Consider the following 288,358-nt stretch of genomic DNA (forward strand, 5'->3'; position numbering starts at 1 on the left):
CCAGCAGGCAGATGTGAGGGAGGCCACCGGGCCCAGCTTAGCGCCAGCCAGCAGGCAGATGTGGGGGAGGCCACTGGGCCCTGCCAGCCGCCAGCTGACCACAAGCATGAGTGCGCAGACAGCCCAGCAGAATCTTAGGGATAAATGGTTGTTTGAAGTCATTATGTTCAGAGCAGTCCAGATGCTGGAAACACTGAGCTGACCATCTTCCAAATCAGAGGTCACCCTGGCAAGCTCACTTCTCTTGCATGTTTTCATGACGAGCCCTTTTTATTACAGGGTTTGCCATTGTTTGGGTGATGATGAAGAGAAGCCTGAAGTGAGCTGAGTGGAGGCTTGGAATAAGCTGCTTCAAACAGAAGGGGGCTGAACCTGCATCAACATCTGCAGACGTGCTCTCCTGAAGCTGGTCTGGTGGCACTGTATGACACCCTCTCAGGATGCTGAAGGCAGCAAGGGGCCAGTGAAGGTTCCTCAGAACCTGCAAAGGACCACGTAGACTCCAAGACGGACAAAGCTACTCAGGAGTGTTAGGAGCTGTACTAATACTGAACACTAGAGTCTCCTGGTTTGTGGTTGTTATGGATTGAATGTATGTGTCCCCCCACAAATTAGCATTTGAAATCCTCACCCCCAAGGTGATGGTATTGGGGGGGTGCCTTCGGAGGTTAACTAGGTCATGATGGAATTAGTACACCTATAATGGGGGCCCCAGAGCTCTCTCCACCACGTGAAGACACAATGAAAAGTTGGCCATCTGCAGCCTGGAAGAAGGCCTCACCAGAACCCGGCCATGCCTGCACCCTGATCCTGGACTTCCAGCCTCCAGAAACAAATGCCTGTTGTTTATAAACCACCCAATCTGTGGTACTATTACAGCAGCTAAGACAGAGGAAAAGGTTGTTTCATCTCTAAATTATTTCCTACAACTTCCAACCCCTACTTCCACAGAAGTGGAATCTGTAGCTACAGAATAAACCTAAGTTAGGTCTTCGTAAGTCAGATCATTTCTTACTGGAATGGGTATTTCCCATCTACGGGCCTTCATCAGCTATGGTCGTCTACTTCTGTGGCCATGCAGTGCTCGTCTTCCCCCGCAGATGTCAAGGCCCTCAGGGCGAGGCCTGTGTTCACACTGTCCCCAGCATCCTCGGCACCCCCAGGCCCACTCCGAGCCTTTAGTTCCCCAGAGCCCACAATTTTCTGTGAGTTCTTCGAAACAGAGCATTTGAATTGGGGTGTGAGACACTGATATTTTATCATAAGCCACGATTACCCGTCTACAGAATCACTAGAAGATGCGTTTGCACATATGTGGTATCCACAATGCCACTTTCGCCACGTGACATTAGTGACGGTTTCCTTCTTGCCTTTTCTAACTCCATGAGGTGGGCGCTTATGTCAGGGCTTGTTCTAGTTGCCGGGGATGCACCCACACACCAAAGAGACAACTCCTTTTGTCTTGGAGTGAGGAAAAGACACAATTACAACAAAATGTGACAGTTGTGCCAGAGGAAGACTGGATGCTCCGAGCACACACAGCATTCACTGCAACCTAACTTCTTCCCCTTAGTCAGGGGAGAAAGGGGGAGACACACTGTGTCAAATGTGGCCAAGAGAACAGGTCTAAAGACAGCTCTGGGCACCCCAGGGGTTTCAGGAAGGTGAGAAAAAGCAGCAAAAGAGGACGAGGAGTGGCCAGAAACATAGGAGAAAACCAGGCCAACTCGGTGTTTTGGAAGCCAAGGGAGGTGTTTCTTCAGGAGTGCTCAAGGACTGCAAAGGATGCTAACTTCAGGCGAGGACCGAGGCGACCCATCACTCCCTGCCACAGGTGACCTGAAGAGCAGCTTCGGCAGAATGGATTTAACAGCAAATGCAGGAAGAGAAATTAGGGAACACAGAACACTTTTTCAAGACTAGAGACCATGGCACAACTGGCAAAGGAGAGAGGTGTGGACTGTCACAGGGGCTAAGATCCAGTGTGTAGAGTGTTCTAGAAGAAGAGAGGGCTGCGAGGAATGGCATGTAGGAAATGTGCTGTCAAGTCAAATACAGCGAGACCAAAATTCCACTGGCATTTGAAATGGGATGAACTCAGTAAGAGCACCTTCCACATCCCTAAGGAGTAGGGTGAGAAACGCCCACCCAGAGGCACCCAGGGCTGCGCATTTGACGGGGCCTTGCTCTTTCCAAGAAGAGACAGACTTGGCATGTTACGTATCTGATGAGGAGCCGCCAGTGGAGACGGCATGAAGGAGAGGAGAGGAAGGGGGCGCAGAGTGGAGTCCCTGAGGAGAGGATGGGATCCAGGCGGTGATGGGATCCAAACGCGGTCGTTCAAGTCTTTTCTCCTCAAACATTTGGCCAAGGGCACAACTCTATCTCCTAAGCATTCCAATTGAAGACTCGTGTGTGTTCTGCCCCACAATTTACTCATGTTGCTCCATGATTGGGATAGGGTGCGTCACACATTATCTAAAACTTGACAGCTCCCAGTGTCTGTCCCAAACTCCTGCAAACTGCCAGGACACACCGCGAGCCCCACAGCAGCCTCTGCTGGTGGACAAGGTGAGCACACAGCCTAGGTTTGAAGCATGGTTTTTATGGCTCTGGCCGTCCCTTCTTCCCCAGGGGCCTCAGCTTTTGGCATTTGCACCTCTGCCCCCAATTTCTCATTTTTTCAAGAAAGGTCCAAGACCTGCTTTCCCTGGCAAGCTCAGTCCACCTTTCTGAAATGCTTAATGCCCTAGATCTGTAATGTGATTTTCACTGTATCATTACTTCACATAACTTTTTTTTTTTTTTTTGGAGACGGAGTTTTGCTCTTGTTGCCCAGGCTGGAGTGCAATGGCACGATCTTGGCTCATCACAACCTCCACCTCCACCTCCCACGTTCAAGCAGTTCTCCTGCCTCAGCTTCCCAAGGAGCTGGGATTACAGGCATATGCCATCACGCCCAGCTAATTTTTTGTATTTTTAGTAGAGACAGGGTTTCACCATATTAGTCAGGCTGGTCTCGAACTCCTGACCTCAGGTGATCCACCCATCTTGGCTGGTGGGATTACAGGTGTGAGCCACTGTGCCTGGCCACATAACTGTTTCATTAGCTGCAAGAAGCTTCCCACACCTTGATGACCTAAGGCCTTTGGCTAATATGAACACAAGGATGAAGTAGACTACAGCGAGTAGGGTTGTGGACCAGTTACTAAACCCATCTAAGCTTCAGTTTCTGAAAACCAAGGTTAGTACATACCCATTTCATAGGATTCTAGGGGGATCAAATAGAAATGGACACTCCTGCCACGTGGTAAGTGCTCTTCAAATGCTATTACACAATGCAAGTTTCCCCTCCCTCCATTACCTCCTAGTCATTCTCCGTGACACCCTCCTTCCACCCCCACCGAAAGGTGCTAGATGCAAGGGGGGCATGCAGAATTCAAGCACTGTTTCTTCCCACGAAAAAAAATCAGGTTTCAAGGTAGTCAGTCACATCTAATAGTGTACTTAAACATACCCCTCTACTTTTTGTCGTTTATTTCAATTTCTAACAGACTCTTGTGTTGAGGGCTCTTGATGGACGGCAACAAGGGAGCTGCTCTGCTGCATATGAAACGCCGACCCTGAGCCCCTCTACTTATGCAATGTGTAGTTGACAGCCACTTCACAAACATTTTCAGCTACAGAAAATATATTCAAGGAATAATGTTAAAAAGTTTCCTTATCACCTACAAGGGGTTCTCTCTAGATGTCAACAAATCTGGATGAGATATTTAAATCCAAGTACACCACTTCCCACGTCGTAAATCTTCTGTGCTGGCGGGAGCCAACCCAGTTACACGCTGGAAGGGGAGTGAGGGTGCCAGGGCTTCCCCACACCTCACAAGGCCCACCCTTGTTTCCATTGACCCTCTCTTTGACCTGAAACCCCCAATTTCCTCCACAGGCAAAATAAAACTCAAATCTCTCTAGACTCAAAGACTTAAGACTATGCCAACCTATTTGTTTGTAATTACACTGCTCAAGGCTCCTGTTTCCTCTCCTTCAGCCATTCTCCAGAGCGCTCCTCAAGAGATTTTAAGTCTCGCACAGCCAGACTGTATTTCCCTGGGTCAAGAAGCAACCACGGAATATTCTACCTGCAGGAGATAACCAATGTTGACTAATTTATGTATGAGACCATTCTATAGTACTTTTGTAGCGAATTACCCCCTATTCTGAAGGTTAATGTTTTTCCTTCTGATGATCTAGGCAGGGTCCACACACTACAGCATTCAGCCCAAATCCAGCCCAAGCGCAGAGAATCTTTTTTAAAAACAATCCTTTAAAAATATAAAAACCTAAGACTATGTGACAGAGATCATATGTGGCCCGTAAAGTCTAAAATATTTACTGTTTGGCTCTTTATCCAAAACTGCTGATAGTGCCTCTGGACAAGAGCATAAAAGATGAGTCGTGGCGTAAGGGAATAACTGAGAGGACACGTAGAAACCTGGTCAGCCTATGAGGAACCTTGAGGCGCGATGTTTCTTTATCCCAGTAATTCGGCAACTCGACTCCAAGCACCCAATTTTGAGGATGAACCCCAAGGAGTCTGTCAACTTTCAAAATCACGGCAGCTGTCTGCCACTTGCCAGACTTATTTTGGGTGAGTAATGATAAATAGAGAAATAAGTAATAGTTGGAGGTTGTAATAAAAAGCTATTTAATGTTTGATAGACAAATTGAAGTCCATAAATCTCCTTGAATAAAGATGCTAAAAATGTTATTCTCGTTTTTTAAATAGTTTCGTTTTTACAAAGTTCTGTACATAAAAATAAATATACAGAAACAAACCCCATCAACTGTCCACATCAGTAATCCTCACTGGTGGGCTCACCATTGATAAGGAAGACATCATTCAACGCAACCTGTCACAGAGACTGTCCTAGCAGCAAGGATTGCTAACCTCAAAAGAACATTACTAGGCCTCTTTTATTAAGATTGCTAATCATCTAGAGGCCTTTACCTACCAACTAGCAATTAACCACGAAATCAATGAATGCAATCACTGTCTCCAAGTAGAATGTGACCAATGACCTCATGCCTAGAGGCAACATCTATACCTTCTGCTGACTGGAGCCCTGACATATGCAGGTGTAGTTAGGAACAGAAATCAACCCCACCTCCCCTTGGCTAGTCACTGTGAAAAGCGTGCGTAAGGCAATTGAATCGAGGGTTAAGGGTTCATCTTGCTAATGTCAAAAGTGACACTAACAAGATTCTTAGCCTCATCCGCCAGATGACGGGCCTCTGCGTCCAGGTCTCCAGGAGCAAGCTCCGCCTCCTTCACCAGACAACGGGTTATAACCTGGGAGGACAGAAAAGAAGCACAATAGCATTGATAAAAATCTGAAAATCTGGGAACATTGTATATCCAAAATAAAATTATGAGAGTGACACGCAAAGCACTGCAAAGATACAGATGCTAAGGGACATTTAAAAAAACCTTTTAGCTACGTGAAAAAAAAACCTTTATATTGCGATTGCCATTTGAACTGATTTTCTGGTGGGGAAAAAAGTCATTCAGCTTCTTTGTCCCAACCTCCGAAACACATGCAAAAGGGTCACCAAAAAACTCTCTCAAGAGGGCCTGATTTAAGTATATGAATCCTCCTATCACAGTGCTTACTGAAACTCATACATTCAAATAAGGGCTGTTCAAGCTACAGAAAACAGATTAAAAAAAAATCAAGAGTCAAACTTGTCACTTCTACCAGTTAGAACGGGGTCATCTGTATCCTTCCCTACCCCCCACCACCCTACTCCCTCGTGAGCTTCCCAAAGTCAGTGCACAACTGGTAACCTGGTTGAGTGCTAAGGTTCTAGGGCCAGCCAGAACTTAAATGTTACTTTTACTCCTTACTTACAGTGGAATCTTTGGGCAATTAAACCCTGTGCCTCAGTTTCCTTATTTGTAAAGCCAGGCTACTCAAAGCCCCAGCTCAGAAATGCTGGGGACGCTGAAAGAGGCCGTGCAGGCAAGCACACCCCGCATTCCATCTTCTACGATTTCCATTCCTCTCCTAAATATCACCTCTATGTGTCTAAAAATAAGCTTTCGGCAGGACCATTTAAAAATAGCATTTTCTTTCCAGATGCATCACCTTCTCTACAGCAAGCCAGGTTTAGTCTTCTGACACAAAGGGGATTACAGCTCAGCGTTTAAGGTCAGCCAAGTCTGTGGCCCTGCTGCCTTGGAGCCCATGTTCCAGTCTTTCCTCAGTCCTCAAAGACACCATCAGGGCCTCTGCGGTGCCCCTCTCCTCCTATGGAGGATACAAAATCTTCTGCCTTGGTTCCTACAGTGTTCTAGTGTGTTTGTTCTTTCCTTCCTCAGCAGTAACTTGCAACTCTTAGCCAGAATCACCAAGGATTGCTTATTTTCGTTTGTGAGTCCCATCTTCCCAGATTTGAAATTCTCAGGGATGGGATGAAGACAGACTGCTGTGGCATCATCCAGAGTCCCTGGGGCAGTGCTGCACACAGGAAAAAGCTTTGGATGAGCATCTGTCTGCTACTCCTTGTTATTTGCAAGAAACAAGGTGGTCCCGGCTAGAAAGACGAAAACCACTGTGTTCCAGCTCCTTGACACTCATCTGAAGATGGGCAGACAATTCCTCATCCTACTTAGCTCTCCCTCTACGAGGCTGCAGAAGGATCAAGTTAGAATAAGTACAATCCTTCTAAGTACTTAGTGAGGACCTAGGAGGTGATTTGCATCTGTTTCCTTTATTGAATCTTCACAATCCTAAGGAATTAGTCTTAATTTATGGACAAAGAAACAAACAATCTTGTTCCTAAAAGGTAACTATATCCTGTAAGTGTTGAAAATCTGTTAACATTTGACATCAGTGGTGCTTACCTCCTCCCCGCAAAGGCTTTCTGTCCGATTTCCGTCTCAGGACAGATGAAGTGGAAGGCCCAGGACTGTCTTCCTCCTGTTTGAACACACACAGTAGTGTAAGAAGCAACTAAAACATTCTGCTTGGCAATCTTCATCTCCCGCATGCCAGCCGGCCGAGGTCTCCAGTCACCTGGGGCTTCTTTGCATTTCCTTTGTAACTTTTTCCTTCTTGCATGCTGTCCCACATTTCAATCTTCTGTCTCCTTTTTTCTTCTTCAAGCTGAGAAACAATCACATTTTACAGAAAGAATTCAGAAGCTGCCATTTCTCTCAAAGACAAAGCTAACTCTGATAATTCTTAATTTAAATGTCTTTCAGAACAAACTTCACCCTCGTTTTCTTTAGTTAATAAAACTGTTGTGATCTGGTAGTGTGAGTTTAACTCACATAGAGCAGCTTTGGTTTTTGTACACTATTAAAGAAAGCAAAATGTTTCATGAAAAAGATTACTGACTCCATTCTTCTGAAACTCACTCCTGTCAGGACATTTTTGGTAATGTGGAAGACACAGGCACATGCACACACACACTCACATGCTCCCTGCTCCAGCCTGTCCCTCCTTTTGTGCTCTGGACCTTTCATGGTAATATATTCACACATCTAGTGTTCCCTAACAATAGTGTATTCTTCTTGATATCACCAATACTTACATGGTAGGAACTGAAGTGCTTATTGAATCTAATGGGATAGGACCTGGTCCTAGAAGCTTATAGACAACACACACACAGGCATGGTTAGCCACTAAACCTCAGACAATTTCTATGCACACATTCAAACTGAAACCAGTTCACACCTGTTTCAGTTTTTCCTTATGCTTTTCAACTTGCGCATTTAGTTCTTCTTGCATTTTCAATCGAGCAGCTGCTAAAGCTTCTTGTCGTTTAACAACAACATCAGGTTCTAAAATGTCAGAAGAAAATGGAGATAAAGCACTGTGTACAATATAAAATAGAAACTTTTGAGTGTCCATATTATTATAAGTATAAAGAGGTATGGATATCAGACAATGAAACAACATATTTTTACATAAATACTCCTAACCCCTCTGCATATATTTTACTGCTTCAGGGGGCAGCGGTCTGTTGCTGAGCCACGGATTTTAGCCCCAAATATCTACATCACCAGAAATCTGTTAGAAATGCCAATTTCCGAGTTCCCCTGAGCAATTCTGATTCATAAAGCCTGGGATAGTGGCCACACAGAGCACATCTTGGATACCTCAGTGACACCCACATTCTCTAGGTTGACTAGAATCCTGGAAGACTACCAAGGAAATATACAGTTTTCTAAATCATTATCCATCCCTTAATTAGCGCAGAAGATTCTTAAGTATTTGTTTCTACAGAAAAGAAAAATCCTTCCAAATAGCATTATGAATAGAAATGAACTCATTTCTATTCATAATGTCTACTCATAGAGTCTCGCTCTTTGCGACAAGGCTAGACTCCATCTCATAGAAAAAAAAAAAAAAAAGAAAGAAAGAAAGAAAGAAAAGACAGTCTCACTCTGTTGCCCAGGCTGGAGTGCAGTGGCACAATCTCAGCTCACTTCAATCTCCACCTCCCAGGTTCAAGCGATTTCTCCTGCCTCAGCCTCCCTAATAGCTGGGATTACAGGTGCCCGCCACCACGCCCCACTAATATTTGTATTTTTAGTAGAGACAGGGTTTCACCATGTTGGCCAGGCTGTTCTCGAACCCCTGACCTCAAGTCATCCGCCTGCCTCGGCTTCCCAAAGCGCTGGGATTACAGGTGTGAGCCACCGCGCCCCGCCGAGAACCATATTCTTCCTACTTTTTTTTTTTTTTTTTTTTTTTAAAGACAAGGTCTCAATCAATTGCCCAGGCTGGAGTGTAGTGTGGCCCGAGCATAGCCCACTGCAGCTTTGACTCCCTGGACTCAGTGATTATCCCGCCTCAGCCTCCTGAGCAGCTGGGACTACAGGTGCGTGCCGCCACTCCCGGCTATTTTTTTTTTTTTTTTTAATAGAGACAGGGTCTTCCTGTGTGGCCCCTCTTACTTCTACTAAGAGACTAACTCTTAATATAAAGGAGGTGCAAAACCACCGCTTTCATTTCGGTTATCAGGCACTAACCCACAGCAGCCGCAGCTCGGTCCAGCTGCCCCTGCCTCAAGGCTCTTAGCCGGGCGGAAAGCTTCTGAAAGACCACGTAGAGAAGGATGCAGCTGAAGACGATGTACCAGCCATAGGTGGCCAGCAGGGAGCCCACTGAAAAGAAAAAAAGTTTTCAAAAAACTAAAAATGACACTACTAGTTGACCTTTCCATAAGACTCAACAAACACAAAGTGTAAGTCCTGCCCTCAAAGCCTTCATGGTCTAGGCTGAGGAAAAAGCCTCCTAAGTAGATCGTTAAAACACGAACTCAAGAAGTGCGACAATTCAGGGATCACTGAGAAGCGAGACTTCCCAACCATCTGGGGAGTCGGGGGCAGTTAGAGTGTGGAGCGCGCAGCAACTGGGTTTTGAAGAACGAAGAGCAACTAATCTGAATCAGGAAGGCAAAGGCCTTTCAGAACCACATATAAAGCGGTGACAGCGCAGGGAGTCAGGAGTGTGTATGGGGCTGTGTGGGACGGGTCCCAAAGGCAAACGCCAAGGGCCGAGTGACCCCAGTAACTACCACAGGAAGGGCTTGGTCCGCAAAAAAGACTTGCGCAAACAAGGGACAGCCGAGCCGCCCAGGGAAGTGCGGCTCCCGAGAAGCCTCCGCGCAAAGTCCGGGCCTGCTGCCCAAGGTCCGCGTAAGCGCCAACGCCCGACCGTTCCCAGGCCTCCCAGGCTCCGGCGCCCGCTGCAGCGGAGGACGACCCACCGATCATGGCTGCGCGTCGCAAAAGTGGCGGCACGCGCCCTGCTGCCCCGCAACGACTCACCCGTGATGTGCAGGAAGCGCAGCCCCTCGGTCTCCAGGGCCGGCCGCGCGGACAGGGACTCCTCTTGGCGTTCCATGACCGCCGCCGCCCAGCCCTGCGGCCGCCGCCCAGCCCTGCCACCGCGCCTCCAGCCGGGCGCTTCCGGTGCGCTCCTACGCACACGTGGCGCGCCCGGACGCGGTCGTGGTCCCGGCCAATCGCAGGCCGACCCCGCCCCGTCGCGGGGCCAAACGCAGGGGGGCGTGGCCGAGGGGCGTGGCGGGGGAGAAATCCCGGCTACGCTCGCTGGGGCCGGGACAGCGCGTGTGGGAACGTTCTGTGCTATCTCTTGGCCTGAGTCGGGGGTGGAGGACGGACCTCTTTCACGGATTTCTTACCGAATTTCTACTTTCTTTCTTTTTCTAATTGGACACTGAAGCCAAGGAGGTCAGTGGTCGCCCGGAAGCAGGATTTGCACCCACATCCTTGCCCGGGGCACATTGGACAACAGGGCTCAGTTGGTTGACGACTCTCAGCATTTGAGGGTTGCAGCCAACGTCCACCCCAAGTGAAGACACGAAATGTGAGCAGCCTCCTGCTCCTGCTGCTGGTGATACCTTTCAGGCCAAGAGAGTCCCCACCGATCCTCAAGGTTCTTTCTCCAAAATCAAAGCCTTTTAGGAAAGAACGATCATAGTAACTGCTCTAACCTGTGTTGAATTATACTGTATCACCACAAGACACGATCACAGAGTTACTTATAATAGTGTCCTGGCTGTGTTCCTCTGCCTGCAACGCCGTCCCGCACCCTCTTCCACCACTCAAACGTCACCACCTTTATGGTGACCATAACCATCCTATTTGAAATTTGACCTTGGGTTTTTCTGGAGCATTTGAAGTGCACATACCTAGGTGTGTTTCAAAAGGAGGGTTGGGAATTGGGAATATAACAAAAAATAATGAACAGGTGACAACATCCGACTGCTGCGTCACCACTGTCGCCAGGAGCGGTGTGGGGAAGGCAAACCTTGACATGAAGCGTGAACGCAATCACTGTTTCTTCAATGCAGGTTTGCCAAGAAGTTCCTCAAGGGGGACAGCTGCAGGGATCTGAGCACTGACCTCATCAAGCTTTCCCAGCGGTGTGTTCAGAAGGCAATAAAGGGGACCTGGCATTCATGAGCCATAGCAAAGAGAAGCCTGAAAGCTCTTCTTCCCTGTTGGCCACCTTGAAAATGGACTCCTCAAATGAACCGAGGACTCTGGATGTTATCCATAAAGGCTGTGAAGATAGCTTATCGATTTAATGAGGAATTTTAGGAGGGAGGATTTCCTTCTTCATATTTGCCTTTCCGTTGTAAAAGGTGATGAACCATCGCCACTCTTTGCTTTGCTACAGATGATTTCTCACTTGCTCTGGCATCTTGCAGGAACATTTATGTGCTAAACTGAATGACTTCTATGGAATTACAGTCGCAATCCTCAGTCCCAGATTAGCTTTAAATCCGCCTTACATCTAAATACTGATGAACTAGACAGGGTGAGCAGGGTTGCCTCAACTATTGTGTTAGGCTGTGAAGGACATTAGGTATACCGTACTGGGGTCATAGTTCATGGAAAAGAATGGTTAGGGCCTCACTTTTCTCTCAGGAAACTCATAATACCAAAACAGTTTCAATCAATGCTTGGGAGCAGTTTTATGCTTATACAGTAACTTAACAGGATGGTTTAACCCAAGAGTTCCCCATCTTGACAAGGTGTCAGATGAAGACTTGAGAGCTTCAAGAATGTTGCAGTGGGCCAGAAGTGGTGGCTCTTGCCTGTAATCCTATTGCACTTTAGGAGGCTGAGGCAGGAGGATCACTTGAGGCCAGGAGTTCAAGACCAGCCTGGGCAACACAGCAAGATCCCATCTCTAAAAAAAAATGTGGCCAGGCACGGTGGCTCACGCCTGTAATCCCAGCACTTTGGGAGGCCGAGGTGCATGGATCACCTGAGGTCAGGAGTTCAAGACCAGCCTGGCTAACATGGTGAAACCCTGTCTCTACTAAAAATACAAAAATTAGCCAGGTGTGATGGCGGGCACCTGTAATCCCAGCTACTAGGGAGGCTGACGCAGGAGAATCGCTTGAACCTGGGAGGCAGAGGTTGCAGTGAGCTAAGATCGTACCACTGCACTCCACAGCCTGGGTGACAGAGCAGGACTCTGTCTAAAAAAGAAAGAAAAGAAAAAAAAAAACCACAAAACTTAGTTATGGAAGAAGATCCTAAATTGCAAAGATTTGTTGTTGCCGGCTTTCAATCCATGTCAATGAATTAAAGTCAACGTGCACAGTATAAAAATGCCAAAATGTTGCATCTGATTAAATGAAGGGAACGTTTGCTTTATTTGTCTTGTTTAGCTACCTTATCCTGTAATGTCTGTAATCACAAAGATGGAATAAATTGTAACATTTTAGGTTCTATCATTAAAAAAAGGCAACAATCCTTTTCACTCAGGACTTTGCCATATAAAATGGAAACCAGTATTAACTCATGAAAATAATGCACATTCTAAGCATATAGAAAACCAAAGTATCCTTGTAAACTATTGTGAACTATTGTATACGTATATACATATAATGCATATATTCCACTAAAATCTAATAGATATTATTTGAATGCATGGATGATGGCTTTTCAGTTCCTAGCACATTGATCTTATGGTCCTATTGATAGAAGTTACTCATCCTAGCCAGGAATTTGTTACCTTTGTCCCTTTAATCAGGTGTTATAACCTCACCTGGCTTGGCTTGTCTAGAACTGGAAAGGTATTTCAACAAACACTTTGCTCAATGTAATTGCTCAGGTATTATTTGCAAAAAGAGGACAAAGGTGGACAGTAACCAGGGCTGCCACCTGTCACTGACTCTTGTAGGCTAAATGATTGGCCGAGGCTAAACGAGTGGCCCTAATTTGTCACTCCTTCTCACAGCCATATCCTTGCTATGGCAAGGTCAAAGGAGTATATTTCCCCATCATCCTTTGACTTTGTACTTGGCGAGGTGGCTTGCTTTGGTTAATAGCAAGTGGGCAGAAATAAGTGTGTCAGTTTTGAGTGTAGGTAGGCCTTAAGAAGCTCCTAGTGTTTACTTCTTGTGCCTGTGCCGGGTGAGCTGGTTCATCTGAGATCTGTAAAGAAACCAAGCCACCCCAGTTAATCCAGACCTACAGTGATAAGCAGAGCCAACTACATAATAGTGTTGTCGATTAAAACCCCTGAGTTTGGCCAGGCGTGGTGGCTCACGCCTGTAATCCCAGCACTTTGGGCGGCCGAGGCGGGAGGATCACGAGGTCAGGAGATTGACACCATCCTGGCTAACACGGTGAAACCCCATCTCTACTAAAAATACAAAAAATTAGCCAGGTGTGGTGGTGGGCGCCTGTAGTCCCAGCTACTCGGGAGGCTGAGGCAGGAGAATAGTGTGAACCCGGGAGGCGGAGCTTGCAGTGAGCCAAGATGGCGCCATTGCACTCCAGCCTGGGCAACAGAGCGAGACTCCGTCTTAAAAAAAAAAAAAAAAAAAACAAAACCCTGAGTTTTCGGGCGGATTGTTATACAGCATTATTGCAGCAAGAGCTAACTGATAAAGTGCCAAGCTTTTCACAAAAGTACATGCAACAGGATGGGATTAAGACTGTCGTGGCTACGGGGGATCAGAGAGATGGCAATGAGGCAGTCGTGTTCTTCAAATATGAGTCACTTACGCCCCTTTCAACAAATGTTCTCGTAGACTCTCCATATGACCTTTATGTTAACTATGTACATATCTAAAACTAAAGGCTGGGTATGGTGGCTCAGGCCTGTACTCCCTTGGGAGGCCAAGGCGGGAGGATCACTTGAAGCCAGAGTTGGAGACCAGCCTGGGGGGGGAGAAAAAAACAAAAAACATAGCCAGGTTTGGTGGGACACACCAATCAATTTCAAAAATGGAATCATTTCAGTTGTCCTGTCAGAAGCCAGAGCGACAGGTAAGTCTGCATTAACAGAAGGGCTACGTGGGAGTGGAAAAGGCGGCCTTCCTGGCATGTGTCATGACACTGCAGGAGCCAGAAGCTAATCCAGCCCAGGAAGCCTACCAAGAAAACGCTGCCCTCCTGCATTTCCAATTTCAGCGTGTCCTTAGACCTCACTGCAAATGCACCATGATGACACACAACTTGGCAGCACAGTGAGTGGAGTTTATTTTTATAATTTGTAGAAAATTGACATTTAGATTTCAAAACTTATATTACAAAATTATCAGCAGCAGTCTTAAGCATTTCAACAATGCTGATAGATTCCACTTTGCTAACACAAACAAGGCTATTATACCATGTTTGAAAAGCAAGACTTGTTCCAAGAGGGCCTATTATTATACATCTGCCTCACTGCTCAGGACCCGTTTGTGACTGTGTCTTCTTCCATCTCTTCTTCACCATCATCAGTGGGCCCTAAAGAAAACCACCAAAGCAAAAGTAGTATCAATTTTAGAGAATCCATTCCCTTAGCATGCAAGTGTTTGTTCTGTGGCCACTGTTTGTTAGGCACTGAAGTAGGTACAAAAAGATCAAAAGCAGCACCTGCCTTTGAGGAGCTTATAGTCCAGGGACGGTCTAGTCTGTCTTTGGCAGGTACTGGAAGGGATGGTCAATTTCAAAGGAAAAGGGTCACAAAGATTTCAAAATTGTTGCCTCCCATTGTAGTTGATAATAATTCATTTTTGGTGAAGGTAAAGCCTATACTCATGTGCTTTTCATGGCACTACCGTAGGCAAAGAAACCGGAAATACTCAAAAACAACTGGGCACCTACTACATGCCAGATACTGGCAACAGTTCAATGACTTTATTGTCTCTAAATTAGGGAAATATGCCAACAACTACCAAAAAATGTTACATTTGTTCAACAATTTATGGCAGTTATTTTGCTCAATGTATTCCAGGGGGGAAAAAAAGTTGTAACTCCTTCAATTGTTTGGGAAACAACTGTTATTGTTGACTTGTTGACTTAATGTCTGACTTAACATCAGTCAGCTGAATTATTGTATTGGTTTCATCATTCCATCCTGTGCAATATGGCATTTTGATTGACGGGCATGAAGAAAATCTGGCCACAGAGGCATATAGTTAGAAAAGGGAGGAAGATTTTAACAGCCTGTGCAGATAATGGTGGATGCTCTTTTTAGATACTATGCTAAAACTTGACAAATGGTAGCTTCCTCAAGGTTAGATGGCAGTGTAAAAGTCTGAAACCTTATCAATGAACTTTTCATACTCTTACTTGGTTTATCGTGTACTTTGAACAAATCTTTTACCCGTACATGATTTCGTATCATTTGGAAAACTGTGGCTCACCGACTTTTGCAGATCTTCCAAACGTTGAGCCATGTAATTACACAACATCAAAAATGTCACACCCATTAATTCACATGCACATAACATTACTATTGAGTTCCCCAGAAAAGTCTTAAAGTACTGGGAAGCTGGCAGGTTACGGCAGTGGATACAAGTTTTCTAAATTTTAATTTTTGCTTCAAACCTTGAATTTTCAATTGTTTTCCCTGAAGTGACAGGCTCACTTCATCGTGTTTGAGAAGACAGGTAGCTGCCTCTCAACTGAAACAACTGCACCAGTGCCTGGAGATAACCACCTAACTCAAGAATGCAGACATGTGCACCCCCTTTCTGTCACCCAGAATATCAAAGAGACGTGTGCCCGAGGAGTGATATTTAATTATCTTTACTGCTGCAGCCAGGACACTCTTAAGTGAAACTGGTATGCACGCTACTGGGAGTGCAGAGCAGGGAAGAATGTAACAGCTATTATTTAGGCTGCTGCCTTGACTCCTACTGAGGTGCCCGCAGTTGTACCCACTATTGCTCCATCAGTGCAAATGTTCATACTAAAGCAAGTAACACCTTGGTGTTATAGATGAAAACAGTCTTCGGCCAGGCGCGGTGGCTCACGCCTGTAATCCCAGCACTTTGGGAGGCCAAGGCGGGTGGATCATGAGGTCAGGAGATTGAGAACATCCTGGCTAACATGTGTTTTTAGTAGAAACCCTGCCTCTACTAAAAAAAAAAAAATACAAAAAGTTAGCCAGGCGTGGTGGTGGGCGCCTGTAGTCCCAGCTACTCGGGAGGCTGGGGCAGAAGAATGGCGTGAACCCAGGAGGCGGAGCTTGCAGTGAGATGAGATTGCACCACTGCACTCCAGCCTGGGTGACAGAGCGAGACTGAGTCTCAAAGCAACAACAACAACAACAACAACAACAACAACAACAAAAAAAAACCAGTCTTCACCTTACAGACTCCCAGAGGCCCACAAACCATACAGTAGAGAATTACTGGTCTTAAAAAATTTCTTTTTGGATGGGCACGGGGCTCACACCTGTAATCCCAGCACTTTGGGAGGACGAGGCAGGTGGATCACGGGGTCAAGAGATTGAGACCATCCTGGCCAACATGGTGAAACCCTGTCTCTACTAAAAATTAATTAGCCAGGCACGGTAGCAGGTGCCTGTAATCCCAGCTACTTGGGAGGCTGAGGCAGGAGAATCGCTTGAACCCGGGAGGCGGAGGTTGGCGTGAGCTGAGATCGTGCCACTGCACTCCAGCCTGGGCAAAAAGCAAAACTCTGACTCAAGAAGAAAAAAAAACGTCTTTTTAATTTTTAGCTTCCAGCTCAAACATTATTTCCCTAGGAAACTTCCCCAAGACAGCACTCTAAATGGCTGTCCCCAGTTACATTCATATCAAAACTTGTAAGATGTATTTCAGTATTTTTTTTATTTTATATCCCTAGTGCCCCACATGCTGCCTAGCATAAAGTAGGCATTCAAATGTTAGAACAGTTACCACTTATCAAAAACTCGCTAATGTTGAGCCTTGTGCTATATTCAGTCTCTTAGCCTCTCGGCAACCTTTTGAGGTTTGGTACTATTGTTATCTCAGATTTAAAGATGAGGAAAGACTTGAAGAAACTTGTCCAAAGGCAGAGCTGGTGAAGCTGAGATTTGGGCCTTGGACTGCTTGGCTCTAGAACCTGTGTTCCTAACTACTGAGGTATTATGTACACACGCAAATATATATAGGTAAAAGTCCACATGGCTATCGCTAGTGTTCAGTGCACTCCATGGCTGAAGTAATGCTAGCTTCAACTGTTACATAAAACCCCCCACAGTGCTGTAACTTAACTTTCTTCATGAAATACCTTTTTTTTTTTTTTTTTGAGCTGCAGTTTTGCTCGTTGCCCAGGCTGGAGTGCAATAGTGCGATCTCGGCTCACCACAACCTCCACCTCCCAGGTTCAAGCGATTCTCCTGCCTCAGCCTCCCGAGTAGCTGGGATTACAGGCATGCACCACCACCCCCGGCTAATTTTGTATTTTTAGTAGAGATGGGGTTTCTCCATGTTGGTCAGGCTGGTCTCGAACTCCTGACCTCAGGTGATCCGTCCACCTCAGCCTCCCAAAGTGCTGGGATTACAGGCGTGAGCCACTGCACCCAGCCCATCAAATACTTTATCTTCAAAGAGCATTTAAAGAGATTTCATATATTAGATTTGATGTAAGGAGGCACTACTCTGGCATTCCAGAGTCACGGCATCTAAATGGTTGTGAGTTACACTCTGAGTGTAACATTAATTTGAACATACAAAGAACACCATTTGCTCACCCGATCTGCGTTCTCTGCCAGGGATCTGACCAGACTGCAGCAACCCCTTCAGCCTCTCCACTTCAGCCAGAGTTGAAGCATTTGCTATGGCATTCTGGAGGACAGAGGGCAATAGAGATGGATGATTAACTTCAACCAAGTATCAGCTACCCAGAAAACTAAGTGTCAATCACCTACAGAAATTCACAGCAACTTCTCCATCAGGAACATTAAAGACTTTGGTGCTGGGGGAAGAATGTTATTGGCCCACAAAAATAAAACTAGAAGCCAAACCACAAATTTCTAAAATTGGTGAAGAGATGCAGGCCTTCTTATAAATAATCACTCCACATGTTCTAAAATCGTAGCTAAGTGAAGTAACTATTTGCAATTATGTTACTGAATAATTTAAGGAGGCAATATTATAAAACTAGGGTCCCTACTGATCAGTCAAAAGGATTTGCCAGACAGCAAATCTTCGAAAGTAAAAATTAAGGCAAACACTGAGACAGCATACCAAGGTAAGTATTCGAAGTGATAAATGCACCTTGGGAAATGAGAAAGACAAAGCTGCCTCCACATTAATTAGCTTGTGTAATTTCAAGTCTGATCAAATAATAACTTTATGCTAGTTTTTCCTTAAACAGAAATACTGCTGTATGCTAATAACTGTGGGAAAATGAAATCTGCAATGTTCGGAACATGTTTATTATCCAGCTTTGTGTTCTGAACCCATCTTAGCTCATTCCAGTCCAAGAATCCTAACACATGATTACCTTGATTGCTTCTACATCCCCTGGAGATGGCCCACCTTTCTTTTTGTCAGTTGGCAAACCAGCACCTGGATTAAAACTTAAGAGGGGGAAGAACATAACTGTTAAACCTAGACCAACAGAAGTTGCTTCTCTTTTACTTTCAAAAGCTTTTGAAAGTAATTCAACCAGTGTAGTATCTTATCTTTGTTAACAAACTGATACAAGAACTCTCTCCTTCAGAAACACCATCCAGTTCATCTTCCTATATAGAAAATAGGATGTACATGGTATCACATGAAGACTGACTACTGAAATATTTGCTCTGCTAAGCTGGTAGAAATTTCTTGTGATGTATGGACCATTGATGTACATGGACTATAAGCACTCAAATTTAATACCACATTAATATGTCAGAGTTTTTGGTTAATTTTGTAGGAGACGAACTGCCAGACAGATCAGATCATGTTTCTGAAGGTGAAGTAGAGTTAAGTTGGATATCCGTGTCTTACGTTTTGCTTCTCCTGGCAATATCCTTTGCAAGCTGTGCACCCCGTTTGCCCTTGAACATTTTCTCTGCTTCCTGACGCTCCTACAGCGACACCACACACAGAGTTAATGGAAATAGGAATACCACATGCATTTAGATGCATTCCTCAGAAGACATGGAAGCGAACTCTCCTACAGTACTCCGGGCTGGTGAAAATACCAAAAAGCAATTTTAAATTAAGAGAAGACACAGTAGTCTTCCTTCTTTGGTAAAGCTCCCTGAAGAAAGTTCATTCTCCTAGTTCCAAGGAGGGGATCCCAGGGAACTAAGAAGGCAATTAAACGAATAATAAACTAATGAATTCCTAATAAAGGGAAAAATCATTCTAACACACGGAGCTGCACGAAAGTGGGTTACATTAAGTTCTCCACGGGGAGCGTATCTAGGCAGACAATCCGCTGTTAAGAATGTTCACCGTGGCCTCAGCACTTTGCGAACTTTGGAATAGCCAGCATTACATAAAAGAGCTCCAACTTAAAAGTTCTATCATAAACTCTGCTATTAGAAAAAAATGTGATGTAACCTTTTCCCTCCCACTTTTATTACAAACTAATGGTAAAATTTACTCATTTAGACAATTTTAATAATCAGTAATAAAAATATAAAGAAAAACACACAACTCTATAATGACGCACAAGCAACAGATTACTACTTACTTTCAGTTTCACTTTCTGGAAATCCAGTACTCTGACTTGCGGAACTTTATAAATCACATACAATCTGTAATGCTTCTTATTGGTTACCGGATTTCTTAGGATACTACAAGAAAAGGAAGAACACAATGGCAAACTTGTTCATGGCACAGTACTCAAGAGGTCTGTTTGAATAGTCTAAGGAACCTATAAATCAAGGGAACATTCACATTCTTCACATTGCAACACTGTAACAATTTAACATTAAGGAAATATATTCAATCTTTCTTTGTAAAAGGCACTTTTTCAAAAATTATACTTTAAGTTCTAGGGTACATGTGCACAACTTGCAGGTTTGTTACATACGTATACATGCGCCATGCTGGTGTGCTGCACCCATTAACTCGTCATTTAGCATTAGGTATATCTCCTAATGCTTTCCCTCCCCCTTCCCCCACCCCACAACAGGCCCCAGTGTGTGATGTTCCCCTTCCTGTGTCCAAGTGTTTTCACTGTTCAATTCTCACCTATGAGTGAGAACATGGGGTGTTTGGTTTTTGGTCCTTGCGATAGTTTGCTGAGAATGATGGTTTCCAGCTTCATCCATGTCCCTACAAAGGACATGAGCTCATCCTTTTTTATGGCTGCATAGTATTCCATGGTGCATATGTGCCACATTTTTTAATTAACTGATTACATTAAGGTCAAGGCTGGTAAAAGTAATGTTATTTTAAAGGGCTTCATTTTGTCACAATATGTAATTCCCATACCTTAGGTAAGTCAGCGATTTGAGAGATGCCAGAGGGTCCAGATCACCCTGTCAAGCAATAGCCACAGGTAAGAACGCGAATACCACATGCTATTTTGAGATTCTGAAATGGAGAGTGCTTTTGAAGCAAGTTGTCTTTTAATTATTTAGTTAATTTTTACTCTCTAGCAACAAGCCCAATACTAGCACATCACAAATGTTTAAATAATTTCTACTGATGAATACATTTGAGCTTCTTAAAATCTTGGCATTAACAGCTTCTGTCTCAATAGCAGGAGATAAAAAATTGCTTTCCTACAGGAATCTCAAAGTGGCTGCTGAGCCATGATTTGGAAAAGAAAACAATGGCAAAGCTGATGGGACTCTGGAGCAACCTATTCACAGTGGGAACTGCAAGCCAGAATCTTGGTGTAAGTGGGCTTTCCTGGTAGCACCAGCTTCAGGGTCTAAGAACAACAAAGGCATACTGTCTTTTGAAAGAAGGTACATTTATCCTAGCTGCCCCTGCAAATCTCTTTAAATAAAATTTGCAGGGACGAGGAATAGTATAGTTTAAAAATGATCGAATTAATGGAAAGAAGGCAGTGTGATTTTTTTTTTTTTTTTTTGAGACGGAGTCTCGCTCCGTTGCCCAGGCTGGAGTGCAGTGGCGCGATCTTGGCTCACTGCAAGCTCCGCCTCCCGGGTTCATGCCATTCTCCTGCCTCAGCCTCCCAAGTAGCTGGGACTACAGGCGCCCACCACCATGCCCGGCTAATTTTTTTTGTATTTTTAGTAAAGACGGGGTTTCACTGTATTAGCCAGGATGGTCTCGATCTCCTGACCTCGTGATCTGCCTGCCTCGGCCTCCCAAAGAGCTGGGATTACAGGCGTGAGCCACCACGCCCGGTAGGCAGGGTGAATTTTTAATCTTCTCCAATTGTTCCATAAAACATAGTGCAATAAGGATAGCAAAAAAACAAAAACCTATGGTTAACAGCTACAGCCAAGCTAGATGGCAAGACATTCTGCAGTAACTCTAAAATAGGAACAAGTAGAGACAACCCATGTTGAGAGCAACAAGGCTTGCAGGGTGACGGCCTTTGTACAAGAAGAAGCAGAGGGGAGGCGAGGAGCCATCTTACAAACTGGAGAACTCCAGTGACTGAGAAAAGCAGGCCCATGACCAGCATGTTCCAATAATGATTACAGGGGTCTGTGATAAGGGCTGCAGGGGCAAGAGCAATTTGGGCCCTCACTCTTAATAGAAATCATGTCCCAACACGGCCCTGCCCTGAAGAGAAACTGCTGGAACAGGCACAAATTGGGTAGATGGTGGGGAAGGGGTGTGTGTGTCCAAGAGGCACAGTGAGAAAAAAAAGTACAGATAAAAACAGGGAGAGCAGAGCCAGAAATTCTCAAAAAGCAAGCTGCCATCTTCAAATATGTCACAAAAACCACCAGAGGGAGCTCTAGAGCTTGATACTGTTTTACCTCCCCTGAAGATGGTCCAAAAAGGAATAAAGAACAAAGTGGTAACATTTGTTACATACACAGTGTAAAACATAATGGCGATGTAGTGATGGGCTTCAAAAAAGAATAAATATTAACAGCCGAAGGCTGCTGAAATGTTGAAGGTCACTGTACTGTATTGTTTAGGAGGGTAAAGGTGTCAAAGTTTAAAATTAAATGTTGAAGGTCATGGTACAGTGATCTTAACATTTAATTTTAAACTTTTATAAATATGTGTGTTTTAATTCCTACGATGCTAACTCAAGACTGAAAGAGAGTAATTTCTAAACCATCAGAAGGAAAAATGGAATGACAGAAGGAGAGCATCTACAATAAAGGAGAGAAAAAGGATTGAAGAACGGGTGGGACAGACAGGAAGCCCCAGAACAGAGAGAAGACAAACTGGAACACACCAGTAATTACATTAAATGTAAACAGACTAAATATAAATAATTCACTTAAAAGAGCTTTCAGAGTGGATTGTAAAAAATTCCAACCAGAGCTGGGCGCGGTGACTCACGCCTATAATCCCAGCACTTTGGGAGGCCGAGGCGGTAGGATCACAAGGTCAGGAGTTCGAGACCAGCCCGACCAACATGGTGAAACTCCGTCTCTACTAAAAAAAAAAAAAATACAAAAATTAGCCAGATGTGATGGCGCCCACCTGTAATCCCAGCTACTCGGGAGGCTGAGGCAGGAGAATCACTTGAACCCAGGAGGCAGAGGTTGCAGTGAGCCGAGATCTTGCCACTGCGCTCCAGCCACTCTGCCTCAAAAAAAAAAAAAAAAAAAAAAAAAAAAAAAAAATCCAACCATACAGTTTTTAAGAGAGAAATCTAAAGTACAAGAGGTACAGAAAAGCTGAAAGTAAATTTTGGATGGAAAACGATTTATCATGCATATAACTAACCAAAACAAAGATTGTTTCGAGGTAAAAGAAACCTCAAGGTAAACAGCATTAATAGAGATCGAGGGTCACAACATAATAAGAAGTTTCCGTTCACCAGAAAGATATGACTAATTTAAAATTTGTATGTATCAAATAAGGCAACTTCAAAATATACAAAACTAAAATCGACAGAACTTCAGGGATAGTCAAATCCACTACCATGCTGTGAGATTCTAACAGACCTCTCTCAATAACTGATAAACCCAATAGTCTTCATTTTTGCAAAGAGCTTTAAATACAACTATAATTTCTCTAACAGCACCTATCATGAGACACATTGCCTATAAATATGTATTTCGGGTTGAATACTTCACACACTTCAGAAAGGACATGGCCATGGACCAGTGCTTTCTTATGTTTGTAGTCAAGCATCTCCTTGAGAATCTGAAGGATGCTATGGACCTTGTCCACAAGGAAAGGAACACAGTTCATTCTCAACAATCAGGAAAATACGGGAGGAAGGTTAAGTCACAAAATTAAGTTATACGATTTTTTTTTTTTTTTGAGATGAGGTCTTGCACTATTGCCCAGACTGGAGTACAGAGACATGATCATGTCTCACTGCAGCCTCGATTGATGGCTAGGGCTCAAGCGATCCTCCCACTTCAGCCACTGGAATACCTGGGACCACAGATGCACGCTAGCACTTTTGGCATTTTTTTTTTTTTTTTGAGATGGAGTCTCTTTCTTTGCCCAGGCTGGAGTGCAGCGGCATGATCTCAGCTCATTGCAACCTCTGCCTCCTGGGTTCAAGCAATCCTCCTGTCTCAGCCTCCCAAGAAGCTGGGATTACAGGCACCCACCACCACGCCCGGCTAATTTTTGTATTTTTAGTAGAGATGGGGTTTCACCATATTGCCCAGGCTGGTCTTGAACTCCTGACCTCGTGATCCACCCGCCTCGGCCTCCCAAAGTGCTGGGATTACAGGCATGAGCCACCGCACCCGGCTTTTTTAAAAAAAAATTACTTATAGAGAAAGACAAGGTCTCACTATGTTGCCCAGGCTGGGCTCAGGTGATCCTCCCACCTTGGCTTCCCGAAGTGCTGGGATTCCAGGCATGAGCTATGGCACCTGGCCTACAATATAAATTTAAGCATCCAGTGTTTAAGTGAAGAATTTAGGTTACAAAACAATATACAGTATCTCAATTGTGTTAAAAATTGGATACACAGAACAGAAATTTAAAAAGCATAACAACAGTTCCAAGTGGATTGTTCATCTAACGTGAAGAGTAAAACAAGGTTTCTAGACTAGAACTGTTCAGCAAGATTTAATGCATATCAGATATGTAATCTAAAATTTTCTAGTAGCTATGTTAAAATAGGTGAAACTAATTTTAATAATATGCCGTTTAACCTATTATCCAAAACGTTATCATTTCAACATCGATATAAAAAAATTACTGAGATAGTTTACTTTTTTTTTGCACTTAAGTCTTTGAAATCCAGTATGTATTTTATAGTTCTAGCACATCTCAACTATAAGTAGCCACCTGTAGTTACTGGTACTATATTGAACACTGCAATTGTAGAAAACAACATAGGAGTTTATAACCCTGGAATAGGGGAAATTTAAACATCAAAAGGGCTACAATAAAGAAGATTGATTCATTGGACTGCACCTAAATTAGGAACCTCTCTAACAAGACATCCCAAGTCAAAAGTCAAGTAAAAGTAGGAAAATATTTGCAACATACGGCTGCAGAACCCAAAAGGCCCAGATCCTGAATTAAGAAAAAGATAAGAAAGAGGATACTGAGATCATTTTCTAGATTTTGTAAATTTTCTGTAGGAAGCACATAGTACCTTTAACCCCACCCACCAAATACATTTTCCTTCTGTGCAACTTACCAGTTCCACGAGACTATTATTGGTGAGAATGAGTTCTGTCAGACAGGGCAGAGCCTGATCAAGTCCCTCACCTATACGGCTAAAATAAAAATAGAGTCTTGGTAAAAGTGAAAATTAAATAAGCTAACAATTTTATCTACCTCCTTGCTCAGAGGATCACAGAGAGACACTTAGAGATCCTTCTTCCAACACCCTGACAAAGAGGAAACAAAGCAAAAAAGAAGAACCCTTTTCTGAGGCCACAGGGTCAGCAACAGAAGTGGGATTTCGGACATTGCCTGGGGCTAATTCTACTGTCATACCATCTAGTGGAACCTGAGAAAAAGTGCAACTCCTGGGTGGCACAAACTACTTAACTCACTTCATGATTTTTTGTGCAGGCAGCACAGAAATACAAATAATTCTGGATTCCCAGCTCAGGTACAAGACACAACAACTATACTATAGGGGAATGGTTAACCTATGAGAAATATTTCTATCTGAAGGAAATCCCACTCACCACCCAGTACCTTTAAAGACATTATCTATACACCAAGTGCTTTTTTTCCAATAAAGTTTACACAGAGCTGATGAAGGCAGGGTCAAAAAAGAGCTCAATTTCAATAAGCAACAGTCTAGAAATTAGTTGCAGTTAAAAAAAAATAGCAGAGACGCTCAGTCAAAAGTATAATTGTTACCTTTATATATCCTTTTACTATGACCCCTTTGATAATTGTTTTAGAAGCCAAAATGTATACAAAGCAACATGTTTTTAATTAGAAACTTACCATGAAAATAAAAATACATGATTTCTGAACAGATACAAGACTAGACTAATGCCAGGTTAATCTCTGGATCTCTATAGGAAAAGTGAAGTTCATTTCTCATTTTAAGAAAAAACATGTATTGAATGTGGCTTCCATTATGGAAAAAATATTTTTTCAAAATATAAAAAAAAAAAGAAAAAGAAACATGTAGGTTTAACCGGTAGCACGTGCTACAACTTCTTCAGGAAACACTGCAACATTTACTCTAGGGGGAAAAATTACTTTCCCCTACAGACACGTACCATATTCTGTTGTTGTTCACTAACAATGTTTTCAGTCTTCTCAACAAAGGAAAACCATCCAGTTTCCTGATCTCATTGTCAGAAAAATCAATAGCATCAAACTGGTCTAACGTAGCACCTAGATTTTCAATGACGGGAATTTTATACCCTATAAAATGGAGGAAAAAAAAACACAAGAGGTATTAATATAACTAAACAGTTGCCCCTTAAAGCATTAGCTGTATTTCATAGTATCTGACTCCAGGCTTTGATTTATTCAGGAAGTATTACCTAGCACCTATGTCAGGTCACGCATGACTTGCCGCTGTTTAAGATACTAGAGAGAAAACGCTGAACGAGTCTCAAGTCGCCAGTGCCATGAAGCTTACAATCTGATGACGACAAGGACAAGGACACTAACAATGGCTGATATAGGCAGCTAACATTTACAAGAACATTTACAAGGTGCCTCACACTGTTCTAAGTCGTTTGGGCTAGTTCAGCGGAATCGGCACAACAGGAATTTACACTCGGAGCTGCTGAGTCTCAGTGCCCAAACGGCGTTCAAACACTGTGGACAACAGTTCTCCACTCTTGCATCTCCACAGGCCAGACTCTTAGAACCCATCAGAGCAGCCTCAACATATCACGACAGTTCTCCCTCCCCTCCCCCAGCTCCAATTCAGAATTGAAGATCAATGGTTTACATACAGTAATAAATCTGTGAACACTCAAATGTTAATTTGTCTAATTTGGGCATAATTATTGTGTTAGACACTATAAGAAAAGAAATATTCCGAAGAAGCAAGCAAGGTCTACTAAAAAAAGAACTTACCCAAAGTTAAAGGACACAATTCAGAGCTGTACTACACGTACTGCATCAAAATACGTATTCTCAACACTGCACGTACTCCATAAAGAGAAATGGCAGAGATCATCAAAAGTGGTGAGTTGGGCCAGGCGCAGTGGCTCAAGCCTGTAATCCCAGCACTTCGGGAGACCAAGGCGGGCGGATCACCTGAGGTCGGGAGTTCGAGACCAGCCTGACCAACACGGAGAAACCATGTCTTTACTAAAAATACAAAAAATTAGCCGGGCGTGGTGGCGCATGCCTGTAATCCCAGCTACTCGGGAGGTTGAGGCAGGAGAATCGCTTGGACCCGGGAGGCGGAGGTTGCAGTGAGCCGACATTGCGCCACTGCACGCCAACCTGGGCAACAAGAGCGAAACTCCGTCTCAAAAAAAAAAAAAAAAAAAAAAAACCAGTGGTGAGTTGCTCTTTAACTGAACCTTTCTCTAAGAAACTTTATTTCAACAAAATAAAAATACTGGGGGCCGGGCGCGGTGGTTCACGTCTGTAATCCCAGCACTTTGGGAGGCCAGCGGAGGCGGATCACTTGAGGACAGGAATTCGAGACCAGCCTGACCAACATGGCGAAACCCCGTCTCTACTAAAAATACAAAAATCAGCCAGGCGCGGTGGCTCACGCCTGTAATCCCAACTACTCGGGAGGCTTGAGACACAGGAATCACCTGAACCGGGGAGGCGGAGGTTGCAGTGAGCCGAGATCAAGCCACTGCGCTCCAGCTGGGGCGAAAGAGCGAGACTCGATCTCAACACTACACAAAACAAAACACTGGGATTTCCCAAAGGTCAGCAAGAAATCTAAGCAGATCCCGCAGCGATGCTGCTCCGAGGCCATAGGTCCCCACGGGAACAAATCTCAGGCTACGACAGCATGGTCTCATCCTCAGAGAAGTTGCTCTATCACGTCCTTTTTAAAGCCGTCTCCTGAAATGCCAACTAGCTAGCTGCCCTCCCAGTATCTTACCAAGTCTTGCTAAGGTTGAAATAGTACAGGAATCTGAATAATTGCGAGCGCTTCCACAACTTACACACAGCACCCGGCGGTGCAAGCCTGGGTGACACAGTTCAATTTTTAAAACGTCTTCATATAGGGGAAACGCCAGACAATTAAAGCTACCAAGTAGAAAATACTGGAGGAAACAATCGCGGCTGTTCGGGGACTTAGTTTCCTCCCTCACATTAGGAATAATGAACACATATCCTATCTACGCTCACAATACCATCTGGCGGCAAGTGTTAAGAACCAATCCCTCGCCCTGCACTAGCGTTACAACCATTAATGAGCCGCTCTTCCGGGCCCTCAAACAGAGCCAGCGGCGAAACAGCCAAGCAAGGCCTAATAGGGCCCCACGAGTATGCACCAGGAAGTAATGAAGTCACCCGTGCCTGTCAAGAGGCACGGCGCTAACAGAAGGCTCCCAAGAGCTTAACGGGATGCTCATTTGGCAACAACGGCAAGAATCAGGCCCGGCCTTCCCTGCGCAGCCCGGTCGGGGCCCAGACAACCGGCCCGCGGGCCAAGCTCCGGCCTTCGGTGCACGCGGCAAAGCGCGGAAAATAAGGCGGCTCGGTGCTGCCTGGGGACTGGCCGCCCACGACCCCGGACTCACCCCGGAGGTCCAGCTCCCGGTCGCGCACCGCGTTGGTGTACTGCGCCGCCTGCTCGATCAGCTCCGCCGTCAGCTTGACCATCCTGCAGCCTCCCGTTCCCCCGCGCTGCGGAAAGCCCGTGGCCTCCCGCCAGCGAGACGTCCCAGCGTGCCCCGCGCCCCGCCGCCAGGCAGCACCAATCGCAGCCGCCGAGTGCGCGCGCAGCTCGACCGCCAGGCCGAAGCAATCGAAAAGCCACGCCTCCGGGGGCGTTCCTGCCGGAAGTCGTGGCGCGCGCACAGGGGATGTGTCTAGCTCTGGGTTGTTTCCTAGGGTGTGTTCGGAGTCTGGAGGACCCCTGATTCCAGACGTTGGTGTTTAAAAGTTAAGGCGAATGTGGAAACACCCGAGGGGAACTTTCTCATGCATTAGCGCACCTCGAGGTGGGAGGGGAAGCTGTGACTGTCCTCCCTCCACCAGCCGTCGCGGGAACCCGTGGGGTTCAGTGAAGGGTCCAGGAGTTCAGGTGCCCGTCCCGGGCCTGGGCCTTGCTCCGGGGTACAGTGTGAGATCCCGGGCTAGGTGGCCCGCCTGGGGCAGGTCGCCGGGACAACCCCACCGCTCCGCAAGTCCAGCCCGGCCTCGGGCACGGTAGGGTTTGCGGTTAAGCTTGTGACCTTTAGACTTCTGAATATTCATATGTATGAAATGTGATATACATAAAAGTGTGCATATCAGGAATTTACAGAGTGATTAATGACTAGAGTGAACACAGCTGCGTAGCCGACACCGGGATCCAAAACACCACTATTCTGAAAGCCTCCCTCTTTCCCAAAAGGCAACCGCGAACTCAACACTACGAATTCGGTTTGCTTGCTTTTGCTATAAATAGAATCATGCAGTATGCTTTTTTTGGGCCTAGTTTCATGGAGTCTATATTATGTCTGGAGTCCATCCAGGTTGCATACAGAGATGGTTTGTTTGCTTTCGCTGCTGAAGAGAATTCCATTGTATATATTATACCATAAATTACTTATTCTGCTGTTGATAGACATCAAAGTAGTTTTCAGTTAGGGCTATTCTGAGTAATGCTGCTATGAATTTTCTGGTACGTGGATCTGATGCACATTTGCATGAGTTTGTCCTGGAGTGGAACTGCTGGGACATAGGGTATGATATCTATCATCAATAAGTAATGCCCAACAGTTATGCTAAGAGGCTGAAATAATATACACACTCCAGCGGTGTGTAAGGGTTTTCATGGCTTCCAGCTTCAGCCTTCTTGGCATTTTAACTCTATAACTTCAGCTATTCTGATGGGTGTGTGGCGGTATTGCACTACTGCTTTGCTTTGCTTTTCTCTAATCACTAATGAAGCTGAGAACCTTCTCATGTGTATGGTGCCCATTCTGATAGCTTCCTTTGTTAAGTGTTCTTTCGAGTCCCTGGCTCATTTTTTTTTTTCCTTATGGAGTTGTCTGCCTTTTTTTCTTATTGATTTGTGGAATTTCTTTATATATTAGGGATATGAACACACTCTGTGGCTTGCCTTTTCACTCTTAATGGTGTTGATGATTAGAATTTTTTTTTTTTTTTTTAGACAGGGTCTCACTCTGTCACCTAGGCTGGAGTGCAGTGGTGCCATCAGGACTCACTGCAGCCTTGACCTCTCAGGCTCAAGAGATCCTCCCACCTCAGCCTCCCAAATAGCCGGGACTATAGGCACAGGTAACAGGCCTGGCTAACTTTTGTATTTTTTGTAGAGACAAGGTTTTGACATGTGGCCCAGGCTGGTCTCCAACTCCTGAGCTCAAGTGATCCACCTGCCTCAGACTCCCACAGTGCTGGGATTACAGGCGTGAGCCACCTCGCCTGGCTGAGAAGTTTCCAAGTTTTATGTAGTTCAATTATTTTCTTTAGGTTAGTGGATTGGGTGTGTGTGCATGTGCATGTGCCTTAAGAAATCTTCCCTTACCCCCATCGCATTTTCCTATGTGGTCTACTAGACGATTGTTTTGCTTTTCACATTTAGTTCTACAATCCACCCGGAAATGATTCTCCTTGAACTTTTATTGAAGTATGATATACATATAGAAGAATGCAAACTGAACACACCCAACCAACTAGCATCCTCGTAAGAACAGGACATTGCCACATTCCAGAAGCCCTCCTCCTGTCTTCATCTAGTCACCACCCTTGCCCCAAGGGTAACCATTATCCTGCCATCTTGTATAGATTTGCTTTACCTAGTTTTGTATTTATGCAAATGAAGTACCTTACATATTTTTTGCTAAACATTATGTTTGTGTGTAGATGTAGTTAATCTATTCTCACTGTAATATAGTATTTCATTGTGGATGTTTTACAATTTACTTATCCATTCTGCTGTTGATGAACATTTGGGTAATTTTCACTCTTTTATAAATAGTGCTTTTATATTATAAATAGTGTACCTACAAACTCAATAATATATATCTTTATGTGAACACATATACTGATATACACCCGGGGATGGAATTACTGGGTCATAGGGCTTACTTATGTTCAGCTTAAGTAGGACATAGTTTTCCAAAGTGGTTGCCAACTTAAACTCCTTGCTAACGTTTAGTATTGTCTTTTTAATCTTAGCCATTCTGGTAGATAGGTAATGGTATGAAATTGTGGTTTTAACTGTATTTCCCTAATTACTAACACAATTGAGAACTTTAAAAAATATATTTGTTTATTTGGATAACCTCTTTAATGAAGTGTCTGCTTAGGTGTTTTGCCCATTTTTCTATTGGGCTTTATTTTTTTTTAAAACTAATTTGTAGGAGCTCTTTATATTTTTTCAATAGGAACCTTGTGAGCTATGTCTGTAGTGAGTATCTTCCCCCTGTGGCTTGGGTTTTCACTCTCTTAATGGTATCTTTTGATGAATAGAGGTTCTTCATTTTAATACAGTCTGATTTATGAACCTTTCCCTATACAGCTAATAGTTTTCGAGTATGCTGTGAGAAACTTTTGCCTACTCCAAAATTATATTTTCTTCTAAAAGCTTTCTTCTTCCACCTTGTCCATTTAGATCTGCAGTCTCTCTGGCCTAGATTTTTGTGCATAGTCTAAGGTAGGGAAGAAGATATATTTTTCCCCATATGGATATTTGGTGGACCCAGCACCATTTATTGAAAAGACCATCTTCTCCCTCACTGCTCTGCAGAGCAGCTCTTTTCAAAAATCAAATGTCCAAATATGTGAGGGCCTCTGCTTCTGAACTAGCTGTTCTTTTCCATGGGTTTAGTCAGCTATCCTTGCAGAATACAAGCTTTAGAAAAAGACTTGTTATTTGTCCCTCAAAAAAAGCTCCCATTTTTTTCTCAGATTATCTAGTAGTTATCTGATTATTCTAATCCTTTGCATGTGAACATAAATTATAGATATATCTTATACGTGAAAAAGCACCCATGATTTGATTTGTATTGTGTTGGATCTGTAGATGAATTTGGAGAGAATTAATATCTTTACAATATTAAGTATTCCAATCAATGGGCATATTATAACCCTACATTTATTGAGGTACTCTTTAATTTCAGTAGCATCTTGCAGATTTTGTGTCGAGGCCTTGTATATCCTTTACTAGATTGTCTAGATATTTGATAGATTGTCTAGATATTTGATAGTTTTTGATGCTACTGTAAATAGTACCTTTTGTTTAAAAACTCCATTTTCTAATCATTAGTTTGATATATCTAAATACAGCAGATTTTTGTATATTGGCGTTACATCCAGCGATCTTGTGAAATTTACTTATTATAAGTTTATCTGTAAGCATTCTTGTGGATTTTCTACATACATAACCATGCTATTTGAGAATAATGATAGTTGGCTGGGCGTGGTGGCTCATGCCTGTCATCCCAGCACTATGGGAGGCTGAGGTGGGTGGGTCACCTGAGGTCAGGAGTTTGAGACCAGCCTGGCCAACATGGTGAAACCCCGCCTCTACTAAAAATACAAAAATTAGCCGGGTGTGGTGGCACGTACCTATAATCCCAGCTACTTGGGAGGCTGAGGCACGAGAATCACTTGAATCAGGGAGGCAGAGGTTGCACTGAGTGGAGATCATGCCATTGCACTCCAGCCTGGGCAACAGAGTGAGACTCGGTCTTAAAAAAAAAAAAAAAAAAAAGATAGTTTTATTTCCTGCTTTCCAATTATTATACTGGTTCTGTATTTTTTGCCCTGTTACACTGGCTGGGATCTTTAGCACAATGTTGAACAGCGGTGGTAGTGGATATGCTTTGGCAGGCATCACTTCATAGCCCAGAAAGAAACTCTAACCAGTGATCGTTAACATCACCAATAATGGAACAGATCGTGTACTCCCTGCTAGAATACAGAGAGAACACAGAATCAGCCTGTGAGATTCCCGTCAAAGATGCATGACTTGACTCAAAACGTGAGGAACCCTCAGACAAGTGCACAGTGAAGGACAGCCTACAAATAACTGGCCTATAGTCTTTAAAAGCTTCCAGATCATGAGGCAAGGAGACTGAGGAACTGTTCCAGATGGAAGAACATTGAAGAGACATGATGACTAAGTGAAAAGTGTGTTTCTAAACCAGACCGTTTTGCTAAGAACTTTATTGGGACAACTGGCAGAACTAGAATTCAGTCAGAGGGTTGATGGTAATAACATACCGATGTTAATTTCCTGAGTCTGATGGCTGTGCCGGAGAAGGTCGTTGTTCATAGGAAATACCCACTGAAGTATTGGCGGGGGGGTCGTAGGGTATATCAGCAACTTACTCTCAAATTGGGAGGGAATTTCTTTGTATTGTACTTGGAACTTTTTTGTTTTCTGAGATGGAGTCTCGCTCTGTTGCCCAGGCTGGAGTACAGTGGCGGAGTCTCGGCTCACTGCAACCTCCGCCTCATGAGGAATCACATGAGGTTCAAGGGATTCTCGTGCCTCAGCCTCTCAAGTAGCTGGGATTACAGGTGCTCGCCACCATGCCTGGCTAATTTTTATATTTTTAGTAGAGACGGGGTTTTGTCATGTTTGCCAGGCTGGTCTTGAGCTCCTGACCTCAAGAAGTGATTTCCCCTGCCCCCTGTCCCTGCCTCGGCCTCCCAAAGTGCTGGGATTACAGGCCTGAGCCATCACACCTGCCCCGGTCACTGCAACTTTTGTTTAACTAAAAAAGTTAAACAAAATAACTAAAGAATTAAAATAACTTTAAAATAACTAAAAAAATTAAAATAAGTTAAAATAACTAAGAAATAAAATAACTTAAAAGTTAAACAAAATAACTAAAAAATTAAACAAAATAACTAAAAATGTTAAAATAACTAAATAATGAAAAAAGTTAAAATAAAACCTAAACTTCATTTAATTCCAGAGAGGACCACCAGGTGGAGTCCTTAGGCTGGAGAGCTGGTTTTAACTTGGGGCCCTTCTGTTGCTGTATTTAAAAAAAAAAAGGAGTGGGGTGGTATCTCTTTACTTTAAAAAGGGAAAGTTGTACAAGTTTCCCTTCAGCATAGGAACAGGGACAGAAGTCAAACCATATGTGGTTTTATTCATTTAGGGTATCTCTATGAAGTTGCAAACAATTTTCTTTTTTGATTCCATTTCTTTTGGCCGGAATTTCTCAACCTCGGCACTATTGACATTTTGGTCCGGACAGTTCTTTGTCATGGGGGCTGCTGTGCATTGCAGGGTGCTTAGCAGCATTCCTGGCCTCCACCCACTGGATGTGAGTACATCCTTGCAGTTGTGACAACCCAAAATGTCTCCAGACGTTGCCAAATGTCCCCTGGAAGACAAAAGTCATCCCTGGTTGAGAACCACTATTTTGGCAACAGGATGTTCTCTGCCCTGGGCACTTTGGTTCCTGTTGTTTCAAAAGGGAGGCTAAGATATCTGGTCACCCTTAGTGTGGCTGGTCTGTAGTGGTGAGGGGCTTTGGATGGTGGGACTGAATCCTAGGATCTAAGGTGGGTGCTCAGTGCTGTACCATCTAAGGATGCTGTTCTGTGCTCAGATAAGCCACAAAGCCTGGGGTGTCAGGAAAGGACTTAAACAGCCAACCAGGAAGGATAGAGTCTGGGGTTCGTGCGAGGAAAGCAACAGTGAAGGCTGGGGTAGGGGAGCAGATTCTTCCTTTCCCCCCAGCAGCCAGTGCCCAGTGGCCTCCCAGCTGGCTGGGCAGAACCTTAAGATGCTAGAGAATGGCCTTGGTGTATACTTTCCATCACCCCTGCTTGTTCTTATTAAAATGTTTTTCTTTCCTATTCTCCACCTCCTCTTTCCATCCTCTGATCTGAACCTCTGGCCCTCACCTGCTCTCGGGGGCCCCAACATACTCCAAGCTTTTAGGCAAAAGGCCCTCTCCAGCCATAGTATCAATAATGCAAATGCAGTGGAGGGTGGTCTCCCCAAGTTCAAGGACACTCCACTCCTGGACTCATTTAGACCATGTTGCTATCTATCTATCTATCTATCTATCTATCTATCTATCTATCTATCATCTATCATTTATCATCTATCAATCAATCTATCTATCTATCTCTGTCATTTTTGATTGATTGAGACAGGGTCTCGCTATATTTCTCAGGGTGGCTGCAAATGCCTGGGCTCAAGCCATCCTCTTGCTTTTAACCTCTCAGAATGCTAGGATTACAGGTGTGAGCCACTGTGCCTGGCCCTTTTATTTTTTAAGTTCTGTCCACCCCCCTTCCCATTTCAGGTGTGTCTTCTGTACAAAGTGCAATTCTCACCAGTCCTTTGAAGAGTCACAAGATACAAAGTCAGTAGTGGCCTGGGAGGGATGGGGATGTACACATGGGGTCCACTGTGAGGTGCCAAAGAATTTGGGGATAAGGTCAGGTAAACATCACCCCCTGAAAATAAAGCTAGTTTAAAACAAATGCATCATGGCTGCATTTGGGCAGCTGCAGAACGACGCCCCTCCTGCAGCCAGCCAGCCTCCTTCCCTGGGCCCGGTGGGGAGCAACTTTGCCAATGTGCAGCCCAAGGCAAGGCACTCACTTCTGTGGGCCTCAGTGTCCTTGTCTGGGAAATGACAGGTTTAGAGGAGGTGATCCATGATCCTGTCACTTAAAATCCATACACATGTCCTGCCAGAGTCCAGACAATTTTAACCTCAAGGTCGGACCACTTGTGAGCAGACATTATATGTAGTTGGTCTCTTTCAACAAGGTGGAGTTTAGTCATTAGGACTTTGTGAACAACTTCTCAACTCCCCACCCAACTTGTCAGCCCCAAGCTGGGCTTGCCTGGCTTAGCCACTTGACGAGGCTGCCTGGTTGGCTTTCCTGTAGTTGGTGTCCTTTGGGAGATAAAGGGAGTTTCTTCCCTTTTTTTTTTTTTTTGAGACGCAGCTTCGCGCTTGTCACCCAGGCTGGAGTACAGTGGTGCAATCTTGGCTCACTGCAGCTTCGCCTCCTGGGTTCAAGCGATTCTCCTGCCTCAGCCTCCCGAGTAGCTGGGACTACAGGTGTCACCACCACGCATGGCTAATTTTTGTATTTTTAGTAGAGATGGGGTTTCACTGTGTTGGCCAGGCTGGTCTCGAACTCCTGACCTCAGGTGATCCGCCCGCCTCGGCCTCCCAAAATGTTAGGATTACAGGTGTGAGCCACCATGCCTGGCCAGGAGTTTATTTCTGATTCAGCTGCAAACATGGTAGACTGTAAGCTCTCAGTGGGCAAAGAGCTCAGATTTACTGATATCCGGGCTCTAGGGTCTAAAAAGCTGCCTTGCACCAGCAGTACTTAACAAGTTGCTGGTTTTCATTCAATGTCGGTCTCATGGGCGGGGCAAGGGGTTGAATGTTCATCCCAAACACACTTATTCCTTCACTGCCTCACACGCCCAACTCTGGTCAATTGGTGCTTGTGGTGGCCAGCTGTTGGGTTGTGTGGCCTGCCCTGCCTTCTGAGAGCTGCACACTGCTCCCCTCCTCTGCTGCAGAGCTCCCTGCAGCCATATTCTGCTGCACAAGCCTGTCCTTGTAGCCACAGCTGCTGACACAGGGAGAGTACCCATGTAAGGCAGGCTGACCAAGTCCTGTCCCTGGGAAAAGAAGAGCCAAGAAACAGACCCAGAAAGTTGGCTTGAGGGGTTGGATTTGTACCAGTTTTTACCTGGAAGATGCTGGAGGTCTTGTCATTTGTCCCATCAACTGGAGAAGGCGGCCATGGAGAGAAGGGCAGTGCTGCCGCACAGAGAGGGTCCAGGTGACATTTAACGCTGGCTCCAGCTTTCCCAAGGCTCTGCTGCACCCTTCCCTGAAATTCTGAATCCACTCTGGATTCTCAAAACAACGCCCCTCACCCACTCGTGTTTTCACCTAAGTCATTTCTAGTTGCTGCGTTTCCTTTACTTGCAGCCAAAGGATTCCTAGCAAGTACAAGCTTCTGACCTCACAGAGAGGCCATGGTAAACATCCCAAGGAGTGCATAAGCCATGGGTTCAGGGATTTCAGCCACTGCTTAGAAGACAAGCTGTAACCTAATTCAATCACACTTGGCAGCAACCGGTGAAGAGGCTGGCAGTCTGGGCTCTGGGGAGCTCCCCCGTGACAGATGGAAGGGGCCCCTACATCTGGAGAGGCTCTAGAACCTCCTCCCAGTGAGGCTAACGTGGTCTGAAGAGGGTCTCTTTGCCCAATGACATTCTGGGGTTGGGATCTGGGATTTCCTCCATTGGTTCCTTACATCAACATTTGCTAAAGCTCAAAAGAAGACCTTCCACGTAATGACATCAAACAGATATGAAACCACAGTTAAAGTAACGTCCACTTAACACTTGGTCAGCACTCATGTTTCATTTTGTGTGCCATGGAAAGAAATAACAGGTTCCTGTGCCATGGGATGTTAACTCTTTTATTAATTTAGGGTTAACATTGTACTTGCTTCATTGATTTCTCTTTCAGAGTCGTAGATTCAATAATCAACATCTGGGTTCTCTCCAGCTCACAGGTGACAAGGCAAATGCACTGTCGTCAAACAGGGGAGCGGGACGATATGGAGAAAGGAGGTCGAAAAAATTTAAGGCAAACGTTACTTCCCTATTCAAGGGAATTGATCAAGCAGATCTGTGCATTTCAATGAAAATATATGAAATATTTGTCAAAATAATTAACATCGGTAAAAATTAGAACACGTAGCTTATAAAATGCCTACACAGGTTTGGCAGAATAAATCCAACTGTGTCACATAGGCTCGTAATATACACAGACACAGGAGCTTCCACCTTAAAAACGAGTCTTCTGAAGGGCAGAGGCCAAATGTATTTTAAAAGCAATTCCATAAAATGGGAAGTGATGGATGATTAACAATGCATGGCTGGCTTTACATTTTGTTCAGAGGAATTGCTTGGCCATCGGGGTACCTTTTGGCTGGCCACAGAATGCCTCCTGTTGCCCCTCCTCAGAAGGCTCTGCATCAGGTCGAGGTGGTCGTTCAGGCCATGAGACTCCTGAAGACACAGACAGAACACGGTAACAAGGAGAGCTCGGCTTGCTCAAAGGAGAACGCTGCGGGGATAGAATCTTCTGGTCTGGCTTTGGAATTGGACTTTCTAAGCCACTGCTGCAGTTTCAGAAGTAGCTGACTATGTAGAAATAGATACTCCGGCCCCAGTGGTCATACATTTTATGCCCTCAAACCTATCTTATTTATAGTCTGACCAAACCGTCCCCAGACTGCTCAGTGGCAGCCAACGAGCAGGTAGACTGCTGGCCCTTTGTCACATGTGAGGATGGCCCAGGGTTCGCCAGCTGGGCCGGGGAGATTTACTACACAGCCGCAGAAAAGCACAGGGAGAAGAGTGATGTGTGATGCCAAGCGCCTTTCTTTTCTGCTTTGGTCTTGAAGATTCAGTAAACTTATGGTCCCAGAAGCTGCTCCAAAGCCAGAGCTGTGGATTCCCAGAATTCATTTTGTTCCTGTTACAGTTTGTCAGAAGACTGGAGCCAACAAGCAGCATTTGAGAGGGTATCACCATTTTAGGAACACCTCCTTAAGAGCCACCACCCACCTGGCTTGGGTGCCCAGAGATGCTGCTCCTGGGGAGATAAAGCTGTCAGGTGCAGGGCGCCGCTCCCGAAACAGACTCTGGCCGACAGTCTGGAGGAAGGTGGACGGATGGATGGATGGGAGTGCCTGCCCTCCGTGGGCAGCTAGACACCCTTACCCGGCCAGGAGGCACGTGCGGCAGCAGAACTGAATGAAGAGCTTCCGTTCGCACAGCCGGTTGGACTTCACCATCTCGCAGAATGTCTCGTCAGCTGGGGCCGCGCATCAGGAAAGGCAAAAGAGGGAAAGGTCAGTCTTCGGTGCCTGTAAAGACTGTTTCCAGGCCGGGCGCGGTGCCTCGCGCCCGTCATCCCAGCACTTTGGGAGGCCGAGGCGGGTGGATCACCTGAGGTCAGGAGCTTGAGACCAGCCTAACCAACATGGTGAAACCCCGTCTCTACTAATAATATAAAAATTAGCTGGGCATGGTGGTGGGCGCCTGTAATCCAAGCTACTCGGGAGGCTAAAGCAGGAGAACCACTTGAACCCGGGAGGCGGAGGTTGCAGTGAGCTGAGATCATGCCACTGCACTCCAGCCTGGGCAAGAAGAACAAAACTCCGTCTCAAAAATAAATAAATAAATAAATAAAAATTAAAAAATATTGTTTCAATCATTCCACATATGCTAGGCATCAGTGGTGCCCTGGGCAAGAGGGACACAGACAGAGGTGGGCAGCAGGATGGCAGCCCTTGAAGCCCCTTTCCTGCAATGCACTTGACTCTGGGAGCCCTGTGTGGCGGGAAGGCACTGGTATATGGGGCTCTTGCTGAGTCTCAGTGACAAGGGGATTCATGAGCAGGATGTGGGGGTGGTGTGGGAGGGATCTCGGGAGAACACCCAGCCTGGGCCTGTGGGGCACATGTGCACCTGTCTTTCTGGACAACTGTGCTGGCAGTGGAGCTTAGGAGGAAGACTGTAGGGGAGGCCGGAGGACGGGCCTGGAGGCAGGAGGGAATGGAAGCTGCTTCCAGGGTGGAGGGGGCGGACGGGGAGGAGTGGGGATGGGGGGACGGGAGCCGCCATGGACAGGACTTGTTGAGGACGCTGCTGCGGCAAGGGGAAGAGGCCTTTGAGGATGCATCATCCGTGGACCTGGGAGTCCCTCCAGTGGCAACCATACTTTTTTGGGCTAGATACATAACCTGGGCAGGTGACTTCCTAAAGAAGGAGTTTCCAGGCCTTTGAAGGGACATAATTAGACAACCCTCCCGCCACCCCCCAAAAATAATAACCAGTAACAAGGCAAGGAGGCATCCCAGGGCCCTCCACAAGCTCCATGCTCTGCCAGGACAGGGCCAGTGCCAGCTTCATACCCAAGGACCACCTGCCCTGACCCTGGACACTGGAGCAGAGAGCCTTCCTCTCCTGGCTGTCAGAATGTGGCTCCACCCTGCTGCTTGCTGGGCCAGAGCCCCCTTCCCTGCCCGTGTGTCTATAATAGCTCCTGCACTGCACCTCCAGGCCCAAGTCCTGCCAACCCTCCTTGGTGCCTGGAATTCCCAAACTGGGCACTTAGCTTTGGTGCCCTTTTAAGTTTCTGTTTTTACAACTTGTCCTTGTCCCCCATCCCACTGCAGAGCCAGGGCTCTCCTGCAGCACAGATGCAGGTCCATGCTAGATCCCTGCGGAGCTGGGATTGCTGCTGCTGAGCCTGTGCTCTACTCTGGGCTCTGTCCCCCTCGTCCTGAGGCAGAGACTCTCCAGGCTTCCTGGCTTTGACCCCCCAGGTCAGGCTTCTTTTATGGTATGTCGTCACATCCGGGCCACCGGCGGCCTATGGCATGGCAGTGGGACCAGTACAAGGACAAAATCATTTTTAGGAGTCACTCAATAAACAGATCAGCAGTGGCTGGGATGCCTCTCTGATCGATGTGTGAGAGGCCTAGAGGGAAGTTGGGAGACAGGGCAGCTGTCTTCCATATCAGCTAGAGGAATCCCAGACAGTCAATCGGATCAGGGGCACGAACGCCTGTCTGTGGAGCCACCATGCCTGTGTGGCTTTGCTTTTCTCTTTGGAGCACGAGCTGGCCAGCTGAGCTCCTCCACAGGCAGCCCCAGGGTAACCCAGCTGCTGCTCACCGTTGCTGCACGTGTGGTTGGTGATGCAGGAGGTCCCCAGCTGTGTGAAGCCCGTCTTACACCTGCTACAGTTCCTGCTGGAGCCTGCACAGCTCAAGCAGTTCTCATCACACCTGTGGGAAGATACCGTTCCTGCTGAAGTCCGGGGAAGAGGCTCCACCACTCCGGGCTCCCTTCCCAGAACCCTCACCTCCCTGCACCTCCTTCCCACCCCCTCAGCCTCGGTCCTCTGTGGAGAGGCTGTGTCGCCCACCATTCCCTGACACAGGGGCTGAGTGTCTGCATGTCTTTTCTCCTGTCTGACCTCACTATTGCCCTGGGAGGGCAGAGACAGCCATGGCCAGTTGGCAGGAGCAAGCCCAGGATCAGGGGCCAGGCCTCCGAGGCTTCCCGCAGCTCACCTGGACACCCTCCTGGGCCGTGGCACCCAGCCCCCACCCCACCACACGGCTCCCAGAGCTGTCAGTCTTCTCTCTCCAGCGGCTGCCGGGCTGCGATGGCTGTAGGCTTGGGGTCCAGGCCAGACTCCACGCAGGGATGTGACACACCTGACTCGAGCTGACCAGAAGGCTGCTGTCACCTATATGTGGCCATGCCTGCTTACCCTCGGGGAGTGGGAGAGATGCCCCACAATTCCTGCCCCTCTCGGACAGTCCTGGCCCAACCTGCGCAGAGATGGACCCCAGCCAGGGCTGTTTCTAATGCAGGGTAAACGTGACCTCACGGGAGGGTTGGTGTACTACAGCCCAAGGGCCACATCCAGCATTTATCCTGGACCACAGTCACACTCATTCATTGACAATCTTTTGTGTAGCAGTGGCTGAGCTGAGTAGCTGTGACAGAGGCAGTGTGGCCCCAAAAGCCTGAACGACTGACCATTGTGCCCTTTGCAGAAAGCACTTGCCGATGCGGGCCGAGTGCTTGAAGGAGCACATTTCCCATCCTGGGGCCGTGAGTGCACCCCGGCTATGCTGCTGCCTGTCCTGAGTCCAGAGCCCGGTGACTCGGTCTCCACAGTGCTCGCATCAGCTGCCCACCTCCCCATTGTTGCCAGTTAAGGGTGGAACAGGCCCCATAGGCAGGGCTTGGAGCTTTGTTGTGCTCATGCCTGGGCCTCCCTGGGGGGCAGTTCTTTGCTTTATGCAGATGTCCCCTCCCTGCTGTGTGAAGCCTTCCATGCTCAGACACCAGGCCTCCTCGTGGGGCTCTTTGCAGAGCAGCCCTCTGATGGGGTCTGGTCTCACCATGGACTCCGCTGCTCTGGAGCCCCAGGTGTAGCATCGCTTCAGCCTGGGTGGGAGGTGGGTTTTATTCCTAGTGTGTCTGAGGATGCTGAGCCTAGAGCTCAAGTCCTTGGTCTGTAATTGTAAGTGTGTAAACCCCACAGGCAAACTCACACCCACGAGCCTTTCTAATGTTCCCATCCGGGCCGCCCCAGAGGAAAGGACGGGGTTAGAGGACTTGCCAGAGGGGGTTGTGCACTTGTGGGAAGCCCCATGGGTCTGCCCCCATCATGCTGCCCCCTCCCCACACCTGCCCTTGCACATTCTGGTGGCCCAGCCACCAGACCCTGATGCCCCAGCACAGGTTATGACTTTCCCCACAGACCCTCTGGTTCCTCTTACAGACAATGCCACTGGTGAGACGAGAACCAGGGCCGAGCTGAGTCATTTAAAGAGATGTCAGTGGTCTGGAGGACCCAGGGGCCCAGTGCCCCCAGGCCATGGCTGAGGGTTGCTTCATCAATGAAGAACTGTGGTGAGGAGTGGGCTGCGGTGGACAGCCAGGTTACGGCTTGCTTGCTTCTTCAAATACAACCTCACCAAGCTCAGTAGGATGGCAGGGGCCTCGGTTTTCCATTGCTCTAACCAGGTTGCCACACACTCAGCAGCTTAAAATAACACCCACTCAGCGGCTCCCCGTTATGCAGGCAGAAGTCCAGGCAGGCGCAGCTGGGCTCTCCACCTAGGGTCTCACGAGGTTCAGGGCAAGGTGGTGGCCAGGCTGGGCTCTCCTCTGGAAGTCTGGGGAAATAATCCATCACCATGCTGCTCAGGGAGACGGGTGATGCTCCCGTCCCCGTTAGGCCAGTGCAGACGGCTCTCCCTGGGAGACCCTGTTGTAGCTCCTGCTTTCCGTCAGGATTACCGTGCCCAACAGCGGGTCCTCGTGGGCAGCACCAGCTTTGGGCAGGGTGGCTTTTAAGATGCTTCTGGTTCTGCAACCATCTATGGTATCTACTTTTCCCCCAAACACCATGGCCGCTTTGCCCTGCCACATTCTGGAAGGACAGGGATGCCGGATGCAGCCCTCTGTCCCTGCTCCCTTGCAGAGGCCACTCCCATCAGCCTCCTGCCTGTTCAGGAGTGGGATGCAGAAGACTGACGCTTTCATGCTCCAGCCTGGATGCAGCATGCGCATTGGCAGAAGGCGTGCCCCTTCAAGCTGTGCCCCTGGGAGTCTCTGCCCCCGCTGAGCCTGGGGGCAAGTGGAGGCAGGGCCAGGGCATGAGGAGTTTGTCTCCCCCGCTGGCAAGCACTCCACAGAGGCCTGTTTTTCTTCCAAGTTGTCCAGACTGGCTCTTGCTGGGTCCCGTCACTGGGTCTTGAGGGTGTCCGGCCCCTCTCTTAGGGAACTTATCGTGCATTGTTCTCAGCGTCGGGCCTCGGCCCCTCTCTTAGGGAACTTATCGTGCATTGTTCTCAGCGTCGGGCCTCAGCTTCCACCTGCAGTTGCCAACCCAGCAGGCCTGCATCCTGACCTGCATGTTCCAACGCAGCCCGTCTGGCCACGTGCTCCCTCGGAGCTGCCTGGCACAGCAGCAGCGGACGGCCGCGGCGTCCACCAGCATTCTGGGGCCTGGAGGATGCCTGTGGTTCTCAGCTCAGGCTGTCCAAGTGGGCAGAGACCCCGCAGAACCAATCGGACCAAGGCCTTGCTTCCTTTGGGAGGCGTCCACACTGACGCTCTTCCTGGGGGGTGCTTCTCCAAGACCCGGTGTGTTAGCCCCAGCACTGTCAGCCTCTGCAGGGCCGAAAGCTGCCCCTCACCTGGGAACAAGTACCCAGGAAACTCCTGTCCTCCACTGCCCAAAGAGAGGTTTGCGATGGGGCTGCCCGCCTGCTGCCTCCTGGGGGGCAAAGAGAGGTTTGCGGTGGGGCTGCCTGCAGGGGTCCAGTTGCACAGCTGTGGGCATGATCAGCATGCCCTGAAATCCAGGGCATTTGACAAATGAAAGTGATTATCACTGTTTAATTCCAAGTTCTCCCTGGATTGCTATATTTAATTATCTGAGAACCAGCTGACTGGTTACCATGAAGGGTTTAACTTCAGAAAACTGTGCCCAGGGCCCTGTGCAGGACTCAGCAAGGCTGCACCTTGCAAGCGGGTGGCAAGTTTCCTCCATTACAGCAACGCAGTAGAAGGGGCTGATGCTTGCAGAGATACGTAACCGCCACCAGGTCCCTCTGCTGTGGGTCAGACAAGTGCAAGGGCTTGGTGGTCCCTCATGAGCTCACTGTAGGGCTTTGTTTCTAGGGGAATAGGTTACAACCCACAGTGGTTCTTACACACAGCCTGGGAGGCAGACCCCACTGTGCGGTGAATCGGTACACAGCTGGCAGCCAGGCACGGGCACCCCTCCCCTGCTCTGACACAAGCCTTTGAGGGCTCCCTCATTTTCAGTCTTTTTCAGACGGAAGCCCCCCGATACGGTTTGAACATCTGTCCCCTCCAAGTGTCATGTTGAGATGCGATCCCCAGTGTTGGAGGTGGGGCCTGGTGGAAGGTGTTTGGATCATGGGGTGGATCCCTCATAAATGGCCTCACACCATCCCCTTGGTGATGAGTGAGTTCATGTGAGAGCTGCTTGTTTAAAGGTGTGTGGCAACTCCTTAATTTTTTTTTTCTTTTGAGATGGAGTCTTGCTCTGTCGCTCATGCTGGAGTGCATGGCGCGATCATGGCTCACTGCAACCTCTGCCTCCTTGGTTCAAGCGATTCTCCTGCCTCAGCCTCCTGTAAGACTGGGACTACAGGCACACACTACCACGTCCGACTAATTTTTGCATTTTTTTTTTTTTTTTTTTTTTAGTAGAGAAGGGGTTTTGCCATGTTGGCCAGGCTGGTCTTGAACTCCTGGCCTCAGGTGATCCGCCCACCTTGACCTCCCAAAGTACTGGGATTACAGGCGTGAGCCACCGTGCCCAGCCTCCTTCCCTCTCTTGCTCCTGCTATTGCCTTGTGATGTGCTGCCCTTGCTTCACCTTCCATCAGGAGTGAAGATGCTGGGCAGATGCTGGCGCCACATTTCCTATGAAGCCTACAGAACTGTGAGCCAATTCAACCTCTTTTCTTTATAAATCACCCAACCTCAGGTATTTCTTTTTAGCACTGTGAAAGCAGGCTAACACCTGGTACTTCCCTCACAGCCCACCCCATCATCACACCCTCACAGCCCACCCCATCATCACCCCTCACAGCTCACCCCATCATCACACCTCACAGCTCACCCCATCATCACACCTCACAGCTCACCCCATCATCACATGCTCACAGCTCACCCCATCATCACCCCTCACAGCTCACCCCATCATCACCCCTCACAGCTCACCCCATCATCACCCCTCACAGCTCACCCCATCATCACCCCTCACAGCTCACCCCATCATCACCCCTCACAGCTCACCCCATCATCACACCTCACAGCTCACCCCATCATCACCCCTCACAGCCCACCCCATCATCACCCCTCACAGCTCACCCCATCATCACCCCTCACAGCCCACCCCATCGTCACCCCTCACAGTCCACCCCATCATCACCCCTCACAACTCACCCCCATCATCACACCCTCACAGCTCACCCCATCATCACACCTCACAGCTCACCCCATCATCACCCCTCACAACTCACCCCATCATCACCCCTCACAGCCCACCCCATCATCACCCCTCACAACTCACCCCCATCATCACACCCTCACAGCCCACCCCTTCATCACCCCTCACAGCTCACCCCATCATCACACCTCACAGCTCACCCCATCATCACCCCTCACAGCCCACCCCATCGTCACCCCTCACAGTCCACCCCATCATCACCCCTCACAGCCCACCCCATCATCACACCCTCACAGCTCACCCCATCATCACCCCTCACAGCCCACCCCATCGTCACCCCTCACAGTCCACCCCATCATCACCCCTCACAGCCCACCCCATCATCACACCCTCACAGCTCACCCCCATCATCACACCCTCACAGCTCACCCCTTCATCACCCCTCACAGCTCACCCCATCATCACACCTCACAGCTCACCCCATCATCACACCTCACAGCTCACCCCATCATCACCCCTCACAGCCCACCCCATCGTCACCCCTCACAGTCCACCCCATCATCACCCCTCACAGCTCACCCCATCATCACCCCTCACAGCCCACCCCTTCATCACCCCTCACAGCCCACCCCATCATCACCCCTCACAGCTCACCCCATCATCACACCCTCACAGCTCACCCCCATCATCACACCCTCACAGCTCACCCCTTCATCACCCCTCACAGCTCACCCCATCATCACACCTCACAGCTCACCCCATCATCACCCCTCACAGCCCACCCCATCGTCACCCCTCACAGCCCACCCCATCATCACCCCTCACAGCTCACCCCATCGTCACCCCTCACAGCCCACCCCATCATCACACCCTCACAGCTCACCCCATCATCACCCCTCACAGCCCACCCCATCGTCACCCCTCACAGTCCACCCCATCATCACCCCTCACAACTCACCCCCATCATCACACCCTCACAGCTCACCCCATCATCACACCTCACAGCTCACCCCATCATCACCCCTCACAACTCACCCCATCATCACCCCTCACAGCCCACCCCATCATCACCCCTCACAACTCACCCCCATCATCACACCCTCACAGCCCACCCCATCATCACCCCTCACAGCTCACCCCATCATCACCCCTCACAGCTCACCCCATTGTCATTCCTCACAGCTCACCCCATCATCACCCCTCACAGCCCACCCCATCATCACCCCTCACAGCCCACCCCATCATCACACCTCACAGCTCACCCCATTGTCATTCCTCATAGCTCACCCCATCATCACACCCTCACAGCCCACCCCATCATCACCCCTCACAGCCCACCCCATTGTCATTCCTCACAGCTCACCCCATCATCACACCCTCACAGCCCACCCCATCATCACACCTCACAGCCCACCCCATTGTCATTCCTCACAGCTCACCCCATCATCACACCCTCACAGCCCACCCCATCATCACACCTCACAGCTCACTCCATCATCACCCCTCACAGCTCACCCCATCATCAACCCTCACAGCCCACCCCATCATCACACCCTCACAGCTCACCCCATCATCACCCCTCACAGCTCACCCCATCATCACCCCTCACAGCTCACCCCCATCATCACCCCTCACAGCCCACCCCATCATCACACCCTCACAGCTCACCCCTTCATCACCCCTCACAACTCACCCCATCATCACCCCTCACAGCTCACCCCCATCATCACACCCTCACAACTCACCCCCATCATCACCCCTCACAGCTCACCCCATCATCACACCCTCACAGCTCACCCCTTCATCACCCCTCACAGCTCACCCCATCATCACACCTCACAGCTCACCCCATCATCACCCCTCACAGCTCACCCCATCATCACCCCTCACAGCTCACCCCCATCATCACACCTCACAACTCACCCCATCATCACCCCTCACAGCCCACCCCATCATCACCCCTCACAGCTCACCCCATCATCACCCCTCACAGCTCACCCCCATCATCACACCCTCACAGCTCACCCCATCATCACCCCTCACAGCTCACCCCATCATCACCCCTCACAACTCACCCCATCATCACACCTCACAGCCCACCCCATCATCACCCCTCACAGCTCACCCCATCATCACCCCTCACAGCTCACCCCCATCATCACACCCTCACAGCTCACCCCATCATCACCCCTCACAGCTCACCCCATCATCACCCCTCACAGCCCACCCCATCATCACCCCTCACAACTCACCCCATCATCACACCTCACAGCTCACCCCATCATCACCCCTCACAGCCCACCCCATCATCACACCTCACAGCCCACCCCATCATCACACCCTCACAGCTCACCCCATCATCACCCCTCACAACTCACCCCCATCATCACCCCTCACAACTCACCCCATCATCACCCCTCACAGCCCACCCCATCATCACCCCTCACAACTCACCCCATCATCACCCCTCACAGCTCACCCCATCATCACCCCTCACAGCTCACCCCATCATCACCCCTCACAGCTCACCCCATCATCACCCCTCACAACTCACCCCATCATCACCCCTCACAGCTCACCCCTTCATCACCCCTCACAGCCCACCCCATCATCACACCTCACAGCCCACCCCATCATCACACCCTCACAGCCCACCCCATCATCACCCCTCACAGCCCACCCCATCATCACCCCTCACAGCCCACCCCATCATCACCCCTCACAGCTCACCCCATCATCACACCCTCACAGCCCACCCCATCATCACACCCTCACAGCCCACCCCATCATCACCCCTCACAGCTCACCCCATCATCACACCCTCACAATTCACCCCATCATCACCCCTCACAACTCACCCCATCATCACCCCTCACAGCTCACCCCATCATCACACCCTCACAGCTCACCCCATCATCACACCCTCACAGCTCACCCCATCATCACCCCTCACAGCTCACCCCATCATCACACCCTCACAACTCACCCCATCATCACCCCTCACAACTCACCCCATCATCACACCCTCACAGCTCCCCCCATCATCACCCCTCACAGCTCACCCCATCATCACACCCTCACAGCCCACCCCATCATCACACCCTCACAGCCCACCCCATCATCACCCCTCACAGCTCACCCCATCATCACCCCTCACAGCCCACCCCATCATCACCCCTCACAGCTCACCCCATCATCACACCTCACAGCTCACCCCATCATCACCCCTCACAGCCCACCCCATCATCACCCCTCACAGCTCACCCCATCATCACCCCTCACAGCTCACCCCATCATCACCCCTCACAACTCACCCCATCGTCACCCCTCACAGCTCACCCCATCATCACACCCTCACAGCTCACCCCATCATCACCCCTCACAGCTCACCCCATCATCACACCCTCACAGCCCACCCCATCATCACCCCTCACAGCTCACCCCATCATCACCCCTCACAGCTCACCCCCATCATCACCCCTCACAGCTCACCCCATCATCACCCCTCACAGCTCACCCCATCATCACCCCTCACAGCTCACCCCATCATCACCCCTCACAGCCCACCCCATCATCACCCCTCACAGCTCACCCCATCATCACCCCTCACAGCTCACCCCATCATCACCCCTCACAGCTCACCCCATCATCACACCTCACAGCCCACCCCATCATCACCCCTCACAACTCACCCCATCATCACACCCTCACAGCTCACCCCATCATCACATGCTCACAGCTCACCCCATCATGACTCCTCACAGCCCACCCCATCATCACCCCTCACAGCCCACCCCATCATCACCCCTCACAGCCCACCCCATCATCACCCCTCACAGCCCACCCCATCATCACCCCTCACAGCTCACCCCATCATCACACCCTCACAGCCCACCCCATCATCACATGCTCACAGCTCACCCCATCATGACTCCTCACAGCCCACCCCATCATCACACCCTCACAGCCCACCCCATTGTCATTCCTCACAGCTCACCCCATCGTCACACCCTCACAGCCCACCCCATCGTCATCCCTCACAGTCCACCCCATCATCACAGCCTCACAGGTCCCTTCAAACTCCTCAATGTTGCTCCCACCCTGAGTAAGACAGGTTGCCCTGCCTTGTTCTGGGTCCGGAGTTCATGATCTCCCAACATAGGGCAATATTCAGCCAGAAAAGAGGAGACCAGAGCAAACAGCTCCTCCTTTAACAGCTCATGTCCAACAACAGAAGGGTCCAGGGCCGTCAAATAAGAATGGTGCCTCTGTGGACGGACACATGGGAGGAAGCACAAGAGGAGGACAGGAAGGGTAAAATCGATGTGCATGGACTGTGCAGAAAACAGCTTTAGAATGAGGAAATTGTCAGGATCTTTTTAATTTCTCTAAAGTATCTAACTAAAAAAAATATTTTAGGCCAGGCGTGGTGGCTCACACCCGTAATCCCAGCACTTTGGGAGGCTGAGGTGTGTGGATCACTTGAGGCCAGGAGTTTGAGACCAGCCTGGCCAACATGGTGAAACCCCGTCTCTATTAAAAATACAAACAATTAGTGGGGAGTGGTGGCGGGTGCCTGTAGTCCCAGCTACTTGGGAGGTTGAGGCAGGAGAATGGTGTGAATCCAGAAGGCGGAGCTTGCAATGAGCCGAGATTGCCCCACTGCACTCCAGCCTAGGCGACAGAGCGAGACTCCATCTCAAAAAAAACGAAAACAAAAACAAAAATTAGCTGGGCATTGTGGTGCACGCCTGTAGTCCCAGCTACTCGGGAGGCTGAGGCATGAGAATTGCTTGAATCCCGGAGGCAGAGGTTGCAGTGAGCTGAGGTCACACCAGTGCACTCCAGCCTGGGTGACAGAGTGAGAGTGTGTCTCCAGAAAAAAATTTTTTTTAACCCAAAACATGGTTTCTCTGATTATCGACAGCGCAAAGGATGCATGCTGAGCGCGACATGGGCAGGGACATCCCACGTAGTCCACCAATGGGGTGTGAGCACCTTGCTATTCTGCTTCCCATCTTATCCCGTTGCTGCACGGTGTCTGCCCACAGCAGGGACCCAACAAATATGCATCCAGTGAACAAAGGGACGAAGGCCCCTAAGCAGCTCTGTAAATGGGCTCCTGTCCACAGTGGGGTGATGCAACATGACCTCCCCGGCCCCTGGGGAAGATGCTGCCAGACTCTGCCCTCCAGGCACTCCTTTGCTGGACACAGCTGCCTGCCGTTCCCCGCCAGGAGGACCGTACCTTCGACACACTTTGTGAGGCAAGCCCGGCATCTCCTCTGGGTAGAACCCCTCACCACAGGCTGGCACACACTTCCAGTCGTGGAAGTGGAAGTTTTTCGCACAGTGAATGCACTCTTCTCTGCCTGGCCCTGAGAGACACAGGAAAAGAAGCAGGTATCAGGGATGGCTGGCAGAAGACCATGCCCCAGGCCTGCTTCAGGGCCTCGTGAGATCAGGGGTACCATTCAGGAGCCCCCAGGCCACCACCACAGCTGCCATTTCCCAGGTTCTGTGAGCTGGGCCGGCCTCACCCACTCCCAGGAGGTGGACATCGCCCTCCCCATTTCACAGACGGGGACATCGAGGCATGAGATGATCTCAGAGGGAGCACACCTGCCCACTGGCCGTGCCACGATGATGGGCCCTATTTCCAACAGGCCTAGGCCCACCTCTGCTCCCTGAACACCTGGAAATCCAGTGCCAAAGTCTTCATATAAAAAATATAAAACAGCTCATTTATGTTTTGTATGGATACATGTTGAAATGGCAATATTTTAGACACATTAGGTTGAATAGGACATGTTACTAAAATTATTTTTGCCTGTTTCATTTGACTGTTTAAGATACGGTTACTAGGCAACTTCAAATTGCATCCGTGGCTTGCGTTTGTGGCCCTTCCATTGCACAGAACGCTGTAGAAGGTGACGGGGGAAGACGAAAGAAGAGCTCTTTGGGAATGGTGTTGACAGGTGTTTGGTGTGTACAGCCAGGGCGTTTTCAACAACAGAGAAACAAATGCCTAAGACTAAGGGTTTATAGGGCAGGGAGGAGAGACTCGAAGACACAACAGTTCTGAGCAAAGGGCCACGAGTCATGGAGGAAAACCTTCAGGTTGGCTCAGGGTCCGAGGAGGACCTGTCGACCTGGGTCAGATGTTGGACTAGTTGACTAGATAGCACCTCCTCTGGGCCAGGTGTCTCCAGGGAGCAACTGATGGGACGTCAGAGAGGGACAGTGAGGTGGCCACTGACTGACAGCGGAGAGGGTTACAGGCAGGGAGGAAATTATCTCAGGGGCTCTATGATAATCACAATGCCCAAGTAAACCTCCCCACAGCTGCTTCAGTTCGACTATGGTCGCAGATTGAGGCCTTGCAGTCTGCTCTGGACTCGGATGGGGCCTCTCGCTGCGTCAAGGGAAAACCCCTTTGCAGAGGTTCCGGAGCCTGGAGGGCTCAAGCACAAGGCCCCGGGCTCTGGGGCTGGTTCCACACCTCAGAACCACAGCCGTAAGCCTGGGAGGGAATTCTGAGCTCAGGCAGGAGAAGCTCCTCCTTTGAGAGTCAGGAAGAGTGAAGCCGAGAAGGCCACGGGGTTTTGAGCAGGAGGCAGATGTAGGGACCTCAAGGGGCCTCTTGAGGACCACCGTCTTCACGGCGGTGTCTCCCTCTCTTCCTGAGGTGCGGTGGAAGAGCTGTCCCCGGGGGGCGGGACTCTGTCTGGTTTATGTTGTTCTGGAGCAGAGGCTGCTCTTATGCTTTGGCCGATGCCGCCCCTCCCCATCGCTGGTCTCTGGGAGCATCTGGTGGGTGGGTCTCGTACACCAGGCGGGGTGCCACTCTGAGTGGGGTCTGGGAGCTGTTCAGGGCCTGCCGTTGTACCTCTCACGCCTCACCTGCTGGACCCGTCTTCCCCACTATCCTTCCTCCAGCACCAGGGTCCTTAACACCTGCGGAGCCTCCCAAGTGGGAAAGAAAGCTCGTTCTTGTTTGTACTTAGTTTCATGCTCAGTGTATTAAACTTCAAAGTTGTTAAAACACATTTATTTGGAGGTGGTGGCGATGGTGGCACACAAATGTAAATTCACTTAATGCCACCGAACTGTATGCCCAAAAATAGTCAACATGATAAATTTTATGTGATGTGTATTTTACCACAACAAAAAAGCCGTTAAAGTGGGTTGATTTTCTAAGCGACCTGTTTTCTCTACTACTAAAAAATATGAATTTCATAACTCAGTGAAAGTCTTTTAAGGATTCCATTAAGTCGCAAGTCTCTGTAGACTTTGAACACTTTAAAAGCACCCACAACCATAGAAGTAAGAGCAGAATGGGCTGTGCTTATACAGGACCTGCTATGTCGTTTGCGGGGCCCAGTATAAAGTGAAAACCTGGAGCCTTTGTTCAGAAAGCCGGAAGAATGTGCCACGACAGGGACTAAAACAGAAAGCGTTTTCCTTTCTTTTGAGTCTCTCTTGGTCTGCTGTAGTGTTTCTCATTTGCTGTTTCAAGTAGTGCCGTCTCAGGGACAGGATGTTCACGCTTGAGGGCTGACCGTCACAGGTGCTTGGGGCACTGCCCCGCAACTTGGTATGTGTGTGCCCTGCAGGCTGTCAGCTGCTAATCCACATGCCATGCCCCAGGTGGGTAAGTCGCGTCCCACGGGGCCACTGCATTAACCCAGCTGTGCCAGCAGACCCGAAGGATTACAACCTCCATGCCAGGACACACGAGGCACCTGGACTCAGGAGGATGAGAGGCTCATCTCGATCGAGTTGCCTGCCAAGTGCACTGGAGCACTGTGAGCCAAGGGTGGGGACAGATTCCGCCATGCCCTACCCCAAGCACTGCCTGACTCCGACCCTCCCCACGACTGTGCCCAGGCCCCTGGGTGTGTGGTGGACAGCAGTGGTCACTGAATGGGAACAGGGAGGGGAGTGCCAGGTGGGCCTGGGTCTCCAGGGCACAGGAAGTGGGCAGCTGAGAACAGCTGCCTCCAATGAGGTCCACACCTGACATGGAACAAGAAGCCTCCAGTGACTCAGAGGAGGAAAATGAGGTCTCTCTCCCAAGAGGCTGCCAGGGCATAGATGTACACGTTCCCAGGAGCTTAGAAAGAACCCCAGGCCAGAGGGCATGGGGCGCAGGGGAGACCCCCGGAGCTGTGGACCTGCTCACCAATGAATTTAATAGCTGAAGTGATGGAGAAGTCACTGGTTTGAGATGAGAATTCCAAGGGACTCTATAAAGCTTTTTGCCATCAGGCAATCTGGGGACTCAAAGAAAGAAAAGTGAATTATTGAAATCAAAGAGTTGCAAAACTGTATGCCTGAATGTTATGGATTCGAGTGACTATGAAATTTAAATAAGCAACATCAGTGATGCTTCCCAATCAATCTGGGCTAAGTAAGTCAAAGAAATCATAAAAATAAGAGACGAAAAGGCGACAGGCAAACGGCTAGGGAAATCTGCTGAGCTGCCAGCGGGTGGAACCCACCCAGATGCTGAGCACTGTGGCCTTGAGGGCTGCCCCAGGAGGGAACTGAGGAGGACATGTCTCCCCTGGGTGGTCTGAGGTCAGCCTGGCAATCACAGGAGGACACCGGCCTTAGCCACAGCCTTGTTCATCAGGCCTGTCTATTCCAGGACATACGGCAGGGAGCTGCATGGGGTGCTCATGGCCAGCCACGTGGGGAGGGGTGTGCCCATTCTGCAGCATTTCTGAGGCATAGTAGTATCATGGAAACTGATTTAGCAGAGACTTAATTCTGTTTTTTTTTTTTTTTTTTTGACAGAGTCTTACTCTGTCGCCCAGGCTGAAGTATGCAGGGGTGTGATCTCAGCTCCTTGCAACCTTCACCTCCCAGTTTCAAGCAATTTTCATGTCTCAACCTCCCCAGTAGCTGGGATTACAGGCGCCCGCCACCACGCCTGGCTAATTTTTGTATTTTTAGTAGAGATGGGGTTTCACCATGTTGGCCAGGCTGGTCTTGAACTCCTGACCTCAGGTGATCCACCCGCCTTGGCCTCCCAAAGTGCCGGGATTACAGGCGTGAACCACTGTGCCCGGCCAGTAGAGACTTAATTCTTAAAGTATTACTGCAGAAAGAGCTCATATGATGTGAGTTTCTTAGAAAGGACCAAAGTGCCAAGGACAGGAAGGAGAGAGGAGAAAACTTAACCCAAAACATATCCGAGCCCACAGACTGACGGTGCACTTCAACTTACTGTGCAAACAGCTCTGCAAAACAAAATCCAATAAAATGAATGAATTCTCTGCTATTCTGCATAAACACTGTGCCTGGGAGACATCTGTGCCATCATCTTTGTGGGCAATTATAATACATGTAAAATTGTTTATAGAATTCTTTTCCTCTTTGAACAAAATGTTCAAAATAAGTGAAGATAGGCACAAAGAACTAAGGCTAGGTATGAAAACATCCCCATCCCCACCTGGATCCATTCCTGCCTCTCCCAAAGCCCTCTCGATGTTTATGGTGTTGTGTTTCTGTCCGCGCCGTTCCACAGCAAGAGCTGAGCTCTGAGACAAGATGGCTTATGAGTGGTGAGCATCTATTATCCCTTTCCCCATCTGAAATAAGCCACTGCCTGGCTGGGTTTCTAATGAGAACCTCAGGCTGCGTGTTCAAAGTGGGCCTTTGCATTGTTTTGGGATTTTGTTTCAAATTTAAAAACATGGTTTTAAAAAAAATTTCCAACAAAACATTTTCCTTTTGTGGAGAACGGGGTCTCACAGCTTTGCTGCCCAGGCTGGTCCTGAGCTCCTGGGCTCGAGCTGTCCTCCCACCTCTGCCTCTCTAAGTGCTGGGGTTATAGGTGTGAGCCACTGCAATGTACATAAAATCTACCATCTCAGCCATTTTTAAGTACACAGTTCAGCAGCATTAAGTACATTCACACTGTTATGTAACCATCGCCAGCATCTATCCTTGGAACAATTGTCATTTCTCAAGTTGAGACTCTGTAACCATTAAACATTAAATCCCCACTCTCCCTGCCCCCAGTCCCTGGTAGGGCCTTTGTACCTTGTTTTGCCTTTGCATTTTAACGCTGCAATAAATGCAGAAGCCCACGAAGTCCTAGCGCTTTCTCGGGCTCAAGGCAGCTAGCCTACGCTTGGGTGACGCTGGCCCCAGGCCTCCGCAGGCGGTGAACTCACCCACGCAGGTTCCGCAGGTGTGATGGCATTCCCCACATCTGATCAGCTCTGAGTCAAAGTAGGTGCCCGGCTCGCAGTCAGGAATGCAGCTGCCCCGTGCAAGGCTGTTGAAAAGAAAGAGGCAGATTTCCACATCCATTCCAAAAGTCTAATTAAATGACTTGCCCTCTAACACCTTTCCCAAGAGGAGATGTAAGTGGCTGAGGCACAGTTCTTTGTGTCACCGAAAGGTCTCAGCTGAGGAAAGTTGGGAAAGCCATCCCGCAGTCCGCTGGAGGCCCAGCAGGAAGGGGCACAAGGGCCTGGGAAGCAAAGCTCCCATCACCAGGCAGCAGGCGCCAGGCTCCGTCCTTGACCCAGTGATAGCTTTTCCTTACTGTCATTTCTCCAGCTCGAATCCAAACCCCATGAAGAGAAGTGGAGCTGTGTGGGTCATCGCTGGTGGCACGCTAGCTCAGTCTCAGTGTCAAGTCCCTCTTGAAGTGTTGGCATTTATGGCGTGTGACGGGGCTGTCGGCTACAAGGCTGGCCCTGAACCCCAACCCGCTCTTGCCTCTCTTGCTTGAAACCTTGAAACCTTCTGCAGCTTCGCAATGAACTTGAAATAAGACGCCCTCTGGAGCCCCAGCAGGCCTGTCAGATGCAGCCCCTACCTTCCTCTTTCTCCCCATTTGTGCCCTCACTTCACTCCAGCCAGCCGAGTGCTGGACAGAGACACAGATGCTGAGCTAGACCACCCACGGGGATGGCTTCTGCCACCTTCCCAGTGTTCAACCCCAAGCAAGCCAGCCAGCCCCTCTACATCTGTTTCCCTTCCTGTTAATTGGTTTCTACATCATAAAGTTGCTTGGAGGACTCAATGAGCTAATACCCATAAACATTTCAGTGTCTGGCACACAGCAGTGTGAATCAATATCACCTACTATTATCTCTTTAGTTCCTGAGATTATACTGTGTACAGTCTGTGACGTACATGTTCTAGATGGGTTTGCCACTAAACATACTGAGCAAGGGCTCTGGGGTGCATCTGTCAGACCCGGAGACTCCTGCTATGACACTGGGATTTATAATAAGAAATATATGAAAAGAAAAAGAAAAAAAAAAAGGAAATATATGTTCGGTCTTCGTCCTGGCACACAGCTCCTAAAACCCTTGGAATTACCAAAGTGCTAAATGTCTTTAATAACTGATAGCTGGGGGTTCCTGGGCAGCCTCTAGACAGGGGCTGGCTGCCAGGGAACCAACCATTGATCAGAGCTTTGGAATTTTTAGCCCTACTACTCTGACTTCCCTCCTGGGAGGTGAGAGGGGCTGAAGGCTGAATTGATCACCAATGGCCAATGATGTAATCAATCATGGCTATGTAACAAAACTTCCATAAAAAACCCAAAAGGTCAGCGTTCGGAGAGCTCTGGGGTGGTGAACAAGAACACAACCACATCCTGGGAGGGTAGCCCAGCCCAGCCCAGCCCCATAGGGATGGAAGGTCCAGCGCTCAAGCCTTCCAAACCTCACCCTCCGCATCTCTTCATCTGGCTGTGTGCCATATCCTTGGTAATAAATGGGCACATGTAAGTAAAGTCTTTCCCTGTGAGCTGCTTTAGCCAATTAATCGAACCCAAGGAGGGGTCATGGCAAGTCCGATTTACGGCTGCTCACTCAGAAGCACAGGCCGCCATGTGGGACTCGGGATTGACATCAAAGTGGGGCAGTCTTGGGCTGAGCCCTCAACTTGTAGGATCTGACACTATCTAGTAGCGTCAGAATTGAGCTATTTATTTATTTATTATTTATTTATTTATTTTTGAGACAGGATCTCATTCTGTCACCCAGGCGGGAGTGCAGTGGCACGATCTCAGCTCACCGCAACCTCCGCCTCCCAGGTTCAAGCGATTCTCCTGCCTCAGCCTCCTGAGTAGCTGAGATTACAGGCGTGCACCACCATGTCTGGCTAACTTTTTTATTTTTAGTAGAGACAGGGTTTCGCCATGTTGGCCAGGCTGGTTTCGAACTCCTAACCTCAAGTGATCTGCCTGCCTCGGCCTCCCAAAGTGCTGGGATTACAGGCGTGAGCCACCGCGTTCAGCCTGAGCTATATATTTATTACGTATATCTTACGGTTCACTGGAGAACTGCTTGGTGTGTGGGAAAAACCCACACGTTTTGGCTACCAGAGGTGAAGTGTGTTGTATTTTGTGTGTGAGAGTAGGAGAAAACACTGGCTTTTCCTGTCTCTTACACCTGCATTTAGCAGGAAGACGTCTGTATGTTGGCAAGCTCCTCTGCAGAGATGGCGGACACCCACCCAGCGCCCTTCCTCTTCATGGTGCCATGCCCACTGCGAAGGGCAGTTAAATCATGTCTTTAATAACTGACATTCCCCTGCAAACCTTTCCTGTGTTGATCCCCCTGAAGAGATGGAGGGCCAGAGGCGGCGGCTCGGCTGCTCTCTTGCTGCTTTAACATGACTGCGGTGATTAGAAGTCACAGCTTAAGAGGATATTGGGCAATAAACGGAAGCTCTCTGTGGCTGACGGCTGGCGATGCGTCTGGACTTTGCACGCCTCTCTGAAAGCTCGCCAGTGACGGAACCACTGCTTCTGTGTGGCGGGGCTACTGACAGGAAGCATTTTCTCTTTAGCACACCATTCCTAAATTGAGTATCCGATTTCCCTCTCTTACAGGATGGGACAGGATGCATAAATGCATTCCCGGGGATCCCTCAGCACTTCTCCGCTGGGAAACAGGCAGGTTCCAGGGAGCTGGGAACACAGAGCCTCCTCTTCCTGATACCCCCAGCTACCAGCCTGGGTTGAGGATCCACTCCTGGGCTGCCTGACCTGCAGAGCCTGGGATGTCAAAGCTGGCCTCTCCCAGGCCGCCAGCGGAATGCCTCCTTTCTCTTCCAACTCTTTTATCTTTGGGGGATCCCTTTCCTGGGCCAGTTCATCCTTTCACTCCTAATCCTGCCTTGTCCAGCCAACAGGTTTAAATGACAGCAGATGTGATGCATGACTTTGGGAGCCTTGCTTTGCCTTCCCTCTCCTGGACTCCTAGCTGCTTGGGGTCCTCTTCTCCCCAGTACTCTGATCTGGAAGAAATGAGCAGGCTGAAGGAAATGAAGGCAGTAGCATAGTGCCTCCTGGGGAAACTTCATCTCCCCTGTTTGTAAAATGCGAGTAAGAATTATGTCTACTTCACAGGTTGCTGCAAAGATTAAATGAGGCAACACTGGTGCAAGCCCCTGGAATAAGAGAAGATATGCTCAGTAAGTTTTCTTCCTTTGTTCTTTACTCCAAAAAAGAAACTTCTTCTATGGAGAATTCCAGTCCTCACAGCATTTGAGAAGGGAGACGGGGCTGGGGGTGTGTTGCAGCCCTCCACCGCCTCACCCTGCAAAAGCAGCTCCCTGCCTGGACCACAGCATCCTCACCACTGCCAGCCTGCAGAAATGCAGAGTCGTGGGCTCTGCCCAGACCCGCTGCATCAGAACCTGCATCTGGACATGAGGTGATCCTTCCAGTGCGGACCATGGTGCTAGTCTCCCTACTATGGGAGTGTCCCCCCAAAAATTTTGAACAGAATGTTCTAAGATTTTAGACAGCAATTCGGAGGAACAGGTAATGTATATTTGATTGCATTAAATGAAGTCTGGTTGCATTAAATGGGCTGAAGGAACATTTCAAAATATTCCAAGAACAATCATTAACCCAGTAGAATGATTTTAAAGAAAATGCATGCTGAGCTTTATGGGGCTGAGCCTGATGAACAGGGAGAACCAGGAACGTAAAGAGCACCCTCAGGAAGCCGTGAAGATGTCAGGAGCTGGGAGAAAAAGAGAAGATCGAGGGATGCAGAGGAGAGAGGGTGGGTGAGCCGCTACAGCCCACCCCCGGCCCAGACAGCGAGGGGAACTGGAGCAGGTGGAGGTGCTCGAGCGAAAGGAGGCGGATCTGGGCACAGCCCTGTGCTGTACGTGATGTGATCAAGTGCTGCTTTGCCCAATTCGCCCATGTGTAAAACGTAGATTCCACCCATCCTCTCCCTTTCCATCCTAAGTGGACACACGATTTCCAGGACTCGGAATCTTTACCCTCAACGGCTTTGGGCCTCTGACAGTTCAGCTTTTAGGAGAAATGCACCAACGTGGTAAATCCATAACACACTCCAAGCAGTGCCCCCGCCCTGGCATTCCTCAGGTTTCAAGGGGGTTTTACCTGAATCCTTCTTTACAAACAGTACATTTCTCAGGTTCATCCACGCACTTTTTACAGCTTGGGTGGCATTTAAGGCAATTTTTCTGACCTGGAGAAAAATAGCAAGATAAGAAAAGAGAAGGGACAGCACTGACAGGAATGAAATCTGGGCAAGCAGGCCCCCGGCATTTCAAAGCGGGGGTGCAGGTGGGCTGTTCCCCGAGTCCGCCTCCGGAATGGGTGGAAATAAAGCAGCCAGAGGCCGCTTGTACCTGGTGTGGGGTCACAGAATTCTCACCTCCCCTTTCTGAGGTAAAAAAGGTCCTCAGACAACCACCAGACCTCTGAGGTGGTTCTGCTTATTTCAACAGGGATGGTGGCCAATTCCTGGTGGGCTGAGTAGAGTTTAACGAGGTGGAAATCTTCATAAATGTGGCCGGGTGTGGGCAGGTGGGGGTGGAGAGCCCGAGGCTGCCACTTGCCCCCCACGGTGCTTTCTCAGGGAAACCCATGTATGAAGATCTGGCTGCTCTAGATGGTGAGACAGGAACCTACGGCGAGTCATCGTGCCTCTTGGGGAAGTTCTGGGTCACCCCAACTCCCACCTGCAATGTCATAACTTATTATCTGGGTTGGCGCCTCATGAACCACCACCATGCACCACTCCTAAGTGGCTGGGGTGCTCTGGGCCTGGGAACTAACAGCTGCTTGCCACACCTGCGCATGTCCCCCTCAGGGCCTCCACAGGTGGCATCATACGCCATAAAGCAGGTGCTGAGTGAGGATGTCGGGGTGAAGAAGGGCGGCCAATTGTGCCCTTGGGAAGGGGGTGGGGATGAAGGCGCCTCCGTCCTTTGCAAAGGTCTGGTTGGCAGCCCAGGGCAAGCGTTTGCAAAGGTTGTGAAATGTGTCTTGCATGACTTTTTGTTTCCCCTCTAAAGGGAGTCTGGGACGGGTGAGGTGGCTCACACCTGTAATCCCAGCACTTTGGGAGGCCAAGGCAGATGGATCATTTGAGGTCAGGAGTTTCAGACCAGCCTGACCAACATGGTGAAACCCCATCTCTACTAAAAATACAAAAAAATTAGCCGGGCGTGATGGCGCATGCCTGTAAGCCCAGCTACTTGGGAGGCTGTGGTAGGAGAATTCCTTGAACCCAAGAGGCAGAGGTTGCAGTGAGCTGAGATCATGCCACTGCACTCCAGCCTGGGAGACAGTGAGACTCCATCTCGAAAAAAAAAAAAAAAAAGGGGGAGTCTTGTTATTTGATGGTTTTATACGTCTTTAAAGATTTCCTGGGTCTTGTCCACAGGGGTAACAGCAGGGCCATGACAGGCCGGATCAATGACCCATCCTGGGCAGCAAGGGCCCAGAAAGGAGGGCCGTGGGGAGGCCGGCTACCTGGAAGACCACGAGTGCCAAACGGTAGCTTCTTTAATGTGTTTGAGAACTATCCCCTGTCAATTTAACCCAAGCCCTGCTTTTGTGTCTCCCAGGGCGAGGCGAATTACGAAAACATGGCATGGGGTCTTGAGCCTACAACTCCTGTCCAGCCCCACCCTCCTGGGACAGCAAGACACCTGGCCTTGCGGCTCTGAGTCGGAGTCCCACCTCCATCATGACTAGTTGTGGCCTTTGCCCTTGCTCAGCTTTGATTCCCCATCTGTAGGACGAGGAAAACACTGCCTGTCTAGTGTTCAGGGGTGTGGTTGCCACCCGTGAAATGCCCCGCAAAGACAAACCCATCCCTTCCGAGCCCAACTGACGTTGGTCAGCAGCTCCTTTTCACGTGTGGAGGTCTGCAAACCTTCCGCCCACACCTGAATCCCAATTCCATCTCGGCAGCTCTGCCGAGGAGGGCTCTCCCCCACCTCTGACCACCAATCCCATATGCCCTGACCCACGCCCAGCGCACACAGCCTGTGTTACAGAGAAGCCGATGGCATAGTCTTTCCTGGAGGAGAAATTACAGCACAGACAGCAGGACCTCCTCTTCTGGTACCTGAAATCAGACTGAGTTCAAGAGTGGCTGGCCCTAGTCACCTCTCTGCCCTTGCTCAGTAGTGGACGTTGACTCTGATGCAGGTGGGTGAAATTCCCTGGACAGCCAGGATGTCTCTCAGCATCACTTGGAACTTCTCCTGGCCAGGTCTGTGGGTGAAGTGCTATTAACTAACAGGTCTGGGTGCTTTGATCTCTTCATCTCTGCCTCCTTCCCTGTTCAAAGTCCTTACTCAGAACAACAAAATATACGGAAGCAGAAGGCTGGGAAATTCTCCCCGGAGAGAGGACACGGGCCCAGAAAGTTGGGGCTGGCTCACCAGTTCTTGGACCCACAAACAAGCCACTTACTTTCATCAGCATAAAATCCTGCAGGACAGAGGGTCACACAGGTGTTCATCTCCTGGTGGTGATAGAACCCGCGGCGGCAAGACAGGCACTGCGTCGCAGCTCTGCCGGAGCAGGTCTCACACCCCTTGTGGCACCGGCGACAGCGTCTTGCTGCTGTGTCCCCAAAGTAGCCCAAGGGGCACACGCTCACGCACTTCCTGTAGGAGCAAAGGCAGGAGGGTGAGGGCCTTGCCAACTCAGCCCCAGCCCCACGCCGGCCCCTTTGTTTCCTCTGAGGAAACGAAGGCTTCAGGAGTGAATGTCAAACATGATGCCCTTTGTCTTGGTGAGTGCAGTTCTGAGGTTCCTACGTACACAGGTGGAGAGGCTGGAGGCCTTGCATAGAACCTGGGAATCCTTTCTTTTCAAAGCTGGCCCCGCTGGAAGGTCCTGAGGGTGCGCATGGCTTCCCAAGGGCATCGTGAGGTTGGTATTTGACTTTTGGATCTGTCGGCTCTGGCAAAACCCTCTCTCGGGCACCCTCAGGGAGTGAGTCTTGTGGGCAGTGAGTGAGGCCAGCAGGGTGACAGCCTTTGCACTTTGGCCAGTGAGTGCGCTGTGGCTGGGAGCTCGAGGACGCCACGAGAGCCACATGGGCACCCGGCTTGACCTTGCACGGCCGCACCCGTGCCTGAGCCCTCATGGGTGTGCACCAGTGGTTGGTGGGTGCATCTGTCACCCAGGCCTTTGGGGAGCCTAGCAGTGTCCTGTCATCGTGGCCTCTGAGGCCTGGCACGTGCAGGGCATAATGGGTTCCCAGGGAAGTTTGTGAAATGAGAATGGACAACAGGGCAGCTGCAGGACTAGCAGGGAAGAGAATCTGAGAAAGTGGTGATGCCAGGAGCTGGAGGAGCTCCGTGGACAGAGCCCAGGGCCTGACTGCAGAGGCCACACAGGAGGGCACACTCATCACAGAAGGGTCAGCCTGAACCGGGCAACTGGCCATATACCTGGGGTCCCAGGTCAGAGCTCCCGATATCCTCCCTCGAGGTAAACTCAGCCTCATGGGCTCTCTGGGGAGGTGCCAGGAGAGCTTCTGTGAAAGCCCCACACCCAACCAGAGTCCAGAGACACTGAAAGAAAGACCATCAGCAGGCTTCAGCCTGTCCAAGAGCCATGTCCCCCGAGCTGGCCTGTGAGGACAGCACCAGGGCCTTGAATCGCATCTGTCTCCAGGCCCTCTGGGGCAGCCTTGGCACGCCCAACATGAACCACTTCTCTTTAACAACACGGATAGAAAAGGCTTTATAAGCACGGATGCCAACGTGCAACAGCTTCTAATTTCTCCGTAATGGACATGTATGACTTGCATGATAGGAATGCCAAGTTACTAAAAATTTAAAAACTCCAAAGCAGTTAACTTCAGTGTGATGATTGTTTGGGGGTGCTACGTTACTTCCTAACTGGGGCATCAGGACATGGAGGGGCTAAGGATACAACTGGAAAGTCACTGAGTGGTGAGCCACAGGGCTGCGGGGCACGCATTACCTGCTGGTCTTGACACTCCCCAGGCTGAAGTGGACGCAGTTCAAGCACTGGTCTGCACTGGGGCCATCACAGCCTTTGTCACCACACTCCGGATGGCACACACCTTAAAGAAACAAGCATTGCCTTTCATCCAGAGAGACGCCTTCTCCATCTACTGCAGTCCCGCGGATCCCTGTGTCAGGATATCGCAACTTGGCAGGGCTGGGAGACGCTCCCAGGCCCCGCTGGGGCTGGATGGCCAGACGACAAGGCGGGAGCAGCCGTCCCTGCGGGTAACAGGCACAGCTGAGCCTCGCTGGGCTCCAGTGTCAGTCTGAGCACTCTAGACAGGGATAGCATGAGAAGGAGTGAAACATCCAGGGTGGGTACGCCACCCGGAGCAGGGAGGAGATGGGACTTGTGAGAGCCTGGAGGGGTAGCGGGGAGGGAGAGGCTGGAACAGCTGTTTCATTCACTCACTTGCACCAGTCATCATGCTGGGACCAGCCAGCACCTTTGACTTCCACGTGGAGGACAGAGCAACACAAGAGGGGGTGCTGAGTGTCAGGGGAGCTGCTGGCAAGCTGATGAGCCAGGAGGAATTAGGTAGGCCCCCCGCAACTCGCTGTGGTGGGAATGGGGATGGATCTCCGCATGCTCAGGACCGCCTGGTGGGGCTGTTGCTGGGCAGGTCTAGGGTGGGGCAGGGACACAGCTAGACAGTGCTGTCCTAGGGTTGGGGGGCTGCTGTTTTCTGTGCTGAGGGCTGAGCCCCTTTCAGAACATCCCCTTTAGGCTTTCCTTGGAGCCCTTGGTGGGACGGCAGCTGTGTCTTCCCTCAAGTTCCCAGGGGTCCCCAGCTTCTCACTCCGGAGGCTGGTGAGTTGGAAAAACAACTGAGAACTGCAGGCGAGCTGAGTAGATGCCAGCAAACCTCACCCTCTAGGTCCTTCGCAGGTATCCCAGAGATGAAGCCAGTGTTAAAGGTCTACCCCTCAGGCGGGGGCGGGGCACGCTGCAGGGGTCCTCCCCACGCTGGTCAGCAGGAGTGATGCCTGAAGCTACAGCTGGGGTGGACTCCTGCCTACTGCCCACCTGTCCCTCCTACGCTGGGAAACGGCCCAGGGGACCCCGACAGCTCTGACACACAGGGACTAAGTGGGGCATGTGAAGGCTTTTGAGTTACTGGAAGAAAAACCTCCTCCTCCGAGGTGTGAGTTATGAGAGGGGATGGGGAGTGAGCTCAAGAGTAAAGACTAGCGAGTTGCTGGCCACCTTCATTTGGTGGGGACTTGAGGAAAAGACAAAAGTCCTCATTCTCTGCTGCCCACAATGGGGTTTTGCTGGGGCACGCAAAGCCCTCTTCACTCGTCTTGAAGTCTCCAGACCTTGCCAGTGTTAGACCCAGTGAGGCTGGCTTCCCTCCCCGAACGCTCTCTGGTGTTATTTCCCTAGTTTTCACTGTGGGGGGGCTTTGCCTGTCCCGGTTCCCACTGTGAACCCCTTTCAGAGCTGTGTGTATCCACGAGGACACTCTAGATGTGGTTCCTGGGCGGTGCTGGTATCCTGGGTTCCAGATGCCACCCACCATTTCTAAAACTCACTGCTAAACTCCTCTCCCCAGCTCCAGAGGGTTTACTATAATATTTTGGATCAATTCCCATCTGATGGGATTCTTTGCCCACCTCATCCTGGGTCATCTATGAGGACAGCCTCCAAAATCCTCATTTCTCGCACCATTGCTTTAAATTACCCATAGAGCCCAAAACTCCAGCTCAGCCACTGGGCTCTCGCCTTCCCACCCTCGCAGCTGGCCCAGTGAACGCGGGGCTGTCGTGGTGACTTAAGGACTTCTCTCCTGCCTTTTCCTGCAGCGCCTTCTCCCTGAGGAGGCAGCAGGTCTGTCTTGCTTGATAAAGTGAACAATTTCCTTCATCTTAAGAAGATGAGGGCAGGAGTGGGACAGGGAGGCGGCAGACCAATCTTTTCACTCTTTCTAGACACAGGGAATGGGAGACAGGCGGGCAGGGCTTGGTTTGGTGCGTTCACTGCTAGATTCCTGGCATTAGGCACAGAGCAGGTGCTCAATCACTATTTGCTGAGCGGATGAGAGGAGGGTGGCTAGGAACAGGGAAAGTGCAGATGTCATCACCATCTCCAGACAGAATGTTCTAGGATGTCCTCGGAGGAGGACAGCCTTCGGGAGGGTCCTGAAGCAGTGCTCCCAGCTGCTGGTCCAGGTGTATGGACTTCACACCTCCCACCCCCGTTCCTGGGTCTCTCTGCAGTGGAAAGCTTATTCATAATTTTGCAAGGAGCCCAATGCAAGGTTGGGGGCTATTCAACAGAGCTGCAGGGCCCCCACACTGCACTGAGGTCACCCACCGGTCAGGTTAAGATGATGCCCATCCAAGGGTGGAGATGCCTAGATGAATATCTGTAAACAAACCTCCCCAGTATGGCTGTCGACTTGAATTGTTTAAAAGCCAAATATCCAGGTTCGTCTCTCCCATGAAGCGTTCTTAAATTAAATCCACCTGGCTGTCCACGTGTTCCCAATCACTCCACTGCCTGAGCGTGTTCTGGTCCAGCTGTAGCTCATTCTCTGGGCGACCATGATGTTCGTGTTGCAGTTTGTACTTATGTCTGCTTTTCCCTTTGCCTCAATTAGCGTGACAGTTCCTCCAAGCCCCACTGCCTTCTTGTGTCACTTCCCGTAACTCCTAGCAGGGGTCTCTTCATACAAGGGGGGCTCCGTTCACATGCTGAACAGCCTGGCTAGCGGCTGATGCCTCTCTAGATGGGCTTAGACTGACACGGGTTTATTTGAAAACTCCACCTTCAATCCTTTGTGGAGGAAATCCAGGATTTAAAAAAATGCACAAATAAATGTTAGAAGCAACTTGGGAGTTCTCCATGTGCTCTGCCGTTGCGTGCTCAGACCAACTGCCGATGGACAGGAGAGTTTGGTATCACCATCTTCTCCATCGTTCACGCCATCCAAGAACAGCACACCGGAACCTCACTGGAGCAGTATCAGACCCGAGAGGCATGCAAGACTTGGGCTGATTAATTGCAGACAAGAGGTGCCCACGAGAATAAGAGCACACTGAGCACAAGTCTGGTTTCCTTCCTGATTGCTGTGCCCTGAGCAAGTGACCTGAGGCTTCTGGGCCTCTGCTTGAGCCTGTCGAGTAAGCACGGATGTGCTGAGCCTGTGAGCACACATGGTCCTGCTCCAGACATCACCCTCATCCTGTGAACTGGCTCCCGTACCGGTGGAGCTGCCCTGGAACTCCGTCTTCCAGACAATGCCACGTGGGTTCTTGGCTTCCCTTGCAGTCCTGTGTGTATGACCACAGTGTCCTGAGCTGATCTCAGCCCACTCAGCTTCCTTTGCTCAACCATGGCTTCTTTCCTGAGGCCCAGGCTTCCCTGTGTTTCCATGCCAGTAATGTCCTGGCCTCCCAGCCACTCTCTTGCAGGAACCCAAGCTCTTCCCTGCCTCCTGCCCCCATCCTCGCTGGTTTATCTGCCAGCTCCCTAAGCCCACACTGCCTGCAGGCACCTAAGAGTGGTTGCTACAGGTGCAGACTCCCAGGCGTCCCACACCTGCTGAATCCCAGTCTCTGGGTTGGCGGCGGCGGGGGCAGGGGGACAGCCCAGGATCTGCTCTCAACTCAGCACCCTGCGGAGTCCCTGGGGTGGCCTCCACCTGCACTTTGGCCACCAGACGGCTCTGGCCTAGCAGGTTGGCTGTCACCACAAAGTTGTCCACCTTCAGAACCACAGCACTGACATCTTCCTTGTGCCCCACGCTGCCCACTGCAGCTGCTGCCCTTTCTCCCAGCCAGATGCTCTGGTCCTCAACCTTCCTCTCCAGGGACCATCTTGCCTGCTGCTGTCCTGGGACCCTGGCCATTTGCAAGTACTCCCTAGGCTTCCCTCGTCCCCCTCGCTCACCTCCTCTATTTCTTGGCAACTGCTCTCTTGCCCAAAGGGTCCAGGTGCAGCCTCCACTGGCCTGGGCCCGTCACTCCCGATGCACCATGCCCATGGCCGGCTCCGCACACCCCGTCTCATATCCACCTGACCTTGCATTGGACTCTAACGTGGCTCGTCCTCCTCCTTTGGCTTCCACACTCTGGCACCGTCTGGTTCTCACCTCCTCTGTCACTCTGTCCTGGTCTCTGAATAGGCTCTCCTGCTGTCTCTGGTCTGCCCATCCCACTCACCCCTGAGACTTGAGGGGGCTTCTCTGAGAGCCAGGAATGCATCTCCTTCCCATGGAGACCCCCTCTCTCCACCTAATCCCTGCTCAGTAGACTGCTGGACTGCAGAATGGTATCACAGTGAGGTTCCATTGTGCAAGGCTGAAGTCAGTAGCAGATTTTAAGAAAAAAATCAGTTCTTTATTAATAATTACTGAATCTTGCCACAGTTTATAAATCACAGAGGGAAACAGAGCAGATTAGTCCATACATAATTCAATGCTCTATTTTAAAGGAATAGTAGAAGAAATTTAAAATGGAATTGACCGTAATTTATACTTGATATGTGTTGGTGGAATTTTCCATTTGTTATTTGTTTTCCACAGAAGATATTAGATAACTTAAAGCATCAGTGTTCTTAGATATCACCCATCATTTATCATTTAGCCGTAGTATTTAGCTAAGGAAAATATGTCCAACCAGAAATACCTCTTCTCGCACAAATTGCTACAGGAGGGCTCAGAGGGAGAAGAACAGCTTCTAGTCTAACACATGAATAAAAGCCGTGTCCAGCTCAGTGGCTGGAGCTTCTCTGGGCAGCTGTGGTTTTGGCCGCCTTGTGGAGTGAACTGGTGGCCCCAAACCAGGGCCCACCTTGGCAATGGGATGATTTGAGAAAAACGATTCATGCAGGGCCTTTTTAGATGCTGTAAGATTTTCAAGGCGTCTGTGAAGCATCAGTATCTGCTGACATCATCTCTTGAGATCCTCTCTGGGTCTTTAACCCTAGGCCTCCAGGCTGGTCAGGATCTCTGCCACGAAGTCCTTTCCCAGCTGTGCTCCTTGAACCCAACCTTCCTGGATCCTTGGGAGTAACTGTGTCCTTCCCACATCCTGACCTCAAGGACTGAAAGTGGATGTACTTGAGGGAGTCAGGAGGCTGAGCTGTGAGATGGGGGCCTTTGGAAAGGGGGTGCTCCTGGAAGTGGCTAATTTACCAGTGGGCAAGACCCCATTCTGGTTGGGCATATAGACCCTGCTCTCCCAGCTGGGAAGGTTGGAAAATACTTACTGGTTTGAAGCATACTTACTGGTCTGTAAAATATTAGCAGAGCCTGGGGTGGATTGAGCTGTGTGAGTGCAAATTGCCATGATTATTATGACTCCCAGGCAAGAGAAGACACACAACCATCAGCCCCACCTTTGCCAGGAGCAGCCCTACATTTTAAGAGCTACTCTGGACAATCAAAGCTCGTGGAAGCTGGCCGTCTCCTCTTACTTCAGGCTCATTACCTGTGTAATCTTCCTCATCTTCAGGAACTTCCACCTGGGAGGGTGACAGGGCAGCCTTGGGTGGCTCCAGCTCTGGGGCCGAGAGCTCCAGCATCCGCGAGCGGGACTGATGGGCACTGAAGGTGTGGTACGGGTGCTCCGCTGTGCCATACAGTATGAGGCTCCATTCTTTCAACTTCCCTGGAAGGCACCAAACCCACGGAGTTACCTGCCTGTGCCAAGACTTCTGTCACTCACAGAAATAAGCCAAATGCTGCCTGGCTCCTCCCCTGATAGCTGGGCTCTGGCCTGCTACCTTCACTTCCTGGTTACCTGCTGGCCAGGTGTGCACCTATTGCCCAGGCCACATGCTGCTTTCCCCCAGTGTCTCATTCCTGCAAGCCAGTGCCCTTTTATTCCTGTTCTACCGAGCTGCCCTCCACTTCCTGTCCCTGCTGGGATGGAAGTCAGCCAGGCTGGACTCTCCACTGTCCTGGAGGCTGTCCTCTGCCCTGCTGATCTCACTGCAGCCTCCCTCAATGCTGCCTCCCCGATGCCTAGCAGCAGCCACCTTCCCGTCTTGGGATATCGGTGGGTAAATCTGGTGCCAGGCCTGGCTGTGAGTCTTGCCCTACAGCCTCCAAGTGTGATAACTGGGTTGCATGGAGGAGTCCTGCTGTTTGGATCCTTGATCCTAGATCATGGGAAGACTCAGTCTTGGGCTCTCTCCTCCACAGCTAGCCCAGGACAGTGAGGGATGTTCTGGGGGATAGCAGTGCTGGTAAAAACCCAAATGTCTGCAGAAGCTGGGTGGAGGGAGAACATCTTTGAAAGCATGGGGATGAGTAGACAGACACCAGGCTCCATGGGGGACATCAGAGACAGACAGACACAGGAAAGACAGTGCTGATGGGAGAGCTCCCAGCCAACATGGGGGCAGCTGGGGTCTCGCCCCACCGACAGCTCCACAGGGAGCGATGGCCCACGCAGCTGTCTGTTCTCAGGTATCAAGCAAAGTGAAAATCCTGGTAGCAATTTCCAGGTGAATTCTTGATGTTATAAAACACATTATAAACAGTCCCCAATTTATGACAGTTTGACTTACAATTTTTTGACTTTACAATGGTGTGGAAGCCAGATGCATTCAGTACACTCCTAGACTTAATGATGGGGCTATGTTGGGATGAATCCACCATAAGTTGAAAATATCATCGAAATAAGTCAACTTACAATTTGTAAGTCAAAGAGCATCTATGCAATTAATTAACGTGTATCTGCAGGCCGGCTCTGCTGCTGGCCACTGGTTTAAGCTGCTTCTTCTTTTTTTTAACCACGGCATCCCCAGAATTCAGAGAAGGGTAACTGTTTAGAAGGTCATCACCCCACATAGTTGAGGGGGCCAGGGGCCAGTGTGACCTGCCCAAGGACAGCTGCTCATGCTGACGGGGCTCCCGGACGCCCCAGCCTTTCAGTGTTTGTTTCTAACTGGATTGGCTCAATAGGAAACACATGCACACACATGTTCAGCTGTGAACCCCCTCAGTGGGCCCTCATGACTGTTTCCTGCGACCCAAGCTGGGGACAGGGCCATTGCTGGCTCAATGTCTCTGTTGGCTGAAAAATCCCTGCTTCCTCTTCCTTTCCTGCCACGGGGTTTCTTGGCAATCAGAATGGTTTTGGGGAGGAAGAATACTGCTCTGATTCTTTGCTGTTGACTGTGTTTTCTCAACACTTACCTCTGCCCATGCTCGCTACTTCACCCACTGGCTCTAAATGGCAGCCTGTCTGTCTTTACATACCTGCCTATGCACTGTTTCTGCAATGCAGGCCCCTCTGCCAGTACAACTTTACTTTTTGTTCCAATTCTGGAAATCTCTTAGCGTTTCTAAATTCCAGAACAGGAGCTCCTGCTCATCCTCATACCATAAGCCCATAGGCTGTAATCCACACCATCCTGGGTGGGTGGGCGGGCAGGTGAAAGACAGGCAGGACTGGCCCCCCTGGTGCGATTCGAAATGGCATTCGACACTGACCCATTTACACAATGTGGCATGTGGCAGCCCTGTTTCATTTTAACCACAGCCTCAACTGGCTAAGTACTAGGTTGCAAAAGGCTGGAGCCTCCACACTGTCCCAAGTCAGATTCCGTACTGCCCAAGCCTCCCTTAGCCTGGCCAGGGCCGGAAGAGGTAAGCAAGGCCCTCCTACATGAAACAGCATCCCCAGCATAGCATTTCTAGCACACGGTCTTCCACAGGGCTCGGTTCATTAAGCCCCACAGCAGCTCCCCTCCCTGACACAGTTCCTAATCCAGCCTACGTGTGTGGTGACAGCGACACAGGAAGTTGTTCTCACTGCTGCAGCAGTGACACAGGAAGTTGTTCTCACCGCTGCAGCAGTGACACAGGAAGTTGTTCTCACCGCTGCAGGTGCAGAAAACAAGCCTGGTGAGGAAGCTCCGACTCTCCTCAGCTCCTTAGGGTCCAATTACAGCCACATTCCAACCACAAAGGAATCGAGCACTTTAACCACCAAGTGGTGCACTGAGATTACGCTGGGGTTGTAATGACGGTAGGACAGGGACCAAGGGCTCTAGAGGCTATAATTTGAGTTGAAGTTTATTTCAATTATAGAGGATGTCTCCAAAAACACCCACAAAAGGCCTGGTCACCAAAACTGGATTTTTATTTTCAGATATAGTTTTGGTGGGACAAACAAGAGGAGCTGCCCCACACTCAGGGTCAGTGGTGTGCACTGTGTGGAAAAAGAGAGCAGGAAGAATTCCCAGGGATCCAGCAGACAGGCAGCCTCATGGGAGGAGGCTGGACTGGAATGGAAGAGAGACTTCATTTTTATTACACTCTCTGTTTGACTTTATGTATGTGTGTGTGTATGTGTGTATTTAGACAGGGTCTCACTCTGTTGCCTAGGCTGGAGTACAGTGGTACGATCATGGCTCACTGCAGCCCCAACTTCCCAGGCTCAAGCCATCCTCCCACCTCAGCATCCCAAGTGGCTAGGACTACAGGTGTGCACCACCACACCCGGCTACTTTTTGTATTTTTGGTAGAGATGGAGTTTCACTATGTTTCTCAGGCTGGTCTCAAACTCCTGAGCTCAAGCGATCCTCCCACGTTGGCCTCCCAAAGTGTAGGATTTACTGGTGTGAGCCACGTGCCCAGCCTGTTTGACTTTTTGTTAAAACCACAACATATATTACCTGTTCATATATAAACATTAAAACTTTTTAAAAGTTTAATGTTTAAAATCTATGAATAAAGTGGTTGTATGGTCAAAAAACCCCATTAAAAAGCAGCAGTACTCGGGGTTTTGATTTTTGTTTCTGAATAAGTAATATACAAGGATGGCTCAGAAATGCAAAAGTATAAAAGTGCATATGACGAAGTCTCCCTCCCCACGGGCAATGTTGGTTCCCCATTTCTTGTGTATCATTTCTGAAGCATTTTATTCTTATCCAAGCAAATATGAACATATGTTTCCCCATCCTTTTTGGTAACACACCTGCTAGCACTTTCTGCACCTTGAGTTTTCCATTAACAGTGTATCCTTATGATCCTTCCATGGCTGCACAGGAGAGATGTAGTGTTGTTTACTTAAACAATCCCCTACTCATACTCATGGACGTTTAGGTTGTTTACAAACTTTGGCAATTATAGTCATGTGTAGCTTAACTATGGGGATACCTCCTGAGAAATGCAGGTGATTTTGTTGTTGTGTGAATACCATAGAGTGTGCTTACACAAACCTAGATGGTACCCCTACTCCACACCTAGGCTATAGGGTACAGCCTGCGGCTCCCAGGCCACAAACCTGTGCAGGATGGTGCTGTACGGAATACTGTAGGCAACTGTAACACAATGATAAGTGTTTGTGTACCTAAACATACCTAAACATAAAAAGGGTACAGTCAAAATACGACATTAGAATCTTATGCAATGGCTATTGAATATGGGGTCTGCCACTGATGGAAATGTCATTTTGCAGCACACGACTACACAAATAGTGCTCTATCCTTGGTCACATAGGGAGCAACTACTTGAGGTGAGCAGAGCAAGGGCCCTGGAACAACAGGGTCTGGAACGTGGCTTTGCCCCTGCTAGCAAATTACTTCATCTCTGTTCTTTAGTTTCCTCATTTGTAACGTGGGGATAATAATAACGTCTCCAAATGTCTACCTCACAGGGTTGTTTTGGAGATTAAATGACTTAATGATGGTAAAGCACTTAGAATAGAGACTGGCACACAGGAGCTGTCCATTAAGGGAAATCTACTGCACACGTCATTTCAGCTGTGTGCGTGTGTACCTGTAGGCTACATTACTAGACGTAAAAGTCGTCACACGTCACATGTCACACGTCAAAAGGAACGGGCTCCCTTGCAGCCTGGAGCTATGGCTTACATTGCCAATCCGATAACTCAGAAAGGTTAACGTCGCATTTCTCTCATTATATGATAAACTGAGCATCTTTTTCATATAATTAAGAGCAAGACAAATTTCTGATTTGATAAAATTAAAAGCAATTTATAAACTTGTAAATTTACCAAAGATATTTGCTAGGAACAAGGGATGAGACGTCTAAGATGCATAGAAGCAGATCTTAGCTGCATTTGTAACAAGGGCCAGTGGAATGAAATGGTGTTTTGCTCACACATGGTTTGTATTTTTGTTCTTTCTCTCGATCTGCAAGATATTTATGACAGCCTATAGGCACTGAGCTAACAACTTGTGGAGCTGAGAGCTGGGAGCTCCAAAAAAGCCGGCAGGGAAGAGGCAGTGGGCCCAAAGCAACCCCTTCCTGCATGTGCCTCCAAAAGAGACCTTTCCTTTTCTAATAGGTGTGATTTGTGACACTTGACCTAAGGTTAAGGTTTAGACAATGGTAAATTTGGAGACATTTATCTCTCTCTTATTTTTTTTTAAGATGGTGTCTCGCTCTGTCGCCCGGCTGGAGCGCAGTGGCACCATCTCGGCTCACTGCAAGCTCCGCCTCCCGGGTTCACGCCATTCTCCTGCCTCAGCCTCCTGAGTAGCTGGGACTACAGGCGCCCGCCACCACGCCCGGCTAATTTTTGTATTTTTAGTAGAGATGGGGTTTCAGAATGTTTGCCAGGATGGTCTTGATCTCTTGATCTTGTGATCCGCGTGCCTCCCAAAGTGCTGGGATTACAGGCATGAGCCACTGCACCGGGCCTATCTCCCCTTTCTAGTACTTAAATGCTTTTTTCACTTTCTCAACAAAGGGAGTCACTTTGGTTTTCCTGCCTTTGGAAGATGTAAAAATGAGAATTCCATACCTACGGCATAAAGTGTATGGCATAAATTTGAAGTGTGATTCTTTTTTAAAATTACTTTTTCCCTAGTTAGAATAAAAATTATTAAATGTTGAGATATTTAAAGAAAAATAAAAATAAATCACCTATAACTCTCTTGGCATATTTCCTCCTGGGCTCTTTCCTATGCATGTGTATTTCTTGCATAGTTGAAAACACACAGCACCCTGTTTTCTCTTTCTTTTTCCACTTAGTATTATATCATGTTAATTGCATTCGACGTTACTTATTTTCTTGTTCACTGTTTTCTCTCCCTTCAGCCTAGAGGCATCACGGGGCAGGGAACATGTCTCTCTTGTTTGGTGCATTAGCTTCAGTGTGTAGCAACTTTTGGGCACACAGTAGGTACTCAATAAATGTTTGCTGAATGAATGAATCTGTTAAAACATTTTTTTTTGACAGCAAAATACTTCACCCTGTGAATGTGACCATTTGTTTAACAACCTCTTATGACAGGTTATGACAGAACGTTTAGCCCAGTTCCCTTTTTTGAAATACATAAATCTGACAAAAATATTACTTGATGCAGTCTGGATTACTTTTTCCCAATAGAGTCCCGAAAGTGGAACCACTGGGTCAGGTGATACAACACTGTTAATGTCTTATCTTGAACTGTATGTCTATCATGAACTGTAAACTTATGTCTATCATGAACGGCAATGCCACATGATCCCGCCACAGTGTTTGGTGTCCCATGAGGCTTGACTGCAAAATACCCAGGCGAGGGACCACAGGCCACCTGGGCAAATCAGTTCCTTGATAAGAATCACCCCCTCTACACAGTCCCTTCTCCAAACCACAGTCCAAGCTTAACTGAGGCAGGAGGGTCAGATGCTTATGGGTGACTTAGGATAACAGACTAAGGCAGAGACACACAGGAATGAGCTTCTTGGAGGCTTTAGTTTTCAGGAGGCATCCACCTCCTCTCATTGCGTCCACAGTGTCGCCCCCCCTCCCCCCCCACAGCAGCAGCACTTGTGCCAGGACAGGCTCCCCAGGCCGGCCCCTCCACACTCAGTCACCCCCAAGAGGCCACATTCTCTTTGGGAAGGTAAGCCACATGGGTGCAGGAGAAGCAAGGAGGAAGAACAGGCAGATGTGTCCAGGGACACCCCAGGCCAGACCAGGGTCTACACTCAACAGAACTGCCACCCAGAGGCAGTCAGATTTTAGAATGTTGACCCTGCTTTCGGCAAGCCACTTAGCAAGAATGTGTTATTTACTATTCAAGATACTCTACAAGCCTGTTCAAGTTTACTGTTGTACACACCCGACTAGCACCACGAGTTCCTTAGTTTCTAAAAGGAGGGGGTCTAAAAAGATGCCCAATCAAATTTTTTCCCATCAGATTCCTGAGCCTGTAGAAGAATCACAAATCCACCTGTTTAAGCACTTGGGCCAGCACTGCCAGCAGGCTGCCTCCAGATGTCAACAACGAAGGCCAGGGAATGTCACTGTGAGAGGCAGAGGATAATCCACAGCTAGTGCCAACTGAGGCTGCCAGTAAATGGATTTATCACCATTCACTATCTTCAATGCAGTATTTCCCCTCAATGAATTAAATTCATAATGAACAAACAGGATTATTCCCATTATGCAAAGAAAGAACCAGAATTAAGGGGAGACTATGGTTGAATTTGCCAACAGGAAAGTACCAGCAATAATGAAGCTTTCCTATGCCTGGCATTTTGAGTTAAGCATTAAAATCCTTGTGAAGGAAATTTACAATTGGAGACAAAGCAAGTAGGGGTGGGGGAAAGTTCTATCAGATTAAGAACTCTGAGCTAATACTTTTGGATTCCTGGGTTTTCTTGGCTATAAGAGAAGTTATTAACAATATAGAGTTTAATTAGTTCTCCCCCTATGTCCCCATACTTAAAATATGCAGGAAGAAATTCCTTAATTGAAACACAGTGAAGTAAGAGAGCCCTAGAAAAATCACGTAAATATGTTTCAGTTTAAAACACCAGCAGAAGTTTCTTCCTTCTGAGATTCGGTGAACCAGCCACCCATGGCTATGTTCAAGTTACAAAGGTTAATGCAGAGGTTTGGGCGGAAGGAATAAAAAAGCTTACTTCCATCCATTTATAAAAATATACAAAAACACCCCTATAATTCACATACTGAATACTCCTATAATTTACTCCTTAAAAGGGGTGAATTTCACAGTATGTGAATTATATCTCAATAAAGCTATTATTAAAAATACCGTGTAGGGGCCAGGCACAGTAGCTCACGCTTGTGATCGCAGAGCTTTGGGAGGCTGATGTGGGAGGATCTCTTGAGGCCAGGAGTTCGAGACCAGCCTGGCAACATAGTGAGACTCCATTTCTACAAAAAATAAAATAGAAAAATTAGCCAGGCATGGTGGTGTGTCCTTGTAGTCCTATCCATTCAGGAGGCTGAGTTGGGAGGATTGCTAGAGCCCAAGAGTTGGAGGCTGCAGTGAGCCGTGATTGCACACTATATTCCAGCCTGGGTGACAGAGCAAGACCCTTTCTCAATAAATAAATAAATATATATATATATATAATAATTACACATACACACAGTCATTTTTGCATATATTGTATGTATATGTATACACACACAAACAGAAATATCAACCTTTACTCAACAGATTTAACACATTGTTAAAATACACTTTAAGTTCACATTATGGCCAGTAAGAGAAAGGTAAAAAGGAATTTAGGAATGGCTTGGAAAGGAGGATAAGAAAAAGAGTACATATATGTGTGCTCCCCATGTACACACACGTCCATGTATGCACATGTACATGTGTGCACAAGGCACCCATAACATGCACACCCACACTCACGTACTTACCTGAGCACACACACATACACACATGAACTCTCAGACCCAGGCTAAGAAAGGGGAGATACAAGGCTTCCCTGTGCTCCTACAGCCACAAAAACCCTGAAAGATGGTATTTTAAATGCCAGGAAAAGGATCGAAGAATCCTCAACAAATATCCATTCAGGAAAGAATGATCACCTGTGTGTACAATGGACAACACAGCACTTTTCTTAATGGCATCTATAAGGTCATTCTATCTTTTAAGATGCTCCAGCTTTTCCAAAGTAATAAATTAAATGTCTGGAAAGTCAAAAACTCTTACAAGGTTTATAACAAAGAAAGCAGTCCTTCTTCACTCCATTCTACCTCCTGGAGTCCCCCTGACTCCCCACCTCTTTTTAACACTTTGAGTTATTTTTCTGGCATTTACCCTTACATTGCTAGACAAAAATACTCATATGCTATGTCCTGGTTTCTTGATGTTAGACATTGTCCAGTGATGTCTCACCTAGGAAGCTGAGAATTCAGTTCTCTTACACTATTTTCCACATACTCACATGCTCCCTCTCCCTCCCCGACCTCCCAATGTTGTTCTAACAAAATTTCTTACTGGGTCCGATATTTATTGTCTTTCCCCCACCACCCTTTCATTTTCTGGGAGATTTCCTCAAGTTTATCTTCTAACATATCTATTGAATTTTGAATTTTTGACTTATATTTTTAATTTTAAGGCATTTATGTGCTTCTCCCAATTTTTTTTTTTTTTTGAGACAGAGTCGCCCAGGCTGGAGTGTAGTAGCGCAATCTCAGCTCACTGCAACCTCCGCCTCCCAGGATCAAGCGATTCTCCTGCCTCAGCCTCCCAAGTAGCTGGGATTACAGGTGCCACCACCACATCCAGCTAAATTTTGTATTTTTAGTAGAGACAGGGTTTCACCATATTGGCCAGGCTGGTCTTGAACTCCGAACCTCAGGTGATCCACCTGTCTCAGCCTCCCAAAGTGCTAGGATTACAGGTGTGAGCCGCACAGCGCCTGGCCAAAAGTGTGGGTTTTTTTTTTTTCTTGACAAAGTCTTGCTCTGTTACCCAGGCTGGAGTGCAGTGGTGCAATCTCGGCTCACTGCAACCTCTGCCTCCTGGGTTCAAGCAATTCTCCTGCCTCAGCCTCCCAAGTAGTTGGGATTAGTAGTTGGGATTACAGGCGCCTGCCACCACACCTGGCTAATTTTTGTATTTTTAGTAGAGATGGGGTTTTACCATGTTGGCCACACTGGTCTTGAACTCCTCACCTCAGGTGATCTGCCCACTTTGGCCTCCCAAAGTGCTGGGATTACAGGCATGAGTCCCCATGCCCGGCCTAAAAATTTGGTATTTTTAAAGTGCTGGAATAAATACTCCCAACCCAGAATTCTATATCCAGTGAAAATACCATTCAAAAATGGGTTGAAGTAAAGACATTTTCAAAGAAAACAAAGCTGAGCAAAGTCCTTGCCAGAAGCCCAGCTTGATAAGAAATGGTAAAGGATGTGTTTCAGGCTAAGGGAAATGATAGCAGATGAAAATTCAGATCTACAGGAAAGAATAAAGAGCACTAGAAATGGTAAACATGTCAGTAAACACACTGAAGAGTAGCTGTTTCCCTTAATTTATTTAAAAGACAACACCCTTATAATCCCAGCATTTTGGGAGGCCAAGGTGTATGGGTCACTTGAGGTCAGGAGTTCAAGACCAGTACGGCCAACATGGCGAAAACCTGTCTCTACTGAAAATACAAAAATTAGCCGGGCACGGTGGTGCATGCCTGTAATCCCAGCTACTTGGGAGGCTGAAGCAGGAGAATTGCTTGAACCTGGGAGGTGGAGGTTGCAGTGAGCTGACATTGTGCCACTGTACTCCAGCCTGGGAAACAGAGTAAGACCCCGTCTCAAAAAAAGAAAAAAAAAAAAAAGAAGATTGCTTAAAGCAAAAAATATTATCACTGTTTTAAGAAGGAGTTTGTAACAAATACAGAAGTAAAATATACAACACCATCACAGCACAAATGAGGAAGTGGAGGGGGATGGAATTACACTGTTATTAGATCCTTTTATTTGAGAAGTGTAAAGCTGTTCAATATTAATTCTAAGTAAAGTGTAATAAATTAAGGATGCATATTGTAATCCCCAGAGCACCACTCAAAGTACAGCTAAAAAGCCAACAGAGGAGATAAAGTGGAATGCTGACAAATATTTGATTAATCTAAAACAAGGCAGGAAAAGAGGAACAGAGTATTTCATCTTTTTAATACTGTTGGATTTAGTTTTCTTGATATTGGGCTTAGAATTTTTGTATTTATGTTCTTGAGTGAGATTGCCTGAAAATTCTCCATTCTCATATGTGCTCTTGGGATTTGGTATCAAGAATACACTGGCTTCAGTTGGGCATGGTGGCTCACGCCTGTAATCCCAGCACTTTGGGAGGCTGAGGCGGGTGGATCATCTGAGGTTGGGAGTTGGAGACCAGCCTGGCCAACATGGCAAAACCCTGTCTCTACTAAAAGTACAAAAATTAGCTGGGTGTGGTGGTGAGTACCTGTAATCCCAGCTACTTGGGAAGCTGAGGCAGGAGAATCGTTTGAATCTGGGAGGCAGAAGTTGTAGTGGGCTGAGATTGCACCACTGCACTCCAGCCTGGGCAACAGAGTGAGACTCCGTCTCAAAAAAAAACAAAAAACAAAAAAAACAAACTCTGGCTTCATTCAACAAAGTGGGGACTGTTTCCCTATTTTTCTACCATCTAGAAGAGTTTACAGAACACTGACATTATTTCTTCCATTTAAACGTTTGGCAGAATTTGCTGGTAAATTGCTCTGGCCTTGAGTTTTCTTTTAAATTATAGAATCAATTTCTTTAATAGGACAATTTTAATTTTATGTAAACATGTGTCAATTTTGTTAAGTTGTATTTTTTCTTGGAATTTGTTCATTTCACTTAGAATTCCTTTGTCACATAATTTTAATGTATATAGGATCTATAATCATGCGCTTTTCATTCCTGAAATCATATAGTTTCAGCTTTTTCCTTGGTCTACTTACAAGTTTATCAATTTTATTAGTTTCTTTCAGGAACCAGCTTATGGCATTTTAATTTTCTCTACATATGTTTGTTTTCTATTTTGTTAATTTCTGCTATTTTAAAAATTCCTTCTTTCTTCATTCTATATGTTGTTGGTTTTTTTCTATCATCTTAAGTTGGATGCTTAGCACGTTAATTTTCAGGATTTTTCTCTTTTCTGATATATGCAATTACAGCCATAAAGTTGTCTCACTACAGCTTTAGCTGTATCTTCCTTATTTGAATATGTAGTATTTTTATTATCATCCAGTTTTAAGTATTTTCTAATATAAATTATGTTTTTTTCTTTTAACACATAAATTATTTAGAAGTATTTTTCAATTTTCAAATGTATGGAAACTTTCTAATTATCTTTTTGATTTTGATTTCCAACTTAAGTGTAATGTCAGAGAAAAGGGTTTATATGCTACCAATCCTTGGAAATCCATTGAAGCTTGCCAAATGGCTCGACATGTGGCCAATTTTCATAAATCTTCCATTCGTGTTTGAAAAGTGGGTGTACTGGCCGGGCGCGGTGGCTCATGCCTGTAATCCCAGCACTTTGGGAGGCCAAGGCGGGCAGATCACGGATCAGGAGTTCGAGACCAGCCTGGCCAACACGGTGAAACCCTGTCTCTACTAAAAATACAAAATACAGGCACACACCTGTAGTCCCAGCTACTCAAGAGGCTGAGGCAGGAGAATCACTTGTATGTGGGAGGCGGAGGTTGCAGTGAGCCGAGATTGCGTCACTGCACTCCAGCCTGTGCGACAGAACAAGATTCTGTCTCAAAAATAAAAATAAAAAAAAGTTGGTGTATTATTCTGTTGTTTGGCACAGTGTTCCAATATGTCCATTTGACCTAAATTGTCAATTGAGATATTTGCATCTTCTATTATTATGAATTTTTGCTGTTTTACCTATCAAATATATCCGAGGTATGCTAAATCTCTCCCTCCTGTGTGAGTTTGCCATTTTCTCTTTGTAGTTTTAACAAGTTTTTGCTCTATATGTATTTTAAGGCTGTGTTATAAATTGCATAAAAGATTAGAGGTGGAACTTTTAGAACTGAACTAAACCTTTTAGCAATATGTATATACCCTCTACATATTGATACATACACAGAGCTACATATGAAGCTCCAATAACGCTTTTTGCCATAACATTTCTGTTTGCCTAATGTTAATATAACTATACTAGCTTTCTTTTGGTTATTATTTGCCTAGTATATCTTTTCCCGTCTACTTTATTTTTAATTCTTCTGATTTCTTAAGTTTTAGATATCCTTCTTGTGTATAGTTATAAGAGTCAGTTCCAGCAGGAAGCAGACAGCATAATTAAAATAGGATGATCCAAAGAGGCTTTCATAAGCAGACTATTTACAAAGGTGCGAGCAGAGGGTAACAAAGCCAGAAGGGACGGTGCAGATCCCTGGGACTAGTGCTCCACAGGTAAGGGCGAACTATGACTGTGAGGAGTGCCAGCTGATGAAGGACTGGAGAATCACTAACTCATAAATAAATATCTCCTCTCTCCCTCCACTCTCCTGCTGGAGTTTCCCCTTGGCTGAACTCAAGTATAAGCCACAGGCAAGGGAGTCTGTGGGGTGGAGGAGTGGAGAATGGATCTGGTGGGTAAATGAAATATACCTGGAACTACAGAAAATACTTTTTTTTTAATTTGTATTTTTTGAGATGGAGTCTCACTGTCGCCCAGGCTGGAGGGCACTGGCATGATCTTGGCTCATTCCAACCTCTGCCTTCTAGGTTCCAGTGATCCTCCTGCCTCAGCCTCCTGAGTAGCTGGGACTACTATTAGGCACACACCACCACATGCGGCTAATTTTTGTATTTTTAGTAGAGACGAGGTCTCACCATGTAGGCCAGGCTGCTCTTGAACTCCTGACTTCAAGTGATCCGCCCACCTCAGCCCCCCAAATACATTTTTAAATACATTTAAAAAAAAATCCAATATGACAACTTTTGTCTCTCAAGGGGAGCAATGAGTCTATATGCCTTTAGTGAAACTATTGAAGTTATTAGACTTGTTTGTAAGCACTTGTTTTGTGGGTTCTAGTTACACAGCTTTGTCTGTGTCTCCTTTCCTTGGGTGCCCCTGAGGTCCCAGTGTTATGTGGTCTGCTAGGTGAGCTCCACAGATGAAGCAGATGCCTTCAAGCGAAAGCCGGATCATGATTCTATTCACCTCTTTGGCTGTGAACATTTCAACCAACATTTAAAATTCTTTTCTGTGGGAGGGAGATTTCAAGACACTTGTCTTCTCTGTTGTTGGAAATAAGTCCACGACATCTTTTAACATTTTGATCTTGTCTTTGTTTTGGAGTAATTTGTCAGCAACTTAGAAAAAGTTTTATATATCTTTTATTTATTTTTTAGAGACATTAATATTTAGACTGAAAAAAAGGCAAACAGATTATGAAGAAAATAAAATCAAACAAATTGGGACTTTTTTAAAAAAGGAAATAATTATCAAAACTGTGGAGGGGAAATTTAAAATTATTTTTATAAAGTCAAAAGTGAAACAGCAGGCCAGAAAAAAAATTTATATGAACTATGACACACACAGGGTTATTACACCAATAGTTTACCAATATTTTACATAGACTACATACTTATCAGCTTGATAGCAACACTGAGCGCTCTCGTAAAAGACAGAAAAGGGAATTTTCTTTTTTCTTTTTTTTGAGACAGAGTCTCGTTCTGTCATCCAGGCTGGAGTGAAGTGGCAAAATCTCGGCTCACTGCAACCTCCGCCTCCCGGGTTCAAGTGATTCTCCTGCCTCAGCCTCCTGAGTAGCTGGGATTATAGGCACCCACCACCATGACCGGCTAATTTTTGTATTTTTGCTAGAGGCGAGGTTTCACCCTGTTGGCCAGGCTGGTCTCAAACTCCTGACCTCAGGTGATCTGCCTGCCTCAGCCTCCCAAAGTGCTGGGATTACAAGCGTGAGCCACCACGCCAGAAAGGGCAATTTTCAAAAGAAAAAACACAGTGCACAAACATTTGAAAAAAGGTTCACCTTTGTTAGTAATGATCACAATGTAAGTTAAGGAAGGATATAATCTATCTCCTCCAGAACTGCCCACTCCTGGTAAGACTACAAATCAGTTCAACTATTTCGAAAAGCAAATTGGCAATATGTATCAAAGGCAGGCATATTTGTGGTTTCCACCTCTTATTTATCCCAGTAATTTTACTTCTGGTGAATAATCCCAAAGAAATAATTTTAAATTCAGGAGAAGGCTTTTTGTACTAAGCTGTCCACTCATAATAGGAAAAAATGGAAAGCAATCTACATGTCCAACAATAGACAGATGCTTAAATAAATTATGGTGCTTCTGTTGGTGAAGTATTATAAAAATCTATAAAATGCTGCTTACAAAGGATATTTAATGACATAGAAATGTGCTTGCTATGCAAGTAACAAAAAGAAAGACCAAGTTATACATGCAGCACAGTTAGGACTCTGTGAAATGTCAGGGGAGAAAAAGACCAAGTAGAAATGCCTGTAGAGACGTAGTTTGAACATGAAGTGTTTCTGGAAATAAGTAATAAAGTCAAATGTTCGAAAATCAAACACACTTATCTACTCTGGGGCGAACCTGGCTGCCAGAATGCCGAACCATGCAGGCAGGAGGAATGCCCAAGCGTACCTCATTCCTAAAACTGAGGGCAAATCTGGGAAACAGATTTCAAGAGAGCTCTCCCTCTTCCTCAGATCTGTCATTTTCATTTTCATAAATATTTAGTATTTTATTTGCAAAAATTAGCCATGAGGTGAGACAAAGGTCATCTTTTTGTTATGCTTTCTACTGGAGATACAGAACCAACTAAACAATACTGTGATTCATAAATGTGCACAGCAGCAGTTGGTTGCATTTCTCCCCGAGATAAGTGGGGATACATACTTCTTTTTTTCTCAAACGAGGAGAGTTTTGGGGAAAGGCGTCACTGTAATGGCCCCGTGAAAGAGAAAGGAGGTAAAGAGATTGACTGCAATATTAATGCAAATGGGGTTAAAAACGGAACTTTTTGACAACAGTGTGTATGGTGACTGGAGACTGTGCCAAGTTCTTCAGCTCTGTTTCCAAGGAAGTGGGAGTGATACTCTATAATTGCACTTTCCAGAAATGAGAGTTTAGTGACAAACTTGAAAGCCAGCACAGAAGGCATGTGCTTTAAATCTGTCTTCCTTTCTAGCATCAAGCACAAGATAGACTGAGCCATTGAACACAGATTGCAAAATCTCAACCCTTATCTTAGAAATGAAGATTAGCTCGAAACAGATGTCAATAAAACACAGATCAAGACTGCTAGCAATAAAATGAGAACAGTTATGCTCTCGGGAAAAAAGACATTGTTGAAAGAGCCACTGAAAGGAAATCAAGAATTCATGGAACTTTTTAGGATGAATAAAGGGAAAACATGGTCACACAGAAGAGACTAATTTCTTCCCCTTCATTAAACATTTTACTGAGTATGTACAGCTGAAGACAGAACTGGTTAAAATTATGTAAGCTCTTGATTTAAACAAGGTTCATGCTTGCACGCACACGCATTCATGCAGCCGATCAACAACTGCTTGTTAGCCGTGTCCAAAGTGCTGAGCCTCTGGGGGCGGGAGCTGAGAGATCCAGCTCTGGACTTCCAAAGGCAGCCAAAGTTCTACCAACATGGTGGCTTTGGTCATCTGTCCCTCTGCAGTATTTCACAGAGATTATCAAAGCTCTTGTTCAATCTGCCACCTGAACACGTGTTTTAGTCTAGGTTCCCCGGAAAACAAGGGACTGAAGCGAAGCGCATGGGCTGAAGCTTTACTGGGAGGTGCGATCCCAGGGCAACAGCAGTGGAGGGCAGCAGGAGGAAGGGCCCGGGGTTGACAACTGGAAGGAGCTGTGTTTCAAGCTGGCTGCAGCTCCACAAAGAAACGGGGTGGTTGCTTAGCCAGGGGAAGTCTTCCAAACAGGCCTTGTGAGACCAATGTGCCCTCAGACAGGAAGGGCATACACTTTATGTCCTGTCTTTCATTGGGTAAACCTTCCTTCTGGGTTGTGTTACCTGCCCCCTCCAGGCAGCCAGATGCTGGGGAGGCCTGATGCCAAGCCTCACCTGGAAGTGGAGAGAAAAGCCACAACCCCCGCCCCCGCCCCGGGTCCTGCTGGGTCGGACCGGACCCCTACGCCTCTGCCGCTCCTCCCCGATGGGAACGTCAGCAGCCATTCCAACGCCCAGGCTTCACTGTGGGGAGGCTGGGGGAGCCGAGGCAAGGAAGTGAGGGCTAGATCTCTTTACTGGGCAAGAGGCAAGGCCTGACGACAGCAGGGCTGGGCCAGTCTGGGGAGACACGCAGTGGGGCCAGTGTGACATTTGCGGAGTAAAACGTCATCAAAATACATGCTTCGAGGTATAAAGTGTGAATTATCATGTTTGAAAAGAACCTGCTTCCCTGGGCTTTCTGGAGTCTTCCAAAGGTATAGCAGCACCTTCATGAGACACCGTCACAGCACAAGGCAGAACTACAGAATTCGATATGTAACTGACATGTGTAATTGGCTTCAAGGAAGCTCAATATCAAGAAACACTTCTTGGTGTTTCTGATGTTATAGGCACTATGGACAGAGATCGTAATCATGAAACCTTTGAAACTCCTCATAAAGGATTTGCTCATATGAAACCTTCCTCCATTTGAATCTCCCCAGGCCCGTTGAAGTAGAGACTATTATTCCCATCACACACGTGCAGAAACAGAGACTGAGAGGTTCCGTGACCAGGCCAGGAAGCGGCCAGCTGAACTCAGACCACACCTGCCAGCTGCTCTGCTCTGGGCTCTCCCTAAACACCACCCTGAGGTCCAAATCCCGTTCAGGGGCTCCAGTGTCTGCGGCAGCCTGGTCCCCTCCCGCCACCCTCCTGCTCCTCTCACTCAAATCGCCTGGATAGCGGGTCAGATTTGGTTTTCGTAACTGATCTGTGCCCCGATAGCTTATTCTGCAAGTTTTGGCAAAAGCACCACAGTTCTGACTAGACCTTCCTTGATCCTGTCTTGGCTTCAACTTTCAGGTTTCTGGGAAGGACAGAACCAAAGCTGGGATTCCACAGAAGCACAGGGTAGAGTCAGGTGCACTGGGCTGAGCTCCAAAGAAAGCCAAGCCCTGTGGGAACTTCCTGAATGGCTCTGCCCCGGGGGCCTGCAAAAGTCCTGAGGAGCCAAGGCAATGCTTGGCTTATCATCTCCTCCTGGCAGTTTCAACACAAAGCTTTTGGTTAGCAAAGTTTTGTTTGTTTTTCTTGGGAAAAGTGTTGCTTAAGAAGAAGAAAGGAAGAATAGAAATGTACCTGCTGAGTTCAAAAGTCAGAAGAGTTTTCCCTTAGGGCCAGCCAACCAGATAGCAGCCCAGCTTTGCCTTCAGCGCAGCAACCCTGGATTCAGTGAATTCCAAATTCCTGGGTTCTGTAGAGGTCACAGCTAATTTGATTTTCCTCAAAGGCACGGAGGCAGGTCTCTACCAGCTTCTCCAGGCTGGAATTTTCCCAGAGAGCAAACGGACCAATTCCTAAAGGCTGTGGTAAAACACACACTTGCAGCGGCAGGTAGGGAGAGGGGAGAGGAGCCTGGGCTTCTGTGACAACCTACACAGGCTGGGTGAGAAATTTCATGTCCACCAGGTGCTGGTAAGACGCTGATGAGGGAGTCATCAGTCCCAGGTCTCCCAGCCCGTCACCGGTGCAGCCAGCGTGGGACCCAGGCTCCTCTGCCCCCGCATTCCCGCTCTTTAAATCACATCACTCCGTGGCCCCGAGTGCAGAGTGCCATACAGATTCGTTTCACACACTTGTTCTACCATCTCTGCCACTCCTGCTTGTTGGCTTTCTATCATGATTTTGCCTTCTTGTGTTTTCGTTTATTTTTTTTTATTTTTATTTTTTCTGAGATGGAGTCTCTGATGCCCAGGCTGGAGTGCAGTGGCACAATCTCGGCTCACTGCAACCTCCACCTCCCTGGTTCAAGCAATTCTCCTGCCTCAGCCTCCTGAGTAGCTGAGATTACAGGTGCACGCCACCATGCCCGGCTAATTTTTGTATGTTTATAGAGATGGGGTTTCACCACGTTGGCCAGACTGGTCTCCAATTCCTGACCTCGTGATCCGCCCGCCTCGGCCTCTCAAAGTGCTGGGATTATAGGTGTGAGACAACGCACCTGGCCTTTAGTTTGTATTTTATTTGGATACTACAAATGTTGAATATCTTGTATTTACTGGTTATTTGTATGTTTTCTTTACGAATTGCTTTTCAGGATTTTGTCCTATTTAGTGATATTATTTAAATATTTCTTAGTGATCTGTAAGCACTCTACATATTAAGGCTATAACACAGTATAGCACTCTGTGATTATCTAACCTCTACAGTTGAGATATTAGAGATAAAGGTGTCTGCCTGTGTATTAGAATTTTTTATGCCAAATATTACTTTAATTTTACCCCTTGGAAAAATGACTTTTTAGCATATGGAGAATTCAGATGATCACTATTTACTGATTAGCAAGATTTAGTCAGAAAAATAGTTTGATTTATTAAACAGCAGTTAAACCAATGGCAATTAGACCGGGGGGCCTCTGAGCCGGCCCTGGGAAGAATGAGGCCAATGAAAAAAGAACGCCTGGTTGTGACGTATAGTCCTGGGGAGGACTGGAGACTGGCTGGCCCCACAAGCATAAAGAGGAGCTGGGACGGGAGGGGAGCGGTGCACTTTGAGCCTTGGTCCTGCAATGAATACGCTCCCCTTAAAGTGTGCTCGTCCCAAGAGAAAGACAGCCCTCTACCCGTTCAACTCCCAATATGTAGTGGTGCGCTGCAGCCGACCAGCACTGGCTTAATGGAACTGATTGTGAACATTTTCAGAACCTTTGTGAGCTGGTTGTTAAACACAGTCTTTATTAAACATTAAATTATAGAAGCTTACAATTGAATAAATTATATTAAAAACAAAGGTAATGAATATTCACAAATTGCCCCTTCCTCATGATCTCACTATATTTTGTCATTATCTGTGCTTCGGGGTTACTCACATCTGTTCTACCTACACAGGGGAAGCACTATCTCATGGTGGCTACTGGACCGCTCTTTTACCAAGCCGTCTTCAGCGACATCACGTGAGCAGCTTGAAATTGGCCATGGCGGGATATTCCCATATGGAAATCGACAAATGCTACAAACAAGGGCTGGGTTTACTGTTGATTTTCTGGACTTAAGAAAGTGATGGAGAAAGCATTAATACTGCAGGTATAACTTAACAGTGTTTCGTGTCTGTAGGTATTACACTGTGAACAGCATACAAAACTGAAGAGATATTCTTTCAGTATTTGAAAATTATTTTCCAATTTAGCAAGGAAGTTGTTCCCATCCCTGGTGAGTGAATGAAGCTCTGACATATGTCTTTGTTGTTTCTGTGGCAAAAATATTACCCAATATTTACACTGGAAAGACAACTGTTCATGCATGGCAGCCATCGGCTGGTTATGGAAGCAGAATCTGGCAAAAATCAATGAAAGCAGTCTCTGAGAATCAATTGGCTAAATGGAATTTGTAATACAAGCAGTGTATATTTTATTATTTGTAAATTGTTGGCTAACATCCTTTATATCAGCAAAATTTATAATGAACTTATGTGATATGTCAATATCTATATATAATTTCCCCCAGAGCACTAGTTGTTAAATATTTACCAGCAAGCAGGACAATATAACTTCATGGGTGGTGGGAAAATGGGGACAGGATGGGATGCCTCATAGAACAGCCAAATAAACAGCCCTCTTAACTACCATGAAACAGAAGACTCAATTCAACTGAACATGTAAACAGGGCAGAGTGGGGACAGCAAACTAAGGCCAGGACCTACCGCCTATTTTATAAAGAGAGGTCAGAACACAGCACGGCCTCTCATTTACATAATTTCCATGGCTGTTTTACACTATAATGGGAGAGCTGAGTAGTTGTCTCAGAGACCAGAAAACCTCAAACATTTACTATCTGACCCTTTACAGAAAAAGTTTTCCAACCCATGGGCTAGACAGAAGTGAAAAGGCCATCTGTGAATCACTTGAGTTTGTCCAAAATATTTTATAAATATTTTTCTAATTTTTTTTTTTTTTTTTTTTACAGATGGGGTCTCACTCTGTCGCCCAGGCTGGGGTGCAGTGGTGCGATCTCAGCTCACTGCAAGCTTTGTCTCCTGGGTTCACGCCATTCTCCTGCCTCAGCCTCCTGAGTAGCTGGGACTACAGGTGGCCGCCACCTCGCCTGGCTAATTTTTTGTATTTTTAGTAGAGACGGGGTTTCACCGTGTTAGCCAGGATGGTCTTGGATCTCCTGACCTCATGATCCACCTGCCTTGGCCTCCCAAAGTGCTGGGATTACAGGAATATTTTTCGAATTTTATGATGTTTTCTGCCAGACAGAAATTTCTAATTTTATGTGTATGCATCAAGATAATTATTTTCTTTCCAAATGGTTGGCCAGTTATCAATAACTCTTATTCAACACTTCAGTCTTTTCCCACCAGTTTAAAATGTTATCCTTAGCATATCTCTGTGGCTTTATTAATGGACTATCCGTACTGTTCCCTTGATCGGTCTATTCTAGCACCAGTGCCAGATCATTTTATTATAGTTAAAAAACACAGTTAAACACCTGCATTCATTTTTTCAGAATTTCTCTAGCTATTATCTGTGCCCATTCTTTCAGAATAGGTTTTCCTTGCATTCCTTTAATTTTGTTGCGAAGTTGATGGGGACGTGTTAAAGTGACGGCTATCCCTTCTTTGTGAAGAAGAGATATCTCAGTGATACTGAATCGTCCCATTCAGGAACACAGCCTATAGGAAAAACCCTTAAAACCAAGCACCTATTCCAAGTATCTACTGCATTTCAAATGTTCTACTGCAGTGGTTCCCAACCTTTTCGGCACAAGGAATCAGTTTATTGGAAGACAATTCTTCCACAGCTGGGGATCTGGTGGGGAGCAGTGGGGGTGGTTTCGGGGTGATTCAAGCACATGACAATCATTGTGTACTTTATTTCTATCATTATTACATTGTAATACATAAGGAAATAACTATACAACTCATCATAATGTAGAATCAGTGGGAGCCCTGAGCTTGTTTCCCTGCAACTAGACGGTCCCGTCTGGGGGTGATGGGAGACAGTAACAGATCATCAGGCATTAGATTCTCATAAGGAGCGTGCAACCTAGATCCCTGGCACGTGCAGTTCACAATGGGGTTCGCACTCCTATGAGAATCTCGTGCCTCTGCCGATGTGACAGGAGGTAGAGTTCAGGCAGAAGTGGGAGTGACAGGGAGCAGCTGTAAACACACATGAAGTGCTTGCTGGCTGCTCACCTCCTGCTGTATAGTCTAGTCCCTAACAGTCCATGGACCACGGACCGGTAGGTGGGATGGGGACCCCTGCTCTTGTGGACTGGTCAAAGCAAGTTCTCAGAAGCCCTGCTGCTCTCTTGGATTTCAGCCAAGTGAGGCAGCCTCTCAGGAGCAACATTCCTCAACACCCCGACCCTGGCTGGCACCCAGCAGAGGCTCCCAGCTTTTAATATTTCATTTAATTTTTATCTTCTAATTACAACACTTTAAACAAAAAAGTCCAACCAGAAATATCCTGAAGCCAGACACATGAAAACCACTGGCCACAGGGCTAAAGAGATCAGATCAACTATGGGCTGCCTGTACTGCCTTGGAGAGGCTTAGAGACCTCACCAGGTTGGGTTGAGGTGAGGGTGGCCCTGAGCTTGGAAGACGGCCCTGACGCCAGGCTCTGCCCCTTCCAGGCAGGTGAGCTCAGTCAGGCTCTGGGTGGAGGAGCTTGGACTCAGCTTCCTCTTCCATAAAAGGAGAATCTAAACACTGACAATAAGAGAATCATGTTCATCCTGGTAAGGCTCAGCACTTCTCGGGCGCTGTTTCATTTAATCCTCCCTGGGCAGAGGACGGCTTGGAGGCTCGGAGCATGGAAATGGCCTGCCGAGGTCCGCAATGACCAGTGGTGGAAGATGGATCTGAGAAGCAGGCCGCTCTAGAGCTCAGCCCTGTGCCACACTGGGTCTTGAAAAGGAAGCATAAGCCAATATGCACCACACACATACACACACCCACATATCCACATGCACACACACACAGATACATGTACATGTATACACATATACCTAATGCCCACATATACACACATACATATGCACATGGACACACAGATACATACAAACCCACACACACACATACATACTTATACACAATACTCTCCCCTACACATGCACACATATATACACCCAAGCACACACTCCCATACACACGTCCAGTAACTGTCTAGAGCACCTTCAGTCAAACGTAAAAGAAACTACGTGTCTTTTTACACTTTTAAACAAAGTGTAAAATCCCTGTCTCTACGTGTCTCATGGCACATTGAGCATTTACTCCTCACAAGTAAAGAACTGAAGTGTATTTGCTGTAAAGCAATGAAATCTTTACATCGTTATATTTACTTGTGCCATGTAAATCTCTTAGACAGTCTTGCATTCTGACCTCTTCGGAAGAAATGTTTCCCATACATGTGCTTTTAAAAACTCTTCGCGTAATGGAAATTCTCAAATAAACACAAAATGGAGAAAACAGTACAATGAGTCCCTGTGCCCCATCACACAGTCCCAAGAATCCCCAACGTTTTCTCAATCTGGTTTCGTCCACCCTCTTCCTACTCTCCCACTCCCCACCCCCACCCTCTGGAAAAGTTTAAAGCACAAATCATAGGCATCGTGGTCATGTCTTCATTTGTAAATACCATGATATGCATCACTAGCAAGAATAACTTTTCCTGAAACTTTAATTCCTTATTATCACCTACCCTGATTCTATACTGATTTGTAACAGCGAGATAAAATAGCACCCAGTGCCTGCTGGAGAACACGTAGGTGCTAATCATCATCCTATTCCTCTCTTGTTCTTTTGATGAATTGGACTTCTTTCCTAGATTGGTGGGAATCTGGAAATAATGCTGTTGAAATAATCTGGAAAAACACAGCACATGTGGGTTGCTGCTCTTTTGGAAACAGATGAAAGATTAGAGAAAAAAGAAATTTTAATCAGGGAGAAAGTGAATTCTCAGAGTTCAAGAGTGACACAGGATTTTTAAAAGTGCCATCAATTGTCTCAGACAGTCTATTTATTACTATGTGAATACCAAGTACGTAAAACCCTTTGGAACCATGAAATAAGATACATGGTGTCAATTACAGAGAGAAGATTGGAAAGCATGCCTGATTATTTTTTCTATTTAGACATTGATGTCTCACAATTCTCCCTGGCAGGGGAAGACTGTGGGAGGTGCCCCAGCACCTTAGGTAGGCTCCTGGTTACAAAGGGAGGGCTAGGCCAACTCAGTAAAGTTTGGATCCTGTACATAGCCCTGGTCAAACTGCCTGCAGGGCACACTCAGCTGGGCTCTTGGGGTGGAAGAAGTGAAGAACAAGGAAGCACCCCTCACCCCCATGCCTACCCAGCAGACCCGGCACGGGGCAGGTGTGCAGACAAGGTAAGTGTGTGCTGCATGAACAGGAGAACACCATGCAGATGCCCCTTAGTGCTGACAAAGCCAAGCTCGATTCCTGCAGAGCACTTTGCATGCATCCAGCGTGCCCATGGGGTCCCCAGGTCATGAGGAGGTGCAGGGACCTTCCTGCGCCTGAGGGTGCTGAGCAGGATGTGGCCCTGGGTGGGGAGGCTGGCCTGACCTTGGCAGGTGCACAGGCTCTGCCTTGTCGTTCAGGTGCAACCACCAACGTAGGCTCCGAGGCGAGAAGGGCGGGCTGGGAAGTCTCCTCTCTTCAGTGACTTGGTCTGGGTCTCACTTCTGCACAGCCCTATCTTACAGGACAGGAGACCCAGCGCAGAGGCCAGAGAGACAGGAAAAGCGGAGGCAGGAGGATCCAACCCCAGGCCTATCTGATGTTTGATGTGGGAGAATGAAGCATACATGTTTCTCAGAGAATAGACACTTTCTGCATTCTGGGTCCAAACTTAAAATCTCGGGCATTTTGGATGGCAACTCTCTTAAATGCAGCCAAACTTCTCCGACAGATGTTCTGCAGGACGAGCCATCGCCCCGGCTCTGCCTGCACCGTTGCCAGCTCCGTCTCGTAGCCTTGCAGGCTCTGTGCGTAATGGCTGGAGTAGCAAGCTCACCCACAGTGGAAGCTGCCCCCTCTTCCACACCCACACTGTGCACTGCAGGGGCAAGGTCCTAGTGTTCCCAAATCTGGAGCTAAGTAGAGTTCAATAAGGGTGTGCTGGGCTGGGTGCAGTGGCTCACCCTGTAATTGCAGCACTTTCGGAGGCCGAGGTGGGCAGATCACCTGAGGTCAGGAGTTCAAGACCAGCCTGGCCAATGTGGCAAAACCCTGTCTCTACTAAAAATACAAAAAAAAAAAAAAAAAAAAATTAGCCAGATGTGGTGGCAGATGCCTGTAATCCCAGCTACTTGGGAGGCTGAGGCAGAAGAATCGCTTAAACCTGGGAGGCAGAGGTTGCAGTGAGTCGAGATTGCGCCGTTGCACTCCAGCCTGGGCAACGGAGCGAGACTGTCTCAAAATAAATAAATAAATAAATAAATAAATAAATAAATAAATAAATAAATAAATATAGGTGTGCAGGAATAAATGAAGAGCTGTTAGTATCTGCAAATGCTGCAAGACTGCAAAGCAGGATTTGCACTCGATTCCATTCCTAAATTGCCTCCTGGAAGAGAGTGATCCTGGGAGGACCCAGATCCTTGGCCTGGGAACTGAAGAGGAAAATGGATGACTGATCTGCTATTCAACTTTTAAAAATGGTTTTAAAACTAATTACATAAGCCACGTTCAATCTGACAGGAGGTGAGTAGTATTCGAGCTAGCACATCAGTCAGATCACTTAATTACTTCATAAACCCTGGGTTTAGCATAGATTTTAAAGCACTTCTACACAGCACACCATTGGAGCACTATTTTTTCTTTTCATTTTTTTTAAAGCAATTAACTTGCAGAGATTTGCAGGAGATTGAAATGAACACCACAGAAACGAAGCACCCTGCCCCAAGCACAGGTTCTTGGAATGCCTGTAGAGAAGTGAGGACTGCCTGCTCTTCTGGTCTACGTCTGTGTGTGCTGCACTGTGCCTGGCACTGAGGCTGGTGGTGACTGTGCACTCACAGGCCACCCTCACCAGACAACCAGGGAGTGGAAGATGCTGCCCATTTGGGATCAGTTCATACCTCGGCATCGACGAGGCTGACAGGCAGCTGACTCCACCGATGCTGACCAGCCCTGCATTTTCCCGGCCTCTAGAGCTCTGAATCCTGGAGCTAGAGGGCAACCTAGGTCATCTCTGTCACCTTCCCAGGCTGAGGTCCCCAACAGGCACTATCGGCTTGACCTGAACATTCAGTGCTGGGGCTGGTCCTGCCTCCCGGCATACACAATAGCGTCATAGCGTGCAGGCAGGCCGGGCTTCCCTCTCCACCCATGCCCTGATGAGAAGCTCCGGCCAGCGGCCGTCCTGCCCACCTGGCGTGGCCTCACAGGCATGCTCTGGGGGTAGGTCTTATTGTGAACAATGCCTACGTTGGGACCCGGGTCTATGGGCACAGCACAACCAGTGCCTTGGTGAGCTCTGGGTAGACACGGTTCTCTGTTCTTACTGCATCCTTTCACCCTTCCTCCTAGGGGGTGCTTCCTGGCTCTCTGGTGGTTGATAGAGATCTTCTCAGACTCTCCTCCACACCTCAATGCCCGTCCACTGCAGGCCCCCATCCACACTGACGCCCTCTGTGGGCACCAGAGCATCCTCCCAGAGGCAGCAGGCCCTTTCCTCATGTCGGCCTGGCCAGGAAGCTCCCACCTCTGCTCTGCACTCATGGAAGGGCCCAGACCTGCCCCTGGAGGGAGGGGAGTTAGGGCAGGTCATCATTGAGGACTGTCTCGGCCTGACATCCCCATCGCTTGCCCACTGGATCGGGTGGGGAAGCCTGGCATGTCGCTGCTGAGCCCCTCTGTGGTCCCTCCCAGGGCCTGGGGAGCAAGGCCAGCCCTGAGAAGTCTCACCGCTGGGGGTAGGCGGAGTAAGGCAGGTCATATGTGGGCACTGCCTGGCACTTCATTCTACAAAACGAAAGGACAGCCGTACCCTTGGGGCAGTCGCCATCTCCTAATGGCCTGTATTTTCTGTGCTACTAAGATAAAAAAACAAAGTGACACTGGGGAACTCCTGAGAATCTGGCCTTAGGCAGACCCTTCCTCACAAGCCCTTCCTTGTTTCTTTCAGCCGGAAATCCCTGTTTGCTCCACTGAACTTGGGGCGCTCCTCTGGGTCACCGGTGGCCCTTGGGCCCTTGTGCATGGTACTATTGGTTCCTGAAATCCGAAATGTTCCCAACTAGCCTGTGGGCTCCTCAGGGGCAGGAACTGTGTCTTAGAGCCTCTCTGTGCCCGAGCCCTGGCATAGCATCTGGCACATGGCAGGACCTCTGCAAAATGCATCGGAGACATGTCTGTTAGGATACGCAGACCTCCCCATTTTGACATTTCAGGAACAGCCGGAAGAGGCACCATTCATCTGGAGGCTGAAGAGGGCTTATCCTGGATCAACCTCAAAAGCACTGGGCCCATACGCCAACCTGGAAAGGGCCGCTTGGCCTTTGTTTGAGCCCCTCTGACCCCTTTTGGCCTCACTCCATCACTCCCTTCCCTCACCCTGGGAGGATCCAGCCGCCATGCTGAACAACAAGCTCAGAGGCTGGCCCTGGAATGAAGTGAGCAGGGCAGGTTGGGGAGACTCAGTTGCAACTGCAGTGTCCCATGTGAGGGCCACATGGATTTCCACTGTGGAGAGATGCTGGTGGGACCCAGGCTCCCAGGGTGGCTCTCACTGTGCTTGGGGAGGATGCACAGAGCCTGTGGGTGACAGCAAGGCGCCCGTCCTCCCCACACACAGCAGGGAGGGCTTGCCGTGCATCAGCTGTGGCAGGACGCATGCCTGTACTTGCTGTTTCTGGCAAAGACCACGTTCAGGAGTGGCAGCTCTCTACAGGGTAAAGCTTGCATGGAATGAACTGACTCCAGACGCCCTTGCAGGAATGTGCATACTCTCTGTGATGACACTGGAGAATGTGTCCCCGACCCCAAATTCCAGTAGGCCACAGAAGGTCAGAGCTAGAAGGTACCACAAGGTGTTTATTCTGCACCCGTCTCAACCTTCTGAAAGCAAAGATCCAGTTTCTACCCACGCTGAGGGGTGGAGATCGACCTGTGTCAAGACTTAATTTGGGGCTACCCTCAGGAAGTATTCTTGTATCCACTAATCCTGTGTCCTCTGTGGCACACAGAGCATCTGGTCATGTGGTGGTTACAGAGGGTTCCAACTGGACTAATCAATCCACCAACACCTATTCTGCATCCATCATACACCATGCAGCAGGAGGCTCTCGGGGCACAGCAGGGGGCTCTCGGGGCGCAGCAGGGTGCTCTCGGGGCGCAGCAGGGGGCTCTCGGGGCGCAGCAGGGGGCTCTCGGGGCGTAGCAGGAGGCTCTTGGGGCGCAGCAGGACCGGAAGGAAGGAAGGCTGCAGATGGCAAGCCCATCAGTGCTAAGGCCAAGGCCAGAGCTGCTGAGTGCCATGCAGGCAGCAAGCAGGGAGCTGATATGGCAGCATCTGGCTGGGCAGGAAGCAGTGTGGCAGGTGCACAGGTGTGCAGGGCATGCGGTTCCGTGCTGTGCACCACTGCAAGCCTAAAGCTCGCTCAGCACCCACACGCAATAGGCTCCAAACGTGTGAATCACTGTTATATAAACAGATCTCCTTCCATTGCTCATACAGTTTGAAAGGCTGACAATACTTAACATACCTAATCTGAATTTGGATTTCTAGCTCAGTCTTCCCTCTGACCTCCAGGTACATATCTCCGCCTGGACTTGTGTAAGTATCTTTGATTTAACCCACCCAAATCCGAGCTCCTGATCTTCTCTCCAGCATCTTCTGCCCCTGCAATGTTCCAGATCTAGGAAACTGGGACTCCATTCTTCTACTGTGCAGGACAAAAACTCTGAAGTCATCTATGCCCCCTCTCTCCTCTCACAGCCCACATCTGATCCATCTACACATCTCTCGACCCTGCTTTCAGAATCCGACTGCTTCATACACTCCACTGATGCCACCCCCTCGGAGTCACCTTCACCTGATATTGCAATGACCTTCTAACTGGCTTCCCCGCCTTTGTTCCTCTCCCACCCTCACTTCCGTCTATTCTGACCAGCTGTCAGCCTATTAACACAGAAGTTCAGATAACCTCTGTCCTCTGCCTAAAATCCCTCAGTGGCTTCCAACCAAGTCCCTGTGAGGGCTGACGAAGCCCAGTGTGATCTGGTCCCTATGCTCTCGATGCCTGGCCCTGTCCTATTCTGCTCCTCTTCCCACTGCCCCCTGCAGCCTCGGGGGCCTCTCTGCTGTGCCTGGAACATACCAGACACACTCCTGCCCGGGGGGCCTTAGCATCCCCTGGAACACACCAGGCACACTCCTGCCCGGGGGCCTTAGCATCCCCTGGAACACACCAGGCACACTCCTGCCCGGGGGCCTCAGCATCCCCTGAACGCTTTGCTTGGAATGCCCTTTTCCCAGATGTCTGCAGAGCTCACCCCCTCATCTTCTTTGAGCTTTACTCAAATGTCCCTTCCCTGAGGCCTTCCCGGTACACCCTGAAATGCCCTTGTCACCCTGCCCTGCTTCATTCTTCTCCTTAGAGCTTCTCATCATCTAATGGACAACAGCTTCCTGCCTGGTAATCTTGTTTCACGGCCTCCTCTGCCTTCTAGAATATAAGCTTAGCATCTGTTTTGTTCACCGGTGCATCCCCAGTGCTTAGAACTTGGTAAATGCTCAGTAAGTATCTGTTGAGTGAAGGCTGTGTTCTTGGAGGGGAGTATTCTTTGAATAAACTGATGAATTCCACTTCCTAATGTTTTATTTAAGACTTCCGTATCCCTATTCAAATTTGCCTATAGTTCTTTCTCTTTTTTTTTTTTTTGGCATATTGATCAATTTCTCTTCACTCTTATTTCCCTCTAGTGATCTGGAAGGTTGGCATCCTGTTTTAAATCTTGGTTATCTCTCTATTATAAGAAGATATTTGAGTTTATATGTCTCTATCAGTGCTAAGAGTAAGACATAATCCATCACCCCTCCCACTAAATGTGGAATGAGAATCTCAGCAAATTTTTATTCCTCCCCATTCTCATCCCCTGCCTTTATGTTTCTGTAGGAGTATAAGGTGGGAGAGTGGGTAGGACATCCACCACAGGCATTCAGATAAGACCCCTCCATGAGGCCAGGTCTGAGCTGCGGCCATGGGAAGCCCTAGGGACAGCTGTCCCCAAGGAGGGAGCAGCACGTGCAAAGGCCCCATGGAGGTAAGACCAGGCATGTTAGGGGAACAGAACGGAGGTCAACGATGAGACGCAGGAAATGATTCACGGTGGGGAGGTGCTAGCAGGATGTGCAGGTCAGGCTAAGAGATTTGGGTTTTGCTCTAAGAGCTGTGGGAGGTCATGAAAGTTAGCAGGGGTGCATCATTATCTGAATTATATTTTAAAAGGATCATTGGATGCTGGGTGGAGAGTGGCTCTAGCCAGTAGGGGTTGAGGCAGGGGGGCCAGCGGAATGAGGAGGTAAGAGACGATAGGGGACTGAACTGAGGCAGTGGGCAGACTGAGATATACTCTGGAAGCAGATGGTGAAGGAGACAAAGAAGAATTAAAGGTTCCCTCCTGGGATTTGGCCAAGCAATGGAGTGCAAGGTGAAGCTTTTTTTTTTTTTTGAGATGGAGTCTCGCTCTGTCGTCCAGGCTGGAGTGTAGTGGCGCAATCTCAGCTCACTGCAAGCTCCGCCTCCCGGGTTCACGCCATTCTCCTCCCTCAGCCTCCCAAGTAGCTGGGACTACAGGCGCCCGCCACCACGCCTGGCTAACTTTTTGTATTGTTAGTAGAGATGGGGTTTCACCGTGTTAGCCAGGATGGTCTTGATCTCCTGACCTTGTGATTCACCCGCCTCGGCCTCCCAAAGTGCTGGAATTATAGGCATGAGCCACCACGCCCAGCCCAAAGCTATTTACATTAATGTGGAAAGCAAGAAAGAGGCAGTTTGGGAGTCTGTCTAAGGTGCACAAGCTCAGAGCCAGTTAGACCCATGCCCAGAAGCAGGAGGCTGCTGCAGAGCAGGTCTGGGTGCACGAGGGCAGGGAGAGGCAGCTTTGGGCACCACCAGCAGGTACAAGGTGCTCAGGGTCACGGGGCTGGATGAGATCCCTGGATGGGAACAAGGAGCAGAGGACCCAGGAGCGCGTGCAGGGGTATGTGTGAGAGGATCAGCCAACGAGATGCACAAGGGGCAGCCTGTGAGGTGGAGAGGGCCCCCAGGTGTGGCATCACTGCAGCTGTGCAAGAGGGCACTTCTAGAGGTGGTGAGCTGCCAACGTCGCTGTGTGCCCAGGCCCTGCTCTCGGTATCCAGCCTTTCTTACCTGATTTCATCCCACCGCAACCCAGTAACTTGCGTACTATCCCCATTTTCTAGATAAGAAGACCAAGGCCTAGAAAGGCTAAGTGACTTGCCAAGGTCACAGATATTTGTAAGAGTTAGAGCCAGCATCTACCCCCAGGGAGAAGGGCTCCTGAGCCCCCAGTCTTTACCATTGCACCCTGTGGTCCCCAGAGAGGGTGCTTAGTTTGTTAGAACCATAGACCCTGGCTTTAACAACCTGGGGAGGACAGAGATGGGACCATAGGCTTGGGCAGTGTGGAAACGGTGGGGGACCCTGACGAGCCCCGGTTTTTTGTGCAGTGGATGGGAGTGGGCTGGGAGTGAGCCAGTGATGGCCATGGCAGGCAGCTTGTTCTTCCGGCTTTGCCATAAAGGGGAGCAGAGAAGTGGGTGGTGGCTGGAGGGGATGTGGACTCAGGGGAGAGGCATCAGTGCACGCATGTTGGCCTAATAGGAAGGGGAAAGAGAAGAATGCATGAGATGCATGAGAAAGGCTGCCTGCAGCGGCACAGTTACATGGGGGATTGACTGTCCCCTCGAAGCTGCCCTGGGACATGGGTAGGGCTTGCTGTATTCGGCTCATGATACAGAGTAAAGATCACAGGTCTAGAGTGGTGAATGGTGTGCCCGGTTTCCAGGGCTATGCCATGAGGACACAAGAGCAGTAGCCCCAGCCTCCACGTGCTCTCCTGCATACAGCACCAGCCTCCCAGGCAAGCAGGCCATGCAGGCTGGCACGAGAACTCTGCCTTGTGCCCACGAAGCAGTGAATGCTTGAGGATGCAGCTGGCATGAGGAGTCAACCTTGACTTTTAATACTCGGCCAATACACTTTGGGGCTTTTAAAAGAAAGAATTTAGGAGCTTCCACTATTAAAATGTGTAAATTTCAGGTCATTTAAAATTTTACATTTTTGTATTTTTAGGATTTGTTATAACACTTGTTTTTTTTTGAGACGGAGTCTCGCTCTGTCACCCAGGCTGGAGTGCAGTGGTGCAATCTCAGCTCACTGTAAGCTCCGCCTCCCAGGTTCAAGCCATTCTCCTGCCTCAGCCTCCCTAAGAGCTGGGACTACAGGTGCCTGCCACCTTGCCTGGCTAATTTTTTTTTTTTTTTGGATTTTTAGTAGAGATGGGGTTTCACCGTGTTAGCCAGGATGGTCTTGATCTCCTGACCTCGTGATCCACCCACCTCGGCCTCCCAAAGTGCTGGGATTACAGGCGTGAGCCACCGCGCCCAGCCAATGCTTTCTTAAAATAGTTATTTACTATTTTAAAACCAGAAAGAATACAACTGGGGGAGGCCCCAGATCCCTGTAGATGACTCGATGACTTAAAGTCAATTTTTCACATAAGGCAAGTCAACACTCTTCTTTTCTCCTAAAACTGTGCTATTCCAAATGGAATGGTTTTTTTTAATTTTGCTTTTGGATTGTTTATGGAGAACTGGAAAAGAACCAGGGCAGGGGAAGGTTCTCACGCACTCCCAGGGTGACCAAGAAGCAGACTGCATCTTCACAGAAAAGGGCACAGTGAACGACGGAACAGTGAAAGCAAACCTTGAGGAAACTCGCCCATAGAAAAGCAAGATCCCAGCACATTCTGTAAACGTTACTATGCATTCGACCCACAGAACAAAGACAGGTGTTTACAGACCTTTGTGGGTAACTACAAAATAAGATGTGCTGATTATTCCAGTTTTCTTTCCTGGTTGTAACCCCATTACCTAGATCAGAGTTTGGTACTTAATAAAGACTGGTTAAATAAATGATTGATCATTAAGTAAAAGGGATTAAAAAGGTACAAGAATTACCAGAGAAATAAACAATCCAAAAGAAAAATTAAGAAAACCATTCCATTTGCAATAGCATAAAAATAATAAAATACTTAGGAACAACTTTCACCAAGGAGGCGAAAGACTTATATACTCAACACTACAAAAAACACTGCTAAACAAAATTAAAGAAGAGCTAAATAAACAGAAAACTATCCCACGTTTATGGACTGGAAGACTTAATATTGTTAATGTGGAAATATTCCCCAAAATGATCTACATATCCAATCTCTACCAGAATTCCAACTACCTTTTAAAAAAGAAATGAACAAGCTTATCTTCAAATTCATATGGAATTACATGGGACCCAAAATAGCCAAAACAATCTTGAGCAAGAACCACGAAGTTGGAGGACTCGCACTTTCTGATTTCAAAACTTACTACAAAGCTACAGTGATCAAAACAATATGGTACTGACTCCAAGATAGATATATAGACCAATGGAACATCGAGAGTGTGGAAATGAACCTCTCTTCTGTGGTCAGTTGATTTGCAACAGAAGTCTCAAGATCACCTAATGGGTAAAGAATGTATTTTTCAACAAGTGGTGCTGGAACAAGTGGGTACAAAAGAATGAGTTTGGACCCCTACTTCACACCATATACAAAAATAATTCAAAATGGATCAAAGACCTACATGTAAGAGCTGTAACACTCTTAAAAGGAAACACAGGAGTAAATCTCTGTGACTTTGGGTTAGGCAATGGTTTCTCAGGTATGACACCAAGAGCACAAGCAACAGAAGAAAAAATAAACTGAATTTCATCAGAATTTAAAACTTTTGTGCATCAAGGTGCACCATCAGGTAACTGAAGAACCACAGATACCACTTCACACCTACTAGAACGCTTATAATTTTTTAAAAAGCAGAGAATATTAAGTGTTAACAAGAATGTGAAGGAGCTGGACCTTTCATATATTGCTGGCAGGAATGTAAAAGGGTGCAGCCAATGTGGAAGACAGTTTGGCTCTTCCTCAAAACGTTCAACACAGAGTTACCATATGACCTGACAATTCCAATCTTAGGTATACACCCACGAGAAACAAAACATAGGTCCACATAAAAACTTGTACATGAATCCTCATAGCTGTACTGTTTGTAACAGCTAAAAGGCAGAAACAACCCAAACGTCCATCACAGGTGAATGAATGAACAAAATGTGATCAATCCATACAATGGAATATCGTTCAGCCATACGAGTAATGGCGTTTTGATGCATACGACAATATGGAAAAACTTTGAAAACATCATGCTAAGTGAAAGAAGCCAGACACAAAAGGCCAGGTGTTGTATTATTTCATCTATATGAAATGTCCAGGAGAGGCAAATCCAAAGAAACGGTAAGTGGATTAGAGGTTGCCAGGAGCTGGGAGGGGAGGAGGGAATGGGGAGTGGCTGCTTCATGGGTATGGGGTTTCTTTTAGTGGGGATGAAAACATTCTGGAATTAGATAGTGGTGACGGTTACACGACATCGTGAATGTACTAAAAGCCACTGAACTGTCCACTTAAAAATAATTAAAATGGTGAATTTTCTGTTATGGGAATTCTACCTCTAAAACACAAAACAAAGAATTATCAGAGACTCCGTAGTTAAATAAGGCCCAGAGGTAAAAAGAGGCTTGAGATACAAAAGCTGTCATGAGATTCCCAAGAGCCACTGACCTTGCTTCTCCGGGTTGCGGACCTGGGATGGCAGATCTTGGATTTCCAAGGTCCACTGCCCTTCAGCCTTTTCTCCCCAGCAGTGGACAGTCATGAATTCCCAGTTTGTAAACCCTTCATTGGAAAGATCCAGCAACCTGCAATTGGAGATGTGGTGTCAGAAAATGAAGGTGCTGGTACTGAGTGGCTGGGCGGAGGGACTGGCACAAGGAGGGCTCTCAGGGGACTGTATGATCTGGCTGGACCGTACCCCCAGGGTAGCAGGGGTCTGGCCCCAGCCAACGCGAGGGCAAAGGGCACAGTGAAATGTGACTGTCTTTAAGCTCTTACACAGACTGTCTCCTCCATCACCTCCTTGAACCTCCCTAACATTCTGAGAGGAAGGCAGGCAGGCAGGCAGGTTTCATATAACCCAGTGAAAGATGTTTACAAGCTCACCAACAAAAGCCCCCAGTCCCGACAATTTCCTGCAGAAGGTGGTTGGCTCCTTCCCACCCAGCAACAATCTTACAGAGACCATAACTCCAGTGCCTGGATGCACGAAAGCAGACAGGGGCGGGGGTCCCCCTGGGGTACCTTCACTGAAGCCCAGAGAGTGCTCACTAAGGACGCCTTTTGAAAGTGCTTGTTTGTGGAAGAATGAAACTTCCATGTTTGACTTCAAGCCAGCTGTGTGCACTGTTCTCTGGGAGACACAAATAAGGAAAGAGGAGCAGCTACTCAAGCTTGTGGGGAAAGTTCTGTCCCTTCACCTCCAGGGCTGATCCAGTCTCAACAGGGGCATTTGGGGGAGATGACAATGGCAGGGTTGGTTGCTTTTCAGTGGAAATGGGAGGGGCCCGTGGAGAGCCGGGGGGAGGAGACAGCTCCCCCACCCCCAGCAGTACCCTCCTTGCAAGTCCTGATGAGCCTCCCTTTACCCTTCCCGACTCGAAGGCCTTTCCCAGCTGTACCCTTGAGCCCCCGGGCCTTCTGCCTCACACTTGGTTCAGGCAGAAACAGGAAGCAACTAATCAACATCCAATCTCTTCCTGCACCCGGTGCCATCCTCAGAAGTGACTCTGTATTGGAATCAATTCCAGGTTTTTTCCTCTTATTCTTTCTTCACAGTCTAATTTTCTATCTCGATTTTGGAATAAACATTTTTTTTAACATAGGGATCTTTATTGTTCATCAGAAATTGAAATACATAAGTTCTGAATGATGTAAGATTCAATTTCCAATCCGGGGGTTCTCTGAACACTCAATGTAGGAAAATGTTCATCTAGGGAACATTCTTTGCAATGGAGAAGAGTGAGGGGAAGCATCCTGTGCTTTCTTCTAAGAAATGGCAAAGGTCAAGGCTGATTTTCACGCTCAATGCCAAGCTGAACCCAACACACTGGGGACAGAACAAGGACAAACTGTCTTTTAAGGGCTGAGGTGCTGAGGCACATCAATGGTTTCTTAGTGAAGAAACTGGCAACCTGATAAAGCTGCTAAATTAAGTAAGATGTGCAGTAGGATAGGAGGTCATTGATCCTAAAACACAAATTCTTGATACAATCACAAAATCTGCCTTGGAAAAAAACCAAAGTCCCAAGACTCAGATGACAGCTGGAGTAGCCTCAGGGTAGTTTTTTTTGTTTGTTTTTTGTTTTTGAGACAGACTCTCTTTCTGTCGCCCAGGCTGGAGTGCAGAGGCGTGACCTCAGCTCACTGCAACCTCCGCCTCCTGGGTTCAAGTGATTCTCTTGCCTCAGCCTCCCAAGTAGCTGGGATCACAGGTGCGTGCCACCACGCCCAGCTAATTTTTGTACTTTTAGTAGAGACAGGAGTTGGCCAGGTTGGTCTCGAACTCCTGACCTCAGGTGATCCACCCACGTTGGCCCCTCAAAGTGCTGGGACTACAGGTGTGAGCCACCCTTCCTGGGTAGTTTTTAAAAATGCCTGATGGCACAAGGACAGCACTACCCAGCCAAGGGGTGGCTCCCAATAGGCCTGGCAGGACCTGCCCTCTATTATCCCAAGGGCGCAACACTGGGCAGCAGCAGGAGGAGGAAAGTTTCCAGGGAAGGGAAACCGGGCCCTAGGGGAGCGGGAGAGGGGAGGCTGGGGCACCGGAAGGTTCTTGTGGGTCAGGTAGCCGGACGTAAGCAGGACATGTAGGGCAACCAGGCCCCTGTGCCAGGGATGATGCCAAACATTTTTATCTACATATATTATCACACTCAAGTCTTGTAACAGTCCTAATGTTTATGGATAAGTGAAGTGGCATTTTCAGAGATGAGGAATAAAGAGAGGCAAAGGGACTGGCTCCTGGGAGCCCAGCCAGGAGTGGAAGAGCAGGGTGGGGGCCGACTCTGCAGGGTCACTGCCACCCGCCTGCCTGCCACCTGCTGCCCCAGCCTCAAAGCCTCACCACAGGCTCTCGGTCAACCTGGGCCACCACCTGGGCCTGCACCCAGCTCTGGCTCTGAGTCAGGGGTCACAAACCTGGGTGCCACTCGGTGTGCGGCTGGAGTGAACGGAGAGCCCGTTGCTGGCCTCAGGGCTGCCAGCACGGAAAACATGGAGCACATGGACACACACTCGCCCACCTGCTCAGCTCCGGCCCAGTGCACACAGGAACACAGGGCTGGTGTCAGACACCCTCCAACTTTCCAAGAAATGCCAGAAATGAGGACTTTTAAAATCTTTAAGGTTAAAAAAATAAAATAAAAAACACCACGGGGAGCAACATAGATAGCATCAAAAGCTGCAGCTCGTCCGCTGACACCGAACTGCTCGTGCCCGTGTGGCCTCCCACAGGCAGAGGCACAGCACGGCCGGGCCTCCCGGCAGGAGGGAGGGGTGCCCCTGTGACGCTCGTGCTATGAAAGGAGAATGTGGGATGGGCTGAGCTTAGTGCCAGGGTCTGCCTCAGGGTTGACTCCAGTGCACCGAGGACAAAGCTGGTGCCAGGCCCACCACCTGCTGCCACCGCTCCAGCTTGCCTGCTGCAGAGAGACCAGGCTGCTGGGCAGTGCTGTGGGGGGCACAGCACAGGCCCCAACCCTCTGGACAATGGCCCTGTCTGCCTTGCATTGCTGCTGAGTCAATTACCCTGTCTCATACAAAGTCGGGGGGAGGGGAAGGGTTAAGCAAAGGGCAACCCCCAACTTCTGCCTGGTTCCATCTGAGAGCCTTTGCTAGCCCCTGTTTCTGAATCTCTGCAGCTCCCTATAGCCCACACAAGGGCCACAGCCTCAGGCAGGTCACCAAAGGAGTCAAGTGGGCCCAGAGTGGGCAAGGGGACCACACCCCAGAAGACAGAGCAGGCCTGGTCCTGGGGGGCTTCCTGCAGATGATGTGGGCACGGTGCCCGTCCTGGTTTTTGAGAGAAGCTGGAAATGCTGATTTGTCCATGAAATCTCTTTTCTCTCTCTACCTCTTAGCTAGAAAGAGACAGAAAGGTACCAGAATACCCTGGCCCCTCTTAAGTTCCCATAAACACCTTCATTCTAATTACCTGTAAGTCATATATTTGCATCCATGTATTTCCCCTTGTTTCTAAGTTTGTTAAAGAAATGACTCCATAGCCTCCCAAAAACCATGTACGAAGCTTTGGAACTCCCAGCCCCTGAGCGCAAGAGAAGTTGGCAGACAGCAGCCTGGGAGCACCTTCCCCACATACCACCCGAGCCTGTCTGTATTCCCGGGACAGGCCCCTGCTGGTGCAGGTTCTGCAGGGCAGCCCACGACTGGGTGGGAGAGCTGGCGAGGGGACAAACAGTGCTCCCTGTGGTACACATGCTCGATTCAAAAGCCAATTGAATAGGATTAAATGACCTTTAATGCACTTCTAAGCAAAGAAGGCATAGCCAGAATTCCACAAATCCCTCCGCTAAACAACAAAAAACAAAACAACGACTCTTTTGTCACTTCTCTCTGAAAAGGAAAGTTTTCCAGGACCTTTTGGAAGGCAAGGTTTCAGGGAGTAACTTTTAAGGTTTTTGGGGCCTACATGCAAGGGTCTCCAAGAGAAAGGAAGCTGCTGGCAGAACCAGTGGGAGCCTCCAATGCCAGAGGGCCTTGCAGAGACACTGTGGGCCCAAGACTGGACAGAAGCTCTTGTGCAGGGTCAATCTCAGTGAGCCCAGCCCCCATCCCCACGCCTGCCTCGCCTCACCTCTTTGCCAGAAGTTGAGACTTGGTTCCCGAGGGAGAAACCAGGTAGATCTGGAGGTCTCCTCGGCGTGGGTGTGAGATGGAGGTGCGAACCACCACGTGCTCCAAGTAGACCACCCGCTGGTCCGAGTGCTCCGCGCAGGCGCTGGTCAGGGCCGTAGTCCGCAGCACCTGCACTAAGGGGATGCTCCTGGGGGAGAAGGGAGGGCTCAGCACTTGGCACCGGAAGCATGAAGTCTCACCCACACAGCCAGGAGCTCCGGCGCCCGTCCACTCTATCCCCACTGCAGCCTCAGGGCCCCGGGGACCCCGGGGAGCCGCAGCAGCCTCTGATTGCCTCACGCGGATGCTCCACTGTGAACTTTATCACCCGTCCTGAAGACGTTTATGCCTCTGGAATTTGCTTACAGAGATTCGAAAGACAGTTCGGCTGGGCACCGTGGCTCACGCCTCTGATCCCAGCTCTCTGGGAGGCCGAGGCACCACCTGCTGCCACCGCTCCAACTTGCCTGCAGTGGAGAGACCAGGCTGCTGGGCAGTGCCGTGGGGGGCACAGCACAGGCCCCAACCCTCTGGACGATGGCCCTGTCCGCCTTGCATTGCTGCTGAGTCAATTACTCTGTCTTATACAAAGTGGGGGGAGGGGGAGGGCAGATCACAAGGTCAGGAGTTTGAGACCAGCCTGGCCAATACGGTGAAACCCTGTCTACTAAAAATACAAAAATTAGCTGGGCATGGTGGCGGGTGTCTGTAATCCCAGCTACTCAGGAGCCTGAGGCAGGAGAATCTCTTGAACCCGGGAGGCGGAGGTTGCAGTGAGCCGAGATCGCACCACTGCACTCCAGCCTGGTGACAGAGCGAGACTCCAACTCAAAAATAAAATAAAATAAAATAAAAGATGGGTTCTTGGGCAGACTTGGGTGAATGTCCCCAGGGATGGGCTCCCTTTGGTGACCAGAAGGCGGCTTCTCCTCGGTGGCATTTGGCCAGCTCATTTCTCAGTTGCCCTAGTACGACCTCCATGGTGACAGGTACACTAAAAGGCCAGACCTCACCACACTGCAATATGTGCATGTAAGAAACCTGTCCTTGGACCCCCTAAATATATAAAAATAATTAAACATTTTAACAAACAAATAAATAAAAAATCCCACTACTTTGTTCCGAAGTCTAGCATTGAAAATAGAAGTCACAATGCTAAATAACAGCAATCAGCAAACATTTCCCAAGCTGACTGTGCACTGAGCATAAGGCACTGGCCTGAGAATTTCCAAGGATTAACCCATTTAATCCAGAGGGAAATTAAGGACTGCACCCAAGGTGTAGCTAATGGGGAGAGGAGCTGGGAGTTGGGGCCCCAGAGCCCACGCCTCCGCCTCCAGGCCTCGCTGCCTCGAATGGAAGCTCGCGTGGACCCACAGTCAAGGACACAGCTCGGAGTTCGGAGGCGGCCCTCTCATGCTGATCGAGGGTGCCAAGCTTGTGTGCTCCCAAATCTCCTGCAGAAAGCAGGGTCCCCTCACTTTCCTGCCCTGTAATGGAAATGGACGATGGTTCCCTTTACAAACTCAGGGCAGCGTTACCATATGGGATGGAGTCTGAGGGTAAAAACAAAGCTTCAATCATTCAAGACTCCTTCCTGCTAGAATTTTCTGACACACTCCCCAGACCAAGCAGATACAAAATCTGTACCCCAAGGCCGTTCCTGTGTCCACGCTGGACCACCCTGCCAATTCCAGGCCGGACCATCCTGCCAATTCCAGGCCGGACCACCCTGCCAATTCCAGGCCACTAGGGTTCATGCCTCTTTGAACTCAGCCTCCGACCCACCCCAGTGATCTGCAGCTGAAGAAACAGGGCATTCTTCAGTGTGGACCCACCACCGCTCAGCAGCACATGAATAACTCCCCACCACACGACTGGTGCTTGGCTTATTACGGGGAGCGCTTTTCCCATTACGCCTGGACTCTCCTCCTGGGAGGCGTGAGGCGTTCTGCTCAGAGCCTCTCAGGAGTTACATTGCTTGGCTCTACTGGGCCCTGAGTCATAAAAAACAATCAAAACAGTTATAAACAGTGATGTAATTCCCTCGGAGACTCTGTAAATATTTGAAAACACGCTTTGCATGCACCATAAATTGATCTAGAGATGCTGACTTCCTTCATTGCCTTCTCCCAAGCTTTACTGCTAGTGTTTACTGGCCAGCAGCCCCCGCTGCGGTAGATGCCAAACACAACAGAAGGCTCTGGAGAGTTCCAGGTCCCGCAGGGCCCATGTGTCTCTCCAGGTGAGTGTCCCCCATCCCCCACCTTCACCCCACACTGAGAATGCAAGGTGGGTGCGTTAGGGAGAAGCAAGGTGTGGAGATGGAGAAACATCTATGCCGGCAGACTTACTCAGTGCTCCCCTGGGGCTTCAAAATGTAGCTCCCAGTCAACCCCAAAAACCAGGAACAACCCTACACTCTCACACTTCAACACCTTTCCAGTGCTGAATAGCAAGATCAAGGGGAAACAGACACAAAAGCCTTAACCAAGTTGAAGACACAGTCCCCACACTCCAACCAATTGCTCATCGGTAGGGGAAGTGATCAATCTGCTCTAGAAATAGACCTGGAATCCTTGTGAAGAAGCTTTAATCCCATTGATAAGGCACAGGGATGAGAGAACGGGAGCAAGGTAATTACAAGTGAAAGACAACCAAGCCCCACCCCTCACCTGCCCCGCCACTCTGAGCCCCACCCACAGAGCGAACACCTAGAAAAAAAAAATCATTTCAGAGTATGAAAGTCTCTTGCATCTGACTTTTTTATTCCTGCTAAGGGACTCCAGCCGCTGCATAAAGAAGGCTGGGTTGGGTGTGATCCTCCACCAGCCCCGCTGCTGCTGCCTGCAGGGAGGCTGGCTGGGGGCGGGAGCACCCAGCTCCTGCAGGAGTTAATGGCCTCACTTCGTTTGGTTTTCAAAGCCAAGCCCTTAGCTTCACCTGGGGGCTAGGAGCCCAGCGGCCTCCTGGAACAAGGCTAACTGTAACAATTAGTTTTTATGTGAAATCTCTTAACTGCTAAATCACTCAGTTACAGGCCACCAGGACTCCTCATTCCTGTAAGTTCTGGGGCAGCGCAGGAGCCCAGGACAGCTACTATAGGAGGGCACGCTGCCACCTTCCTGACATGCAGTTAGCTCCCCACACATTTTATTTCTGTGGTTGCTATTGAAACCATTAACCTAACATCCCCAATTAGAGTGCTTTTATTAAGAAGAGAAATAAAAGACGAGGCTTCAAAATGTTTCATGATCGTTGTGCTCAAATTTTTCTGTATTTCAGATGGAAACTCCAGGAAGAAAATAAGGAAGCCATCTATCAAAAGTCATCACTTTAAAAAATTAACTCCAAGACAGAAAGTAGAACAGTCAATGAAAAAAACAGAAGTGGTTCTCCACCCTACAGTTATTTCTAAGGTAACAATGAAAATGCAAGTTGACTGCCAAGTAATTTATCTTTCAAGTTAAACAATGTGCAGAGATTATCACTGTCACGTGAATACACCTACATTGTACTTTAATGCTGAAAACTGATTTAGAAAGATCTTAAAGTCCCCAAAGTAACTGAAAAGTGTCTTCTGCTACTAACTTCTGAAATTGTGGTCTATGTACATAAAGCCATCTTCTGAGGACCCTAAGGGAGTCCACGGAGTTAAATGATCCTGCAAAACCTGCCTGGAGACCGAGCATTGTTGAAGCCAGGGAGACGGCCAGACTTGGAAAAGATCTCTAATGACAGCAAATGCCACATGCCACGCAGCCACATTTCAACGTTAATTACTCTGGTACTTCAGATGTTCTCCATTCATCCCAAATGCTCTCCAACCGCTCCCTTCTCCTGAGGAGGTGAAGGCCCTCCAACCGCTCCCTTCTCCTGAGGAGGTGAAGGCCCTCCAGCCGCTCCCTTCTCCTGAGGAGGTGAAGGCCCTCCAGCCGCTCCCTTCTCCTGAGGAGGTGAAGGCCCTCCAGCCGCTCCCTTCTCCTGAGGAGGTGAAGGCCCTCCAGCCGCTCCCTTCTCCTGAGGAGGTGAAGGCCCTCCAGACGCTCCCTTCTCCTGAGGAGGTGAAGGCCCTCCAGCCGCTCCCTTCTCCTGAGGAGGTGAAGGCCCTCCAGCCGCTCCCTTCTCCTGAGGAGGTGAAGGCCCTCCAGCCGCTCCCTTCTCCTGAGGAGGTGAAGGCCCTCCAGCCGCTCCCTTCTCCTGAGGAGGTGAAGGCCCTCCAGCCGCTCCCTTCTCCTGAGGAGGTGAAGGCCCTCCAGACGCTCCCTTCTCCTGAGGAGGTGAAGGCTCTCCAGCCGCTCCCTTCTCCTGAGGAGGTGAAGGCCCACCAACAGTAGCCACCCTGCTGACTCCCTAGGAACTCCAGACCACAGATACGTTGGCCTCCTCCTATTTTTTTTTCCAATGCATAATACTATCTAATAGCAAAAATAAATATTTTCAAGTAACCGAGTGCCAGGGGAAGCAGGAAGGCGGGCCACAGGCTGAGACCCTCCTCCTGAAGCTTTCCACTTTTCCAGTTCTACCTGGGAAGCTACTCCGTGTCAGTATTTCTCACTCCCTCCTTGAAGCCCTCTCCCCAGGCTGGCTTCCTGGACCAACCTGGATCCTTGCACAAAGCACTTGCTTTGTTCCTTACTGGGCCCATGAATGTTCTAGGGCCATGTTGAGAGACGCTCCAGAATCAGGAGCCAGCAGCATCCTGCCAGCTGCTGTGCTGACACCTGGCTTGGGGAGGAGAGGCTAAAGAACTGAGGCCCATTACAGCAGAAGGTCATCCAGGAAACCCTTTCACAGACCCGCTAACGGGAGTGAGTGGAGTGGCAAGAGTTAATTGGGACAGACTTGCTAAATTAAGCAATAGGAAAACAGCAGGTCTGTCGGAGGGCACAGAGTGCCCGTGTGAAGGTGGCAAGAGGCTTCTAGGTCACTTCTCAGACCTGTGTTCCAGGATGCACGCTCTCAACAAGACCGTCTTTAGGCTCTGAGGTAAGCTGCTTCATTCATCTGTGTTCATATGAGTTCCTTATTCATATGAGTTCAGACTGAGAATTTTCCTCACATGAAATTACTTTTTTTTTGAGATGGAGTCTCACTCTGTCCCCAGGCTGGAGTGCACTGGTGCTATCTCAGCTTATGGTAACCTCTGCCTCCCGGGTTCAAGCAATTCTCCCGCCTCAGACTCCTGAGTAGCTGGGACTACAGGCATGCGCCACCACGCCTGGCCAATTTTTGTATTTTTAGTAGAGATGGGGTTTCCCCATGTTGGCCAGGCTGGTCTCAAACTCCTGACCTCAGGTGATCCACCCGCCTCGGCCTCCCAAACTGTGGAGATTACAGGCGTGAGCCACGGCGCCCGGCCAAAATTACTTTTGATGATCAAACCATAGCACATCACTTAGGTGAGAAATAAAATTTAACCTGAAAAAAAAAGCTAATCCGGTACATTAACTTACACAATGCCGTCCACAGTTAATTGGGTCAGAAGGTGCTTTAATACGTAATGCTTAAATTTATAGCACACTTTTTCCTCTACGTTAAATGAGGGGACTGAATTAGCTGGCTTTAAAGATGCCTTCCAGTTCTAACAGTCTACAATTCAACCTGAAGGGGAGTAAAAGAGAAAGTAAAATATACAGCCAATCCTCATTATTCACATATGCTGTATCTGCATATTCACCTAGTGGCTGACATTTATTTGTATCCCCCAAACTAACACCTGCGGCAGTTTGGTGTCACGTGTAGATGTGTGCAGAGTGGTAACACAATGAGTCCCCCAACTCCCAGCTGAGGTCAAACAAGGCAACACCGCCTGTTGGTGCAGCTCTCATGCCGTAAATAAGTGTCCATTTCTGGCCAGGCGCGGTGGCTCACGGCCGCAATCCCAGCACTTTGAGAGGCTGAGGTGGGCAGATCACTTGAGGTCAGGAGTTCGAGACCAGCCTGGCCAACATGGCGAGAGCCCGTCTCTACTAAAAATACAAAATTAGCCAGGTGTGGTGGCAGGTGCCTATCATCCCAGCTACTCAGGAGGCTGAGGCAAGACCACTGCTTGAACCTGGGAGGCGGAGGTGGCAGTGAGCCGAGATCGCGCCACTGCACTCCAGCCTGGGTAACAGAGTGAGACTCCATCTCAAATAAAATCAAGTGTCTGTTTCACAGGGTATTTAGTGCCACATTTTTCACATTTTTGTGCTGTTTTTTGTTTTTTAGAGACAGGGTCTCACTCTGTCACCCAGGCTGGAGTGCAGTGGTGCAATCCTAGCTCACTGGAGCCTTGACCTCCTGGGCTCAAGCGATCCTCCCACCTCAGCCTCCCAAGTAGCTAGGACTACAGGTGCAAACCACCATGCCTGGCTCTGTGCTTTTCTGTTAGTGAATTCACTGTTTGAAATGGCCCCAAGTGCAGTGCTGAAGCACTGTCTAGTGTCAAATAGCATGAGAAAGCAGAGACCTGCCTTAAGGAGAAAACACACGTGTAAGACAAGCTTGGTTCCGGCAACGAGCACTAGTGCTGTCAGCTGAGAGTCTAAAGTGAATGAATCAATGATCTATGTTAAATAAGCTGTCTTTAAACCCATACACATAAAACTTGGTCTGTATTGACAGGCTGGCAAAAATGTGACCGGAGGCTCACAGGAACTTAACCCTGTATCTCTCCTAGGAATAATGCTTCAGTGTTCGTGGTGACTTTGTGGAACAGTACCACGAATAGGGAGAATCAACTGTATTCAAATTCCAAATCCTAATTTTAGAAATAAGTAGCCTTTACAATTTGGGGAGAACAAGTTTGCTTCAAAACTAAGCCAGGAAGGGAAAGGGCTGCAAGAACATAACCAGCTGGTTAAGTTTGCTCGCAGCTACAAGGGGTAGCAGCAGGCAGGAAAAGTGTTGTGGGTCCACTGTGGTTACCCCCAGGGCGGGACTGCACAGCACCCCACAGATCTTCTGAGGACACCCAGGCACGCTCTGTATAACAACAGCCCAAGAGGAGAAACCAGAAGTAAGGGCCTCCTGTGGTACCCAGGCATACACAGAGGTCAAATGCCCTGGAGGGAGAGGCTGGGTAAGGTGAGGAGGGGACGGGAGGGTGGCAGACACCTGCATAGTTCTGAGACAGCCCGTAGAAAACAAGGGCTCTTGGCTTCCTAAAAAGACGTCACATCAGGCTGTGCGCTTGAGCACAGTAGGGAGCTGGGCTGACCTGCGTCTGATCCGCACGGCACTCCACCAGGCCGCTGGGCTCCTGGCCTCACCTGCTTGCCCAGCTGACCTGCCGCAGATGAGCCGCCAGCAGCTGTGCTCTTAGGCACTGGCACCTGGCCAAGGCCGGAGGACGCTCTGGGCAGCCAGGGTCAGGTACTTTATCATCCCTGGAGGTGGTGCGCCCAGCTAGCTCCCGGCACGGAGGTCACAGAGGTGAGGTCTAACGGGTGCGCAGGTCGCTGTAATTGGCTCAGCACTGCCTGAGCTCCTACCTAGGGGGGCAACAAGGTGGACTCTGGAGACAAGCAGCCTGCGGGAGCAGCTCAACCCCGCAGCACCCCACCTCTGGGCCTAAGTTCCTAACTCCTTTGTGCCTCCGTTTCTTCCTCCATAAAATGCGGATAAAGATAGAACTCCAACCTCACGTGTTTATTGGGGATTTTTATATAAAGTGCTTAGAGCAATGCCCGGCACACAGTAAGTGCCTTTATAATCACAATCCATTCTCTCTCATCCACAGCCATATGTCTTTATAAATAGAGTTGTTTTAAAATGACCACCATACGCAGTCTAGTTTCACGAAATTCCAGAAAAGCAGGTGATATGCGGCCAATCCAGAGTTAATTCCTGAACATCTATAAAAAGATTATCTGCTCTACAGATAATCCTTGATAGTCAAAGCAACACATTGGCTTTTGGGTCTGAAGTATCTTGTGTGGGTGTGGGTGTGTGTGAGTTCATTAAAAGACAGGCCAAGCTAAACTGTAAGCTCTGTCTGGACAGTAACCTTCCAAACCAGCAGAAACTAAAGACGTGCAGGTAAGTTATTGCTTTGTGTTGGTTTAAAAGACCCTGTTGTGGTGGGTGTTCCCAGCACTGAGGTGGGAGTCATGCATGTCATAAACTGTTTCCCACAAGCCTGCATTTTCAAAGCAGCGACAGAAGCACTGGCTAGAAAAATCAAGAGTCAAATAGAATATTTAATAGCTGGGCCTCTATTTCATTCGTTGGAATAATACTAAGCTTAATTTTCTTTTTCATTTGAAGAAAAGATATAAAAATATCAACTTTATCTTTCTATTTAATACACACAGATTTTAAAATCATTTTGCACACACAGATGCCCCTGGTCATGATCCCATGTACCTTCGTTTAACTGACAAAGGTTCTAAACAGATGGAAACCGTTTGTGCCCAGGAGTAGGTCAACGTGCCTCTCTACGGTGTGACGATCACAACAGAGGCCCAGGCAAGGCTGGCACTTTTCATCCAGTGCTATCCTGGAGGACTCCAGCAAGTCACTCTCCTTTGCTAACAGTAGCTGCCATTCAGTTTAAATGATTTCCTCTTGCCTCTGCATTTAGCTTACTTCCTGAAAGCCGCCTATGATGGGCCCTACCCCGTGTGGGCTCCTGGAGAGGTGGCTCAGACATCACTACCTCAGTTCTGGGGCTCACACTGCTCTAGGGCAGGGTAAACACCAGGCAGTAAAGAGACTGCCCAGCACGATCCCGTGGTGCCTTGGAGCAGGGGGCCTGGCTCCTTGATTCTCACCCAGGCCCAGCCCTACCTGAGGTCCCCTCTCTCCTGATGTTCGCTACCCTTCCACAGATGACTTCTTATCTTTCGGGTGGATCCAGACAGACAGGCTCAAACCCCCCAGTCCCCAGATGTGCAGTGTCCAGGTGAGAAATGCCAACGTATCACTGGGGGTCCCCTCTTGGCTAGTCCTTTTCACACCACAGATGGCCTTTTTTCAAGTGACGGAGCTGCCTCCTGAAGGGGACTGCGTCTGGTGGGTCTGGCATCACTGCCCCAGCTCCTTCCTCTGCAGCCCGCATTGTGCTGTGCTGGTGGCCTTTCTGCGCCTTTGGGCCTGAGCATGACTCGGGCAGGCAAAGGCTGTGATGCCAGCCACTGGGGCAGCGTTGGAGACAGCAGCTCCGCAGGGGGACACCATGGGTGACGGGGCACAAGCTCTGTGCAGTCATTCGGGGCACTGGATGCAATGCTAGTTTGGGAGCACAGGCTGGGTGCACAGGAGGGACGTGCAGAAGGGGTGGCCCATTTGACTCTTCTTGTCAGTCACTGCCATGAGGACAGTCTCCCTGAACCATGACCGTATCCCAGCCCAGGGCTGGGGGTAGACAGAGGTTTCCTACCCCTGCCCATGACCAGAGGGGTGGACGTATGAACACCCCAGCCCCTCTCCCTCAGGACCATGTGTGACGTTACCATAGACCTGACAGGTGTGGACACATGCCCCAGCTAGAGGACTCCTGTGCTTAACATCCAGTGAACATAGCTGTCTGACCTTTGGTCACACCAGGGTAGCATCCTTTCCTGTTCAAGAGAAAAGACAGTCACCATATCCCACGCAGTGCACACGGATGCACACGAGATGGGTGTATAAAGAAGCATACACACACTCTGTCTTCCCTCTTGCTCTGCTCTTCACCATGGGAAGCAGCTGAGGGCAGGTTCAGGACATTCAGGAAGTCCTAGGATTCCACCGTGAGAGGAAGAAATCAGAATGAGGCCAAGAGAGTAGACAGCTGGACCCAGAAATGTGCACGGAGAGGGGGCAGTTAGAAGAAGACGGGAAAATGGCTGTGTGGGAACACTTCCTTTTCATTTTCGGCCACGTGATCCTAGCAGCTGGGAACCCCGATGGGGAAAACTCGCATAGCTGTGGGGATACTCGCAGCTCAGACGCAGATGACCCCGACAGGCAGGCAGGCTCAGTGGCAGAGCTGGCTGGAGCTCCCTGCCAGGAGGGGAGACCCACAGGTGGACGTGAGGCATGGAACTCTGCTTGGTAACACCACTCTCTCTGGAGGCCCTTATGTCCTCTGCAACAACCATGTTACAGAGTTAAGCAAGTGATTTGATAAGCAAGTGGTGTGAGACGGTAGGCTGGCTGAATATCCCAGAAAGAGCCTGAAACCGCTAAAGGTAAAGATGACTTTTCTTTAGAAACAGAAGTCTGATTCTTCTCCTCTTGGAGTTTGGAGGGTCCTTACTTTCCTCAAAGGACAGGAACAATGTTACACTGTATGTTACGGTGGGTTCCCTCAACCTGTGCTGTCTAGACTCCGTGTGCTTTCACTTAAAAAACAAAATAAAATAAAAATAAAAACAACCACTCGCCACCTAGGCACCACTCTGCCATCTTAAAACGATTTCTGGCAGGAGAAGAATGCTTCATTCAGGAGCCGCCCTGACGGGGACACGAGCGGAGGCGCCGGGGCAGAGGGCAGCCCCCAGGTCAGGAACCAGACCCAGGAGCCCACCTCCCTCACCTAGCCTCTGAGGGTCCAGGCTGCAGGCGTTTTCCAGCAAAGACAGAGAAGGCAAAAACCTCCTTTATCTCAGAGACTCTCCCACGTTGTTTCAAATTTGACAGTCTAAGGCTCCTCAGAGAAACTGACGCCTTAAGAAGTCAAGACTGAGGCTTGTCAGGTGTCCGGCCGACCTGTCGGGGCCTGGAGTGACCACTCAGCGGTCAGTGTGCAATTAGCCACGGGAGAAAAAGGTAATTTTTCAAAAGATCCTTCTGTGGCTATTCATCCAGCTGCTCAGCCAACACACACTCTCCGCATTCCTACCATATGCGAGCCCTCCACCAGACACATTTTTCTCAACTATTTGTGGCAAAAGAGTGTATTACAAGAGTAGAGGCATATTCAAGGAAGAGCATCTAAAGAGAGTGATCTGTATTTGTTGATAAAGAAAATATATCACTTTTAGTCATCACATTGCTTCTTTTTCAAACACGTTTTCCAAAGGGAACAAGTAGTTATGGGAAAAACACACTCCGTTCTGTATCAGATACAAGGCCCAGAGAAACACCGTTCTCCTTAAAAACAACTGCGATGGCAGAACTGGAATAATCTGATTTCCTCTCCTAGTGGGCTAGGGTTCTTGCTTTCTGATTTACTTTATGGCTGATTTTTTTTTTAATAAAAATTTTGGCCAGCCACGGTGGCTCACGTCTGTAATCCCAGCACTTTGGGAGGCCAAGGCGGGTGGATCACCTGAGGTCAAGAGTTTGAGACCAGCCTGGCCAACATGGTGAAACCCCGTCTCTACTAAAAATACAAAAAAATTAGCTGGGCATGGTGGTGGGTGCCTGTAATCCCAGCTACTCGGGAGGCTGAGGCAGGAGGATGGCTTGAACCCAGGAGGCAGAGGTTGCAGTGAGCCGGGGTCATGCCACTGCACTCCAGCCTGGGCAACAAGAGCAAAACTCGGTCTCAATCAATCAATCAATCAATCAGTGAACAAATATAACAGATTTAGAAACACTTACTCCAAAGAGCAGTTCTGGGTGTGCGCTGCTCACGGGAGAGAGATGAAGCCAGGGCCCTTCTGCTCAAGCCTTGTTAAAAAAATCCCAGTGCTTAAGCCTTAAGAAGGTTGTACGGGGCCAGATAAAAGCCACACAAAGCTGCTATGCACTGTGAATAATAAGCAGTACCCCACAACCTGCAACAGAGAAGGGGCTGACCCAGCTGCTCCTGCTCAGGCCTGGTGGATTCACACTGCAGACTCCCAGGGCCGGTTAGGCTGGGCTGGGGCTACAGCTCCAATCTCCAGCAGGTGGTGACAGAAAGGACACCTGCAGCTACTCCCCATTTCACCTTCTGGGAGGAGCAGATTCCTGACTTGGGCTGACATGCTAAACACGGGTAAGAATTTCCAACACTAGGCTGAGCGGTTCAGGCTGAGGAACTGATCCCCTACCATGGAGCAATCTGCTACAAAAGGGGAAGAGGCCTCAAAACAGTGGTGGCTTAAGAAGTGACTCCTTTCCCAGCCGTACCATCCACAAGAGAAAACGCAGACATGTGCAGGCATGCATCGTGCACACGCACGTGTGCACAGAATGCGTGTGTGAACACCTCCCCCAGCCACACCTTACAACAGAGTCAGCTCCAAACCCACGTGCCTGAGAAGTCACCGATGCCACAGCAGAGCCTTACCTGGGTCTCTTGTCCAAGGCGGCCACACACATGTGCTGCGATGGCACTGCTGTCCACTTCTTTGCCTCCACAACGAGAGCTTCTGCGTCCACCAAACCAAATCCATAGAAATGGCTAACTGAAAAGACAGGCCCTTCAGAGCCAGGATCTCCTGCCTCTCCCAGGAAGGGAGCAAGGCTGGCTCTTGCATCTGCCGGGCCCCATGCAGGACAGATGGACCGTAAGACTCGAGGTCTCCTGGGGACCCCAGGCTGTAGGACGGGTCCCCCTGAGGGCTGCTCAAAGGTCCCAGCTGCCTCTCTCTCTCTGAACCCAACTCCTTCTGCTAAATTTAGGAGTGTGGGTCAGGAAACACATCCCGCTTTGGTACAGAGTAGAAGTGCTGAGAAGGTCTAGGACTTTCTTTTTTTGAGACAAAGACAGGTTCCTTTACATTAAAAGGGCTTGTCAGCATCTATGCTCCCTGAATCTAAGACCAGACAAGAGAAACAAAATCTGAGACCTCTTGGTTCACACAATTACCACGTGCCCGAAATGCAATAACACAAGGCTGTACTCATCTTTTTTGCCATTTTCTTTCCCTGCTGAGTTCCCAGAGCATTCCGGGAAAACAGCACAGCACAGAGACAGGCTTGCGAACTGGCCCGGTCCAGTATTTAATTTGGCCAGGGCAGGAGACTTTCAAAGTTTAATTTAAGAGGCAAGGTCAAGAACTTCATACAATCTATTCTCCTATTTAATTAGGCCAGAATTAAAATGTGGGTCAGCTCTTGTTACAGCACACCACTACCACCGACATTCCTGCAAAACAAAGATGAAATAGCCCAATCGATGGCCTCCTTATTAAAAGGAATGTCCCTCGGCACTTAGGGTAACTATGCTTGAGCTATATTTTAGACAGTAGTATCAGACTTAGTGTCAAATTAGTTAGACCTGAGCTTCAGAAAAGGTTAAAAAAAAATTCCTCCCTAACATAAATACTACGGCCAAATGAAATATTTTTCAGTATACCTGATAAGAAGTCAGGCAAACAGGTCGGGCACAGTGGCTCACACCTGTAATCCCAGCACTTTGGGAGGCCAAGGCAGGTGGATCACAAGGTCAGGAGTTCGAGACCAGCCTGGGCAACACGGTGAAACCCCGTCTCCACTAAAAATACAAAAATTAGCTGGGCGTGGTAGCAGGCACCTGTAATCCCAGCTACTCGGGAGGGATTACTTGAAGGAAAATCGTTTGAACACAGGAGGCAAAGGTTGCAGTGAGCCGAGATTGTGCCATTGCACTCCAGCTTGGGCAACAAGACGAGACTCTGTCTCAAAAAAAAAAAAAAAAAAAAAAAAGAAGTCAGGCAAACAAAGCCAGTAGCACTGTCCTAAAATTACCTGCTTCAAAGGCCGCAGACAGCCAGCTTAACGAAGCCCTGACCATGGGTTGATTTCATGGTACCTAGGTCTGTACCAGGCTGGGCTGAGAGTAGAGGCCCCACTGTCCTATGATTTACTTTTATAACATAGGGACTGGCCAAAAGAAGTTTTACAGTTAGAAAGTAACTTACAAAACTATCTCAATGTCCTCATTGTACAGATGAGGAAACTGAAGGCAAGTTTCAAAATCACAGAGCTACTCAGGGCTAAGGATGCAAGCTGCCCTTAGGTGGCACACAAACATTTATTTTAATAATTATGGATTTGTTTTAATGCACATTAGAAAAAATACATAACTACATATCAAACCTATGATTAACTAGATGTAGTACAGTTTCCTTTTAAAATACATTTTTTTATGTCAAAAAAAAGTAGTGGGGGCAGTAATTTTTTTTTTTTAAGAGATGGAGTCCTGCTGTGTTGTCCAGGCTAGACTCAAGTTCCTGGGCTCAAGCAATCCTCCTGCCTCAACTTCCCTAGTAGCTGCGACTATAGGCACACGTCATTGCTCCTGGCTTAAAGAGAACTCTGAGTGAATATTGGTGTAGGTGGTGTCTCGGTGTGGCCAAAGTTATAGAGTATAGGGGACCCTAGACTCTTGTGACCTGAGGGTTCTTCCGTAATGTCACTGTGAGCTTCCGGGATACTTTTCTTAAATAGCTGCACATGCGTTTTAAATTCTTGTGACACACAATTAATAATAACAACTAATGCTATTTGTAGAGTCCTTTTAAGGAATTCATGACACCCCTTCCTACACATTCCAGGGCCACCCAATGGTCCACCAGAACGCCACTGCCGCACCTTTATGACCCGCGCCGTTCACTTTCCAGTCGCTCGCTTTCAGGTGGGCCGGCCGGGATGTCTTCACTAGCAGGTGCTGGACGTCCCTCCAGGTTAACTGGCTGCTGCAATGACACAACACACCCTAGAGTCCACACAGCTCAACAACGGCAGCCACACAGGCCACTCAGAGGCAGGGGGTCGGCAGCCAACCCACGTCCGAACTCGAGCAAGCCCCTCAGGCTAAGGACTGCATTCCTTGGCAAGGGTTTATTTCACCACCTCTTTGTAAACAAGTTTCCGGCACCTAAATCCTGAGGGAAAAAAGGTTCAATGGATGACCCAAAATTCATAAGCATTAAAGCCTAGCCTTGCTGCCAAGCTCTGCCTGAGTTTGCCCAGAGCCATATGGGAAATTCTGAAAATACGAGACACTTAACATAATAGTAAATGTTTAGTAAATACTTGCGGTTATTCTTCATCCTAAGCAAATACAACAGTGCATAAGAGTACGTTCGAACCACCAGTGGCCGAGATTCCATCCTGTGTGGACCCACTGGCTGTAGATTGTAATTCAAGATTTTATATATGATTCTAAATTTGCAAAATATTCTTTTTGGGGAAGTAGAAACATTTCATCAAAAGAATACAACATGCCACTAATGTAACTAAATACACAGATGATTTTTTTAAATTTCTAAGACACATTTGCTCACCCCTGCTTTCTGTGTGTAAGACAGGGTCTCACCCTGTTGCCCAGGCTGGAGTGCGGTGGTGTGATCTTGGCTCACTGCAACCCCGACCTCCTGGGCTCAAGCAGTCTTCCTACCTCAGCCTCCCAAGTGGCTAAGACTACAGGTGTGCACCACCACACCCAGCTAATTTTTACATTTTTTGTAGAGACGAGGTCTTGCTATACCGCCCGGGCTGGTCTTGAATTCCTGGGTTCAAGCAATCCTCCTGCATTGGCTTCCCAAAGTGTCAGGATTACAGGTGTGAGCCACCACACCTGGCCCACTTTTTCTTTTTTTTTTTTCTTTAACACCTCTGAAATCCAGATCCATCTTATGATCTGATACCTCTTATAAGCCCCTCTGCCCACAGCAACCAGGAACGGGTTACATTGCCTGGAGGTGCTGAACTTGGTCCTGTCTATTCACAGTGTCATTTCCAGGTCTAAATAACCCTCAGCCTAAAAGAACTCTTCAATAGTTACAAAAATTCTAAGAGATATGGATGTATTGTATAATGGCAGCACTTCTGGTTTCTGTGGTACATAAAAAGGTGCATCTTACAACTTTATGGCATCTTGGATTCGATGAAATATAGTATTTTTCATACTATCTGTACACAGAGAATAGTATAAAATAAGAGCATTGTTCCTTCCTTCTAATCAGTATTAAATGCTATGCAATCTGGATATTTGAACATACAAGCTTTCTGCAAGGCTGCCTTAAAACATGGTAAAGATAACACCTACATGTGAATCGGTAATGAAAGGAATACATTTTCGCCCTATCAAACAGCTGAGTGAAAAGAAAGATGTATGGGCTCATGGTTCCGGCCGCCATTTGACAGATAAATATTTATAGATCTTTTATTCCTTTTTTAGTCAGTTAAATTGATGCCTACCTAGGACTTCCTATTCAATCAGAAAATTAACCAAGAATAAACGAACATCTCTCGAGTCCAAGACTCTCACTCCCTAATATCACAAACACATACTCTTTCTTTCCAGACCATCTTCCCAGGGCTCGTTGGGATGCAGGTGACCAGAAGCACAAGCCCCAGGCTTGTCTCGGTGCGTGTTTACTAGGAACGCACGCCGTGCCACAGGTGCTGCCTCAGGGAATGTGACCCTAGGAACACGGACTAAGTAAAATCGGGGAAGCTGCTGCACCTGAGGGGGCCTGGGGACGCGGAAGAGAGAGAGCTGAAGTACCCAGCTGCCCCGCCCTCCCCAGTGGCGCCTGCTGGGAGGTCACAGGCGTCTCTCCAGTGGCCCACTCTGTGTGTGGGTGTGCAAAGACGTACAGAACACAAACTTTCCCATTTCAACCATTTGTAAAGGTACAGCTCAGTAGCATTAAGGACATTCACATTGCTCTGGTACCGCCACACCCACCTCCAGAACTTTTCACCACCCCCAGACTGAAACTCTGTCCCACGGGACACTCAGTCCCCATCGCTCCTTCTGCAGCCCCTGGCAGCCACCATGCTACTTTCTGTCTCTATGAGTTTGATGGCTCCAGGTCTCCGTGTAAGTGGAACCACTCAGGGTTTGTCTTATTTCCCTTAGCACAACGTCCTTGAGGGACCTGATCATAATCTGTACCCGAATCTCCTTCCTTTCAAGGCTGAATGATATTCCACGTGTGTACAGAGCACACTTCGCTGATCTCTTCGTCCATCATGGACACTCGGATTGCTCCCGCCGTTCAGCTGTTGTGAACCATGCTGCCATGAACATGGCTGGGCCGGTATCTACCCGAGTCCCTGCTTTCAATCCTGGATATCACCCACAAGTGGGATTGCTGATCGTCTGGGGAGTCTGTTTAATTTTTTCAAGGACGCGCTATACTGTTTCGTATGGCGGTTGCTCTGCACACTCCCACCCTCTGCCCCCTCTTTGCCTGTTTTCCTACGAGAAGCTCACCCATGGCTTAAGTCTTGGGTATACTCCTTCCCTGGGCTCACACTCTCTAGGCTCCAGCCTTGGCCTCCCCTGACTTCTCCAATGTGTTCTTGCTGCTCCTGGCTGGTCACTGGCTTCCTCACCGTCTCTCCCCGTCCGTGTCCAGTGGCTCAGTCTCCAGGCCTTTCCCTACCAGGCACACCTGCTCTCCTCCTGCATCCACTGGCCTTCCTGCGGCCCACACGCCAACCTCACTGTTAGGGGAGGGTTCTGAGGCCTCGAGTAGCCCATGGCCGTGCACCCTGGTAGAGAGGTCACAGGTGCAGGCTTTGGAGTTTAGACAAGTGCTGACACGGCCACACCCCATGCTGCCCGTGCAACCTGGCAAGTTACTGCTGTGTGTCAGCAGGGTGTACTCGAAGACGGCTACAGCCAGCCCTCCTGGAAATCTTGAGTTGAGGTGCCGGGATGACTTTTGGAGTGGAGGACAGAATGGGTCCAGGGAGTGAGAAAGTTAGGAACCATTTTCTTATGAAGAAATCTATTTTATTTTTGACTCTAGCAACAAAATCACAAACATAACCGCACGGAAAATATGTCTAAGAGAGGATGTTGAAAATGTTTTTTGATGAAGAACGGATGTTTGAAAAGTACCAAGACTGTCCCAAAATCATGGGACTCCCTTTAGAGAATTCCAACACGTATGTGTCTTCCTTCATTCTGGCCCCACGTTGTCTGGGGGCCCTCCCCAGACTCTCAGGGAGCATCTCCACCCAGAACCATCTGGCTTTGCCCCAGTTCCTTCCACAGCAGTAGTGAACAGAGAGAGAAGGTGGCCTGGGGCCAACCTGCACAGGCGAGAGCTATCCCAGGCTGCAGGTCTGCTCAACACAGGTTTTCAAATTCCCAGACATCAACTGTTCCTTCCTTGACCAATCCTGTAAGTGTCAAGTGCTCTAGACTGACATTGTTCCAAACGATGTTTGCCTGATCCGTCCCCTGTATGTGTCTGAGGAAGAGCTAAAATGATGAGGAAGATGACCGTCTGAGCTTTCACGTGCCCACTGACCAAGTTTAAGGGGACAACGCGCCCCGGAGCAGGGTTTGTTTTCCATTTAGCTCTTTGCATGTTTCCAATAAGGAATGGAGGAAAATACAGCGCAAGGAAGGGTAAAGTATGCCAATGTGAGTTTCCACACAAGCAACTCATTATGAAGAATTTTTAAAAAGAGCCTCAGGACACAGAAGCTAACATTTTGGCCTGGAAATTAAAAATATCAAACTGTTCCTTTGTTACATTGGTAGCATTTGAGTGTTACGCTCAGTTTGTCTTGTGCAAATCCACATGCAAACACACGTAATTACAAGCATTGAGGCATCCCAACCATTCTTTTTGAGTTATTTGAAAACTCATCTACAACAGATGACTACTGCAGAGGGCTGGTTTGTTCTCTGCCAGTTTTGGTGACTAAAGTACAATTCGGTTTTGACTCTATGACTGCATGTGCGGTTAACTTGCTTTTCTTTCTGAACCAACAACACATACACAACCCAAGAGTTTTTCTTGACTGTTAATTTATAAATGAAAGTTCCTAAAAGGAAGCCAGCGCAACCTAAAGTGTGGTTTTGGTGTGAGGTGCAGAATCAGAGGCAGGCCTTGGACTCTGGCCCAGCCAGCCCCCGTGTCCTACAAAGGGCAGGAGACTCGGGCTTTAAGAAAGGAAGAAACCACTTCACGCCCATCAGGATGGCCTAAAAAAAGGAAGGAAATTTTGATACGTTCTACAAACGGGTGAACCTTAAAGACATTATGTGAAGTGAAATAAGCCAGGCACAAAAGGACAAATCCTGTGTGATTCCACTTACATGAGGCACCTAAAGTAATGAAATTCATAGAGACAGAAAGTAGAATGGTGGTTGCCAGAGGCTAGGGCGGGGGGTCAATGGGGCGTGTTATAGGCTGAACTATGTCCCCTCCAAAATGTATTCATCGAAGTCTTAGGCCCCAGTACCTCAGAATATGATTATATTTGGAGATAAGGCCTTTAAAAAGCTAATTAACATAAAATGAGATTATTAGGGTGGGCCCTAATCCAATACGACCAGTGTCCTTATAAAAAGAGGGCCCAGCAGAAGGGGAGAAGTCAGCTTTCTGCAAGCCAAGAAGACACCAACCCTGCTGACACCTTGATCCAGGAATTCCAGGCTCCAGAACTTTGAGAAACTAAATTTCTGTTGTTTGAGCTGCCCAGTCCGTGGGACTCTGTTACGGCAGCCTGAGCTGACTAACCTGGGCAGCTGCTGTTTAACGGGCAGAGGGTTCCGGCCTGGGAAGAAGACGAAGCTCTGGGAGAGGGATGGTGGTGCAGGTGCACGACTGACTGAATGTGCTTAATGCCGCTGAGCTGTCCACTTCAATAGGGTGAAAATGGCCAATGTCATGTGTATTTTACCACAATCTAAACATTTTTTTTTTTAGAAAAAGTTAAGTGGGAACTTACTTTGCTTCTAGAGCCAAGGCGATGATGCCCGCCACCATGGGGGCAGAGACTGAGGTCCCAGTGTGGCCATCGGTACAGCGCTGACGCAGATCCGTGGTGACCTGGGGGAGAGGGAAGCACAGTGAGGCAGTGATGGCAGACAGGCTAACTCACTCTCTGGAGAAGGCTGGGCTACTTCAGGTGCCACTAACTGGCAAGCATGACGCTGGGTCTCGGGAACAAATAAGGTGTTAGGCAAATGCATCTCGGCAACCACAGGTTTCCACAACATCTGGTGCTCCCTGCTAAATCACTTTGTAGGAAGACAGGCAGGGGCAAGAAGGCCAGCTGGGAGCACAGACCGTATGCTTTGATAATAATAGATCAGCTGGTTCCCTCTCTACTGCAGAAGCGCATGTGGAAAAAATGGTAAAACAACATGAAACCAAGACGCACCCCACAAGCCCTCCTCCCTGGGTCTGCTGGACTTGGTGGCCTGTCACCAACAGCCGGGAGTACCCACGGCAAAACCATCAGAGTCCACACTAGCAACCCCTAAGTCACCCCCTGACTTCAGAGCAGCTAGAGGTACCCAGGTGGCTCAGAGAGAGTTTCTGCCTTTAGCCAATAGGTCATAAGCTGGGTTCTCCACCAGGACGTCCTCCTGAAGAAGCAGATCAACCTGGCATGTTCTTGACCTCCCAAGGCCTGCTGCACAGGGCAACAAGGCAGGTACTGCTAGCTGGGGGCTCTGCCTGCCCTCCTCGGAGGCACTGGCCCAGGCTGGGTGTGGGATGGATTCTGGACCTCACTACCTCAGGCTGATGTGTATCTCCCTCTGGACTGAAATGGGAAGCGGGTGCTGGGGGTTCAGCCTGTGTGGGTTCAGGTGTGCTAGGTGGGATTGTGGCCCCCATCATCTTTGTCCCCTGGTGTTATTCCGATGAGCTTTGCAGATGGAGTTAAGGTTGGTAGCCAGCCGACCTTAAAGCAGGAAGATTATCCTGGATTATCTGAGTAGACCTGGTGCCACCACAGGGCCCTCCACCTTGGAAGAGGAAGGCAGCAAGGCTGTCAGAGAGAGGAAGCATTAGAAGGACTGGACCCACCGCTGCTGGCATTGAAGAGGGAGCTGAGGAGTAAGCCAATGAATGTGGGTGGCCTCCAGAGGCTGAGAACGGGCCCCAGCTGACAGCCCACAAGGAAGTGGGAAACTCAGTCCCAGAACCACAGGGACCTGAGTTTTGCCAACAGCCCGAGTGGGCAAGGAAACAGATTCTCCCGGGAGCCTCCGGAAGGAACCACGGCCCTGCCAGCACCTTCGTCTTGGCCTTATGAGACTCAAAGCAGAGACTCGGTTGAGGTTCCTGGACTTCTGGCCTACAGGACCGTGAGATATCAATTTGTGCTGTTTTAAGCTGCTAAGTTTGTGATAATTTGTTATGGCAGGAATAGGAAAGTCACACCCACCCACCCACCACAGGGCTCCAGTAGCCGATTTGCCTAACCTCTGAGAATCAGTTTCACAGTGAGAGCAATCCAGATCCTCTTCCGAACTCAGCACCTTCCTTGCACACGTTTTAGCTGGGCCAACTGTCTAGGGAAGGTGGGGGTCTGGCCTGTGTCACACACAGGAAGATGTGACGGGAATGCCAACAGAGACCAGTTTCCTCCTTGTTCGTTTCAGGGGGGCTGGGGTACCTCAACATGGGGAGGGCAGCTGAGGGCATGGGAAAAGGGACAAAAATGCTCCCTCTCTGACCCCAGCATCTTCATATGCAAATGGACACCATGATATAGATTTCAGCGGTTCTCGGCAGATCACAGCCAGGCACCTGAACGTACTTGGCCTTGGTAAATGGTGGCCAGGAGGAGAAACTAGGGGTGGCTGGGCAGGAGGCCACGCTCCCAAGAGCATGTGAGGCTCACAGCTGGTTCTCCAGCTTCAGAGAAGGGGGTCCCGGGGAGCGAGCAGAGGGGCCTACCCTGGGAGGGATGGCTGAATCAAGGTGGACAGCCCCTCCTGAGTCCTAGTGCCACGCCTGGGACACAGCTCGTGTTCAGTGAACGAACATACCCTCTTGTTCTGGTGAGAGATGCTTTCTTTAGGTTTTACTCCTCTATAAAGAGTCATGTCTCACCACGGGACATCCCTCGCTCCAGGTGGACACCTGCTCACATTCCTCAGACTCAGAGGGACAGAGAATGCAGGCAGACAGGGTTGTGATTGCCATCACAGGCCTGCCTGAATGCTGGGACTGTGATATGTCGACTGTCCTAAGCAGCACTCTCTCCCTGGAGGATGTCTAAGAGGACTCAGAACAAAAGCTGGGCTCTAGTAGAGCTGAAAATAACACCCCTCCTACTGTCAGAGCAGACTTCCCAGGCAGTGACCAAGACAAAGTATATTTTCTCTTTTACCGCTCTCCAAACTATGCCCTTCTTACCCATATATTATTGCTCAGGGAAGAGAATTTTAAAAAAAGAAAGAAAAAGCATTTTATAGGCAAGGCACGCACACATGCATGGCATACGGATCACATGCTGACGTGATTCGTAATGCAAATAAAGTGCAAGTCCTGCTTCCAGGGTTGAGAGACACCACCCTGCCTGCACGCAGTCCATGTTATAAACTGTCCCATAACTTAGCAAATTCGAACTTGCATCCATTCGGCCAGCAAGACTATGTTGGGTTTTGGCCAACTGTCTGTCTAATAAGATCCTAGCAGGTCCGTGCTCAAATGAGCTGGATTTCTACATAAACAGGACACCATTCAGCATCTCAGCTGCCCGTCCCAGGGGTGCGTACTCCGGCAGAAAAGGAAAATAACAAATTAATACCTTAGTTAACCAGCCCGAGCCGCTACCAGGCTGGCGACAGAACGATGGCAGCTGACCTTTCACTGGTGCGGAGCAAAGCCGAGAACAGGAAGCCTGTATGCTCCCACAGAAAAGTGTAAAAATAAATTTGCAAATAACTTCTAAAGATGTGGCTGAGCAGCCGCAGAGATGAAAAGATGCTAGTGAGCTTTAAAATTTAACCATGTCTGGCCAGCTCCACAGTCTCATTTTTAAAATGTCTACAAGTCAGCTTAATGACTTTGCATTTCAATTCTGCATTAATTTGAACTGGAAACCCTCCCTTCCTCGTTTTTTTTTTTTTAAGTAGGAAAGTATGTAGGGAAGGAAAAAGCACAAATTCTACCTGAGTACTAAAACAGTTACCTTTTAAAAGACAAATCATGCTTATGTTCACTTAAGTAAGCGGCACAGACAGAAACCACTGCTCGACTTAAAGTGTCCAGAAAAAGTGCTTCTGCAGCAACAGAATGCCTAGAAGAACTCCTGGATTTCTAGAATGTCTCAGTATAAAACCAAGTCTTTCTCTTACTCTGTTGTACACACTGGAACTGGATGGGTTCATTGGATTCCAAGACATGTGACCACAGAATTTCAGAGTTAAAACAAGACATCATGAGGAGGAACCTCGTTCTTAAATAATATTTTTAGATCTCTAAAGCCAGAGAGGGGTTTAATTGCTATTTCTGTGCACAGATTAGAAAGCCAGTGTCCGAGGAAGGCTGCCAAGGGACTGGGGTTTACCTCGAGGCTCAAATTGTTCGCCGATGGGTAAGGCTGGGGCCCTGGGATCCGGAACAATCTGGCCTCAACCTAACCCATCTTTCTGAGAAAGGGAGAAGAAACTCATTCCCAGAGGGCTGAGGCACTCACTGTAAGCACTCCAACTTGCCAAGAGAACTTACGATTTTTCGCTCATAAAAGGCCCCACTGCTGTAGGTGGTGGCCAGGGTGGAGGCACACTCTTCCAGGTACCAGGGCTTGTAGCCATTCTCGGTGGCACTGCTGACGGAGATGGTGTAGATGCTGTTGGTGTAGCCATCGCACGAGCAGTAGTCCCCCTCTCTCCCGCCATTCCCAGATGCCCAGACGAAAATGGAGCCCAGGCCCTGCCGGCCCTGGAGGGACAAGAGGAACAAGGCTTAGCCCCGCAGCAGAACCTCGTAGGGTGGGTCTCCCCCCCAGCCTAGAGTCCCATCTCCCAAATGTTCCTTCAAAGGGATAAGAAGGTTGCATTCAGACCATCTGGATGCTGCTGAGAGCATGGTTTTGGGGGCTCTGTTTGGATTTTAATGGTGTGCTTTTGCCTGTGGCAGCAGCCTTAAAATTGCAGAATCACAGGATCATATGAGGGAAAGGGGCCAGAAAGACTCCTCTGTTCTTCACAGGAAAATCAAGGGTCCCAACACAAGCTGCTCTATTCCAGAGCCATGCCTGTCATTTCCATCGCAATGGCCTAGGATCAAAGAGAGATAGCAGTGCTGCAAATGACACTGAGATTACAGATGATGGCAGAATTTACAACTTTAATTTTTCTGGGTTGAAAGAGCTGGTCTGGTGGGGAAAAGAATGATTTTTCTGGAAAACACACTTGAAGAGGTACCCTTCTTGCAGAGCGAGCTAAATTTGCAAAGAGGGATAGGACCATGAACTCTGGGTGAAGACAGAATAGGTGGAAAGGGTTACGTCCAGGAAGCTGGTAGCAGCTTGCGGGTGTTCTGTCAGAGCTCCCTGTGGTCTCTGCAGTGGGTAAGTATCAGGGTGGTCTGATTTACATCACAAGCCAAGGCCAGGGCCTCATTTGTGTGTAGGTTTTCTTTCCGTTTTTTTTTTTTTTGTTTTTTTTTTTTGAGACAGGGGTCTTGCTACGTTACCCAGGCTGGTCTGGAACTCCCGGGCTCAGGTGATCCTCCTGCCTTAGCCTTCAGAGTAGCTGTGCCTACAGAAGTGTGCCGCCATGCCCAGCTGTGCACCGGTGTTCATTGTTAAGAATGTACACATGAAAGCAAGTCTTTGAAAGACAGCAGCCAGTCAGGGCAGATTCCTGCAGCTCCGCTCTATCCCATACCCACAGGACGGATGATTTCTGACCACACTGAGAATCATTCCAGCCACAAATACCAGCTAAAGATTAGCGAGCGGAAGACTGAACTGACGGATATAGTCTAGATGGCTGGATGGGCTGGTGGTGCACAGCTGGCCCGAGAGAAGGACCAACGTCCACCTCCACGGGAAACTGGAGCCACTGGCTGGCCATCACGTCCTTACTAAGGACCGTCCTTCCCAAACAAACAGAGGAAATGTATACTTATGCTCAACAATCGGCCAATTTAAAGATAACTTACACACCAATTCTGCAATCCCCGTAGAGCCAAATTGAAGCCTGCTGCTGATCAAACATGTCACACTCACTTTTGGAGCACAATGAGTGGACCCGCCTGCTCTGTACGCTCACACCACGGGGGTTTGTAAACCAAGGAGATTCCAGCTCCAACTTGAGGCTCCCAAGAAAGCCCACAGGAAAGTTCTTGGAGCTCACGCAGCCCCGCTGCTTAAGGCTGCCGTGTCCACTCTGCTTTCTGCATCTGCAAGGTGAACCTGTCGGGGTGGCCAAGAGCTCAACAGAAAGGTCCCTCCCAGAAAAGCTAACCTTCTGAGAGAAAGGCACAAAGAGCTCGGGAAGGTGGTGTGTGTGTGCATGTGATTACCTGCAGGAAGAGATTCAGCTGAAGCTGGTTTAAAGCAACTACAATGCAAATCAAAAGGTATGTAACCCATCAGAGCCTGTCCTTATTCCAGGTGAGAATTAGTCCTAGACACTGCCACTCCTAACTCCCCACCCCACTTGAAATGACTCATAAAATGTTGTCCTTTTGCAAGGTGGAGCATGCAACCTTACTGCTCCAGGAGCAGAGAATGGCCAAAAACAGCGCTCCCCAAACTTGAATGTGCACACCCTGGAGTCACCTGGGAACCTGTTACAATGCAGACTTGTGCCCCACAGTCCAGGGTGGGCCTGAGAGTGTGCATCCCTAATGAGCTCCCAGGGGACGCCAGTGCTGCTGGCTCTGGACCCCACTTTGAATACCAAGAGCCTGAAATGCTCAAGGTTTGCATTCACAGCATGCACCATGCATTTACTATGAGACCAACCCATCTTCATAGGCATCAAGGTGCCAACAACCTTTCCCTCCTTAAAACGGTTTCTGGGAAGGAGACATGGAAATGAGGCGAGGAAACAGCCAGGTCTGAGGAGTGTAGAGATGTTTTAACTGTCTCTGACGACTTTATTTTCACTTCCCAGATCTTCCAGTGGCTTCATGGAAGCCATGGGACAGAAGCTGTAGGGGACATTTCAACCCTAGCCATGAACTTGCACTTCTTTTCAGTAAACTCACAACTTCAACCCAATCAAATCGTATTTGGTGTCTTCCCTGGGGAGGGAGAGTTCATTTCATGAGCTCAGAAGCACCGCGACTGAGGGCCAGCAAACACCGGCCACCGGGACGCGGCCAGTGTCTTTAGCCACAGCAATGTCTAATCGTCCCTTCTGAATAACCAGGTGTGAGAGGAGCCAGGCTTCCTAAGGACCAATGTTAAACAGATCTTTGTGCCAAGTTACAGCTTCCACAGTCTCTCACCCCTGGACCACATCATCTACCAAAGATAAAGTCAGATTTCACAGAAGAAGACTGTAGGTGACAAACAGGGCCACAAGGAGGAAAAACAGATGGGGCAATGTGGTTTGGTTTGAGATCATCAAATTTCTAGGAGGATTTTCAGTGACAGATCGAGACAGTTGCGATTTAAGGTTCTCTGTGTGACATATTTTACTTCCAAATGACGAAAAAAACATCAAATGACCTCAGTATTTCACGAAACTGTGACAAGAATGAGGGGAAGCCATGTGGTCCCCTCTGCAACTTCCCCACTCCCCTGACAGCTGGATGAAACCAACACTGCTCAGAATTCAGAATGCAAAGATCCCTCTCTGCAGCTCCAACCTCCCCAAGCCTTGCACAGGCTCAGGGAACCAGAGAGCCCGAACGATCACTGCCAAACAACCAGGACCCCTCCTGGACGGAGGGTGCCTCATCCTAGGAGCTCAATCTTTGGAAATCATCCCGTAGAAATGACAGACGCTCAGCAGGAACACCATCCAAAGCAATATGTTCTATGCAGGAAACCCGCCCTCCAGCTTACCCACCCTCTCCGAAGCTTAAATTCAGCTTAATTTTTAGGATGCCTCACTTGTCATCAAGACTGAGATCCAAGCGATCTAGTGGGTTGGAGCTGGGAGCTAAGTAATGGAAGGGTGATTTATGTATTCGGCAGTTCTTGGTGGGCAGCAGCTGACTTGGTCATACCTGAGTCTGCCAGCACGCACTCAGCCCAGCCTTGGGCCTGGCTTGGGTGCTCAGCAGCCTGATTGAAGCTGCCTTGGTGTTTTCTTGGGAGAATGGAGATAAAGGAAGCTGTCCAGTGTCCCAAGGATGCCCGCAAGATCCCATGCTGTGTGCGTGCGTGTGTGTGTCTACACTGCCCCTCTTCCTTAATTTTCCTTCTCACATTTAGTGTCTGGGTGAGTACTAAACTCGGAGGGACAGGCGGGTAGATACCCTGTATTTGGTCATTGGTTTCTCAGGCATTCAAGACCTGAGTGGTTGGGGGGTGGGGGCAGTAGAGGAGGAAGCTTCCACCTCACACTTGCAGAGTGACACCAAGTCCTTCAGAGGAGGTGCAGGCAGGTGCAGCTGGCAGGAGGCAGAGGATGCAGTGTAGGCCTGACGCCCGGGAAAGGTAAGAAGTGGAGGAAACTGCAGGGTTTCAGCAGGGCAGCAGGGCTGGGGGTCTCCTAAGAGAAAAACGCTCATTCTGATAAGAGGAAATTAATAGATAGTGACCAAACTCAATGCACCCAGGAAAGCCATCAAATGATATTACTTAGAGAAAGGAAATCATGAACACGGTTTAAAAACAGATTCCTCCCCTGTGGGGCAGGACTCGGGGGTGGGCAGACAGAGACAGAGAAAGGCTGTTTGCAATATCATCTCTTCCTACTATCCGATTGATGTATTAGCTGTTTATGAGCCACACTGTAATCACTATGCATGGGTTATAATATGATGAGAACTGTAAAAATATTTTAAATGATATAAATTTAATGGGCTTGACTCCTGCCACCCCCTCCCCATTCTCCCATCCCCCACGGGAGGAGTCAGAGAAGCCTGGACTTCCTGCTGGAACTCCCCCGGTCCCCACTCCCTACAGCAGTCACTGACCACACATTGTACTTTGGGCTGGGGCCTGTTCGGCCACCCAGGGCCTCCTGGACACTGACCACAGCTCTGTCTGCCTGCTCCAAGAAGCTGTCCTCACCCAGAAAGCTGCCTTGCCACCCTGTTTGTAAGAACTGGCTCATCTGCAGCCACCTCCTCCCCCTTCCTCAGCCTTCCTGACACACAAGGATCTGGAACCAAAGACCACACAGTGGCTGGCGGGTGGCCTCACAGGAGCCTGCCAGCCTCCCCTTGGCCCATCGGCAGAGAAGCACCTTTGCCCTGCTTAGCCCCTTGTGAGGTTCCCCTGGAGAAGTTCAAAGTGGGCTGGGCTGTGCGCTGGTGGGGGACACCCCGACCACTGCTTCCTGCTGCAGCGGGGCCTGGGTGAGCACATACCCCGTGATGAATGCAGAAAGTTCCACGGCTGGGTGTTTCTAACGGCAGGTGGGCCGAGGCCCCTGCAGAGTCCAAGTAACAGGCCAGGTGAGCTGCCTTGGACCCCCGTCACCCACCTGTGTACCCCCTTCAGCCAGGGATGGGCAAACTCCAAGGCAGAGAGGGTCGTGCTAGCAGTGGCCACCTGGCTGTCACTGGAACAGCTGTTCTGGAATGAGGCAAAAACACTTCTGCTCTCACGGTCAAGAGCCACTTCTCAGACTCCCCGAGTGACTCCTCCACACTGGCCCTGGCACCTGTCACAGCAGAGTCTTCCCTGTCTTGTTTCAGGGCTGTGGCCAGTGTCACTGATACTTAATTGTTAAGATGTTTACTGTCACCCTTGTCCCAGAGCGCTCCCCTGTAGCCCTGGTTACTCACACCTTTTTAATGCCATACTCGAAAGCCTGCTTAGCCAGTCGGCCGGGCCCGTCCACCGTCTTGCCGTCGTCGTCCGGCCCCCAGCTGGCACTGTAAATGTCGATGTAGTTGGGTCTGATGCCCAGCGACTTTGCCTCGACCACATCTGTGACATCGCCGTCCAGCATGCGGATGCCTGAAAGCACAGAGGAGGCTCGGTGTCGGCGCCCAGGCTCCGGGCACACAGCGACGGGAACCCGGGCCCAGGAGGCTCGGACAAGGACACCGCATCACAGAGTCCCTCCCCAGCAGGGGCTGTTCCCAGTCATTCTGCAAAACTGGCTCCTCTTCTCCACACTGGCTGATGTGAAAGAACTCAGGCCGGGGCAACAAAAGAAAGCAAGCTATGTCCCAAAGAGAGGGTTCAGCTTCCCTCAGTGCTATGATGTCCTGCTGATATCTAAAAACGCATATTTCTGTTTTTTATTTTAAAAAACAAGACCTATTATTATTATTTATTATTATTATTTTGAGACAGTCTCACTCTGTCACCCAGGCTGGAGGGCAGTGGTGCAATCTCGGCTCACTGCAAGCTCCGCCTCTCGGGTTCAAGTGATTCTCTTGCCTCAGCCTCCCGAGTAGCTGGGACTACAGGCACATACCACCATGCCTGGCTAACCTTTATTTTTAATAGAGACAGGGTTTGGCCATGTTGGCCAGGCTGGTCTCGAACTCCTGACCTCAAGTGATCCAACTGCTTCAGCCTCCCAAAGTGCTGGGCTTACAGGCGTGAAGCACCACTCCTGGCCAAAAGGCACATTTCTATAACGGAACTCCAGAGGCTTTCCACCTCTCCCAGCTGTTGAGAGTTCACATCTGTTTCTCTCTCCTTTATAATTCCACTCCGACGTATAACTTATGATGAACCAAATGATGAGCTTTCAACCTGGAAGACAGAAGCCCACACCCCAGGTTGCAATGGAGGGGACTGGGGTCTTGGACTTCGCTGGCCAGCTCATCTCCATCTGGGTTTGGGATCTATGTTCCCTGGAGGGGTCTTTAGAGGTGGGGAGTCCAGCTTCCTCAAGAGCACCCCAAAAAGAGAGGGGTGAGGGGTTCCCATAAGCCTCTCCCAATGCCTGCCATCCCAGCCAGGGGCCTCCCTTCTTGCCTCATACTTGGCATTTGCCTTTATTACTGGGTGCTCTCTGCAGCCAGAAAGTTGCCTCAACAACAGTGCCTCCCCCAGAGAAGGCATCTGAGAAAAACCTGGCATGAAACGGGGAAGCAGGGGGTAATGACGGCCATGGACACACTCTTCCCGGATTCTAGTAGATACAGAAAGTTGACTTCTCTGGGGCTCAGAGAATCTTGCCACCCGACCCTGGGTCAACTCTCTTCATGGCCACTTGACACCCACAGCTCCCCACTCAGAGGCCCCCGGGAGCCCCTCACCCACGGGGCCCAGCTCTGTGTGTGCGATGACCATGCCTTCATCAAGACGAATTCTAAATCTTAGAGCTATTTAAGACGTAATGGAAAAGAGGACTTCTTCTGATTGTAAGAATAGTATATGCTCTTGCCCAAACTTTGGGAAATAGAGAAATAACCAATAATATTTTGGCTATTTTCTTTTCTTTTTTTGCTTTAGAGATGGGGTTTCACTCTGTCACCCAGGCTGGAAAGCAGTGACACAGATCATAGCTCACTGCAGCCTCAAACACCTGGGCTCAAGCAATCATCCCACCTCAGCCTCCCAAGTAGCTAGGATCACAGGTGCACACCACTGCACCTGGCTGGTTATTTTCTTCTAGTCTTTTTCTTTGCCTCTAGCATATACTTTCTTTCTAAATCCTTTTTTTCCCCCACTGAGCTTTATACAGGGCATTTCCCTGTGCCATTCCAAGGCTTAGTGGCTACAGCTCCCTGCCACCATGCACACACCCCTGGCCCAGGCAGCCTTCCTTCTGGGGTTCACCTTCTGAAGTAGGGGTTCCCCACCTTACCCATACTAGTCTGCGCCTGTTTGTTCTACATCCCAGAATCTACATCAACACGTAGTGCATACTCAAAAGCAGCAACTTTAAATATGACTGACTTTAAAAAACAAAATAGTGAAGTTTCCCCTGAGGTTAAAAGAGGTGGTGCAGGACTCACGCAGAAGAGCCACGGGAAGGAGACCCTGGAGGTGACACCCTCCCTAGGCGCTCAGGGACAAACATTTCACGTGAGTAGAATCCTGCTGTCCCATCCATTTGTACGATAATCATGGGTGTGCTCTTTTGATGGAAACTGCTGGGCAGAGATCCCTAACACATACATTTCAAATGTTCTTGTCCTATCATCTTTCACCCAGTAGCACATGGATTATAAACATATAACCAAATGTACTTCTTGACTTGCCAGGGTAAGAAGCTTCCAACCTAAAAGGAATTTGAAGATGATTTCGCTGCAGTAAATTCTTCTATTCCATCCATTCAATCTACCCAGTTTTGAAGATTCAGGTTTCCCTAAGGTTTTCCCCTTAATATATGCCCTGAAATTTCCCAGGTATGAACCAAGACAGAGAATACAAAAGTCACCACAGACAGTTCTTGGGAGGCCAGGTAGGATAGTTGGTGGTGGGAGAGGGAGGACCACTCTAGGGCTCGGCATGTTGACCTTAACACTTAGGTGGGACACCAAGCTTAAGTGGAAACTTCTGCTCCAAAAGCCTGGAATTGTATTCAAAATCAATGTCAGAGAAATTTACACCAAGGCAATAGCAAGGCTGAGGCATAGGAGACATCAGAAGTTCAACAACAGTGCTAGAGACATTCGGCAGTGTCAGCCACGTGGGCATGGGCAGTGATGGAGGATGGGGCTGAAGTCACGGGAAGAGCCATCTCTTCATAGCTTGAAAGCCTACTATGAGCAGTAGGAATAAATGTAACTTCAGTGTTATCTATCTTCTCTTCTGGCCCCACCTATTTCCCTTCCTCTCTTTCCTACCTCAGCGAGCTGGCTGCAGGACGGCCCAGGGCAGCCACCAGTGTCCAGGCACTGAGATGGCACAAGGCAAGTGGACTTAGATGCCTCAACGCCTGCTCCCAAGGGGAGGTCCACAGAGTGGAGCTGTCACTCACAGCGAGCCTCGGAGCCAGCAGGAGGGACGTGGGGCATGCCACGGGTGAAGACCTTGCCTTCACCATCAACTGTGACCAGGTAGTGACTCTGAAGTTCTCCCATCTCGCTGAGCCTCAGTCTTCTGCACACTGCAATGATGACAGTTATCATATGTAGAGGGATGTCAAACAAATGAAATCGGATGATCCGTGTAAAGGGTCTGGCACACAGTAAGCATTCAACGTGTGTGTTTGCTGCTAGTTTGACCCCACCGAGCCTCAGTTTTCCCATCTGTAAAAATGGAGGTAGTATCAATATCGTGAAAATGGCCATACTGCCCAAGGTAATTTATAGATTCAATGCCATCCCCATCAAGCTACCAATGACTTTCTTCACAGAATCGGAAAAAACTACTTTAAAGTTCATATGGAACCAAAAAAGAGCCCACATTGCCATGTCAATCCTAAGCCAAAAGAACAAAGCTGGAGGCATCACGCTACTTGACTTCAAACTATACTATAAGGCTACAGTAACCAAAACAGCATGGTACTGGTACCAAAACAGAGATATAGATCAATGGAACAGAACAGAGCCCTCAGAAATAATGCCACATATCTACAACTATCTGATCTTTGACAAACCTGAGAAAAACAAGCAATGGGGAAAGGATTCCCTATTTAATAAATGGTGCTGGGAAAACTGGCTAGCCATATGTAGAAAGCTGAAACTGGATCCCTTCCTTACACCTTATACAAAAGTTAATTCAAGATGGATTAAAGACTTAAACGTTAGACCTAAAACCATAAAAACCCTAGAAGAAAACCTAGGCATTACCATTCAGGACATAGGCATGGGCAAGGACTTCATGTCTAAAACACCAAAAGCAATGGCACCAAAAGACAAAATTGACAAACGGGATCTAATTAAACTAAAGAGCTTCTGCACAGCAAAAGAAACTACCATCAGAGTGAACAGGCAACCTACAAAATGGGAGAAAATTTTCACAACCTACTCATCTGACAAAGGGCTAGTATCCAGAATCTACAATGAACTCAAACAAATTTACAAGAAAAAAACAAACAACCCCATCAAAAAGTGGCCAAAGGATATGAACAGACACTTCTCAAAAGAAGACATTTATGCAGCCAAAAGACACATGAAAAAATGCTCATCATCACTGGCCATCAGAGAAATGCAAATCAAAACCACAGTGAGATACCATCTCACACCAGTTAGAATGGCCATCATTAAAAAGTCAGGAAACAACAGGTGCTGGAGAGGATGTGGAGAAATAGGAACATTTTTACAGTGTTGGTGGGACTGTAAACTAGTTCAACCATTGTGGGAGTCAGTGTGGCGATTCCTCAGGGATCTAGAACTAGAAATACCATTTGACCCAGCCATCCCATTACTGGATATATACCCAAAGGACTATAAATCATGCTGCTATAAAGACACATGCACACATATGTTTATTGTGGCACTATTCACAATAGCAAAGACTTGGAACCAACCCAAATGTCCAACAATGATAGACTGGATTAAGAAAATGTGGCACATATACGCCATGGAATACTATGCAGCCATAAAAAAATGATGAGTTCATGTCCGTTGTAGGGACATGGATGAAATTGGAAATCATCATTCTCAGTAAACTATCGCAAGGACAAAAAACCAAACACCACATGTTCTCACTCATAGATGGGAACTGAACAATGAGAACACATGGACACAGGAAGGGGAACATCACACTCTGGGGACTGTTGTGGGGTGGGGGGAGGGGGGAGGGATAGCGTTAGGAGATATACCTAATGCTAAATGAGAAGTTAATGGGTGCAGCACACCAGCATGGCACATGTATACATATGTAACTAACCTGCACATTGTGCGCATGTACCCTAAAACTTAAAGTATAATAATAATTTAAAAAAAAAAAGAGAAAAAAATGGAGGTAGTAACAATAACTGATTGGTTTTTCTTTTTGTTTTCTAAAAACACATGACTTGATAAGCACAAAAGATTGTATGTCACATACACGTTAGTTATAAAGCCTAATAAAAAAACGGATACCCGTGAACCCTCCAGCCCAATGCAAGAACAAGAACGTGACCCACTGGGGGCCTCTACTTCTGTGTCCTCCCTGTCACCCCCAGCTTCTCAGAGGAAAATGATCAGAATTTTTGGATTATTCATGCCATTGCCTTTATTTATTTATTTATTTATTTATTTTGAGATGGCGTCTCGCTCTGTTGCCCAGGTTGGAGGACAGTGGCGCCATTTCGGCTCACTGCAACCTCCGCCTCCCGGGTTCAAGTGATTCTCCTGCCTCAGCCAACCAAGTAGCTGGGATTACAGGCGCCCGCCACCACACATGGCTAATTTTTGTGTTTTTTAGTAGAAACAGGGTTTCACCACGTTGGCCAGGCTGGTCTTGAACTCCTGACTTCAGGTGATCCGCCCACCTTGCAGGCCATTGCTTTTTAAATACTACTAGTTTAATACAATTATATATATGCTTAAGTGATTCATTGTTTAATTTTGCTTGTACTGAGAATTACTCCTTTGCTGGTAATGCAGGTTATAAAAATCTTCTCCCAGTGTATGCCTGGTCTTGTCACTGTGTTTATGGTAGCTCTTGACAAACAGAGGTTCTTAATTTTAATAGAGCAAGAGCTCACCTCCCTGTGAAGATCAAAGGAGTCGTAACAGGGGCCAACCTTCTCTGGGTTTCTGGGTTTGCTGGCATCTATCGTAAGTTCCGTTCCCCCTTTTATAGGCAGGGCAGAGCCACCTCTAGGCCCAGCTCACATGGGCTGTGGCATCAGCTCACTGTATTTCGTCCCTTCTGGGTGGAGAGGAGGGGTGGGGTGGACATGAAGTGGGGTCTTTCCCAAATCTGTGGTCCATGTGCCTGCCATCCCATCTCCATGGCTGTGTCAGGGACGCTGGGCCCAAGTGTCCAGCTCTTTCAGCCAGGAACCTCCAAGAGAAGGGTCAGGGCCAGGCCCAGTGCAAGAGGCTGGCAAGGGCGTGGGCCCCTGGCAAGATACAGAGCAGCTCACGGTAGGGGAAGAGAGTGGGGTCAGAGAGTCCTGGGGTGTAATCTCGCTTCCACATGACCTTGGGCCATGGTCTCAACCTCTCTAAATCATGTTTCTTACAATATTTATCTACCGGGGCAGTTAAGAAGATTAATGAAAAGCTAAGTTGAGGCCCTGGCCCCGGAACTGCTGGATAAATGGCAGCAGGGTTCTTTTTGCCCTTACTTTCAGCCATGGATCTCCAGGGCAGGAGACCTCACTGGCCACCCAGGGGGTCAAGACCAATTCTGATGCTCTAGTGGTGAAGCTGATCCTGTTCTAGGATTCTCTCTACAAGTTATAGGTGTTGAAATGCCTATTTTTGAACAAGAAGAACGGGATGCCAGAAGACATCCAAAAATACATGAAAACATATGACCAGAATGATTTCCCAACACCTCTCACCATGCTTTTCATCTTGGAAAAAGACTGACTGATGTGTGGGAAAGCAAGCATCACGCGCTTCGATTTTAATGAAGCATCTATTTTCCCCAACACTGACAAGTTGCCAACAAAGAAAAGGTAAATATTTTCAGTAGAAGCCTGCTGTTCCAACATGAGCTTTAAATGTGAATGGCTCTCTGGAAATGCCAAGGAGAAGAACAACAGTAATGATTTCTCTAATGAGAAAAGAAAGGCCCATTTACTATAAAATGTGAGGTATAAATTTGATTTGGGCAAATTGTTTTGATGGCATTGATGGCAATGAACTCCCCATGGTCAGCTTGCTAACGGACTGCTTTTGGGCATGCTGGGTTCAGAGCACAGCGTGGCACAATGAACCCGCCTGCCCGGTCCACTCTAAGGACGAGTCTGTGGGTGTGAGGCGGGAGGAGTGTTGAGTGGAAGGAAGATGGTTGCTTTGGAGAACCTGGTGCCTTTGTGTTTGAGGGAAGAACTCGGGGTGCTATGGGAACCAATCCCCCCACTGACAACTGCAGCTGCCCACAGAAGCTCCATCCAGGAAAGAATCACACCAGTTTGCCTTGCTTTAAATAATACGTGCATTCCTATAAAATCTCCTAAACCCAATAATATTTTAAATGCCCTGGGAGAACTTGATGAAATGAATGATTTTACAAGTCACTTAGTAAAGCTAAAAAAAAAAAGCCACTTTTTTTCCATAGTGACCTGTCTTTCCTCCATTTCCCCTGCTTCTAATTTTTTTTTTTCAGACAGAGTCTCCCTCTGTCGCACAGGCTGGAGTGCAGTGGCGCGATCTCAGCTCACTGCAACCTCGCCTCCCAGGTTCGAGCGATTCTCCTGCCTCAGCCACTGGAGTAGCTGGGATTACAGGCACACACCACCACGCCTGGCTAATTTTTATATTTTTAGTAGAGATGGGGCTTCGCCATGCTGGCCAGGCTGGTCTCAAACTCCTGACCTCAAGTGATCTGCCCTCCTCGGCCTCCCAAAGTGCTGGGATTGCAGGCATGAACCACCGTACCTGGCCGCCTGCTTCTACTTTATATCTCGACTTTCCAAATAGCAGGTTTGTATAAGGCAAAGTGAACCTATCAACATGCAGCCGGCCCCAGTCAGCACGAGACACGGCATTTCCCCTGAAAACTTTCTAGGAAGCTCAACATTGAGAGCAATGGGAAGAACACACCCACAAGCCCACACACCCACACACACATGCACACATGCACATCAATACAAGTCAGCCCTCCTGCCTGGGGGGTTAACGGCTGGAGGAAGGCAGGGAGCGGGACATGCTGGGCCCACTTTTGTTTATTGAGAAGTAATGTATTTTGCCTTCAGCAAATGAATGGCAATGCAGAAGCAATGAACAGGAGCAAATAAAATTAGACTGTCGCTTCCTGAGTGTGACAAATAGGCCTCCCCAACACATTTTGCTCATTAGCCCTGGGTTTATTTTAGTAAGTCCACAGAGAATTATGTTTTGTTTTTGTTTTGTTTTTTTCAGTAAAACTATAGCACATTCTGTTCTATGAGCAGCCATTCTGGGCCAAGTAAGGTTTCAACAGTTACTCAGAAATGCTACAATCCTAAAAGGTTTCTGTCAACCCTCATTATCACCTAAGACAACAGACACGGCTCTCAAATTGCTAACTATGCCCCCACAGGACAGCCTTGTTCTAGGAACTCCAGGGAGCTGTGGTCTGCCGAGTTGTCAAGGCAGACCTACGTTCGCCATTGTGACATGAAGTGTGTGGGGACGCGCGGGGGATCACCAAGCCAAATCTCTTCCTGCTTCCTGTTCTGTTCCTGATGCCCTGATGGAGCCACTCCACCTCCTTCTAGAGTGGAAACACAGCTGTAGCCAGCGACGCTCCTTATGGGTGTGTCCCGCATGCAGCCCTGGATCCAGGAGATGAGGTCTGTCCCAGGTCGGGCCCCGTGATAACTGAGACTGGTTCCCCAGTCTGTGGTCCATGTGTCTGGCGTCCCATCTCCACAGCTGTGTCACGGACACAGGTGCGCAGCTCTCTCAGCCAGCAACCTCCAAGAGAAGGGCCGTGACCAGCGTGGGAGGCTGGCAGTGTGGTGTGGCAAGGGTATGGCCCCTGGCAAGATACAGAGCAGCTCATGGTAGGGGGAAGACAGCTGGGGTCAGAGAGTCCTGGAGCGCAATGTCGGCTCTGCATAACCTTGGGCCATAGTCTCAGCCTCTCTAAATCATGTTTTCTACAATATTTATCTGCCAAGGCAGTTGAGAAGATTAATGAAAAGCTCAGTTGAGGCCCTGGCCCTGGTACTGTGTCTGGGATAACTTTGGTATCATCCATCTTCTCCCCCTTCCTCTTGTATCTTCAGTATCTGATGCTTTGACATCTGGGGCTTGCTGACCCTGGGGAGACTGTTCCTTCAGGCGCTACCCAGGGTCTCGGGATAGTAAACTACCCATCAGGAGTGTGCTTTTCACATGCAAGCCAACCAATCCAGAGTCTACACCCCAGCCACCTCCATCATGGGCTCTCACACACCAGGTCACTACTCCCCTAACCTAACCACCCAAGGCCAGGTGTCAGGCAGCTAGGGACAGCCCCTATTCCCCTGAGTCTGCTGAAATTATTCAGCCTAGCTGATTCTGAACTTGCCTTCTCTGCCTCACCCACTCCTTCCCACAGAAACCACCACAAGGCCTCTGGCCCGTGTCTTCCCCTCTCTCCTGCCTCCTGACAGACCCCGGTGCTTCCCTGTATGGCCCCACATACGGTACTGGGACGCATCCTCTTGGGAACTGGAACAAACCACCTTTTCAAAGCATGGCAGCGGTCTCCTCATCTGCCGGCCTTGCCAAACCTAAATAATACCGAAAATGATTGTACATATTCAAACAGGTCTCTCTTGGATAATCGGGTCCTGTTGATTCTTCAAAGAACAATATAAAACCTGGAAAAGCCTTAGCCATGGTCTAGAGGTTTGACATCGAGGCTGACCCTTTCACGGTCTCCCCGCTACGGAATGAGGGCTGGAGAACAGAAGCGCATGGCCCACGCGCTCACAGGAAGCCAGTGAGAGCCGGCAGCTTGGGATGCAGGACGGGACAGCAGGCTTCCGAGCCAGATGGAGCACCCGTACATCTGCACCACACGCAAGTACGGCAAGGAACCCTAGAGGAGGCGCACGTGCCAAGAAAGCAAACCCATATCCTGAACGGACCTCTGAAGGGGACACGGACGGTGAAAAGGAGACGTTCATGCCGCCATGAACAAAGGCCACCTGGGAGCTTGTTTCTAAGACTCAGCGTGCTCTCTTCCTGCCTCTCTGCTTCTTTCTTATGTACACCCAGGAAGAAAGCCCCTCAGCAGCCATCTCAGGAACCCAGAGCTATGCAGCCCACAGCATTCGAGAGCCAGCCTCACCCATTCTCTGCGGGTGTCTGCAGCAGGGCGGCCTGAGGAGGGCATGGCCACCAGGGAGACACAGGGCAGAAGGGGCTATGCCAGTTCTTGCCCATCTCCTCCTTCCTATGGCTCCTGCTTGGCCTGGCGATGCTCAGATCTAGCAGGCAGGGGCCTTGGATGTGTTGGGGAGGTGAGGGACGAGGAAGTGGGGAACACCCGCTCCCTGACAGCAGCAGCTCCTAACATTCACCAAATCCCCCCAAGCCCCCCAGTGCATTTAAAATCCTCTTGCAGTTGAAAATGCACTGGGAACCTTTGAAGATTAATCTACAGCTTAAACTGTTCTCTTAAAATGCTCACAGGCCTAAACTGCTTAATGGAAACACTAATGAGACTGAATTCTGTGACTCAGAATTAACATAATTAACCAATTTATGGGCATGGATTAATTTAGCTGTTATGTACTTAACATTTTCGTGTTTATGAAAGGAAAAACATGATTCAGTTCCCCAATCAAAATATGGAGCAAAAACACCAACAGGAATCTGGTCGCTGCTGTTTACTTTTCCTTCCCAGAAACAGGGCAAACATGGTCTGAAAAGATGCGCCTATATCTGGGGGCCTGAGCAGGGGAGCTTTTCTGTTTGTCAGGTGGGAGGGCTCCCCGCGGTCTCCAGCTGCCCCTGCTGCAGGCCCCAAATGCAGCCTACTCCAGACCAGCCTCAGGGAGCCTGCCCTGTGGGCTGGCGATGCTTCTGAAAAGCAGGGAGGCTGGGCGCGGTGGCTCACGCCTGTAATCCCAGCACTTTGGGAGGCCGAGGCGGGCGGATCACGAGGTCAGGAGATCAAGACCATCCTGGCTAACACAGTGAAACCCCGTCTCTACTAAAAAGGCAAAAAATTAGCCGGGCGTGGTGGCAGGCGCCTGTAGTCCCAGCTACTCGGGAGGCTGAGGCAGGAGAATGGTGTGAACCCAGGAGGTGGAGCTTGCAGTGAGCCGAGATCGCGCCACTGCGCTCCAGCCTGGGCGACAGACCAAGACTCCGTCTCAAAAAAAAAAAAAAAAAAGCAGGTAAAGTGTACCATAATGCAGTGTCCCTCATGACACCCCTCCTGCCTTAGGAAAGTGTCTGAATCTGGTTAAGTATCAGCACACGTAAGGAACTTGCTAAAGGGTAGAAGCCTGGTAAAGTTACAGGGGCGAGGGCTCCACTCACCTCCCCTGCATATTGCAAGCTTCCCTGAGACAGCAGGTTCCACTCCGGCCAAGCCAGCACACCTGGCTCGCCAGCAAGCTTTTCTCAAAGGATGCCGCATGGGGCATGAAGCCAGGAGGACCTGGTGCAGTGGATGGGATCACATCCTCAGCCTGCATTCTGGGAGGGGCCTTCACACTTTTTTGTTTGTTTGTTTTTTTGAGTTTGAGTCTTGCTCTGTTGCCCAGGCTGGAGTGCAGTGCCACAGTCATGGCTCACTGCAGCTTCAAACATCTAGGCTTAAGAGATCTTCCTGCCTCAGCCTCCTGAGTGGCTGGGATTACAGGCATGAGCCACCATGCCTGGCTAATTTTTAAATTTTTTGTAGACACAGGGTCTCACTATGTTGTTGAGGCTGGTTTCAAACTCCTGGCCTCAAGTGATCCTCCTGCCTTGGCCTCCCAAACTGCAGGGATTTTGTGTGAGCCACTGTGCTTGGCCAGGGCCTTTAGAATTTTGCAGGCCCCAGCAGGAAGGGCTTGCCATGAAGCTCAGCCTGCACTCACCTTGGAGGTGAGCTGACGGCAGTGGAGGCAGCCAAGCTGGAGCCCCCCACCACCAATGCCACCCTGAAGCAGATGGGCTGGGAGGGAAGGAGCATTAGAGAGAGAGAGAAGGAGAACTATGTGCCAGGTCAAAATTAAAAAGACAAAAAGGTGAACAGAGCAAGAGAGCAAAGAAAGGATGAATAAGAGGAGGGGCTAGGAAATGCCTGCTGCCCTCTCTCACTCCCTCCTGTGCTGTTCACATTATCATACCTTTTTAGGCCAGGAGGAAGAGGCGAGGCCAAAATATGCTTGGAAGGAATCAGAATTCAGTCAAGAAGTATACAGTTATACGCTGTGAAGGCTTCCCCTTCTGCTTCTGTTTCTGGCCACTGGGCTCGGTGGCAGCTGTTCTCATCTGGTCACCGCTGTGTCCTAGCATCAGAAGGCTACGATTGCAAAGGTGGAATCCAGGCTTCAGGGCAACAGGCCTGAGCTCAAGCCTCTGCGCTGCCTCTTGGCAGCTGTGTGAACCCAGATGTGGCAATTCATCTCTCTGTTAGTCTCCCCTGGTGGGAAACGGCCATGATCATGTCCAGCGCACAAAGGCACACTAAGAACTGGATGCAAAGATGACTACAAGTGCTTGGCAACCAACAGCAATCGGCAAGAGGTGTCACCATCTGCACTACAGTGAAAAGACTCAAGAGACCCGACCCAGGAGGAAGACTGAGCACGCAGCCTACCTCTCCCCAGGGCCTGGATCCCTAGGAATAAAACTTAAAACGAACAAATCTGAACCAGCCCTGGGAAACAAGATCAGCACAGACGAGCTGTCTTGAGGCACTGAGGAAAGACGGGAAGCAGAGGGCATCAAGTAGCAGCAGGAGGCAGGGTCCTGGCGCGAGGACTTCTGAGTGGGAAACAATTCCAGAGCTGAGGAAGGTGCCAGGCTGGGCGTGCAAGGACAGGAGGAGCCCCAAACAGGCCTCGGAGTAAGGAGCTAGGGTGGCAGGTCTCAGCCTCCAGGCTGAGTGGGGACAGCAGCAGAGTCATCTTGAGGCTGGTGCAGTGAGACAGGGTCCTAAGGCCAGAGCACCAGGACGATGCCCTGGGAGCGGGGAGTCCGCCTCGCACCCTCTCAGAAGAAATGCTATCAAGCAACAGCTCCCTCCACTCCACATCACAGAAAGACCCCTGCCGTCAGAGCAGACAACCACCCACAGCCACGTGGGGATCTGTGAGCACGTGCAGGGGTGGACGACCAAGAAGCAGCCCGTGTTTGAGGAAAACCCATCCCAAGAAAGAGGGGCACCCAATTAAAAAGCAACATGAACAAAACCAGAGGGACCCGACGAGACAGGGCCAATAGAACAAATGGAAAAAACCATACACAATAAGTAGGCCACATACCACAGCAAGGAACCGTGGCACCAGCCCCACCTACGGCAGCACAGCCTGAGTGGCAAGCCTAGACCTCCACCCATGCGAGAACGAGATGAGGTGCCCGGCCTCGCTGCTGGGGCATGTCAGGAAACAGCAGGTAGGAAGCAGGGCTTTTACCTCCAGCAACCTCAAAAGGGGCCCACTTGCATGGTGCCAGCAGATACCATGCCATGAGCCTGGTCTTCCAACCACACCCAGCAGGAACAACGTGTCCCCTCCCTCCCCTGGAGTTGTGTCAGGATGCCTGGTGGAGAGTCAGGAGCCTCACTGCTGCTCACAGTAATGAGGGGACCTGCACTGTGGGGTCACGGGAGGCACACAGGGAGTGGGAACCCCTGCCCCTACTCAGCACTGATAAGGAGACTTCCCACACTTGGGTATCAGCGGAGGCTGAATGGGGGCCCTGGACAACCTACCCGACAATAATGAAATGGTACCCCTTGTCCTCTGCAGCAACAGGGCCAGAGAAGCCAGCTGAAACAGAAGGCTGAAGTCAGGTATAGCCTCATAACATAATGCGAAAATGTACAGGTTTCAAAGGAATATCACATGTCATTCCAAGAATGAATAGGAAGATCTCAAATGCATAAAGACAGACAATCACCGATGCCAACATGGAGGAAACAGGGATGCTGGAACCATCTGACAGACATTTTATTCATTTTCTTCCTCTTTTTAGGTTTACCTTTTAAAATTATTTTTAATTTTTAAGGATATATTAGTTGTATATTAATAAAGATTTTAAAGAGGCCATGATAAAAACACCTAGGTGAGCAATTACAAATATGCCTAAAAAAAATGAAAAAATAGAAAGTCTCAATAAAGAAACTGAAAGTCTCAGCAAAGAAATACATGATATAAAGAGGAACCAAGTAGAATTATTAGAACTGGAAATACAGTAATCAAAAAGCTCAGTGATGGGCTCAATAAGAGAACCCACAGGACAGAGGAAAGAGTGAATTGGAAAATTATATATATATAATTACCCAATCTGAACAATATAAAGAAAAAAATTTAAAAATATGAACAGAGCATTAGGGACTTGTGAGACTATAACAAAGACCTAAACTTCATGTCACTAGAGTGGACAGGAGGAGAGGAAAAAGGGCCAGGCATGGTGGGTCACACCTATAATCCCAGCACTTTGGGAGGCCAAGGTGGGAGGATTGCTTGTGCCCAGGAGTTCGAGGTTACAGTGAGCTATGATCGCCCCACTGCACTCCAGCCTGAGCGACACAGCGAGACCCTGTCTCTAATAATGGAGGAGGAGTGAGGAGGAGGAGGAGGAGGAGGAGGAGGAAAAGTAGTGGGGGCTGGAAAAGTTCTCGAAGAAATAATGGCTAAACGCTCTCCAAATCTGGCAAGAGATATAAACCTACAGATTCACCAAGTTTACTTACAAGTTTTCTAAATTACATTTGACGGTTGAAGCAAAAATTACAACACTGTCTGATGTGGTTCTAAATGAATGTATGTTTAATATGTATGTATATTACAAATATAAATGGGAGAGAATAATGGGATATAAAGGAAGGTAAGGTTTCTGTACCTCACGCTGGTAAAGTGACAACACCCATAAAATTGATTGTGAGAAGTTACATGTGCATAATGTAATACCAAGGGTAGCCACTAAAAAAGCTATACAAGAAGACATACTCAAAAACATTATAAACCAAGTGAGATTTTAAAAAGTGTTCAAGTAACCCACAGGAAGGCAGGAAAAAAAAAAACCAGAGAAACTAAATACAGAGAAAAAAGAATAGAGAAGTTAAAATGGCAGACTTAACCCCTAATGTATCAATAATTACATTAAATATTCACCATCTAAATATAGTAACTAAAAGAGATTGGCAAGTGAATCTAAAAACATGGCCCACGTTTGACAGCAGACCGAGGGGCTACAGTTAGCAACAATATGTTAAATATTTCAGTGTAGAAGAGAGGACCATAGACATGATAAATACCCAAGATGACGGATACCCCAAATGCCTTGACTTGATCATTCTACATTCTATGCATGTAGAAAACATTCACATGTATCTCATAAATATGTAAAATGTTGTTTATCAATAAAAGAAAAAAGAGGCAATTTCTACTATATTGTACTCTTTAATAAAAATTTTTATAGAAGAAAAATAAATTTAAAAAATGGCCCAAATATATGCTATCTACAGGAGACTCAATTCAAATATAACAATATAGGCAAGTTGAAAGTAAAAGGATGGAAAAACATATACTGTACAACCATTAATCAAAGGAAAGTAGAAGTAGCTATATTAATATCAGATAAAGTAGACTTCAGAGCAAAAAAATTCACCTGAGACAAAGAGACGCCCCTTGTCAGCAACACTGAATACCAAAGACCATGGGGTAATACTTTTTAAATTATGAGTGAAAATTATCTTGAACTTAAAGTCAAAACCTAGCCAAATTTGTAGGGAGAAAATAATGACATTTTTAGACTTCAAGGACTCAGAAAATTTACTATCTGTATAACCATTCATACCTATAGCAAGCACTCAAAATATCTTTTAAGAGAATGAATAATTTAATAGATGAGAAAATCGAGTAAAATAAAAAAATCACATAAAAAGATGTAAGAAAAAAGAAACAATGGTGACCAAAGAAATTAGTTAGACTTTATACTTAAGCTCACACAATTGTTGATGCATGATGTAAAGTTGTAAAAATAATATGGAGTTAAATTTTTGAATGATCCCAATTTAAGGAGGTGACGACAGAAAGAAGATGGCAGAGGAGTGGAGCTATGGTAAGTTTCTTATGTTGCTCAGGTGAAAGAGTTAAGTATTGATTAGTGCTAAACACTGTAGAGAAATATAAATCCCAATAACTGTGTTTAAAGAGTAACAGAAAAACAGATTTAGAATGTAAAAATTTCAACCCATTAGAATGAAAGAAAAGAGAAGAAACTACATCTAACCAGCAAAAGGAAGGTAAAGACAGATTGGTAGACAGATGGATGGGCGGATGGATGGATGGATGGACGAATAGGTAAAAACAAATACAATAGAAATAAATCCAAAGATATCTGAAATCAGCACATGTATGAATATAACAAAGTCCTTCTTTAAAGAGACTCTTCAATTGTGTTAAAATATAAATCCAGATACATGCTGCTTATAAAACCAACATTAGAAATAAAGAATATATGAGAAAAAGGATGATAAAATAATTTCACAAGTGTGCTACTTTTATCAATCAAAGTACAGGTGTTATATCAGCCAAAGCACAATTAAAGGGCAAAAATGAGATAGAGAGGATTTTATATTGATGAAGATTCATTATACCTTGTAATGTACCTTGTAAATAGCTGTAAAATGTGTACAGCAAAAACGGAAAGAAACTGACACATCCATAATCATCATGAAAACCAGCATTCCTTCTCAGAAACAGATCAGGTAGACAAAAAGTAAGAGAGACTCCAGAACTTCTGAATGAACTTGATAGAACACACAGGTGATAGAGGCTGATGCCTAAAGGTATCAGGCAGGCAGGGTAAATGGCTGAAGCAGCCAGGTCTGTGAAGGCCACCCGGGGACGGGTAGACTGCCCTTTGAGTTAGGAGCAATCGTAGCCGACTGTTGCCATTAAGGAATGAGGGCCCAGCACAGCCAGAGCTTCTAAGCTTTCATAGAAAGCCCCAAATCCATATTTTTACATAAAATACTGTGATTTGTAAATGTTTACTCAAGTTTTCAAAAATACACTTGTGTGAGTCAAACAAAACATGTCTGCAGGCCAAAGGCAGCTTATGGGCTACCAGTTGCAATCCCTAATCTGATACAGATTTTTTTTACTCAATGAGCATAGAATAAAAATACTCTTCAAACACTGATATGGTTTGGCTGTGTCCCCACCCAAATCTCAACTAGAATTGAATCTCCCAGAATTCCCACATGTTGTGGGAGGGACTCAGGGGGAGGTAATTGAATCATGGGTGCCAGTCTTTCCTGTGCTATTTTTGTGATAGAGAATAAGTCTCATGAGATCTGACGGGTTTATCACGGGTTTCTGCTTTTGCTTCCTCCTCATTTTTCTCTTGCCACCACCATATAAGAAGTGGCTTTCGCCTCCCACCATGATTCTGAGGCCTTCCCAGCCATGTGGAACTGTAAGTCCAATTAAATCTCTTTTTCTTCCCAGTCTCGGGAATGTCTTCATCAGCAGCATGAAAATGGACTAATACAGTAAATTGGTGCCCATAGAGTGGGCATTGCTGAAAAGATACCCCAAAATGTGGAAGCAACTTTGGAACTGGGTAACAGGCAGAGGCTGGAACAGTTTGGAGGGCTCAGAAGAAGACAGGAAAATGTGGGAAAGTTTGGAACCTCCTAGAGATTTGTTGAATGGCTTTGACAAAAATGCTGATAGTGATATGAACAATAAGGTCCATGGTCAGGTGGTCTCAGATGGAGATGAGGAACTCATTGGGAACTGGAGCAAAGGTGACTCTTGTTATGTTTTAGCAAAGAGACTGGCAGAATTTTGCCCCTGCCCCAGAGATCTGTGGAACTTTGAACTTGAGAAAGATGATTTAGAGTATCTGGCAGAAGAAATTTCTAAGTAGCAAAGCATTTAAAAGGTGACTTGGGTGCTGTTAAAGGCATTCTGTTTTAAAAGGGAAGCAGAGCATAAAAGTTCAGAAAATTTGCAGCCTGATGATGCAGTAGAAAAGAAAAACCCATTTTCTGAGGAGAAATTCAAGCCGGCTGCAGAAATCTGCATAAGTAACAAGGAACCTAACATTAATCCCCAAGCCCACGGGAAAATGTCTCCAGGCCATGTCAGAGACCTTCACAGCAGCCCCTCCCATCAGAGGCCCAGAGGCCCAGGAGGAAAAAGTGGTTTCATTGGCCACGCCCAGGGTCCTCGTACTGTATGCAGCCTAAGGACTTGGTGCTCTGTGTCCTAGCCACGTCAGTCGTGGCTGAAAGGAGCCAACATACAGCTTGGGCTGTGGCTTCAGAAGGTGGGAGCCCCAAGCTTTGGCAACTTCCACTTGTGTGTTGAGCCTGCAGGTGCACAGAAGTCAAGAACTGAGGTTTGGGAACCTCCACCTAGATTTCAGAAGCTGTAGGGAAACACCTGGATGCCCAGGCAGAACTTTGCTGCAGGGGTGGGGCCCTCATGAAGAACCTCTGCTAGGGCAGCGCAGAAGGGAATTGTGGGGTCAGAACCCCCACAAAGAGTCCCTACTGGGGTACTGCCTAGTGGAGCTGTGAGAAGAGGGCCACCGTCCTCCAGACCCCAGAATAGTAGATCCACTGGCAGCTTGTACCATGTGCCTGGAAAAGCTACTGTATTATATTATATCCTGTGCTATTCTCGTGATAGTGAATAAGTCTTATGAGATCTGATGGGTTTATCAGGGGTTTCTGCTTTTGCTTCCTCCTCATTTTTCTCTTGCCGCCGCCATGTTAAGAAGTGCCTTTCACCTCCCACCATGATTCTGAGGCCTCCCCAGCCATGTGGAACTATAAGTTCAATTAAATCTCTTTTTGTTCCCAGTCTTGGGTATGTCTTTATCAGCAGTGTGAAAACGGACTAATGCAAACACCCATTGGCATATTTACAAAAACTGAACGTGTATTAGGACACAAAGATATTCTCCATAAATTCCAAAAGGCAGAAAATATACAGAACATTCTGTGAACCCAATATAATAAAGTTAAAAATTAACAACAAAACGAGCATCAGAAAATCTACACAGTTGAAAAATTTTATAAATCTCTTCTAAATAACCCCTGGGTTAAAGAGAAAAATCTAAGCTGAAACGTACAATTATTCAGAAATATATAGCAAGAAAAGCACCATATAATTAAACTAGTAAGAGGTGATGAAAGGAGAATGTATGATTATTTATTTATTTATTAGAACACATAAAATCCTGAAAATAAAGAACTAAATACACATTCCATTCAAGGAATTAGAACACAGCAACAACAAATTTAAAAGCTGAAGGAATTAATAAATAAAAGCAGAAATTTATGACGTAGAAAATAAAGGAACTCAATTAAAAAAAACCTAGTTCTCCGCAAAAGCCTGTTTTTTTTTATTTTTACTTACACTATTTTTTATAATTTCAACTTTTACTTTAGATTCAGGGGGTATATGTGCAAATTTATTACATGGGTATATTGTATGACACTGAGGTGAAAAAACCTATTTTATTAAAAATAGAAATTTTTCATCAATCAAGGGAAAAAAGAGATGTCACAAATAAGATTAGAAACAATTATAACTATAAACATGGAGGATGTACTTTTAAATTATGAGCATATGATATTAAATTTATGTCATATATTTGAAAATCTTGAAAAATTGATGATTTTCTAGGAAGATTTAATTACAAAAATCTCAAGAAGAAACAGAAAACCTGAATAGGTCTAGTCCTTTTGAAAGTCACCATATCCAATCAGACTAGTTAATCAGCTCTACCAACACTTCAGAAATCAGGCACTATCCACAATATATTAACTATTTCAGAGCACAGGAAAAGAAAGTTTCCTAACTCATTCTATGAGACTGGCCTGACTCTGATAAACAAGTTAGAGAGAAACATCACAAAACACAGAAACTGTGATTCTATCCATTTTATAAATAAAGTTGTAAAACCATAAGAAGACATCAGCAGTTGAATGCAGATGTATCAAAAGAACAATACTCATGAGCAAATGGAACTTATTTCAAAAATGAAAGAAAAAGTTTCCAATTTAGGATTTTTTTTTTTTTTGAGGCAAAGTCTTACAGGGCTGGAGTGCAGTGGTGCCATCTCGGCTCACTGCAGCCTTTGTCTCCCAGCTTCAAGTGATTCTCCTGCCTCAGCCTCCCGAGTAGCTGGGATTACAGGTGCCGGCCACCATGCCTGGCTAATTTTTGTATTTTTAGTACAAATAGGGTTTCAACATTTTGGCCAGGCCGGTCTCGAGCTCCCGACATCAAGTGATCCACCCACTTTGACCTCCCAAAGTGCTGGGATTACAGGCGTGAGCCACTGTGCCTAGCCCAGTTTAGGAAATCTATTAATGTAACTTATTACACTACACAGATTGAACAATAAAGTTGAAAAACAATATAATAATCTCAATAGATACTTTTAAATATTCAATATTCATTCCTGATTAAATCTCTTAGAAATCTAGGAATATAATAAAATTTTCTCAACTTGATAAAGGGTAACTACGGGGAAGACATTTACAAATGGCATAAAATTAGAAGTATTCCTGTATAAGTCAGAAATCAAACAGAACCCATAAACCACCACTATTCAATATTCATCAAGAACTGCTACATATTCAAATAAGGCAAGAAAAAGAGAGTTATTAATATTAAAGAGATAAAACCACCATTATATTTACAGATAGCTATTATTTAACATCTCTCCAGAAAAGCCAAGAGAATCCAAGGGAAAAGCAACAGCACCCACAGAGATCAATAAGGTGACCAGAAACAAAACCCAACATACAAAAATCAATAGCTTTCCTATATCCATTTCAATAATGACCAATTAGAAATATAAATTTTTTAAAAATCTAGATATATATCTAATAAGAAATGTATAAAATCGATATGGAGAAAGTGATAAAACTTTAAAAAACGATGTAAAAGAAGACCTGAATAAACAAAAACATACCATGCTCCTGGGTGGGAAGGCTCAATATTGTAAAGATGTCATTCTCCCCCAATTAATCTATAATTTCCAAGCAATCCCAATCAAAATCCCAACAGGGCTTTTTTTTTTTTTAATGGAACTTGACAAGCAGATTCTCAAGTTCATCTGAAAGAGAAAATGTGCAAGAATAGCCAAGTAATTTTTGAAAAGGAACCATAAGAGAAAATTTGCCCTATCAGTTACCAAAAAAACAAAAACAAAACCCCAAAACTCTCCTAAACTGTAATAATTCAAAGCGTGGTATTGTTAGGGCTTATGAAGGAACTGACTAAGGAAACGTAAGGGCGGACCCAGTGTCCATATGGGGATCTAGGATGTGATGAGGGCCACATGTGGCAATCACCAACTATTGATTTGGGGGGATCTCTCTTTCACACTACTCACAGAAATAAATTCCATATGGATCAAAAAGCTGAACAGAAAGGCTGGTTGTAGTGGCTCACACCTGTAATCCCAGTACTTTGGGCAGCTGAGGCAGGTGGATCACCTGAGGTCAGGAGTCCGAGATCTGCCTGGCCAACATAGTGAAACACCGTCTTTACATAAAAAATACAAAAAAATTAGCCAGGCATGGTGGTGGGCACCTGTAATCCCAGGTACTTGGGAGGCTGAGGCAGAAGGATTGCTTGAACCCAGGAGGTGGAGGGTGCAGTGAGCTGAGATCATGCTACTGCACTCCAGCCTGGGTGACAGAGTAAGATTCTGTCTCAGAAAAAAAAAAAAAGCTAAACAGAAAAGAGAAAACCATAAAAATTTTAAGACCAATTATTGTCCTAAGACTAAGTTTTTAGAGGAAATACAAAACAGGTTTACTATCTTGGGCAAGATCCCAAACTCAAGAGTCATGAAGGAAGATGAACAAATTTGACATCATAAAAACTTTACTTTGTTTTTTTGAGACAGGGTCTCACTCTGTCACCCAGCTGGAGTACAATGATGCAATCATGGCTCACTGTGGCCTCGACCTCCTAGGCTTATGTGGTCCTCTCACCTCAGCCTCCCAAGTAGCTGGGACTACAAGCACGTGCCACCATGCCCAGCTAAATTTTTCAAAATTCTTTGTAGAGACAGGGTATCACTATGTTGACCAGGTTGGTCTCAAATTTCTGGGCTCAAAAGGTCTTCCTGCCTCAACCCCCAAAGTGCTGGGATTACACGTGTGAACCACTATGCCCAGCCCATAAAAACTTTAAACAGATTTTTATTAAAAAATTATATATGAAAAGGGGGCACAAATCATCAATGTACAGCTTGACAACTTAATATAAAATTAAAGTCTCTCTAAAATGAAAGACATCAGGGACCAGTGACCGCACAGGGGTACCCCACTCTCCTCTCTGGAAACAATGAAGATGGCACATGCCTCTGTGGATTCCTGACAGTGTAAAATTTCTCCCCAGGGTAGGTGCTAATGCACCTGAAGGCAACACACCTAGGGAAACTGGGGGTTGAAGGAGTTTTATTTCTTTTTTATTTTTTTATTTTTGAGATGGAGTCTCGCTCTGTTGCCCAGGCTGGAGTGCAGTGGCACGATCTTGGCTCACTGAAACCTCCACCTTACAGGTTCAAGCAATTCTCCTGCCTCAGCCTCCCAAGTAGCTGGGACTACAGGTCCCTACCACCACATCCAGCTGATTTTTGTATTTTTAGTAGAGACAGGGTTTCACCATGTTGGCAGGCTGTTCGGGAACTCCTGACCTCAGGTGATCTGCCCACCTCCGCCTCTCAAAGTGCTGGGATTACAGGCACGAGCCACCACGCCTGGCTATTTCTTAAGATATAATTTGGACAGTTCCTCTGTTTCTTTCATTTGATTTAATTATTTTTATGTGACAACATTTATAAGGAATGTGCAGTTTTACAAAGAAAATTGGTTAAACTATGTCCACAGGTTTTCTGACACCTTTCTATTCAAAAGGTGCGACCAAATTTCTCTCCCCTTGAGTGTATTGTTAAACTTAGTGATCCATTTCTAATGCACAGAGTATGGCTGAAGAGATGGTGCGTGACTTCTGAGACGAGGTCATAAAAGACATTGCTGGTTTGGTTTTGCTTTTTCTCTTGAATCACTTGTTATAAAGAAAGCCAGCTACCATGTTATGGGGACACTCAAGCAACCCTCTGGAAAGGTACACAAGGTGAGGAATCAGGGACTCCAGCCAACAGCCCCGTAAGTAACCCATCTTGGAAGTGAATCCTCCAGACTCAGTCAAGTCTTCAGACTACAATCACAGCCAACAGCTTGACTGGAACTTCACCAGTGACCCTGAACCAGAAACATTCAGCAAAGCCACTATCTGTGCTGGAAAACAAGTGTTTGTTGTTTTAAGCAGCTACATTTTTAGAATGACTGCCACTCAGCAATAGATAACTAATACACAATCTAATTGATAACTATAAACCACAAGTTTTAAGTTCAACAATGACAGAGTTGCTTATATCAGATTAACTCTTCTTATTAAAGATAATAATTATAAACTCTGAAAAAATATTTACTTAGGAAAAATTAACTTTTTAAGACCATTGAAGAACAACCAGAAAAAGGCAGAGGTAGGCAGGGGGTTCAATTCTTGACAAACCATACTGGGTATGCTCCAAGTTGACATGACTTTTCCTCTTGAGGGAACTTTCCATTTCTTTTGGTGCAGAGAGGCTAGAACTCAAATACTGAAGTACAGTAAAATGTCATCTTATTCTCCAGAGGAGTCAGGGGATAGAGTTTGGGACTGTCAGAGCTGCTGGAAATTGAGAGGAGAAATTTCAGAAAGGAGAGATCTACAGAAGAGAACATATAAACTCCTCACAACCACTTGGCTGAACCCTGAAGTATACATGGGCAACCCACTAAGAAGTCCAGTAGGAAAACAGCAGCTGAGAGGCTGGAGGAGCTGAGCAGGTATTTCAGCTGCTGCCCACTACAGGGCAGTCCATCTGGAGTTTCAGACTTGCTAAGCTGGAGGTCTGGGTTTAAACATTTCAGGCTTTCCACTGAAATACCAAAGGGTCACGGTCTAGGCGTAAAGACCATATGCTAGGGCTAACGGATTTTCCCTAAGGCTACGCGCAAACCAGAAAGATAGCAAACATTAAAGAATAATCAGGTCTCCACAAGCTCACATTTAACCAACTGCTAGGACGAAACTTTTTTTTTTTTTTGAGACGGAGTCTCGCTCTGTCGCCCAGGCTGGAGTGCAGTGGCGCGATCTCAGCTCACTGCAAGCCCCGCCTCCCGGGTTCATGCCATTCTCCTGCCTCAGCCTCCCAAGTAGCTGGGACTGCAGGCACCCACCACCACGCCCGGCTAATTTTTTGCATTTTTAGTAGAGATGGGGTTTCACTGTGTTAGCCAGGATGGTCTCGATCTCCTGACCTCGTGATCCACCCGCCTCGGCCTCCCAAAGTGCTGGGATTACAGGCGTGAGCCACCGCGCCCGGCCAAGAACTAAACTTAATGATATTCAAAGACAACAGAATCCAGAGTCTCTACAATGTAACAATATCTACCATACAATAAAAAATTACTAGACATATGCAAAGAAAGAGAAATATATGACCCACTGTAAAGAGAAAAATCAGTCATTGTAAACATACTCCTAAAATGGCCTAGATGTTGGAATTAAGTGCAAAAGACTTTAAAGTATTTCTTACAAACATGTTAAAGAGTCTAGAATAAAAGACAGATATCATGACTGAAGAGACGGAGACACAGGAGGGATTCGGAAACAGTAAAACAAGAGTCAAATGGAAATCATAAGACAGAAAAGTAAATATCTGAATTTTTTTTTTTTTTTTTGAGATGGAGTCTTGCTCTGTCACCCAGGCTGGAATGCAGTGGTATGATCTCAGCTCACTGCAACCTCCACCTCCCAGGTCTAAGCCAATTCTCCTGCCTCAGCCTCCAGAGTAGCTGGGATTACAGGCATGTGCCACCACACCTGGCTGATTTTTTGTATTTTTAGTAGAGACGGGGTTTCAGCATGTTGGCCAGGCTGGTCTCGAACTCCTGATATCAGGTGATCCACCCACCTCAGCCACCCAAACTGCTGAGATTACAGGAGTGAGCCACCATGCCCAGCCCTGAAATTTTTTTTAAAGACCAGACTGAACACAACAAAATGAAGGATTAGTTAACTTGAAGTTCAATAAAAATCATCCCATTTGAAGCAGAGAAAAAAGGGTTAAAAAAAAGGAACAGTGCCTCAGTAACCTGTGAGGCGTATTAAGCAATCTAACAACTATAACTGTGCCCACAGAGAGTAGAAAGAAAATGGAACTTAAAAAAATTTGAAGAAATATTGACAATTTTTTTTCCAAATTTTCTTTAAAAAGAATAACCCACTAAGAAGCACAGAAAACCCAAAATGGAATTAATACGAAGAAAACTACACAAAAGAATGTTAGAGCCACAGGCAAAGCACAGATATTTTTAAAAATAACACTATGAAAGCAGCTACAGGGACGGGCCATGGTGGCTCATGCCTGTAATCCCAGCACTTTGGGAGGCTGAGGTGGGAGGATCACTTGAGGCCAGGAGCTTGAGTCCAGCCTGGGCAACACAGCAGTATCTCATCCTACAAGGAAAAAGGTGTGTGTGTTTTTTTTTTAATTAGCTGGGAAAGGTTGTGTTCACCTGCAGTCCCAGATACTTGGGAGGCTCGGGTGGGAGGATCACTTGAGGCCAGGAGTTTAAGGCTGCAGTGAGCTATGATTATGCCACTGCACTCCGACCTGGGTGAGAGAGCAAGACCCCATCTCTTAAAAAAAAACAAAACAAAACAAAAAAAGGAGCCATAGGAACAAATCACATTTCTTAAAAGGGAACAACAATAAGGATGGCAATTAACAATCGACTCATCGTCAAAAACAATGGATACCAGAAGACAACAGAATAACATCTTTAAAGTGTTGAAAGACAAAAAAAAAGTTAGAAGGTCATGTTCAGCATAATTTCTTTTAAGAAAAATGAAGAGAAGCCACTTTCAGATAAAATTGGAGAGAGTTTTTCACTAGCATACCTGAACCTCAACAAATACCAAAAGAGGTGAGAGATAACCTCAATAAATGCCAAAGAGCCTGGAGACAGGCTGAAGATAAATGGAAAGATGGAAATGTGAAGTTAGAAAAAGTAAGGAAGACCAGTCAGTGGAATGGTACACATGCAGGTAAGTGTATTTCTTTTCATAAGTAGTTTGCAGTCAACTACATGTTTAAAACAAGAATAAAAGAAATGCACTGTGGGTTTATAACATGTGAAGTAAAATATATAAAAACAACAGCACAAACAATGACAGTGATGGTGAATGGAAACAATCTTAGATTTACACATTATATAGAAAGTACACTATTAATTCCAGATAGACAGGGATAAGTTAGGATATGCATGATAACAGGGATATTTTTTAATTAATGCATTGAATATGGCTGAGCACGTGCTGCATGTATAATACTGGATATGCCACTGACAGAGAGACGAAAGAGATGAGGGTCACAGTTCTGGGCCTCTAGGAGCTCAGCATGTCTTTGGAGGGAACCAACAAGGAAGATGGCACAGGATCATCTATTGAAGTTAAAGGGGCAGGTAGGAGCCCCAGGGGTGGCAGAGCAGGCACCCCATGAGAGCAGGGCATGAGGGTGTGGCTGAGCTTGACACGGCAGGACTTGACTACCCGTGAGAGTGCTGAGGAGACAATTAGGTTTGAGGCGTGGGGCTGGGGTGAGCAGGCCACATAAAGATCGAGGACATGAGGTGGAGCTCACACCTCTCTGGAAGGTGGGTGTGGGGTTGAGGCTGGCCTTGACCCAAGCATCTGGTGATAGCCACTGGCTCCAAAGCTGCTGCAAGCAGCTTTAGCCTCTCCACACAGGCAGCCAACCCGCTTCCTCCTGGTTCTCCCTCCAAGCCCACCTCTGGGTGGGATGCTGTAACACAGCTCCCTCTCTGAGTGTTCTGGCACACAACAGCGAATTTCCCTGGGATGTCCCCGGAGCTGACCACAGAGCTCTTCCTTCTCATGTCTTTATTGTTAGTTGTCACTCAAGAGACTATAATGCATATCCTAACTTATCCCAGTCTATCTGGAATTAATAGTATACTACTTTCTGTATAACGTATAAATCTAAGAGCGTTTCCATTCACCATGACTGTTACCATTCCTGCTGTTGTTTATATACATACATATATATATATATATACATATATAGCTTCATACGTTATAAACCCACAGTGCATTGCTATTATTCTTGTTTTAAACACATGCCAAATTCTATCCCTACATTTTCCAGATCTGGAGGGAGCCCCTTCACTTGCAGGACTCGGGAAACGTAGGGAAAGAGTTTGGTGATGAGTGTAGCGTTATCTACCGGTAACGCTGTATTTACTGTGCACCTCATCTGGGAGGATCTTTATGCATGTTACTTCCACTAACTCCTCCCCACAATCCATGACGCAGGTGTTACCTACCTGTGAGACCCAGGGAGTCCTCTAAACCAGCGCTTCTCACACTGTCACTTGGAGACAAATCCCCTGCGATCTTGTTATAATGCAGACCCTGACTCCGTAGGCCTGGGGTGGGGATTCTGCATTTCTAACGGCTCCCAGAGGATGCCATGCTCAAAGTCTAGGGACTTGGGGGGGCAAGGCTCAAGCAGCTCCAAAGGTGGGGTCCACCCCTCATTCAAAGCAACACAAATGGTTTTTATTCTCCCACTGAGAGTCTCAGCAAGAGGGAAGGAGGAGCTCAGCTATCCCCTGCAGACTTAGCCCAAGCCGATGGTTTCACACATGGTATCTGACTTCATCCTCATAACAAAACTGGGGAGGCAGCTGCCTTGTGGTCATTTCACCCCACAGGTAAAGAAACCTTGGCTCAGAGAGGTTATGTAAGTTGTTCAATGACACACAGACAGTGAGTGGTGGGAATGGAACTGGCACCCAGGTTGGCCCGATTCTACAGATCCTGGAGAGACGTCTCAGGGCTCTGCATCCATCATCAAAGACTCCAGGGAGAACTTATATATCTCAGTTTGCAAGAACTATCCACAAAGGAGCCAGGCCAGTTGACAGAGTCTCCTGATTTGTTCTGCAGAACGCGCCCTTGGGGGTTAATTCTGCTATAAAATGAAAATCCAAGCCACTTTCAAGATTTCCATGGGAAAAGGCAGGCAGAGTCCTAATTAAGTAAAAGCTAAGGACCCTCTTTTCGAAACACAAGAAATTCCCCCAAGGACTGGTAATCCAGGGAACCGTGGCCCAACCTCCCTGCCTGGTACTGCTCATAAGTGGAGCCAAAGCGGCTGCAGCCACCCTCACCAAGGCTCGGTGGCAGAACAGCAGAAAGCGGCTGCAGCCACCCTCACCAAGGCTCGGTGGCAGAATGGCAGAAAGCGGCTGCAGCTACCCTCACCAAGGCTCGGTGGCAGGACGGCAGAAAGCGGCTGCAGCCACCCTCACCAAGGCTCAGTGGCAGGAACAGCAGTGCCCCCCCGGGAAGGTGGTTTCCCACTGCAGCCACCTGAGTGAGCAGGCGCACCTTCGGACTGAGGGGCAGACAGGCCTCCTGGGTGAGGCCGCAGTCCCTGGAGGCCCTCTGGCACTCCTCTCTGCTGCCCCCACTTGCTCAGTTCCCGGGTCAGTGACATGCACCTAGAGGGGCCTTCAGAGCACTTGGTGACTGAGCTGTCACACTGCCGGGCTCCCATGGGGAATAGGAAGACATTCAACACTTTACTCCAAAGCCTCATCCTAGCAAGGGCAGCTTGACTGAGCAGTGTGAGAAGCTAAATGGCAAGACCAGACGCACGCTGGGGCGGGGGCGGCTGCTGCTCCGTAAAGGGACCAAGAAGAGGTGATTCCCTGGTGAATGAGACGGGGGACAGCTGGATCTAGGGAGCACTTCACAGAACAGAGCAGGCATGAGCTGCCATAAGGCACAGGTGGACAGAGCCAAGTGGAAAGACGGGGGGAGGCGGGGATGGGAACGGTTCAAGCCCAGGCATCAATCGGGAAGACCAGATGTGTCTAAGGGACACTATGACAAATGTCCTCTAAGGCCAGAGCAGGGGCAGGAGAAGTGGGCCAGCAGGCTTGAGTGGGAGTCGGAACCCAGGGAAGGCTCTGGTCCCAGGTAAAAGCTGTCACTCTGTCTGGGAAGTGACGGAGCCACTGAAGGCTATGGGCAGCGGGGAATCAACGCAGCCTTCTAGGAGTCAGCAGCCAGGCCAGCAGGACCAGAGGAGAGAGGGTACCTTTCTGATGGGAACTGCAATGGCTTTTCAGGCAAAACAGTAAGCAGTTCCTCTGTCTTGAGGCCCCAGTCCCTGTGGGTCAGCTGCCTGGGCCATGATACAGACGGCACTGCTGCGTCTGGCCCAGGGATCTGCTGACATGGCCAAAGCCAAAAAACAGGAGGCTGCTGAGACCAGCGGACAGGGAGCTCCCAGCTGCCCCTGCCCCAGGCCCCTCGGCTCGCAGGCTGGCGCGCCCGGCCTTACCTCCTATTCTGGCATTGTACGCTATGCCCACGATGCAGTAGGAATTGTTTGCTGAAGCAGCAACTTCTCCCGCACAACGAGTGCCGTGTCTGAAACAAAGGAAAAAACCAAGTGAGGACGCAGCCCAGCAAGTTTCAGTGAATTCAGTGCCTGGCTCAGTTCAATGCAACAAGAGAGTCAGTTGTCCGAAGCCCAGAGATATCATTAAAGCCCATTTCCTGCATCCCTTCTCATCACCAACCCCACTCTGGGAGAAGGCACCAAGTCAGCCTGGGTACAGCCCTTCCTGGCATCCTGAATGTGGCAAGTGCTCATGCATGGTCACCTCTTCCAGGATGCCTCCCCTGACCCCCATGTGGGAGGAAGGTGCCTGCCCCAGTGCCCGTGGCCCTATACCTTCCTCCTCCCAGCACGTGTAGTTGGCACATGGCCACTGCTGTGTAGGGTGGGTGCTGCGCCACCTCGGCCTCGTGTCTCCTGTGGCTGGCAGCATGGACACCTGCTGCCTGGCAGGATGAAAGAAGGAACAGTCTGGTGCTGATGTCACCTGCCTCATCCCCTATGCACCTACAACACCATGCTCACCCTGAGGCAGCCCTTCCTGTGCTTCTAAGGCCATTTAAGCTGGAGCTGAGGAAGAACGCTCTAAATTAAACACTCAGCAGCTGGGAGACTATGAAGAAATGACCAGAAAAACAAATTGCGTTTTCCTCAGTAATGACCCCATTCTCTGATGTGCCACGTCGGGTCAGTTCCTCCAGCGGGGGCCAAAGTAGGAGCAACTTGAAATAGCACATCTTTGAGAAGAGTCCACAGAGGATGGGAATCATTGATTCAAATTTAAAGCTGCCTTTAAAAATCACCCCAGGCAGCAGCCCTCTGGAAGAGAGTCATCTGTCCTTCCCTGGAAGCCACACAGCTTCAAGGCCAGGGCTGTTCCCGGGGTCACAGAGCTCGATGGATGGCTCGGGATGGGATTGAATCCTGCCCTTCAAGGGTCACTGCGTGGTATGTGGGTCATTCCTCCTTTGCCCCAGGCATCCTCACTGGCAGCAGGAAGGGCACCTTGGGACGTGCATGAGGCTGGGCTGCTGCAGGCTCGCGGGAGCTCTGCAGCCTGCTGTGTGGAACTCCAGTGGCCGAGGCTTCCTGCACAGCATTGCCTGTGCACCCGTTTGTGAATCTCAGATTCAAAGCAACCACAAACTAAAAGACTATAATCGGGAGACGCCCCTCAGCAAGAATCTTGTCAACAGTGGGGAGGAGGAAAAAGCTTTTATTATTTCCCTCTAAATATTTTTAGAGGAATGATAAGAGCTCAGGGTATGGGCATGCTGATGGAGAAAGGAAAGAGACAGCAAATGAATTCCCAGGACTGACCCCAGGGCTGCCGTTTACACTGCAAAGTCACCTGGGCTCTCCAGACCCCACTGCCTCCACTTGCAAAACGACAGTGACACAAAAACGCCCACCATTTCGGGAGAATCTGCTGGGGGCATTCCTCATGCATCATCTCACTGACCCCTCCTGTGACCCTGTGAGGTAGGGGACATCACTAGCCTGGACGAGCCTCTAAGACACTAAGACATGAAGTTTCAACCAGCTCACCCAGCATGCACGCAGCCAGTAAGTGGGAGAGCTGCGATCTGAACCTGGGTCTATCCAGCATTACTTACTCATGCCCCTTCCACCTCATTCCTAAGGTCACAGAGTCACAAAAGCTTGGGGATGTGACCTGTGTGCTCAAACAGACCAAACTGCTGTCTTCACACAGCAGGTCATGGAGACCGTTAGACTTCAGGGTTTCTCTTTTAAAATATTTCAAGAAAGTTGGAAACAGGAACGATGTCTGTCAAACACCCATTTCTAGCTGCCCGGCAGCGGTGACACCCCAGAGGAACAGGCTAACTCCACAGAAGCTGGCCATGCCTGAAGGGCTGTGCCTGGCATGGCCTGTGACTCCTGGAGAAGCCTGCCTCGCGCCCGGGCAGGGAAGATATGCCGGCAGCCACCGCCTCTCCAGCTCCCTCGCACACACATTCAACAGCGACGCTGCAGGGAGGGGAAGAGAAGCCGGGGAGAGGAGGCGAGGTGACGTACTTATTTTCATTGCTGGCATCATATCGTGGAGATGGGTCATAATCATTGCCGTTCACATCGTAGCTGGCGTAGGAATCCTAAGAAATGGAATCTTGGTGAGTGAGGAGAAATGGCATATGACAGCTCTGCTTTAAATGGATTTTACGTTCCGTTGGCAAATAGAGAAACCACACGCGGGGTTCCTCTCTTGCTATAGCTATAATCTCATATACGTTTTTATCGTGGTAAAATATACGTGACGGGAAATACACGACCTTAGCCATTCTCGAGTGTGCAGCTCGGTGGCATTAATTCACAGTGCTGTGCGGCCATCGCTGCTACGTGACAGGAAACACACGACCTTAACCATTCTCGGGTGTGCGGCTCGGTGGCATTAATTCGCAGTGCTGTGCGGCCATCGCTGCTACCCATCTCCAGAAGTCTTTCAACCTCCAAAACCCCCTCCCCACTCCTCTCTCCCAGGCCCTGGCAACCCCCACTCCACCTTTTTGTCTAAGATTTTGGCTACTCTGAGTCACTCGTGTAAGTGGAATCAGGCAGTATTTGTCCTTTTGTGACTGGCTTATTTCACTTTGCATAACGTCCAACGTTTATCCACGTTTCCACGTGGGTCAGGATTTCCTTCATTTTATATTTTCAAAAGGTATGCTTCTGTTTATATGACTGTAACAGCAGTATTCACATAATTTTACATTCTCCTTTTAAAATATATGATAAAAGCTTTCCAGTGTTGTTGACGTAGTCTGCAAAATTCATTTCTAAGGGCTGCATAATGATCTGTCAGATGGATACAATACGGTTTACTTAATCACCGGTAGGTGCCCAAGTCCCTTAGAGTACTTCTTGCATCTATGATATTTACGACATGCCAAGCTTGCGTCCTTACATTTAACTACTTTAGTCCTTACAATAACTCCAGGAGAGAGTCGTTCTCTTATGAACCATTTTACAGACGGTAAAATGTTTACAGATGAGGCACAGAGAAGTTAAGTAACTTACTCAAGATCTCAGAGCTAATCATTTGCAGACCCAGGATAGGAACCCAGGTACTCTGGGCCTGGAGCCCGTGTTTTCACACTGTCACCCTGTCACTGTTCATGTTGCTACTATCTGTACACTGATGATCCGCCTCCACGCATTTCTTAGTTCTTTAGGCTCCATTCCTAAAAGTGTATGTGACTGTGCAAGCATGTGGATGAATCCCTCTGCAAAACCCTTGCCCCTGACAGTAGCAAGTAGCAGAATATTCATTTTCCTAATTCTCTCCAGCATAGTTTTCTTTACTGCCTAACTTAATGGGGGCTGGGGGAGATCGGGACCTTACCGTTTTTAAACTTGCATTTACTTAATGACCAGCACAGTTGAATATATTTGCATGTCAGTTCCGAGGATTGACTTACATAATTTGGGGCCAGGTCAGGGTGATTTCTCTCTATGCCATCATCGAGGATGGTGACCACCACGTTTTTTCCTGTGTAGCCCCTCTTCCACGCTGCCTGGACATTCATTTCCGACCGGCAGCGACTGTTCTTGTCGCCACAATGCTGTAAGCACAAAAGACACAAAGTCCCCCCGACATGGACATTCCAGATGCAGAACTGACACTCGGTGCACACCCCACAGGGAGGCGCTTAGGCTTGCGAGTAAATAAGGAGGGAACACCTATCCCTGCCTTACATAGCAGAGCTCCTCTTTCCCACTCGGATCGAGAATCATGCAGATGGCTCCCTTGCTTTTTCTGCACCTGCAATCTATCATTTTCCCAGGGCATCGCCTCCCAACAGGAGCTCTGTCCATGGGCTGGGCTTTGCCATTTAGTCATACAGCCTGCATCAAATCACTTCCCTTCTCAAAGAGCCCCCATCCCAGGGTGTGCTGCACAAAGTTTCAGAAAAAATCCACAAGAAAGCCGGTACTGCACAGCCTTGCAGTAGGGGTTTTACAGCCTCAAGGTGAAGTGTGTCTGTCTGGAGATGTTGTTTGAATTTAGCTTTGTTGAGGGAAATTAACCCATTTCAGAGACCTGGCAGTGCAAGTGTCCTGGGGCAGACAGAGGTCCCGTCCTACTCACCAGGTACCACATGTTGGACCAAATGGGGTCGTTGAAGTAAAGGGCCCGCGGGTCACTTCGCACCTGTCTCTTCACCCTTCGTTTCACTTCCTGTTGCTGGAGCCATTTCACCTACCAGAAGAAATGCAATTACTGTTTATATTAGAAACGATTTCTTGATTTTATGTAGCCTCTCTGCAGGTGCTACAGATTTCCTTGTGCGTGAATATCTGTGTCATAGTAGATATTTTAGATGGTAAGTTCCTGGGGACATTTTCACTTCAAAGTGACTACATTTGAAAGATGAGAACTTGTTTGTGTATACAGAGGAAGAAATAACACCACTCTGATAGATTTTGAAGTTGCTGTACTAAAAGAAAGAAAGTGCTCACGCCTGTCATCCCAGCACGTTGGGAGGCCGAGGCAGGAAGATCGCCTGAACCCAGGAGTTTGAGACCAGCCTGGGCAACATGGGGAAACCCCACTTCTCCAAAAAAAAAAAAAAAAATCTAGCTGGGCATGATGGCACATGCCTGTAGTCCCAGCTCCTCAGGAGACTGAGGTGAAAGGATTGCTTGAGCCTGGGAAGTCAAGGCTGCAGTGAGCCATGATGGTACCACTGTGCTCCAGTCTGGGCAACACAGAAAGACCCTGTCAAAAAAAAAAGACAGAGAGAGAGAGAGACAGAAAGACAAGAAGGAAGGGAGGGAGAAAGGGAGAGGAGGAAGGAAGCCAGCCTTGTGAAATTGCCAATAAATTATCTGGTGATCCTTGTCCTGAAGAAAAAGGAAATACACACATGGGAAAGCAGTGAATGAAGAAAGTGTTTGGTTAACTGGTATTGGAATTTGCTTTACAGTAAGGACATAAGTAAATATGATAAGCCATATATTGGAATATTTGGCAGCCACCAGCAATATGGTACCAAAACATGCACAGAGAAAAATCTAGAAAGGAATACAGCAAAATAGCAGTAGCATCAGTTCCTGGGTGGTGACATTATTGCTAATTTAAAATTTTACAATTACTTTCAGGATGTCATAAATGTCTTTCAATCAGCATGATTTGTTTTCATGATCAAGGAAAAAAGTTCACAAGGCTGTATCACTGATATTTAAGACCAAGAATCAAGGCACCAGGCCACCTGCAATAAAACCCAGCCCCGCGCTCACCAGCTGTGTGACTTGGAGCTGACAGTGGACATCCATGGCCTCAGGGTGGTGTCCACACACACAGTGGGGACAGCCATGGGTTGCCACAGGGTTGATATAAGAAACAACACATATAAAGCCCTCAGACCAGTGCCTGGAGCACACCTGCTCTTATCATCCTGTGTACACATTCTTTTCAAGCTGGAAAAACTTTTTATTTTAAAAGGATCTTGGGGTAAAGACTTCTTGGACCCTGAGTGGGAATGTTTTCTTTGGTCTTACCACGGCAGCTCCACCTGATTGAATAATGCTCAAAGCTGGGGTTCAGCCTGGCTCTGGGGCCTGACATGGGTGGGATAAGGATGGGCACCAGGGCCGTGCTCTCGAGGAGTCTGCACTACATTCAGGGGATCCCACCAATCAGAGGATGATGTGAGTTCCAAACAGAGCAGGCTGCCTGGAGGAGGCAGCTAGAGGCAGGGGAGGAACAAGAGAAGGGGGCAGGGCCCCAAGGTGACCCAAGGCTGGCAACACAGGGTCATGCTGGAAGCTAGAACAGAGCTACCTGAGGCTGAGTGGGCAGGGAGTAACGGTCCCCAAGAGCAAAGGGACAAGATTTCTCTTCCTCGTCCCTGAGCCTTGGCCTCCCCACATCACCCTGAGCAAGGAGAGCTGAGCACCTGCATAAACAGCTCAGATTTAGGGCTGGGGATGGCCTCCAAGACATCCTTGGTGTACAGGGCAAAATGCCGGAAGAGAGGCATCCCAGCCTGTCCCACCCCGATGTAATTCGTCTATAAAACCCCAGCAGACCAGGCGCCTTAGAGACACTGCAAAGGGCTCAAAATCAGTTTCACGTCACACACTTAAAAAATCCTCAGCACCAAGTCCTAGATAATTTATAATGGCCGCTGACAGATACTTCCACAGAAAATAAAACTATAAAATGAGATATTTTGTTCCTAACACCGGCTGATGGCATTTTGCAATGTTCCCATATATTACTGCCTGAACTAGAAGGCTTTTTACCTGGTCTAAGATGCCGCAAACAATATTTCATAATCTGTTAAGCACGCTATTACAAAATACAGTGGCATGTAGATCCCGCACAGCCCAAAGCTCCCAGGGATGTTCCGCCCTCCTGCCAGGCTGAGCCCTGTTTGTGCTAAGGGGCCCTGAACTCTCCATTCTAACAACATCCAGCCCCTTCCAATTGCTGTGCCCACCAGACCACACTTCCAGTCAGAGGAGGCACTCTCTGCCCTTCCAAGCCCAAGTGGGTGACACCCCACTAATCATCTGGGAGATGTGGGAAAGTGTAGAGCCAGAAGTCATAAGAGGGTTTCTCAGCAGGTTGGAAGAGCCTGGGCATCCCGGCCCTTGGCCCTTGCTGGGCTCTGGGCAAAACCCCACAACACTGGCACACAGTTCTGAGGGGGACTGTGATAGCCTGGGGCCCGCAGCACAGTTTGGGGCTCTCTCTCTGTCGTGGTCGCAGGGGCAGCCCTCTCTCTGCTAACACACCTGCTCATTATAAGTCTCTGACGGCAAGTGAGGTGCTGTCAGGCCAATGGAACCGAACACTGTACAACAGATGACTGACCAGGCACGGGGGCTTCTCTGTGGAGACGGGATGCAGGCAGACAGCGCGGTGGCAGAGGCTGATTCTCCCAGCACCCACTGTGTCCCTTCCTCTGGGTTCCAGTCACTCCCTTGCTTCTCACCCAGCTCCAGGACAGCACAAGGGGATCCCGGATCCCACCACCTACCCATCACAAAGAGAAAGCCATTTGCCAGGTTCACCTTCCCCAGTGTCTCCGGAGAGCAGGCATCCTGGGGTCACTTATTCTGTGGCTCACTCAACAAAAATGCACTGAGTCTTCCTGTGTGTCTGGCGCTAGGTTCTGGGAAGATCAGCATGAACATACCTGGTTCCCGGCCAGGACCAAAGTGCCTCCCCCTCCCATCCCCAGCTGGGATGCAAAGCTCTGCCTTCAATGCCCCCTCGGGGTGAAACCAGGAGCCACCTGGACACTCTGTGGAGGTCAGAGGTGTGTCACCAGCCCCAAACCAAGCGACTAAAACTCCAGCTCTCCCATCGAATGGAAGCAACCCTCACAGGTTGCAGTGAGCAGAGATTGCACCATTGCACTCCAGCCTGGGCAACAGAGTGAGACTCTGTCTCAAAAAAAAAAAAAAAAAAAAAAAAAAAAAAAAAAAAGAAAGAAAGAAAGAAAATGTGATTAGGACTAAATGACTGCTAGATGACATCTGTTGACTTTTTTTTGTGGAAGATCAACTATAAGTGATTTGGGGCAAAGGCAAGGTTTGCCAAATGCCACTTCTAGCCCAAACACAAACCATCTTTCTCTGCAAATCTGTAGAAAGTGCCAGGATTTCTTTAACGTCATACTTTGAAGATAGAACTTCACTCTGACCTTTTTATCCTTTTCTCTGTTTTCCAAATGTATGTTTCCTGCTAAACATGCAGCACAGTTATAGATAAGCTACGCTCTGGGGCAGGGAGTTCTAATCATGAAGAAGACTTCATCGTCTTCTCAAGACAAGCGCGCAGCAACACTTTCTTTTGTAGTGTGTGCTTCCTCCAGATTCCTTCTTGAGAAGCCAAGTTAAAATGAGGCATCCGTTGACTGTCCCTCTGTTGATAAGACGAGGTAAAATCTAAAGATGTTCCTAAAGGGTAACATAAACAAGCAGAGACCCAGGAGGGGGCCCTGCCCGCGTTCCAGTAAATGGCTTGCCATGCTGCAGGCTGTCCACGCCACCAAGTTGTGATCCTTGTCCAAGCGTCCTTTCAGCGAGCAGCCATGGGCAGCCTTGGCCCTGTCTTCTTCCCTGTGGGCCACAGGTGGGCCAGAAGCTTGCTGACATATCATTCCCAGGTGTGACAAGCGACAGGGGTGGGTGTTTTGAAACTTTCACTCATGAGCCAGTGCCACCAAAGAGAGCATGAAATCCCTCCCACTTGCACGTCCACCCAAAGCCACCACGTCCTTCTGCCCTAACTTCAAGCCCGTGCCTATTCAGAGGGGCCCTGCTGTGGCTCAGGAAGGCCCCTAGAAGTTCTTGGGAGCTGGAGAGTCCTAAAAGGAGAGGGGCTTCAGTCTTTGCTCTGAGATGGAGTGAAGGCCACAAAAGGCATACACAGGCACCCTCCCCCAGCGGTCCAGGGGTCCCACACAGCATCAAGGGAGTCAAGCTGCTGAGGTTCTTGGAAGTACGCACCGGCAGGGCTGCGGACACCAGGTTCACACAGGTTCTGCACAGTTGTAGCCAAAGCAAGGGAGACAGCTTGGCCAGCTCTTTCTTTTCTCTTTTCTCCCTGGTTTCATCAAAGTGAAGGTTACTTTATTCTGTAACTGTGAAAGAACAAGGGGACTGCAAGCCAGACCTGACTGTCCACCAGGGCATATCAAGGGAGGGAGTCGGAGGCCACACCTCAGCACCCGGGAGCCACCAAGCTCCAAAGCCTCCTCCAGGAGAGAACAATCAGGGCACCGTAGAAAGTAAACCTGTTATTCTCTCTGTGTGGGAGGTGGGCACCCTGCCTGGGCCTCCGTCTCCACACTGTAAAGCAGGGGCTGGGACCGGTCCCTCTCTCAGAGCTTGTGCACTCAACAGTCTGTGGCACTTAGATCTTGATTCCCATCAACCTTGACTGCTCTGAGCACCTCGCTGGGCCAACATCCAACCAGCTAAAGAGCTCAATGAGAAGCCTGACTGGTGAATTTAAAGAAAGAAAAATCCCACTCCCCGACAAGTGCCCGTCACTGCATAATGTGCAACGTGGCCCTTCTCTCACTGACAGGCGACGATTCATGCAGCACACTGGAGCCATCTTGCCCTGGATCCCACAGTCCCTCAAGGAGTGGAAGGACAGGCTCGAGTCCCGGAAACCCCAGAACCGTATGCAAAATGGTGCCGGCAGGAGCATGATGTCTTTTTCCCTCTGGAGAGCAAGAGGCCCCACAACTTCCATCGGCTTTTCAAAGGGGCCTGTGATTCCCCCGAATGGCTAAGAACCACTGAACCAAGCTAGACAGAGGCAGAAAGCAGATCCAAGTTCTCCCTGAGTGAGGGATTGGTCCTGCGGCTGTCATCTTCCAGCAGGGCAAGAGGACCATCGCGACAAGTGAGAGATGATTACATGGCTTCGTGAGAGCCCATCACGGCGAGATGCCCAGGCCCACCTCTGGCGCAGCACTGGCTCACCTTGGGGTGGGGCCGGGAAACCCCAGGCTGCCACGGCAATCACACAGCGGGAACCCAGTGAGTAAGCCCGCACAGTAGAGGAGGGGGAGGAGGAACCAGAAAATAAAGGAGATTCTAACTCAGCCTAGAAAGCCTCCCCCCCAACCACCTCCCGTGTCATCCAGGCAGCCGCGAGCCCAGCTCCCTCCCCACTGCCTCCCCTGCAGCCATAACTGCAACAGCGTAGAGACCATTTCTTGAATTCTTTCCATTGAAGTTAAACTACAGGTGCCAGAAGACCCCTGCTTAACAGTCACTAGAGAGGGAAGTCCTCGCTCTGCTGATGACGGAAATGGGACAGTGTGTGTGAAACCTCTTTGGGAAAGTAAAGCTACTCATTTGTAAGTTAGTTCTTATTTTGCTGAAAGGGGACAGAAGGTGCCCCTCTCCCCACCGCCCGCCACCCGCCTCCACCCTCCACTCACTGACAACAGAAGAGGCAGCTGGAGCCCAGCTTCACCTATTGTTAGGGGCTGACCTGTGAACCCCTAAATTCTTATGTTGAAATCTTAACCCCGGGTAGCTCAGAACGTGACTGCAATGGGAGATAAGGGCCTTAAAGAGGTAATTACGTTAATATGAGGTCATGATGCGGGGGACCCTAATCCAATCTGGCCAGTGTCCCATGAGAAGAGATTAGGACAGAGCCACCTCGCAGAGAGGGACAACCACGTGAGGATCAAGAGGCCTCAGAAGAAACCAACCCTGCCAACGCTGTAATCTCAGCCTTCCAACCTTCCTAAGTGTGAGACAATACCGTTCTGTGGTTGAAGTCCCCGCATCCTGTGGGACTTTGTTACAACTGCCCCCGCAGACTAACAAACTATGAAGCCCAACGCTGCTCAACGTGTCTGACACGCAGTCACTGTCAGTACCTCTGTTATTTTAGCTCCAGCAGTACAGGATACGGCTTTGTCAATTGAAAACTACATTTAGGATTTTTCCATAATTTAGCCAAGGTGGGTCAGAATTTACTTCTAAAGTATTTACATAGAAAGAAGTTGCTTATGTTACACACAACTTGCTTATAGGAACCACATCTCTGGAACTTGAGATATGCTTCAGGAAGCATTGTCTACTGTTCTCTGGGTCGCTGCTGGACTTGTAAGGGAGTAAAAGCAAATGATATGTGGCCTTGACCCTCGATAACCTCCTGTTGCATTGGCAAGAGATGGGCTTGCATGCTTTGAACTCCAAGTTCCTCTCTCCTGAGGCATCCGCACAGCAGCGTCAGTCCGCCTTCCCATCGCCTCTCCTCTGGTTCTGGAATACTGAACGCCCTCCCAAGCCTGACGATCCAGGTCCCCCAGGAACCACCTGCAGCTCCCCTGCCGACTCTGTCTGTCCCTGACAGATCCCAAACAAACTGAACTAGTCATCGTTCCCAACAAACACTGCTGTGTGCTCCTACTCTAGGGCCAGACCTAGAATACAAACATACGACTGCTAGAAGAGCAGGCCAAGTCCGCAGCCTCTGAGCAGGCTTCCTGGTGGCAGGGATATTGGAGCCCAGAGGGGAAGGTGGGGAGCCGTCTGTGCAAAAGCTCTGCAGAGGGAAAAAGAGCGAAAGTCATCCGAGGAGGACCTTAAAGGCCAGTGGTGGCCGGGACTCAGGGGGCCACAGGAGGCCAGAAAAAGCAGGGTTTGGGAGGTGCAGATACAGCTTTGTGGCACCATCAGGCATGTATTTCAGAGGATCCCTCAGGAGTATGGGAGGTGACTGGCAGGGGCAAGGATGCCCACATGAGGCCAGCAAGGAGGGCAGTGCAGTGGTGCAGGCAAGAGATGACAGGAGCTGGGCCTAGGGCAGGAGACACAGGACATGGCAGGGCCGGGTTGTACGGGAGGTGGAACAAGTGTAGGGGGGAAGGAGAGGCTGCTGGCACTGCAGTGGAATGCAGATGAGCGCTTCCCTCTGAGACAGACTAGGGTCAGAGACAGTGAGCTGGGTTTGGGACATACTGACTTTGGATTGTCTTTGAGATATCTAAGCAGAAGGGCAGAGCATGTTGTGAAAGAATAAAATGCTGTCTTTTAAGGTAAATTTACACATTCAAACTTTTTACCAATTCCTAGCAGCCATGCCACTAGAACCAGCTGGGTGGTGCTGAAAATGTGAACAGCCAACTTGTCACTGTCATTCGATCACCCTCATGGGGGAGCAGTCCACCGTCCCCACGTGGGCAAATCCGCTGGGCCCTGGGCAGCTGCCTGGCCCTGCCCTCAGCCCGTGACACAGTTCATCAACCTCTGAGACCAATGTGGTCACTTACTGTCTATGTGCTCTCGTCAGGAACTTTCTGTTTGTTTGCACTTTGAATTGCTCTAGCACACAAAACTGTTAGATAAAATTCCATCTGTGGTTAATGGAAAGATCTGCTTCAACATTGCATCACTGCTGGAAGGAAACCCGAGCTTTGATTAAACTCTGGGGGCAAAGTCCCATCCTACAAAACAGAATGCCTCCTCTGGTCCTTGCAATCATTTTGCAACTTCTACGCTTTAAAGCACTGAAATGAAGCATTGAACCCAAGCCTCCTACGGCCCTAGAAGGAGCCACCAAGGCTCCCTCTGAACATCTTTATCCTTCCATTTCCATCACCAATCTGGCTGAGATCTGTAGGGAAGGAAAAGAGCTGAACCCAAGTCATCATGCTAAAATGTTAGGTCTGGAAGACACAGGCAGCAACGACTAACTATAAGCCAGCTTGGAACATAATCAGAACAAGTAATTTTAAAAAAATTTGTGAGCCGTTTCAGTGATTGGTCGACGCTTCTGTAATATCCACCCTTCTCCAGACTTTTGGCAAAAGAACAAGTTAAAAACAAATGCTTTCAGTTTGCTTAAATGACAAGCCTTGGAAAAACCCAGCGACCGATAACTGCACACTGCGAACACTTGGGCTGTTCCTCCAAGGACAGGGCTGAGTAACAAAGCAATCTGAGCAAAACGGCCCTTTTCAAAGACGGCAAGAAAAACATCAAGCAAAGGTAATTAAGAATGCAAGGAACATGACTGTACCATTCCGGTACAGGATCAGGGCGAAGAAGATGCCTAATAAGTGTGCGTGCACACACGTGCTTAACAGAGTCCTGCTGCTGACCCCCCCTTGAGTTTTGTTTTGCTTTCACAAATGTACATTCTATCTGCTTTTATGTGACGTGGGGTGGACTGTGCATTCCATCACTTATCAAAGCACTTTTATACAATAAGGACTGGAACTAATTAAAATAAGATACCGTCTGCATTCGATGGAACTTTATCCTAAGCCCCATAACATTCATTTCCAGTTTGGTCATTTGAACACAATGGCAGCCTCACATTCCGAAGTCTCTGAATAATATTAAATCATCTTTTCCTTTTGTTAATAATATTAATTACACAACTCTCCAGATGTGAAGGTATCATAAAAATGCTTTGCCAACGTAGGGAAACGTTCCGATGCACTGCAATAAAAGATAACACTAAATACTTACATAAAACAGCTAATTTCACCAAGTGTTTAATTGTAATGACTGGGCGGAGTAAATATTAGTCAGACTGACAGCTAATTGATTTGGTTTGCATTAAAGCTAGACAAATTTAAACAGAGGTATTTCAGTTGCGATTCTGAATTCATAATCGGTTCAGATGTCTGTGTGCTTTCCCTGGGGCTAACAATTTAATCAGAACTGTGAGAAACAATCAGCCAATCCTATGAAAGTTCCAGGAAGGCCTGGGATGCCCAGGCTGTTTACCTTTCTTCCTTTCTTCTTTACTGGCAGGATGCATTGATAGCAGCCTTGCCAGGAGCTTATTAAGAAGCTCTGTGAAAAGGAGATTTTTATTTGAAAAAATTTATCTGCTATGGTAGCCTTTGCCTAGGAAGTCTCTATCCTATCCTTCCTTCTGCTGACTTCGAGGAGACAACTAATGCCTGGGAATGCTTTGCCCTCAGACCCAAACTGAATATAGGACTTTTGACACACCTAAAATGGGTCAATCAAGCAGCTCAGGTGCTGCAGAGAGGAGGCAGGTCCAGGGTATGGTGGCCCTCAAGCCCCCCACAGAGTCTGTCTCTGCTGCCTCAGCCTGCCTTGCTCATGCACGGGTCTCCCATCCCCATCTTCACCAAGAACAGAGACCTGCTGGGCAGCTCTGCATTACTCAGGCACAGGGTCCTGCACTCAGCAGGTGCACCACTAATATTTTTGGAAGGAAGGGATGAGCAGTCGACCTGAGTACATTTAAAAGTTTTAAAATATAGTCACCAACAACAGAGGATGTAGTCAAAACACAGATTAAGTCTCCTATTTCGACTCTGCCTTAGTTCTAACAATTAAGAATCTGCTTTATTAATTCTTGGAAGGCCTCACGGAAAGAAGACCGAGAAATCCACGGTCCCCGTCTCTTCTCAGAGCATGCTTATGAGAGGGGCTTCCTGCATGCAAACAGCTTGCTTTCATTGTAACTATCCGCGTGGTGGCAATTCAACAACTCAAAAGACTTCAGTTGAAGAATGAGGATGTTTCTTCACACGGCAGATCAAGTGCTTGCTTAAAGTGAAAGTGTGGAGGGATGCTGCGTCGGCCTCTTTCCTAGCTTAGAATTTCCTCCAAGATGACAGATGACGGTCTCTCAACCGCACAGAACTCACGCCTCCTCCGGGATCAGCCTATGCACCCTGCACAGAGGCCCCCTGCTGCTCAGTTTTCTACTGATCCACACTTCCCCAAGTGCCCCACTCTTTGGGAATAAGCAACTACAATCTGGCTTTTTTCCTAGAGGATTAAATATACTGGCCCCTTTGAAAAACATTCCTTCATGTTCCATGGTGTAAGCACAAGTAGACGTAATCTCACCCCCATGTGATGGGGTGAGATGGTGCATGTAAAGTGCCCAGGCACAGTCATCCCTTAGTAAACACTTAACTCCTTCCTTTGCTATGAAGGAATAATGGAATTAGCACAACGTTTCATATCTATCTCATTCGACTTATCCGTATCTATCTATCCATCCATTCATCCATCCATCCATCCATCCATCCACCTATAAAACCAATCCAGAAATATATTCAAGACAAGTCTGACTTTTCACAGCCCAGGTCCATAGGTGAGCTCCATGGGGGCCACTTCCTCATGTGCTTCAAATCAAAACCCTCACCATGCGATGCCCCAGAGAAGGATAATTCAGATACAGAGCCCAGAGATAACACGTCTCTCCAACAGATCCCTGCTCAGTCAATACAAAAAGAGCCCTGATTGTCATTGACGCAGGTGGGTTGGGGCAACACCAAGAACCCATTTTTCCATAAAAACTTTACTCTAAGTATTTTCTGGAAATAGCTGAAATAATATTGTGCAGCAGCCAGGCGGCCCAAACAAACATCTAGCACATATGTTAACTTTTAAGAGAAGATGATTTCTGTGACCTAAAACTATGATTTACCAATGACCTCCGTTCCTTGTTGGGGCTGCTACTGCTTCTCACGTGAACTTCATTTTCCTTCTCAGCACTCATCGCCCTGTGACATATCACATATTTTTCTATTTCCTGCTTCGTTTTCTGTCAGCCCCGCCACCAGCTCCACGGGCCCTGCTATGGACAGAGCCAGCCACATGGAAGGTATTCCAAAAATACCTGCCAAATGAATGAACTCACTGGAGGCTCACTTGGCCATCTTAAATCTTTAATCTTGACACATAACTGTTGATTGATATTTCTCAAATATTAATTTCAAATCTATGCAGAAAGGAAGTATAATTAACCACCCAACAAATATGGGTTATGTTAAAATTTTAAATGTTAGCCTCCTTTCAAATCACATTTGTTTTAATCCTGAAGATCATGTGAATCTTTGAGGAAAAAACGTCATAGTTGCTGCCTCAGTTTTCAAATTCATAGTAACCGTTAACATACATGTTATGACAACCACAAAAACATCCACCTGCCCGATCTCTAATTTCATTATTAAAATACTTGCTTGAATTGCTCAGAGTTTTTGTTTCATGGGTAAGATTCACGTATGTATCTCCTGTGAGTATTGTATTTTGTTGATTTTAAAATGCTGAGAGATCCTCACTCACGTGATTTAGTTCAGATGGTCTGATATGTAGCTACACCTGTCCGGCTGTATTTAAAGTGAACGTGGAAAACTCATGTCCCTCCAGAATCACATTAAAATCCAGACTCCGCCATTTTTAAGACCACAGACCCAAACCCTCCAGCCCTTAGGAAGGCATCCGGACACTCTATACCTGGGGGTCCATTCTGAGGAAGGTGTGAGGGCCTCTGCTACTCAAGGTTGATCTTTTAAAGGTTTTGCTGTGATAAAAATGGTAGTAATCTTCCAGGTTTCCAATCTGCAAGACAAGAAGCAGAATACCATCAATTAATAGTCTCACGAACAGCTTCCAAAATCTTCCACCCCACAAGAATCTCCCCCTTATCTGAGGGGCTCATTCTCCCAGAGGAAACATGCCCTCCACCACCCTGCTCCTCATATCTCTGGCATGTGTGCAGTGTTTATAAACATGAAGGTGGATTCAGACACTCCTTTTTAGATAAATAACACTAAGTCATATTTCCCATGGGACACAAACTCCATCACATCTCACGGTAAATTAACACCATTTAAAGTTTGGACTATCATGGCCGAGTTTTTTAGACAGAAATGAATGTTCGTTTAGGGCCAAGAATCCCTGAAGTAGCTAAGTTGGTGTCAAGTCAGGTCTACACCGAAACATTCATTTATAAACAAACCCCATCCTCTCCACCCCATGGGTAAACTGAAATATCGAAGAATGAACACTCACTCTCCAGTGCAACAGGACAGCCAAAGAAAACACATGGATCCATCTGCTTGGGGATTGTGAAAGGGTCAGATGAGAACATCTAAACTCCCGAGGTGTCCCAATTTTCTGCCAGGGGCAGTTTGTCAGGACAGATTTCAGCTTGAGGACCGGATGGAACCAACAGCAGCCCTGTGCCCCAGCCCCTGACCTTCAAGAAGGGCTGGCCCTCGCTGTAGCACCAGCTTGTCCTCACGTCTGTCCGGGCTCGAGCATGGGGACATTGTTATCGGAGGCCTGCTTCTCGGCTGTAGAGAAGGGCTAGTTGATCACCACCCTCCAAAAAGGATTTTAAAATCAAGATGGACTGGATATCATACAGACCCTCAAGTTGATCTTCTCAGGCTAAACCATCCTGGTTTCTTTTCTAGCTTGATTAAAGGGTAAATTCAAGACTAATGGTCCTCTACAGCAGTTCTATATGATGATTACAAACATGGGTTTTGAGTCAGATCGATTTGGTCCAAACCCTTCCTACCCCTCCACCAAGATTAGCCATACGACCTTGGACAAGGGCATTTGAGTCATAGGAATCTCAATTCCTTATGTGTAAAATGGGGATAAAGGTACTTACCTTTAAAAGTTAAGTAGGACTAAAGCTTACCCGACTCACAACTCCTTGGCTGCCTCCACCTCATTCATAGCCATTTAGTCTGCTATAGTCTGACCTCAATAGAGTTGACTGGCCCAGGTGGAGACCTGGAGGGACTTGGATGCTGTGAGTGGCCATTTTCATATCTTTACACAAGAAGATAAGGCAGGAGTGCAAGAGAGAGCCTCCCAGCCCCTTTACTTCCCTTCAGTTCTCCTTTCTGGCAACCCTGGCAGCCTTGCTGTCTCCTGTTCTTGGGTTTAGGAGACACCACTTTGTCCTCGAAATAAAGAGTTCCCTTTTCTACTTCAGCTTACTCCAGTGTGTTTCTGTTGCTTACAACCACAGAACATCAAATACGAAGATAGTCATGAGGAATCAATAGGAATCACCTATATAGAGCCTAGTTGAGTGTCTAGAACCTAGTGGGCATTCAGCAAATGCTGGTGGTCCTGGGAGCTGGGATTCTCTCTCGGGCTCCTCCACTCCCTTCTCTGGGTCTGGGATGCTTTAGCTTTTGGCCAAATCCAGGTCTGCATCTAATGTGACCCCTTCCCTCTGGGTGACCTGGGCTTACCCTCTCTCAGTTTCCTTATGAGACTAATAACCACCACCCTGAAGGGTTGCTCCAAAATTTGAACGAGATATTTATGTGTGAAAGAGCTAGCAGAGACTCAGCAGGCAGGTAGTAAGTGCTCGATACACGGTTTTCTGCAATTCTGATTCTCACATTTTTCTGCCATCATAAACCTCATTATTTCTGCCCTATTTTGCTCACAAGCACTTTTATTTTTCTTCCTACAGATAAGTCACCTTGCTCACTTCTTCAACAAAGTTAACTGCCACATGTGTCAAAAGGCTCCTCCTCACCCACACTAGAGCTGTTATTTAGCTACGCAGGCAATCACGGAGGCTCAACTTGCCGCAGTGTTTAATCAACATGTTTGCTCATAAGCTGCCATCATCCCTGGGAGACGTTACATAACTTTTGGTCTTTTAACTCTGGGCATTCGAGTCAATTCCCAGTCAGGGACATGGAGAAACTAAGAGTTGAATAAAACTTGCTGGCAAAGAGACTAATTGCAGCAGTGCTGACCCTTAGCAGGCCCATGTCAGGGTGGCCCTGGAAGCCATTCAGGGCAGCACCTGGCCTTTGACCAGCTAAGCCAGGCTTGGGGAAGCCACCTTTCCCCTCAAAGGCCAGTCCCAAAGCCATCCAGCCCCCTGCCCCGGGGCCGCCATGACTGTCCTTTGCAAAGGCCCCTGGGTCTGGGCTGATGTGAACTGTTCCCCACGAACGATCCAGGAAAGGCACAGACAGTCCCCAGAATGCTGACCAGGCCAACCACCTCTGGAGGCAGCAGCGGCCAGAACTCCATCTGTTTGGACACTTATGTCCTGCCTAGCATGAGAGCTGGGGGGCCGGGGAGGGACGCTCCCACTGCAGGGGAGAAGGGGACACCAGCCAAGGCTGCCCTTGCAAAGCCAGCTGCAGAAGAAGCTGGAATCATACAACATTTGTCCTCTGTGACTGGCTTATGTCATTCAGCATAATGTCCTCAAGTTTCATCAGTGTTGGACCATGTGTCAGAATTTCCTTCCTTTTTAAGGCTGACTAATCTTCCGTTATCTGCACACCTCACATTTTGTTTATTCATTCATCTATTTATGGACACGTGGATTACTCCCACTTCTTGGCTGCTGTGAATAATGCTGCTGTGTACAAATATCTGTTCGTGTCCCTGCTTTCAATTCTTTTGGGTATATATCCACCTACCGTTTTTTGATAAATTTTCTTGGGACATAGCCACACCCACCCTTTCCCTACTGTTCATGGCTGCCTTCCTACTACAATAGCAGAGCTGAGTAGTTGCAACAGAGACCCTAGAGCCCACAAGGATAAAAGAGTTCATATGTGAACTTTGAAACAGAAAAGGGTGCCAGCCTGTGATGTACAGCATTTGCTGCTGAGAGTATCTGGGGAGTTCACCAAAGTCTCTGAGGTCAAGCAAGGGTTCTCTAGGGCTGGGAAGTGGCGGTCCATACACGGAGTGACTGCTGACAAACACAGGTGTGGCTGCAAGCCTAGGCCTTCAGCATCTCATTGAGTCTCTGAGACGTGCTTTTTCCATAAACCTCCTTGTCAGATGCTCCAAGACGCCCCGTCCTTCTGTCTGACTCATGTGGTCCTGCCCTCTGCCCTCCCTTTGCAACATCAGGCACCAGGTCAGGAGTGTGAGGTTTTCATCACGGGCAAAACCAGTGAGAGAATCAAAGGTGACACAGCAGGAGGCAGGAGCAGCTGCCCAGGAACACAGGCCCATTGAAAGTCTTGTCGGCCCGGATGATGCTGCGTTTATGACACAGCCATTGCTGTCTCTCGTCCTCCCCACCCACCTAAGCCCTTCTAGGCTTCTCATCTGACCTACCACAGCAGGGTCCACCCCAGGTACGAGGAGGTCCTGCCCCTCCCCAATGAGGGAGGCTGTTCCTTCACATCTCTGGGTGCCTTCATGGGGAAGGGGGACAGGATGCCAGGCTGTGAGGCCCCCAGGCTCACGCAGGGTCACCTGTGGGGATGTGGCCACTGGCCTGGTTCAACATGAAGGACACCTGGCTGCCCTCTGGCCCTGACTCACAGATTAGGGTGTGACAAGGACCCACAGAGATGTCCCCATTTCACAGATGAGTATACTGAGGCCCAGGGAGGTTAAGACTATGTCACACTGTGGGGCTCCCAGTTCCTAAACCAGCAGCTCCCCTTTCTGCTCACAGACAAGCCAGTGACAAAATTTGATACTAAATGACATATAGATACACAAGTAGGGTTTAAGATGACTGCCACACTTTCAGGACCTCTTCAGGGTCAAATGGACAGGGGTGGACTCAGGAAGGGGGCAGCCTAAAGACAAAATTCCAAATAATCTTCCAGGGAAAGTGAGGTTCTTTCTTTATGTGGCATTTGCCTGATGGCAGGTGTTCCTCCCTGCTCAGCAGCCTGGACGTCCTGGGTGGCTGCTGCGTGGCTGTGGCCTCGGACAGCGTCCACACCAGGCACTGGCTCTGCTCCCAGGCTCACAGCTCATTGACTACGCACCGCTTCTCCAGCCAGTGCCCGAGCAGCCCGCCTTTAGAATCAGGAGCGGCGGCTTCCACGGACTGCCGCTATCGGAGGGCCCCGGCAGCCTCCTCCTCCTTCCCTCGATTATAGAAGGGAGGCGCTGCCTCCACCATCCCAGGCTGCGTCCCAGTCCTGCTCAGCCCCGTGTCCTCCCCTGACCTCCATCTGCTCTTCCTCGATGAATCTGACTGCTAGTCCACAAGGCACTGTCTTTGTAATGTCATAACATGAAATTTAAATACGTTCTTGTTCTCTTTCGTGCCCGTGGTATCTTCACAATGAATTCATTAGAGCCCGTCTCATGCACCGTTCAAGAAAATAAACAATCCGCCGAATACAGGGTGCTCACGTTTCTTTACTCAGCATTGACAGGCGATTACATGCATTACTCGATCAAACTGATAACATCATTAGAACATCATTACAAACCTTGCCGAATGTTCTTGACCAGAACACTGGAAGGAATGAGATCAAAGAACTCACAGTGAAGAGAGTTGAATGTAGTATAATCCTCTTTAACAAGATGCTCTGACATTTAAAAAAATATAGGTAATATGTGCACATGATACAGAACAGGGAAGGTACAAAAGGGTACAGAGTTAGTGGGGAACGGCAATCCCCCCCTTCACCTGTCCCCCAGCCAGGGATCCTCACTGTTACCGAGAGCTCCTGGCTCACGACAACAGCTGACGCTTGCTGGGCACACGCCCCATTCCAGGCAGCAAGCTTGGAGTTCAGACGAATTAATAAGCTTGATTTTCATAACAACTGTAGGGGGTAGATGTTATGACCATCCTCATCTGACTGATGGGGAAACTGAGGCACAGAGCAGTGAAACTGTTCAAGATTCATTTAGTCAATGAACAGTCAGGATTCTTCCCCGTTGAACCTTCTGCCTCTCGGCACGGTTAAGACTGTTAGTTACCATGGGGAATTTCAGGCACCTTGGTCCTTGTCCTTTGCGGCAGGTTCTTTCCCAGAGAACCAGTACCCTCAGCATGTGTGCACTTCCCTTGATTTCAATAAGGAAATCGTGGGAGGCCTATATTATGTTTCACGTACATATTATTCCATTATGTCTGTATACGAGTGTGTGTGCATATGTGTGGATGTACAGAATGTGTGAGTGTTGTACACACGTGTATACGTATGCCGGTGTGTGTGTGCGCATATGTATATGGATGTGCAAGTGTTTGTATACAGATGTGTATGTATGTATACAGTCATGCCTTGGCATCCGTGGGGGGCTGGTTCCAGGCCACCCTGCAGATGCCAAAATCCACAGATGCTCAAGTCCCTGATATAAAATGGCATCATATTTGCATACAACCTACACACATCCTCCAATACTTTAAATCATCTTTAGACTACTTATAATACCTAATACAATGTAAATGCTGTGGAAATAGTTGTTATACTATACTGTTTAAGGAAAAATGACAAGAAAATAGTTTCTACATCCACCATACATTTTTTTTTCATGTTTTTGACCTGAGGTTGGTTGAATGTATAGATGTGGAACCCGTGGATAAAGACAGCCAACTGCATATGTATTCAGGTGTGTGTGTGTATTTGTGCATATACACGTGTATATACATATCCAGGTGTGTGTGTTTATGTAAGGTTCATAAACAAATGACTCTGAAACATACCAGGTAGGTCCTTGGTTTTCCCACAGTTCTCACATCCAAGTGAGCCTCCTGGGGCCACTGCTGGGTTGCCCTAACTCAGAACTCCAGATCTATGGCTCGCCACCTTCGTACATGTCAGCTTCACCTGAGTAGCTTGAGCAACCCCATGTGGGTGGGGGCTTGGCCCCAGATGGACGTTCTGGTTCCAGAGGTCTGAACAGCCACTGGGGAGGTGGGTTCTGAAGTCCTCTGCGGGAGAAGCTGAGCTGTATCCAGGAACTGCATGAGATACCGAGAAGACAGGCCCAGAAGGCTGTTTCTTCATTTCCTGCCAACCAATCCTGGGTCCTTCCAGGCTCAGCTCAGCATCATCTCTGGGGAGCCTCTCCCGCCTAAGTGGGTCCCAAGCACATGGCCCCATAATGGCTGAGTCCTCCAGGGGCTGGGCCGGATCCGCACCATCTTTATCCACCGGCTCCTGGCAGGACCCCTAGGTCAGCTCATAACTTCCACCACGCCAGAGCAGCATCAACAACACTGCGCACCCTCGCCATCCTGCACCCCAAACCTTTCCTCCTGAGGCGTTCCTTGTCTTGGTAAAAGCCACCACCAAACCTTCCCAAAGGGGGCTCTTAATGGCTCCCAAACCCGCTCCCCTCATCGCACCAGCCCTAGTTCAGGCAGCCCCACCCCTCTGCTTGGACCCTCGCTGACCTCTTAGTCTCTCCCGTACCACCACACTGACACTCCCACCCTGACTCCTCCTTGTCTCAGAGAGTACACGACCGGCCAGGACCCCTCTCCAGCCACAGGCCTGGCCCTGCCCACACTGCCCTCTGTCATCCAGTGTAAGGGGCCCTGCCCTCACTCACCGTTTCACACCCCTGTGCTTGCTCAAGTCCCCTCAACTCCTACTCTGCTTTTAACCATCCCCTCGGCTGTCACTGACTCCAGGAAGCCCTCTCAGGCCTCCCAGGCCCTGTATGCCCAGACATGGCTATGACACCCTTCGTCCTCCCTCCCTCCACCATAAGCCTTCAAGGGCAGGAGCTATGTTGTCTGTCAATCCTCAGGGCCTGGCTGTGTCTGGAACACAGAGGAGCTTGAAATCTGCCTGATGAAATGAACAGACTTCTGTCTCCAAATGACATTGGGAGGATACACAGGTCTACCCCCATCCCATCTGTGTCCAGCTGTCCGGTGAGGCCCCGCGGCCAGAGGTGGGGTGAGCATGCCCCCAGTGCCTTCTGGCCCGGGTTCTGCTGTCCTGTCTTTGAGCTCTCTCTCAGTCCCCGTCCCAGGACAGCTGTGAGGTCGGGAGGAGGCTATGGAGCCAGGCAGACCACCTCCCGGCTGTATGGTCTGGGCAAGACCCCCACTGGCCTCTCTGGTCTGAGGACTTGAGGCAGGCAAGGCCTGGCCGGGCACTCCCTTCCACTGGCCAGTGCCCTTCATTCATGGCACGCACCAGCCATGAGAAGAACCCTCGGGCGCAGGTGTGGACAAGCAGAAGCGGCTTGCAGGGCCACACAAGGGAGGGGTAGGAACCCTCACGAGGGGAAAGGCCTGGCTTGGGATTTACAGAAAGGGCCTCCCCCATCATGTCGTTTCTTTAAATGCGAGTGTAGCTGGCTTCAAACAAAATCTCAGTGGGCGCTGCCAGCTCGGGTTCACTCTGCCAGAAAAGACTAAACGTTTTTTGAAGATCCTGAGGAATGGAGGAGGAAAGCCCAATCTACTTTACATGTTTAATTTGCAGCAAAGTCACCGAGAAGCACGCCGAATCTACCCCAAATGACATCAAATAGTTCCAAAGGTCCACCCGCCCACTCAGCTCTCCAATGGACGTGACTGCAGACACAGGTGCAGTTCGTAGCCCTCGAGCAGGCTGCGTTGTTGCTGGGGGTGGGTCGGCTGAGTGCATACTTTGGTAAGTCTGCAAAATCCCCACCCCACCTCCCCAGGCCAGCCCAGCCAAACCCTTCCACACGGGAACAGCTGATAAGCAGCCACAGAATGTCTCAATTCAAGGCCTCAGTGATGAATGGACTGTAGATGAGGCTTCTGACTTTGCAAAAAAAAACTGTACTTTATCACTCCCAAAGCCTGCCCTTGGCTGGAAACAGATGTTCCAAACCCCGTCTGCTCCGCAGCTGCAGCATGCCTGCTTCCCGAGCCGCTTGTCTGTCTTCAGGGCCGGCATCTGCCGAGGGCCTTGGCTTTCTGGGAAGAGTCTATGTCTAAAAGTCATGGTCGTCTGAGTTCAGTTATATAATGTTATTGATCCCGGTTGGTTTGCTTAAGAAAAACACAACTAATTAGACTCTATAAAAACCTACACACCAAATTAATTCTGTATTGCTCTAGTGACTTCCGCCTGAAAAAAACGTTATAAATATAGATGACCACTGGACCTATATTTAGCCAGCACTGGATTACCTGGTATTTATAATTAAGGAAGTCCAGAGAGAGAGAGAGAGAGAATGGACATTTTGTTGTTATTTCTTAAGCATTTTTTAAAAACTGCTTCCCATTTCAGTCACATATACACATAGCAACATTCTGTTATTGCAATAATTACAATCCTGACCCAAGTTAAGATGATTGCACAATTTCCCAGTCTCCTAAAATTACTTTCTTCAACACATATCCACCCAAACTATGCAATTAAGCTGTTCAACATCCTAAAAATTCCTGAGAAATCATTAATTCTTACTTAGCAAACTTCATTTTTCTCTTCCCTTAAGTCGCCAAACCAAATGGTCCGGCTTCAGACGAGAACGTTTAATTTCTACATGTGGCCTCGGCCTATATTTTCAATGTCTACAAAAAGCTACCTGAAAAAACTCTACAATCCTGACTTTGAAGATCTCCATTTTAAATCATTTCCTGGTTACAGGTTTCTTTATGGCTGTCTGGAATTAGTTGTTTTACCAGATTCCTAAATCCAATGCCTCTTGAGTATTCATTTTTGTTTTGTTTTGTTTTAATTTTAAGATAAGCTGTAAAACTCTTCTTTTTCCTGAAAAATTCCAGTCTAAAGTCATCATATGGCGAAGAACATGGTGTGTGTGGGGTGGGAAGATCTGGGGTGGCCCAGAACAAGGCGTTGCTGTAACCCAGAAGGTGAGGAGGGCGCTCACATGGGGGAACGTGGAATCGCAGCCCGTGGAGCTACGGGGGGGAACAGGTTACTCCAGATGTCAGTCCGGGCAGATAACCAGGGTGCCCACTCAGGGAAAGTGAAGACAGAGGACATGGCAGATTGGTTACCCAGAGAGGACGGATGGAACATGTTACTACATTAGGGGCCATTACAATTGATAAGAGACCAGCGGTAATTCCCTGGTGTCCGTGGCTGCGCTGCACAGTTCTGCAGACACAGTCCTTGTTTATGCGAAGGACACACTGGAGCACTGGGGCTGGCGGGGCCGGGGTCACCAGGTTCTCTGCACTGGGTCAGATGAGCTTTGCCCTGGGCATTCAATTTTTCTGTAAGTTTGTGATTGTTTCAAAAAATTGTAAAAGAAATTTTTAATTGTAATAAAACAAGGTAACCAGACCTTTTAGCCCCTTTCCCAAATAAAGCTTAAAGAATGTATGGTCTAAACTGAAGACAAAACTCTTCCTCTAACCCCATGCTGAGAAGCAGCGACAGACTGCTTCTCAGAGCTGCCCCATTCCTTCCTCCCATCAAAGCAGGGCCCGTGGGATCCAGGAATTATTTTGTAAAAGAGACAGAAAATGAGGTGTATTTCAAGGGCAGGTGACCTCCGGGGTAGGGAGGCTGCTTGAGGCCTGGCCCTGCCCCATGTGCCCAGGGCCCATACCTCACCCCCAGGCAGAGCACACGCCCCTGCTCCCCGCAGGCTGCCCCTGTGCAGCTGATGTGTTAGTGGGAATGGATTTGAGCCACATCTCCCTGCTGCTCGCTAACTTCCCTGTGCCATGTTTGGCCTCTCTAGTTGGGTGAGGTACCCCCGATGCCCACAGGGCCCAGCCTGGGACCCCATGTCAGGGAGGAGGTGAGCCTGTGGAGGCTCCAGGAACCCAGAACTGCTAGATCTCCTGAACTCTTCCAGAGAAGCCAGCATGCGGATCCGACATGCGCTCTGCCGAGTTTTTAAAAATGGCAACTCATTGTACATGTTACCACCACTGTGTAGCCTGCCTAATACATGCCTGCAGGCTACAGGCAGCCTGTCGTCCTGGAAAGTGGGGATTGAGACATTTGCTTGAGACTTTCCCAACTTGAGGAGGCCCACTGTTTACTTTTTTCTTTCTGAGTATGCGAGAAGTAGGGGGTGCCTTATCCTCAAGAAAGTCTCATCTAGTGAATTTGCCAGGGGAGAGAGGCTCCGGTACAAGTCCAGGTCTACTCTCAGCATACGGCAGCTCTGCTCGTGAAGAGCGGACTGTGTCTGTGACCTTGAGCACCAAAGGCTGTGCACAGCACACCTGGGCATGCCGCTTACATCATGGATCAGAGAACAAACTACACTGAGCACCCAAGGCAGTCAGGGGTAGCCCGTCTGGCTCCTGCCAGTCCCCCTCCTGGGCTCCCCGGAAAGAAGGGTCAGTGCTGGGCTGCAGCTCATGGCTACTTGACCAAGGGAGGTCATGTTGGAGGAGGCTACAGGTTTTTTAAATAAGATTTTGTCTTTATGAAAGAAATGTTGGAAATTCACATTTTAATACCTAAAACACCATCACTTGAGAGCAAGTTATCCCAAGGGAAATCAAAAGGAATTCTAGAAAAATTAATCTTCGAATTTTCACTTAAAAATATATACCTCCTGTACCCGAAGATGTGAAAACGGGGTTCTGAACAAATATCTGCATACCCGTGTTCACAGCAGCATTTTCCACAAAAGCCAAGGGGTGGGAGCAACCCAGGTGTCTGTGGCTGGTTGAGTGGATCAACAAAACCTGGCAGGGACACACGATGGAATATGGCTCAGCCTGAAAAAGGGAGGAAACTCTGATGCATGCTACAACACAGATGAGCCTGGAGGACACTGTGCTCAGTGAAATGAGCCAGGCACTAAGGACAAATACTGAACGATTCTCTCTGTATGCGGTACCTGGAATGGCCAAATTCATAGAGACAGAATGTGGTTGCCAGGGGCTGTGGGGGAGGGAGGAGTGGGGAGTTGGTGCGTAAAAGGTACAGAGTTTCAGGCCAGGCACGGTGGCTTCTGCCTGTAATTCCAGCACTTTGGGAGGCCGAGGCAGGTGGACAGATCACATGAGGTCAGGAGTTAAGACCAGCCTGGCCAACAGGGTGAAACCCCGCCTCTACCAAAAATACAAAAATTAGCCGGGTATGGTGGCGTGCACCTGTAATCCCAGCTATTTGGGAGGCTGAGGCAGGAGAATCACTTGAACCCAGGAGGCGGAGGTTGCAGTGAGCCAAGATCACACCACTGCAGTCCAGCCTGGGCAACAGAGCGAGACTCCATCTCAAAAAATGAATGAATGAATGAATGAATGAATGAATAAATAAATAAATAAATAAATAAATAAATAAAAGGGTACAGAGTTTCAGTCTGAGAAAATAAAAAAGTTCTGGAGATGGACAGTGGTGATGGTTGCATAACAACGTGAAAATACTAAATGTCCCAAACTATACACTTACAAACAGGTAAGATGATATATTTTCTATTATGTGTATTTGACCACAGCAAACAAACAAACAAACAAAAAACTCTCCTCTGCATTCTGTCCCCACCTTTCCCACCTCTCTTGTGTCACTCAGGATGCTGGGACTATGGCTCCAGTGTACCAGCAGCATCTGGAGGCCTGAGAGGGAGAAGGCATAGCCGACCCCAAGGCACAGCCAAGCACGGCAGTGCTGCCCAGCTGTGATTATTAACAGCTCTTAGCTCCGGGAAGCGCTTCCCATCCTTGGCCCCTCTCTATTGTGTGGTTTCCCTTAAAGGGAACAAGGACACAGGAAGGAGGTGGCAATCATTTCAGGGACGGCCAGAGTCACCTGACCGGGACTGACAGTCATGGGTGGTGAGAGTGTCAGCCAAACACCATGCAAGCTCAGCTTCCTTTTATCCTGGAGCCTATCCGAAATGATGGCTTCAAAGGCCTGCTGACCAGGTGGCACAGTGACCAAGCTCCTATGCTGCTGACCTTGCGACAGCTCGCCCTGCTGAGGTCGGCAGCTCCCAGTGCATGAGGATACAGAAAGCTTTCATCCAGCTGCATCAATGCCCCAACTCAATCACACCAATTAAAAACAGGCGCAGAGAAACATGCACTGTCATTCTGCTTCTGTGACTCAACCCCACGCTGGTAATTAAAAATGAAGAAGCTACTGATGAGGCAGCTGTCATGACTTCACCAAAATACAACTGAGGGACATCCTTTCCCGGTTGCAAAGCATATCTTGGCTTGTAAACTAAAAATAGACTTGGTGCAATTTTCATACGGCTCTTTAAAAATGGCATTTAGGATTTCTCCGGCAAGCTGTATGCTAAGAAGTCAGGGGACCAGGTCCCAGCCCATCTCTGCACCCTTGCTGGCCACAGTTTCTACTCTATCGGGGAGGCGCTACATTGCCTTTTCTCTCCATCCCATTTGCACTAACATCTGTGGCTTATGGAATATTTGCCAATAAATGATTTCAACAGAACTTTCATACTCAAAGTAAAACTTCAGCAGCACTAATTTACAGATGAGAAGTAACTGCTTGAAAGGAGGGTAAGAGAAGACAGATCATCCCATTCCAGGGATGGAAGGATGGATGGTCCCCTCCACGGCTGATTCAGTAAGACTGCACGTAACAGCAGCTTATAAACAGGGACTTGGTGAAGACCCACCCACAGTGACGAGACTCTGTGCAGTCACTGTCTGTGCGTTTATCAATAGTGATGCCCACCCTGACTGCTGGGCAGCTCCAACCGTTCCTTCCTCTTCTGTCTGGAACCCTTGTCCTTGTTTTCTCAAGTCACTGCAGGTCTCCAGAGGCGTCTGTCCATTCCCTCATTCCTTCCCTCAACAAATATCTGGGCAGCTGCTCGAGCCAGGTATTTTAGACATGAGGGACCCAGAAGGGCCCACATGAGCCCAGGGCCTGGATCCAGGGCAGAGGCTGACAGGAGCGAGTATGACACAGCAAGATGAAGGAGGCACATAGGAAACCGCTTTGCCTACCGGGCTCTCAGAGGGCATAACAAGGAACGGCAATCTGCCAGATGCACCCCTGGATAAAAACAGGGACCCACATTCTTAGAGGCTGGAGTCCTAGCAGTGGAGGGAACATCTTCTCTACTCATCTTTCGAGGCAAGATGGAGCCGGGGAGAGAAAGGGGGAATACACAAGGTGAGGGTCAAAGGCAGGCAAGGAGGTAGCAATGAAGGGACCCCAGGCCTTGCCTTGCATGACCAAGGACACTCCAGAGGGAGTATCAAGATCTCAGCTTGGGCTGAGCACAGTGGCTCACGCCTGTAATCCCAGCACTTTGGGAGGCCAAGCAGATCACCTGGGGTCAGGATTTCGAGACTAGCCTGGCCAACATGGTGAAACCCTGTCTCTACCAAAAATATAAAAAATTAGCTGGGTGCGGTGGCACACACCTGTAATCCCAGCTACTTGGGAGGCTGAGGCAGGAGAATCACTTGAACCAGGAGGCAGAGGTTGCAGTGAGCCAAGATCGTGCCACCGCACTCCAGCCTGAGCAACAGAGTGAGACTCCATCTCAAAAATAAATAAATAAATAAATAAAAATAAATAAATAAAAATCTCAACTCAGCAGTTGAGGTCTTGGGCCTTGGAGCCAAGGACTACCCAGATCTGAATCCCAACTCCTCTGTTTAAGTGAAAAGGATCTCTGAGCAAGTTCCTAAATTTCTCTTCAGCTTCCCTTTCCATGCATTTGGATTAGCAGCATTCCCTTGCCCAAGGTTTCTGGGGGGATAAATGAGGCGTGATGCATATGGAATGTTCGGCTCAGGGCCTGGCACACAGAGAGCAGCCCCAGCCTCCCAGGGCGCAGGCTGGTCAGCTGGTTTTTTTCATAGTATTTCTTAAAGAAAAGAACAAGGATGCAGCTCCCTTTGTGGGGGGAAATGCAACACAGTAAAGCTAGTTGCAAAGTTAGAGAAATCCCATTTGCCCTTTGATTTCAATTCTTAAACATACATAGAGTGCTTCTTTCTCGGTGGCCCCTGTGGGGAAGATAATCCCACCTAGACAGAGCCATACAGGGCCAAGGTGAACAGTACAGGGTGCAGGGCAGGGGGGAGCCGAGGAGCTGTGCTGGGGACAGTCCACACACAGGCAGCCCTGGCCACCCCTCTGGGTGTGCAATACCACTCGTGTCTGGCAATCCATTTTCTTGAAACTAACTTGTTTCTTATCCATAAAATGAGCCTGCACTATCTGTCCAATTCCAGACTGAAACATTTTTTAAGTCCAAAACTTCTGATTTTGTAAAACACATTCTGGCCTTATGTCATCTCTTATGCTCACATTCCATCTGATGTTTGCTTACCCCCTACCAGCGCTGACATCTGGTGTCTCCAATACCCTCACAGATGGTTGCCTGTGGTACGTCCCTCCAGAGGTGGAGCTGGGTCCAGCCACGTTTTAGGTGGCTTGCAACAAGGTGGTCAGACACATTCGTCCTGCTCTCTCAGAGGTCTCCATGGCTGTTCTACTCATGCTGGGCTATCAGGCAAGACACAGTAAAGACCCATGTGACTGCCATGTGTACTATCTCAGCAAACAACCAGCAAGTTCACCCAACTATTTCTGGGTTGGTGGGCACAGGTCGTGGTGATAGGGACGTGAAACCCAACTCCAGGGCTGTGTGGTCGCTTTGCCCCAGTGGGTTTGAGTCTCTGCAGCAGACAGCACACATGTTGAAAGGGGTTTCCGCAAGGCTTTGAGCTGAGGCATAAACCCAAATGCCGTAGAGACCCCAGGGGGGCAATGTGGCCCGGGCTATACACAGTCACTGGACCCCCGGGCTATACAGTCACTGGACCCCCACAGGACCCGGCTTCTTAGGAGGGCCCTTGGTACAGACTCCAGCAAGGCTCCTGACTGGTGTTTGCTCACCATTTACGGACCATCGTCTGTCTCCAGGGACTGTGCCTCACTCTCCCTTTCACCATGTGTATCTTCTCCAGCGGAAACAGACCCCAGCACCCGAAGCGCGACTGACAGTCCCAAAGGCTCCACATACCCAGCAGATTGGCTCCTCGCTCCTTCCGAAGACTCCCACTCTGCTCTGTTTCTCCCCAGTGGCAACCACAGACACAAACTGTCAATCATTCACGCTCTCTGCGACGCGTCTAATTACTCACAATGCCACCTCTCTAACCTCTTTCTTGAATCCAGGCTAAATTCAGCAGTTTTGGGTATACCTCTGTCAGCTTCTACCTAATTCCTTCACATCCATCTCACTTGGAAAAAACAAACTGCCTTCCATTTCATTTAACGACCCCGACATCCCGCAAGCATGCTGGATGGGCCTGGATTTTACTACTGACAGCTGTAGGACTGTGGTTCACGAGCCACGTGTTCAGAGAGAAGAGGTGTGTGTGTAGCTTCTCTCAGCCAAGGGAGAAAGGCTTCCGGACAGAAGAGAAACCCTCTCCAGGCCACCTCTCCTCTCCCAGCCTTACTGCTAGCTCCGCCCACTGAGCCCTTGGGAATCCCTATTATACACAAACATATATTTTAAAGCCACAAACAAGGGAGAAACTCCTCTGCACCTTTGGTGCTTCCTCACACACCCTTGGCTTAGCTGAAAGCCCCTACGTGCCTGCACAGGGAATCATGTGTGTGCTGGTTTCCTCCATCCTGTTGCCCAGCTGTAAGTGTCCAGGCTCTCCCTTTTACTTCCTAGAAACATCCTGGTTGCACAATAAATTCTGTGGCCACAGTAATCCTACCAGGAAAGGAAGAATCCAGGCCCACCCAGTTCTCCCTGCTTGCTCCACGTCTCCTCTCCCTAAATCCACATCACCTGCTGCCACCATTCCCGTCCCCCCCACCATTCCTCACTGCACTATCATTGGGCTCCCCCTCCTCCATCACCATTGTGCCATGCCTCCCAGGTAACTGACTGTGCTGACACCCTGAATCCTGCCCTGTCCCCTCCATCCCAGCAACTGTGAACACAGCTCCAGCTGGGCCCCTCACCAACACCCCTCCCTCACCCTGAAGCCCCCCACCCATGGTGACCTTGGTGGTTCCTGGTCCTCCATCCATGTGCCTGCCACCGGCTCCTCCAACACCCTCAGTCCTTTAGGCAGCTGTTTCAACCACGTTCTCCTTAGAACCCTAGACAGCCCACGCCCCCACCTTCTGAAACATTTTTAAGTCGCAAACTTCTGATGTTATAAAATGAGTTCAGGCGTTACATCATCTCTTAGATTCACAGGTCTGTAAAGAAAAATTCACCTCGAGGGAGAGAGATGTGCGTTAGGTTCTGTGAAATTCCATCTGATGTTTGCCACCCACTATCCCAGGCCCCACACTGAACTGAGGGCCTCCTCCCCACACAGCCACATGGCCACCACTATGCCCCTATGAACCATCACACAGGTCCCTCTCCTGCCCAGGAAGACCCCCTACAATGGCCTGGGCCTACCCAACCCCACCCCTCCGTGTCCTCCTCTCTGTGGGCTCTCTCTCATCTCCCCTCAGAAGACTCTCTCCTGCCCCTCTTCTAAAGAGGGGTCTTTCCCAGGGTCTCTGGTCCCTGCCCCAGCCTTTTCCTGCCCTCTGGCCCTCTTTCGAGATGCCACACCATTCCCTGGCCTTCCTTCACCAGTATTATGCTGTCCCCTCTGCCCAGGCCCCCTGCCTACCCTCCATCAAGCCAAATCTTCCTCACCCTCCAGGGCCAGCCCAAACACCTGCTCCTCCTAAATAAGCTCCCTGATTCCAGGGGCCATAAGGGACAGGGGTAGCAGAGGGCCACCTAGACAGAAAGCCAATAGCAGTGGAAAGGGTCTGAGCCACTCTGTCAAGAGATGTAATCCAGCAGACTTAGAACTCCACGCCCAACAACAGAGAATAACATTTCTCTCTAGAGACACACAACATTTTCAAAGACTGACCCCAGTACCAGGACTTCAAGCACACCCCCCAAATGTCAAAGAACTGATTTCCAAGAAAGCATAGTCTTTGGCTGTAATGCAATTAAGCTGGAGGTCAACAGGGCAAAGAAAGACTAAAAATGTCACACATTTGGAAATTCACAAACACATGTTTATATAACTCACGGTAAAAGAAACCATCATAATTGGGATAAAGAATACTCAGAATGGAATGATAATGAAAATACTATTTAGGACAACTCATGGGCACTGTGGACATGACCCTGGGAAAGATGTGTGTAACCTGAGGTGTTCGTGGTAAGAGAAATGCTGAAAATTCATGGGATTAAGCGTCAAACTAAAAAGTTAAAAGAAAAAAAAAATGAGAAGGAGGTAATACAATTAGGACCAGAACTCTGTAAAAGTAGAAAACAAATTTACAATAGAATTTAAAAGGCCAAATGCAGTTCTTTAAAAATCTGGCAATATAGCCAAACCCATGGCACCACTGATAAAGAAAAAAATTAAGGCGCAAACGAATAAATAACATGATAAGCAGAAAAAGGATGTAACCGCAGATCAAGCAGAGGTTTAAAAACTATAAGGAAACACTACCAATGACGTTACACTCATAATTCTGAAAACACAGACCACATAAAAAAATTCCTAGAAAATTGTAATTTATGAAACCACTAACTAAAAAACAAATACAGGACTTGTCAAACTTTTCACTAAAGAAACTGAAACAGTGCTTAAACACCCATCTCTCTCACAAAGAACAGGCCTAGACAGTTTTACAGGTAAGCTCTACCAAAATTTCAAGGTATAGATCATCCCAGTCTTAAACAAGCTCTTCCAGAGAACAGAAAAAGTAAAATTTTATCAGGCCAGAATAGTTTAATCCTAAAAACAGACAAGAACAGTATAAGAAAGGGAAACTCTAGGTCCACTTTACCCAGAATACAGAAGCAAAACTCCTAACTAAAATATTAGAAAGCCAAATTCAGCAACGAGGAAGAAAGACAGTCTGCCATGACCATGGTGAGTTTATTCCAAAAATGAAAGGGTATTTTAGCATTAGAAAGTCAATAATTGTAATTTTTACAGTAGCAGAATAAAGAAGATACAGGAAAAGCATTAGATAAAATTCAAAACCCATATGATTAAAAACTCTTAGCAAATTAAAACAAGAAGGAAGCCTTCTTAACCTGTTAAAAAGGCATTTACAAAACACAAACAGCAAATATCAATCTTAATGTGGAAACCCTGAAAGCACTCCCTTTAAAATCAAGAACAAGATAAGAATGCCCAAAATCAATGCTTTCATTCATCATTATACTGAAAGTTCTAGTCAACAACAGCCATGATAAATAAATAATTAGCTTAAAGATTGATTAGGGAGAGACAAAACTACAATTATTCACAGATGATATGACTATCTACATAGAAAACCATATCAAATCTATGGTTTCCTATGGTTTACATAAAAAATAGACAAATTATTGGAAGAAACAAGGGACTTTATTGAAAGGTGGCTAGATGTGAGACCAATCTAAAAAATCAACTGCACATCTATATACTAGCAACAACTGTTAGACACTTAAGGTACCTATGCCTTTATCGGAGATGTGTAAGTTGTGTATATAAGAATTTACAAACTTTACTAATACTTAAAGGAGACCTAAATAAAGAGACACCATGCTCATGGATAGGAAGGTCCCATATCATAAAGATACGTTAGATAGGCCGGGCGTGGTGGCTCACGCCTGTAATCCCAGCACTTTGGGAGGCCGAGGCGGGCGGATCACGAGGTCAGGAGATCGAGACCATCCTGGCTAACACGGTGAAACCCCGTCTCTACTAAAAATACAAAAAATTAGCCGGGCGTGGTGGCGGGCGCCTGTAGTCCCAGCTACGCGGGAGGCTGAGGCAGGAGAATGGTGTGAACCCGGGAGGTGGAGCTTGCAGTGAGCCGAGATCGCGCCACTGCACTCCAGCCTGGGCGACAGAGCGAGACTCCGTCTCAAAAAAAAAAAAAAAAAAGATACGTTAGATAGATAGATGTATATATTAAATAAAATTTCAGTCAAAATCCCAACAGCTTTTGTTTTGTGGAACTTGTCAAGTTGATTCAAAGTTAATATGAAACAACAAAGGGCCAAGAATAGCCGAAAACTCCTGAAAAAGAATAAGACTTGCCCCACCACATATCAAGCCTTATTACGAAGATACAGTACCGAAGTCTGTGAGGCACTGGGTCAGAGGCAGACAAGTTTAACTCGTGGAACAGAAAAGGGAGACAATCTGTGTGCAAATACAGAACTTGATTTACTGATAGAATATCAGTGTTGAAAGGAGGAACTAATCCACTGATGATGCTGGGAAAAGGTGGTTATTCATATGAGAAAAAAATAAAATAAAATCCCTACTTCACATCAAACACAAAACCAATTTGAGCTAGATTAAATACTTAAGTGTGAGAAGTAAAACTAAAACTTGTAGGAGGACGTCTGAGTGGGCTGGCTATCTTCTGTTTGTCCCTCTAAATCCACTTTCCGGTTTCCTCTACCTTGCTTTCAGCGCCGGGCACATGGCTATGGGGGCCCAAGTCTGTGGAGAAAGGGCACCAGCTTGCAAGGCAGCAGCCCCAGGAGCAGCCTGGGAAGGCTTTGCACAGAGGAGGGCCGTTTCCTCCTCCGTGTTGGGAGAGTTGTCTCTGCAGATGGTGGGTGAGAGTTCACTGCCAAAACCACTGTCTTCCCTGCCCTGCGGACGCTTCTTCCCCACCTTCCTAAAACTGTAAAAGACCTGGAGGCATTGGGCATCAATGACTCTTTGACTCAGGAATCTTAAAAATCACACACAGGGGCCTTCTGGTTGGCTCCTTTGCCCTCTGACTGTGGGTTGGTTTTGGAAACAGAAAATGGGAGAGACGAGAGAGGCAGGTTGGGAGGAGGGTCAAATTGGCTTGTTTTCTCCCCTGCCCCCTTCTACAGGGTAACTTCTGGCTGGCCGTGTTTCTCCCCGAATATCACTGCTCTACCAAGGAGACTTGTCAATACAACCTCTCCTTCCAGGTGCCATCAACGTTCCCTCCCCTCCTCCTTTGGGGCCAAGGGTTGAAACAATTCTGCTGCTACCAGTTCCTGGTGGTTTCTCTGAACTCCGCCCATGCCTTGGGAACTGGTCTAGTGACCTTCCTCAAAGTGCTCCACTATGTGCCGTATCTTTCCTGCTGAGACCTCCACTGATAAAGTAATTGTTACTGAAAGTGGTCTTCAAGTAGATCCTCACGAAGGGATTCTGGGATTAGGTTGTTCATCTATTCTGGGAGCACTGGATTAGGTTGTTCATCTATTCTGGGAGCACTGGGATAGTTGCCTTTCTGGGTGTGACTGTGTGAGTCTGTGTGTGAATAAGGATAATCCACAGCATTCATGATTATACATGATACTGGCAGTCCCACTGAACAACGTGCCGGGGAGTTGGGGTGTGGGGTGCCCACTGGGAGAAGAGGGTGTGGTAATAACAGTGCCTACCAAAGTTGTGAGGTCAGGTAGATTCTTCTTATGTCCTTAGAGAGCATATATAAGGGGAAAAAGAAATTGAAAGCTATAAACATTCAACTAGTAATACACAAGGAGAACCAGAAGGCCCCCATGGTAGCCCCAGGGTGTGATTTTTTAAGATTCCTGAGTCAAAGAGTCATTGATGCTCAACGCCTCCAGGTCTCTTACAGTTTTAGGAAGGTGGGGAAGACGTGTCCGCAGGGCAGGGAAGACAGTGGTTTTGGCAGCAAACTCTCACCCACCATCTGCAGAGACAACTCTCCCAACACGTAGGAGGAAACAGTCCTCCTCTGCGCAAAGCCTTCCCAGGCTGCTCCTGGAGCTGCTGCCTTGCAAGCTGGTGCCCTTTCTCCACAGACTCACCCTAATCCTGCGCCACCTGGGCCCATAAAACAAGGCAGACCCCGAGGCACGCGAACTGCGTCAGAAGGAGATGTCCACTGTGCGGGGGCAGGAGCCTGGGAGGTGGGCTCCAAGCGGGACGAAATGCAAGTAGGTCATATGTACCCACACGTGTGGACAAGGTGGTTCCCTCACAATTTGGTCATTTAATGCGAACCTTGAACATCGAGGGGTGTGTATAGTCTACAAGATTGGCTAATCCAAGTCTAGAATTAATAAAAACCAATCGCTGATGAGGTCAGTATGCTGGACCTCCCGGACATCCTGCAGAGCTGTGGTTCTCCAGCCCCAGACGGTTTATTAAAGCCAGATTGTTGGGCCCTCTCCCAGAGTCTGTGATCGAGCAGGCTGTGGTGGGGTCCAAGGATTTTCATTTCTAACAAGGTCCCAAATGTAGCTGCTGCTGGTCTGCTGGGAATGCAGGGAAATGGGAGGCTGGAGGGATCTACTGCATGACACCTGTTAAGCCACCTGACCTATACTCCCAGGGGAGGCCTGGAGGCTGGTCTCCTCACCAAGGGGTTAGGAAAATGCCTGGGGGAGGGTCAGCGTCCTCCTAAAGAAGTCCATGGAGGCTGTCCGCTCTATCCCGCCGGTGACAAGGGATGCTCCCACAGCACCAGGTTCCCACTCTCCACGGGAACTGCGGGATCCTGGGTAGTAGAGGCCAGCGGCGGGCATACCAGAGTGATCACCTAAGCAAGGGGACAGAGGGCTACTCAGTGTACTTGACTCGCAGGACCTGGGGAGAGGCTCCAAGATGAAAAAGAGGGCAAGCCTGATCAGATGCCGCTTGACACACAGAAGCTGGGACCTACTGGGTCTGCTGAGCAGAACCATAGTGGGGATTTGCAACATCATCCAGTGTCCAGACCAATGACGGGGAGGCTGGGGCCCTTTAAGAAAGGGCCCTGCGAGGGGCAATCCGCGTGTGTGGCGAGCCTGTCCTCAGCCTGTCCTCACACGTTCCCCAGACCCGCACGGCCACTTGCCAGGTGGCTGTTGCCAGGCGGCTGTGTGCTGGGGACAGGGAGACACGCTGACCTCCCATTGGCTACTAAACACAGGCCCTGAACCCGCACTGATTCTACAGCCCTGATGCGCTGCTGAGACGCACAGGTCCTGAGCTGGGTGGAAACAGCACGTCTTGCTCTGCTCATGGAAACAGGACCATCTGATGGTACGTCCAGTGCAGCTCAGCCCCTCCTGAGGTCATTCCCCAGCTCCAGAGCAGAGTGTGCAGACACACCCAGGAACGGCTGAGGCTCCACTCTGGCTCTGAGCTGGTGGGATGAGGGCTATTAGAAGAGGGCAGAGGGGCCACCTGTTGCCTTCTGAGACACTGACTGGCTGGCACTAGAGGAGATCTTTCTGACCGTGGGGTAGGAAGGATTTCTTAAACAAGAACAGAGGAAGCACTAACCGTGAAGGAAGACAATGGTATCATAAGAGATGGGGCCGTGAGGGGGGACATTGGTAATGCTCTAAGGCACCTGAACTACACGTGATGCGCACGGTATTACTTCAAGGTGGACTTAAATCAGTTAAGTATGTACTGTATTGTAATCTTTAAGGAAACCACTAAAAAATTTTAAGAGAAGTATAATCAACACACTAAGCAAGGAGACAAAATGGAATTATCTAAAAGGCTCAATCAAAACCAGAGAAGGCAGAAAGGAGTGGGGTTGGGGAGGGGCAGGGGTGCGAAGAACAAACGTAACAAACAGAAAAGTTACAAACACGGTAGATATTGATCCAACAACACCAACAAGGACTTTAAATGTGAATGGTCTCAACACACCAATCAAAAGACAGAGAATGTCAGAGTGGATTAAAAAAGCAATGTCAGTGCTCCAAACGACACCATCAAGAAAGTGAAAAGACAACCCACAGAAGGATGACAATGACTGCAAGTCACGTATCTGATAAAGGACTCGTATCTAGAATATACAACAATAAAAGCCACATAAACCCACTAAACATGAACAAAAATCTGAGCAGACGGTTCTCTAAAAAAGAGACACAAATGACCAAAAAGCACAGGAACATACGCTCAACGTCATTAGCTGTAAGGGAAATGCAAACCACTGCATCTATGAGATGGGTGCAGAAAAAAAGACGCATCATCACAAGTGCTGATGAGGAAGTGGTGACACTGGCACCCTCAGACATGGCTGGTGAGACCGTGAAGGGTGGAGCCACAGCCTGGCAGTTTCTCAGAAACGTAAACACAGAGCTGCCATATGACTCAGCCACTCCACAGCTAGATAAGCTCCCTAGAAAGATAAAAACATATGTCCACATACAACTTGCACGTGAATATCCACAGCAGCGTTATTCACAACACCAAAAAACCTGGGAACAACCTAAATGTCCATCGGTTGATAAATGAGCAAACACAACGTGGGTAATTCATTACAGTGGAATGTTATCTGGTGATAAAAATCATGACATATTAATACATGTTATAAAATGGATGAACCTTGAAAACACGCTAAGTCAAAGAAGCCAGATACAAAAAGACCCTGTATCACTGTATGATTCCATTATATGAAATGCCCAGAATAGGCAAATCTAGAGAGACGGAAAGTAGACGAGTGGCTGCTTAGGGTTAAGGGAGTGGGGTAGATGGGGAGTGACTGCTAAGACGGGCATGGCATTTCTTTCTGGGGTGATGAAAATGTTATCAGATTGGGTGCAGGGACAGTTGTACAACTCTGTGAATGTACCAAAAACCACTGAGCTGCATGCTCTAGATAGGTGCATCCTATGTGAATTATAACTTAACAGAATTGTTATTAAAAGAGAATACATTTTTATATATAATTATGTAACAGTTAACTCTCCAGTTTAATCAGAAGACACCCCATACAGGTAAAAAAAAATTCATAAACTGGGAAACACGGTTTCCCACTCCTGTAACTGACAAAGGATTCATATGCAGTATATGTACACCCAGTAATCCCAATTCTAGGCACACACCCCAAAGAAACTCTGGCATTTGTGTACTAGCAGTCTTGTACAAGGCTGTTCTTAGCAATAATTCTTTTTTTTTTTTTTTTCAAGACAGAGTCTCGCTCTGTCGCCCAGGCTGGAGTGCAATGGCACGATCATGGCTCACTGCAACCTCTGCCTCCCAGTTCAAGCAATTCTCCTGCCTCAGCCTCCCGAGTAGCTGGGACTACGAGCGCCCACCACCACACCCAGCTAATTTTTTGTATTTTTAGTAGAGACAGGGTTTCACCATGTTGGCCAGGCTGGTCTCAATCTCCTGACCTCAGGTGACCCACCCACCTCAGCCTCCCAAAGTGCTGGAATTACAGGCATGAGCCACCACGACTGGCCAACAACAATTCTTAAAAAAGAATTACAAACATGCCAGGAGAATGGACAGATACATTGAGATTTGCTGGCCAAAAAACACTGTAGTGTTCACTGCAGTGAAAATAAGAGAACCCCAGCTAAGCTGGGGCCATAGCCACACTGCGGCTAAACCTTAGAAACACGATGTTAAACTGGAGGGAGAAAAGCAAGTCTCAGAATACCCCACACAGTACATCATTCCCACAGTGCTCGAAACCAAAGCTAAGCAACAGGTTGTCTAAGCACATCTACGCCGGAGATACACGAGCCGCGCAGACAGCGGCTTCCTGCGGGAGCTGGAGGTGTCTGGCAGGTGGTAGGGAGCAAGGAACGCGTAGGTAATACTGGTAATAGCCTAGTCATTGGACGAGTGGTGGCTTCACAGGGTCTATTGTTATACTTTGTATAACTAACAAATATATTGTGGGAAATATTTTATATGTGTCAAATAATAGATTTTAAATCTTAAACATGTTTTAAAAATAACAAAGGAGAAAAAAGTGCGGTGTCAGCTCCGGCTCTGCCATTTCTAATTGGGTTAAGTCATCTGAATGCTCTGTGCCTCAGTTTCCTCATCTGTGATGTGGAGACAGGGAAAGTACCTAGTTTGTGGGTTAGCAGTAAGTAGTAAATGAGATCAAGCCCTCAGAGCAGTTTCTTGCCCAGTAAGAGTTTGTCATCCTTGTCATTGTCACCATCATCATCATCGTCACAGCACCAGCCCTGGATGGTCCATCTTCATATTCACTGTGTGAAAACAGTGAGCCCCACTTTGTTTAAGCCACTATCATCTACTTTTTGCATCTGAATACATTCCTAGCTACTATTTGATGATGCTCTGGAATTGGGTGACATCCAGCATATTATTCCTTAGCAGGATGCAAACTCTCCATTTCCAGCAGGAGCTTTTAGATTACAGGTTAAATAAAATCACAGAAATCTGATGCTTCCAAATTTCAGCTCTCGTGTCAGAAGGTGGGCCATGACTCCAGGACTCCACAAACACCCAGAATTCTATGGCTCCTCCAAAATCCAATAAGGAACCATCCCAGGCAAAATGTCGATGAAGGAGACAGCAGTTGGTACTAATAACTGGGAGTGGCCATCCACGTCCTCGATGCTGGGCCAGTGGTCACAGTATGGACTGCTGTTAGGTATCCACACTGGAAGGCACAGCTCTCTCTAGGATCAGCATGGAGTGTGCCCATCAGGCAAGGAGACAGACCTCACATCTGCACTAGTGATGACAGCTTGTCTCACGGAGGTTTAAGTTTATGCTGCAATCCTCACGACAGCTGGATATAGAATTCTATTTTGGCGATGATTGTTGCAATCATATTTTACAGATGAATGATTTGACATCCAAGGATGTCAGAGGTCCCCAGCTGTTGATCAAGGTGTCGTCGAAAGTGCTGGGATTCGTACCCAGCTCTTCTGATCTCAAAGTTCTCATTTTGTCACTAGCTCTTTTTGCAAGAACTACTAGATCAAAATAGCGCTATGAGAAACACATGTGTTTTTTTAGGCATTCTGGGGAAATTTGACTATTACAGGGAGAAAAAACACTCCCATCTCTGCCCTCCCATTCCAGAGGAGCCTTACAACTCCTGCTCATTGAATTAAGATGGTCAGTTTTCTGTACAATCCATCCCAAGTGATGCCCAAAGCAAGAAAAGCTGGGGGAAAGGATAATAATCCAGCCTCTCCAGGCACTTCAGTCTCTTGGGAATGAAGAAAGTGAGCATTTGTAGTTTACAGGCAAATGCACGTGTGTAGAGAGCTGCTACATGCCCTGTGTGACTGTGTGCAGGCGAGAAACCATTCCTTCATAAGCTTCTACGCTGGCTCCAAGATGCCGACATGGGTGAAGTGCTGAGAGACCCTCCGTCTGTCATCTTAACCCCAAGTTTTATTTTCTTTCATCTTTAAGAGAGAATCCTTAGTTAATTAATTTCAGGCAAGAGAGTCCTCTTTTGCGTCAGTGGTGGTGGGCACGAGCCCTGAAGAACATGCCAGGCAGGCGAAGGGCTGAGCAGGGGTGTCCACACGCTGCTGAATGGAGCGGCTAGAGCCGGGCGCCTCGCTGGGAGCCGGTGAGGACGGTGTGCAGGCTGGAAATGTCCCAGCTGCTGAATCATGGCTCAGCAGTTTGTTTCCTAGTTTGGCTTAACTTCTGCCTTTTCCATTCTAAGCTTTTCAAATCGGCCAACACAAAAGGTAAAAGAAACAGTGGATCTGAAATCTTCTCCGTGACACTTTTTACTAGCTTTGAATTCCTACTTTAAAAATAGTGCTTTCCTAGTCTGACTCCAAGGCCTGACGCTGGAAGGACATGTTATTTCTCTCTCATCCAGTACTAATGATAATCACCGTGATGATATTAATACGACTGGCAACAACACGCGCTGAGTGCTCATTTCGGGACTGGCATTATTGCAAACATTCAGTTGTTGGAGGTGCTTCTAACTGCCATTTTTTTGAAGAAAGAGCTGAACCATTTTCATAGCTTAATTCCGTTGGATTTTAAATCTTAGAAGGTAGTTCCATTCCTTTCTCCCTTGAGTGAGTGTTTTTAAACTCCTCACTTTATAGAATCCTCACTCATTTGTCAATGTATTCACCTAAAAGCATTTGTTTGATTCCAGCTTTTGTAATATAAGTGCCTATTTATTTTGTATCTTCTCCCATTAATGTGTCAACTCAGGGATCAAAAGTCCCTTGTTTTGTACACAGGAGGTGAGGTACTGTGCTGGCTGCCAGAACAAGGCAGGCGAATTATGCCTATTCACATATTTTACCATATTTAATATATTTTATTTCACCAATGTCTCTTAAAGCACATTAAACATTTAATTAGTTTTATTTCCTTTTACAACAATGACATCTTATCTGTCTTTATAATGTAATTAGTGTAATATCTGTATGTGTTTTCCCCTTGAGTCAGCTTAACACTTTCTCCTTTTCATTATGAAATATTTTGTTTCCTTCCAAGTTTTCTGCTAACCAAGTCCTTACTTTATTTAATTCACTTTCCCCATACACTGTGCTGTAAGAGTATTTTATTTCAGAAAAATGTCACATCTTCCTCTTGGTACTAAGATTCTCTTCTCATTTTACCATTTTTCCCTATTTTAGTTTAATGTCCTTTCATTTCTATTATGTGTTATGTGTTCCAAGTTTTACATCCCTCCGGCATTCATTTTAATAGAATTAGGAGAATCTATAAATAAAAGTAGCTCCTTAGAATAATGCTTTCATTCTTCTCTCTCTCCCCACCCCCACTTCTCCAACGTGCCCTAAATTTACCAGCAGCTCCTCCTAGGCCGGGGTTCTCCCACAAGGAGTCTGACTGCTGTGTCTTTGCTGCATTTGCCCTGGTACATCCCCGGGGTTACACAGGATCAGGATTCCGACATAGGACGCCTGTCCGTTAGGACTCTGTAGGGAATGGCTGTGGTGCCGCCCTTCAATTCAACAACTCGAGAGGCTGAAAATTCTACACAAAGTCAGTAATTCAAATTCTGAAACTAGAGAAACACTGCGGAGCAAGACCGAGAAGATAATTAGCAGGCAAGCAACCCAGCCTACCTTGCCGTGCCAGGGGTGTCTGCGGCAGGCTTATCTCTCCTCCGCAGGAAGGTCCTTAAACCACGGACTCTGCTCATTTACATTTACTGGGAAGCTTCTCCCTGGGGCTGAAACTCTGCCTGGGGAAAGCCTAGCAAGTTAGTGGCTCAGAGAGCCACAGTAATCCTTTCAGATGCCAGTGTAGCCCCAGAACATCCTCTACAAAAGCAAATGCCCCTGAACCCAGATTCCAGGAGATTTCTTTGATGACATCATTTGCCCTACTAAATCCCTAGAAAGGCTTCTAATCCTCATCTCTAAACATAAATTTATGATTATGTCTTCAAAGACAACATGGGGTCTCTCCCACATCCACCTTGTCTCTACCATGTCCACAAAAATACCTTTCTCCCAACATCTTGTTACGAAATTTTTCAAACATGCACCAACGTTGAATGAATTGTATGGCAGACATCCATATGCCCATTACCTTGATTCTACCATTAACATATTCACTAAAATCACTTGATCAAACTTCTCTCCATCCATCCATCCTTCTATCCATTTGTCAACACATCTTATTTTTGGTGCATTCCAAAGTAAACTGCAGTATCAGTACACAACATACATCTCCCTAAGGACTTCAACATACACATCATTATTTGCTTATAGATTTATTTCTTTTGAGATAAAATTTAGATATGATGAAACAAGCAAATGTAAATTACACATTTGTTGAGTTTGGATAAATGTACACACTTGTATAACTCAAACCCCTACTGAGATTCAGAAGACAGCCATCACTCCAGAAAGTCTCGCATGTGCCTTCCCGGTCAACCTCCAGCTTTCATGCCCCCACATTTGGTTTTGCCAATTCTAGAACCTCCTCTGAATGGAGTCAGGCCACCCTCATGTAAGGTTTCTTTCACTTGGCCTGTCTATGAGACGCATGTATGTTGTTAAGCATGCTGGTTGTCTGTTCCTTTCTATTGCTGAATAAAAGAGTGCTCACTGAATGAATGTATCACATTTGTTTTTCCATTCTCCTATGGATGGACCTAAGAAACATAAAATTGTGATAAAAAAAGCTAAATGACCCAGAAAACTCCATAATCCTCTGAGGAAAAAAAAAAATCGAACGGAGGCATCGCCCCAGATTGCTGAGAACCCAGCAAGGGGACAGGCAGACCAGAGACATGCTCTGACTGACGGCACTTGTTGGCTTGAGTCTCTCCTCAAAGCCCCAAGGCCAGGTGGCCTGGCCACAGCAGTCAGCAGGTCGTCTTCTGCTATGAAGGGGCCGACACAGAAATCAAACTGGGCTCAACGTTAACACAGCTCCCTGAAGAGGCCTCAGGACAAAGTCATGGCATTGAAAATGGGTTGGGCAGCATGGCTGCTCCCTTCCGGCTCTGTCCAGTGTTTCTAACGATGGGACAATCTGCCAGGCATCAGTTTCACACCCACGGTGCATGCAGAAACATGGCCCAAGCTCGAGACTTGCAATCTAATTCTTGCAACCTGACAGCATGATTCAAACAAAACTGACGCTGTGGGGAGAATGACAGTGGCAAGTGCACAAACAGGTTCCCTCAACCTTGGAGAGACAAAAGGATCTCTCAATGGTGGCGCCTGGTCACTGAGACTCCACTAAGGAGGTCAGTTTTCAGGAGAGACCAGGGAGGAGGCTGAGCAGCTCCCTGGCACGATGAGATGCCCGGGCTGGCACAGCCATCAGCACAGACCAAGCACAAAGCAACTACCTCCAGGAAAGGAACCAATTGCTGGAAAGTAGAACCAACTTGGAATAAGAAAATAAATGGGGTTAAGACAGGATTTTCTCTAGTTCTCTGTAGCCATTAAACTTTTGACAGAAGAAAATAGAAAATACATCCAGGGCTCTTTATGAGTAACAATCAAAACAGAAAGTGGAAAGATCCTCTGGTTAGGTTTGAGAGCTGCCCTTCCCTGGTTGGAAAAGGAAGGCTGTTAAGACCTGGCTTGTGATAGTGTGGGTCTGTTAGTTCTGGTGCCTCAATGTGAGCCTTGTACTGACAGTCTCCCAGAGCTAATGTGTCCATACCTACCTCTGAGGTTTCATTTGGATTGGTTTTTGTTTTGTTTTCTTTTGTTTTCTAGAGACAGAGTCTCGCTCTGTCACCCAGGCTGGAGTGCAGTGGCATGATCATAGCTCACTGCATAGCCCTGACCTCCCAGGCTCAAGCAATCCTCTGGCCTCAGCCTCCTGAGTAGCTGGGACTATAGGCACATGCCACCATGCCTGGCTAATGTTTTTATTTTTTGTAGAGACAGTGTCTCACTCTGTCATCCAGGCTGGAGTACAGTGGCATGATCATAGCTCACTACAGCCTCGAACTTCTGGGCTCAGAGGATCCTCCCACCTCGGCCTCCCAAAGAGTTGGGATTACAAGCATAAGCCACCATGCCTAGCCTTCATTTGGATTTTAAGATTATTTAGTGTAAGAAAGAATCAATTTGGTTTTCTAACGTTTTCTGATTTGACCAAATATCAGAACAAGGTAGAATAGCAAGTTCCTTGAAAAAGCAGGCAAGCAAACAAAAAACCTAGAAAGCACTAATGAGTTCACAGAACTCCATGGGGAAGAGAAAGCATCTATTCCCACAAGCAGGCTTTTGCATCTTGTGCTAAAATGAATGGTTGGAGGCCAAGGTGGGTGGATCACCTGCGGTCAGGAGTTCAAGACCAGCCTGGCCAACACGGTGAAACCCCATGGTTGGAGGCCGAGGTGGGCGGATCACCTGCGGTCAGGAGTTCAAGACCAGCCTGGCCAACACGGTGAAACCCCATGGTTGGAGGCCGAGGTGGGCGGATCACCTGCGGTCAGGAGTTCAAGACCAGCCTGGCCAACATGGTGAAACCCCGTATCTATTAAAAATATAAAAATTAGCTGGAGGTGGTGGCATGCGCCTGTAATCCTAGCTAATAGAGAGGCTGAGGCAGAATTCCTTGAACCTGGGAGGCAGAGGTTGCGGTAAGCTGAGATCACACCACTGCACTCCACCCTGAGTGACAGAGTAAGGCTCTGTCTCAAAAAAGTAAGTAAGTAAATAAATAAATAAATAAATAATGAATGAATGAATGAATGGTTGTGAGGGTCTTAGATTATCAAAGTCATGATACATAAAGTTGTCTAAGCCTCTGAAACAAATCTAACTTCTTGTTCTTGGCTAACGGCATCATATTCCTGCAAATGAGAAACAGAACCGTGCATAAGACTGTTAATGAGCTCAGTCATAAATGGTTACTTTGGTAGGACAGCAATAAGGTTTCTTTTCTTTCTATAGAAATTGGGCTTTATCAAGAGGAACACAAATTGGGATTTCTGTTTGTTTGTTTAAGTTGGAAAAAAACAGCAGAAGATCAAGATGTATGTTAGACTGAATTCAATGGCGGCCAAAAATGGACTTATTTTTCCATGTTAAAATCTGTCCTCAGACAGACACACCTAAATAAACTCCAACTGGGACAAGGAGGCACAGATCCAGGTACATGGGGTCTAACAGACACAAAACCACAGGCCTCTGCTGTGACCCTCGGAGAGGACACGTGGAAAGCTAAAACTGGCGCCACGGCGGTGATCACTGGGGTGCGCAGCCTGCCTGACCCATCTTTATAACTTAGCACCTCGCCCGGGGCCAGGCTTTGAGCCAGCATCCAATAAATGTTTGCTAAGTAAAACCAGCAGCAAATGAACCCCCCTACCCTCTAATGGCATCGAGGGTTGCTGAGGCCTTCACACATCCAGAACTTCTATCTCTGCTTTTATCCTTACTGAGCTGATTTTTCTCCCTCCACCTCCCCTGACACCTCTGTCCCACTCTCCACCATTCTCTGCCCTGCTCTGTGCTGCAGAAGACTAAGCCCTCCAGGCAATACTGCCCAGGCCAATGGAGGCACCAGAAGGAGGCTGCACCCTACTCAGCTCCAGCTCCCACAGGATCTGCTAACACTGTTTTGCCTCCGTCCCTGCAGCAGCTCCCCACCACTGCCTACCCAGTCCCCGGGTACCTCAACACCCTCTGTTGGTTCCCTTGTCCCCATGCACACCCTGTAAGTAGCCTTTTCATGAGACTCTTTTCCAGTGGGTCATTGAAGGTAAGTTGTTTTCGGATGGGATGCAGATTAAAGCACTCACGATCCATCTGCCCAAACACACCCCCACTTCCCATTCCTCTGTGAACATTCTATGGACCCCTCCAGGTCCGGCCCTAACGCCACTGGTCACAAAGGCTTCCCTGAATCCCCAGTTGAGAGGCTGCCCCATTCTCCTCCGTTATCCTAAAGCATTTGGACTCAGCCCCTATATTCCATTCACTACTCCTCTCGCAAGAGTTTCGTGCTGTCTATTTTAGGTGGGGACTTTGTCTTACTCATCTCTGAATTACACAGAGTGACGAGCCCAAAGAGCCTGGCAAACAAATGGTGCTGCAGATTTTGCTTCAAAAAACAACAGGCAAAGCCAACAAACACTCTGAACAGTGTTCAATGAAAAGCAACGTACTTAAAAACAAGGGATGAATATCCACAACACAGAGAAAGCAATCATTAAAAGACAAACAGCCCCACTGAAAAAATGGGCAAAGAATATAAATAAGCAATTCAGAGAAGGATTAAAATGGCTAATAAATATATAAAGAGACACTTAACTTTATTTACTCATTTATTCTGAGACAGGGTCTCGCTCTGTCGTCCAGGCTGGAGTGCGGTGATGTGGTCTTGGCTCACTGACTCCTCAACCTCCTGGGCTCAAGGAATTCTCCCACCTCATCCTCCCCAGTAGCTGGGACCACAGGCATACACCACCACACTTGGCTAATTTTTTTTTTTTTTTGTAGAGTCAGGAACTTGCCATCTTGCCCAGGCTGGTCTCGAACTCCTGGGCTGAAGTGATCCTCCAGCCTCAGCCTCCCAAAGTGCTGGGACTACAAGTGTGAGCCACTGTGCTGGCCAAGCAACATTTAACTTGAATAACAATGAGGGAAAAGAAGCATATTAAAACAACCACCAGATCTCATTTGTCAGCTATAAGAACTGGCAAATAGGACAATTGGTCATCACTACACAAAATCGGTGTGGCCCACACACACTTCTGGGGGCAGTGTCAACTGGCACTATCTGTTGGGAGAGCCATGGCCAACATCTAACACAATGTAACTTGCACACATACATTGACTCAGCAGGTCCCCTCTCTGGAGTCAAGACTATCTGGGTTCAAATCTTGGCTCTGGCACTTACAAGTTGTGTAACTGGGAAAAAGTTACTTAACCTCTCTGTGCTTTTGTTTCCACATCTGTAAAATGGGGGTAATAATAACACCTACCCCAAAGAGTTTCTAAGATTAAATGAGTCAATACAAGGAAAGCACATGAAAAGTTACTTGGTACACAGTAAGGGCCAGCAATCACCATTTATTATTATAACTAGTATTTGTTCTGTTCTTATGGATCCTACAGAAATTCTCACAAGTGCAGAGTCATGAATAAGGATAACCACTGCAACACTGCTTATAACAGAAAAAAACTGGAGGCAAATCAAAGGAACATTCACAGGTGTGGTATAACAAAACATGTTGCATCTCTAAAATGCCATAAAACTATTTAAAAAGAATGAGGTAGGTCTCTATGTACGAGCATGGGAAGATTCCCAAGACGTCCCACTGTTAGTGAAGAAAACCTAGGTAGGTCCAAAAAAAAACATGTTTAGTGTGATTCCATTTATATTAAAAAAAAATTCTTTTTGTGTGTATATGCGCACGTATCTGTCTGTTAAGGCACAGAAACAGGACACACATACTAATGTGTGAACAGTGGTGACATCTCAGGGAAGGAGTAAATCAGGGATCGGATGAGGGGAGGAAGGAGATTTTGGATTTTGCTTTGTACACCTGCACTGTTTGAATTCTTTACAATGGGGGAGCATTTATATAATACTCTAAATTTATAAATTTATATGTAATGTATAATTTTTTAAATAAAAATGCTCAATAAAATCCTAATGAGTTGAACTGAACAAATGTTATCAAGTGTGGACCCTCTGCAAGGTTGGTGATGCCGGACGGGAGATGCAGGGAGGTGGGATGAGACGCCATAACCAGGGACCCAGGGCATGTGGGGCGGGGAAGCAGCGCAGTGGCAGAGCCTTTTCCACTTCCCTGCACGGTCCTGACCTTCCACAGCAGCTGCAGCACTATCCACCTCCCCACGCAGTGACAAAGAACTCACTGACCTAAACGTCAGGAAAGAATGACACAAATGATGGGCCAGCTACGCCAAGGTACACTGAGCAGCCATTACAAGTTACGCCACAGAAGACTTACTGACTTGGGAGGTACAAGTTGCAAAAGTAGACAATCCTATTTGTATAAGACATTGGTGAATATGTGTGCGTGCGTGTGTGTGTGTGTCTGTGTGTCTGTGTGTGTGTGCATGCATACCTACACAGGTTGAATATCCCTAACCTGAAAATCTAAAATACTCCAAAATCCAACAGGACACTCAAAGCATTTCCAATTTCAGATTTTCAGGTTAGAGATGCTCAACAAGTGAACATAATACAAATATTTCAAAATCTAAAATAACTGGAAATCCAAGACATTTCTTTTCCCAAGCATCTCAGATACAGGATATTCAACCTGCATATGAGTGTGCACGCACACACTCAGACACAGAATCACAAAACAAAAAGTCATGGCCCAAAGTGTCAACAGTGATTATTTTGGGGTGGTGGGACTATGGGTGATTTTTATAGTTTTCTTGTTCTTTTCTATGTTGCAAAAATATTCTGTATCCACATATCCTTTCTGTATTATACTGAGAGGAATCAAGTAGTGTAAACAGTCTTATAACCAGGCCATGCTACCCTCTATGCAACTGTGGGTCCCCCTCCAGCCTCTTCTCTCCTCTTGGGATCTGGTTCTACTGTGTTCCACTTGCCTCCCAGCAGGCAGGAAACACAGGGTTGTGGTAGGCAGAAAGGAGGGTATCCAAGAAAGGTTCCCTGACCTTCAGACTCTTAGACTCCATATCAAGAATGCTGCCTTCATTCCTGCATAGATAAGCCTTTGAACTGAGCTCCAGGCCAGAGCCCTGATAAGGAGGGGAGGATCCCATAGTACAGGAGGACTTCTTCACAGGTCCCTTCTGCCCCAACCCTCCATCTGCCTGGACTGCACCCCTCTGCCCTAGCCACTTAGAAAGCCCCAAGCCAAGTTCCGTGGCGGCTCACATGCCACCTGCTCCTTGTAGCCTTTCCTAATAGACACAGACTCTGTCTATGAGGAAGGCCTGGAATGCAAGTTGCCCAGGTTGAAAGCCTTGCTCTGACCCTTACTACTATAGCAGGTTACTCAGCCTCTGTGGGTCTCAGTTTGCTCACCTGTGTAATGGGATTAATAGTAGGGTTCTGGGGGCAATCATCAGCAGTGCCTGGCAGACAGCCAAGACTGACATAGGAGTGGCTGGCGGCAGTCATGGTGGGGTACTGGAATCCGAGGACCCAGTTGCCATTCTAAGCACAGTCACGTGTGGGGACAGAGAGGCTGAGTACAGGCACGAGCCAGACTGCTTCTTTACAGAAAATAAACCTTCCACAGGACAGGCTCCACCAAGGCCGCAGGATACACCCATGCCCCCTGTCCTCAGTCCTCCTTCCCACTTTCCCTCCCTCCCTCTTCTGAGGCTTCCCCAGTCCTCTTTTTCTGGCTTCCTTTCCTCTTGTTCTTCTGCCCACCAAGGAGCAAGATGTTCATTCTGAACTTCAGAGAACACCAGGCTAGGATGCTAGGTTTGTCCAGACTTGCCGGTTCTGCCTCGGAGTAGCCACGCGGCACAGATGACTGAACATCTGCCTTGGCCTTGAGAGCAGAGTCCCTGCAGGTGACACTGGAATCACTCAGCAAGACTCAGTCCCAGGAAACACAGAACCCAAAAGCAAGGTACCAAGAGATGTCAAAGGGTGGAAAGCACAAGCGATATCTGACTATACAGAAACATCACAAATATTTGCTGCTCACAAACCTGCTAGAGCTCAGCAGAAGTGAAGATAACAAGATCAGCATTGTCTCCATACTCACGCTGCAAGGATGATTTGCCTTTGGTGAATGGAATCAGGACATCACAGGTCCTGACACAAAAAATTCTAACAATTTCTCATTCACTAAACCTTCTCAGTGCCAGGAACTGCACTAGGGCCTCCGGAAGCAAAATGAGTCACATAAAGATGCGGACTATGGGACCCTGTGGTCCAGAGGGTCTAGCGGGGAGAGAGACACCCCGCACACCATGGCCGAGCCCCTCCGTGGAGCTCGGAGAGGACAGGGCTGCAGGCAGGTCAGGAAGCGGCACTTTGGCTAATGCCAAAGAAGGGCAGGGCCCGGGTAGACCACACAAGGAAGGGGCCCCCAGGTTAAAACGACAGCAACAGATAGGTGCAGAAGAAAGAAAAAGCATATGGAAAGTGTCCTGAATGTCAAAGGCCCGGACTTCATGAAGAAGCGTGTGGTAAAAGTGAAGGGTTCTGGGTGAGCACAGAGCAGTGGGGCTCTGAAGAATCCTACGGATGGCAGTGTGGGAAATGGCCTGGAAGGGAGGCAGGGAAGCCAGTGAGGCAGTCACCAGGACACTCACCACCAGTGAGAGTATGAGTGAGCCGGCCCGGCCTGGGCTGTGGCCATGGGCTGGGTGGCAGGGGAGAAAGACCCAGAGGCTGGTCGGACAGGGCTGTGGTCGGTGCATGCAGATGCTGGTGGGAGGAATCCAGAGAGACATCTGGTTTCCCATCAGGAGGACAGGGTACAAGAAGGGTGAGCAGAACTGGTGTGGGGCACAGGAGCACCCCCATGCAGCCTTCTACTAGACAGGGAACAGCAGGCCTGACCTCTGGCGGGAGGGCCCTTATCCAACACGAGGCAGCCCCTCCCTTCCCCTCCACCACCTTCCCAGATCTCCACCCAGGGAAGAGTCCGGCAATGATCATGGAGGTGAACTTGGGCCTTTTGAAGGCAAGAAGGAAGCTCTTGTAAATGACCACTGCTGGGGTCCTCCCAGGGGGACAGTCCAGGAAGGGGGACAGGACCTTCTTGGACTGTCCGCCTGCGGCGAGCCCAGCAGTGGTGATCTCAAGGTGATCTGCTTAAATGATCACAGGAGATATGTCTGAGAGTTGTCATCAGGGTGTTTGAAACCAAAGGGGGAAAGTCTGGAAGTCCAGGTTCCTTGCAGGAACGTGAGTGATGCCATTACCCACTGATGGATTCCCCCCAGGGCGGTCTGGCTGATCACTCAGAGCTTCGGTAGTCTGCTCCATTTGGGCTGTTTCTGCCCGCTCTCACTGAGAAGATGGATTTTCCCAACAAGGACTCTAGAAGTGATGGATGCTGGCCGGTGGCAGAAATACAAGAGCCCCCGAGGAAGATTAGAGAACTAACAGTGACGGCCCCTTCCCAGCCCAATTCAGTAAATGGGTCCGTGTGCGGCTGGACAGAGCCACAGGTCGGGCGTGGCTGCGGGGCCCTGTGGAGCGCAGCTTGTTTATGCCCAAGCGGCCAAGGCAAGACAATGAGACTTTCTTCCTTTCCACAGTGCCCCTGACTTGACACTGAGGGCATTGATGGGCTGGTTGCCATGGGAACCCTAGGCTGCTGATCCCATCCCATGGAGCGTGAGGCTCCTGACAGCTGATGGCTATTCATCCCCCTTCCTTGCAGGACTAGACAGGGGGCCTTGCGCCTGCTGCTGGGTCCTCGAGATGCTCAAAGGGCAGAGGCACAAGGACATCAGGAAGAACCACAGCTTGATGGGATGACGGGACCCACAGGGTCTGAAGCATCCACAGTGAGCTCCAGGGCACTAGTGGGGCCTCCAGGGCACCAGTGGGGCCTTCAGGGGACACAGGGCTCTCAGATCAGTGTGGAGCTGACCTGGCCAAGAGGCAAACTACAGCATCACAAAGAGGGTGTCCTCACGTACAAGCACGTACGTGGCAGGGCCGAGTGACTCCAAAAAGCAAACGATTGGGATGAGAAAGCGATGGCGGGGGCGGCTCAATAAACGACACTTAAACAAAGCGCAGGTGCCTGGCCTTGGTCCCTCACAAAGACTCATAACCAAGAGTCTCTTAAGACTCTTGCAAGGCAGGGTCCACATTTTCTTATCTCTAAGTGCCCAGGCCAGTGAGAGCACACAGCAATACTCGCTGAATAAACGAACACACGTCCGCCGGCCACCAGAGAGGTGGCAGAATCAGAACTAACCTTAGAGAGCAGCCAGAGGCCTAACTTTGGGCTGACTCACCCAGGAAGCCCAGAGCCCAGTGTCAGAAACAGGCAAGCCAGCAGGCAACGTCCAGGTGGCAGGGGGCCTGGGGGCCCAGACGAAGGGTACATCCGGTGGGCTGGGGAAATCGGGGTGAGTCGGCTGATGGAACTGACAGTGCAGCAGAACTTGGAAGGCTGAGGGGCGAACCTGGTGACGGGTGGGAAGGCTGAGGGGCAAACCTGGGACAGGCAAAGCCGTCTGGGCAGGAAGAACAACAGAAGCAAAGCCTGAAAGGAAGCAAAAACATGAAGACAGGGGTTCGGCAGAGCTGGAGCTACAGCCAGGGCTCAAGGCAGTGGGGTGGGGCAGGAGGAGGCCCTGAAGCAGGTAGAGGCGACAGAGGCCACAGCCTGTGCTGGGCGGTGGCAGGGGCAACGCAGGGAGCCTGAGAGCCATTCAGGAGACAATGAGACAGGCTTGGGGGAGCACGGGAGCAGGCGGAGGCGATGGTGACCTCTAGGCCTCCAGCTCTGCCACTAAGGTAGACAGGGGTCTCTTCTTGTAGACAGGGACCCACACAAGGAGGGGGTTTCAGCAAAAGACGATTAGTCCAGCTGATAAATGTGCAGCTTGAGTGACTGAAATGTGAGTAACTCAAATGTGTAGTTTGAGTGGCTTCCTAGAAGGACTGGAGGGCTTTTCTTTTTCCCTCCAATAGAGAGAGGCGTGAGTGGTTCCAATGCTGATGAGCAGGAGCCAGTACAGATTCCCTGAGACACAGCGATGCTGGTGTGCAGCCCTCTGAGTCTGTGCACATTCACGCACCCACATGTGCACACACCTGGTGGACAGAGAGAGAAACGGCGGCTGGTGGGGTCTGAGGAGGTTGCTATGCCACTCATCTGTTCATTCTGGCAGAGCTGAAAGGCTTTCTGTCTGATGATTTACCTTTGTCTGGCAAGCAGGTACAAGGTGACAGCAGTAGAAGGTGAGTCAGAGGGTGTGGGGTCCGGCCCTGGCCTGTCAGTCACCGGTTTGTCAGAAGGTACCTGGGTCTAAGGCCTCATCGCCATTAAACAGGCCTGGTGACACCTCCCTGCAGGGCTGGTGAGGGCCTTCGGAGCCATAGTCAGGAGAAACATCAGCTGGTGGGAGCAAGGCCAGGGCTTCTGGTCGGTGGCAAGGCCAAGACCCAGTCCCAGGAGCCAGGAGGAGGCCAGCCACCCAGGGCAAGTACAACCTGGAAGCCCTCCCAGGGCAGGCTGAAAGGAGGAGGAGAGGTGTCGGCAGCCTGGCTGAGCTGCAGAAGATCAGAGGAACTACTTTCTAGATGCCAAAATCTGTGTACAGGCTCAGAGATCCAAAAAAGCTCAGGACGTTCCCCAGCCGGCATGCAGTTGGCAGACACTGGAGAACAGGGTCTGGACAGCCCTGAGTGTCCCTGTCGCCACCCAAAGCTCAAAGCCGGCAGGAGTATCAGGCGGTGTCCCAGCCTCCCCCAGCCCACCAACAGCTCTGTGTTTCTCATTTGCTTCCCTGGTTTCCGCCTAGAGAAACTCAAGCCTTTCTAATGGTTCAGTCAGCTGAGCCACCTGCTCAGTCCTGATTCTGAGTCTCCCCTGGATGCTGCCTTCTGGAGCTTTTCTGGCTCCAGAGATGGCAGCTGGCTCAGCTTTGATCACCACTCCCCGCACCAGCTCCAATGACTCAGGAGGGCAGTCCGGTCAATTAAACTCCTGCCCACATAAAGGCATCACCATCTGGGTGAAGACGTCAGATAGGAGGGTTAAGACAATGAGCTTCACAACCCTCATCTTGTCTCTGTCCCTCAGTTCACACCCAGAACCTCTCGCAGGCCAGCCGCGCACAGCCACTCCAGCTTGGCTCAGAGCATAAAACCAAGACAGCCTTAGACCGAAAACCAATCCCAGAGAACTAGGTCACAGGTGACTGCTATTCTGGGTCTCCCCTTGTCCCTACCAAACCCCTGACACTGTGGCTGGAACAAGTTCTGGCCCATCATTTTAACACCTGGTTAAGGCTTCGGCTTGTTTTTCATTGCAAGAACAAGTTGTCTGCAGCATGACAATTTTCCTCTGCTGACAAATGATTCGTGCAGGCTCACCTGAAATTCTGGGCCAGGTATGTCCTGCTCAGTAGCTATTTTAAGTAAAACTATTTAAGGCAAGTTCAAGATCATTTAAGGCTCTTAGATCTTTTAGGGCCCTGGCAGCCAGCCTGCCTTTTTATGTTCAGACTCAGAAGCAACAAATTAGCTCAATACCCCAGGCAAAGCAAAAACCCAAGGGAAAGCATGGCATCCAAGAACCACCCTTAAGATAAACATCATTTCCAAGAGCAGCAGACGCTGAGCTGTTGTGATTTGGTATGTGGAGAATACCTTGCTGCCATCCTCTCCACACAAGCAACTTGTCTTTTCTGAGTCACAATGTCAAAGGTGACAATGCACACAGGTTAGAGTGAGGGTGACTGGAAGCAGAAAGAAGCAGGGGAGAAGGGAAGGGTTCCTGGCTCTGTGTCCAGCTCTGTCCAAACGGCCACGCAACCTGCAGCCAGACATTCTGTTTCTCTGTCACCATTTCCTTGACAAGTGGATTGGCCCAGTCTGGACATCTAAAGTAGGGACTTCTTAACCTGGGCCTGCCTCCAATGGTGTGCTTCAGATGGTCCAGAAGCACCATGCGGTAGGTGTACCATGTGCATCTCCCTTTTCTTTTTTCTCTCTTTAATGTTGTATGTGTATGTGTTGTATGTGTATATGTCTATGTATATAGGTATATGCGTCAATATACGTGTGTTTATATATTATGCGTGTGTATATATACACACTTGTACACATCACCATATGTAATATACCCTGATACAAAGAAAAAAAGTACAAAATGTCTAGGCACAATTTTGTATATAATCCATGTATGTTTATACATACACACACCCACACACATAAGCGTGCGTTGTAAAGCAGTACACTGCAGATAAAGTTTGAAGTTCCTCTCCCCTCCCTCCCTTCTTGGAGGCCATTGCTAACTAGAATTTGATGCAGATCCTTACAGCCCACACTTTTATACTTTTACTACATCTATAAGCATCCATAATACAGTATTGCTTTGTGGTTTGTTTTTGCTTGTTTTTGTTTTTGTTTTGAGACAGAGTTTCACTCTACTCGTCGGCCAGACTGGAGTGCAGTCCTGTCATCTCAGCTCACTGCAACCTCCACCTCCCGGGTTCAGGCCATTCTCCTGCCTCAGCCTCCTGAGTAGCTGGGATTACAGGCGTGCACCACCACGCCCAGCTAATTTTCATATTTTTTTAGTAGAGACAGAGTTTCACCATGTTGGCCAGGCTGGTCTCGAACTCCTGACCTCAGATGATCCACCCACCTCTGCCTCCCAAAGTGCTGGGATTACAGGCATGAGCCACCACGCCCGGCCTGCTTTGTGTGTTTCTTAACGTTTACATGAATATGATCACATTGGACACCTACAATTTGCCTTTTTTCTCTCTCAACACTATTTGAGAGATGTATCTGTGTAGATATAGATCTGTTTTATTCATTTCTAACCACTGTAGAGTCTTGCATGGTGTGACTATTTTGATTTAGTTCTCTATTCTACTTCAAGGAAGGTGGGTTTTCCTTCATTTAAAAAAATGCCTGCATGGACATTCTTACACAAGTCTCTTTGTGCACACGTGGGAGAGTTCTTCCAGGATATGTCTGGCTGGTGCAGTTCAGCCTCACTGTGTATCACCAAATTGCTCTCCAAACTATACCAATCGCCACCAGCAGCATCTGAAAGTTCCCATTGCTCTATATCCTTGCCAGCACGTGATGCTAACACTCTTCCGTGTCGGGAAATCCGATAGGTGTGAAATGGTATCTCATCGTTGCCTAAATTGCAGTGCTCCAATAACCTCCAGCGAGCTTGAGTGAAGCTGGGCATCATTTCTTATGTTTACTGGTCATTCGGATTTCTCTTCGTTGACTTCTCTATTCATAAACTTCCCTATTTTTCTACCTGGCATGTATCTTTTTTTCTTAGTGATTTATAGTTTTCAAAATAATCTGTGTACTAATTTATTTGTTATATATTGTAAATACTTTCCCAGTCTATTTCTTGCTTTTTAACTCTGTTATGATGCCTTTGTTTACATAGAATTTTTATCTTAATGTATCAATCTCTTCATTTTAAAATTTGTTTATTTTCATAACTTGCGTAGGGACTCCTTTCCCGGTGTGACAAAGGTATTCCACTGTAGCTCTTTCTAAAGTTTTATATACAGTCTTTAATCCCATCTGGAATGTACTGTTGTGTAACGTGAGGATCTAATTGTTTTTCCATGGGGAGAGCCTGTTCTCCCAGCACCATTTAGTAAATAGCCCATCCTTCCCCATCTATTTGTAACTCTTCAGCTCACATGTACAAGTTCCCACACACGCTTGGGTTTGAGTTGACTCTACTGCTGGACTGTCGTTACCACAGCTCCCCTCCTCCTCTTCTTTCCCAGAGTTGTCTGAGGTATTCCTGGACCTTACTCTTCCATACTAATTTTATAATTCATTTGTGTGATTTCATATTCCACATTAAATCTTGTCATGGCTTAAACTAGATTACATTGAATTTGCAGATTAAATTGGGGCAACTATAAGAGCCAGCCCTCCCATGCATGAACACAACACATCTCTCCATTTATTTAAACTTTTTTTTTTTTTTTTTTTTGAGACGGAGTTTCACTCTTGTCGCCCAGGCTGGAGTGCAATGGTGCGGTCTTGCTTCACTGCAACCTCCGCCTCCCAGGTTCAAGCTATTTTCCTGCCTCAACCTCCCAAGTAGCTGGGATTACCGGCATGTATCACCAAGCCCAGCTAATTTTTGTATTTTTAGTAGAGACAGGGTTTCTCCATGTTGGTCTGGCTGGTCTCGAACTCCTGACTTCAGGTGATCCGCCTGCCTCAGCCTCCCAAAGTGCTGGGATTACAGGCATGAGCCACCACGCCCGGCCTAAACTTTCTTTTCTCAGTCCTTCTTCTAAATATTTTATGTTTCTCCATAAAAGTCTCACCTTTTTAAAAGAGCTATTTCAAAGTATCTCACAGCTTTTATGCAAGAATGAAGAATGGTTTCTTTTGTCTTCTCAGATGTGCTGCCATGCAGGTGGCTGTTGCTGATCAACTCCCTTATTAGCTCCAGGGGTTAATCTCCAGGCTCTTTTGGATTATCCATGTAGTTATGTCATCTGCCGATAATGACATTGGACACTTCCACATTTTTATTCCCTTTGAAATCCTGTGGTGTTACCTGGAATCATGAGTAGAGGGACAAAGAGAGGCTATCTTGTCTTGTCCCTGGTGATGCATACTTTACAACGGAGAGGATCCACAGCCTTTATCAGGTGCTGAAAGGGAGCCATGACTCAAGAAAGGTGAATAACCACCAGTCTAAATTACCTCTGGGCCATGTGAAATAAGCTGAATCCAGTTATTAGTTGTATGGAAGAAAGTAAAACAAGCAAGAACCTTGAGCACAGCGACTATCTGGGAGAAAACCAGGGCTGTGATTCAGGCAGGTACAGAACATAACACTAATTGCCCATTAAGGGCTTGGAGAAAGAGCTTCACAAGGGAGACCTCGGAAGAGAGAATACGGCAGAAGAAAATGAGCAGGGATGGAACTGTCAGAGGTGACATATGCGTACCATGTGAACACAAACAGCTTCCTTCCCTTACTTCACTCCCATTTACTCATCTGTACGTCAAAGCTAATAATATCTACATCTTATTTATGAGTCACAAATTCTCCTGGCTGAAAAAAAGGCAAATAAGGTTTTCAAAGAGTTCTTATTGGGTGGGTAGAGGCTCAAATGCTCCAGGCCTTTTCCACATTAGCAGTGCACTTAGAGGGGGGAAAGAAAAGCTCGTATTGGAATAAAGAGTAATAGGCCCTCCGTGAGTAATCACACACAAGCCTCTGAGACAGCTCCTATCCCCAACCAGCTAATCTCTCTGTTAGTGAATGTCACCGCAGTGCCACTGCCAGCACCATGCCTGAGTGACCGGGCTGCGTGGCATTCATGCTGGCTGCACTAGACAGAGCTGGGGAGACCCCGATTAACTCCCCAGAATATCCTGGGTACGGACTGTGCATCGGGGCGAATCTTCTCTCCCATCCGCAAAACCAGGAGAGCAGACTGCACTAAGAACTCAGTGAGCCTGACAGAGGTTGTCTCAAAGGGGCGGCATGGCCAAGGGTTAGGCATTTTTATTCCCACAGATAGAAATTTCCGGGGAGAGTTACCTGTGCCTCTCTGCCTCTCTCTTGCAGTGTGAGCTCACAGCTCAACTTCAGCTCCATTCTGCTCATTTAATTTTAGAATCCCAAAACCCAGGCACTTTGTAATTTATCGCGTAGTTTAAGAGTCACTTTTAGCTGAAGACAAATTGCTGGGCCACCTGGGCACAGCAGCGAAGTGTGGCAGGAGCCAGGGGCACTACACAAACATGAGGAACACCTTCGTCAGCCTGGACAATCAGCCAGGGAGAGTCAGGAACTACAGAGACAAACGAAGTCAGTGCTACCCAACGGCAAAATCTGAAATCACAGGATGTTTGGAGGGCCTTGAGTGGTTAAAAAAATATCTAGATGGACATACATGTGTGTATATGTATGTGTATATATGTGTATATATGTAACATTTTATATATATATGCATATATTTAAAAGGTCTCCAAAGATGTGCTAGCATTCTTTCAGTAAACTCGAACCTGCCTTGTGAAGATTCCTTCATTCGAATGGTGGAATCCACCCCTCCAGCCACACACCTAATAGTACATCAACGTGGGGCTTGGGAGGCAGAACTAATGTCATTTCTATCAGGGACGCCACCACACCTTGCTGGCTTCTGCCACGGATAACGATGAAACTAAATTTAACACTGCCTGGCACTAAGGTTTAGAGTTATGAGTCGGTGCTTCCCTGTCACTTCACTTAATCCTCTGAGTGTGTAGTTTGTAGACTTGTTAACTGCACTGAGAGGTCCCCTGGTGTGACCTCAAAATAATGGCCTCTCCAGGAGCCATAAACATGGATCAACCCCAACTCACCGCCCCTCAGCCCGGTAGCTGGTTGAGAGAGGAAAAGGGACCCGCCGGGAGGTCCTTTGAGGGTAATGCCGCCTTTGTGCCCAGGGCGTGGCCTGCTTGCTCACTGACAGAAGAGGTGACAGCCAAAGGGTGCGGGGCTGGGAGGGCTCCTCGCTGGCCCCGTGGGGGCCGGTGAGGGTCAGGCCCCGGTCCAGGCTCTGTGGCAACGCAGCATTAGATCTTTCCGACAACCCAACAGTGTAGACGTTGCCACTGACTGCAAAGGAGCTTGTCAGGGAAGCGACTTGCCAAAGGTCACACCGCTCCGCCATCAGAACCGCCGCAGAAGCCCCCACACAAAGCGCCCTCCCCCGGCTCCTGGAGAGGTTTTAAACCCAGGACCCCCGGCCCTGCGCCGTCCCAAAGCCTCTCCGACGGTGGCCGGGCTCCAGGGTGCAGGCTCCCGGCCATCCACCCCCGGGAAAGGCGGACGCCGAGGGAGCGCGAGTCCCCGAGACGCCGGGCCACGCTCATCTCACCCAAACAGCGGCCGGCCGCCTTGGCGCGCGCACAGGGTCCGGAGCTCGCGCCGCCCGTCGAGGGCAGAGGGGCCGCTCCCCCGCGGGGGAGAGCTGGGTGGGCGCTCAGGACCCGGCGGCGGACGGCGCGCGACGCCTGCGGCAGCCCAGACTCCCCCGGAGCCCGGCAGGTGTCCGCGCCGCCCCGGCCTCTGAGGCCACACTTCCGAGCGCGGGGTTGGGCGGCACTGCCAGGGGACTTGCGGTCGGCGCGCCGGACCTGCGTGGGCGCCCACGCGGGACCCCGAGTCCCCCCCCCGCCGAGTGTCCCGCGCGCGCCCTCCCGGGCGACCCCCCCCCCCCGCAGGGCGCCCCGGCCGCCCGCCGTCCCCAAGCGGTCCCGGAGCCTTCCCACGCGCGGCGCGGGGCCGGGGCCGGGCGGACAGGACTGCGGAGGCGCCCCCCTCGCGCGCGCCGGAGGCCGCCGGGAAAGTTTTCGGCGCGCGGGGCCGGCCGCACTCACCTGGCCCAAGTTGAGGTAGCCGTGCGCCGCCGCCACGCGGTCCGCCTCGGCCGGGCCGCCCAGCACTTGCACCGCCCAGTGGTTGGTGTAGACGGGGCGCGGCGGGGGCGCGGAGCAGGCGGCAGGCAGCGCCAGCAGCAGCAGCCAGCGCCAGGGACGCGGCGCGAGCGGCCGGAACCCGGGCCCGCCGGCGCCCCCCGCGCCCCCCACGCTCCCCGCGCCCGCGGCGGTGTTGGTGGCGGCGGCGGCCCGGGGCGGCGGCCGGGGCCCGGGCGCAGGCGGCGCGCGCGGAGGCATAGCGGAGACAGGCTCGCGCGGCGCCCGAGCTGCGAGTGCGCCGGGGGGTGGAGTGCCGCCTTTTAAAGCCGCTCCGCGCCGGGGAAGCGCCGCCGCCGCCACCGCCGCGGGCGGGAGCCGGGGAGGAGGAGGAGGAGGCGGCCGCGGCGCGTTCCCGCCCGCGCGGCCCCCGGCGGCGCCCCCGGGCCCGCGCTCCTGAGGCCGGGCTCCGAGACCGAGAGCCGTCCGGGAGGCCCGAAACGCCCCCCACCGGGGGAACTTCTGCGCCGACTTGTGGGGCTCTCGGGACGCGGTACCGCCCCAGAGGCGGCCTCGGCCCCGCGAGTTCTGCTGGGAGCGGGGAGGCCCCGGCGCCTCAGGTGAGTCCCCGGTTCCCTAGACCGGCCGGACTCCCGGAGGCCGCACTCACCTGGCGGGGGCCTCAGACGCCTGGCGGCCTCGCCCGCCTCCCTAGACAGAGGGCTCTCCCGTGCGCGGGGTCCCAGGGAGAAGAAGCTGCCGGGAAGACAGTGGATCGCCCCGGACCAAGCCTGGCTGAAGGGACACGTTGAACGGGGCAGAGGCATGTGGCGCATTAGCCGGGCTCACGAGCGTGTACCCGAGAAAGCACCGCACAGAGCCCATCGCGGAGGCCACAGCCCATCCTAGGAGGCAGGCTGTGCAGGTGAACCCCCAGGCCGTCCACTTAGCATCGCTGTGATCTTGGGCAAATGGCTGTGGTGGCTGAGGGCAGGCGCCCCACCTGCAAAATGGGGGGAACAGTGGTATCTACCCCGTCGGGCTGATTTGAGGATGAGGTCAGCTTTTGCTGTACAATAAGCTGTCCATAAACGTTCGTTTTTATGAGCCCAGGGCCTGCCATGTGGTCGGTGTTCACTAGACGATGTACATACACTCTTGAAAGCACCCACTGAGCTGGGACCAGCAGTAGGAAACTCAGCTGAATCATCCTCACCCCTGCTGCCTGGAGCAGCCTGGTATCCAGTGGATAATGATTTGAAGCACCCTGGAGATGTATGGAAGTGTTCACACCATAACCAAGGAATTATGAAGGGTGAGGATCGCTGCTAGATCTCTTCTGTCATCCCTCCCAGGACCCATTGGTCCTACTGGCCCACTTCCAGAAAGCAAGCCATCAACCTGCTTAATATAGGAAGTAAAACAAAAAGGTCAAGAAGGCCTTGAGGTGGGAAGGAAGCTGCTTCTCTGATGGTCAGTTCCAGGAGCGGTCTCTTGTTGAGCGTGCAGGATTCACTTGGAGTCTGTGGCTTGGCAGCTGGAGGTGAGAGGCTGGGGCGAGAGGGCATGGGCTGAGGACAGGATCTGCAGATGGTTTCCGAGGTCCTTTCCAGCCTCGCTCTCAGGAGCCCTTTGGTTTCGTAACCCACATGATTCATCATTTCTGCAGGTGTGAGTCACGCCTAATGGAGGTGGGAGAACAGGAGGCGTGGTGGGAGGCCCCATCCCAACAGGCCACATCCATGTTCACAAGGGCTCCTGCCAAGAGCCCATCTTGGAACCTGGAGATCAACGTCCCACACGGCCTTCGCTTTGCTACACTAGACGTAACTTCACCTCCCTGCGTTCCCCCGGCAAGTGGGGTCAGCTGCTTGGGCAGTCACTCCAGGCCTGCCCACGCTGCAGAAGACAGCCACCGTGTGTCCCTCCTACAGATGGACTGGATGCTCACCAGCCCCTGCCAGTGGAGAGACATGAGGCCCTCATGCAAACTGGCAGCCCTAGAGGAGAACCAGCCATACCTGTTGGACAGAAACAGTACCCAGAACTCTCAGTCTGCCTCTGCCTGACATGGCCCTGGCTGCCTAGCCAACTGGCTAGAAGAAGAGGGACATTGGCCTGGGTCAAGGGGACGGGGTTGGAGGCATTGCATTGTCACCTAGCAGCAGTATATCTGGGCAACATGTGTTACCTCTCTTCCCCTTCCCCTGCTGGCCGGATGTCCCTCAGATTCATCCTGGATCTGGTGCCGTTCTTCAGATATGTGGCCTGCTTCAAGATAATGTAACTGCACATCAGCTAAATGATTATAAAGCAGCTGGTGCCTCCCAAGACGGAGCCCCCGCAACGGCAGTGATTTTGACAGGCAGAGATAAGGGTGTTTCCATAATAATGTGGTAGATTAAGGGATTCAGCCTGCTGTACTGAGGGGAGACTAAAATGCATCTGAATTTTTATTTGGAGAGATCTGAATGTATTTTACTAACAAGTCTGGTCCTTTTGGGCTGAACTTTCCATTTGTCATGGAAGTGCCCTGGCAATATCTTGACTCTGATGTTTTAGGAAGACCAGCTTCCCAAAATGAACATCCTGAATCGAATCGCCTCCTGTGGGTTTCCTATTGATTCACGCTGACGGGATTAGGTCAGTCACAGGAGTACCAGCCCTTTTCATTGTGATAGGATCTGTAATAAAACTTGGCTAGTCGTCCTGCAGGGAGGGGATTTATTACTCAGGCTCTGGCTCTCCACATGGCCCCCGAGGTCCACACAGCTCTGTGGGGAGGGAGGGGGTGCTGCTTTCCTAGACTGAGGTCTTCGAGCCTCAGGAGGGACAGGACATGGACCAGAAAGGTGATTGGAGCCTGGTCATATTTCGGAAGTTTTGTGATATTTATACTGACATCTTCTAAAATCAGAAAAGAGGAGAAGACATTGAATGATGTGTTCTCATGCCCACCACTGATCCCTTTACAGCAAACACAGGATTATCCAGCCAGAGCCCGGGAATACCCACGCAGCCAAGACCACGGGACAGCAAGAGCCTTTGCACAGCCTTCTAGGATGTGATAAGACAGACTTTGATGCAGAAATTGCCTCTGTGTAGGGAATAGACACTTTACTGAACAATTACATTTTTGGCAATATGCTAGGTTCAGCAGGCCAGACTAGCATCCCTTCAAAAATAGCTGATGGACACCACCTTCAGGATACCAGAGATGAGCGTGGACTCAAAGCCCAGCTTTGTCATTTACTCGTGTGCAGCCTCAGTAAAGTTGCTTCAGTTTGCCCTACTGAAAATAATAGTAACGCTGCTGTCCCCATGCAGAGGTGCTATGAGTATGACAGGAGCTGATGTGAGCAGAGCCTGGCACCCAGAGCCTGGCATGAAGTCAGCACTCCATAAATAGTGGCCACAGTGACCACTGCTGACCAGGAGCTCTCCAGTGGGATAGAGTAGTTAGGGCTGAATACTCTGACCTTCTCTGGATAAGGGCTCACTGTCCTCATCTATGCCTGGGTGCACATTTTCTCACATCTTAACATCCCCAAATCAAGAAACATCTCACAGTTGGTGTTTTGCAATCACCACTGGCCTGGACTGAAATTGAGTTCTTCCAGAGAGGGCTTGTTTTTGCTTCTGCCAGTGATCTGGGGACACAGCTCCTGAAACTCCTTGGGGATCTGCTGAATGGTGTGACCCCAGAGTGAGAACCAGCTTATGGTTCTAATGATCAGTGCAGGGCATCTCCCTATTTCTCCCTCCCCTCGCCAGGGCCAAGATAGAAACCTGATGATTCCTTGCTGTTCCTCTCCATGGTGGGTTTATTTCTCATTTTCTCCTGTACTGATAGTAGAGTCTTTATTTTTATTTTCCCTCCCCTCCCCCTCCCCTCCCCCTCCCCTCCCCCTCCCCTCCCCCCTCCCCCCTCCCCCCCTCCCCCCTCCCCTCCCCTCCCTCTCCCCTCCCCTCCCCCCTCCCCCCTCCCCCCCTCCCCCCTCCCCTCCCCTCCCCTCCCCTTCCCTCCCCCCTCCCCCTCCCCTCCCCTCCCCTTCCCTCCCCTCTCTCTCCTCTCCTCTCCTCCTCCTCCTTCTCTCTCTTCCTTCCCTCCTTTCTTTCTCTTTCTTTCTCTTTCTCCTTTCCCTTCCCTTCCCTTCCCTTCCCTTCCCTTCTTTCTTTTTCTTTTTCTTTTTCTTCTTCTTTCCTGAGATGGAGTTTCACTCTTGTCACCCAGGCTGGAGTGCAATGGTGCAATCTCGGCTCACTGCAACCTCTGGTGTCCGGGTTCAAGTGATTCTCTTGTCTCAACCTCCCGAGTAGCTGGGATTACAGGTGCAAGCCACCATGCCTGGCTAATTTTTGTATTTTTAGTAGAGATGGGGGTTTCACCATGATGGCCAGGCTGGTCTCGAACTCCTGACCTCAGGTGATCCACCTGCCTCAGCCTCCCAAAGTGCTGAGATTACAGGCGTGAGCCACCAGGCCCGGCCAACAGTAGAGCTTTTCATTGTTCCATCTTTAGAGAGGCATCTCCTGTGAGCCTTTCATTGTTCCATCTTTAGAGAGGCATCTCCTGTGAGACTTTCCATCTTGGACGTTTTTTTTTTCTTAGTAATATGTTAAATAATGACACATCTTCCAATTGAGGGTGTATCTTAGATTTGATGACATATGATATTAATGCCTTCAAGACATATTGCAGTAAAGAAACTTGTTGAATTCTTCCAAATATATTTGCTGTGTCTGTGTATGTGTGAGTGTGGCATCTATTGATATCCTACAGAAAAGGTACAGAGAGTACAGCATTTTTCATGAAAATCTGTTTTGAATCCTCAGCAAGGTAAAGACTTTTTCAAAGTAATTGCCTGGCTCAGTTGAATTTTCAAATACATTTCTATCGGGAGAACCCTTGGATACTTTGGGCCAGACAGCACTCAGAGGTGAGATACTGATGGGACGTACAGTCATTCCTTAGACCTGACAGTGCTTCTTGAGCCCAGATAAACACCCAAGGTCCCCAGGAACAGGAGGTGTGATGCAGGTCACACACAGCCAGTGGGCCTGAGACATGGAGAATCCGGGGCAGACTACACCTCTGCCTCCCACCAGCCCCTCCCACCGTCCCCAACAAACCTTTACCTAAGCCCAGGTTTCTACAAACCGGGGGTTTCCCCAGCCAGGTCCTCTTCTCTCCCTTTCACGCTTTTCTTTTCTCTCCTTTTTACTCACTCCAAATCCCACTCACAGCTGCTGCCCATAGCAGTGGTGGATCAGGGGCCTTTGCTCCCCTGCAGCTCCAGGCTCTGTGTCCTTCTGGGCTCTGCCTTCTGCTCGGTGTACACAGTTTTTCAGCGGTCTCTTCAGTATCTGCTCATTCATAATGAGCTCTACTCCCTGCTGGGGTGGGGGGACATGTGACTATCTGGGGTGGGGAGGGCATGGAGCAGCTCCCACTCTACTCTCCTCTCTGCTTAAACTCTCTTTATATCTAGATCCTAGTTTTCTTAAGAAAGAGCCCTTGAAAACTGCTACTCCTGTGAAACAATTACCGTGGGTCCAGCAGTTGTGTATCCCAGTGTTCCTTTCCTAAACTCCCATGTGGAAATTTAGTGTCAAACAGGGAATTTAGGGGCAAAAAAGCTGAAACTCCCTGAGAAGCTCTTCCTGACTAAGAATGAGAGCTTGGCAATTCATCTCATTTCCCTTTTCACCTCAGCATCCAGGAGGCTCAGAGCCACATGTGATAGAGAAATCGTAGTTCTTTATTTCTTCTTTGCTGCAATAGGTAAGATGCCTTTGGTTACAAAATATGAGAGTGCCCAACTGAAATGAGTGCAGACAATAAGGACAATTCATTATTTTGCAAACAAGAAATTGGTAGTAGGTGGACCCAGGGTTGTTAATTCAGCAACTCAGTGATGCTGGGACTCAAGGTAGCTTTTCTATACTTCACCTGCCTTTCTCCTATTCTTATATGACTGCCACAGATGGGAGGATCATATCCTCTCAAGACAGCCTCCAGGGAGGAAGCGCAAGAGCGACTTTCCATCTCTTGAATGTCTTCATCTCCCTGGGGAGGAAGCACCTAACCCTCCAGTCCACTTCCTCTCAGGCCCCACCTACCAGATCTGGGTCACAGGCCCACCCTCTGCTGCCAGGTAATCGTAGACAAGGTGAGCAGGGTGGCTCAGGTTGCTTTCGATCAGTCTTAGCTCTTCTCCTGGGGAATGCTCCCTGAGCACATTGCTGCCCCAGATTGAGCAAAACCAGGATGCTGTTAGCGAGGGGCGGCACTGTGGAGGCTGCTAGGCGAGTTCCTTGGGGGTCTACCTCTTGCTCTCTGTTTCTGTTGGATCACCTTCATATAGATTTTCTTAGGCACACAGCAGACTCCAAGCAAATATTTATCGAAAAGTGGAAAGGAAGGGAGGTAGGGAAGGAGGGAAAGGCGGGGGAAGGGAAGGGAGGAGGGGAAGAATAAGAGGGAAGGGGAAGGAAGGCTCAAGTATTATTTAGAATTAATGTGTTCCATAAATTAAATACAACACAAATCAGCCTAAGCAGCGGTGACTCTGACTTTCCCCACCTTCCCTGTCCCCACGCCCGGCAGCACAAGGATGGCGTTGCACTGTCCACAAGCCCAGCAGCGGGGTGTGCCTTTTTCCTGTGTGAAGACACCCTTTGGCTCCAGGGTGGGTTTCAGGTTTGTGGCCTAAGTGTTCTTCCCGAGTGAGAGTGAATTGGGAGCTGGGGCTCCCTTCCTAGTCCCGGCAAAGAGAGCAGAGCAGAAGACGGGATGGGAGTGGGGTCCTCGCAGTGACAAGCAGAGGAGAAGAGCCGGCAGGGTATCCCTTTCTACAAAAGTCTGGTTTTGAGAAGCTGAGTGTAGAAATACATCATGGGAAAATGGGCATTGCGGGGGACCTGCTGGGCTGTGGTGTACACGAAGTGGCCGGGCTGGGTGGGGCTGAGGAATTCCAAGTTCCTGTAGTCCTCGCCCTTTAGCTGCTCTCTTTCCTCAAGAGCACAGAAGGCACAAACACCATTGCTTCTGCATCCCCCTGCCCTGTCCCTCTCCAAAGCTGCCCCTCCCTTGGTGCCCTGGTCCCCAGGGAATCCTGCCCTCTGCAGGGTCGTGCTCTGGCGGTTCCCCAAACTCCTAACCCTCTAATCTTTTCCTGTCCCCAGATCCTTCCCCTTAGTTGCACGTGTGCCAGAGCTCCCCCACCCGGCTCTGAGAAGGCTTCTTATGCCTTCCTGCCCCTGCCGCCCCTTCACATCACCTCTGACCTCCTGCCTTCACTTCCCCGGGGTTCCAGGAAAGGTCACATGACGCCGCTCTTCACTCACGGGCCTCTCCATGCCGTCCTCTCCCTCTCCCTCCACTCAGCTGGATGCAGGTGGAGAAGAAACACAGCCACCCCGGCTGCTGTCGCCTGGCAGCCATCGTTACACACCTCTGGCAGTCTCTCCAAATGCCCACCCCTCCTGTCCAACTGGCGTCCTCCATCCTCACCCTCAGCTGACAGCCTTGCTTCCTTCTTACCTCCTTTCTCGGAAGAGATCTTCCTCCTCCACCTGCACCTGCGCCGGGCTCTGCCTCACGGCACTGCCGCAGGTGGTGGGGCCCACTGAGGACCTCCCCTCCCTCACCTGCTGGATCCCAAGCTACCCCAGCTCTCCAGAGCCGCCGCTTCACAGTATCACCCTTTCTCCTGCTGAGTTACCTCCATGCACGTACAAGCATGTGGTTATATCATCCATCTTTAAAAACCCACAGGACTCTCGCCAGCTACTCTCCCATTCTTCCCTTTTTAGCAACACAAAACTCCTCAAGCAAGTCTCCCCACCCACTGTTTCAGTCTCTCCTGCACTCAAGCCCATCCACGCTCTCATCACCATCCCCCGCAGCCTGTCCGCTGCTGACTCCAGGGGGCCGTTCTCTGACCTCCTGTTGGAGGCCTTCCTGCACCTTTGACACGGCTGACACCCCTTGTCCTTGAAGCACATTCCTCCTGTGGCTGCCGAGCTGCCCCTGCTATCCTAGTTCTCCTCTCACCTGTGTGGCTGCCTCTCCTCAGTCTCCATAGCTGGTTCATTCTTAGCATCGGGGTGCCCCGAGCCCCAGCTCTTGGGTGGCTTCTTTTTTGCACCCACCCTCACTCCCGCGACGCTCTCACTCTCTAACTTTAGGTGCACATTACGTGTGGGTGACTCTCGGAGCCTGTCGCTGGCTCGGACTCCTAAACTCCAGGCGGCCGGCAGCTTCTCTCCTTGGATGTCTAAAGCACTTTACAAGCTGAGCTCCTGGTCCTCCCCGTCCCCACCACAAAACGCCCCCGGCCGCCCTGCCCTGTCCCCAGCTTTCTCCATTACGGCAAATGCCAACTCCACATTTCCACTGCTCAGGCTAAAGCCTGAGGTCATGGTTAACCCCTCCCTTCACCCCAGCACACCCGTGTCTAGACTGTCAGTGAGTCTGGTTGTTTCTACTTTGAAATCCATTCAGAGTCCGGCCACTTCTCACCACGACCCCTGCTACGTCCCTGGGCCGAGCCACCCCCACCTGTCACCTGGTGAAACTCAACAGCCTTCTAAATGCCTTCCCTGTTCCGGCCATGCCTCCTGCCATCAATCCTCAACACAGAGGATGTGTGAAAATAGAAGTCAGATCAGGCCGTTCCTCAGCTCTAAATTTCTCCATGGCTTCCAACTTCACGCAGAGAAAAATCCAAGATTTTTCTCTACCCTCCCCCAAGCACACAGTGGAGGCTGTCAGATACGAGAAGAGCATTGAACAAGATGGTTAGGGCTTCCTGGAAGAAGTGACTTTTAACCTGAATTTGAAGATATAAACAGGAGATAGCCAGAGGGGTGGACCATCAGTCAGGACTAAGCAAGAAAACAGAGATCACACTGAGGATTTGCAATGCAGGGAGTCGGTGACTCAGGGATGAAGGAGCACAGTTTCTCCCACCCCTGGGTGCAGGCATGCCTCCCCCAGCTCCAGGCAGAGGGCCCACTTGAGATCAGCACGTGCAAAGGCCCTGGTGCAGGAGGAAGCCTAGTGTGGTGGAGGAGCTAGAGGGCAGGCAGGGCAGCAGGGGCATTGGCAGTGACAGGAAGGTAGTGGGAGAGGGGACGAGAGGCACGGCCAGAGGCCAGGCTGTGACAGCTTCATCAGCCTTGGCAAGAATTTGGACTCCATCCCAAGAAGGGTGGAAAGCGGAGGAGGGGCACTCCCACAGCTCCAACCCACCTGGCCTCCAAGGCCTTCTGACCTGCACCCGCGGCCCCACGCTGTCTTCAGGAGGCCAGGAACCTTGGGTCCCACATCTTCACCTCCTTACTCAATATCTCCACTCTCTGTGGCCTCTGAAATCCAGAGCAGCCTGTTCTAACCTCCTCACCCTCACCCGGACCAGACCCTGGCCTCAAGGGCATGCTGTGGCCTTCATGTCCTGACCCAGTGTGGGCTCGCCCTGACTCCCACCTCTCACCAGTTCCCTCACCCGTCCCCAGGCTTCCCACCCTAGCCGAGGGCCCTGACGCGCTGTCTGTGGTGTGAACTTCCCAGGTGTTCTCTCTAGCTCCAGCCGCTGCCCCTCATCACCCTCCCTGCCGTCTCCAGAGTCTTGGTTCCCAGGCACTCCCATGAGACGACTTAGACCATCAGTGAGTCTTCTCAGCCAGCAGGGTGGAGATCAAACTCAGGGGCACGGCCTTTAGCAAGCTGGCACTGTTTTTCTTGCTCTTCCTGTCCCACCATAGGGCCAGTTGCTGCTCCCAGATGGACTGGCCCTTCAGGCCCGGGCACCTTAGCTTCCACTATTTCTTCCTGACTGGATTCTTCTCGGTCTCCAGGCAGAATGGCCCTCCCTGGCTGTAGGACCTTATGTTTGGGGGCCCAACTGTGATTTGTGGCCTCACTGCCAGCCCTGTGTGTGACTCACGGTGAGGCCTCAGCAGCTGTTCCCTGCACCCCCATCTAAAACAGCTCCCTGCACCCCCATTTCTCACTGGCAAGATGAAGCCTCAGACCTGGCAATCTCGCTCCACCCCTATTTAAACAAGGCAGAACCTCTGATCGGAATGTTCCCACTGCAGCCTCTCCCAGAGCCTTGGGAAGGAGTTGGCTAATACGATGCTGGGTGGCAGGGCTGTGCCAGCAGTGCAGTGATTTTTAAAATATGTGTTAGAGCCCTGGGTTTTTCCTATAAATGAGATGGTCGGCCGTCATCCTAAATGTCACTCCCTCACTATTAGGCCACAGTGATGTTCCTAAAAGAGTCAACAATAGAAGACCTGTTTGTAGGTATCTAGGAGCCGGCAGCAGACCCTGGGGACAGAGGACCAAAGGTAGGGAGGTTTCAACTCTGGATCTCCATAGATTCTGAGCACCTTGGTGACCGGGGTGGGCTTCAGGCTTCCTGAGCTGGGGCTACAGGAGTGCAAAGGGGTTTTATGATGAGTCCATGTATTAAATGAAATAAGGGCCCACAGAAAAGAGAAGGCTGGGACTGCAGGTGTCCAGGAAGCAAGGCGCAGAGGCCAGCAGGTTCCTTCCCACACGCAGCTGAGGTCCACTCAAAAGGTGATCCTGAAGAAATTATGCTAGAAGCAGCAGAGTGGGCCTCGGCTGAGTGTGGAAACCAGCCCACTACTTGCTGGCTGTGTGACCTTGGACCAGGCACCTACCCTCCTATGCTTCCGTTTTCTCTGCTGTAGAAGAGGCTGCCAATGATGCCTTCCCTTAGGGAGTGAGCCAGGCCGTAATTCAAGGCTAGGCAGCACCTGGCAGCTGGCATGCTGGCAGCAGACCTCCTGACACACGTGCCCTTGGTTTGGCAGATGCTGGCAAGGGTTGTGGTGACAGCGGTCACGTGAACCATGACAGCTGGAAGGGAACAGTGGAGGGGAGGGTGCTATGCTGAGTTACACTTAGACCTCACTAAAACCGAAGTGGTTCCTGTTAACTTGCTTTGGTCTATGTGGTGGATTTAGGGCTTCCAAAAATCCTCTTAAGGCTTTTTATATCCTCCTCACTATTTATAGTCTCAACTCCCCCAAATCCCCAACCCAGGCAAAATCATTCCTGCTATGTTTTCTTTCGATGCCAAGCTCACCAGCAGCAGAGAACATAGCTGCATGACATGGGGCCCAATAGGCTGCTCATGCCTGTGCCCCTCCCTCCAGGAGTGAGACTTGGGAAATCCTTTACCCTCTGCAGGTTCTGTGTTTATCCTTTGCAGGGTCACCTGCCACAATGTCCAACTGCTACCACCCACAGGAACTCCAGCAATGCTACTGATTCCAACCATCCAATATTGTGATTTTTCAAAGGTTGAAAATTTGATAAGCAAACAACACATATGTGGCCCAAATAATTTTGCATCTGGGTCTTTTCATCTGGACTGGGGCCAATGCCCTTATTCTTTTTCCTTCTCCTTCTGAGCCCTTTCTCCCTCCATCCTGTAAAAGTAATCTTTCATTAGAAATCAGCAAAGTGGAACAGTATACTCCCTCCTGAGCATGTACCAGTCACAGGTCACAGGTGATCACCACTGTCAAGAAGAAAGTCTAATTCAGTCCTCACCTTTGATAGACGGGAAGTCTGGAACCTTCTTAGTCACGGCCTCTCAGGCGGAAGATAACAGAAGACTTGCCACAGTGCATGGCAGGGCCACAAGACAGCAGGAGGGGAAGTGACACTCAAGTCCTGTCTCCTGGAATAGGCAGGGGATGGTCCAAGCGAAGTGGGATTGCTCAGGCAGGAGGAGAAGAGGCAGAGGGGCACTGTGGCTAGGGAAGAGGCTCCAGCCCTGACCACCTGGGTTCTCATCCTAGCTCGGCCACCTCCCAGCTGCCTGACCTCAGATGAGTCCATTGACCTCTCTGGGCCTCAGTTTTCCCAGCTGAGCATAAAATGGGCATATTTGTGTCCACCTTAAATGAATTAGTGTACAGTGCCTGGACCTGGGCCTGGCACTCAGACAGCATTATGTGAGAGCTGTTCTCATCAGGCCAGAGGTTTAGCAATACCTCATTGCTACTTGTAAACATGCCTGGTTCTGGAAGTGTCTGTGTGGGTGCGTCTGTGTTGACACAGACATGCCCCAGGCTGGCCAGCCCCACAGGCCGGCCTTGTATCTCCCCCAGCAGAGACCCCCAGTCCAGCCTCTCCTCTCCCTCCACAGCCCAGACCTAGAAGGACTGCATAGCCTGGGGACCTCAGCTCCTTCCTGTACGTGCCTGGTGAAAGGAGGGAAACAGGCAGTGAAGGAAGAAGGAGCAGAGGAGGAGACAAAAACTCACCTCTCCTGAACCCTCTGTAAGGCTTTTGCATCCGTTCGTGTCTGAGCTCCTAAAGCCCCTGTGTCCTGTTTTACAAACAAGAAAGCCCCGATCCTCCGAGGGAGCCGGGGCTTTGCCTAAGGTCTTGTCAGGTGAACAGTTAGGGTTCTGGAATGGGTGGCTGTGAAGGCACAAGGCAAAGGCAGAGGGAGGAGGCTGGGCAGCCACCCGGCCCCATCTCTTCCTGCCACGCCGTGAGGGCATCCTCAGATAAGGACCCAGGCACAAGAACCTTGACGGGAGGGGAGAAGGACACCCCGGCTGGCCCATCCCCACGGGTCGGTAGAAACAGGAGACAGGCCCGAGGACTCCCTGGTGACCAGGGACCATCTGTGGCATCCCCCTCCAGGACTGTGCCCCGGGGAGAACAGCTCACTGGGGATCAGCAGGCTGCACTGTTGCCCCCTGGAGGATGCAGAAGGAGAGAGACACGGTGCCCGGACTCGGCAGCCCCATGATCCCAAGCTGGAAACCCCCGGGCAGGCTTCAGACTCCTTTACTGTCTGCCTGTCACCCCCAGGCCCCTCCTGCCAGGGGGAGCTCAAGGGAGTGAGTCCCCCCTGGTGGCGGGGAAGCCCATCCTTTGGGATGGAAAAGCCCGAGGCCGCCCCAGCTCCCTGGCCACCATCGTGCAAAGGCAGCAAGGCGGACAGTCAAAGGACGTGCATCCTCCAGGGGCTTGATCCTTTTGATGCCTACTGATGAGGGACAAGTCACTGTCTATGAAGGGTCTACAATGTCCCCAAATTCTGCCCCTAATGTCGCTTTAGAAGTCAAGCCTATCCCTGCTAGTGGCATTTAGGAGCTGAATTATATCTTCTTTTGAAAAAGAAAAATAAAGGCTTCTCTCCAGAGAAGTATTCAGATGCCCATGAGCTCTGCCATCAAATATGAATATTCTCTTAAAAATGAAAATTATGGTGCACTTAAAAAGGAGCATGTTATGTCAGCACCGGGGATAAGACAATTTATTACTGTCTACAAAAGGAAGGCTCTAATGCCGTGGTAGAGGCTGGCTCAGCGGGCTGTAAATTATGAGCCATTCTCTGCCTGGCGGAAATAAATCCTCTTGTCACTCACTGTGCTCTCCCCTTGACAGGCCAGCAGGCCGCCGGGAGCGGGCAGAGTCAGGAATTCCATGTCCGTGACCTGAGAGTCGCACCACTCCACCTCCTGGGCCTCACTCCGCCCTATACACACGCACACTTAATGACATCTCTGATCATGTCTTTGGGACACATACCCTCTTTGACTTGAAAAAGTAACAACTGTTTGTGGCCTTCTCACAGGCTGAAAAGAACAAGCGGGGTCCAGTGGAGAAAGGTGAGCCATGGGAAGGCCTGGCCCGAGCACTGTGACTTCAGCGAGGCACCCTCCACCCCTCTCAGCTGCTTTCCTGGTCTGAAAGTAGAATTTCGCCAGAGGGTGAGCCGACAGGTAGAGCTGTTTCCACCTGCGTGTGCTGCCTGTGAGCTGGGGAACTGCCCACACTGGGAGGGGTTGGGAAGCGTAGGAGGGCACGTGTCGCAGACGTTGAGGAGGGGCTGCCTTTCCCCTCCAGGGGCTGACCTCCCAGGTGATTCCCAGAGCCAGACCACAATTCCAGAATTCAGTGAAAACAGCACCAAATCCTATTCCCTCCCGATCCCACCCTGATCCCTGCCTCTGGTAAACTGGTAAGTCTTGTTTCCCTCACCACCACCTCCCACTCACCACCTTCCTAAAGCGATCTGTGCCATCAGCCCCTACTGTGAGTACAGCCCTCTAAGCCACTCAGAGGGACTTCCTTTGGAGCTCACTGTTGGAGACATCCTGCATGCATCCAGGTAGAGACATCATGAACAAAGAATACGGGCTGGGCACGGTGGCTCATGCCTGTAATCACAGCACTTTGGGAGGCCGAGACGGGCAGATCATGAGGTCAGGAGATCGAGACCATCCTGGCTAACACAGTGAAACCCCATCTCTACTAAAAATACAAAAAAATTAGCTGGGCGTGGTGGTGGGCGCCTGTAGTCCCAGCTACTCGGGAGGCTGAGGCAGGAGAATGGCGTGAACCTGGGAGGCGGAGTTCCCAGTAAGACTCACCCAGTTCTCAGTGAGCTGAGATTGCGCCACTGCACTCCAGCCTGGGTGACAGAGCAAGACTCCGTCTCAAAAAAAAAAAAAAAAAAAAAAAAAAGTACGGATACTTGCTAGGCAGTAAGTATGATTAAATGTGTCTGCTGTGTAAGAACTTGGGATTAAATGTTTCCAAAGAATGGTTGAGGAATCAGCTGGTATGATTGCCAAATAAATACTAGATGCCCAGTTAAATTTGAATTTCAGATAAACAATGAAAACACTTTTGGTTTAAGCATACCTCACACAAAAGTTGGGATACACTTGCACTCATAAAATTATTTTTTATTTATCTGAAATTCAAATTTACCTGAGTGTCTGTCCTGTATTATTATTTGCTAAATCTGGCAACTCTGGGTGGGCAGGAGGGTCAAATGCTCAAGCTGGGACTGGCTAAGGAAATGCATCCTTAATATTTTAAAAAGAAGTGGCAGGCACAGGTTTTGGTTGAAAAAAATACAGAACATTTTCTCTTGGGGCCTGGAATCATGGCAACTTAAACCATTAAAAGTATCCTACTGATCTCAAACACAGCCCATTAGGCCTCCAGGAAGATTAAAACAACAAAATAAATAAAAGTGACAAAAGAGCCAGAGGGGAGAGAGATCAAGAACTAAATGGAACATCTGATATTCATGGAAGCTGTGATAGTTCTGAAACTGCACATTCGAGAAGTTTTGCCAGCTGGTATTTCAGGAAGGGTTTGGGGGAACGGGGGAAGAGCCCTTCTGCAGGCCCATCTCTCTTCTCGTCCCAGCCTCAATCCACTCCAAGACAGGAAGAGCAAAGGCGAGAAGGAGCCACGCCCCAGGACCGATGAGGGCCAGCAGGAATATCACATCACCCACACCATTAGTTAGGTATGCCTGGTCTTCCCCGCTCAGCCTTCTTCCCTCCTCCCACGGTCAACCCCAGACACCTCAGCAAAATGGACAGCCATCCAAGCCAGAGGCACCCCCTCCAAACAATTCTCATTCACTCTACTTCATCATTTTCTTTAACATCTTATTTGTCCTTCAATTTTCTATTTTACCTTTCCTCCACTTTCTAGTTGTTTTCCCCCTTCCCCCAAAATGTTTTCTGGTTGTCAGTAAGATACTTGCCCTCTCTGGAAGAACAGTGAAATCCCTGATGAGACCCAATGTGAATTCACAGTGTCGTCACATCTGTCCTGTGAGATTAGGCACCCATGAACCTCCCCAGCTTTGTGTGGATCGAGCAGGTAAGAAGAGAACAACCATTTGCTGCTCCCAGTGCCCACGGTGAGATACACTTCAGAGGTGAGAAATGGATCGTGCGGCAGCTCAGACCCCAGGCAGGAGGCCGCGGGGACACCCACCACTCTTTGCACTGAGGGCTCTGGCACGGTGGAGAAGATGTCGACAACCCTGTCTTCTAGGTTCAAACATCAGGTCATGGAGGTAAAGGGAGAAAGCGTGAGGTGAAGGGCCTGCTAAGCTGGCTTATCCAACAACCTATTAACTGTAGGTCAATATTTACCAGCCCTTCTGAAGATATATAGAAGAATGACAATGTTCAGACTATCAATGTCAAGATTGTAAGGAGTCTGCCTGAGTCATGGGTTAAATTGTACCCATGAATATTTTATTGAACTGTTTCCTAATTGTTTACAAGCTGGACATTTTTGTCAGCCATACACAGCAGTGTTGTGTGCTACCCAGAAGTTCTGACTCATCAACACTTTGTCAGGTTAACAGAGAGCAGGCTGCACTTGCCATCTCGAACCCAGAGTTCTTTCTGTTCTGTATTATTTTGTGATTTGGTCCAGAGAAAAATGATGGATCAAGGCAGAAAAGCAGGTAACGGGCTGTCCCCAGATGAGCACATTAAAAGGCAAAGAGCTATCGAAATGTCACAAACTTTAGTTACAGCCCATCATTGGAGAGCTTTTCCAGCCGAGAGCATCCACCTTGACATCCTCCCCTCCCCCAGCTCCATCAGGCACGAAGAGGCTCCTGCTGACAGACATTAGGGACACGAACCAAATTGACACAGTGGATTAATCCTGGTGTCTGGGGAGCAGTTAGGACACGTCATGTCAATAGGTGTCTGGGCACCTTTTAGACCAGGTCTTAATGGCCCAGCCTGGCCCTAATCGTCCCTCACATGCCACGGTTCTGCTCTTTCGTCTTCGCTGTGTGTGTCCCATGAAGTCTCATTTTAAACAAGGCAGCAAGGCACAGTGACCACCGCAGAAATCCACTTCCCTCGGGGCCTTGCCACAGATGCCAGCAGCGCCACCAGCCCCCATCCCCAAAGGAAAACACAACCAAACAGTCATTAAAATGAAGAAAACCACAACCATGGTAAATTTGTCAGTGTTGGTGGAGAAGATAATGATACTGAAAATAGCCTGAAACTGTTTGTCAGATGGCTTGCATTTTCGGTCACAGGAGAACGTTTTCTATGTGACACGTGTAAGTGACCTGTGGGATCTTGTCATCAATGATGTCAGAGCACTCACTGATGCTGAAATTTGGGGGGTTCCCCAGGCTGCCCTCAACGTTCTTGCAACATGGCTGCCAGGGTAGCCGGTGCGAAGGATGGGGTAGGCTAACCCGGGGTGTGAAGGATGGGGTAGGCTCACCCGGGGTGTGAAGGCATGGGGTAGGCTCACCCGGGGTGTGAAGGATGGGGTAGGCTCACCCTGGATGTGAAGGATGGGGTAGGCTAACCCGGGGTGTGAAGGATGGGGTAGGCTCACCCTGGATGTGAAGGATGGAGTAGGCTCACCCAGGGTGTGAAGGATGGGGTAGGCTCACCCGGGGTGTGAAGGATGGGGTAGGCTCACCCGGGGTGTGAAGGCGTGGGGTAGGCTCACCCGGGGTGTGAAGGCGTGGGGTAGGCTCACCCGGGGTGTGAAGGCGTGGGGTAGGCTCACCCGGGGTGTGAAGGCGTGGGGTAGGCTCACCCGGGGTGTGAAGGCGTGGGGTAGGCTCACCCGGGGTGTGAAGGATGGGGTAGGCTCACCCGGGGTGTGAAGGCATGGGGTAGGCTCACACTGGTTGTGAAGGATGGGGTAGGCTCACACTGGGTGTGAAGGATGGGGTAGGCTCACCCTGGATGTGAAGGATGGGGTAGGCTCACCCTGGGTGTGAAGGATGGGGTAGGCTCACCCTGGGTGTGAAGGATGGGGTAGGCTCACACTGGTTGTGAAGGATGGGGTAGGCTCACCCTGGGTGTGAAGGATGGGGTAGGCTCACCCTGGATGTGAAGGCTGGGGTAGGCTCACCCGGGGTATGAAGGATGGGGTAGGCTCACCCGGGGTGTGAAGGCTGGGGTAGGCTCACCCGGGGTGTGAAGGCATGGGGTAGGCTCACACTGGTTGTGAAGGATGGGGTAGGCTCATCCTGGGTGTGAAGGATGGGGTAGGCTCACCCTGGGTGTTTGCACCTGCGTCCTTGCTGCTTCCAGGTCCCTGGGACACGGCCTGTGGTCTGCACTGCTTGGGTGGTCCGTGGAACGTTTTGCTCACAATGTTCATAAGAAGTAATACAAAATAGTATCCTTCTCCCACAAGGGTAGGGCCGGGAGAACTGGGAGAACAAGAGGCTATTGGCACCTGCCAGGTGGAAAGCAGGTGGACAACTCAACAGAGGGTCTGTCTGTTGGCACCCAGCGGTGGCGAACTGGTTATGTAAAAGAGAAACAAAAAGGATACTAAGTCTCTTGAATGAAACTGGGCCCCATCCCACGACTCTCTCATAAGCCCAGCACAGCTCACCAGGGCCTCTCTTGACCAGAGGCTTCTGCAGAACTCCATCAGAATGGAGGCTCACACCTGCCAGTTGGCTCTATCGCTAAAGGTCATAATAATGGAACATCTCTTATACCTGATTTTTTTAGGTCTTCTGAATCACATTTTACAAAAACAACTTGGCAATTTTGATTCAAAATTCAGATGCTTTATTTTTCTTGTAATTCTCCTGCACAAACACACACATACACAGCCATCAAACTAATACTTCACACACACACGCACACTGCCATCAAACTAATACTTCACACACACACACGCACACTGCCATCAAACTAATACTTCACACACACACACGCACACACACCGCCATCAAACTAATGCTTCATATCCACTGTAAGCTTATCTTTAATTTTGGGGCTGAATTTTGGGGCTGGAAGTACTAATGAGGAAGGGACTGTTCCCACCCTCTGGCAAGGCCACCATTCTGGAACCTGATGACAAATGCATGACAGATGCTGAATATCCTCCTGTCTTGACTGCCTAAAAAATTGCTTTTCACTATCAGCATGTTTTCATATCTGGTTTTCAGAACGTAAATGTATTCACAATTCAACATTTTACTTTATTCATTTAAAGCATTAAAAAATGTTTCTCAGGGTATGCATGGTCGAGAAGGGCATATTATTAAAGCAAAAATCATCCACTCCATTCCCTTGTCCTACCCATAGTCCCAGAGGCCACCACCTTTCAGCGTTTCTGCATTTTGTGTTCCTAGTGGCTAGCATCTTCATTCTACATGGCATCCTCACATCTCTATGTTGATATTCAACTCAGGCTCTATTGACTCCTTGCCATGAAACACAAGGCTTTAGCTGACTTACACTACACCCTCCCCTAAATTTTCACAGTTACATTGTTATTTTTAGTTTTCTGTTGTTTGCCTTTCTAACTCGCAATCTCTTGTCTATCATTTCTTGTTCTATTGTTTTCAGATAATAGATCAGTTTCTCTTAGCCATACCTTAACTTTTATACTGTCAGAGTTGATCATTTTATATACTGTCTTATAAACATAAGGTTTTCATGTTTTGTCCACCAGTCGATTCTAAAAATATATTAAAAAAATAAACACTGTGTACATAATTATGACTTTGTAAATATTGTTCCTTCAAAGTCAATCAGCATGTTAGGATTTTATTTATTTTTCTCTAGGTCCAGTATCATTAACCATAAGTGACGTGAAAGGTTAATTATTAAATTCATGTCACATCTTTATTTCCTTTATATTTAGACACAGACATAAATCTCCTAAATAGCTTTTTGTTTTTCTTGGGATTTTAAGTTGCACTACTTGTGTTTTTGTCAGATCCTCAGAATTACCAAACCTCTTAATCATACTGTTTCTTGAAGCTTTTTGCTGGACTATATTTTGCAGTAATAGAAAGGAAAGGGTGCTTTGGAGGCAAATTCTCTGAGTACTTGTAAAAGTAAAACTCTTGCTCACGTGCTTAACAATTTTCTAGGTATGGAATTCTGGGTTTTAAATCATATTTCCCAGAATTTTTTTTTTCCTCTTAGTATTCAATGCTCCTGACAAGATGTCTGAGGTCAGTATTATTTTTGGTCTTTTGAGAATGACTTTTCTTGTTTCCTGGAAGCTTTTAGGAATGTCTCTTTATGTTCAACGTTCTAAAATATCTTGAGTCTGTGTCAGGGCGTAAGTCTTTTGTTCTTTATTCTACTTGGAGGGTCTTTTAGTCTAGAGATAATTATCTTTCTTCATTTCTGGAAAACTTTGTTCTATCATGTCTCTCTTCTTTTGATTTTAATAAAGTGTACATTTATATAATTTAAAAAATTAAACAGTTCTATAAATCTGCAAGTGATATTAGCAGTTCTCCTCCCACTCCCTGGAAGCCATGACTTTCAATGCTTTTAGTTTTCTTGTATTTGCCTCCAAATTTCTAAATAGCAGGTTTAAATTCCTGTTTATTAATATTTTTAGTTTTAAATATAGTTTATTTACTTCAGGCAATGGACAATAAGGGTTTAGCTTTCTACTCTACTCCCACACCCTTAAATATATTTCTTTTCCATCCCATTCCTCTAACAGAACGGCACAATTACAGGGCAAATCGTATTCAGCATTGATTTTATTATGCCCATGGAAATACGATTTGAGGCGGTAGCTATATGCATTCTAATTTCCTTTATTTTCTGATACGGTTTTTGTCTTCACTGGAGTCAACCTTCATCCCATTTGTTTGGTTTCACTATGTACCTATCACAAATCCATCTCCAAATTCCTCAACAGAAAAAAGTCTCCGTCCTGAGAAAAGAAAAGCAGGAACAATTTTTAAAAGTTGAGACACTGCATTCTGAAAACGCCCAGTAGTCTTTACTCTAGCCCAAGAGCACGTTACTACTTTGGCTGAGGATACAGAATTCTAATTTGGAAATCATTTTCAATAAGAATGTGGAAGGCCTTGCTCTATTATTTAGTGTTCACCATTGCTGTAGAGATGCCTAACGCAGAACTAATTCTAGACCTTTGTATGTGACTTGTTCTTTCTTTCAGAGAGCATTAGTACCTTCTCTTTGTTCCCAATGTTTTGAAACTTCATGTGAATGTGCTTTGTGTGGCTTTGTTTTCATTCATTGTGCTGAGCACTTGGTGAACCTCTCAGCCTAGAAATTGATGTCCTTGGGATCCAGGAAATTTTTCTTGAATTGTTTCTTTGGTGAATTGCTCCCTTCCATTTTTTTTCTCTATGTTTGAAAGCCCTATTATTTAACATGTATTTCCTGTTTAGTCCAATTTTCTTGCTTTTTAGCTTATATTTTCCATTTCTTTGTTGTAATCATTTTTATTACTTGGAAATTTCCTCAAGTTTCTATGTTTCTACTAAATTTTTCTTTTCTGCTTTTGGATTTTAAAATTCCAAAATCATTTTTGTTTTCTAAATGTCCCTTTCTACAACAATACTCCCCTTTTCAGCCTCACTGATGTATACTAATATGTTACTCCCCACATTTAACTCCCCACAAAACTTTGCTAAGTTTTGACATATTATATATATGTATATTTATATATTCCCATAAAACCATCCCTATAATCAGTGTAAGCATATTCATCATGCCCCAAAGTTTTCTTCTGTGTTTTCATAATCCCTCTCACATCTTCTTCCCCACCCCATCCCCCACCATCCTATCCTCAAATAACCACTGATTTGCTTTCTTTCATTGCAGATTAGTTTGCATTTTCTAGATTTTATATAAATGGAATCATACACTATATACTCTTTATTATTTGACTTCTTTCACTCTGCCTAATAAGTTTGAAATTATCCATGCTCTACATATCAACATTTCATTCCTTTTTATTCCTACATGATATTTCATTGTATATTGTGTATACCACGATTTGTTTAATCCATTCACTTGTTGATTGGCATTTGAGTTGTTTCCAGTTTTAGACTATTACACATAAAGCTGCCATGAACATTTGTTCACAAGAGCTTGTGTGGACATACGTTTTCATTTCTCTTGGGTAAATACCAAGAGTACAATGGTTATAGCATATGATAGGTGTGTGTTTGACTTTTTAAGAAATTGCCTATATTAATTATCAAATGCTACATAAGCAATTATCCCCAAAACTCCCCAGCTTAAAATAACACACATGCATTATCTCAGAATTTCTGTGGTTCAGAAATCCAGGCATAGTTTAGCTTAGTACCGTTAAGGCATTAGGCAGCCCTGAGGTTTGATCTGAAGACTCAACTGAGCAGAGATCTACTTTCAAAGTCACTCATGTGGTTGTTGGCAGGGTTGAGCTCCTTGAGGGTTGCTGGGCTGAGAGCCCCAGTTCTTTCTGTCTGTTGGCTGGAGACATCCCTCAGTTCCTTCCCATGTAGGCCTCTCCAATACGGTGACTTGCTTCGTGAAAGCTAGGAGGAGAGGTCTGTTAACAAGACAGAAGTCACAATCTTTTGTAAGCTAGACATGGAAGTGCCATCCCTTCAATGTTGTTGTATTACATTGGTTAGGAGAAAGTTACTCAAGGAGAGGGGTTACGCAAAGCCATGAATACTAGGCACTGGGGTCATTGGGAGTCAAGTCAGAAGACACCTCCCACACTGCCAACAGTTCCCCAAAGTGGTTGCATCATTTACACTCCTGCCAGAAGCTTTTTAGATTTCCAGTTGCTCTTATCCTCACTGACATTTTGAGTCATCAGACTACTTAATTTTAATCATTCTAAAAAGTGTGTAGTGGTATCTAATAGGGATTTTAGCTTGCATTTCCCTAATGACGAATGATATTGAACATATTTTTATGTGCTTATTTTCTATCTGTATGTTTTCTTTCTTTCTTTTTCTTTTTTTTTTTCTGTAACCTCTGCCTCCTGGATTCAAGCAATTCTCATGCCTCAGTCCCCCTGAGTAGCTGAGACTACAGGCACGCACCACCACACCTGGCTAATTTTTATATTTTTAGTAGTAGAGATGGGGTTTTGCCATGTTGGCTAGGCTGGCTCAAACTCCTGGGCTCAAGTGATCTGCCCACCTCTGCTTCCCAAAGTGTTGGGATTACAGGCGTGAGCCATAGCGCCTGGCCTGAATATTTTCTTTGGTGGTCTGTTTAAAGCCTTTGCCCATTAAAAAAAAAAAAAAAATATATATATATATATATATATATATATATATATATGGGTGGGCTGGGCACAGTGGCTCAGGCCTGTAATCCCAGCACTTTGGAAGGTCAAGATGGGAGGATCGTTTGGGCCCAGGAGTTGGAGACCCAGCCTGAGCAACAGAGTGAGAGCCCATCTCTACTAAAAATAAAAAATTAGCCAGGTGTCATGGTGCATGCCTGTGGTCCCAGCTACTCCAGGGGCTGAGGTGGGAGGATCCCTTGAGCCTGAGAGATTGAGGCTGCAATGAGCTGAGACTGCACTACTGCATCCAAGCCTGAGTGACAAAGCAAGACCCAGTCTCAAATAAATAAATAAATAAATAAATAAATAAATAAATAAAATAAAATAAAATGGGTGGGTTGATTATTATCACATTTTGAAACTGCTTTATATATTCTGGATCCAAGCCTTTATCAGATATGAATTTGCAAATACTTTCTCCAAGCCTGTGCCTTGTATATTCTTTCAACAACATCTTTTGAAGAAAAGTTAAGAACTTTTCTTCAAAAAAAAAAAAACAAACCAGAAAAGTTTAAAAGTTTAACATTAACACAGTGCAAACTATCAGGTTTTTTCTTGTCTGAATTGTGCTTTCAATGCCACAGCTGAGAAATCTTTGCCTGACTCAAGCTCACAAAAATTTTCTCTGTTTTCTTCATCTAGAAGATTTGCGGTTTTATATTTAGATCTATGATCCAATGTGAACCAACAATCAAGGTTCATTATTTTTTCACGTGTGTATATCCACTGTTTCTATGAAGTTTGTTGAATTTTTCCCTTTGAATAACCTTGGCACCTTTGTCAAAAATCAGTTGCCCTTATAGGCATGAATTTATGTCTGGACTCTACTCTCTGCCATTAATCTGCTTGTCTGTCTTCACGCCAGGAACCAAATTGCTTAATTACTGGAGCTGTATAGTAAGTTCTAAAATTGGGTAGGGAAAGTCCTCACATTTGTTCTTTTCTTCCAAAATATGTTTGGCTATACTAGGTCCTTTGCACTTCCATATAAATTTCAGAAATAGCTTATCAATTTCTACAAAACAGTCTGCTGGGATTTTGATTATTTTGGTGCTAAATGTATACATCAGCTTGGGGAGAAGTATCATCGTAATAATACTGAGTCTTCTGACTCAGGAACATGGCTGTCTCTCCGTTGACTTAGATCTTCTTTAATTTCTTTCTGCAACGTTTTGTTGTTTCTAGTGGAAAGGTCTTATGCACCTTTGGTTAGATTTTCCCCTAAGTATTTTGTATTTTTCATGCTATTGTAAATGGTATTATTTTTAAAAATTTCAATTTTTAATTATTAATTGCTAATGTATAGAAATGCATTTGAGTTTCTGCTGTGTGCTAATCTTATATCTTACAAACTTGTTGTACTTACTTCTTAGTTCTAGTAGTTTATTTTGTAGGTTCTCTCAGGATTTTCTACATAGATGATCATGTCTGCAAATGAAGACAGTTTTTCTTCTTTATTTCCATTTGGATACAACTTTTCTTCCTTTTTCCCATCTATCTTTTTCTTGCTTTATTTAATGGTCTAGAACTTTCAGGACAAGGCTGAATAGAAGCACAGAAGCAGACATCCTAGTGTGCTTCTAATCTTAGAAGAAAAGCATTCAGGTTTTTTTTTCATTTAAAAGATCATTTTTATTAGAGGGACAAAGTCATAATCAGAAAAGAAATCTTGTGAGGGAGTGGTGAATTTATTTGATGCAACACAATGTACTGAAACATGGTGGCTGCTTTTCCTTTTTTAAAAAAATAGACTTATTTTTTAGGAAGTTTTTGGTTCACAGACAAAATTGAGCAGAAAATATAGAGACTACCCATATACCTGCCCCCACACCACACACAGTCTCCTCCATTATCAACAGCCCCCACCACAGTGGTACATTTGTCACAATCCATGAACCTGCATTGACACATCATTATCACCGAAAGTCCATAGTTTACATTAGGATTCACCCCTGTACATTCTGTGGGCTTAGACATGTGTATGATGACGTGTATCTATCATTATAAAATCATACAGAGTAGCTTCACCATCCTAAAAATCCTCTTTTCTCATATTCGTCCCTCTCTCCCCGAACTGCTGGCAACCACTGATCTTTTTGACGGTCTCCATAGTTTTGCTTTTTCCAGAATGTCATATATTTAGAATCATACAGTATGCAGCTTTTCCAGATCGTCTTCTTTCACTTGGTAATATGCATCCAGGTTTCCTTCGGTCAGGTGTGGTGGCTTGCATCTGTCATCCCAGCTACTCAGGAGGTTGAGACAGGAGAGTCACATGAGACCATGAGTTTGAGACCAGGCCAGGCAACATAGCAAGACCCCATTTCTAAATAAATAAATAAATAAATAAGATGAGCTGGGCATGGTGGCCCGTGTCTGTAGTTGCAACTACTCAGGAGGCCAAGGTGGGAGGACTGCTTGAGCTTAGGAACTCAAGGCTGCAGAAAGCCATGACTGCACCACTGCACTCCAGTGGGGTGACAGAGTGAGACGCTGTCAAAAAAAAAAAAAAAAAAAGAGGTTCTCATAGCTTGGTAACTCATTTTTTTTAGTGCTGAATAATATTCCATTGTATAATGTACCACAGTTTATTTGTCCATTCACCTACTGAGGGACGTCTTGGTTGCTTCTAACTTGGGAATTATGAATAAAGCCGCTATGAACGTGTGCACAGGTTTTTGTATCAGCATAAGTATTTTCACCTCATTTGAGTACCTACCAAGAAGTGAAATTGCTGAATTATATGGTAAGAATGTGGTTAGTTTGTAAGAAACTGCCAAATTACCTTCCCAAATGGCTGTACCGTTTTGCATTTCCACCAGCAGTGAGCGAGCTCCTCTTGCTCTGCATCCTCGGCAGTGTTTGGTGACGTCAGTGCCCTGGATCTGCGCCACTCTTCTAGGTGTGCAGTGCTATCTTCTTGTTGTTTCGAACAGTCTGTTTTCACTATGAAGTATGATGTTCTAGTTTGCTGAGAGTTTTTATCAGGGATTAAAATCGGATTTTGTTAAATACTTTTCCTACGTCTATGGAGATGGTCAAGTGATTTTTCTTTTGTAGTTTGCTAATATGATTAATTCTTTTTCTTTTTCTTTCTTTTTTTTTTTTTGAGACAGGGTCTCACTCTGTCTCCCAGACTGGAGTGCAGCGCTGTGATCATGGCTCACTGCAGCCTTGACCTCCCAGGTTCAAGCAATCATTTCACCTCAGCCTCCTGAGTAGCTGGGACTACAGGCACAAGCCTCCACACCCAGTCAATTTTTTTTTTTTTTTAATTTGTGGTAGAGACGAGGTGTCGCTATGTTGCCAAGGCTGGTCTCAAACTCCTAGGCTCAAGTGATCCTACCACCTCAGCCTCCCAAAGTGCTGGAATTACAGGCTTGAGCCACTGTCCCTGGCCACATCAATTGATTTTCAAATGTTAAACCAATCTTGCATTTCTGGGTTAAACCCTACTTGGTAATGAAGTATTTTCACTCTATTTCTTGTTAGATTCAGCTTGCTAAGTTTCATTAAGAAGTTTTGCATCTATGCTCATGACAGATATTTGCTTGCCGTTTAATTTTCTTGTCTTTTTCTGATTTTGGTAACAGGGTAATGCTGGCTCCATAGAATGAGTTGGTATTCCGTCCTCTTTGATTTCCTGAAAGAGTTTGTGTAGAGCTGGTATTATTTATTCCCTAAAATGTACGGTAGAATTCACTAGGAAAGTCATGTGGAGCTGGAGTTTTCTTTCGGGAAAGGCTTTTACTTGCAAATTTTATTTTTTAATAGATATAGGCCTATTCAGATTTTTTATTGTGATAAGATATTTTTAACATAAAATTACCATTTAAGTGTATAATTCAGTGACATTAAGTACATTCACAATGTTCTGTAACCATTACCACTATTCCCAGAACTTAAAAAAATTATTCCAAACAGAAATTCTGTATTCATTAAACAATATCTCCCTCCTCCCAGCCCCTACCGACCTCTGTTCCTCTATATAAATTTGTCTATTCTAGGTACCTCATATAATTGGAACCATACAATATTTGTCCTTTTGTGTCTGGCTTACTTAGCATAAAGTTTTCAAGGTTTATCCACGTTGCGGCATGTAACCAAACTTTATTCCTTTTTATGGCTCTTGATTTCTTTTTGGGTGAGCTTTGATAGCTTGTGTCATTCAAGAAATCTGTCTAAGTTGTTGAATTTATTGGCATAATGTTATCTATAATATTTTCTTATCTTCCTTTTCATATCTGTAGAGTCTGTAATGATGTCACATCTCATTCTTGTTGATAGTTTGTATCTTCTCTCTTTTTTCTGATTTTCCTGTCAAGAAGCTTATCAATTTTAATGATTTTATCAAATAGTAAAGTTGGTTTCCTTGATTTTTATATTGTATTTCTGTTTTCTATTTTATTTATTTATACTCTTACCTTGTTTCCTTTCTTCTGCTTTAAGTTTAATAGTTTAATTTGCTCTTATTTTTTCTTATGTTAGAAACTGAAGTTGCATATATAAAACCTTTCTTTTTTTCTAATATGAGCCTGTAGGACTATATATTTTCCTCTGCATACTGCTTTAGCTGCATCCCATGCATTTTGGTAGGCTGAATTTTCATTTTGATTTAGTTCTCTTTTGATTTCTTTCTGATCCATGAATTATTTTTAAATGTATTAGTTAAATTCCAAATATTTGGGGGGATATTCCAGATACTTTTGCAATACTAACCTTTAATTTACTTTCACTGTGGTCAGAGAACACTTTTTTAATTTCAATTTTTAATTGACAGATTATAGTTGTATATATTTATGGGAGAAAAAGTGGTGTTATTATCTTTTAATACAATGTGAAAAGATTAAATTAAGCTAGTTAACATATCCATCAACTCAAATATTTGATGTTTTTGTGATAAAAACATTAGAAATGTACTTTCTTAGTGATATTAAAATGTACAGGACTTAATGATGGGCTATGTTTCCTATGCTGTACAATTGTTTGTATACACGCAAATCAAATGTATTTTTCCTGTCTAACTGAGGCTTTGTACCCTTTGACTATTATCTTCCTATTGCCCCCATACCCCAGGCTCTGATAACCACCATCCTACTACCTTCTATAGTTCAATTGTTTTAAATTCCACATATAAGTAAGCACATGTGACATTTGTCTTTCTGTGTTTGGCTTACTTAGCATAATGTTTTCTGATTCTATCCCTGTTATCTCAAATGACAGAATTTCTTCCTTTTTAAAGGTTGAATAGCATTCCATTGTGTGTTTCTACCACATTTTTAAAAATCCATTCACCTCTTGATGGACACTTAAGTTCATTCCATAACTTGGCTATTGTGAATAGTGCTGCAATGAGCATAGGAGTGCAAACATGTCTTCAACATACTGATTTCAAATCTTTCAGGTAAATACCCAGACGTAGGATTGCTAAATCATATGTTAATTCTATTTTTAGTTTTTTGAGGCACCTCTGAACTGTTTTACGTAATTACTGTATAACTTACATTCCCACCAACATGTACAAGGGTTCCCTTTTCTCCGTGTCCCTGCCAACACTTTTTTGTCTTTTTTTTTTGAGATGGAGTCTTGCTCTGTCACCTAGGCTGGAGTGCAGTGGCGTGATCTTGGCTCACTGTAACCTCCGCCTCCTGGATTCAAGTGATTCTCCTGCTTCAGCCTCCCATGTAGCTGGGACTACAGGCATGTGCCACCATGTCCGGCTAATTTTTTGTATTTTTAGTGGAGGCAGGGTTTCACTGTGTTAGCCGGGATGGTCTCGATCTCCTGACCTTGTGATCCACCTGCCTTGACCTCCCAAAGTGCTGGGATTGCAGGTATGAGCCATCATGCCCAGCTTTTTTTGTCTTTTTGATAATAGCCATTCTAACAGGTATGAGGTAATAGCTCATAAAGGTGTATACCTAATTTATTAAGAGTTTTTATCATGAAATTACACTGAGTTTTTTTGAATGCTTTTTCTGCATCTAGTGAGATGATCATATGATTTTTGTTCTTTATTTTGTTAATATGGTGTATAACATTTATTGATTTGCATATGTTGAACCATCCTTGCATTCCAGAAATAAATTCTACTTGATTGTGATAAATGAACCTTTTAATGTGTTATTTAATTCCGTTTGCTGCAACTTTGTTGAGGATTTTTGCAACTATGTTCACTGAGGATATTGGCCTGTAATTTTCCTTTCTTGTGATGTCCTTCTCTGGTTTGGTATCAAAGTAATGCTGGCCCCATAAAAAGAATTTGTAAGTATTCTTTCTTCTTAATTTTTTGGACTAGAAATCAATAACAAAATAGATTTTGGAAATTTCACAGGTACATGAAAATTGGACAACATGGTCCTGAACAACTAATGGGTCAATGAAGAACTTAAAAGGGAAATTTAGAAATATCTTAAGCAAATGAAAATGGAAACACAATATACCAAAACTTATGCGATGCAGCATATGCAGTTCTAAGAGGAAAGTTTTTAGCAATAAATGCCTACACCAAAAAAGAAAAAATGTTTGCAAATTAAAAACTTAATGTTACACTTCAAGCAAATAGAAAAAGAGCAAACTAAGCCCAAGATTAGAAGAAATAAATAATAGAGATTAGAGCAGAAGTACATAAAATAGAGACTAGAAAACCAAAACCAAAGATCAACGAAATAGTTGTTTTTTCTAAAAAAAAGATAAACAATTGACAAACCTTTAGCCAGACTAATCAAGAGAAAAAGAGAAAAACTCGAATAAAATCAGAAATAAAAGAAGAGACATCATAACTGACACCACAGAAATACAAAAGATCATAAGACTATTATGAATAATTATATGCCAAAAAGTCACATAAGCTAGAAGAAATTTATAAATGGATAAATTCCTAGACATATACAACCTACCAAGACTGAATCACAAAGAAATAGAAAATCTGAACAGACTGATAGTGAGAGAGGAGATTAAAGCAGTAATAAAAAGTCTCTCAACAAAGAAAAGTCCAGGACCTAATAGCATCACTGCTGAATTCTACCAAACATTTAATAAAGTACTAACCAAGCCTGTAATCCCAGCACTTTGGGATGCCAAGGTGGGTGGATCACCTGAGGTCAGGAGTTCGAGACCAGCCTGGCCAACATGGGAAACCCTGTCTCTACTAAAAATACCAAAATTAGCTGGGCGTGGTGGTACACACCTGTAGTCCCAGTACTCAGGAGGCTGAGGCAGAAGAATCGCTTGAACTCAGAAGGCAGAGGTTGCAGTGAGCTGAGACTGTGCCATTGCACTCCAGGCTTGGTGACAGAGCAAAACTCTGTCTCAAAAAAAAAAAAAAAGAAAAGAAAAGAAAAGAAAAAAAGGACTAACACCAATTCTCCACAAACTATTCCAGATAACATACTTTATTTGATTTAAATCCTTATACATTTATAGACGGGTTTTTTTTCTGCTGAGAATATAGTCTATCTTAGTAAATGCTCCATATGCACTGCAAAAGAACGTATTCTTATGTTGTTAGGTAGGATGTTCTATAAATATCAATTAGATCATGTTGGTTGAAAGTATTTTGTAAGTCTTCTGTATCTTCACTGATTTTTCTATTTATTTGTTCTACAGATTATTGAGAATAAAATGTTGAAATCTCTAACTACAATTTGGACTTGCTCATTTCTCCTTATAGTTCTATTCACTCTTGTTTCATGTATTTTGAAACTCTGCTATGATGTGCATAAATGTTTAGGTTTGTTTTATATGTTCTTGGTAAATTGCCTCTTTTATCTTTATGAAATTTCCCGATTTACCTCTGCTAATATCATTTGCTCTGAAATTTCATACCTGTTAGCACCTGCTGCTTTCTTTGAATGAGTGCTCAAATAGTATATATTTTTAAATCTATTTTACGCCTTTTCTCAACTCTTATTTTAAATCTGTTTGTATCTTTGTATTTTAATGGGTTTATTGTAGCAGATCCCGGGAGGTCTACCTATTTCTTGTTCAGATTTTCAGTCAATCTTCCTCTTTTGAGCCTCACTCAACCCCTTCGGTTTCAGTTAACTAATACTTCCAACTTTTAGGGCTCTTCCGTTTTTGGATTTTCCTCAGAGCCAGTGAGGGCTCCAGCTTTCCTGGCCCTGTTAACAGTCACCACTCATCCGTCTGCCTCCCAGCTTCCAGGTGGATGGTTTCAGACTGTCCTCCCATTCTCATTGTCGTTACAGGTTTATCCTTTCATTGTCATTTTGCCGAAGTTTTTAGAGGGAGCAGTAAATTGGGCGTTGTCTTTGCCATGTTAAGCCAGAAGGTAGATTTCTTTATAAAAATCTCTGTTTTGTCTTTGATAATAGCTTTCTCTCCATTTTCTGTCTCTGAAACTGTTAGTTGGGTGTTGCCCCCTCTTGGAGTAATCCTTTGGGTCTGTTATGTTTTCTCTCCTATTTGTATCTCTTTGTATAAATGTTCCCTTGATTACCTTTCTTTCCTATGGGGTCAGCTATTCTGTTTAATATTCTTGGTCTTTTTCTATCGGATGGCTCACTTTTCCCGTGTGCCTGGTGGTCCTTTGTCCTTTGTTCATATGTGAGGATGAAGGATCACACTCACGGTAGCTGGCATGCTGTGTGTCTTCCATGGGCCTCACCGTTGAGCTAATAAAACATTTGAATGGGAGCTCGTGTGGTGTTGGCGCTTGCACACCAGTAGACTTTGTAGGATTTTAACGGTCTTGGGAGCATCCTTTGATATTAGAATAGGAGTGCACCAACCCCTCCACTAGAACCTTGGATTTCCGTGGTGTGTGTCTTTAGAGAGAGCCTTCTAGCTTGTTGCTTTGTTTGCCTGGGGGTGAAGATCTGATTGTCAGTCTCTCTGTGAAGTAGGGAGGGGTTTAGGGAAGGGACTGCCTGGCACAAGTGTTTTGTTGACAACCTTTTATTAGAACCTTCTGTGTGATCCCTTCCCTTACTGCCAGCTCTAGCCTGCAGCCTCTCCGAGCTCTGTGGGGAGAATTGGCCACTGCTGTGCCCCCGCTGCTCGTGTCTCTGACCTGGCACCCTGTCCTTGGTTCTGCCACATCTGTAACCCGCACCCTCTGCGTTCCACCTCCCTGTGCCCGTGCCTTGCTTGCATGTAACCCCTTCTTCACCTCTCCTTCCTGTTTTGGGAGGTTATTTCATTCTGTACTTCTTTAGTGGGATTTGGAAGGAAAAAGAAAAATCCATGTGTAAAATCCACCATCTTAAACCAGAACTCTTTTTACCCCTAGTTTTACAAGCCCTTAAGCTCCTGCAGAATCAACCCATAGTTGTTTTTTTCTTAACCTAGAGAGACAGCTAAGTAGGAGTCAACAGGCTTTCCAAGTTCTTGAGCCAGCCGGTGCCATGAGTCTGTGATGCACAGACTCTATGTCCACTAGTTTATGGCAGTAATATAGTCACCTGGGATGGATCTAAGGCCAAATTTGCTGTAGCAAGATCTGTGACTCCAAAGGATTACAAATGCTGAATTATTGCAGTGTGGACCCAATAAGCAACCCAAAGCTGCATCATGGAATTAAACTGAGTTAGAGCCTGAGTATATTGCTCCTTGGGTGATTCTATCCTGCAAATAATACATTATCCAAGGCCTGGTGCTGGAGACAGATTGCTGCAATATGCATCCAAGGGACCTGTTGCTGCCTGAGAGCAGCTCCAGCCCATCATCCCAGTGCTGCTGTTTTACTGATGCCAGAGAGTCCCCACAGGTGATGCATTACACACCGAGGAGGTGGCCCCCGGAGGAAATGAGGGATCTGCAAGAGAACTCTGTAATAATTATTGCAGAGAAGACAGCTACCATGCTACATAGAAAAGGTCTTTTTTTTTTCCCATGTCAACTAGGAGAGAATATAGATACTGACTTTTCTTCTCCCAAGTTATTTCTTCTGCTTTCGTAAAATATGTTCAGATATAACCAAAGTAATTCTTCAGATCCACCCTGCAATTAAACAAAACAACTTCCTTATTTTCTGAGTATCTCTAAACCTCCACAGATTCAAGGACAGATAAGCATTAAAGTGTCACAACCTCCTGAACATGGCGCTTTCAAGTTTCCTGTTTCACAACGACTGAGAGGTAATTTGAAGCGCAAAAATGTCTGTGAGTGAGAATATCAACTCCACACCTTCAGCCATTCCGTCTTCAGCTATTTACAGATATGTTTTAAAAGCATACCATTTAAATATGAACAGCAACTTCCTGTTAAACTTTGGATGTAGCAACCAACGAGAAATATGGCCCTCGGTGGTAAGAGAGGAAAAAATAGTTTCCGTATACAAAGCCCTAACATAATAAACAAGCAGAAGCACTTCCTGATAAATAGCGCCAAGCAAACATTCACATCCTTGCCTCTGCTATATTCAAAATGTTTTTACTAGACCAAGTGCAAAGTATTATTATCATTAATATTAAGTTTATCCTTCTTGCAACTGAGCCAGGCTCCAGTTCTACAGGAAGGTCTGGTAGGAACCAAGGGTATGGCCGTTTATCGTGGCAGATACTTCGGTTTTAATTCCCTTCATATAAATGTTGTAAAGGCATGGATGGATATAAACATTACTGCATTTGGTGAAACCCACGCCCAACGGCCCCAGGCCTGCAGCAACCACCCCACAGAATGATCAACACGGAAACTCCAGAGCAGTAAACAGGCCAATTTCAGATCCAGCGACAATCCCAGCAGGCGGCCAGGGGAAGAAAAGCAAGGACGACGGCAAAGACAGACGGGTGCCCACAGGTTCCCTCTAGCTACCGCCACGGAGTGGGAACCCCAGCCAGGGCACAGACAGAGGCAGGGCCCCTGCGAAAAGGGGCAAGGACACAACTTGCAGGGAAGCACTGCCTTGTGCTACCTTTGTTCACTAACGTGAAATGCTACTCTGAGTGTTCCTTATTTTTAAATCAAAAATTTAAAAAGCACACACACACACACACAGAAACCTTTCTATCTATTGACATTACATACAGCAAAAAAAGTTCACGCATCATATGAGTACAGTTCAACGAATTTTGACAAACCGAGCCCACCCCTGTAAATCGCACCCAGACCAAGACAGAAGACATCAGCAGCTCCCAGGAGGCGCCCCCGTGCCCCGCTGCCATCAATACCTGCCCCCACGCCCACCCTCCAGGGCAACCACCATCTGAACATCCTTGTTTACACGTCTTCCCGGACTGGAGTTGGAATCCCAGAAATCAAGTGGAGTAAATGAAGTGCAACTTTGTGCCAGTGTGTTTGAGTTGAGGCTGCTGGGCCTGCAGGTGACAAGGCGCCGCTTCCCCAGAGACCTCTTTCAGCATTCCCGCAGTATTAGGAGAAGGCACTGCAGCAGAGGAGAGAGGAGCAAGGCAGGGCTGGGGAAACTGCTCACATGGAGAGATGTGGGAGGCAGTGTCTCCACGAGATGTCAGGGCCCTGGAAGAAAGGAGACCCTGTTGGAGGGGCCAGGCAGGACGAGGGGACACTAAATACCAGTGGCAGCCATCAAATGATGTGTGTGAAGTGCCACCAGCCACAGGGCTCAGCCACGCAGCTGGGTGGGGTGGGGTGTGTGAGAGGGTCCTGCTTAGATAGCACCATCACCACCCCTAGGAGCTGGGCTTGGATCTGATGAGAGTCTGTTTCCTCCCCTAGATCATGAGCCATTCCCAGGGCTGGCCACTGAGGATCTGGGTCACACAGGCCACTGTCCTCCCCTCATGAAGTTTGCAGTCAAGTTAGGAAGATGACAGGTAATGGGGTCCACACCACACAGCATGGTGTGGCACGTGTCAACACATTCGCCGACAGAACCAGTGCATGAATGAAAGCTTGAGGGCACAGAGCACCTCTCCTGTCTTGCCTGAGGTGTCCCCAGGAGCAAGCCTGACAGCCAGCTGGGCCACCCTGTGAGACTGGGGCCCGCTGGAGCCCTTCCATGGGGAAGACTGAGGCGAGCGCCTGCACTAGGAGGAGCCATGGTACCGCCAGGCTCCTGGGCCCGTTGGGGGAGTGGGCTGCCAAGCACCCAGTGAGCTGCAGCTTAAACAATGATGACATTTTGTCATCTCTGTCAACACAACAAGAACTTGGGAGGCAGGCAGTCCCCCACCATGCACAGTGCCCAGTACTGTCACCAGAGCCTCTCCTTTATCCTTCTCCTCTGTCCCATCAGCTGCTGGTGGCTCCTCCCTCCCTGACAGTCACAACACAGCCACCTCGTTCTGTGCATCATGGCCTCAAACTGCTCCTCCCTGCTCATCAGGGAGGGAAAAGCCAATGTTCCCTGTGTCTCATTGGCCATAAGGTCACCTGCCCTGCAGGGTGCTGAGACAGGGACTCTGGTCACAGGTAGCTGTTGGAACCCTCCCTCCTCAGAGCTTCGCAGGTCAAAGGGATGCGATTAGACTCTGTTAACACCTCTAAGAGCTCCACTGTGTGCAACAGAGAGCGAGATTCCATCTCAAAAGAAAAAAAATCAATCTATGCACCGTCATAACTTTAGTCAATATGCTTATTCCATCACCTCTTCATTTGTCATCCTTCAACAGTATCTACTGATTCTGCACTATTAAAAAATGAGAATTTCCCTCATTTACCCTCCCCCACCTCCTCTCAGTCACGATTGTTAGTTTTCACATTTGTTAGATTTGCACCTGTCAATATAGACGTGGGCATTTACTGCTTTTCCATCCAGCTGAGACTGCTGAATCTTCAGCACACCGTGGAGGCCCCTGAAGCCCTGTCTCGTCCTCCGTCTCCCCTCCCCTCTTCCCCTTCTCTTCCTCCATCCCATGGGTTTTTCTTTTGCAGCGCCAAGGATGGCATCATATTCTGTTTGATGAGCATAATTAAGTTTTCTGTTCTTTGTTAAGTTTTATGTGTGTTGAAAACAAGTCAATGGCATTCGCATTTTTACAAGTTTGTAAGTACCATTCATTCAGCCAAGTGGTTTCCTTCTCTGTGGTTGGTGGCTTTCCCGGGGCCACATGAGAGAATGACTTCAGCGTCAAGGCTGAATGCATTCTGTCTCTCATAAACTTTCTTCTTGCTCAAAACCATAACATGGCCGGGCGCGGTGGCTCACTCCTGTAATCCCAGCACTTTGGGAGGCCAAGACGGGCGGATCATGAGGTCAGGAGATGGAGACCATCCTGGCTAACACGGTGAAACCCCATCTCTACTAAAAACACAAAAAATTAGCCAGGTGTGGTGGCAGGTGCCTGTAGTTCCAGCTACTCAGGAGGCTGAGGCAGGAGAATTGCTTGAACCTGGGAGGTGGAGGTTGCAGTGAGCCAAGATCATGCCACTGCACTCCAGCCTGGGCGACAGAGCGAGTCTCCGTCTCAAAACAGAAAACCATAATATATTTTTAGTTTTTTCATGATTAGACTGTGGCTTTCACAGACAACTTTTTGATAGCCCCCCCATGTTTGATTTACCTTTCATTTTTCTCATGGACGAAGAATAACTGCCTCTTGATTGCGCTTCTCTGTCTTGCAATCTGTGCTGTTTATTTATCTGTCGACATAGCTTCTAACTTGTCACTCTATACTCCCATTTGTAACTGCCAGGGCTGGAAGCCTATGAACTATATTCCCAGCTTCTCTTGATGCAAGTTTCCGGCCAATGAGAGGCACTGGAGGCTGGAAGCCTGGATCACGGGAGAAAGTATGTCCCCTTCTCCAGCTCCGGAAGCAGCTGGCAGCTGAGAGTGATTGCAACCTGCAGATTGGTGGTGGGTGTCTCAATAGTGGCGGAGCTCTTGATGTTTAGGCTCCGTAGCAGTGGCCAGAGGGTGACTCCTGGTTTCTGGATGAGGGGCAGTCGTGCTCATGAGCTCTCGTAGCTTCACTTTCCATTTCATTCTCCGGTTCTATAGGGGGTCAGTGACCTCCTGTAGCTGCTGCTCTCTGAGTGCTATGGAATGAATGTTTGCGTCCTTCCAGATTTTTATGTCAAAGCCCTGCCCCCCAATGTGACTGTATTTGGAGACAAGGCCCTTAAAGGTAATTAAAGTTAAATGAGGCTGGATGTGGTGGCTCATGCCTGTAATCCTAGCACTTTATGAGGCCGAGGGAGAAGGATCACCTGAGGTCAGGGGTCTGAGACCAGCCTGGCCAACATGGCGAAACCCCGTTTCTACTAAAAATACTAAAATTAGCCAGTCATGCTGGCACATGCCTGTAATCCCAGCTACTCGGGAGGCTAAGGCAGGAGAATCGCTTGAACCCAGGAGGCCGAGGTTGCAGTGAGCCAAGATCACGCCACTGCACTGCAGCCTGGGTGACAGAGTGAGACTCCGTCTCAAAAAAAAAAAAAAATTAAATGAGGCCTAAGGATGGGGCCCAGTCTGGTAGTTTGTTCAATTTCTTTTCAAAAGAGCCTTGTTTTTTTTTTTTTTTTTTTGGCCTGAGGTTGTAATTGCTGTGTGCCTGGAGTGGGGAGGCTGACTGACAGGGCAGCTTCCTCCACAGACTTCCAGCGACTGTCCTGCCCTAGCTGCACTCCTCTCCCCCAGGCCTCCAGGCCACCAGCTTGCAGCCTGTGCTCCTCTGGGGAGGGATCCCCCGCTCCCCCACTCCCAGCCTCGCCCTGACGGTGATCTGAGTTGCGGATTTTGGCTTTCTCCTCCATCCTCACCCGTCCAATTGCCCTCCAGCTCGCAGAATCATTTTCTCAAAATTTTCAACTGCTAATGACCCTGTCACCAGGCCACCCAGCAGGGAAGCCCACTTGTCCCCTACCGATAGGCCCATGGTGTCTTGGAGGCTTTCCTGGTCTCCTGGGACAAGACAGCTGCCCGGCTTGTAGCCAGGACTGTGCCTGTAGCCCACCTGCTATAAGGTCACGCCTGCAGGCCCTGAGTTTTACCGGCAAGATCTAAGTCAGTTCTCTACCAACACCCTAAGGCAGGTACTACTACTTTCTCCGTTTAGAACTAGGGAGAGTGAGATGCAGAGAGCCCCTCCCCCCACCCTAGGCGGAGCCGAGACTCGCCCCAGGCTCATGCACTGTGCCACCTGCCCTCCTGAGGCCATGTTCTCACAGGAGGTGGCCCTGTGGCCTCACCTGGGCCAGATGGGAATTGCAAACTTGAAACCACTACCTCTTTTTCCCTGTTTTTATTTTAAAAAGGATATTAAAAGAACATATCTTTTAAAAATTAAAGTGAATTGAAGTTCATTTTCATTTTTTCCTGAGAGGTTCACAGTAGCTCTTGAAATAAATGAAAGTGACTTTAAACGGGCTTTGTTTTGAGATGATCTCAGCAGCTCTGAGGATATGCACAGCAGTCTTGGAGTCTCACAAAACTCGGCTGGAAATCTCTGGCCCCAGAGGCAGGAAAATGCTTCTCTATTTCTACCTGAGGCCTTCCTTAGGCTCCTGGTGAGGTAGGGAGAAGAGACCCCGGGCAAGGGGTGAGAAGTGGGGGTGGGGGAGTCTTGCCCCTTCCTCTGGATGACAGAGCCCATTACTAGAGGGAAATTTCAATGGTGTTTCCAACCCCGGGTCTCACCCAGGAAGGAGGAATCTAAACAAACTCAGCTGCCAGTGGCTCCCCCATAGCGACAGTTTGAGGCCGGATTCACTGAAGTTTTCACAGATAAGTCTAGGTAAAGTTGTGGGGGTTTTTGCTGTTGTTTTGTTTTGTTTTGTTTCTTTGAGACAGGGTCTCAGTCTGTCGCCCAGGCTGGAGTGCAGTTGCATGATCTTGGCTCACTGCAGACTCCAACTCCTGGGTTCAAGTGATTCTCCTGCCTCAGCCACCCAAGTGGTGTGAGCCACCACGCCCAGCTAATTTTTGTATTTTTAGTAGAGACAGGGTTTTGCCATGTTGCCCAGGCTGGCCTTGAACTCCTGAGCACAAGCGATCCGCCCACCTCAGCCTCACAAAGTGCTGGGATTACAGGCATGAGCCACCGTGCCCAGCCAAAGCTGTGGTTTTAAGCAGGATGTTCCAAAGTCCAGTGGTTATGACCAAATGCCACAAAGAGACAGAAGCCTCCCACACAGCCCCAACTCCCAGCAGCCATGGTGTTCCAGGTCCTCCAAAGTCAGCTTCGCCTTCAGGAGGCCACTGAGCTCCCCAGCTGCGGGGCTGAGGCCACACAGCCCTGTGCGGTTCATCTGCCATCGGGGCCCTTCTTCCTCTTCTGAGCTTCACAGTTAGCCCAGGGAAGAAAACAGGCGTGTCTTCCACAAACCCTGAAGGGAATGGGAAGTGCCAACAGTGAGAAGGACTTAGATGTAAAGGATTTACACACAGTCACGGCATTTCCACAACCCTCTGGGCACCCGAGTACACGTGTGCAGACACACCCCCAGATGGGGGTGAGGGGTGGGGTGCCCCAGCTATTCACACCTAACCATGAGCGTGTGAGGCAGCAACACTTAAAGGCCACTTGCTTTCCGCAGCATCTAGATGGAGCAGGAGCCTGCCTGGGGCATCTCCAGGCAGCCTGGCTGAGCACCCAGGACTGAGTGCATCCCTCAGCATTTACATTTTTTAGTGCTATTCACTCAGAGAGAGAGAGACAGAGAGACAGTGATAGAGACAGGGAAGGACAGAGACAAAGAGAGCAATGGGTGAAGAAAAAGCAAGCAAGCAGGGATGTCGGACGTTTCACACGACGCAGTCACCAGGGAGGCAAGAACACTTACAGGACAGTTTGAGCCAAAGAGTCACTCAGGGACAGGATCAGCAATTTCTTAAATATTTAAAGCAGACACCCTGTGAGCGGCTGTGGAGGCGGCTCTTTGTTAATATTTAACATGAGCTGGGCAGTTGCCGGGAAAACAACTGTTTACAGGAGAGATTAACCAATATTCATCATTGCTCAAAGCTGTGGGGAGGCTTCAGGGGACAGGCAGCTGCTGGTATCTCTAGAATACAGCAGCTCAAGGCCACAGGGCTGGGGAGGCTCACGGTGTCCCCAGGGTGCATGAAAACTGTAAACAGGCAGTTCGGGGTCACCTACCCTGCTCCAGAATCACGGTTTGCAGGAAACCCAGCCCTGCAGCTGGGCCTGGGTGGTGGCTGCTGGCCGGCCAGCCAGCACCTCACTGGACAGCTGCGTCCCACAGTCCCAGGCTGGGCTGTCCTTCAGGCCCATCCACAGTCCCAGGCAGACTCCTCGTGCACTCCCTGCATGAAGTCAGGGGCAGGTGTTCGAAAGTAGAGGGGTTCCCACTGATGGAAAGTGTCACCAGCCTGCCTGCGAATCCCCCAGCTCACACTTGGGCTTGCAGGGACACCAGCCAGACCGTCTCACAGAGAAGACAAGCTGCCTATTTTCAGGGTCTGTGAGTCTTGTTCATGACAGTTTTCTCCTCTATGTGCCAAACCTTTAAGAGCCTGGCCATTTTCACCCAGCCCCATTGCCTGGGTGAATCAGGCCTCACTCCCCTGTACTTCCTTCCAGACATTCGATCACTCCCAACACCCTCCACCCAGGCCTCATGGAACTACACACAGATCACGCTTGGGCCCAACTGGATGTGGAATCCCAGCTCAGGACTAAGGAATGCTGCTGCTGTCTCCACAACGCCCTAGACCTGCAACCCTGGGCACTTCCTGGCATACCACTGCCCACTCTGCCCACACCACAGCTGACTGACTCCTAATGGCTCTTCGAACAGTTGTTTGCACACCTGACCATTTATTATAAAGGAAGAAGCGCCAAACAGCACGTGCTGCTCTGAGGAATCTGTACAAGAATTGGGGCTCTGCGTATTAATCTTTGCTAAAATGAATTTAGTTTGGGTATTTAGGTTTCACAGCATAAGTATATTTTTCTCTACTCTGAGACCAATTGGCACAGGCTAAGGCATTAGAAGAACAGTCCTTAATCTTTCTGTGTTCACAGCATAGTTCTGAATACTAGAAATCTAGAGGAATGCTTGAAGAGGTTTTTAAAAAATTAAACAATGTTAAAGGAGTCAGCAATGATTTCCATCTCAGCAAAACAGGGGCCCTCAGGGTCCAGAAACATCCATGGCCATTGAGCAGTCACTTGGTCACTCTTGTGGATGCTTTTTTTGAGATGGAGTCTTGCTCTGCCACCCAGGCTGGAGTGCAGTGGCGTGATCTTGGCTCACTGCAACCCCTGCCTCCCAGGTTCAAGCGAGTCTCCCACTTCAGCCTCCCAAGTAGCTGGGATTACAGGCATTAGCCACCACGCCTGGTTACTTTTTGTATGTTTAGTGGAGATGGGGTTTCACTATGTTGGCGAGGCTGGTCACGAACTCCTGACCTCAAGTGACCCACCTGCCAAGGCCTCCCAAAGTGCTGGGATTACGGGCGTGAGCCACCACGCCTGGCCTTGTGGATGCTTTTTATTTTGTGGTTATGCAGCATCAGGACAGCCTTTTAACATTTGAGAAGTGAACCGTCTTGGTGGGAGGCAAAACCCTGCTTCCCTCTACAGAAGCCTAAAAGGCCGAGAACGTGCACTCCCTGACACCGGTGGGGGGAGCAGGGCTGTGCAGCCATATGCCCAGGAGGCACAGAGACTTCAGGGTCCATCCCCCCTTCCCAGGTGGCAGAGCAGTGCCCCAGCGTCCTGGGTGCGAAGAGCAGTGGCTAGTGCATGCTCAGCACCAGCAGTGTCCTAGCCACATGTCTTGGGGCTATAGCTGTGGCCACTTGGCACCTCCAGGTTCCTGACCCTTCCCCACAGTGATTCAGCAGGGAGTTGTCTGTGAGCCACTTGCTACCCTTTTACAATATTCCCTTTCTGATGATTAACCAGAAGCGCTTTGCAGGCGGGAAGCCTGGTGCGCACAGTCAGGGTCTGCCCTGTGCTGCTGCTTGAGGACTGTCTCCTGCCCTGACAGTGCTCTTCAAAGCTGCCGCGGGCCTGCTTGATGTAATGCTCACTTCTGACCTCTTTGCCCATGCAAGGCACACCCTGCCCTGCCGTCCCTCCCACCCCCTTCCTCCTTGGCATTCTGATGGACTCAGTGGTCCCCAAAATTGCACACATCAATTAAACCAGCAGCACACTCATGGAGGGCGGGTGGCGCCCGGAGTGCTGCTGTGTGCCAGCTGTCAATCACCATGGGCTGGAATGTGGATTACAAGCCTGGAAGGGGTATCGCACACTCAGGGTTTAGCCACAGTATACAAATGGCTTTTCCACCTTTCCTGTGCTGAAGGCCACAGCAGGGCCTACTCTGCTCCCTGCGGCAGTGGTCCTCATGCTTGGCCAGGTGACTAGGCATACTCGCAGTTACTGTAGGGCCACCGTGTCCCCGGCTGAGCCTCGTGCCACAGAGAATTGGTCAGAGAAGAAGGCTGCTTAGAGAGGGTCCGGCTGGCCTGCAAGCTTGAGCCCCTGCACAGGTGGAGATTAAATCCTTGTTACCTGATGGTATTGACGCTTAAAATTAAAACTGAGTTCAGTTACCGAAAATAGAGAAAGGGCCACTTCCATGCTCCTGAGATCGGAAGTGAGGTTTATCCCCCTGGGGATCTGAAGGATCATCCACTGGGCTTCCCTAAAGGGGCATTGTGTCATTTCTCCTGGCTAAGAGAGTTCTCCCCATTCTCAACTCCCATCACTTATTCTCACTCAACAGAACCTCTCAGAGCACCTACCGTGTGCATGAGCCCAGTGTCGATGGGCCACGGGCCAGCCAGGCTGGGACGAGTGTCCAGGGCAGCTGGGATTTGGACTCTACTCCACGAGGCCACACAGGGGAAGGGGAAGCCCAGACAGCTGTCAGGGCATTCTTGGGAGCCGGGGGTTTGGAAGGGCTGTTGGGTGTGCTGGGGCACCGGCTAGGCTGTGGGATGGTGACTCTCCTGCAGCCTTGGGAGGCTACCCTGAGATCATCTGTCACCCCACTGCCTGCTGCTCACTCCTGATCCCGCATTCTGGCTGTGGGCAGAGGGCACTGCCTGCCACATGCTGCGGTCCGTGGCCCCTTCGCCAGTTTAATTTTCTTTTGGTCCCGTTCCCCCCTCAGCGTTCTAGTATTTTAATGTGTGTCCTTTTATTTGCTTGTGTCCCAGTATAAGACACACTATTCTATTTTGGTTTCCAAAATTATTTCTTTACTAGATTGAACCTTTTTAATTTTATTTTTATTGTGGTAAAATATACGTAACATAAAATTTACCATTTTAAATATTTTCATACGTACAGTTCAGTGGCATTAAGTATATTCACACTGTTGTACAACCGTCACTGCTATCCACCTTCAGAACTTTTTCATCTTCTCAGTCTGAAACTTTGTTGCCATTAAACACTAACTCCTCATCCCACCTCTGCTCAACCCCTGAAAGCCACCTTCCTTCCTTCCTTTTTCTTTCTCTTTCTTTCTTTCCTTCCTTCCTTTCTTTTCCTTTCTTTCTCTTTCTTTTTCTTTCTTTCTCCCTTCCCTTCCCTTCCCTTCCCTTCCTTCCTCTTTCTTTCTTTCCTTTTTTTTTGAGACGGAGTTTCACTCTTGTTGCCCAGGCTGGAGTGCAACGGCGCAGTCTCAGCTCACTGCAGCCTCCACTTCCTAGCTTCAAGCAATTCTCCTGCCTCAGCCTCCCAAGTAGCTGGGATTACAGGCACCCGCCCCCATGCCCAGCTAATTTTTGTATTCTTTTTAGTAGAGATGGGGTTTCACCATGTTGGTCAGGCTGGTCTCGAACTCCTGACCTCAGGTGATCCCCCGGCCTTGGCCTCCCGAAGTGCTGGGATTACAGGGGTGAGCCACCGTGCCCGGCCCCCACCATTCTACTTTCTGTCCCAATAATTTTGACAATCCCAGGCACCTCACATACGTGGAATCACAGAGTATTTGTCCTTTTGTGCCTGGCTTATTTCACTCAGCATAAGGTCCTCAAGGTCTGTCCATGTTGTAGCACCTGTCAGAATCTCCTTCCTTTTTGAGGCGGAATCATCTTCCCTTGCCTGCATAGACCACGTTTTGCTTATCCACTTATTCCTTGTCACTCAGTACTGTTTGGTACTCTTGACCTACATAAGGACTATTTCACTCTTGGCCTCGATGGGTTTCTATGTTCACTCAGCACCAGAACCTCATAGTAGGTCCCTGTCTCTGTGCACATCTGGGCCGTTGCTTCTAATGGGGGCCTGGCGTCCCAGGTGTCCTCTGCACCTGACTTCCCCTCTTACCTGTGACACAGGCCCCCAGCCTGGGACACTCCTGCCGCAAGCCTCAGTGTGCAGGTCTCATTTATCATTATCTGTGTTTCCGCATTTTATGTTTCCCACCCTTCTTGCTTCCATTTGGCTGTTTTACGGTTCCTCTGTCTGCTTTCCATTATTAATACTGCCCCTTAGCTGACAATACTTATGACACTTAGTTTAGATTCCGATGGGTGACTGTGGCTCAGTGTGTTTTCCCCCTGGGAGAGAGAAGTGCCCCGGGGCCTGCATTTGCATTGATCTTAGATGCGTGTCCTCCTGGGGACAGGTAATGGGGAAGGTGCTGAAGCTCAGGCCCGGGGTGTCTGTGGCCCCCATGAAGGGGGTTATGAGATGGGAGATGAGCCCTGAGACCATGAGGTTGCTTCTGTTGCCAGCACTTTCCCTAACTCACAGTTGTAGGTGGCCCTGAGAAGAGGTGGGTTTTTCAGGTTGCAGCCCACCAGCCCTGGGGAGCAGAGGGGGCAGCCAGGAGGGGTGCCCGAGGAAGGCTGATAGGAATGTACCCAGCCTCTATCCATGGAAGCCTGGGACTGGACCCTCACCAACACAAGGCGGCTGGGCTGGGATTGCTGCTATCCCAGAGGAATGGAATAAAGTGGGGTGGACACAGGAGCAGGACTTCCAAGCTCTCCCCACCACTGCTCCCTGCCCTGGCCCTGGGGCTGCTCCCACCCACACCCCTCACGGGTCCCAGTGGCCTCAGGCTTCCCCGGGGCTCTGTGGTTTCAGGCTCCCTCTCCCCAAGGTGTCTCCAGGGCCAAGCCGGGCAGGGGTGCAGCCCATGCTCTCACTGAAGCCCGCGGCTCTTCCGGTACCTCCACGGAGTCTGACCCGATTTCAAGGCCTTGGTGGATGCTGACGGGACCCCTGTGGACTACCTGTATTTTCTCTTCATCCAAATGTTGGTAGAAGGAAGGAAAGAAGGAAGGAAGCAAGGACTCCCCACTGAGCCCACCTCTAGCACTCCTGGGAGGGCCTTCCCTACACTGGGCCTCTGAATCCCCTCATTCCTGGCTCTGTCCTCTTCTGAAAACTAATTTCCTCCATCAGTTCCCACCTACCTGGCCAGGCAAAGGACAGCTGGACCTGGGTAAAGTCCCCTAACATGAGTCTGCTTAAATGGAGAGCAAATTTCACAGTCAATAGTGAAAACAAACACAAAACACAGGGTTTGACTGGAACCTACGTAAAAAATGAAGCACATTTGTGAAAATTTATATATTATATATCAATATATTGTGAAAAATTGTATTTAAATAAATTACTTGATATGCAACCCTGAGCCAATTTTTAGAATGAAAGAGGAAAGGAAGCTATTATTAATTAGTTTTTTTGGCATAATTGTATATGCGCTTACAAAATTAATAGCAAATACTTAACACCACTTACTGTGTGCCAGGCACCATGGATGTGTATCTACACTCATCTAATGCTCACGGCACTCACCGAGACAGATCCCATTTCTATCTCCATTTCACAGGTGACAAAGCTGAAGCACAGAGAGCTTCTGTGCATTACCAGGTCACGCAGCCAGTGTTAGGAGGGCTGGGGTCTGAGCGCGTACCCCCCTGGGCTCTGCTGTGTCCTTTAAGTTTCTGACTTCGGCATCCGATCATGAATAGGGTCATCTCACAAAACCCTGACGGCCTCGTGGCTTTTCCCCAGGCCCTCTCTGACGCTGTCTTGGAAGCTGCACCCTTCGAAAGTGCGCACTGGGCCAGGCATCATCTTTCTCACTTCTCTCCTCTTTGCCTGTAACTGACCTGCCTCCTGGACTTGCTTTTCGTGTGTGACCCCAGCAGCTCTGCCCACCCTGCGCTTTGCTTTTCAACGGATTCACCCAGGTTACACTGTGTCCTTCCATGCATGAGATCCGGGAGTCGTCTACTATAGATCAGCTCTGATGCTGAGTGACGGGCAGGGCGAGAGGCTGGAGATGCTGGAGCGGGACTGACTGTATAGGTCGTTTACTTCCTCACTGAGCCGGCTTTGTGTCCGCTCTGATCAGGGCCCCGGGGAGGTAGCAGTAGACAAGACAGCCACAGCCCCCCGTTTCCATGGAGAGGACATTCTGTTACATTTGAACAGAGGGACACACACACACAGATAAGAAGGGAAACAAAGCAGGTAAAGAGTATAGGAAGGGCCCGGGGTGGGCTGAGGGGTTGCAATTTACATAGTCGGGCCAGAGAAGACATCTGCAAGATGGAGAAATCCGAGTAAACATTGAAGAAACCCAGGAAGGGGGACCTCGAGGGAACAGCCAGGCCCTGGAGTCGGGGTGAGGGGAGGAAGAGCCGAAGCTGGGAGCAGAGGAGCCGAAGGCGAGGGCACTGGGGTGACAGGGCCAGATCTCGCAGCCTTGCCACAGCCTCAACACTTTGGCTTTGTCTTGTATGGGACAGGGAGTTGGCGGAGGGTACCGCCTTCAAACAGCAAAGGGACGTGTGGCTTTTACGTGAAAGAGCCACCTTTCCGCGTGTTGAGGCAAGACTGCAGGGGCACATGTACATGCAGGGAGGTGAGGCCAGGCGCTTGCAACGTTCCAGGCGGGAGATGGTGACCACAGGGCCCAGGGTGGTGGCAATCATGGGGGCAATAATGGCCCCATGGAGGGCGTACTTCCGTGTCCTAAAGTAATGGTGTGGAAGGAGGGGAGTCAAGAAGACTCAAATGCATGGTGCAGGCGATGGAACTGCCATTCTCCGGGGCGGGCGAGACAAGGTGGAGCAGGGGCCGGAGACCCGAGAGGCCCAGGTGTGCAGGACAGGCCAGTGGGAAACGCGTGTGGGGTTGTTTGCACAGATGGTCTTTCAGGCCGGGAGAATTCTCGGCTCATGGGTAGAGGGAGTGTTGATTATATGGGAAGTGGCTCCCATGGAGTCCCCGGTGGTCAACGGGGAGAGGAGGAGGGAGAGACCAGCAGCCAGTGGAGCCAAAGGCAGGCAGAGACAAGGATGAGGACCAGACCGGTGCTGGGTGGGGCAGCCTGGGGGCGAGTGCTGGCCTTGCCAGAGCCGCTGGGAGGTGTGGGGGTGAAAGCCAGGCTGCTTTTTACAGAGAAAGGAAGAAGAGGACTTGGAGACAGCAGGATAGACAGCCTATCATGGAATTTTCCGGAAAGGGAAAGAGAGAGGGCAGTAACTGGGGGGAGTTGGTAGGGAGTGACTCAAGGGAGGATTTCTTGTTTGATGTTTGTCTTTTAAGACATGAAAAGAGAGAAATAACCATGTGTTTCTAGCCGATGGCCGTGGCCCAGGGGAAGGTCAGGAGTTGCTGGGCCTGTGGAGGGGTGTCCTCCAGAAGCAGGATCTGGGGCCAGGAGGAGCCGCTGGTCTTGTGGGGCAGGGGGCGGGGGTGGACGGCGCAACCCAGACATGGAGGGAAGGGCAGAGCCTCGGGGCCCACGGGCAGCACTGGGGGTGTGGGGACTTCTCCCATGGCCTCTGCTTTCCCAGGGCAGAGAGGGGAAGGCTCATCAGCAGAGAGAGAGGAGGAGGCAGGAGGGGACACGGCCCGAACCCCAAGCAGCTTGCTCACTCTGTGGGATGTGTTGCCACTGCCATGCTCTCTTTTCACAAGAAGGTGTCCCAGGTGGACCCTAGACCAGGCGTGGTGGGTGGAAGTCACCGGAGGGGCCTCACGGTGACCCTGGAGAAGGGGTGGCCTGGAGTCCACAGCCTCCCCTGGCACTGGAAGGTCCCATGGAACAGCCTCCTGCTAGGTGGGCCCAAGGCCAGCCCAGAGCTGTGGGAGCAGCGTGGGGACAGACCCGGGGAAGGTGGCAGAGAAAGAACCCCAGTCGGGTGGTGGGTGGTCCCCAGCTCAGCGCTGTCCTGGGGCCAGTGATTTGGCTTCCGGGCCCCAGCTTCATTGTCTGGGTCTTCCTCGCAGGGCAGTGGCGAGGAGTTCTACGAGCTAACGGGAGTGGAGTGCCTGCCCTTTCTCATCTCCCTGACGTGAATCAGTTTCTCCAAGTTCCTCGCCTAACAGAGCAGAAATGGTGACTCGCGGCCACACCCCGGCTCTTAGTCTTGGAGGTCTGTCCCCGCCCCATCTGCTGCTACCCACAGGGAACCCTCCTAGAGTCGTCACGGGGCATAAGGCCCAGGGGGCCTCGCGAGCTGATCTTTCCTGTGCGGAGCCAAGGATGCAGCAGAGGGTGTGCTCACGGCGAGGTGTCCCTCCCGGGAGGCAGCTTTTCAGGGTTTGGCAGAGGAGAGGAGCGCAGTGACCACCCAGCACTGCCCTAAGGTTTGCAGGCACCCGGGAGGGACAATGGCTCCATGGTGGGCGGAGGCCAAGAAGCACTTGGCAAGCTAGCTGGTCCCATCTCTGGATCCTAAGACATTCCCTTCTGCTGTTATTCCCAGCTGAGGAAGGCCACCGGGATCAGTCGATCACTTGTGTTCCTAAAATGTGCTGCCTGCAGATGCCGTTCTGACAAATCTGCAGGGGCCACAGTGAAACTCTGCAGGCTTGCCTTCTGCCTCTGGGGATGGCACTCTCATCCCATCCTGGAGTTACTGCCCGGGCTCCCCTCTCATGCTGGCCCCACCTGTGCCCCAAACACAGCACTCCTTACATGGCCCTCTCCCTTGCCATCCGATGGCTGGATGATCAGGAGGGAGCTTCCGAGGGCTGCCTTTCCATGCCATTTAATGGGGAAGGAAGGGGCTTTCTATCCACTTTTTCTTGCTTCCCATTTAGCGTGTTCTTTCCATTTACACAATGTGTTCTCCAATCTTGGATAGCTTCTGTTCTTATTTAAACTTTTTAAAAAGGGATTCATACTCAACATACAAATGAGGAATGCAGCTGAAACTGGGAGACGTGAGGAGAAGCTTTTTTTTTTTCAAGTCAGTGCAAATATTTTTGGAATTTAATTTTCCTTAGAAAAAAAATGCCTTGCAGACAGAGCGTCTGCATCCTGTGTTTGAGCACCAGTGGCCTCTGGTGTCTTTATTTGTAAACTCAACATGATGATATATGACCCCACAAACCCTGACTTCCCCCCTAGCAAAATTAGAACAGTGGTTCCTCTCTTCCTCCTGCCAGTCCTTCCCCTCTCCTTCCCCCTCTCTTCCTCATGCCTCTACCCTTTCCTCCCTTTCATCTTCTTGTTTGGTTGTGGGCAAATATGATGACACCCTTATAGGAAAGACTTAGAACTAACAGACAAGGAAAGTCTATAAAGCAGGCCCGTGCCACTTAATTGCAAAGTACATTTCAGCCCAGGCATTCTGAAGGGACACAGACAGATGAGAAATGCTATCCACTCAGAGAAAGCAGAGATACAGGAGAGCAGTACGAAAGGCAGGCCACCATGCCACCACGTATGTTCAGCCTCTGGGACATGGTCTTCTTACTGGACAGATGGTTAAAATGGTGGCAGATAAATAAATCTCCTTTCCAAGTCATTCAGGCCAACCCCAGGAGGATCAAGCCATATATATGCCTTGTGGAGGGCCCATCTTCCCTTGTGACCAGTGCTGTCTGGCCAGCAGCTGTCCCCATTACTGTCCCCAGAAAACCCCAGGTTGGGGGTGAAGGCAGCCAACAGTTTTCACGAGGTGGGCTGTGGCGATAGGGCCCTTGGGCAGAGCCATGGTCTACAGTCATTTGATTTTCCTTCATGGATGTTGTAAAACCCTTCAAGTTCCAACCACAAGTTATTGGTTAAATAAACGATGATATTTCCGTACGTGTGTGAACCACACAGCTATTCAAAGTGAGTACGGGCATGGTTAACCATTAATAATGCATTTGGGAAAAACACAGGCTAGAAAACACATCTTTAGTGATAAAAGTCAGAGAGTGTGCAAGGGTGGGGAAAAGGGTGGGTATTGACCAGCAAGGGGCATAGGGAACCCTCCAGATGCCAGAAATGTTCTCTGTCTTGATGGGTGAGGGGATACAAAGGATTACAGACTTATCACATCATTGAGCGGTATACTTAAGATTTGAGCCCTGCATTGTGTGAATGTTATACCTCAATAAAACAGAAGCTGTAAATGCAGCATGAAAATATTATGAAATTTTAACATGGCAGATTGTGTTTTCCAAAAATGGCCATAGCAGTATTTCTGGTCCTGAATGCATTTCCAGAACTCTGCCACTCTCTGTCCGAAGGCGGAGTGTCTCTTCCCTCCCCTTGAGCCTGGCAGGTCTCTGCAACTTTCAGCTAAAATGAGGCGGTAAAGGAGATGCCCATTACTCCTGAAGTTAGGTCAGAAAAGCTGCTTTTGCCTGGCTCTCTCTATCTCTTGGGACACATGCCCTCGGAACCCAGCCACCATGTTGTGAGGAAGCCCTGGCCGCTTGAAGAGGCCAACAGCACCAACTGGCCACCAACACCCAGCACTGGCCTGAACGAGGCTTCAGATGATACTGAGCCTCCAAGGGTCTCTGCTGAGACCCCAGACGTTACTGGGCAGAGAAGAACCATCCCCATGGCACACATCCAAATTCCTCTCATAGGATAATAGATGGTTGTTTTATGCCACTCTGTTTTGGGGATAGTTTGTTACACAGCTATTGTAACTGGAAGTGTGTGCACATGTAGGTGCACGCTTACGCCCACACACAGGAAAGTTTCTGAATATCTGGACAGAGGAATTGGAGTTGCTGTTCATTTGTTTTCGCCTATTCTCTAAAGTTTCTTCAATAAGCTGGTACTATTCATGTAATAAAAATAAAACTTAAACAACGTGAATAAACTTCTCAAATGGAAACAGGACAGCGGCGGGGATTCAAGCATACTGTGCCAGGTCAGCCTGTGCCCTGCTGCCCTCCGGGCGCTGGGACAAGTCCATGGAAGTGTTGAGAAGGACGGAGTGAACTCTGGCCGAGAGGACGCTGCTGCAACCCTGCTTCCAGCTGGAGTGACTTCTGCACCTGTGTTTGTTGAACAGCAAGCAGCCTTTGTGGAGGGGGTTCGGGTACGTGTGTCTGTGTCTGCAGAGGTGGAAGGGGGCCCCTGGTAGGCCAATAATGCATTCCTGGCAAAACTTTTTCTCTCCAGATTCCAAAAATCAAATTAATTAAGGGGTAGCCTCGAACGCTACCTCTAAGAACAGTATTAAAATATTCATATAAACGCCCACATCTTGAGTTTTAGGAATGCAAATCACCAGGTGATGATTCAAAGAGACTTCAGCACAAAATACAGTGTGTTCAACATGCCCCTGGCCATGAAATAATAACAGTCAGGTCCAGGGCCTGCCTTGCAGTATCTGGAGAAGCAACAGGCCCTGGCCACTGATTCCTGAAGCCAGGGTGGTGTCTCGTACGGACGCTTCATTATCCCTGTCCCTGCCTCCCGCTTCCTAAAGCTCCTTCTAGCATCCCACCCTCTGCAGTGTTCAAAGGCCGAATAGCCGCGGAAAGCTTATGAACCGAAGAAGCCTCTGCTTAGGATCCACACTTTAGTAGGAACAGAGGAACCTGAAGCCTCCTTGTCTTTCCATCCTCCTTTGACCTCCATCATTTACCCAGGTTGGAATTTCCAAACAACCTGAACCAATCAAGGTGGGTTTGCTTCTTGACCTAAGCACATGGTGTGAGGCAGGGAGCCTGGGAGAATCACCATACTTTGGTTTCCAAGTACCTGGGTTCTTTTGTTTTTGTTTTTATTTTGTAGAGATGAGGGTCTCACTATGTTGCCCAGGCTGGTCTTGAACTGTCCTCAAGTGATCCTCCTGCCTTGGCCTCCCCAAATGCTGGGATTAGACATGATCCACCATGCCTGGCCAATTTAAAAAGTGGGTGTCCACCCGGGGTTCCCAAGGTAGATTGCAGGCAATGATGTGGGGGTGCTGGGGACAGCCCATCAGCAAGTCCACCTCCAGCCAGATGCTAGGAGTGCTGTTCACCAGAGGACCCCAGAGGATAACAGCGCAGAGTGCCCAGGGTCATGGCTCTCCAACTAGGAGGACGAGCGCCGCCACAGAGGAGGTCTGGAGCCCGCCCCGGGGATCTGGCCTGGAGACAGGTGGCATCACATTCCATTTGCTGGGACTGGTCTGGGAGTGGAGCACAGGTCTCTGAGGTGCGTCAGGGATCAGGGATCCCACGGAGAAGCAGGGGAGCTGGAGCTCTCTGTAGGCCCAGGGCCAGTGCAGGGGCTGAGAATGCCGGTATGGACAGCCAAAGTCTGGGGAGGTGCCACTCCCTGGGCAGGAACTAGAATGAACCCAAAGTGGCCTGGGCTGCTGGGGGTGTGGGGGGCACATGGAGGGGAGGAGGGGTCCAGGAACAGCTGCAGGAGTCAGCTGAGGACACTTTTCCCCACGCGCACCATGCACCCTGCATACCTCAGAAATCTGGTGCCTACAACAAGCAGAGCTCCCAGGGCAGCCCAGGGTCTCTGTGGACAGACAGGAAGAGATCCAGGCTACTCTTTGGGGGTGAGGAGGGCACGGCCCTTGGCACAGAGAGACCACCAGGACCCCGGGAGCCTGGAGGCTGGGAGCAGGGTTGGGGGTCTCTGAGATAAGACCATCCAGATGCTCCTTGCCCCTTCTGGAGGGGAGACCAGGTGAGGTTTTCCATGGCAGTGCAGTCACCTGTGGGATTTGGTGTCCTCTCTGGTGGGCGTGGCCCAAGACCCCAAGGCTCCTGGTGGGGCTGGCATCTCATTCCTGGAGCCTCTCCTCCCTGTGCCGCACAGATCAGGGTCTCGGGGAATTCAGGCTGGGCCTCCTGTCCCCTCCACCTGACTCAGCACTGGGACTCTGACGAGGGGTTGAGGTCTGAGGAACTTCCCACGGTCGGGGACTCCCTGGGCTCAGTGAGCTCTGAGATGGTTTCTCCAGGGCACGAGCATCCTAGCCTCACGTAATCCCCTCCTGAAAGCACCTCGGTTTCCCCTTTGATTGGGATCTATCTGGGTGGCAGAGGAGGGACCCTGGCAGTGCACCGGGAGGCAGGGCCTGGCGCGGAGACAGTGGTGGTCCCTGCAAGTGCACCGAGGCCCCGAGACCGCAATCCTCTCCCAGCACTGCCCGTTGTCGTCAGCTTCACCTGAATGGTTTATTGAAAGCTGTCTCTGCCATCTCTCCATGCCAGCCTTAGCTCAGGCACCACCTCCCCAGCGAGGCCCTATCTGGCCTCCCAGGTGCAGTCTCTTCCCCAGCACCCCAGTGTTCTGAAATCCCCTGGTCCACCTGTTTGCTCGTCCATCATCCGTCTTCCCTCTTGGATGTCAGCTTGATGAAGATGAGGACTTGTGGGCCGGGGCCACCGTCTGCCTGTCCCAGCTCAGTGCCCACACAGCCTGGTAGGGCTCACACCATCTTTGTTGGGGGCAGTGAGCCAGTGGGTGACCCAGGCTCTGAGGTGGGTGCAGGTGATGTGGCAATGAATAAAACACAGCCACTGATGCCCTAAAGGGCTCAGGAGGGTGTGCCCATTACCCAGTTACCTTCAACAGATGGCAGATCCGTGGGCGAGGAGTTTCTGGCTGGAGTTCTCAGGTACTAGGCAGGGGTGTGACGGGGTCGCACATGGACTCTGGGTAAGGTTTTGATGGACAGAATAAAGGAAAGAGCACTTACTTTGGGCTGTAGGGTGGAAATGGCACGGAGGCAGGAGAGCACGGGCCTTACCTGGGCCAGCGCAGGGTAGGCTGAGGCCCATCCAGCCAGGCTCCTCTAAGCCTCCAGCGCTGTTTTCTCTGCACCCTCAAGTTCCCTTCCATCCTACTCCTCCTCCCAGGCCCCTCGCCGTCCTCCTGCCCCTCCTCCTGCCGGACACTAAGTCTTCACGGGAATCTCCGGGACCCTCTTTCCCCAGAACTGGGGGAACCCCAGCGGCCCCCGAAGAGCCCCCACGGCCCACACTCCCAGGTTTGTGGGGGGAGCCCAGCTCTGCAGCTGTCAGCCCCTGGGTCCCGGCCATGGTGTCTGTCCTCATACACAGCTGAGGGACTTTATTTTGCCCTTTCCCCCGCCTGAGGCTGAGGGACTTCCCCTGACCCCCCCACCCAACCCCAGCACTGCTCTCCCCTCGACCCCAGCACTGCTCTCCCCCCTGAACCCCCACCCAACCCCAGCACTGCTCTCCCCCCTGACCCCCCACCCAACCCCAACACTGCTCTCCCCGTTGTCCCGTGCCGTCTCCAGCACCTAAAACCACCGTCCTGGGGTGGGGAGACCAACTTGGGCAGACTCTTGTTTGGTGGTTGCTGTCTGCAGCCATGAGGGAGGAGGGGGCGCAGAAGCCTAGGTCGGGGGGTTTCTAGGGGCTGTAGTCCCCACTGGCCTTGGGCATGCACTGCCTGTGGTCCCTCAGGGTGCAATTTTCCCTGTAATGAGGCCTGCCCCCGGGAATATCTACATCTGGCATATGTCTGGGAGTGGGTGGTATTCAGAAGGAGTGGCGCTGGTGTCAGTGTGGACTCCTCGGGCACTGCCTTCCTCCCAAAGCCTCACACACAGCGGCGGGACTGGGGTCCTTGCCTGGCACAGGAGGCCTCACCTGAGCCTGCAGCCAGACCAAGGGGCAAGTGTCTGCCAGGCCCGCTGAGCTGGGTTCTGGAGCGACTCTGCCTACAGGGGTGAAGGGCATGGGGGGCAACCCCATCCTTCCTCCTTCCACTTCCCTTGCTCTCCTGCCTTCGGTACCTTAACCAAACCAGGTGGTATGTTCCTTATCTTATCCTAGGAAGTCAACCACAAGCAATGGCTGACATCTACCAGACACATACGGTGTGCCAGGCCCTTTTCCTAACACTGACGCTCTCCCCGCAGGGAGAACCTGCTACCCTCGTCCTTCTACAGCTGAGGGGTGGAGGCGCAGGTAGGGCGGGTGAACGGCTCAGCCAGCAGGTGGGACAGATGGGATCTGAGCCAGGCAGGCCGGCTGCGGAGCCCATGCACCAAACCAAGACCCCAGACTGCCTAGGGCTTAGTGCGCGGTATTTCTTATTTTACTCTGAAGGAAACCATCTAGGGGTCATGGCAAACCACCTTTTATTGTATGGGGTCCTGAGCGGGCTCCTGTCTCCGAGGGCCTCAGCAGCTGGGCCAATGTAGTCCCTGTTCCACAGCAATGGAGGTTTACAACAATGACCTGGAACCCGAAAGACCCAGGCTTCCGAAAAGCTCACGTTCATGCCGCTGGACTGATGAGAACAGGGAAGGCTTCACTTTAGAAAGCGTTGTTCACAGCACTGCTTGCAGCCAGCAGGACTTCCCAAGGACGTTCTCAGTCAGCACAAAACTGGCACTGCCCAGGAGCCCCCTGCCCCGCGTGTGCAGGGTCTCCCCAGTTCTGTGCCCACACCACCTGCTCCAGCTGCACTGGTGCTCCCAATAGGAACAGGTGGCCCAGAGCCCTCCGCCGCCTGGCAGGATGGTGGGGGAGCTTTATTTCCCACCCCAGCCTCCCGGGTCTGATGCCCTCCAGCCCACCCCGCCTCCCACCCATCCGTGTGACCTCAGCCTGTGGCTCCTGGCCTCTCTGCTTCTCACCACTCCGTGGCCGCTGTGGCCAGAGGCCAGTCCCCCAGTGTCACGGACCTCCCTGCCCACGAAGACCGTCTGGACAGCAAGTTCTGAGTGGCCATATGTGTGGGTGGAAAGGAGTCTGAAGGCCAAGCCAGTCTCCAAATAACAATATGGAAAAAATGTTAAAGAGGCGAGCGCTAACCTGGGATCGCTGCAAGCCTCGTTCATTAAAATAAGGAGGAAGGAAAATTGGCATGGGAATAAGGAAAATTACAGGGTATTTCCTGCAAGGAATATGGGACATCCTTGGAAATTTCTTGAGGCATAATAAGTTTACTGTCCCTTTTCTTAAAAAAAACATTGCTGTGGCTCACCTGTCCCTCCTTCCCCACCAAAAACAGTTATTTATGGGTGTAAAATATTCCCTGTTTCAAGCAACTTAAGAGAACAAATACTGCTGTGAGAGACTCCCCCAGCAGCGAAAGATTTGGCACACAGTCAGGATCTGAGGTTTGGCTATTTGCTTTTAGCCATTAATTGCTGTAGAAAGCCTTTGAAAAAACCCTGTATCTGGGAGTCTCCTGCTATAAAAGACCATTTAGAACCAGTGGGAAGCTGGTCTTTAAGTTCTTGTCGACGGAGACTCCAGTCTCCAAGCAGGAACTCCCAATTACACATTTACTTGATAAAGATATAGGCGCTACCTGGGGGGTAATTAAATGTGAAAATCCCTCTTTGAACCTCACATTTGGGAGGCCCAAATGTGGCCCTAGAGCTGCTGCCTTTGTGACCACAAGGGAGCCCAAAGAGAATCGCTGTGGGATTGAGGAGAACAGAACGGTTTCTTCCTCCCCCTCCTTCATTAAGAATGCTTTGACCTACTCTCTTATAGTAAAAGTTATTAGTTAAATGCCCAAACGCAGCCGCTTTGGCACAGGGAACTATTTAGAAGGCAAACACCGAAATTAAGCCCAGACACAAACTCATTCTACTGCAGAAGATGCTACTGATGCACCTTTTGTGTGAGACAGTGAGGAAGCCGGGTTTCTGAGACTGTATGTGCCAGGCGTGTTGCTTGGCATAGGATGTAGTCAGGGTTAAGACAATCCTCTCGCAAAAACAGCACTGCTTTTGCCTGCAGTAGTGATGGTCCTTGAGATGGAAGGAAGAGTGGAAATGGGGATGCCTGTCCACTCTGAGCCCGGTTCCTTTCTCTTCTCCACAGGATTTGGGGTGTTGATTCTGTTTCTTCTCTTATCACCGCATTTATTAGAGTCCTTGACCCTCCAGAACCTGGCACCCACCTCGTGTCAGGACCCAGCCTTTGTGGTCAGGATTGCAGCACCCCGAGCCCACCTCGAGACCCACAGGCTTAACTGCGAAGTGGCTCCCATCGGTAGGGGACCTGATGTTGGAGTCCTTAATAAGGAGTGAGCCCTGAAGTCTGGAGACATTTCAATTGCCCAGGTCACTGGGTGAACCTGTAACCAAGAGGCTGCTGGCCAAAAACTCATCAACAGCTTGTGTTTTCCAATTTCCATCTATCATATCCGTAGGGCAATGTTCAATGCATAAGGTCCAAGTGAAGGTTTGCACTAAAAACATTCTGTTGAGTAAATACAAATGGCCACTAAACACACGAAATAAAGCCCCACCTCACTAGGGACCAGGGAAAGGTAACAATTAAAGCTTCACCCATTCTGAAGCTAGCAAGTGGAAAAGATACAAAGATAAATTGTCTTTGGCATAGACGGTGACACCCAGTGTTGGTGAGATGTGGAGAAACGGGTTCTCTTGCCCACAACTAAGAGCAAACATGGATGCCATCTTTCCAGAGGGCATTTTGGCACTGTTTTCAAAAGCATTAAAAACATGGGAGCCAATGTGTGCTTCCAACAATGTTGGACTAGCTTATCTCAGATCAACCCTCCTATCAAGAACAACCAGAAAAGCTGTAGACAAATGTATAAATCACCTGCCTGAAGTCGTGGGAGCAGCCCCAGGGCAGTGAGCACTTGAAAGGTCCAGGTCCTGGAGAGAAGAGAAACACAGGAGGATAAGCTGGAAGTTCGGTGCCTATTTCTCTCTCAAGGCAGTTGCCGGTTCTCTCTCAGCTGCAGCTGAGAGGTTGAGAAGCTAAGCAACAAGCAGTGATGGAGGGGCTGAAAAAGTGGGTGAACTGCTGACAGTCTCATAAGGAAAAAGTGGGTGAACTGCTGACAATCTCATAAGACAAGGGAACAAACATTGGCATGGAAGGTATGCAAAAGAGGAGCCAAAGGTAGATACCCCAGGCCTTCATTTCAGGGGCCCAAAGAGCTACCTAGAGTGACCAGCCACCCTGGTTTTTCCGTGACTGTCCTGGTTTTAGCACAGAAGGTTCTCTGTCCCAGGAATCCCCTCAGTCCAAGGCAATCCAGGGTTCTTGGTAACCGCTGTGGTTTGGGTGTCCCCTCCAAAACTCATGCTGGAGTTGAATTGCCATTGTAGGAATCCCCTCAGTCCAAGGCAATCCAGGGTTCTTGGTAACTGCTGTGGTTTGGGTGTCCCCTCCAAAACTCATGCTGGAGTTGAATTGCCGTTGTGAGGGTATTAAGAGGCGGGGTCAGGTAGGACCTTTAAGAGGTGATTAGGTCATGGGTCTCTGCCCTTATGAATGGATTAATGGACTGTGGCTTGTCATAGGAGTGGGTTAGTTATTTTGAGAGTGGGTCTGTTGTAAAAGCCAATTTGGCTCTCTCTTGTGCACCCCACTTGCCCTGTGTACCCCACTTACCCTGTGATGCCTTCTGTCATGGTACAAGACAGAAAAAAAGGTCCTCAGCAGATGCAGCTCCTTGACCTTAGAATTTCCAGCCTCCAGAACTGTAAGAAATTAATTTATTTTTATTATAAATTACCCACTCTGTGTATTCTATTATAGGAACAGAGAACAGATGAAGATGGTCACCCTAAATAAACCCTGGAATTCATGCTGACACCCAGGTTCAAATCCTCTCAGGCCCTAATTAAGTTAGGTGATCTGCCGTTGATGATGACCAGAAGCAAAAGTAAATATTCTCTGGGGAAAGATAACACCCAGGGTCTTGAGTCCTTTCTGCAGTTTTCAAACACAATAGCTAACATTCCATCAAAACTAACCAGGTATGAAAAATGATAAGGGTTGGAGCAAGAGGAAAAAAATAAACAATACAAAAAATCCTCTGGAGATTCTGATATTGGTGTTATGAGGCTTTTAAAAACTAAAATAACTGAGATTAGTATATTCCAGAAATTAGATAGGTATTTTCAGCAGCATCCTGGAAGCAATAAATGGAAACTTTAGAACTTAAAAATATGATACGAAACTTATGGGAATAGCTAAGTTTAACTACAGATTAGACATAGCTGAAGAAAATAAGTAATTGTGAAGATAGTTAGAAAAATATATCTAGACTGAAGCACAAGGAGAAAAAAATGAAAAATACAGAAAAGAATTTAAGAGAAAATATGTAATTAGAGTCCAAGAAAGATAGAGGAGAGAGAATAGAAGTAATATTTGAAGACACAATGGCTGAGAGATGACAAAAATGATGGAAAACAGAAAACTACAGATTTCAGAAGAGCTATAAAGCACAAACAGTACAGATTAAAAAAACACACCTAGACGCATAGCAGTAAAACTCCTGGAAACCAAAAAGAAAACTCCAAAAGCAGCCATAGAAAAAAAGCCATATTTCCTTCAAAGAAAACAATGAAAGCTAATGGACAATGGAACCATATGTTCAAAGCACTGAAAGTAAATTGCTGCCAACATATAATTATATACACAGCAAGAATATCCTTCAAAAGTGAGGGTGATGTGAAGACATTTTCAGACAAGTGAAAACTAAAATTATTCACCAGAGCACCTGCACTGAAGAAACCAGCAAAAGAGTTCCCTAGGCAGAAGGAAAATGATCCTAGATGAAAGCACAGAGATGCAGGGAAGAATGAAGAGAAATACAAAGATTTAATATGCAGGTAAATCTAAATCAAGACCGATCATACAAAACAACAATAATAATGTTTTGGGAATACTATATGGCATTTTGTAACGATGAAAGATCAATTCACCAGGAAGACAGTAATTCTAAATTAGCCTCAAAATTGTAAAGAAAAAAATTGACAAAACTAAAATGAAAAACAGACAAATCCACCATTATCCTGGGAGATTTTTAACACAACTCTCTTAGCAACTGAAAAAACAAGTAGGCAAAAAAAAGTCAGCAAGCATACAGAAAATTCAAACAACACATTTAACAAACTTAATAGATATATGCAGAACTCTGCACCACAAATTGCAGAATGTGCCTTCTTTTTAATTTGCACACAGAGCATTGGCTAAATTTGACCATATTCGGGGAAATGATACAAACCTCAATACATTTCTAATGACTGAAATCATGCAGACTGCGTTCTTTCACCACATTAAAATTAAGCTGGCAATCAAAACTAGGAATCCCCAAATGTTTTTAACTTAAGTTATATGTTGCTAAATAACCCCGGGTCAAAAAGAAACTCAAATAAAAATTCAAAAATATTTTGAGACCGGGTGCGGTGGCTCATGCCTGTAATCCCAGCACTTTGGGAGGCCGAGGCGGGCGGATCACAAGGTCAGGAGATTGAGACCATCCTGGCTAACACAGTGAAACCCCATCTCTACTAAAAATACAAAAAATTAGCTGGGCGTGGTGGTGGGCGCCCGCAGTCCCAGCTACTCGGGAGGCTGAGGCAGGAGAATGGCATGAACCCGGGAGGCGGAGGTTGCAGTGAGCCGAGATCGTGTCACTGCACTCCAGCCCGGGTGACAAAGCAAGACTCCGTCTCAAAAAAAAATTTTTTTTTCTTTGAACTGAATGATAAATATGTGATATAAAACCTTGAGATGAAGCTAAGCTACACTGAAATGGATATGTGAGAGAAGTGAAGAGGATAACATTTAATGAGCCAGGATAAATACAAGTGATTCCACTTATATGAGGTACGTAGAGTGGCCAAATTAACAGAGATGGAAAGTAGAATGGTGACTGTCGGGGGCTGCTGGGGGCAAAGGAATTAGTATTTCGTGGGTACAGAGTTGCAGTTTTGCAAGATAAAAAGAGTTCTGGAGGTGGATGGTAGTGATGGCTGCATAACACTATGAATCTACTCACTGTTACTGAACCTTACGCTTCAAAATGGTTAAGATGATACATTTTATGTGTATCTGACAATCAACATTTTTTAAATTAATGAGCTGAGCATCCATCTCAAGGAACTGGGAAAATAACAAATTAAACCTAAAGAAAATAAAAGGAAAGGGGTAAAGCATATAATAGCAGAAATTAATGAAATAGAAAACAAATTTGCAAATAGAGGTGTTCAATAAAGTTAAAGTTTCTTTTTGAAATGAGCAATACAGTCGGTAGTAAGTTGGGTTTCCTGGGCAGCAAGTTCTGAGATAAAGAGCACAATGCTGAAAGGTTACGAGGGAGTGTTCTTGGAATCCAAGGAAAGGGAAGGAAAGGGAAG

The 288,358-nt window shown here is 48.3% G+C and overlaps 3 protein-coding genes, 1 long non-coding RNA gene and 1 pseudogene across 7 annotated transcripts; 1 reads left to right on the forward strand and 4 right to left on the reverse strand.

Annotated features, from left to right (window-relative positions):
• Positions 1–4,688: 4,688 nt before the first annotated feature.
• SELENOS (selenoprotein S) lies at positions 4,689–10,009 on the reverse strand. Its single transcript, XM_019010430.4, has 6 exons — positions 9,842–10,009; positions 9,041–9,175; positions 7,740–7,846; positions 7,077–7,166; positions 6,905–6,980; positions 4,689–5,350 (listed from the first exon to the last, which is right to left on the reverse strand). Exons 1-6 carry the CDS (start codon positions 9,915–9,917, stop codon positions 5,271–5,273), a joined length of 564 nt encoding a protein of 187 aa, XP_018865975.2. The 5' UTR covers positions 9,918–10,009; the 3' UTR covers positions 4,689–5,270.
• Positions 10,010–14,020: 4,011 nt separating this feature from the next.
• SNRPA1 (small nuclear ribonucleoprotein polypeptide A') lies at positions 14,021–30,408 on the reverse strand. Its single transcript, XM_019011195.3, has 9 exons — positions 27,996–30,408; positions 25,539–25,686; positions 24,491–24,569; positions 20,200–20,246; positions 19,454–19,556; positions 18,760–18,839; positions 18,272–18,347; positions 17,517–17,610; positions 14,021–14,293 (listed from the first exon to the last, which is right to left on the reverse strand). Exons 1-9 carry the CDS (start codon positions 28,075–28,077, stop codon positions 14,235–14,237), a joined length of 768 nt encoding a protein of 255 aa, XP_018866740.1. The 5' UTR covers positions 28,078–30,408; the 3' UTR covers positions 14,021–14,234.
• Positions 30,409–36,848: 6,440 nt separating this feature from the next.
• On the reverse strand, positions 36,849–227,656 carry PCSK6 (proprotein convertase subtilisin/kexin type 6). 4 transcript variants are annotated; one of them, XM_031002258.3, is made up of 22 exons: positions 227,253–227,656; positions 180,911–181,015; positions 169,272–169,382; positions 168,601–168,744; positions 167,201–167,277; positions 165,101–165,189; positions 135,754–135,926; positions 130,559–130,771; positions 126,816–126,916; positions 121,701–121,804; positions 119,473–119,590; positions 107,242–107,430; positions 103,092–103,228; positions 68,724–68,903; positions 68,522–68,560; positions 63,241–63,343; positions 61,714–61,910; positions 59,383–59,470; positions 55,166–55,269; positions 50,227–50,356; positions 40,139–40,251; positions 36,849–38,270 (listed from the first exon to the last, which is right to left on the reverse strand). In XM_031002258.3, exons 1-22 carry the CDS (start codon positions 227,547–227,549, stop codon positions 38,173–38,175), a joined length of 2,910 nt encoding a protein of 969 aa, XP_030858118.1. In that variant the 5' UTR covers positions 227,550–227,656; the 3' UTR covers positions 36,849–38,172. The 4 variants fall into 4 exon arrangements, with proteins under 4 accessions (XP_030858118.1, XP_030858121.1, XP_030858117.2 ...); XM_031002261.3 differs by lacking the exon at positions 68,522–68,560; XM_031002257.3 differs by lacking the exons at positions 36,849–38,270; positions 40,139–40,251 and having other exon boundaries at positions 48,905–50,356.
• On the reverse strand, positions 40,258–44,620 carry LOC109023505 (uncharacterized; annotated as a pseudogene).
• On the forward strand, positions 71,073–74,050 carry LOC109023506 (uncharacterized). The gene is made up of 3 exons (XR_010131208.1): positions 71,073–71,149; positions 73,412–73,559; positions 73,646–74,050. It is a non-coding gene; the product is annotated as an uncharacterized lncRNA (long non-coding RNA).
• Positions 227,657–288,358: the final 60,702 nt, after the last annotated feature.

Source organism: Gorilla gorilla, chromosome 16 (assembly GCF_029281585.2).
Source record: "Gorilla gorilla gorilla isolate KB3781 chromosome 16, NHGRI_mGorGor1-v2.1_pri, whole genome shotgun sequence".
In the NCBI taxonomy this organism is placed as follows: Eukaryota; Metazoa; Chordata; class Mammalia; order Primates; family Hominidae; genus Gorilla; species Gorilla gorilla.

Coding starts and splice junctions, on each gene's coding strand:
- SELENOS (XM_019010430.4), bottom strand. CDS start 9,917: ATGGAACGCCAAGAGGAGTCCCTGTCCGCGCGGCCGGCCCTGGAGACC. Junction 7,847..9,040: donor CCGAGCTGCGGCTGCTGTGG/GTTAGTGCCTGA, acceptor CTGACATTTTAG/AACCTGATGTTGTTGTTAAA. Junction 7,167..7,739: donor ATAAGGAAAAACTGAAACAG/GTGTGAACTGGT, acceptor ATTGTTTCTCAG/CTTGAAGAAGAAAAAAGGAG.
- SNRPA1 (XM_019011195.3), bottom strand. CDS start 28,077: ATGGTCAAGCTGACGGCGGAGCTGATCGAGCAGGCGGCGCAGTACACC. Junction 24,570..25,538: donor GTGAACAACAACAGAATATG/GTACGTGTCTGT, acceptor TTTTTATTTTAG/CCGTATAGGTGAGGGACTTG. Junction 20,247..24,490: donor ATAATAGTCTCGTGGAACTG/GTAAGTTGCACA, acceptor ATTGCTTGACAG/GGTGATCTGGACCCTCTGGC.
- PCSK6 (XM_031002257.3), bottom strand. CDS start 227,549: ATGCCTCCGCGCGCGCCGCCTGCGCCCGGGCCCCGGCCGCCGCCCCGG. Junction 130,772..135,753: donor TCGAGTATGGCATTAAAAAG/GTGTGAGTAACC, acceptor TTGTCCCTCCAG/GGCCGGCAGGGCCTGGGCTC. Junction 121,805..126,815: donor GCCTTGGCTCTAGAAGCAAA/GTAAGTTCCCAC, acceptor GTGTCATTGCAG/CAGCCAGTTAACCTGGAGGG.